Source organism: Crinia signifera, chromosome 5 (assembly GCF_055691185.1).
Source record: "Crinia signifera chromosome 5, ASM5569118v1, whole genome shotgun sequence".
Classification (NCBI taxonomy): domain Eukaryota; kingdom Metazoa; phylum Chordata; class Amphibia; order Anura; family Myobatrachidae; genus Crinia; species Crinia signifera.
Genome location: NC_139221.1, coordinates 48,398,011 through 48,686,368, shown reverse-complemented (window position 1 = coordinate 48,686,368; position 288,358 = coordinate 48,398,011). Strand labels below are relative to the sequence as shown.

Here is a 288,358-nt window from a genome sequence, read left to right as displayed (position 1 = left end):
ATTCTGATCCCCGCCCCCTGGCGACACACTATGGCTGGTTACTTCTGTTATACTGTACAATCACCTTGGCTTGATAATTGAATACCCTAGGGAGTGTCAATTAGTTGCAGCTAATTAAATATTCCACTTTAAATTCTAGTTTGGATTTTACCATATTCACTTGTTACATTAATGACTTCTTAGCATTATTCTCCTCTATTTCCTTTTCTCAGTGTTATTCTCTCCCTTAACTTCTTACAAATCACCCATTCCCAGCCTCTATGTATCCTTCTGCATCTGTGTGCCTGCTATGGGGCTATTTCTCCTAAATCTGGTGTTCTACATCTAAGACCAGCACACAGCTTGTGCGGCTGACCTACATTTAATTCCCGTCCTCTTACACCTTGTGCCTCATTATTTCCCTGCGTCTTACTGTTGGCTCATATGGGAAAGGGACAAACTTTGCTGCCGTTTGTGTTTTTGTCATTTTTTTTTCTGTTATTCTGTAGATCTGTAGCCTGTTGGAAAACGTGTATTATAAAATAATATCCATTTTATAAAATAAATCCATCCTTTTTATAGACAATAAAACTATGTGACCTGTATAAAACAGTAGCGCTACGGCCTCAAGCCTTTATGGCTAATGGACTCCGCTGCGATATCCAATGTTCTTTTAATTTAAGGTATGAGGTGCGTCTTACAGTGTAATTCTGTGGACCATATACCAAGATGATTACTAATAAAAATGATATACCAATTGTTTTGTTTTATTACCATGACGATTTATAGCTGTGTGTATGCCATTAAGGGGAGGCAATGTCTCAGAGATTTAATCGGAGGACAGGTGGAGACGTTGCCACTAGCTCCTAGTTAGGATTTCATAGATAGGGTGCTATGGGCAAAGATTCACTCTGTTTAGAAGGTTTGATACATATTTGCCTAAATATCAAATAATTACATCATTGATGGCAAATTCCGTCATGACGCTCATTGCCCTGCTCACTTCACAGACGAGATACAGATCACTGCACGGGAAACATGCAAGAGTGCCACAATTTTGTCAATCACGTAGAAAATTTGGTAGAGGGGGAATCTATTCCTCCATGCATTGAATGAGTGACCCAATGTGAGTCTTTATGAGACTTTATTTTCACGGTGGCACCCCCCCCCCCCCCCCCCTCTTCAATCCATAGTATGTACCATGTGCTGTGTTGTAGGTCTAACAAATGGCGGCCTTGTGCATGTGAAATTGCCGAATGCAATTCTTTAGCATTGCATCGATTAAACATCGATAGACAATGTTTTGTGTCGATGTTTAATCAATGTTTCGCCATTGCACCATAAAAATGCTTTAAATAGCTAAGCCATTTGAGTGCCGTCTCCTTTCTTGGGGACCCCTAAAAAGGCTACAAGTTACCTGCACATCTACCTTATTATTGAGGAAGGCACCCCGGCGTGTTGCACAGACAAAAATAGGAGTGCCGACCAAACTGCTGCTATCTATCTATCTATCTATCTATCTATCTATCTATCTATCTATCTATCTATCTATCTATCTATATAAAACAAAATAAATAAATAAATGGCTAACTATTCCTCACCTCTAAGGGCAGTATTCAATGCTCCCATTTCGCTTTTTTTTCAGTGAGGTTCATTTTTTTTTTTTGGGGGGGGGGGGGAGAAGGGCAGAAGGTCAAAAATAAACAGAGAGCTTTGCCCTGTTCACCTCTTGCCATTTTGCTCTCGGCATCTTTTTTAGGTGAACTGAATTTACGTACTTATAAAATAAATGTTTTTTATTGTTTTTTTTGGTGTTTACAAGTCTGTTTTTTTGGTACTTTTCCACCCCATGATGCATTTTTTTTTCTCACTGATTATTCTACCCATGATTCACATCTTCTTCCTCACTCCTTTGTTTGGACTTTGAAGGGAATACACAGCTTTTCACACATCAGCTGCTTTGGAATAGTTTTTTAGGCTAATTTGCATTTTTCTGCATATCTCTACTATATTTGAACACTGCCTACAAATGGAGCCATTTACTCCTCGTACGCCGCATTGGTCAATGGTCACCGTTAGGGGCGGCAAACAGCTGACATGTTGAATAGGGTGAGCGGGAGGCATGGCGAGGGGTAGAAAAAATGGGGAATGCACAGCGAACAAAAAATGGAGAACATTGTACGAAGGTGGAGATTGGAGGTAGGAGCAGATAGGTCAGGTGGTGGGGTGGACAGTTTTTGGGCTAAATACTGTCACAGCTCAAAGTGAGAGTACATTGCAGAAGCCGTTATTTTGACCTGATGTTAACTAGCGAAGATTGAATACAATAAGTTGCTTGTACCCAATTGTAATGCCTTTGTAATGTATGACAGGGTTTGAGTGTGGAATGGATTGTTAATATGGAGACAAATCACTATGATAAGATCAGCAGAACTATTATCTGATTTGCTTGCAGCTGATATAAACGTAGGCTGGTTACTTACAGGCTTTTACCGAGATATATAATGGAGTTATAGTATTTAGTTAAAAGGGAAAAACACCTATAAATACATTACATAATCTTCTCCTATCTTTCACCAGCATAACGCAGTCTGTAATAGTCATCTGTTTTATGTGGTTGAAGTATTTCATTACAGCATACATAATAGCGTCCTGATATCTGAAGAGTATTTGTAGCTTCCATCCTCTAGGCTTGACTCACATTTAGAAGTAAATCCAGAAAGCAGTAAAAAAGGAGCAAATTACACCTAAGCAAAACCTAAAGCCATATTCGTCTACTCCAGTGGTCGCCAACACGTCGCTCGCGAGCTACCGGTTGCTCGCGGCAGCGATCCGGGTGGCCCGACCACTCTGCCGCCGCTCCATTATCCGCCGCAGCAGCTTCCCTTTTCCCTGAGGGGAGGAGAGCACATTGCGCGTCTCTACTTCCCCTCACTGTGCCGTCCGCCAATCAGAGCTCGCAGGCCGGCAGCCAATCAGGAGCCGGCCTGCGAGCTTTGATTGTCGGACAGCCCAGGCACAAGGAAGTGAGGGGAAGGAGAGACGCTCGGTGTGCGTCTCTTCTCCCCCTGAGAAGATAAGCAGCAGCAGCGGCCCAGACCCCGGTGAGACACAAAACTTCCCTCCTCTCCTCCCCCTTGAGAAGGGAAGTAGCAGCAGCGGCGGCGACCACAGACCCAGGACATTGGTGAGGCACACAACTTCCCTGCCCACTTGCTCGCCCAGTGCTGATCACTGCTCCTAATCTTGACAAATTCTGGCTGCATAAACTCCCCCCACTGAGCCAGGAAGAGGGAAATTGACCATCACGTCTACTGATTCACAGATAGAGGCCAGTGTATTTTTATTGGGTATGGGTAAAAACCGGACCAGGACAAGACCGCCGGACCGGACCTCAAAATCTGCAGTCTGGAGCTTGTAGTGTCCGGTCCGGGGGATGTCCTGTTCGCGGGTGTCCTGTCTGGGGGGGCTGCCTGTGACACCCATCACCAGGGGGAGGAGGAGGGGGAGAAAAAAGTCTCCCTGTAAGGTCCAGGCATGTTACAAAAACTGGACGGTCCGGACCACACAGGGAGGCTGCAATCTCCACTTCCCCATGTCCCTGATGATAGCTATCACAGGGACCCCCTGGACAAGACACCCCCCGGACCAGACACTACAAGCCCCGGACTGCAGATTTTGATGTCCGGTCCGGCAGTCCGGGGTTAAGTCCAGGTCCGGTTTTTACATAGCCCCATTTTTATTTACTTAATTGCTGTGTGAGCTATTTGTGTGTGTTTTTTCCCTTGTGTCTGTGTTTTTGCCCATGGGATACTAATGGTATGGCATGGCAGTTTTAAACTCTTGTTTGGTGTGTAGGTAACAATTATTGGTACTCTTTACCTAGCACGGCGCCCACGATCTTGATCGTGGGCATCGTGAGGTAAAAAATCGCGTCGGTCGCGTCGTATGCGGGCTAAAGATGCCCGGACGCGACACGACCGACGCGATGTCCACGATTTCCCATTGAAAACCATGTTAAACATGGACATCGCGTCGGTCGCGTCGCGGCCGGCCATAAATGTGCACACGATGGCCGCGACGCGATGCCCACGATTTGCCATAGGAATCAATGTTAAAAGGCCCGATGGACACGATTTTCATATTAAATGGCTGAATGGCCCGATTTTAGCATAGGAAACAATGTTAAATGGGCCTTGGAGCCCAAATACTTACCCTGAACTCTGAAATGGCCCCCCCAATTGTTTACGCCACCCCACGATCAACGTCAACCCGAAGCGTGGCGAGCGCAGCGAGCCCGCGAGGGGCGGCGGTACGCGTCCTCCGACCTTTTCATACCCCCACTATCCACGTCGGCGTGGATTTGAGAATAGAATAGTGTGGCGAGCGCAGCGAGCCACCGAGCCCGAAGCGTGGCGAGCGCAGCGAGCCCCGCGAGGGGACGCGGATACCTTCACAGGTAAACGCGTCCCTTCGCGGGCTTCACAGGTGTCCGCGTCGCCATGGACACCTGTGAAGCCCGCGAGGGGACGCGTATAGCTGTGAAGGTATCCGCGTCCCCTCGCGGGGCTCGCTGCGCTCGCCACGCTTCGGGCTCGGTGGCTCGCTGCGCTCGCCACACTATTCTATTCTCAACTCCACGCCGACGTGGATAGTGGGGGTATGGAAAGGTCGGAGGCCACGCTTCGGGTTCACGTTGATCGTGGGGTGGCGGTAACAATTGGGAGGGCCATTTCCCAGTCAAGGTTGCCTATTTGGCCTCTGTGGCCCATTTAACATTGTTTCCTATGGCCACATCGGGTCCATTGAGGCATTTAACAGTAAAATTGCGTCGGTCGGGCCATTTAACATTGATTGCTATGGGAAATCGGGTGCATCGCGTCGCGGGCATCGCGGGTACATTTATGGCCGGCCGCGACGCGACCGACGCGATTTCCATGTTTAACATGGGTTTCAATGGGAAATCGCGGGCATCGCGTCGGTCGCGTCGCGGCCAGACATAAATGCACCCGCGATGCCCGCGATGGGCGCCGTGATAGGTAAAGAGTACCCAATTATTCACAATACGAAAATTGTTTTGATGATAATGTCAAAGGTGCACTGATAAGTTTACATTCAGTTCTGGCCTGGTTTTACTATTTATTAGGAAAAGGTATAATTGCTGTCATTCTGCAATTTTCTTCGGCACGTGCAGTTGTCCCTTCTCCTCTGCCTCCAGTGTTGGGAGGTATGTATGCGGCATATTGGACTTGCAGTGTGTGGCATATTGTGTCTGGGGCATTGCGGTATGTGGCATAACGTGTCAGGGGCATTACAGTGTGTGGCATAATGTGTAAAGGGTATTATTTGGTTATTACACAGATTTTTTTATTTTAGTAGCTCTTCGGGTGTTTTATTTTTCCGCGAGTAGCTCACGCCCCAAAAAAGGTTGGAGACCACTGGTCTACTCTGTCGGATCCTGGGAGACACCTGCTTGTTGGGGTACTGGTTTTGGTTGTTCTGGTCAGTATCCCTCCCGCATTCTGCCCACTTCCTAGCTGGTGCTATTTAAAAAAAAATCAAAAGAGTGCAGGGGATTGCCTAATTTGTGATTTTAGCGGCTGTTTTTGCAAATGCAGGTTCAGCATCTCCAAGAACTGTATCTGAAAAAGTGAATCCTAGCTGTTTTTCTGGTGAAAATGGCCAGGATATAATAGCAAAGTCTCCTTATTTTTGAAAATCGGAAATAAGGGGAAGGATTGAAAAAAAAACCTAAAGATAATACACTCCAATTTAGTATTATATATAGCTTTCATTTTGCTGAAAGTTACCCTAAAATACAACACTTCTTCAAGTCAGTCATAAACTACATTAGATTTCTGCCTATTAAATATAATTTAATATTATAATTTTTTTTTTAAATTAATATTACTTTTATTATTATACAGGTTGAGTATCCCTTACCCAAAATGCTGGGGACCAGAAGAATTTTTGATATTTCAGAATATTTTTATGTTTCAAAGATTTGTCTTAAGGTATCTTGCCTTATGTTGTACAAACACATGAAATACACACATATATTTTATTTGTGCATAAAACAAGGTTTCAAAACATGAAACAAAGTTTGTGTACTATCACATGCACTGAAATTGAATGCTAATTGCTAAGCAATCATTTCCTTGCACATATTTAGTTCCATTTACATATCATCTCCTCAGTAGTGCCAGTTACATACTGTATCATGTCCTTAGTAGTGATGTTACAGATGTCCCCAGTAGTGCCAGTTACATATCATTTCCTTAGTAGTGCCAGTTATATATCATGTCCTCAATAGTGCCAGTTACATATCATGTCCTTAGAAGTGCCAATTATATATCATGTCCTCAGTAGTGCTGTTACAGATGTCCCCAGTAGTGCCAGTTACATATCATGTCCTTAGTAGTGCCAGTTATATATCATGTCCTCAGTAGTGCTGTTACAGATGTCCCCAGTAGTGCCAGTTACATATCATGTCCTTAGTAGTGCCAGTTATATATCATGTCCTCAGTAGTGCTGTTACAGATGTCCCCAGTTGTGCTTTTAGCGAGAAAAAATGTTTTTGATCACTTTCTGGAATGTATGGTTTTCTGAATAATTTGGTTAACGGATATTTGGATAAGGGATACTAAACCTGTATACACGAAATGTTATGACTTGTTACTATTCAGTTATTACAAATGTAATGCATTTTCAGCAGGGAAAACAAAGACTGCAACTGTTTCAGGGGCTAATTTATACAAGTACTAAAAGACCATTTTTTGATTAGAGATGTGCCGTTCATTTTTCCTGAAACATGAAAAATCCGGGACTTAGGGGTTCAGAGTCCCAGATCAGAATCAATTTGGGGCATCCTTGCCTGCTTTTCCAGATCCTGTGGGGGAGACACATGGCTTTTTAGGTAGTTCCAAGACCCCCAGAAAAGTGGTCAGAAGTGTTCAGAATGAGCAAGATAAATACCTTAGATCCACAGTCCATTGAGAAGGGAAAGGGCCTATGTAATTTTAAATTTGTAATTATGTCATTTAGCATCATCCCCTATGCAAACCATGTCATTTTACCACAATGGGGTGGAGCTTAATGACCCCACTGGTCCAGCTCCACCCCATCACTGCTCACCTGCTTCTCTTCCCTGGGACTTCTCATGGGAATTCAAATGTTGCCAAGTCTGCTTTGGGGGTCTGAGTGAAACAGTCCTGGCTTGGGTCTGTTGTCAGTTCGAAATTCGGATTTAAAAACCAAACGTGGGTTTTGGTTTGCATGAAAATAGGCCCGAATGATATGAATTTTGCTGTTTTTATTGATTTTTATAATTCTTTTTAAATCAATTATTGTTGATTTTGAAGAAATCCAAACCGAACCAAAAATCAAATCCAAACCAAAACACTTGAGTTTGTTTTTTGACTAAACCAAACACAATGATGAATAAAAAAACAAAATTAAACACGGGGGTCACATACAGTACATCTCTATTTGGTATATTTTTTGGTTAAATGTGCTCTGGTAAAACTTGTTTGTAAAGCCCATGTGAATGAGCCCTAAGAGTAAGGTACTGGGAGAAACAAACAAGACACACACACACACACACAGATGAACAGGATATTAATATTGAATACAAAAGGTTGCTCAGTTCTATTTTGCGTCTACAAAATAGTCATAAATGTTTTATCCATCCAGATATGTGTTCCCAGCAAATCCGCTATCCCACACCCAGCAGCAGCACAGTTGCATATGAAATAACTGCCAGCTGTCCCACTCTTCGCGGGAACATCCCATTTTTTGGGGACGTTCCCGTGCCCTACCCGGGGCCGGCAGTGTCCCACGGCGGTGGGTGGGGGCAGTTGGGAGTCACCAGCTGAGCAGTGATAGAATAGCCTCTGTGAGGCGGTTGGCATAGCCGGGAGCTTACAGAGCCCCTGGCCATGACCCCACAGCTGCAAAACAGAGCTTGGCCTCACAGATGTGAAGCACCCACATTTTGGACGCATGCCACGGAGGTCCAGCCGCAGACATTACAGTTGGGAGGTATGTAAAAGGTATTTCATTACAAAGCACTAGCAATTTTCTACCATATGTGGCTATTCAGGCCTGGTAAAATCATGTCATATTCTGGCACATAATTTAATTTCATTATTTATTTATTATCAGTTATTTATATAGCGCACACATATTCTGCAGCGCTATACAGAGAATATTTGAACATTCACATCAGTCCCTGCCCCAGTGGAGCTTAAAATCTATATTCCCTACCACATGTACAAGAACACACAGACATTCTAGGGTTAATTTTGTTGAAAGCCAACTGACCGACCAGTATATTTTTGGATTGTGGGAGGAAACCGGAGTACCCGGAGTAAACCCACGCAAGCACACAGTTAAGGCCATGGTGGGAATCAAACCCATGACCTCAGTGCTGAGGCAGTAATGCTAACCATTACACCATCCGTGCTGCCCAATTTCATAGAGCAATTTTCACACAACATGCTCATATACCAGCCCAAAAAGCAAAGCATTCCTGGAAATATCTCTCAACGGTTGGTAGGGGCGTAACTCCCAGAGGCAATGAAGTCGCCTGCCGCTGGGCTCCAAGCCCTAAAGGGGCACCTGTATATACAGCAGCACTGTTGCTCTTCTAATGTAGCTCTGCGGTATACCTACTGTACTGCTTCTGCCTCGTACCGCTCAGCCTGCACTGCAGCAAGCAACGGTGAACCCGTAGTTACTGCTGGAGATGGGACCCACCGATGTATGCTGATTCATGCTGCAGATCGCTAATCTTGTGAGTCAGACCCTGACCTAAAGGCCATTGTCCCATGTCCCCAAATATTATGTTATGTACACTATAGATTCATGGAACACATTTGCAAGGTTGAATTAATAGTGTGGTATTGGCAAGAGTGTTATTTCTCATTAGGATGATTAACAGTTATTATATACTGTGCATATATTTGGCAAGACTTAACTGATAATATTTGGCCATCAGTGGATCTTGCAATCTATATTCTCTACCACAAATACTGTATACACATATACACATGGGTTATTATTATTTTTATTGTCACAATCCATTTAACCTACCAGTGCTTACTTTTCATTTGCACGTTTCACGAGGGATTTGGGGCACACCTGAGTTTGCTGAGATCTGCCCAGCATTTCAATGGGCATGCCTACCATTTTTGTGGCCACACCCATGACCCCAGAAAATGTTCGCTGCCTGTCTCCCAGGTTGCAAGCACTTGACGAATAGAAACTTCACCAAAGACACTCGCAGCCGGGGCCTGTACATGGGCATGCTCAGAGCAAAAAAATTGGGGACAGGAAAAAAATTCGGACCTGTATGAACAAGTCTGAATTGGACCCAATATGCATCACTTTATACAAAGTTTATACAAAAATTGTTGTTAAGTATTAATTATTGTTGTTAATTATTGTACAAAAATGGAATTTGCACTCATGGTAAGATGAAAGACAGTTGTAATGATATATTTCTGACTCAAATATCAATGGAATGCTCTAGAGGTCTTCTACTACTACAGTATATACTGTAGGTATATATCATATATTCTGTAGGTACGGCATTTCAGCAGTTTCTTTAAAGTATTTTTACTTCCTCATCTTTGCAGCCACAGCTTATGCTACGGAACTTACGTAGGAGTCTTTGCGTACCACCACCCTGGATCCACACCACCACCCAGTTTCCAAACCACCACCCTGAGTACACGCCACCATCTATTACCTTTAGTAAAGTTGTGGCAAGCGAAGCAGAGTGGAGCGAGCCACCAAGCCCAAGCGTGGCGGACGAAGTGAGCCCGCAAGGGGACGATGATGCTATTCTGAAAGCGGCTAACGTAACCGGCGTAAGCGGTGGCCCCAAAGATGAGGCAGTACCTTTTTTTAGTTCTTTCAAATTTTACACAGCAACTATCAACACAACACATTATAGAACTATAACAATAATACACAGCTCGAGGGAAAACACTCAGAAAAGATATTATATAAAATACTAAAAAAATATTCAATTTGTGTGAATATATTTTATCTAAGTCTTAGGTCAACACAACGAGATATTACATAATTTGTTTCTTGCGCAGACATCAGTTTGACATTGTAAAGGTCATAAACTCTATTAATGGAATATGTTCATTGCAACCTGTATCATTCTGCCAATTAACAATATTTATCTACCAAATCAATATCAAGGCTTTAATATAGCACATCATGTGGTCGATCAATAGTGACCGGATTCCATTGACCGTATCTGGGCATCCCCTATAATAGTATATCAGATTCAATGCAGTTGAAGTGTTTCTGACCACGGAGAGCTACACGTCAGTAATAGAGGACCCAGAAGACATCCATTTCATTGCTATTATTTTACAGGAGGAAAGTGAGACTCGGTGGTAAAAGCTTTTAGGTATTTATTAAGCTCTTCATTTTCAAGAACACCAAGAATGCACAGTTTGAGATCCACAGGGAACGATATTGTGAAGTGCCTTTCTAGCAGACATTGCTTAGTACACAGAAGATGGGCAAAAGCTTCCATCTCCCTTCTCTATAGCCTACAGGATTCATTATTCTGCATACCAAGCTTAAAAATAATAATCCTTACAAAAAAATAGGGTTCTATTAAAGATACTGTAAGGTTTTTGACCTAATAATTCTGATAATAGACCTGAGCTATTTGTAAAAGTAAACTGCTAATTGTTGAGTATCCCTTATCCAAAATGCTCGGGACCAGAAGAATTTTGTATAACGGATTCTTCCGTATTTCAGAATATTTTTATATTTCAATTACGTATCTTGAGGCAATGGTAGCCAACTCCAGTCCTCGAGAGCTACCAACAGTTCACGTTTCTAGATCACCTAGCTGCTGCACAGGTGCACTCATTACTGACTGACACATTATAAATGATCCACAGGTGGAGCTAATTACTTCACTTATGATTCTGTGAGGAGACCTGGAAAACGTTAACTGTTGGTAGGGCAGGCAGCCGAGAGGGGGGGGGGGGTACTAATTACCCAGGCCCAGGCTTGCTGGAGGGTCCAAGCAGGGGCCCTAGTCTGACCCCTCCCTTCCCCCTCCATCCCTCCCAGGCAGAAGCAGCAGCACACACCTTCAGCATGTGCTGTGCTGATAGGCTCAGCATGAGCGTCTCACTGACAGCATGATAGCTCATGCTGAGCCTGCTGTCAGCACAGCACATGCTGTAGGTGTGTGCTGCTGCTGAGTTTAGAGTTTTTAGAGTTTTCTTTCACCCCCTGTAAACATTTTGGGGGCGTGGCCTAAGCGAGGGAGGTGGCCACACTTCCCACACTTAGGCCATGCCTCCAATATTTTACCAGGGCCCAGCATTCCTCTCAGCTGCCCTGACTGTTGGTAGCTCTCGAGGACTGGAGTGGGCTATCCCTGTATTAAGGTATCTTGCATTTATGCTGTATAAATACATGAAATACACACTAATATATTTTATTTGTGCATAAAACAAGGTTTCAAAACATGAAACAAAGTTTGTGTACTATCTCAGGTACTGAATTTAAATGCCAAGCAATCATTTTCTTGTACATATTTAGTGCCAGTTACATATCATGTCCTCGGTAGTACCAGTTACATATCATGTCCTCAGTAGTGCCAGTTACAGACTTCCCAGTAGAGCTTTTAGCAAAAAAAAAAATTTCACTTTCTGGAATGTATGGTTTTGGAATATTTTAGATAACGGATATTTGGATAAGGGATACTCAATCAAGTACAGGGGAATTCTCGCGAGAGGTCGGTAGTTCTCGCGACATTCCTCTTAAACAACGCAGCCTGAGACTGTCCGTCCTATTCAGCGGCAGCTGCCGGAGCGTGGGACGGCTACAGCAGGACAATTTGTAAGAGAAATTTTTACATATGGCCCCTGAAGGATTTTTTCCCCCCATACAAATGGCCCTTGGCACAAAAATGGTTCCCCACCCCTGTTCTAGGGTGTGGTGATCCAAGACAATTTAGGAACCACTGCACTGTTTAATCATTAGTGACTAGTTAAAAGCCTGTCAAAATTACGGCTTCTACAATGTACTTTGAGCTGTGACAGTTTTAGCCCACAATCTCTACACCTTACCCCCAATACATACTTGCCTACCTTTGTGGTTGCCTCTCTGGGAGAAGCACAGAGAGGACAACCAAATCAGCACGTCAGGAAGGAGGTGGGGGTGGGGACAAGGCTGACTCTCAAAGCCTCGCCCCCGATCCACACAAACTCCGCGATTTGCAGGTCTGCAGAGAGGGGGTGGTGCTAAAATGACGCTTAATTATGCAAAATGCTGCGATGTGGTGTTCCATGTCCATCTCTTGAGATGGAAAGGTTATGATAATGCCAGGATTAAGTCTTGCTGTCTGTTGTATTATATTAGAATATTGGTGAGGTATATCTGGCGAAGTGTGTGAAAGTGTAAAGATCTTAAAGTTGTGTATCTGTATTTTTGCTCTGAAAGCTTTAAACTATTTAGCCCAAAAACCCATTTCTAAATTTAATTCTTAACTAGTACTACAGCATACCTCCCAACTTTTCTATCTTGATAAGAGGGAAACTCGCGTCCGAAAAGGGCACGGTGTATGCAAATGAGGGCCGCGTCCCTGTTTTCATCCACTGCGCCTCTGAAGACGCACAGCATCTATTCTGTCAGATTGGGGGGCCTCCCAACTCCCCCCCCCCCCCCATACTGCGCGCCGCGGGACACTGCCAGCCCCGAGCGGGGAGTGGGACTGTCTCCCCCAAAAAAGGGATGGTCCCGCGTAAAACGGGACAGTTGGGAGGTATGCTACAGTAATTACACATACACCTCTTTAAGTTCATACCAAACTGTCATTTTAGTTTCGCCCACTCCCGCGGACCCGCAAATTCCAGCATTTCTCCGGGGGGGTGTGGGGCTTTCTCTGGCATTCGGGAGACTTGCCCACCTTCCCGGGGGCCGGGAGGGGGACTCGATTTTTGGGAGACCACCGGGCCAATCCGGGAGGGTAGGCAAGTATGCCCCAATCCCTATCAGCTCCTACCTCCTTTCTCTGTCTTCGAAAGTTCCCTCTCTCCATAGCCAGCAAGTTTGAAACAATTCAGTGTCTCTGCAAAAATAGCTAGTATACGCAGCCGAGTGAACAGGCATGAATTGGGCCCAATATACGGGTTATCACTCTACACCTATTAGTGTGTCATGCATTCAGAAGAAAGCAAAAAAGATTGGAAGAGAGATTCATTTTTGCCTGAGAGCCATTTTAGTTCGGCCAGAAAGCCAAGCTGTTAATAATAAATGATAAAGACAGTCAGCGTGGTGTTGGAGTCTGTGCAACTTCAAACATTAAACCCAATAGTGTTGGATTCTGCATGACAGCTAGAATAGCCCGCCGCACATTAGCAATGCCAGAAATCCTGAAAAGAATCCTTTATGTGATGGGACATGGTCTTAATCAACTATTCACTGACAACATTTCCAGGAGGCAATTATTCCAATGGATGTCTTTTTCCACATTTAAAGAATACAACTTTCCCTGTAAAACTCGTACAACAAATATTTGACGATTGTTTTATTAAAAATAAATGAAATTGCAATTTAGTGTTCCAGGGGGGTTATTCAGTAAGGATCTCAAAAGCAAAATCTTTCTCTAATGGGCAAAACCATGTGCACTGCAGGTGGGGCAGATGTAACATGGGCAGAGAGATAAGACCCATACACATTAGAAGATTATCTTTCTAATCTGGCTGGTTGGAATGAAAATCTGTGAATTTCTGGGATCAAATTACAATCAACCGTTTGCTCCCAAACGCTGGAAAATGGACAAAAGCAGTCATCTGCATAAATAGATTTAAACAATTTGTCTGTAGGACCAATTGTTGTCTGTTTTCAATGTTTAAGATCAAATGGTCAATTGTCATTTGCTCCCAAAAATATAATCTTCTAGTGTGTATGTAGATTTGTTTCTGCGCAGGATACATACTGGCTGTTTTACTTTTACACTTCAATTTCAATTTAAACACACCCCACCCAACTCTAACTCTGCACATGTTACATTTGCCCCACCTGCAGTGCAGTATGGTTTTGCCTATAAAAGAAAGATTTAGCTTTTACTGAATTACCCCCAAATGACATTAGGGGTCATTCCGGTGTGCCATACTGCGCAAAGTACTGATTATCTGCATGTCTGCAAATGGGTCATGTGAAGCTGGACGGCAACAGACCAGTTTGTGGAAACAGAGATGTGTTGTTGTTGTTTAGAGGGTGGGAAGAGTCGAAGAATCTACATTGCAGGAGATCCCTGTAAAACCAATGACGTGTTTCAGAGCAAATCACATAATCTGGTCCACCTTGGTCCATTCACTTGTACTCAGAAGTGGGCAACTGAGGGGGGAAGGTTGTAGGGAGTCGGAGGGGATGCATGAGACTTGCTCACCTTAACCGGGGAGCCGTGACCACCTTCCAGTTTTTGGGAGCCTCTCCACCATTCTGGGAGAGAATGCAAGTGTGAATCATATATCTTCCAACTATCCCATTAGGACAGTCCCACTATTCGGACACTGTCCTGCTGTTCTAACGGTGGGCCACAGTGTCATGCATGCTGGGCGAAGGTTGGGGGAGCCTTTGATCACCCACTGATCTGTTCTACAAAGCAGCAATTGAACTCTGAATATACACTATGCTGGGCACAACCACAAGGTCAAGCACCTTTATTCGGACATGAGCAAGATATGCAATTAGCTCACACAATATGTTTGCACATACATTTGTGTGTTTTTATATCTTTTGTTTGAATCAATTTCTCAAATAAAATAGATAAGTTAAAAACAAGTCAGCGGGCTTCTGGAGGAGGAGAAAACCCAGCCTGTGGCCATCAGGAAATTGATGTGTGCGAATTGTGTTATAGGCTATATCAGCACTTGTGACCTGCATAAAACACCCACAACAACCTAAGTGAGTGTGTTCTGATTCCATTACTGCGTCAGGAAGCTCTTTGCTCACCTTTATCTGTCAGCAGAGACAGCTCAATAGCATTTGTATCGCCTGGAGTGCATCATATTATTTACACTGAGTAAGAGATGAGAATATACCATCAGGCCATTTGAAATGAATAACAACCTTTTATATATTAGTGGAATAACAAATCTGTCTTCATGGATGATTTAAATCCTTATATAATGTACTGAGCACAAACTTGCAAAAACAGTGGAACTAAGAAGCAGTTCCCGTTAACGGAACGGCTGAAAAGCCACGCCCATGCTGCCAGTCATTGGCTAATGACACTAGATGACGTCAAGATTACTGGTCACTTCATGAGGCCATGGTTTCCCCAAATATTCCAGTTTTTAGAATTACAGTTATATGATACAACACTAGCTTAAAACTGTAACCAAATCTTCTGGTTAATTCCTAACCCTACAAAAACTACAAGAATGTCCACAGGCCCCTCCCCCGCCTTGTTTTTTTTTACAAATATTTATATATATTCGCTGGACACACCCTGAGATCAAGATCATCATTACTACCAAGATCAGAGGGTGCACACTCAGGCCACTGGATGCAACCCCGAAGGCAAACTCAAACACACCTTTAGACGCTACCATTATCGACTCGGATGTGTCCAGTGGACTGAATTCATTTGATAGTGACTCTGAATCTGCAACACAGAATTCCAATCAACATCCCCCATCAGGGTAACAACTCGTTCCTGCAAATAAGGGGGAAGTGCAGGAGACATAATGGCTAGAGGAATGGGCAAGGGGAAAAGATGTACAGGTAGTTGACAATATAGTCAACCTGTCCAATTGGACATTTAGTGCTGCTGAACGTCGGGTACTCAATAAAGGGCTAACATATGTGCCCACTAATCCTTTTAACAGTTTTGAATGGAAAAAGGAACTATGGAACTTCCATTGGAGTATAAAATAAAAGGAATTATTTTCTTTGTCTGAAAGTGCGGATGAAATTAACCCGGACCGCCCTATAAGAAAGCGTTCACAGCTTGATCCTCAGTCACACAATCCCTCTATTAACAGCTTTACCAGGCTACTGCACCATCAAGTTAAGTCTAATGAAAAACTGCCCTGCAGTAAAAGACACAATTTATCAAAAGAAGAATTCACCACCCTCAAAGAACCGAGGATACTGTAGATGAAATTATAATAATGTATCTTGTGTACAATGGCGGCTTTCAGGATATGGAGATGTACAAGGCTGAAATGTACAGGCGACTCAACCATTTAATGTACAGGTATACAAACGATTAACCAGTGACCCTACTAAGGAATTAAAAATTGAGCAGTATCTGCTTCTCCGGGATGGTGTAAAATAGTAGATCGGTACGGATGGTACTAAAATTAAATTGATTATGGGTAACTTATTGCTTGACAATTTACACCCTTCTAGAGATTCATGTCATTTGTGGCACCACCTGGTCGCAATCTCACCCTTATACAGCAGTGTATCTAAGTACTTGGACTGCTTTTTTTGCAGCCCCTGATATCTAATTTTTTTTTTTTTTACAGGATACCAATATGTTATTACCAAAACAATATGGAGTGTATGGTGTAGAAGCCTATACATGGTGCTTTTGTTATTCAAAATGTGGGATATCTGCTGCAGTCCATTTTTTATAGTCTCATGCAGGAAAGTGAATATGACCACTAATATTTATGTGTACCCTCCAAGTATTGGGGGTTATTCTGACCAGATGACAGGCCAGGCGATAAGCGATATACTTTGCATGCTTACAGCTTGTAGTACGCATGTGCATGGCCTTCCTACGATGAAATACATTTTTATCCACAAGTTGATTGACAGAAAGTCGGCTTTGGGCAGTGGTAACCAGACGTTTTGAGGGAGTGTCAGGCATGCCCATGCGTCAGACATGAGTAATTCCTGGGCTACACATAGACTGCACACAGTCAAAAACATCATTTGCTGGTGAGCAGCTTGTGTATAGATTTGCTGCTAATCGGTATCATTTTCGCAAGCCATTTTCAAGCCGTGCTTCCACAGGATGGGATTTCACTCTGGCTGGGTGGCGGTTACCTGATTGCAGGGCCCTGCAAATTAGCATCTCAGTGATCAGGCCTGAATAACCCCCAACGGGTCTCTTAAGGCAGTGGTTCCCAAACTGCCTTTAGTCACGGTTCCCTAACAGTATCAGCCTTTTGTTCATGGTGCTCCTAGACTAAAAGTTTCTTCTTGATATACTCAGTGCCGGTGGGGGCGCTCCGGTGCTCACCCGCCCCCCGGCCACTGTACAGGAGGGGGTGTGTGCTGGTGATTCCGGCGTTCCGGGCGGGGGTGGCAGGGGGTGTAGGATGATGCGGCAGGCCGACGCATCATTTCCCGAGGGGGGGTGTCGGCCGCCGCCGGTGCCACTCACCTCTCTGCTCCCTGCTGCAAAACTGGCACCCTCCAGTGACCGGCGCCCTAGGCAAATGCCTAGAGCTGCCTAGTGGTGGCGCCGGCCCTGGAGATACTCTGCGAAAATGATTAGGTAAAGTAAATTATGCCACCCTCTGGTTTAATTAAGTTGCCATATACATGGTTGCTTTTCTGTTTGCCTGCATAGTTATTATTGACACCCAGCAGCACTTGTTTTGCCTACTACATTAACCATAACTAATTTGATTTGACTTTCAGCCCACAGCACCCCAACAAGTGCCCTCTGGCACTAAATTTGGGTACCACTGCCTTAGGAATTCAGCCGGTTTCTCAACACTCCCCCTGCTGTTGAAGCCTATCACAGAGTCTTATCTTTACTATACACACATGTGCTTTTCATGTCACATATGTCGTACATGAATCTTTCCCATAGTTTTACTTTCCATATATCACAAACTTCCCCATAAAACAATCAGTTTGACAGAGAGATTTTATCAAATGGAAAGGGGGGGGGGGGGGGGATATTACTTTAAAAGCCCTTTGTAAGATTTAAAGTCTGATACTTTATTATTGCGGTATCATTTCCAAAGCTATAATCAGTGTATTCCAGATCTATTGCTCCCCATGGTTCCATCCAGCTTTGTGAGTGACTGGACCCCTTACTGTAGCCGGCGATCAGTGACTACGCATTGTCTGATGTCAGAACTTCTGTTCTGTCCTACCTTACATATTACAAAGCAGACAAAATTCTCCCGCTGAGAAAATCCTTTTAAATCGCTTTAAGCAAAGGATATATTAAATATCATAGAACTAAGAAAATATATCATGTAACGCTGGCTTTTATCTGTGATAAAACTTCTGCTGAGGTTTGTCATCTCATGGTAAAAATTAGCAATTTAAGCATTGTCAGTAATCCAGCTTCAATCACTGCAAATTTGCTTTAAAATTGAATGGAACCTACTGTACCATCCCTGTGAAGCTTGTTTCCATAGTATCAGGCTAGGATACATTACAGCAATACAACCTGTGATATCCAGCACCTGCTGAAGGTAGAAATGGAATAAAAAAAATTTAAAATGTAAAACTTGCCCAGCTAAAATATAAATTCCTTAGGACCCAATTCAGTCCTACTCAATCGGCTGCGTGTATTCGGAGGCCAGCGAGCAGGTTAATGGCACCCCGCTGACCGGACGCAGCTCTGCACTCCTCCTGCCCCTGTGCACCACTGCGAATGCATTAATACTAATAAAATACTTTAGGGTGGACATTGAAGGGGGAGGGTAAGTGCTGCGAGGAGGATTGCAAAGGGGTCAGAGGGAGTGTTATGAGATGGACATTTAAGTCATGTGCTGGGGAGGAGTGCTGTTGGGTGAACACTACAGGTGTTCAGGGCAGCCGAGAGGGGGGGGGAGCAGGTACTAATTACCCAGGCCCGGGCTTGCTGTAGGGGCCCGGTATGGGTCCTGGTCCGGCCCACCCCTTCACCCTCCGTCCCTCCCGGCATCAGCAGCAGCACACATACAGCATGTGCTGTGTCTCACTGACACAGTTGGGAGTCCCTGCTGCCACCCACTGGTCAGCGGTGAATAGACGGTGCGCAGCCTCACGGGAGTGACGCGATTTGGCGGCCAGGCCCCCAAATTTCGGGTGCCACATGCAAAAGTCCCTCTTCATCATCATACAAAGTTGGGAGGTAACTAATTACATTACCTATTTGCTGTTAAAATTTGACATGTAGAGGCGACCCGTGAGTCAGTTCGCGGGCGCCATCTTGAAACAGCTACCCGGAGCTGCGGCGGTGAGCGGTGGAGAGCGGGCGGTGCAGGGACGGACACACAGGCTGGCGGTGAGCTAAAACCACCACCAGAGCTCCCGCGGCCGGCTGCCCGAGTCCCCCCCCCCCCCCCCGCCGCCCAGAATAGAGGACGCTGCACTAGTCACTCTGCAAAGCGCAGGCGTCCCTCTCCTGCCCTGCCAGACTGCCATAAGGGTGGGAATCCCCCCCCCCTGCTGCCCTGAACGCCAATTCAGCCTGGGTCCCATATGAACAACAGACCTGCTGTGGGTACTAGACTGGAGAGGTCAGAGGCACCCATTGCCATTCTGGGTGGCCTCAACTAACTGCCCTGCCTGGCCTGACTTGTTGGCTTTTTGCCCCAGCAATACTCAATACTCAAGCTAAAGAGTTAAAGAGAGCAGCCACTGCAAACAAGGCACACAACCTGAGACACATAGAAAATACAGGTCCCTGATCCTCTCTACCCACAAGAGGTCCCCAATAGTGCCGCTACAAGAGACAGCGTTGCTTCAATTTGGACCCCGCTAGAAGAGACCTGATTAGATACTACAGGGGAGGGCTCTGGTTTTACCCCTCGATCTCAGCATCCAGCCACAGAACTCCCTACCTTAGAGACAAGCACCCACAGAAATATAACCCGACAATCACATAAACATGTGAACGGAAAAGCTTTGCGATGAAGCCATGTGCCCTTTGATGTCACCCTGAGACCACCCAGGGGGGGAGTGGCGGCTGAATCCTAGCATGCCAAGCCTACACAAATGACACGTGAAATAAGATGTGCGAACTATAACTAACCATAGACCATTAATCTGAATACTAAAATTTCACTCCACCGCTGGTGACTTCCTCAGAAATCCTCATGCTGGGTCGGGAGTTTTGAGACTACAGGATCCTCCCTATTTTATGAGTGAGCATACATGAGTTCCAAGAAACGCAGGGGAAAAGGAGGTAGTTCCCGCTCTTCTCGTACACTGCCTAATACCGACCTCCGAAAATACCTGAGCTCCCAGAAAGATCGTGAAATGGCGTCCCGATCAAATCCCGCTTCCCCGGCTCATTCCTCAGTATCAGAGACCTCACTAGAAGCAGGAGAACCATCCCTGCTCTCGACACAACCTGATAAGCACGACCTTCAAAAAATTTTCAAGCTTCTCCAAACACTTCCTACTAAAGCGGAAGTCCCCACGAAAGAAGATTTCACCTCTCTAGAAGATAAGCTGCGAGAGGTAGTCCGTGCTGAAGTCTCCAATCTCAAACAAGAGATGACCCAAATAGGCTCTCGAGTGGAATCATTGGAGTCAGCAAGAGAAAAGACTGATGCCTTTAACAAATCTTTAGTGGACACCATCAAAACACAGGCTGAAGGAATCCAATCCCTCCGCGAACACCTCGATGATATCGATAATAGAGGACGTAGGAATAATTTGAGAGTCAGAGGTATCCCAGAAGACATTTCTCCACAAGGTCTCAAAGATGTCCTTACCAAAATCTTTAATGAAGTACTGGAGAACAACCCTAACGACTCAATTGTCTTCGATAGAGCCCATAGAGCTCTACGCCCTAGAGGCCTACAATCTGAACGCCCGAGGGATGTGATTTGTAGACTGCACTACTTCACTCAAAAAGAGGAGATTCTAAGGAAAATACGCAACTTAGATGGCCTCGAGTTCGACGGTCACCCTATCCAGGTGTTTCAAGACCTCTCCTGGCTCACGTTGCAGACCCGACGACAAGGACCCGACGACAAGTCAAACCCCTGACGGACACCTTGAGGAAAATGAATATCAAGTATAGATGGGGCTACCCCTTCAGTGTCACAGCATCGAATGAAGGGAAAACTGCAACCCTTCGGAAACCCGAAGATGTGGACTCCTTTTGTGCTACCCTGGGACTCCCACCAATCAAGACCCCTGAATGGCGTTCACTTCGCTCCCAGATCTCACCCCCTTCGGTCCCTACGATGAACCCTCCATTTCAGATTGTCGAGAGATCACCGAAATCTCATCATCAGTCGCAGACACCAAAATCTCCACGTTCCTCTTCTTCTACACAACCGATAACCTGACCTACACTAACCATATCAGTCTACATTCAATAAGTGGGAGATTCCAAGGAAAGCAGAGAACTCCAATGGCTATCCTCATGATTGAAACACACGGTCATAGATAAGTAACCTTTATAGGGAAAAACATACTTATTGCTTAGGTCTAGTTAACCTTTATGTTGTCTCAATTCATTTTGCTAGTTAAACCTTTCTTGTAGAAAAAAGTTTCCCCTACCTCTTTGGGAGAACTCAGTTGCCAGAAGTTAAAATGAGACCGTTTATAACTTAAAGGTGGAACCTCCTACAATTTAGGAGATCATGCTGTTCCCCCTTTTCTTTTTTCATGTTTCTTTACAAATTAGAATGGACACCTTTGCTGTTCAAAAACGTTATCCTCTTAGTTCGCATATCTTGCATAAACCATATAAGCTATAGAATGTAATTATTACCTGCATTACCCTTTATAACTGTTGATTGTTTTGTCAAAATCTGCATCTGTTTGTTGGGTGTGCTGGGGATGGGCCCCATACCCCCCCCTGTTTCCCCCATATACACTGCACTCCATGGTCCCAATCACGGGGACGAGAGTGATTTCGCTCTCGCCTAGTGAAATGGGAGCAGTGTTACTGTCTTGGTTCTGGATACTTCTATCCTTTCTATTGTTTGACAGATATATGTTTTCATCTTTCTCTTTCTACCCCTCCCTTTTTCAATGTCCCCTTCCCTCCTTCTTACCCACTTCCTCCGCTGCGTCTCCCAGACCAACCATGCAGTGACTACGTTACCTTGACTAATATGACTAACTTTAAAGCTCTATCCATAAATACTAAAGGCCTAAATATTCCTGAGAAAAGATCCAGGGTGCTAAGGGAACTGAAAATAGAAAAAGCAGACATAGCGTTTTTACAAGAGACGCATTTTAAAGAGGGGGCTTCCCCTTCTCTTAGAAATAGGGATTTCCCCGTAGGTTTCTTTTCAAACAACCCGCTGGGGAAAACTCTGGGAGTAGCTATCTTGTTCTCTCGCCACATAGATGTTATTGACATAGTATCTCACCAATTAATTCCAGGAAGAGCCTTGCTAGTAAAATGCAAAATTTCCAACAGCGACTTCACCTTACTTAATATTTATGCGCCCAATAAAAACCAACCGTCTTTCTTAGAGAAGGTATTGTCCTTATCCCAACCCCATTTGCAGGGAGTGCTTTTATGTGGGGGGGACTTCAATTGGATACTCGATCCTAGACAAGACTCCTCCCATCCTTCCCCGCGCTACTCAGACAAGCTCCATCGTAGAATCCGCAGACTCCTTCACACGTATCAACTAGTGGATCCTTGGCGTATTCAACACCCCTCGTTAAAAGACTATTCCTTTTACTCCCATCCCCATAAAATATACACCAGGATCGACTACATTCTAATATCACACAGATTTCTACACCTAATAAATAAAACATCCATAGGACAGATTTCATGGTCAGATCATGAACCAGTCTCCCTAACCTTCAATCCCCCTACCCCAAACGGTAAAACTTATACTTGGAAATTGAACACCTCACTTTTACAAAACCCCCAATGTCAACAACAAATAAGAGCAGCGCTACAAGAATATAAGGAAATTAACGACATCGCTGACACTCCTAAGACTATGATCTGGGAAGCGCACAAATGCGTAATCAGGGGTAGACTTATACAAATAGGAGCACAACTAAAAAAGCAGAGACAAGCAAGAAGAGAGACCCTGATTCAGAGAATACATTCCTTAGAACTCACACATAAATCCTCCCTCTCTCCTGATACTCTAAATGAACTACTAGAAGCTCGAAAAGAATTAAATTCCTTTATGTCAGAGAAACTTAAAATAGAGGCCCGTAAGTGCCGTAACCGTTTTTTCCTCTTTGGAAATAAACCTGGTAAACTATTAGCAAATGCACTGCGAGCGCAACGCTCAGCGACATTCATACCGAGTATCAAATCCCAAAAGGGCCACATGTGTAACACTACTAATGATATTGCCTCGGCCTTCAAGTCTTTCTACTCACAACTATATAATCTCAATAAGACACAAAAACTGGATTCACAAATGATCAAGAAACAAACCATTGAAAACTATCTTCGGGAGGTTGGGTTCCCGAAGCTATCAACTGAAGAAGTTGCGGCTCTTGAGCTACCCTTTTCCCCTGAAGAACTAGAAACTGCAATTAAAACTACCCCAAATGGTAAAAGCCCTGGACCCGATGGTTTCCCCATAGAGTACTATAAAACTTTTAGTGACATCCTATCCCCAATGATGCTGACCACCTTTAACCAGATCTCTGATGATTCCCCATTTCCGAGCCAGTCTCTGCTCGCCCATATTTCCATTATCCCCAAGGAGGGGAAGGACCCAGCACAATGTGCCAGTTATAGACCGATCTCCCTGTTGAATGTCGACTTGAAACTATATGCAAAGCTGATAGCAAATCGCTTCAAGAAACTCCTCCCACATCTGATCCATTCTGATCAGGTGGGTTTTGTCCTGGGGCGAGAGGCGAGGGACAACACGGCAAAAGTCTTGGACTTAATTCATATTGCTACAGGCAGCACAACACCAGCTATTTTGCTTTCAACAGACGCGGAGAAGGCATTCGACAGGGTAGATTGGGACTTTCTCCTGGGGGTCCTGAATCACATCGGCTTGGGTCCTGTGGGCTATCAGAGAATTAAAGCTCTTTACTCAACCCCCGCTGCACAGGTTAGAGTTAATGGAGATCTTTCAGAGGTGTTCCAGATTTCGAACGGCACTCGCCAGGGGTGTCCCCTGTCCCCCATGATATTTGTTCTTTGTATGGAGGCGCTGGCGAGGGCTATTCGAAAAAACACCAATATACAGGGTCTTTGTGTAGGAGGTAAAGAATATAAATTGGCCTTATTCGCAGATGATTTATTAGCAATAATTTCGAACCCCCTAACCTCGATTCCTAACCTCTAGGCGAATTCCGCCGTTATGGAGAGCTCTCTAACTTCAAAGTGAATCTATCTAAATCGGTTGCATTAAACCTAACACTAGACCAGATGAATCTACAAGTCCTAAAATCTATATCTCCATTTGCCTGGCACCCAACACATCTTAAATATTTAGGTGTACATTTAACCAGAAAGGTCTCTGATATATACTCTAACAATTTCCCTCCGCTACTAAATAAAATACAGGCTGACCTCTCCTCCTGGGGAGCAAAAACCATTTCTTGGTTTGGTCGCATCAGTGTAATTAAGATGAATATATTGCCAAGGATTTTATATTTTCTTCAGACACTCCCAGTTGATATTCCCAGCTCCTGGTTCTTATCGCTACAACGTAAACTACGGGATTATATATGGGCGGGCCGCAAGCCGAGATTTAAGCATGAGATTTTATTTAAAAGGAAACACACAGGAGGTCTCCAACTGCCACATTTTCTCTCATACTACAAGGCAATACTACTGACTAGAGTGATGGAATGGACCTCCCACTCAGGTAAAAAGCAATGGGTAGATTTAGAACTAGCCACTATCCCGTCGGCTCACCCTGGCCTCCCCTGGTGCGAAAGACCCCCAAACACCTCACATCCTCTGGCAACCCCCATGTTCCGCTGCTGGAAGCGTCTCCGCACACTGCCCATGATCTCCCCTAACCCATCTCCCCTTATGCCTCTGTTTGATAATCCAGATTTCCCTCCAGGAATGGTTGATAACTCATTCTCCTTATGGCGCTCAAGAGGTATATCTCGAATAAATCACCTGATAAATACATCAGGCATTTTGACGTTCCCAGATATCCAGAGGGATTGGGATCTCCCAAACAGAGAAATATGGAGATACCTACAGATCAAACACTTTCTATCAAAGTTAGGATCATCATCCAAAAAATTGAGACCTAACACGCCATATGAAAATCTATGTATGGCCGACCCATACCCCAGACACGCTCTCTCAACTATTTACAAATTAATCATTGAAGAGGCCTTTCCAGCCAAGCCAAAATTCATGGTAGACTGGGAAAGGGATCTTCAGGAACTGGCGGGAGAGCATGACTGGACAGAAATACTCAGGAACACCTTTTCCTCTTCCCTAAATGTTCTAACATTGGAGACTCATTATAAGGTTCTCACTAGGTGGTACCGTTGTCCAGATCTTCTGGCGCGAATCTATCCGGGAGTCTCAAATGTCTGCTGGAGGTGTGGCAGTCACCCAGGTACAATGCTTCATATATGGTGGGACTGCCCGTCTATACAGACATACTGGAAGAAAGTAGTCGAAACTGCAGAAATAATTCTACCGGAGGAGCTGCAGTTTAGCCCAAGCTTTTGGCTACTTAACCTCATACATAGACCCCAATCTACATATAAGAAAAGCCTTTTACGACACTTACTGAGTGCTTCAAAAGCTATAATTCCAGTGCATTGGAAGACTAACACCACTCCACCAATGTCGGAATGGTGTAGCCGACTTGACCAATATATGGCATCGGACGACCTTATCTCCTCTATAGACTCTAAAGAACAGACCTTTAATGTCACCTGGCTACCTTGGTTAACCTATAAAGAATCGGAACACTACAAGTCACTAAAATGATTTCGTTTATTTTCACTCTTTATGGAACATTCCTAGAATACATAAATATGATTGTAGGAGCCACAGCACAGTCCTTCCCTCTCCCTCTCTTTCCCCCCTTGTTCCGTCTTTGTCGTCTTCTCTTTCTTTCCTAAATTAGATCTAAAGGAATCAGTATTGGTACCATTTTCAATTGTTATTTAGTCCTACTATAACTACTTGTGATATTTCAGACGCTTGTTCTATATCAGACTCTAATGCTTCTTGAAATATGTGTCCTTTTTTCTTCACACATATTGTATGTGACTTACTATGTTCCTTTGATAAAATTAATAAAATATATAGATTGCTTGTATGGTTTTGCAAACACAATAAAACTTGGGAAAAATGACCAGGAATGGGAATGGGGAGCTGGAGCACCCAGAGAAACACCATCAAATGTGAAAAATAAATTGCTATGGAACCCATGACCATTGCAGTGGTGGATACGTGGTGCCAATGCCAGGCCATTGCCTGTAGTATCCTAAGGATGATCCAGTCCCTAGTTCCAGCAGCCAGATGATGCAGATATACATACGGTATACTTAGGATGCTCAGCCAGCTCAGCTTCTCAGTAGGATGGCCATTGACCATTGATGATTATAAATCATCAATGGTTTATGGTCGATGGCAACCATTGTTGGCAAAGACAACGATGGCCATCCCTATTTCTCAGTGGTCCCAGCAGCCGTGTTCCTTTCTTGTGTCATCATGACATCGCCTGTTTAGGGGTGGGGCAAATTATTGCATTGCTATAACTCTGGGTCCTAGTGCTATACATCAGTAATGACAGTCACTGAGCCCCAATGTTAATTATCAGTTCAATTATTTGTTTATCAAGTTAAAAATGGCATACGGTCATTAGGTCGACCCTATAAAGGTCGACATGCAGTGGGTCGACCACTTAAGGTCGACATTGAAGTGAACACATGAAATAGGTCAACAAGGCTGACAGGTCGACACAAGCATTAGGTCAACAATGGTAAGGTTTTCAGATTTGTTTTGTCCCGAATGTCAACCAAATGCACGTCAACCTAATATGGGTCAACCCAATCACCCATACCCATTAAAAATAAACTTTTCAGCATCAGTTCATTCCTCAGAATGGAGGAGACAAGATGAAGGAAGCGACTAGATTGGACTGATTCCTTATTGTGGAGACAAGACAGAGAAGATAACATATGGATGAAGGCTAGAGGAGAGGCAGCTGGAGTCATGTTCCTCAGGCAGGAAGGATCATTCTCAGCCATGTGTTCCTCTCACAGCCATGTGTTCCCCTCACAGCCATGTGTTCCCCTCGCAGCCATGTGTTCCCCTCGCAGCCATGTGTTCCCCTCGCAGCCATGTGTTCCCCTAGCAGCCATGTGTTCCTCTCGCAGCCATGTGTTCCTCTGGCAGCCATGTGTTCCTCTCGCAGCCATGTGTTCCTCTCGCAGCCATGTGTTCCTCTCGCAGCCATGTGTTCCCCTCGCAGCCATGTGTTCCCCTCGCAGCCATGTGTTCCCCTCGCAGCCATGTGTTCCCCTCGCAGGCATGTGTTCCCCTCGCAGCCATGTGTTCCCCTCGCAGCCATGTGTTCCCCTCGCAGCCATGTGTTCCCCTCGCAGCCATGTGTTCCCCTCGCAGCCATGTGTTCCCCTCGCAGCCATGTGTTCCCCTCGCAGCCATGTGTTCCCCTCGCAGCCATGTGTTCCTCTCGCAGCCATGTGTTCCTCTCGCAGCCATGTGTTCCCCTCGCAGCCATGTGTTCCTCTCGCAGCCATGTGTTCCCCGCGCAGCCATGTGTTCCTCTCGCAGCCATGTGTTCCTCTCGCAGCCATGTGTTCCCCTCGCAGCCATGTGTTCCCCTCGCAGCCATGTGTTCCCCTCGCAGCCATGTGTTCCTCTCACAGCCATGTGTTCCTCTCGCAGCCATGTGTTCCCCTCGCAGCCATGTGTTCCTCTCGCAGCCATGTGTTCCCCTCGCAGCCATGTGTTCCCCTCGCAGCCATGTGTTCCTCTCGCAGCCATGTGTTCCTCTCGCAGCCATGTGTTCCCCTCGCAGCCATGTGTTCCTCTCGCAGACATGTGTTCCTCTCGCAGCCATGTGTTCCATGTGTTCCCCTCGCAGCCATGTGTTCCCCTCGCAGCCATGTGTTCCCCTCGCAGCCATGTGTTCCCCTCGCAGCCATGTGTTCCCCTCGCAGCCATGTGTTCCTCTCTCAGCCATGTGTTCCCCTCGCAGCCATGTGTTCCTCTCGCAGCCATGTGTTCCCCTCGCAGCCATGTGTTCCTCTCGCAGACATGTGTTCCTCTCGCAGCCATGTGTTCCTCTCGCAGCCATGTGTTCCCCTCGCAGCCATGTGTTCCTCTCGCAGACATGTGTTCCTCTCGCAGCCATGTGTTCCATGTGTTCCCCTCGCAGCCATGTGTTCCCCTCGCAGCCATGTGTTCCCCTCGCAGCCATGTGTTCCCCTCGCAGCCATGTGTTCCTCTCGCAGCCATGTGTTCCTCTCACAATGAAAGAAACCACCTCTCCAGCACCACTTTGGTTAAGCTTATTTTAGAACTACAATGTCTATGTCTACAGTCATAAGGTGGAACACTATAGGTCGATAGGGTGAAAAGGTCAACAGGTTGAAAAGGTTGACAGGACAAAAAGATCGACAGACAAAAGGTAGACCGGGTCAAAAGGTTGACAGTCAAAATGTCAATAGGGTCAAACGGTCGACATTCAAAAGATTCACATGAAAACGGTCGACATGAGGTATTCATGTTTTTTTTTGTGTCTTCATCAACAGGGGTCGGTCTGGACACCGTTTAAGTGTACCGCGCCCCCTCGCATGAAAGACCGCTTGTCGGCACATGTTGGCTGAATTTTTTTTTAAACCTCATGTCGACCTTTTTCTTGTTGACCTTTTGACCCTGCTGACCTTTTGACCAATAGTGGTTGACTTGTGACTGTCGACCAAGAGCCAATCTGTGAAGAGTCCGGATACCGACCACTTTTTGATAATGGTTACACTATTAGCAATGCATACAGTGTGATGTAAAAACATATCCCTTAAGGTGGCCATTCACACGCAGATTTATCTGCAGATCTGTCTGGTTGGAACAAACACATGGTTATGGATGAGAGCAAATTACAGTTGACCATTTGCTTGGAAATGCTGGAAAACTGACAAACTGTCACTCATCCATAACCATGTTTTTGTTGCAACCAGCCAGATCTGAAGATAAATCTTACTAGTGTATGGGCACCTTTAGCTGCATAAAGCACCCATTTTATATACACAAAAGTATTTTCCACTTTCCCAAAACTATCTGTACCTAAAATCGCACTGCTGTGTACTTGTACCCCAGCCTGACATGTGCCAGCTAACCCTTGCATCCGCTTTTGTATCAGTAAGCGTTTTACTGTTAAGAAAATAACTATTCGACATGCTCCACAATATATTGTACCACTTGCCTAATGTGTTAATAATTTAATTCATTGCACTGGAAAATTGGTTTAAATGTACAGATCATTCATTCCTCTTACACTCCATTATTCTGAATTAGTATCCTGTCCTTCTCTATACCTGTCTTAAACAACTGATGAGTCTCTTTCATTCAGTAAGCTGTGTATGTGTGATCATTTGTCAGAAAATCTGCAAGGGTGCACTTGTCTGTATATGAGTGCATTCACACTTCGGAGGGCACCGAACACATCTGCTTTCTATGCAGCATGGAAAATCCAGCTCCTCTACAGTAGTGGAATATCCAGTCCCGGGTTTAGAGCAGCAGCAGGATGGACCCAGTCCAGGTTTTCCTAAGATCTATTGTGAATCACTATACTGAGGGTTTGAACTGGATATGAATGGATCTCACATAGGCCCTTATTCTGATTGATGCGTACTTTTCCGCATACTTTCGGATCGCGTCTTTACGGCGTCTGCGCATGCGTGGAGAACGCTACGCGCATGTGCCACGCCTTGACTCCGTACCTGTTCGGGCAAATCCCGTACAAAACTGGTCACCGCAATCATTCGGGAAATATGGGCGTATTATGGGCGTCATGCGGAATGACACATGGGCGTAGTTTCAAAGTGGGCAAAACGGGGCGGAAACATGGGCGGACACGGGGGAGTACACTTATGTTGGAGGGCGTACATTCGGATAGCACTCCGAATGCACGCGAACAAAAAGGGAAGAAATGTGCGGTGTCCAAAAGGCCACTATTGCTTTGCGGACACCACTCGTTCCTGCGGGAGGCGAACGGACCGCCTAATGACTACAAGCATTAACACCTGAACCCAATAAAATCGACTCCTTTACTCATTACTCACTAATAGGACGCTTGTCAGTGCTTTAATTGAAACCATTGCTGCTTCAAGGAAACCTTACTAATCACCCACATATGCTGTACTTCTGACACACTTTAAACCTGCTAACAATGGACATGACTGAATATTAATACTAGCAATACACATGTGTATGCGACATGTACTAATTAAACCACACAATTGTTGTAAAGTAAAGAAATTTATTTATATACATTTCACAGTCAATGCCACTGTGATGCAATGACAAAAAAATAAAAATACCCAAAAAAACAAACCATGGCAGGAATGTACCAAAATAAATTATAATACAAAACAAATATAATTGCACACAGATGGACTCCAGCACCTCCTATGTGCCACTGCACATGCAGCCAGTGGGAAATGAGGAGGCTGCTGGCCCTTCTACAGCAGGGCAACCTGCACCTGACCATTCGACAGCAGGGCAACCTGCACCTGGCCCTTCTGCAGCAGGGCAACCTGCAGCTGGCTCATATGCACCATCAGCAGAATCATTTGGAACACAACCGGGGACTTAGCAACATCACTTCAAGTACAGCTGACAGTAATGGCAGGCAAAAGAGGGCAACAGGGGAACCAAAAAGGACATTTGAAGCAAGGGCTCATCTGGTTACCCTCAGCACGTGATTGGACATAAGAAGCTGACACACACAGTACAATGGAAGATTTGGGATGAGATAACGGTGGAGATTAATGCAGCCACAAGTTCATTTTCGACCACGTTTGGCCTTGGTAGGCTCCTTGGCCTGTGCAGCAGCTCTTCGGGCACGGCCAGATGCTGGGGCAGGTGGAGCAGATGCTGGTGAGGGGTTGGCTGGTCTACCCCTCCTGCCAGCAGGGAGTGTTGCTGGTGGTAATGCACCAGAAACGGATGACATTAGGACCCTGTTGCTGGTAACTAGCTCCACCATAAGCTCATTATGGTGGAGGAGGAGATCATTTTGGCGGGTGGCTTGCTCGGCCAGCACCTGAGCACTTGCAGCCATGGCCTGATGCGCCTCAGCCATGGCCTGCAGGCTCCCAGCGATGGCCTGCTGGGTGCTGACCAAGCTCGCCATGATCTCCTCGGTCCTATGCATCCGTTCTGATGCCAACTCTCCCTGCTGGTTTATGTCCCCAAGCATCTGGGCCAACCTGGCCAAATCGGCTTGGGCCGATGGCTGCTGCTGCACAGGCCTACCACTGGGGCCAGGTGGCACGGACTCCTCCACCTCCTGACCAGAGTCGTCACCAAGCAGTGGGGTGTCTGTGGAAAATGATAAACACAATTAGGACACATTCTAAGATAATTACTTGCACAAGTTTATGGCATGACAAATATTTACCTTCAATAAAAGACGCAAACACTTCAGCTGGGGCCTCGCTATCCATCGTGCTCACCCCCCTGACCTCCTCAAGTGATACACAGCTCTCGGCCATCAACTCCAGGGGGGTGAACTCTAGCCCTGATGGCATGGGCCCGGCCCCAGATGTCTGGCTGTGTTCCCACCGCTTGGTCATCTTCCTCTTCAGGTTGGTTTTGAAGTCCTGCCACCTGCAATGTAAGTTGACATATTGATACATGTCACTCCAGATGTTTGCTGTTGCTGCCATTGCTCTGTGCTACATATTACGACATGTGCTTAATGTCCAAAAGATAACATTACATGCAACTATGATATCAACCGTTACAATACACATTCACAATCACCCTACTCTAACTCTCAACCAAATAACATGTCAATAATGTCTGTGTATGGTAACAACCTCACCGGCCATTTGCAAAATCCATCTAAGCATGAATTCAATCATTACTTGTCTATTACTGGGCACATGTATCACAAAACAACTTGCCTCTTCTTGACATGGTCGGCCTCACGAACTTGTGGCGCAACTTCATTAATCTCTGCCGTTATCTCTTCCCAAATCTTCCATCTGCGTGTGTGTGTCAGCCTCTCTGATGGACACTCAATCAAATCACGTGCTCGGGGAACCAGGATGGCAAGCTCCTGTGCTTCATATGCCTTATTTCTTGTAGTTGGTTCCTCTGTTGCCCTCTTTCTCCCCTTGCCACGTCCATGGCCACGCCCCCTGGCACGTGTCGCTGCACTTGAAGTGCTGGCCATGGTACTATCTTGTGAAGTCCCCGGTTGTGTTCCAAAAGATTCTTCTGATGGTGCATATGAGACAGCTGCAGGTTGCCCTGCTGCAGAAGGGCCAGGTGCAGGTTGCCCTGCTGTAGAATGGTCAGGTGCAGGTTGCCCTGCTGTAGAAGGGCCAGCAGCCTCCTCATTTCCCACTGGCCGCATGTGCAGTGGCACATAGGTGGTGCTGGAGTCCACCTGGTCAAATAGTTGCTGCAGCTCCTGGTCCACCTCTGGTTGTGATCCAGACATGTTAGCAACAACATTGTCACATTCTAATACACCTTTATATACTGTTTGTGTATCCTGTTTGGCGGACATCAGCGGCAGCTGCGTTCCGTGCACGAGCGTACGTCGCTGTTTTTTCGCGCCGCATACGGTGGCGGAAATTCCATTGTGTAAAACCTGGCGAAACTTCTACATGAAATACTGGTCACCAATTCTAACATTGCATAGAATCTTCTGATACACCTGTGACTATCGCACAATACACATGCTATTTGCTAGCATGACATGCCATTTGGTTCATGACTACTGTGGTATTGTGGCGTTTGATTGCAAGCTAAAAGTAGCCCAATCCCTTAGAAATTCCAGGCCACAAGTCATGCAATACTCATCACTACTGTTATAGACCACACATGTGACAGGCCTATAAATAGTGATTTGCTGCTAGAATCATTTGTCTCCAGATCTGGACTTGTCAGGGTCTAAGGTAAGCTCTTCCATGGTCCTTGTAGATATGATATCCATTAACAATGTAAGTGTATGAATGTATGCACCATTGCCTCACTGACTACAGATTGTTGGGCCAGCAAAGTCTTTGTAGCATTATTGCAACATGTCACATGTTCACTATTTCACTCACAGGTCTTAAACCTGTGTGTGTTCATCTATTGCAGGACAACATGTCCCAGCAATAGCTGGAATGTCTCATAGTACATGATGTCGGCAACAAATGCAGACACCTTTGATACTCAAGTAGTGTTTAGTAGTTCGATGTTGTAAGCATCTGTGTGTTTAGGACGGTGTGTATTGAGTTCATATTATTGTTACATCATTATAGAGTCAAATGGATCTTCGGGATTTTACAGGGCGGCCATCTATTGTACGTATTGAAGCCTACAAATCTATTTGTAGTGGGATATGGCCATTATGTGCATAGGTGCATCAGTATTTATGTTCATTTCTTTATAGGTTGCTGAAGCAATGCTGCGGGACATGGAAAGGAGGCTAAGGTCACTTGCGGCTCTCCCCACTCGTCGGCCAAGGAGGCCAGGATGTGCTAGAATCTATCGCACACGGGTGACTCTGTTTGCTATGCCCGATGATAAGGTACTTACTAGGTACCGGTTACCGCCACATGTCATTCTGGATCTGCTCTCGTTAATTGAGAGTGATCTGGAACCTCTACACGGGATCACGACAGCAATTCCGCCTCACACACAGCTGCTGGCGGTGTTGCATTTCTGCGCCTCAGGATCATTCCAACAAGTAGTGGCAGTACTTGCTGGAATATCTCAGCCGGCCTTCTGCCGAATCCTGAGGCGTGTGACGTCGGCCATGTTCAGGCGCAAGGGGCACTTCATGGCCATGACATTTGCCACCGAGACCCTGCGCAGAAGCCAGCAGGCCTTCCATCAAATTGCTGGCTTCCCTAATGTGATAGGGGCTGTGGATGGCACCCATGTACCATTTGTGCCTCCATCTCGAAGTGAGAAGATATATAGGAACCGCAAATTGTTCCACTCACTGAACGTGATGGTGGTATGTGGCCCATCCATGGAGATTCTCGCCTTCAACTCGAAGTTTCCCGGAAGTGCCCATGACTCTCATGTCATCCGACAAACCGGGATATGGCAAAGACTACAAGAGCTGGAAGGCCGTGATGCGTGGGTTCTGGGTGACTCCGGTTACCCATGTACGCCCTGGCTACTTACGCCGTACAGCTACCCAGCACCGGGCCCACAGGAGGCATTCAATCGGGCGCATGTTGCCACCAGGCAAGTGGTGGAGCGCTCAATTGGCCTTTTAAAGGGTCGATTTAGAGTGCTCCACCGCACTGGTGGTGACTTACAGTATGCGCCTCAAATGGTGTCGAGGATCGTGGGCCTGTGTATATTTTTCCACAACATTGCTGTGCGGCGTGAGATACCCTTTGATGAGTGGGAGGTACCATCTGAGCCGCAAGATCCGCCCATGCGCCCATCCCGCGCCCCTGAATGCCGGAGGGGATACCAGCTGCGGGACTCTGTGGCGCAAAGATACTTCAGGTACATTTTATCTAGTGGACCAGAACACACCAATTGTTGTAAAAATCACCCCTTCAAATAAGTACAGTGTGGTAGTTGTCAGTGTTACAAAACGACAATTAGCCAGCCTGCCCTCCTAATGGCAAAGAAATAGGAGATATTTATCATATGTGCTTAGTTTTGGGGGAAGTACAATATAGGTGCTCATTATTATACCTTGTACAAGGGATCTTATGTGTTTGTTATATCTTCATTATTGTAGTTGATACTATCCCTGATGACTGGTGAGTACATTGATTTATTCTCTAATGTGTTGGGGATTTTTTCCTGTGTTGATGTATGATTTGTTTGCAGATATATATATATATATGATATTTCAATTTATTAACATGTTTAAACATTTCAAGGAGCAGGCAGCCAGGCAGGCAGGCAGGCAGCCAGGCAGGCAGGCAGCCAGGCAGGCAGCCAGGCAGGCAGCGCTGGTGTATAATGCTGGTCTCAGGATACCTGCAAGTATGTGTATGTGTCTTTTAAACATAAATGTACGCATACACATAGATGCATAGAGTAAGTAATGCTAAGTACAGCTAGGCGTTGCTAAGCTATAGCACGCGTTGCTTGGCGGAGCGAGGCCTTATTGGATTTGCTAAGTGCATACACACTGTGTTTTATATATATCAGATTTGCTCATTCCCATACATCAGCACTACTGTTTTTAAGGCATGCGAAATTGTCACCATTTGTGTTGGCGCAGAGACGCTGTTCATGTAAAGATGAACAATAAAGTTATTAACACAAATAACTGTGATAAACCAATGACACCACCTGATTGGTTGATTGATGCCATTGTTAACATGGCGGAGACACGCAGGGCAGAGCCATTTTCGCCTGCGGAGCTCAGGGCTCTGGTCTCCGTCATGGAGACAAGGCTGGGCCGTGCGGGGCCCTTTATCACAAATGGCCAGAAGCGGCGGGCCTATGCTGCGGCAGGGCGCCGGATTTACGCCCGCACCCGGGTGCGGAGGAGCCTCGGTAAAGATGAACAATAAAGTTATTAACACAAATAACTGTGATAAACCAATGACACCACCTGATTGGTTGATTGATGCCATTGTTAACATGGCGGAGACACGCAGGGCAGAGCCATTTTCGCCTGCGGAGCTCAGGGCTCTGGTCTCCGTCATGGAGACAAGGCTGGGCCGTGCGGGGCCCTTTATCACAAATGGCCAGAAGCGGCGGGCCTATGCTGCGGCAGGGCGCCGGATTTACGCCCGCACCCGGGTGCGGAGGAGCCTCGGCCAGCTCGAGAGGCGGTGGTCGGACCTCCGCAGGCGCCAGCCCCAGCTTCTCCAGCAAATTAGGGGCGAGATAGCTGATTGTGAGTATTTTAGCTATGAAATTTCGCACTTACATCATACCATCTATAAACAATAAAATGTGTCTCATGATAAGTGGGTGTCCATGGGTTTAAAAGTCCATAGACTGTTATGTGTGCTTCTTCCTGGTTAACATGCAGTCATGTGGCTTTTATATGTAATGACATAGCATTCATGATTCAGATGCATACAATGTGCCAGATCTAATATGTGTTCAACATTGATAAATGCCAGGGTTGTAATGATTGAACAAATTACTAACAATCACATAATAACTTAAATGTCACATTTTGGAGTCCATTAACAGTAAGGAGCTACTTTCAAGCATCGTTTGCCAACATTATCACCCTTCCATGTATGTCTTGTTATGGATTATTACATGTGCCCCAATGACCCGACATTGACCATGATTTTGTTTTCTACCACACAGCACGAGCCCGAGCACGACAGGCACGGGAGCAGGCCGAGGCTGCCCTGGCGGAGGAGCAGGCGCAAGAGCGTGATGAGGAGGTGGCGGCGAGGGTGGAGGAGGAGCAAGTGGAGGAGGAGGAGGAAATGGTGGAGGAGCAAGTGGAGGAGGTGGAGGAGATGGTGGAGGAGATGGTGGAGGAGGTGGAGGAGATGGTGGAGGAGGTGGTTGAGGAGGAGGAGGTGCCTGAGGAGGTGGTGGTGGAGGAGGTGGAAGAGGAGTTGGTGGCAGAGGAGGAGGTGGAGGAGGTGTTGGTGGCGGAGGAGGAGGTGGAGGAGGTGGTGGTGGTGGTGGAGGAGGTGGTTGTGGCGGAGGAGGTGGAGGAGGTGATGGTGGCGGAGGAGCTGGCGGAGGAGGGGGCTGAGGAGGCCACGGTTGCCCCAGAGGTGTCAGAATCCGAGGGGGAGGAGGCGTGTGAGGCCCCGGAGTCCCAGCAGATCGGTATGTTTACATAATGCTTCATTCATGAAGTAGTTGGACTGGTATTTGTTATGTAGCACTGGTGATTAAAAATTTTGGTACAATACTATTAATACAGACCCCAAAGTGGGTAGCTACAGATACTGGTACGGGTTAGATGGGGTGTCCAAGGCATCCCTTTCATCCAGGACACCTCTGAATTACACAGGTTTGTGGGATGGCTTGGAGCTCCATTTTGACTGCCACATAACCGTTGTAGTTAAACAGGATCCTGGAGTAAAGGGATGAGTGGATCATTTGTGGATTAAATTCACCTGCTGCAAGCCTCGATTCTGACCCATCATATAGTGGAATCTATATTGTTGTTGAATGTTATTTATAAACTATAGGATGTATGCTATAAATGGAGTATGGGCCGGCCTACCTTGGAATGGAGTCACAAGTTGCCAGTGTCCCTGGAGCCTCCTCTACCTAAACACCCCCTGTAGTTCAGATTGTTTTTTTGCCCTCACAGAATTGTAGGTTGGTTTAGACTGAATTATGATTTTGAGGATGTGTACTGTGCATTCCTGACATTTGCATAACTCCCATGCCACGAACCATCACTGAACTTAGACTGAGGAGATTGTGACAAGTTCTTATTGACGGAGGCCATGACATGCTTGTAATTGGTTAGTCATGGGTGGGTTGTAAATGAGAAGAAACACTATGACTGTTATGTCTTCTGCAGAGTAAAGGGTAGAGGGAAAAAAACACAGTATATAGTAAATAAGTTTGCATGTATGTATATATGTGTGTGTCATATCTATTTATCTATGTGTGTCTCTATCTCTCTACATATATATATATATATATATACACATGTCACCTAGCATTTCTGCAATTTATGTAGCAGTATGTGAAATGTATGCATGAATATCATGACTAATTTTTGCCCCTTTGACATGCCCACAGATGACACAACACCGGCAGATGAGGGGGTTCGTGGGGCCCTCCTGCGTGCAGAACACCATTTAAGATTACTACTGGCGGATCTGCAGGACCTGCGCGATTTACTTATTTAATGTTTTTTTTTTTTTTTTTTTTAGATTTAATTGTTAATTGTTCTTCGTAATAAATAATTTATGCAAGTTCAAAGTTGTTGGTTTTCTTTGCACATTAAACAGTATATGTGTAGATTGTTTACAATATTTAACACAGGGTCTAATACAAACCATTGCACTTCAATTGCTGTAAGGGTTAATGTGTGCAATGCATGTGTTAGGCATGCTTGTAAGGATATATTGGCATCTAATTGATTCCAATTCCAAATAAGCATTTTTTTATGAGGATAGGTAATTGAATAAGTGGGTCATGTGATGTATTGCAGAATTGACATAATAGTGGGTTGTTTGGCGTAAATACACCGCTTACGTGCGGTAGCACCGCTTGGCTCCCGTTCGGATGCGGTATTCCCGAGCATACTCTGTAATACTCTGTTATACCGTGCAGAATTTGACTGTTTCCCCCGCACACGCATGGTTTGTATGTCGTCCGTAAACACGCCCTGTTCTTAAAGAGTGAGTCCGTCCGAATGCGGAGGACCCGTGGGCGTTTCTACGGACGATGGCCGCACGCGGCAGAACACCGTGGCGTGCGGACCGCTCCGTAAGAATGCGGGAATATCCGCACCGATCAGAATAAGGGCCCTAGGCTGATCTCCTGTTCCAAACTCCACACTCCCAGTTATTCTTCCTTCCAGATTCTCCCGAGAACATGCAAACATAAAATAAAAGTACATATGGTGAAGTATGTCCAAACAATCTGGGTCAACAAGGATGGGATATTTCTAAAGTTCTTTCTTATAACCCGTGTATGGATATCTTCTTAATGGGATCACCACGTGTGCTGATTTCAGAATGGTGCTTACAATGTAGCTTACATTAAGGAGTTGTTACCCCCACATATAAAGGTTTCTTTGCTTTTGTATAGTACTGTCAAAGAATTGGTAATTCAGATAAGGGATGCTCACTTGTATGCTTACATATATGGACGTCTTTCCACTCGCATCAAGGTTTCTTTTGAAAAAACGGCTTCTCAATTTTGTTGAGTTAAAATCCAAAAAACATTTATTCACATTTAATAAGAGAAAACATACCATATGGTAACTGGTGCCAGATGTCCCAAACAAGACCAACCAACCGAGGATAAGATGGAATATCCGGGAATTTTACCTCAGGTAGGTGGTTGCTAAGGCTCCCACGATCTCAAATGGACAAAAAAACAGACACTGCACAAACGCGTTTCGACCTTAGAAGGCCTTTATCAAGGTGGTGTCATTCCTTAACCTGCTGGGGTTTAAATACCCACTCTCAGAAGGAGCATATCCAGTGGGCGTGTTCTCAATTATCCCTAGTTATCCATTCCATGACACAAAATGGTACTGCAAATGACATGATTATAAATAAAGTGCATACATATATTTTATATCTACATTTATATATAAACAACATTGCAAAACATGATTTTCTTAATAAAGACCTCCGAGACCGGAAGTCCTAATATGGGCATAGTTCCCGGAACTATGTCCGCTCGTGTAACCTTTAAAAATATCCCTCTAGGTATCGCTGACCTTTATCAGATGTTCCCCCTAGGGTAAAAGTACGGGAGTACTATAAGGCGGTCCATGATGTAATTACAACCAGGGGGTGTATCGCCATTTGATGCGGCGATGTTTGAACGCACCGCCATTAAGTGGTGCACCTATAGCGCTGGCCTGTGGAATGCATGGCCAAGACCATACTTACCTACCCTCCCGGAATGGCCGGGAGGGTCCCGCAAATCGGTTCTTCCTCCCGGAGGCCCAGGAAGAAGGGCAAGTCACGTAACATACATTTAGCGATGCTTGCATACTGTCCCAGATCCTGTGGGAGACAGACATTTTCTGGGCAGTGTACCGCACCCATGGAAGAGTGAGCACCACTCCCACATTCTGCCCACTTCTTAGAGAATAAGGCAGAATGGAGAGCTAAACAGAGTTTGCCAGGCATGCCCTATTCCCCACTGCTCTACAGGGGGGACTCCCAACTGCCCCAAGTAGGGTGCAGGACAGTCTCCCCCAAAAAACAGAACTGTCCTACAAAAATCAGGACTTTTGGGAGGTATGACATGCATGTAGCGTTAAGACTAGGATATACATGTAGCATAAAAAAAAGTATGGCCATTGTTGCCATTGCCATCGATGGTTGCCATCGATGGCAATAATGCAACTTGCTACCGATAGTGCTAAACTATGCAATGGATGACCATGGATAGTTTTACCTATTGTTATGGACTGTTGGCCTGTGAGCCAAACAAAATACGGGCGGGGCTTCACTGGTGTCGGGGGCGGGGCTATGTCCGGTGCCCTGGCACTTTGAAAGAAAAACAAAGCAAAACATTGTTTTGCTGTGCCATCGATGGAAAGAAACCATATGGTTCTCCCCCATCGATGGCAAAAGTATTCAAAATCGGCCATAAACCATCGATGATTTAGAATCATTGATGGTTGATGGCCATCCCTAGCCTAAAGAAAAGAATACTCTTGTAGCATAAAGCCAATAAGATACATTTAGCATAAAACAAGCCAGGATATACTTGCAGCATAAAGACCCCAGCATACATTTATTATAAAACAAGGATATACTTTTAGTACAAAGACACGGATACTCACAGAGTCCTAATTTCTATTCCTGCTGCAAAGGAAAGTCATTCAAATTTGCATATCGTAGCATTCAGTACGAGGCCCAATGGTGGGAGTTTATACCGTGTGACCTTTAGGTAAAGCAGATTTATGGATAGGCTGGTAACATATAAATGTCCCCACGCTGCAGTGTACATTACCGAGATTGATAAAAATTGGAGATGCAAGCATCTGCCCTTGAACTAATAATCTAAAATGGCAAATGCAGACAAATGTAATACGCAAGAAGTGTGAAGTGAAGACAAATGAAGCACCTGTATGACACATGCTCCGGGATATTAGCAAAGAGGTGAAACATGAAATAGGCCAAATGATGAAGAATCTGCAGGTGCTGTAGGAAGTGAATAAAGCATACTTGCCTACTTTTGAAAACTAGTTTCAGGGAGATTATAGTTGGTAGTAGAATTTTGCACAGCGCCCCACTGAGGGGGGGCGTGTCATACTCCACCCAAAGGGCATGTCTAGTTTCATATATGGAGAGATTGAGATCTGAGAGGAATCTTTTAAAATGACTTAGATCCAAATGTAGATGAGCCCCAAAGCAGTTAGTAAGAGCTACCGCATACCTCCTAACTTTTAGGTTTCTTGAGGAGGGACAAAGTCACGCGCCGAAGTCGCACTGCCGAAATTAGGGGCGTGGCTTGTCGGTAAAGGGGGCGTGCCCTATAATTGCTTCGTCCCATGAGGCCCCCATTTTGCCGCTGTGGGGGCATGACCCAGAGGCTCTGTGAGTGTCTAGCCATGCCCCCAGCCCCTCTAGCATCTATTTAGCGCTGGTCAGAAACTGACAGGGTGGACTCCCGTGGTAATTGGGACAATTGGGAGGTATGCTACTATATTTGCTAAAGGGCTGGGAAATGGTGCTGATGATTCAATGTAAATGTATCTATCTCTCATTCCTTTTTCCCCCACAAATGTAACAGTGTAATGTGGGCTAGGTGAAATGAGGGAGATTGCTAGACTAATGAGGGAGAGAGGGAGATTGCTGCTGTTGAGTCTCCTGTAGAATGCAGGAAAGTAGGCAACTATGGAATAAAGTTTTAGAACGATGCAACTACTGTAGCTCAGAATCATGGGAAACATAGTCCATTGCCTGGGAACCGTGCAGAATAGAGTTCAGCAGCTGCCACAGCCATAACAATCCCAAATGCGGAGCAATAAAGGCAGCAAATAAGATATAGGAATAATAAAGATAAACCGAAAAAACCCCTGAAGGTAAAGAGCGAGATGTTGTAGGAGCAAACGTATTCACTGCCATATAATAAAGAACATACTGTACTTGAAGTACACTGCAATTTTCTGCAGAACGTACCCATGCAATATATTAACTCTGCTGCATAAAATATATCACACCTGGGCCGTGCCAGTAAAACAGAACATCTTTATTTAAATGATTTGTCTGCATCGTTAACAAGCTCATTTGGATTTTATTTGGCCATACCAGCAGCCAGATGCTCATCTCCACATGAATGGATAAGCATTTCTGCTCAGTTCCATTACCCTACTCTGTGACAGTGCATTCTTTTATGGGAACGCTGAGAATAATCACACTGTCTGCATCCAAACAGCCTGGCTGTACACTACACCATGTAAATATGCATGCTTATTTCACCTTTATATACAGATGTAAAGAAGATCAAACACACTAGAATTTCACAACCTCTCAGTATGTGGCCTGACAAAGGGGGTCATTCAGACCTGCTCGCTATGATGTGTGTAAATATGTTGCCTAGCGAGCAGGTAAATGGAACCGCGCCGCATGCGCGCCCACCCTGCCGATTGAATGTCCGCGCTATGATGCGCGTGGATGTGTACGCTTACAGAGGAGAAATCATCCGATGCTTATACTAGCCTATACTTACTTTCCTCATGGGCGGTTCCTGGTGAATTCAGGGCGGACGCTGATGTCATGTGACATCATATGGCCGTCCCAAGCAGACAGAGGCACGCCTGCATTCGCAGGTGTTCCCCACCCTTTCCATGGGTGTGCCCCCCCCCCCCCCTGCCTGTTACTACTTTTGCGAATGCCCTGGCGAGGTGTTCGCTCTGGGGCATGAGCGCCTATGTGTGTGCGCACACCCGCACTATCCCAAAAGGGAACAAATTCAGACTTGTAAAAACAGGTCTCAATTAGCCCTAAAATCATAATGGGATGTCACTGTGTCACGTTCAAGACTTTCCACATGCCCGGGGCATGTTTTCCGCTTTTGCCCCTTATCCCCTCCCATTGAAATAAGCACTTACTCACTCTCACCGCTGCCTGTTCTTCTGGGCACAGCAACACTGATCAGGACATATCTTCCAACTCTATGACATGTAGGACAATGCTGTCATGATTGGGACGGTATATAGAATCGTTCCACTGTCGACCTAAATACCATTATAAAACCATCATGTTTCTTTTTGGTCATTTTGAGGCATACTGTACTCAAAATGGGTTTGATATGGAATATGGAATCCCGGCATTCAAAATCCCGACGCCGGAATCCCAACCGCCGAAATCCCGACAGGGGGGGGGGGGGGGGATGGGCGTGGATCGCGCCCCCCTTGCATATTCGCATGTGCAGGGCTTCTGTGCGGGTGTCTTTGGCGACTTGCATAGTTTTTGTGGCGCTTACACAGTGGGGGGGGGGGGGGGGGCGGCATGGAGGCAAGCAGTGGATGTTCGCATGCGATTGCCCACAAAAACACTTGGTGCGCCCAGGTAAATGGGCGTCCCCATGCGAACGCAGACATCCACCTGCCTTCCAGGGGTGGGCCACCCGCCACCCGCCCAGTTCTCGGACTCGGATGCCGCAAGTCTAAGTCAGCCCAGACTGACTTGGATTTGCAATCATGGGAAGAATCATTCTTATGATTTTGCCTCCGCAGGCTACCCTGCGAATGGAAAACATTGATTCGCAAAGTGGCAGGGATGTTCGAAGCGTGGCAGGAGGCAGGCATTTGCACTCCTGGCGGGTGGCGTTAGAATGCTCGCTATGCAGTGAACTTTCGCTTCTTAGGGCAGTATTCAATGTGAAAGTTCTCCATGCATGGAGAGCGTTTTATTTCGCTCTCCATGCACTCTCCATGTTCCGGAGCCTCCTGCTCCCACTATTTAATGTTTTGAAGACTCGCCGCCACTCGCGGCGAGTCTTAACCCCTGCAGCGGACGAGCGTCCGCGGCAGGGAGCTTTCAGGGAGCCGGGGGACGGAAGCAGCCAGAGAGATTAAAGTCTCCCTAGCTGCTCCAGAGGACTGTGGAGGGGAGGGGGGCTCTCCGGAACCCAGGCAGCACAGGCTGCCCCCCCCTATAGCCAGCGGGGGACCCAGTATTCACTGCACCCGATCGTGCATATTAACGATCGGGTGCAGTGAATATATGAATATCTAATGAGCGGCTCGAGCGCTCCGGCGCCCCCTGCTGGCTGCACTGTGTAAAAAAATTTTTTTTTTTAATTAAATATATATTCATGTGCTATAAGCACATGAATAAAAATAACATGCCCCTTCACAGAAAAAAAAAAACTGATTTTTTGACACCAAAATTAAAACAAAAACCTTTTAGTTTAAAAGTTCACATTCCAGCTCTCCATCAAAAGATGGAGAATTCCTACACGGAGAGACACAGAGAAAATCACTTAGAAAGACGGAGAATATTTCACATTGAATAGGGTTGCTCGCTTTTGGAGAGCAAAATGCTCCGTCCAAGGCGAACAAAGCACAAATTCTCCACAAAACACGGAGAACTTTTCTCATTGAATATTGCCCATAGCCAGCCAATCAGAATTGGTTCCATTGTACGTAATGTCATTACAATGTGTGGCCCCGCGGGTCGAGAGGTCGGCCCTCAGATCAGATGTGCTGCACGTCTGATCCATCGGCTTTCATTGCCGTCATAAGCAGATTGTATGCGCTTTTTAAACACATACGATTGCTTGTTCGACCGCTCCACAACCTGCATACCATCAGGTCGTATGCAGGTCGTCCCATTGTATGGCCAGCCTAAGCCATGCCATGTAGTATAACTTATCAATATGTTCTTTACATTTATTTACAAACACAGCGAGAAGGCCAACTCCCTCTGTACCAGAGACGCAGGGCTGTGACCTCACCGCACAAGAATACGTATTAAATACTGTATGTAAAATTGCAGATGAAACACAACGGAACATGGTATGTAATCAAGCCGCGGCTGCTGCATCATAGCACTTTATATACAAATTTACACCCATTCACACATAGACGAGCAAGTGTTACAATATCACAGTAATCAGTGCAGTCTTGTTACGTAGTTTTGTTGTGCATGATTTAATTTGCACAACTAAGATGCACATTCCAAAGAAAAAGATGCTTGACATGAGAAGAACACGAGACTTGGCGCGCCGCTACTTGCATGACTGAGGTGAATGTGTACGATGTAGGTAAGGCCATTGACCATCGATGATTTAAAATCAATGATGGTTTATGGTCGATATAGAATAGTTTTGCCATCAATGGGGAAGATTCAGATGGTTTCCCTCCGTCAATGTCAAGAATTAAAGAATAGGGTTTTTTCCCCAAAGGACACCCGTGAAGACCCACCAGATGTTTTGATTGGCCCACAGGCCAATAATTCAGAGAAAATGGATGACCATTGATAGGTAAAACATTGTTGGTTATAAATAGCACAGTATGTAACTATCGATAGCCAGATGCTATCAATGGCAACGATGGCCATCCCAAGTATGATGACAAATCTGTCGTTTTTAGACTGATCTAGAAACAAATGTATAAAGCACAATTGGCCCGTGACGGGTTGCAGCATCTGCTTTGGCATATAGCACTTGCTGGGAAACATAACTGTGCATGCCAACGGTATGTGAATGTACGCACTTCCATGCATTGGGCACAGTATTGCCTGGTCTGATGATTTAGTATTGCTGCTGTCATAGATCATACAAGGAAGCAGATGGTGACAGTGCGATAAGTAGGGGAGAGAGGAGCCCACTGTGCTGTAATATGTCCTGATCATCATTGGACTTCCCTTTGGCTAAAGGTACAAATACTCATTTTGCCTGACTGCAACATCTCTGTGATGATCACACTAAACGACACTACACAAATGGATGTTTGCAATATGAGTAAAGTTGGTGAAATAACTAAGTAATAATATCAATTCCTTTTACTATATAATTGAATGCTAACTATGGGCCAGATTCAGGGGCACATTTACTAAGATGGGAGTCGGTTGCTATGGGCAACGTCCCATCTTTAATCGAACTCTCATCTTAGTAAATTTACCCCTTCAGAGTTGTAAGCTAATGCAATTGCGAATTCCTAGGTTATGGAGCTATCACCCAGAACTGAAATGAGATGCCCACAGGACCCATTGCAAACACAGGTTTGCAACTTTACCCTATACGGGGCGACTGTCGCCGGGAGCGCGCTCCCACGACCTGCCCTGGGGTGGTCGCTGGTCGGAGGAGTATGCTCCTGCGATCAGCTGTTTCCCCCGGCAGAGAGTCTCATTTTTATCAGCGACCATCTCTGGTCACAGATGAAAAAGGGACACTGAGCGATACATTCCTACCGCGGCGCATCTTCTTCAGCATACCGTAGCTCTGGGTCCGGCCCTATGTTCCCCTATGATCCCCAACTGACAAAAGTGGGCTACGGTTTGCCTCTATTTTCTACAGAGAATCAACAAATAACAGAAAGTGATGGACATTAACCCTTTGAGTGAGAGACGTGCAAAATATCCTCTAACAATATCAGCGTCGCTCACATTTGTTATATAAATTCAAAATAAGAAATGTTGTGTAAAAAAAAAGATTATATTTCCTATATATAAGATGACCAACATTTTACAATGAAAATGAGGACACAAATAAATTGAAGAAAAAAAATATTGTAAATAAAAGAAACAAGGAGCAAACCTAAATAGAATAGCAGGGTGGGCAGTATTAAGGGCAATAAAGGAGGACACTTTTCGTGGGAGGACAGAACTTACAGAAGAAGGACTGTCCTCCCTAAAGGAGGACGGTTGGTCGCCTTAAGGTAAACATTGCAGGTCATTTCACGAATAAAAATTTTGCTTGGAAATTTTCACATCTATTTTGACAAATTCACTTGGCACTCACAGGGTTAAACTATTCCACAGCATATTACAATATTCCTCATTCGGTGTGGCACGGTTTGAGGCTACAGTATGTCCACATGGAGACATTTCCTGTGGATTGTGCGAGTTTAGCAGCGGATCAGAGTGTGAAAATGATGCTTCTATCACTTTGCCCCATCCTTCACGCTCCAATGCTTCAACATCGCCCAAAATAGAACATCTATAGACAAGAAATTTACTTAACCAATCAGAATCTACTTCTTACTTATATAGCCCCTTCTAGAAGATAATAGATAGTCTCTGATTGGTTGCCCATAGCAACATCCTATGTGAAATAAAACTCCCATCTTAGTAAATATCCCCTGCTGTCCATTAAAAGACAGTTTTTTTTTTTTAACGTTACAGTACTTAAAAGTCGAACCAAACTCAAAAATTGCAAATACTTTAAGACCTCATCTTGTAAAATATGTGAATAAAGGATGACTTCCATCAGTTCTGCGACATTAGCTTGGCTGGCATTGATATTCCATGATGATATCTTCCATTGGCATCACTATAATGAAACATGCAGTGTGCAAAATAAATTCTATGCCAAAAGTGCTCAGCTCTGATTAGAGAGAGCGAGGGCTGCCTAGGCATGAGGGAATATAAGAGTCGGTGCAGTTTGAGATGGTATGACAAAGATAGAAATCAGAGTGTCACTTACCCATAGAAGTGCAGTGTAGATGGGGTAGCCAATCAGGTGTAGTAGGGGTGGTAGCTTAGGTGGAGGTATATAAGAGGTAGTCAGGTGATCCATCTTCCTCTTGAGTCTGGATTACCACCCTCCCTCCCTTGTGCTAACCTACCACAGGGCCTTTCGGCCGTCACCCAAATTTGGCTCTCATCAATTTTAATATAAATTGGCGGGAGGGCGCTCTCGATCAGCAGTCCAGTTTGAAGTACAGGTGGTCACTGTGAGGTATTGCCACCCTCTGCCAGGAAGGCTGGTGAGTTCTGCCCCCGAGGGGGGACGCAGGACACTTTTAGAACTGTCCTCATTAGGCCCTAGGAGGGGCGGCAAGACAGTCACAGCGCAGGCTGGCTTTGAATTCAATGGGGGCGGTTCCTCGCCCTAGTTACAAGTTGGGGCGTTGTAGTCGCCGCCATTGCTAACGTTTATGACTGGCTGGTCGTCAAGCGCTCTCTAGGCCATCCCTTTCAATAGGGTCATACCACAATAAATACCCTTTACCTTTTTAAACTTATGCAGTGGTTGTCCGTGTCGTTATTTCAGGTCACGTGTCCGTGTGAGTTATTTCAGGTCATGTGTCCGTGTGATTTACTGCTAGGGGTAATCAAGGTTTAAGTTGAAAGAAAAGGTTCATCTAAATAATGCATTAGACGCCTTATGTATTTCTAATAGGTTTTATATATATAAATAGTTACTATAGATCATATATGCCGACTTTTTTAAACTCCTCTCTCCGGGAGAAGCCCGGAGAGGAGTGAAAGCAGGGCTGGACGAGGCTTCGTTTTGGGGGCGGGACGAGGCTGACGTCACCAAGCCCCGCCCCCACGTCCGGCAGGCGCATTAATTAACGGGTCTGTGGATGGGGGGGAGGGGTTAAAATGACGCGAAATGATGCAATTCGTGTCATTTTAGCCCCGCCCCCTCCCTACAGACCCGCAAAATTTTTATCGCAGGGAAGGGGGGAGCAGGGGCTGTTGCTACAATGCAGGAGACTTGCCCACCTTCCCAGGGGGCCGGGAGGGGGACCCAATTTGCTGGACCCTTCCGGCCATTCTGGGAGGGTAGGCAAGTATGATATAGATAGACCAAGTACAGAAACATTACTAAAGCATTGGCGTGCCTTGGTCACCATGGTTTCATCTCCCCTTCCAAAGGATTTTTAGAGGGGGGTTTCCAAATATAATCCAAAATCTCCCACTCTGCATTGGAGTAAATACGGGAGTCTGGGGGAGAGGTAACAGCCCCTACAGTATGGGATACAGTATTAATATGTAACAGTGCAGCTGGTCTATAGTATAGGCTGTTTCAAACATTTCAATAAGATAATAGTCAGGAAATGTTTAAACATATCATAAAGTCTAGAGAATGGCACTCCTGCGCTGTGTGTTGACTTGAGATTTTTTCCGCGGTGCACAGACAAAGTTGGAAAGGTTCCAACTACAATATACGCCAGCAACGTAGGCACTCGTCGGACTTATCGCAGACAATAAATAATGGACATGGCGGTCACCAAGTAAGTTGCTTGAAATACTTGGTGGCTGCCGTGTCCATAATTTATTGTCTACGATAAGTCCGACGAGTTAGTACGTTGCTGGCATATAAACATATCATAATATATAAATACACAAACATAATAGAACCAGTACTGCACTTTTTAAGTTTACAATCTCAAACTTCATGGTAAGGCTCCTGTCTCTTCCTCCTGACAGCTGCTCTCTGGTCCAATGCGATGTTTGAGGGCAGTAAATGTGATATAAGAAGCTGGTACACTAGGCATGTGCAGCAGCTCTACTATGTCCCTTACACTGTATGGTGTGGTGGCAGCTCTATTGATCATATTATATACCAGCTATTGTTGTCATAATTTAAGGCACTTGCCAAGAGAATGGGGGGTTTCCGAGCAACCAGAACCCCCCCCCACTGCGTTTGCCTATGCCTTCACATACCCTTCAACATCTAAAGAGCAAAAACCAGTATAAATTCAGAAAGTGGCGTGGTCATGGGTAAAGGGGGCATGGTCATGTTCCCTTTCCTATACTTACAAAGGTACAGGCCATAAAAAAACTGTACTGTACCTACCAAAGAGGTACAGTTGGAGGGTATGCCTTCACCAGAATACGTGTGTCATTGCTGTTATTGTGTCTATGTTTATGTGCGTAGGTGCAGTAGTTGTCATGTATTGTATAACCTAGTACAGTGATTTTCAACCTTTTTCAGGTCGCGGCACACCAGACAAGACTTCAAAATTGCCAAGGCACACCAACATTTTTTAATCAGATATTCCAGATATTTTGCATACCATAATGCCAGTTACATGTTATATCACACACATTAATGGCCATTACAAGTTATGCCACACATCGTGATGCCAATTACAAGCTATGCCATATACCGCAATGGCCATTACACATTATGCCAGGACTCAACAAATTTCTTGCAAACGAGGGATAATATGGACAGTGCGCGCCGAAGGCGCGCGCCAAATTTTTAACATAATGCCAACACACCGCACACCCGTATACCACATGCCATAATGGCCATTACATGTTATGCCACACACCGTAATGCCCATTGCACATTTTAGTGAACTTTGTAATTCCGATTACACATAAGCCCACACATGATGCCCATGACATACTATGTAACACTCCGCAATGCCCATGACATACTATATAACACTCCGCAATGCCCATGACATACTATATAACACACCGCAATGCCCATGACATACTATATAACACACCATACACATTTGACACATAAGTGCCACTTACCTACATGCTCAATGCCAGGGGCTTCATGCTCGATGCCAAGGTGGACTGAATTTGCTCGTTGCCAAGGGGGACAGAACTGTGCAGTGGCCCACTCCTGGCTCCCGTCCGCTATTTGCAATTCAATGCACCGCCAGTAGTGTGCAGCAGGGAGGGAGGGTGGGAGCAGTAGGGTGAGAGGGTATCTGCAGTGGGGTGGGAGGGTGGCTGGGAGGGTATCTGCAGTGGAGTGGGAGGGTGGCTGGGAGGGTATCTGCAGTGGGGTGGGAGGGTGGCTGGGAGGGTGGCTGGGAGGGTATCTGCAGTGGGGTGGGAGGGTGGCTGGGAGGGTATCTGCAGTGGGGTGGGAGGGTGGCTGGGAGGGTATCTGCAGTGGGGTGGGAGGGTGGCTGGGAGGGTATCTGCAGTGGGGTGGGAGGGTGGCTGGGAGGGTATCTGCAGTGGGGTGGAAGGGTGGCTGGGAGGGTATCTGCAGTGGAGTGGGAGGGTGGCTGGGTGAGTGCAGGAGGGTGGGAGAGTGGGTGGGAGTACACCATACTAAGTTAGCCAGCCGATGGTTAGCCGGCCCGCTCACCTCACTCCCCCCCACCTCCTCCTCCCAGTGTGCGTCTGTGTGCAAACCCCCCTCCTGCCTGTGCTTACATGCCGACGACCCCTCCCTCCTGTCAGTGTGCGTCCAGTGTGCCGCTCACGGCTCCTCCGCTATGTACGGGAGAGAGACGTGCTGTGCTGATATGTAATATTCATATCTCCCGCTGCTGGACCACTAGCCAATGGGCGCTCGCGGTCCAGCAGCCACCAGTTGATTGGCTGCTGGACCGCAAGCGCCCATTGGCTAGTGGTCCAGCGGGATATATGATTATTGCATAGCAGCACAGCAAGTCTCTCGAGTCCCGGACAGTGCACAGCGGGGGAGCCGTAAGCGGGCGGGCAGTGCGCACATGGACGCACACTGACAGGGGGGGCGGATGATGCCGAGCCGCCTGCCCGTCCCCCCTGTCAAAGTGAAACTCCGCTGGTGTGTCGCCGTGACCTGAGGCATGGCGGCACACCTGTCAGCTGGCCGCGGCACACTAGTGTGCCGCGGCACACCGGTTGAAAATCACTGACCTAGTATGTACTCCGGGATGTCGTCAAGCAGGGTTGTACATACTGCTATTGTCAATTTTTTTAGGAGTTCTGTGCATGTACATATAGTTGGCTTCCTGCGGGGTCACCTCTGTCAGTGACATGCTGGAGCCAGGTTGCCCATGGCGACTGCATTGTGGTAAATACAGGGGGCGGTGCCAAAAGATAGATGAATTGAATGAAATCTCCATGACACTGAAAGGGATTAAACTGCTGCAGTGATGTGGGCAGTAGTAGGAGGTAATCTGGATCAGTGCTGACACAGGATAACAGCAGCAAGTGGTTTGGAAGCAGGAGGGTGTTAGAGGACTGTGGTGTCTATTCATAAAGCAGTGAAAAGAGTGGAGAAGTGAGACAGTGGAGAAGTCGCCCGTGGTAACAATCAGCCTTGAAGTAACATTTATAAAGTGAAATCTATAATATTATACATAGCAACTTAACTGGATCACTCGTCCACTCTTTTCAGTGCTTCATGAACATCAAGGTTGTATGTCAAAGTGACTGATAAAAAGACGCTGATGATGTACAGAAGAAGCGCGAGTCATGCTTGTGGCTCCTGGCGATTCTATCGGCAACTGCCAGGACTCACCATCAGATGGAAGGGGGCATGCGCGCATGAGACGCTCGTGTGCCCAGTTCCATCTGAGCCCACCGCCACCTTTTGTCACCTCCACGCCGCCCCCCCGTCGCTGCCCACAGCCCCACACCCCCCCCTTACCCTGCCCGTCTCATTAAAGCAGAGATGGGCAGGGATTCCGCTCCCTGACGCCGAGTGATAGGGACGCGTGTGCGTCGCTCGCATGTCCCCATCAGATGGAGCGCAGGGAATCTGGCGAGAGCTGGCGCTTAATGAGAGGCGCTCCATCTGCATTCAAATTTTTTACATTTACATACCTCCTAATATTGGTGGCAGTGAAGGAGGGGAACAGCACGCCCGAAACTAGGGGGCATAATTACCTGTCAGGGGGTGTGGGCACCCCCCCCCCCCATTTCGCCACTTGTGGGGGCATAGCCAGCGTTGTGAGAGCTGCTGGCCATGCCCGATCCCCTTTCTTTCTGCAGTGAATTGACACTGTGTGCAAGCTCACAGCATCTATTCCTCACAGCAGGAGGGACTCCAACTGCCCCCCCCTCCCCCCCCCACCACCACCACCACGAGACACAGCAAGCCCCGGGCGGGACGCAGTACCAACCCGAAAATCGTGTACAATTTTGCTATTGTTTTTTCTTATTATACAATAACAGGGGGCATATTTTACCTACTGTGGGTGATTTATTAAACCTGCATGAAGGTACTAGGAAGGCCAGAAGCTAGGAACACATTTGCCTGGCAGCGCAATATAAGCTAAATAATACCACAGCACCCTCCTACGGCCTCATAATAAATATACTGTATATCTGTGTGTGAGTGCATGTGTGTGCTGTGAATTCTGCTTGTACTTTTTGCTGTGGATTTTCACCTTTATGTGTGTGACCCTGTGACCCCTGCTGATAATGTACTGCATGCCCTTACTAACATCTGCCATGCTATTGTCATTTATTTCACTTTGTTATCCATTTATTTGCAATTCTAGGGATTGTAGTTTATTGAAGAAAAATCTAATAATGTCACTGGAAACTGGTTTACAACTCCAATATCATAATATTCCCAAAACAGAGTGCACTGCCACCCACCACCCACCAAAGAGTGACCACCCACCCACAAAATAGATTATAGCTTAATCCATTTAGAGCAGAAGAAGAAAAGAATTCACTTCACAGCATAACGCGAGGAACGGCTGCCTCAGGCACTGACAATTTCATTCCAAAGCAGGGGTTGGCTGGGGCTGGTGCCTGATCTGCATCTGAGCAGAGTCTACAGCAAGGTGCACACTTCACAGAGATAATCCAAGGATGGTTTGTTTTTAGTCTGAGAGCTGAAACAATCCAAAGCACATCTGATTACCAGTGTATACACCACTCAATAATGGTACCTATTGAAATGATAAAAGTCTCTAAAGAAAGTAAATGCCCTATGGGGCAGTTTCAGAGATGGGCGCAGTAGCACAGCCCCTGCTATGGGGTGTGGTATGACACACCGACAGTCGGGATTCCGACAGTCATTTCTCCGACGTCGGAATCCTGACTGTACAGCGGGGGGAGCGCAATGAAGCCCCTTGCGGGCGCGCTGCGCTCACCACGCTGCGGGCACGGTGGCGAGCTGCGCTCGCCACCTATTTTTTTCTCCCTCTATGGGGGTCATGGACCCCCACGAGGGAGCAGTCGGGATTCTGATTTCGGAGTAATGACTGTCGGAATCCCAACTGTCAGGGAGCCATCTGGCACCCCTGCTATGTAGTATGCAGCGCCTCTGCTAAAATGTATAAACTCAAGGCACATTGTATATAAAAAGACGCCTGCTACATGCTTTTGTGCTCTACTGCTGTATCTGAAGATTTTCCATTGGATCCCACCCATTTCCCCCCATGCCCATCCTTGGATCTTCAGAAATGCCTGTTTCCTTTTGTGCTATTACATGGATTTATGTACTGTGCAGATACACACAGATACTCTGATGCAGAGGTGGCTGCTGCTGCAACTATTTTTGTGTCAGTTGCTAGAATCCTGGTGGCGATAATATGCAAATGCTAGCTGCAGCCTTCCTCTTATGAAGTAGCGTGCATCTGAATGTGCAAGCTCTGAGACAACCACTTTCACGTTGACACTGGCGTTTTGTGGGTACCATTTACTGAAGCTGCCAGTTGAGGACCTGTGAGGCGTCTCTTTCTCATACTAGACACTAAATGTACTTGTCTTCTTGCCCAGTTGTGCTCCGAGGCCTCCCACTTCTCTTTCTACTCTGGTTAGAGCCTGTTTGTGATGTTCTCTGAAGAGAGTAGTACACACTGTTGTAGGAAATGTTCAGGTTCTTGGCAATTTCTTTCATGGAATAGCCTTCATTTCGAGCAAGAATAGACTGCTGAGTTCACATGATAGTTCTCTTTTTCTGACGATTTTGAGAAGATAATCAAACCCACAAATGTGAGTATCTCCAGATACTCAAATAGCTCAAAGAAGGGCCAGTTTTATAGCTTCTCTAGTAAGGAAGCCCATTTTCAGCCGTGCTAACATAATTGCACAAGTGTTTTCCAGGGTTTTTTAATCATCCATTAGTTTTCTAACGCGATTAACAAACACAATGTACCATTAGAACACTGGAGTGATGGTTGCTGGAAATGGGCCTCAATACCTATGTAGATATTCATTAAAAAAAACAGACATTTGAAGCTAGTATAGTAATTTACCACATTAACAATATATAGAGTGTATTTCAGATTCATTTAATGTTATCTTCATTGAAAAAACTGTGCTTTTCTATAAAAAATAAGAACATTTTTAAGGTAACGGTAGTGTATATATTAATAAACACCAAACAGCGCCACAATTCTCAGAAGCTGAATTCCAACCCCGCACTCTGCATGGCTATGTACAGCCCCTCTCTGTACACAGCGCTACTTAATGTAAGACAAGTTTTGCTGGAGATGGAAAGTACATAGAATAAATCTTTCTCAATGATAGTAAAAAGAAAGGATGCAATTTAGCAATAAGTACTTTTCAGCTCCAACTCAAATGACCTTAAATAAAAGAATATAAATCTAGTTTGCCTCTAAAATATCATGACCTTGCTTTATAGTTCATCGCAGTAAGTCTGAGTTACGGTGCAAAGTATTAATCATTAAGTTCCACAATGGAACGTAAAAACTTTTTATGGGATTTATAAGTGCTGAGTTCTAAGAGATTACAAGGTAAAGTTGACAATAAGGACAGGGATATCTCTCTGTTACAGCCGCTGTACCCTTCTTTATTAAGATTACAACACAGTCCAATATATCGGTAACATTGATTTTCACTGGGTCATAAATGCAGGACCACCTTGCCATTTCTAGGGTTAAAAAGTATTTATTTGTAGAATCTGACCATTGATACACAGCACAAGATGTCGCCAGCAGTGATTGGGAATTGAATCAGCTTTCTGTTGACCGAGACGCAGAATGCACGTCCCATTTGCGCCGAGACGGAAAGCTATGGCGCGCCGGCCGGATGAAAGAGTGTGGCTCCATCTGTATATATAAAAGGCCAACTTCTCCTCACCTCTATGAGGTGAAGTACCTCCAGTGACCACTAGAGGCCACTCCATGGACCAAATTACTCATTTGTGTGCTAAAAGATAACAGAAAGTGAAAGCTATTTTTGCAGGGACACTGATCTGTTGCAAACTTTCTGGATATGGAGAGAGGGAGCTGTGAAGACAGAGATTGGAGGTAGGAGCAGATAGGGACTGGGGGTGGGGTGGAGAGTTGTTGGCTAAAAACTGTCACAGCTCAAAGTGAAAGTAAAAACGGTCACAGATCAAAGTGAAAGTACATTGCAGAAGTGGTCATTTGGACAGGCTGTAAACTTGTGTGTGTGTATGTATATATATATATATATATATATATATATATATATATATATATATATACACACACAAACACATATAGACATATGAGTATACATATATATATATATATATATATATATATATATATATATACATATATATAAAATATTATGTGTTTATGCTCCCATGTTTATAGTCCTATGTTCCATTCAACATATGGTTGGGTGACAGGTGATACAACTCTGTAATTAATAGTGTTAAACTTTTTCTACCGTATGCCACAAAGCCATAATTGTTTGACATATAAATCAATCCCCTAAATACATTTGGCACTAAATTAAACAAAACACCTCTCTCATTCTCCCATTTGAGTTCCAATAACAATAACACAATAGTGCAGCAGTTTCAGGACGATTCTCCAGCAGACTACAAACAATGTAACTGTGAACAGAAGCAGAACACAATGACATCTTTCTTTTGTCAGGTTTATGCAAACTAGTTGGGTTGACATAGAGAAAATGATACAACACTATCAGAGAAGTGACAGCTCCCTCCCAGGCAGCTGCATCCTTCAACCACAGACAAACAAAAGGAAAAGGAACATTTGTATGTGTTAAACCACAAAGGAAGACACATCTTTAAACACAGCCCTAATAGACAGGGGGAAACCTGCACAGACCTGGCAGGGACACTGCATCACAGATAAGACCAGGTACAGATAGGTGAAGCAGGGTTGTGTTTAATACATATCGATTTTTAACTATATTTAAAAGGTATTAAATATTCACAGGGCACTTCCAGAAGAGAGCAGTGAAGCAGGCATTGCAGGGATTACAGAAGACACTGGCAACTGCTTAGTCACATGGGCGTTTATGGAAGTGTCAAACCACCCATTGGTACCTACCTACCACCACTTCTGTGATCAGACTCAGACACTGCACCTATGCAGGATGCCAGTAATTACAAATAAACCACGACCATTGCAGATCACATTATTATATATAAGTTCATTTTGAATACAAAACATCAATATACTGTAGATCCTAAATGCAGCAGTCGAGCATCTATATCAAAGATTAGAGACATTTGCCAGACAAAGCGACAGACACTGGATAAGAGATATAGGAATGCAAGTTCTCCGGTCACCAGGGCGATGTAAAAGTGCAGCAATAATACTCACCATCTGCAGAGTGCAGATGAATATCAGTGTACAGCGTCCTGTGCAGCACGCCATGGTGTAGAGTCCTGCAGAGAGAGGCACCCAGACTCCGGAGTGATGCTGGACAGCTCCTAGGCGTAGCTGCACTTTCTTAGGGCTGCTGTGAGATTCAGCACCTGCAAGAGCAGCTCGGCAATTCTATAGATCCCAGCCTGATATCTCCAAGGCTGCATTCAACAGCATCACAGGAACAAAGCTGCAATGTCTCTGCCAAATCCCATACAGTCTGCAGTGATCCCAAATTACCACCAAAAATCCAAAAGACAGAGCAAGAAGCAGCGCAGATATCCAGGATTCAGACCTCTCCTTCCTTTCTTCTCTTCTACATTTGACTTTTCATTGCTTTAGGCCGGATGAAGGCTCTCTGCTGCCATCTACTGTAGGCACAAGGCATGACCGCTGTAGGTTTATTGAATCTGTTAAAGTTCATACTGTTTCAGTATGTTTCCAAATCTCATTAGTTTCCTTATCATTCATTCGTTCACACCAGGGCATAAATGGTCCTGGAGAGGTGATGGAACTCATTTCCCTGTACAACCTGATTCACCCCCCTCCCTCCATTAGGCAGAGGCAGGATCAGTGTTAGGGTTTTTGCCCCCCACCCCCTGCAAGCTATAATGCTTTTCTGTTAGATTTACTGTGCAGGGCCAAGGTGGAGGTGGAGCTAGTTCCACATCGCCATTACAGGCAGTGGAACTCAGTTTGACACTGTTCCCATACCTCCCAGCATTGAACGGGAGCTAAGAGGGACGCTTCTCACGGGCATGGCCTTGCAGAAAGGGGGCTTGGTCTATTGCAGCGAGGCCACACCCTGTTTTTTCCACTGTGGGGACATGGCTAGTGGCTCTGGGAGCTGCTGGCAATGTCCCCAGCCCGTCAGTCTGCAGGAACAGACGCTGTGCGCATGCAATATTCCCAACTGCCCCCCTTCTGAGGGACACTGCCGGCCCCGGGTGGAATGCGGAAATGTGTTCCTATCCACAACCACCCCCACAGACACACACACTTACTGTAACTTCTGATTGACACCCTACATTTACTACATTTCCCACTGACTTTATGACAAATGCACTATAGAAGGTAATTTGCATAATCGGTATAGTTCAGATTGTAGGGGCCAAATGTAATTGGGCGTGAGTATCAGAAAGTAAGAGATTTTGGAAAAAGTTCCCCATATTTTTTTTTTAAAGCGGCAATTACATGGCAAAATCAACCTGGTTTTGCAGTGTAAATGATTGCTGCTTTGAAAATATGGGAAAATGTCCACAAAATGTCTCACTTTCTGATTCTCACACTTTACCCTAGGTGTGAGTGAGCTGTGTTGTATTTTGCCAGCTTTGCTTATGTTATAAATGCTGGAATAATAAATGAATTGCAATGTGATGAACATTTCTTTCTGACATGCTATTCTAAGTGCAGTTTTTTATGTAAAAAATGCAAATAGACAGGAATTGATCATTTGATTCTGAAGGGAAAGGGAAGCCGGGCAGCAGGTTGCATCTCGGTGCTTGGTAAGCAGCGATTTTCCCTGCTTACAGAGCCAACTAGAACCAGGACCTTAATGTGTCATGCTGCTCATGGCTTTAGCTGCATCAATGTTTCCACAGAAGTCTTCTCTTTCCACCAAAGTTAATGGTAGAATAATCTGTGCATAAGCGTGTGGTAGCAATAAAGCGAATATGTTCTCCTTCTTATCAGCAGCATGTTAAATTTCAGTAGTTTTGACTTTTGTGTGCTGAGGTTGCTAGGCAACCGTATTTCCCTTGCCTCCCTGGCTGGCAGGAAGTCTGCTGCAGCTGATTCATTAGCATTGCTAAGCTCCTTACTATTCATGAATCAGGGCTGATGAGCAGCACGTGATTTCCACCCAGGAGCTAATTGGCCAGTACTAATCAGCAGTGAAAGTAAGGCGATACTGATCAGTTCGGCCTATGAGTGGGAGGAACAGCGCATAGTCTTACCACCTTATGGCCACAATTGCATGTGAGGGATGGCGGGAGCACAATGCTGATGTATCAACATCATGCTCCTTGGCTAGAAGAGGTACTGAGACGCCTAGCCGCGCTGTTACCCACACCCCCTGTAACTGTACACTTCTCCCCAAAGGCGTAACTACCATAGGTGCAAGGGGTGCAGCTGCTATGGGGCCCAGAGCTGAAGGGGGCCCATCTCTACTGTCTAAGTAATATGTTTTACATACATATATCACCATCAGTTGCTAAACAGGGGGCCCTTACAAACTTTTGCTATGGGGCCTACAAATATCTAGTTACGCCCCTGCTTCTCCCCTTCTTGGTGCCTAAACCTGACCTCCTCTTCTCCCTGCAGCCTAACCCTGACTTTCCTTCCCCACAGCCTTAGTCCCCCCACTAGTGCCTAAACACAACATCCCTCCCCCAGCCACCCGCTAACTATCCCGGCTATCAGGATCCCGGGCGAATTGCTCTGCACTGTGAGGGCCCTGAGAAAATTGGGCCGTTGCTGTTGACAGTGGCCACCTTTCTTAACGGCCAAGCCTGTCTGTTTTTAATCGGCACTCCCAGAAAATAATGGGGTACTGTCAACAAACGCCAGTTGGCTGTCAATCAGCCAGCGTATGGCCTGCATTTACAAGTCGTTGCTGGGTGTGGCCGCACGGAGGGCTCATTGCATACACACCGCGGACCATGCGCATGCGTTGTCCTCCGATAATCGGCACGGATGCAAAATTGAAACAATGCGTTCAGATCTGAATTATATTGAATGCAATCACCCTGACGGCCGGAATGTTATCATCAAACGCTGAATGCCAAGATTCAGCTGTAAGGTGTCATTCAATTTTTGAAGAGATACTTTTTGTATGGAGCCACAACTTTATTACTAGTATTATTTTTATACTACGGGTGCCTAATAGGGGGGTTTGTCAAGCTGCTCCTACTAAGGGGTGTCACGTCCCTATGAAATGTATACAGAAAACGAAAAAGGGTGGAGCGCTAAAAATCAGTCTAATGGTTGATTGAATTAATAGTAATATTTTTTAAATGCTGTGCCTTTAAGCACTGGGTATATGATTATAAAAACACATATATTATTCAAAGGTCACAATCGTGTACATTACAGTATAAAATGTAAATAAAAATTACAAGTAAAAAGAAGAAAGAATGGGTCTGATACTTATTGGTCTGGGGTCCCACTTTGGATTATTTTTGGTATGGAAATGTTTTTGGTTTCCTAGGGTAAGTCCATCAAATTGCTAGATGGTTAATGGGTCCATTTACCTTGCTGGATTTTGATCACGCTGGAGGAAGAGATGTTGTCCCCTGTTGGAGTGTGGGGAATCCTCACAATTTTGCGGATTGTAATCCTGAATTTGCAGGTGGTGGTGTCCCAAAGTAGTTGTTGCAGTTGGAGACCCAATTGGAAACAAGTTGCGATTTTGCTTTTCCAAAACCAGGGGATCCAAGTTAGACCAAAGTGACCCAGTACTCCCTTGTCAGCAGGTGCTCCCTGACCTGTTTCGCCGTCCAAACTGACAGGCTTTTTAAAGGTGTAGCACCATGTGTAAAGTCCCGGTTTTTATACCCAAAGGCAGGAAGTCCATTCAAACAATTAGTGTGTCAATTAACCAATTAAACGTAATAAAAAAGTTTTTAAGTACATGACAGAAGGGTAGTGGGTGCTGGGTTAATAGCATTTGTGTAAAAAATAGATTTAAAAAATAAAGTATTGGGTTCTGCTGTGGAACAAGAAGTACCACCAAGACTCCCCTGCACTTGGAGAACCACAAGTCCCAGCATTGTGGGACATTAATGGGCTCGCTGGGACTTGTTACCAAACAGCCAAAGGCGTACCTCGATAGTCATGGGCCCCATAGCAAAAGTTTGTAAGGGCCCCCTATTTAGCAACTGATAAATGTATGTAAAACATATTACTTAGACAGCAAATATGGGACCCCTTCAGCTTTGGGACCCATAGCAGCTGCACCCCTTGCACCTATGGTAGTTGCGCCCTTGCAAACAGCAGAACTAATACTGCAATAAAAAAAACCTGCATGTCCAGTAGAACTTTATTAACATACAATACATGCACACACCATACATACAACATATATACGTATACTCACCTATCTTGACACATAGCTTCTGTCCATTTGTCCAGTAGAATCCAGTTTGGACCTGTGGGAAAACTTGTATACTTACCTCCTCTAGTGTAGATCGGTCCTCTTCAGCCAGGACATGAGAGTCTATGGGGTTTAGTTTCTAAGGGCCTTATTCTAGTTCACTCTTTCTGACACAATCCTTCTTAGATGGACAAAACCATGTGCACTGCAGGTGGGGCAGATGTAAAATGTGCAGAGAGAATTAGATCTGGGTGAGTTATTTTGTTACTGTGCAGGGTAAATACTGGCTCCTTTATTTTTACACTGCAATATAGATCTCACTTTGAAGTAAAACCCCACCCAAATCTAATTCTCTCTGCCCAAGTTACATCTGCCCCCCTGCAGTGCACATGGTTTTGTCCATTTAAGAAGGATTTTGTCAGAAAGAGTGAACTAGAATAAGGCCCTAAGTTTCTAAGATGGGAGTTTTATTTCAGATGGGATGTTGCTATGGGCAACCAATCAGATTCTATATATTATCTTCTAGAAGGTGCTAAATAAATAAGATGTAGATTCTGATTGGTTGCTATGGGCAACATCCCATCTTAAATATAACTGCCACCTTAATAAACAAACGACTATGTTGTCAAACCAGGCCCACTTTATGACAATGCAAGTTTATAGAAGTGATGTTTCCCATAACAACCAATCAGATTCTACTTCTCATACACCCCCTAGAACCTAATAAAACAGGCCACCATTTCCCACCTCTTTTACTATATATTTAAAATGATAACTATATATAATTCATAGAGAAAGACTTCATACCAATCATGTGACTCCACGGTAGCAATGTACTAGTGGGCTCTGACCCTGAGTGACCTATACATTTTTTACTACCATATAAACGCTGTAACCTGCAAGTACTCCCACTGTATACTCTACACTATTTAAAGCAGAAAACACCAATCAGAAACCAGAATGGGCCCCCAGTTGAGTCGGTAAATTGTGCCAGTGTCTATGATGCAACAACTAAAATAGAACTGCGAGTAGTGACATGGAACAGCAGAGTCTTAACTGTCAACCAAGCAATACAGATATGTTTATATCAATTCAGCATCATTTGAATGTATGCAGACTTGGTCAAATGGGTTTGAAATGGAACATGGAACATACCTCCCAACTTGTAGTCAATCAGGACTCCTGTGCACATCACTCCCAAAAAGGGGGGCGTGGCTTTACAGGGATGACTATGATCACGAACCTCACCTCCCACTGTTTTTACTATGGGGGCATGCCCAGCGCTCTGTGAGCTGATGGCCATGCCCCCAGCCAGTGGCGTAACTAGATACATGTGGGCCCCATAGCAAAAGTTTGTAAGGGCCCCTGTTTATCACCTAATGCTGAAAAATGTATATAGCACATGATACTTTGACAGGCAAAGTGGTCCCCTTTCAGCTCTGGGCCACATAGCAGCTGCACCCCCTGCACCTATGGTAGTTAAGCCCTTGCCCCCAGCCCATCTGTTTCACACAGCATCTATCCACTGCTGCTCTGCTCAGCAGGGCAGCAAGTGACAGGGGGACTCCCACCTACTCGCCACCTCTGCGGGACACTGCTGCCCATGAGTGAGACAATCGGACAAAAAAACTGAAATTTCTTGCGAAAAGTTGGGAGGAATGCATGGAGCACATTTGCTGGTGTTTAGACATCTTCAGAGGTGGAGATACAGTTGTTCTTATACACAGGCTCTCAAACTCAGTCCTCAAGTTCACATTTTGCAAATCTCTGTGGCTTTTTAAAATGTGACTGCTGATACAGGTGATACATGGTGCATCTGCTGCGAGACCTGGAAAACATGACCTGTGTGGGATCCCGAAGACAGAGTTTGAGAACTACTGCTTTAATCATACCTCCTAACATTTTAATTTCATAAATCACATGGGTGTGGCCTCACAAGGATGCCACGGCCTCATTTTCTGTCACTACAGGTGCATGGCCAGTCTTTTGTAAGCTGCTGGCCATGCCCTCAGACCCTCTGAATAGACGCTGTGCACATATGCACTAGAGCGCTGGGCAGCAGGGCTGTCTGAACAGCAGTGTGGGCCCCTGGGCAAAGCAATGCACTGGGGCCCTTACCCATTCTCCCCTCCTAGGGGTGGGGGGTGCTATCAGCAGCAGCTTTGATGTCCCACGGGTGGCAGGGGGTGCTCTATCTTTCATTCAACATGTAGGACCTGGAGCAGTAACTTCTGCTAATTACTCCTTTACTGCACAGGTGGTGGGAGGGTGAACACTAACGTGTGGAAGGGGGCACTGAGCTGAATGAAGGGTCCCTTGTAAAATACTTCCAGGGAGGGAGGGGGTGTTTTATACAAAGAGGAGGGTTGGATAATGGAGTGGGCTTAATATTCGTCACTTTCCAGTTGAAGGGCAGCTTGTTTGACTGCAGATATCGCCATTATCTGGAAATAGATTTCTTAGCCTTCAATAATATAAAAACCTAACTTTCAGGAGGTGCTGGGAACTTGGGGATCAAAGATCAGGAGCCAGAGCAATCCATTGCCAAAAATATAAAACTGTACACCATACGTTTGGAGCTGGAGTAGGGACTGGCTGCTGGAAGGCTGATATCTCTGGTTTTGGGCATGATAGAGACAAGCCGCTAGTGTTGACAGAAAGGGGAGAGTCCTAACTTTTGGAATTTACTCTCAGAAAAACGCTAAGTCAGAGAGAACCTGAGAAATATGACTGGGAATTGCAATTAACAGGTCGGATGTGGACTGCTGCTTTGAGGTTGGATATCTCCAGTTACCCAGGGCCGATTTTAAAAATTCTGGTATCCCTGGAAAAAGGGGATCCTCAGCTATCAGCATAGGACCCTTATACACCTGGGGCCCCTGGGCAAGTGCCCATTAGGCCCATACGAAAAGACGGCCCTGCTGGGCAGGGGGGACTCCCAACTGCCAACCACCCTACCGCGGGACACTGCCGGCCCTGGGCGGGATGTGGGACCATTCCCCAAAAAAGGGATGATCCCCAAAAAAGCAGGACAGTTGTGAGGCATGTTTTAATGTACTAAACTTGCAGAAGAATCTGTGTATTATCTTCAATCATGGGGTCCACACTGTATATGTAATGCAGCCACCCATAGCATTGCTAACAGGCTGGGCGTAGAAAGTCCTGTTATTTGAGAGCCAATGTTCTGTAGTTGATGAATGAGGGAGCAGAGTAGCAGTAATCTGGTAGAGGATGAAAACTGTGTGACTGGTCCTCTGATATGTTTATTGAGCTATGTAGATTTCACCATCAATATCTTGGTTCCCAGTCACCTCGTTTTCTAAGAATGACGTGTAAAGCAAACTATAGAGAGCTGCCATCATTTATGCCATTCCATAAATCACTTGATGAATGACTTGATCAGTATTGATTGCCAGTGACCACTTGCTGATTATAGTCATCAGCCAGCCACATTTGTAGTTCTGTAAATGTTAGCCAATCCCAATCTTCTTTTGTTTGGCCAAATATTTTTGGGCTCACGCACACAAAGAGGTATATTCAATGGTTTCTGCAAGCTGTCACAGCTCACACAGTCAGTATTCAACTGACCCCCCCCCCGTGTGCAGCCGCTAAAATAGCGAGGCTCGTGGCTAAATGCAGCAGGCTCCCTACATTAGCCGTGAGCCTCGCTGCTTGGGGGAATCCTCGCCGTCATCTGACACTGAGGATTCCCCCGGAACATTGAATACGGTGAGCGGCCAGTACGGGTATTAAACGGCGGGGGTCGCTTGTTTTCTGCGATCCCCGACGTTTAACCCCCCTCGACAGCCGCATTGAATACGGCCCAAAGAGAGCTTTCATTAACTGGTCAACTGTATTCTCTTTGAATGAATCTAGATTGAATTTGATGGTGATAGGTATCCTACTGTATAAATACGCACTCTGCAAAGTGATGTCCACTTTGTATGGCTAGAATCATATTAACTTCTAAAAGGTAAGCACATACATAGGTGTATGTTATACAAGAAGTGGAATTAATTCTGCCACTGTGGATGGAGGATAACCTGCAGCAGTCAATGACTTATGTAGCTCTTCAACTACTTCCGTTGACCTCAAAATGATTAAGAGGTCATACACTTTAAAAAGATATTTTTTATTACCAGCTCAGAAGAAAGCCAATGGAAAGTGCTTAGCTACAGCTAGATTTATAGAGGCATATAAAAGGCAACCGAATGGACTGAAAATAGTTTATAACCCTATTGGCATATTTTACTGATGTATGAGCATTTCTAGAATTCAGTTAAACTCCTAAACTCACCAGCGCTGTATCACAAATTACACAGCGTCAAATATTCAGTATGTATTCTCTTACTGATGCTACCTCAACCCTTGTCATCACCATAAAAATTAAATGATACAGAATTTATTTTTTTACATCGCAACTTGAAGCTATTCCGGAAAGGTTCCAAGTTTACATTTTCAGCATGAAATCCAGAAATTGATTAGCAAATCTAATTTGGGTTTCTCTGCATAAATATTTCTCTATTGCTATATTTCTGACATGTAGAGGTTGAAATGAAGAACAAATTCTATGATTTATTCAGTGATTTATACTGCCCTTGGCAGCTCAACCGTTGGCCCGTGAGAATAGGTGTGTTCCTCTGCCGCTAAATTATTGTCAACATCCCTGAGAAAATATCTAACATCCACAGGGTGACGTTCCACAATAAAAGCTGTATTCCAATTTTATTGGTAATGAGTAAGCTGGATGGTGGGTGAGGGGTTGGGGTATCACATAATGTTATTCACAACATGGTGAAAGAGACAGACAAGCAGCTTCTGCTGATTAAAATGATATGCAACATGACTATTTTCTGTGTGTGACTGCGGCAGTTTCTGCATAAGAACTGGAATGTTACAATGTTTTCCGTGTAAACTGTAACGTTGCATTTTGCATGCATATACAGCCACATTTTAAATAGGCCAAATTTGTTACTGCTGGGAAGGGTGCTATGATCACAGAGCCTAATGACTCTGTGGGGCATATCATACACCTGTGCAGGTATATGTAACCAATATCTCTGAATTCTATTATCATGTAGTGTTCAAGATTGGTTACTAATACCATTCAGTGTGCTGGGGGAACCAATGTTATGCTTCACTTACTCAGTATTAACCCCTCCCTTGCATGCACCTGAATGGTATTACTGAACTAATTTGAGCATCTACCACTATCTGTATGTATGTTGTTAGAGGCAGGGAGGAGCTTGTATTAGGAGGAGATGCAGGTCCTGATATGCCACATGGAGTATTCTGGGGTTGCTCCAAGGTAGGTAGCTCTTAGTTCAGATATACCAAGTAAGGAGCCATTATCATGTGGCTCCTTGCTGGTAAATCGTAGACCCAATTTAGGGTAACGGTGGTGTGGGGTGCGGTGCCCTGGACTGGTTGGGCTGGGTGGCTTCAGTGCTGCACGCCCTTACATTCTATTAACTTTTTCCCCTCACTAACACTATCTCTCTCCTTTTAATTACATTTTATTTTTTACTTTATCTCTCTCTATATATATAGCTTCGGCTTCCTATCACTAATTTTTATTAACACTATAGTATCTCACTGGCGTGCCGCACTGGGCTTCCTAGCTTATGTTTCTATTGGCTGCCTTGCGGCCAATCAGGAGCCGACTTTCTCGGCTCTTGATTGGCCGCAAGCCGACCAATAGTATCATTCGGTGGAGAGGCGCGGAAGATGAAACATCTCTGCGTCTCTCCTCAGTCCGTCTCGGGTACCGGCCGGAATAGCCGGCGTTTGTTATTTTCTGAAGACCAGGACTACATCGGACAGAAGAGGACAGATCTTCGCCGGAGGACCTCGGTAAGTTGGATTTCCTTCCACAGGTACCCCTATGGATTTCTTCGGATCCTGGACCCCGGACTCTTCAGCCCCGGAGCCCCGGACCCAAGGCCCCGGACTCTGCAGCCCCGGAACCAGGAACCAAGGCACCAGACCCTGGACCATGGAGCCCCAGACCCCAAACAATGGCGCACTGGACCCCAAACCATGGAGCCCCGGACCTAGGAGCACCGGACCCCGGAACCTACCGACGGGCTCAAGATAGGTTAGTATCAGTATGTGTGGGCTTTGGATGTATTCAAGTTTTATTTTTCATGTGTCTGTGTGTGTGTTTATTTTACTATTTTTCATACTGTGGAACTACAAGTGCCAGCGGGCCCTTTAATGCCCCGCATGCTGGGACTTGTGGTTCTCCAATTCCCAGCTTGCGGGGGAGGCTTACTGGGACTCATAGTTCCACAGTATTAAACAATATTTTATTCTTTTTTTTTACACTGAATCAGTCCGGTGACCACCGCACAGGGTCACCGGGGACAGCACCAGGCCTGGAGGGGGGGACCCCTTTATTGGGGGGGGTCCCCACTCCTCCAGGGCCCCTGGCCAGGCTGACTGGTCAGTAGGGTTAATGTTTTGGCTGCGGTAACTTATATAATACTGTAAGTGTCCCCCGGCTGTGGCATTACCCTGCTGGTTGGTTTGGCCTTGGACTGGTTCTTAAACTATGGGGGACCCCTAGTCATTTTGTTCCCCGTATTTTGGAAACCAGCCCTGGACCTGGAGCCTGGTTTTAAAAGAATTGGGGAACCCCTATTTGCCGGGTTTCCTAATTTTTTAATACCAGCCTCGGCTCTTTCAGCCTGATGCTGGTTACGGCTGTGGGGGGGACCCCACACCGTTTTTTTTATTTATTTAACCATTGTTTTACACATTGCAGCCTGCACGAATCTGACTGATCCATGGAGACTGCCTGTACGAATTCGTATTAGCGGCCGTATATACGGCCCCTATTACAAATCATTACGCCATCGGAGGGTTACAAAGCAGTCATATTTGACTGCTTTGTAAATTCCCCTCCGGAACACGACTTTGCATATGACTTTGCATACGGCTGAAACTGCCGTATGCAGTCGTATTCATTCGTATTAAGAATACGAAATTTCGTATTCGTATTCTTAGTAAAATTCCCCCCTAGTGTCAGCACCTACTTATGTCGGCAACTGGTGTGGGTATATGGTTACACAGTGTTACTAATGTTGGCAACTGGTGTGGGCACTTGTATAGGCAGCACTACTACTGTCGGCAACTGGTGTGGGCATATGTATAGGAAGCGCTACTACTGTCACCAACTGGTGTGGGTGTTATGTATAGGCAGCACTACTACTGTCGGCAACTGGTGTGGGCACTTGTATAGGAAGCGCTACTACTGTCACCAACTGGTGTGGGTGTTATGTATAGGCAGCACAACTAATGTCGGCAACTGGTGTGTAGGCACTTGGATAGGCAGATCTACTAATGTCAGCAACTGGTGTGGGCATATGGTTATGCAGTGCTACTAATGTCGGCAACTGGTGTGAGCACGTCAATAGGCAGTGCTACTAATGTCGGAAACTGATGTGAGCATATGTATAGGCACTGATACTAATGTCCGCAACTGGTGTAGGCATATGGTTACACAGTGCTTCTAATGTCGGCAACTGATGTGAGCGTATGTATAGGCAGTGCTACTAATGTCGGCAACTGGTGTGAGCGCAAGTATAGGCTGCTCTTCTAATGTTGGCAACTGGTGTGGGCATATGGTTACACAGTGCTACTAATGTTGGCAACTGGTGTGAGCAGGGTGTAGAGGCAGCTCTACTAATGTCGGCAACTGGTGTGGGCATATGGTTTAGCAGTGCTGCTACTGTCTGCAACTGGTGTGGGCACCACGGATTGGCCCGCCGGGAAACCGGCCCAAAACTCATCAAAAGCGGGCTGGTCGCGCTCCTCCTGGGCTGGCTGGGCACTTTGCCCAAATCCAAAATGGCCACGGGAGGGCTGCTGCGCATGCGCGACACCACACAGCACTTCCCATGGGCCATCAAGTGAGGTGGCAGCGGGCTCCCAGGTCCCGTTCCCCCTCCTCCCGGCTGCAGAAGCTCTGCCCCCCTCCCCCCATTCAAAAATTTGCTATGGGGCCCACACAGTTCTAGTTGCGCCCCTGGGTTAGTTAATTGTTTAATGACATAAACTGGTATGGTGCACGGGTGAGTATTGTGTGCAGGTGCATGTATTTTAGCTATTGTGCGTGTTGATTGGTCTTGCAAACGCTGGTCCACTAAGCTGTTGCCTTGGGACTCGGGAGTCACTTTTTTCTTGCGAATGATTTGGAGCTTGAGCACTGCAAGTGTGTGCACAGTGCTGCGAAGCCACCACCCAGCACTTGTGGGCAACACCCTTGCGTATGCCCCAGTTACCGCCCATTTTTGCCCACTTTCCATCCCGCACCCACAGAAACAACCACATCACGCCTACATTGGTAGTGCTAGTTCTTAGGGGTATTTCTGTTTGCCAGGGTGCGAGCATGTATGGGTGATGAAACCTGCACATGTGCACTGCATTTGATACGCATGCGTAATGAACTACATAGACTGGTGTTGGTCATGGCTGCTTTGTAAATGGATGGAGACATGGATCCTGAATAGAGTTGCCTAACCTTATTGAACTGTTATCTCTTATATATTTAGCCAGATCTGTCACTCTGTGACTGTGTGTATAACGCTGGGCGGAGTCATGGGCGGAGTCCTAGGCTAATAGCCTATCAGCGACTGTTGGACTCCGCCTACACACAGTCACAGAGTGACAGAGAACTAGCCTGCAGTGCCAGACACCCTCTGCCTCCTATCCCTCCCCCTTCCTGGCCCATATGCTGGCAGAGAATGCCTGTAAATAGCCCACAGCGCCTCACTCACCCCATCCCCACTGCCTCCAGCGCGTCTCTCACACACACTGGCCACTGGAGGGCGGAACACAGTTGCAGGACACAAGAATGAAATCAGCGGAGGAGCGCGAGCACTGCACCCGCCGGGCACAAAGAAAGCAGCCGCCCTTTATTCATCCCTGCTAGCCCCGGCCACTATCTTCAACGATACAGCAAGTTAGTGGGACCCCCTGCAACCCCCCCCCCCAACCTGGTTACCAACAGCTGGTGGCTAGCGCCCGCCCCCTTCCCCCCGGAGGCCGCACCTCTCTGCCCCCCTACCCAGCGGTATAGAGCCAGCTAGCGGATGCCACCTGCACGTCTCCCCCCCTTCCACCCAGAGCTGGCCGCACCTCAACCCATCTCTGCCTCGCGCCAGCCAGCAGGTGGCGTCCGCACCTCTTCCGCTGGAGCTGCTTAGCGCCAGCCGCCATACCTCTCCCCCACCCCCAACTGGTTAGCAGCAGCCGACACTTGGCGGTTGCACATCTCCCCCTGCCTTCTCCCCCAGAGCTGGTGCCCGGCAGCCGGGGGGGAGCATATGACCCCCCCTTGCCCAGATTCACAGGTGCCAGGGGTAGCACCAGAACACCCCCCCCCCCTCATGAAGCATGTTAGCGGCCACCGGGGGTAGCAGACGCACCCCTATGGTGGGGTTCAAAAGCATTCATAGGTTCATCTTATTGATTACACTGTGCACTTGAGGCACTTCCAAGTGCCCCAGCTAAAGGCTGTAGCTAGGCAGGGTAATGTTAGTACAAGGGGTACATAACACTCTGCCTCCAGTTCACACCATGTCAAGTGAAATTATTTTATATTATTATTGCCAACCCTGCTACCAGTTGCTCAAGATGCCAGCACTCACCCTAGCCTAAGTCTAGCCTGCCCCACACAGCAGCACGGTCACCACTGCCAGCCACAGCACCACCATGCCGTCCGGCCCTGTGTGACGAAGCTGCATCCCTCTGTCACCCGCCCTGCCACCATGATGACAGCAGTGCCTGTGTCTCAGTATGACGTGGGGTCCTACACCACAGCAGCAGACGGCCACTGTCAGTGGGGGGGGGGATGCCCATAGTATATTGGGGTATTATTACTGCGCACTAACAGAGTGGGCCACTTCTGGAATGTATACATTGTGGCCATACACCATGGCCACCACCCCATACCCAGCACCTACCCTGCCCCCAGCTCACTGTTCAAACTGATAACTAAATTGCAGTGTAAAAATAAAGTAGCCAGTATTTACCCTGCACAGAAACAATGTAACTCACCCAAATCTAACTCTCTCTGTACGTGTTACATCTGCCCCACCTGCAGGGGCGGGCTGGGCCGGGGGGGCAGGGGGCCATGTGCCCCCCGGGCCGCTCTAACAAGTAATGGTGCGGTCCGCCTCATATATTACCTCCTCCTCCAGTCCTGTATTCCTGTATGAGGCGCCGCGGCTAAAGGAACATGGCCGCCGGCGTCCTGCATGAGGACATCGTCTCCTATGTGCAGGGCAGGGCCCGGCGCCGACACCACCCACCCGTGCGTCTAGGGGTGGAAGGGGAGGAGGATGGAGGAGGACAGTCAATAATCTACTCGGAGGACGGAGCGAGAGCTGCGAGACGCGGCGCGGGAATGCAGGACAGAGTCAGAGAGGCGGGAGCCGCAGCATTGCAGGAGGGCAACCTGTGGTGTCCAAGATATAATTATACAGGGGGAGCAGCCTGTGGTGTCCTGATAATTATACCAGGACACCACAGGAGGAGCAGCCTGTGCTGTCCTGGTATAATTATACAGGGGAGCAGCCTGTGGTGTCCTGGTATAATTATAATTATATCAGGACACCACAGGCTGCTCCCCCTGTATTTATACCAGGACACCACAGGCTGCTCCCCCTGTATAATTATACCAGGACACCACAGGCTGCTCCCCCTGTATAATTATTACCAGGACACCACAGGCTGCTCCCCCTGTATAATTATTACCAGGACACATACAGCCTGTGGTGTCCTGGTATAATTATACAGTGGGAGCAGCCTGTGGTGTCCTGGTATAATTATACAGGGGGATCAGCCTGTGGTGTCCTAGTATAATTATACAGGGGAGCAGCCTGTGGTGTCCTGGTATTATGCAGGGGGAGCAGCCTGTGGCGTCCTAGTATAATTATCCAAGGGGAGCAGCCTGCGGTGTCCTGGTATAATTATCCAAGGGGAGCAGCCTGCGGTGTCCTGGTATTATTATACAGGGGGAGCAGCCTGCGGTGTCCTAGTATTATTATGCAGGGGGAGCAGCCTGTAGTGTCCTGGTATAATTATCCAAGGGGAGCAGCCTGCGGTGTCCTGGTATAATTATCCAAGGGGAGCAGCCTGCGGTGTCCTGGTATTATTATGCAGGGGGAGCAGCCTGCGGTGTCCTGGTATTATTATGCAGGGGGAGCAGCCTGCGGTGTCCTGGTATTATTATGCAGGGGGAGCAGCCTGCGGTGTCCTGGTATTATTATACAGGGGAAGCAGCCTGCGGTGTCCTGGTATTATTATGCAGGGGGAGCAGCCTGCGGTGTCCTGGTATTATTATGCAGGGGGAGCAGCCTGTCAAAGTTATACTAATAAAGTGTCTTTGGTATAATTAACATATTTTTTAAACGAAAAACCTCAATTTAACGATGCGCTGTTCTTATGGGCCAGTGCTCTGAACTTGCCCCCCAGGCTAAAAGTTGCCAGCCAGCCCCTGCCCACCTGTAATGCAACTGGGTTTTACCCACTTTGAGAACAAATTTGGGTACTTACAGATGGAGCTGGCCTTATTATTGCTGGCGGAGCGCCAGGACCGTGTCCCTGGCGATCCGCCAGCAATCTGGCGCTCTGGCTGAATGAGACGCTCGTGCGTCTCCCACGCACGAGCGTCTCAATAGCCGGGCGGCGAGGCGGCGCGGCGGGTGCAGTCCTGCCCGTCTCCAGCTTCAGGGAGACGGGCAGGGCTGCGGGGGGCTGCGGGGGGGCGGTGTGGACCGGCGGGGACCCGGGGAAGCCGGCGGGGACCCGGGCAAAAGCACCGTCGGAACGGGACGCGCGTGCACCTCGTGCACGCGCGTCCCCTTCCGACATACAGATGGCGCGGGGCGGGGGATGGCGGGTGGCGAGTCCTCCGCCATCCCCAGCAAAGACAAGCCCGGCGCTATCTGTATATGTTAGTTGGGCGCCCACTTTACATACGTACGCTTGCGGAAGGAAATCGCATTACATGTTCCATTTTAGTGGCGCGCGATTAGATGCGATGCTTACTGTCTCAGATGTGTTGTATGGATGCTGTGAGTGTGTTTCTAAATCCACACCACCCGTGGCGAGCTGCAGCAGAACGCGTCCTCCCGACCTTTTCATAACCCCACTATCCACATCGGCGTGGAGTTGATTTTATATAGTGTGGCGAACGTAGCGAGCCACTGAGCCTGAAGCGTGGCGAGTGCAGCTAGCCCCGCGAGGGGATGCAGATGACTTTACATGTTTTCCGCTTCCTCTCACCAGGCTTTGGGCTCAGTGGCTCGCCACACTATATAAAATCAACTCCACGCCGATGTGGATAGTGGGGGTATGAACAGGTTGGGAGGGCGCGTTCTGCCGACGATCGCCACGCTTCGGGGTGTCGTGGATAGTGGGGCATTGCTGCGCTAGCAACGCTATGGGGTGCTGTGGATACTGGGGGGTTACTATGGGGTAGTGTGGATAATAGACATCGCATCGCATTACAAGTTTTAGGGTCATAAAATGTGTGAGGTACAATGCGATGCGAGTGGGAAAAATAAGACCGGGAAAAATAGAAGTGAAGACATTAATTAGTAATATTGCATTGCATCGCACGCATAGTGCGACACTAAAAGGGGACATGCGATGCAATTTTCTTAAGCAGAATAGCCCACTAAGCAAATAGCTTAGTGGGCGCCCAACTAACATATATGTACCCAAATTTTGCCAGCGATCAGGTCTGAATTAGGCCCATTAGAGGTAATTTAGACCTGATCCCACAGCCATGAATTCACATGGTAGCCGGTTACTGATACACTGCTTGTAGTATGCAAGCACAAGGCTGTCCTGCGATAAAATCCTGCTACTTTTTATTTATTGTTGGCTGTACGCAAGGGGTGACATTTAATAGGATGGGAGATTCAGAAAGTGAGTCATTTGGTAAGAAATCTTCAGTTTTTTTTAAAGCGGCAATCATTTACACTGCAAAATCACACTGGTTTTGCAGTGTAAATGATTGCCGCTTTTAAAAAAACTGGAGATTTCTTACCAAATCTCTCAATTCTGAATCTCTCATCCTATTAAATCTCACCCAAGGTGTCTTGGGGTGGAAATTGGCGTTTTCTGTTTATTGTTACAAGATGAATAGATTTCCCTGTCTCACTGCAGCCCTGCTAAGAGATTTGATCATCCAATATTACTTCCCTGCAACTCATTAACAGGGGGCACCCTTCCCAGCTCTGTGCGACCTTGTAGGTAATAATGATCTATGCACTGTTTTGCATGTTTTAAAGTCTCTTTAACCCAGGGTTTTATTTGAAATCTGAGTGAACTGAGCAAAGTGCAGTTATAACTCCATGACCAGGTCAACATACCGTAGTGCCAAAACCTTCATCTAGGGGAAAATTTACAAAGGTGGGAGTTCTATTTCAGATGGGATGTTGCTATGGGTAACCAATCAGAAAACAGAGCACAGGTAACAATTAGCAGCACAATTCTTAGTACACAATACAGCTGAGCTGAGGAGATGTCTGCATGTTACCAGGGGCAAGTTGTCAGTGGTAGAAATGAAGGAACACAAGTGAGAATATGCAAATTGAAATGCAAGAAGAGGACTGTGAGAACAGGAGGGAAGAGGGCCCTACAGTCTAGAGCAGGGGTGGGCAATGATTTCAGCTGGGGGGCAGCTTAACACTTCCAGTAAATGTTAAAGGGCCACGCTCAAGAAAAGTGGGTGTGGCCATGCAAAAGAGGGCGCGGTCACTTAATGGGGGGTGTCCTTGAGTGTAGTGTACCACACCATATACCCCTTATACACATTATGCAACACAATAGTAGACCCCTTTATACTTGCCCCTTACACATTAACTGTGGACTTATACAAATAAATAAAAGACTGGATACCAGTCCACATTATAACACTCACATAAATCAGTCTATTCTTGAACAGTTTATGAGAGATGTAAGAAGCAGCAGCTGCATAAGCAATAACTGCATATACATTTCTCTTACGTCTCCATCAATAATCAATACTATATATGGGCAACAGTAATGATACCACATGTTGATAACACCCCACATATATGAGAGATTAAGCGGCAGTCATACAAAATACCGCTTAATACTAAAGGCGGAACCCAAGGGTTAATTGTGCTGACAATATGCAGTGGTACAATAAAATCATTTGTGGACTTAGACAAATACATCAATAAGTCTATAATTAACCCACAGTAAAAATCAGCCAACTCCCAGAAATATAAACATTGGGAACATAAATATACCAATAGCCGCAATCAACTGCTAAGAATAGACAATTTTCCAATATATTCTGTATAAAATTATCCAATGAAGGATAATCACATTGTATCAATATACATTATAGAATATATTCTTGGAAAGTAAAGGTGTGAGGGGGCTTATATTGGAGTAATCCATAAACCCCGCAATTTAATACCGCATGAGAGTACAAGTGTGTACCTGCTACCGTATAATCACCCAACAAATTTGCTCAGGAACAATCGCTCTGTAAGAGCACTCATCACTGTTACCTCGAATAATTCATTCCCATCAATGCAATAGAAGCATACAGCTATTGTTGCAAGCAGTCTGCATACAATACTGCAACATTGTATTAAGAACAGATAAATACTGCAGACATACAAGTGTCTTATACAATAGCTGGCAAGGGAGAAAAAATATATACTCAAAACTCCGTAGGAAATTACCTATTAATTAATTAACTATTGAGGAGCAGTGATAATAAAAAGCAAACAGATGGCTTTGTTTTAAAATGTAAAACCTTAACACTATTGCACTTTTTCACAATTGTTTTTAAAACTATTTTGCAGCTTATTTTATTGCATATCCATTAAAAGTTAAATTTTAAAATTTTCTTGGGACACTTTATTGATATTGTTCAAAAAATACCAATTATTAAATCCAGTCAGTTTTGAGTGCCCCTTGTAGGAATTTATTTTTCTTTCTTTTTGGGTTACCCTTACACATTATGCCAGGGTTCAACAAATTTCTTTAAAATCTAGGAGCCAGGATGAAAATGTAGGAGCCAGACAAACTAAAAATAGGGACAGTGCGTGTTGAAGGCATTAAGCCTTAAAAAGTGATAAAGGGGAGGGTGATAGATAAAGTACCAGCCAATTAGCTCCCAACTGCCATGTCACATGCTGTGTTTGAGAAATGGCAGTTAGGGGTTGATTGGATGATCCTTTTTCACTTCTTAAGCGTTAATTAATTTTGTCCCTTGGACCACTTTCGATATCAAATAAATGAAGCAGAATAACTATAAAGACACAAAGAAACCAGATTAAAAAAATATTGTTAGAGTGCCATCTAGTGTTTGCAAACTGGAATGTTGCTACTATACAAAATGTGTTACAAGCAGAATGTTACGTTCTCTAGTTAAATGACTATATAATGTATGATATACCATCCACGTCTAATCACATTACACCCCCCCCCTGTGTAGTGCAATATAGTGCATAAGGCTAGTGCAGACAACTTGTTTGCACAGTGACGTGTGACGTCCTGTGGTTGATGACGCAATTTGCAGTGACCTAAAGCTCTGGGGGCCAGATTTATTAAGTCTTGAGAAGACTGATAAAGGGAGATTCAGCATGAGAGATTTAAAATCTCTCACAGAAAGGTGACTTCAGGGGAATTAAAAAAGTATTCAAATTTAAATAATTGGTTGGAATAAAGCCTGGGGAAGTGTCATACTCATTTGACTATAATAGAATAAATAATGTAAAACATTACAAGCATGACCAACCCCAGCTCTGGGCCAGTTCTGGTTTCTCAAATACTGGGAAAGAAGCCCGGGGCTATCCCCTGCACCCCTGGGTGGTGTGTGCAGGGTTGAAAGCTGGTTTAAATAGTAATATTGTCAAAAATCTTATTGACTTTTTTGACTGGGTGACTAAAGTAATAGATCAAGGTGGGGCTGTAGATGTAGCTTATCTAGACTTTAGTAAAGCTTTTGACACTGTCCCACATCGCAGACTGTTAAATAAACTTGAAAGCTTGGGATTGGATTCTAAGATAGTTGAATGGATAAGAGCGTGGTTGCAGGACAGAAAACAGAGAGTTGTAGTAAACGGAGTACAGTCAAAGGAGGGAAAGGTTACAAGTGGAGTACCCCAGGGATCTGTACTTGGACCGGTGCTTTTTAATATCTTTATTGGTGATATTGCAAATGGAATTGAGGGTAAAATGTGCCTTTTTGCAGATGACACAAAGGTATGCAACAGGGTAGACACACCAGGAGGGGTAAAACAAATGATTGAGGATCTAGGTAGATTAGAGAAATGGTCAAGAGAATGGCAACTACAGTTTAATGCCAAAAAATGCAAAATCATGCACTTGGGTCTCAGAAATCCAAAGACTCAATATAGTATAAATGGCACTATAATGGAAACTACTGAGGAAGAGAGAGATCTAGGTGTCACTATTTCAGGGGATTTAAAAGCAGGTAGGCAATGTAACAAAGCAATGAAGTCAGATGCTTGGTTGCATAGGGAGAGGTATCAGCAGTAGAAAGAAAGAAGTAATAATGCCACTGTATAGGTCATTGGTACGACCTCACCTAGAGTATTGTGTTCAGTTCTGGAGGCCATATCTCCAGAAGGATATAAATACATTAGAGGCTGTACAAAGAAGAGCAACTAAAATGGTGCATGGCCTACATCACAAAACGTACCAGGAAAGACTAAAAGATCTGGTACTTGTTTCCTAGCACGGCCACAACGATCATGATCGTGGGCATCGTGAGGAAAAATTGGGGCCATCGCATGCACTAAAAAATCGGGTGCGATGGTACCGACGCGATGCCTGCGATTTCCCCATAGGGAACAATGTTAAATGCCTCAATTTACCCGCGATGCCCGCAATTTCCCATAGGAATCAATGTTAAATGGCTCAATTTACCCAAATCATCATAGGGAATAATGGTAAATGGGCCAGAAAACCCAAAAAACACCCCTGAACAGTGAAATGTCCACCCAAAATTAGTTTACGCCACCCCACGATCAACGCGAACCCGAAGCGTGGCGAGCGCAGCGAGCCCGCGAGGGGCGGCGGTACGCGTCCTCCGACCTTTTCATACCCCCACTATCCACGTCGGCGTGGAGTTGAGAATAGAATAGTGTGGCGAGCGCACTATTCTATTCTCAACTCCACGCTGACGTGGATAGTGGGGGTATGAAAAGGTCGAAGGACGCTTACCGCCGCCCCACGCGGGCTCGCTGCGCTCGCCACGCTTTGGGTTCGCGTTGATCGTGGGGTGGCGTAAACTACTTTTGGGGGGACATTTCACTGTTCAGGGGTGTTTTTTGGGTTTTCTGGCCCATTTACCATTGTTCCCTATGATGATTTGGGTAAATTGAGCCATTTAACATTGATTCCTATGGGAAATCGGGGGCATCGCGGGTAAATTGAGGCATTTAACATTGTTTCCTATGGGAAATCGGGGGCATCGCGTCTGGACCATTTAAGCCTTTTTTAGCTGCATACGACGCGACCGACGCGATTTTGACTTTTTTCAATGCATTTCAATGGGAAAATCGGGGGCATCGCGTCGGTCGCGTCGCAGACCACTAAAAATGACACCCGATGCCCGCGATTGTGGCCGTGCTAGGAAACAAGTACCAAAGATCTTAATATGTATACTTTAGAGCAGAGAAGGGAAAAGGGGGATATGATAGAAACTTTCAAATATATCAAGGGCTTTAACAAGATACAGGTGGGAGACATTCTTCACAGGAAGAGGAGCAACAGAACACGAGGACATGCACTGACACTAGAGGGAGGAAGATTCAGGGGAAATGTGAGGAAGAATTACTTCACAGAAAGAGTAGTAGATAAGTGGAATAGCCTACCATCAGAGGTGGTAGACGCAAATACAGTAGTACAATTTAAACATGCTTGGGATAGGCATATGGATATCCTTACAAAAAAATAAGGATCAAATATGGTTTGAGGTAACATGTTTAATAAAAGGGGCAGACTAGATGGGCCAAGTGGTTCTTATCTGCCGTCAAATTCTATGTTTCTATGACTACAGGTCCCAGCAAGCCTGCCCCACATGCTAGTACTTGGGAGAACCACAGGTACCAGCATATGGGGCATTAAAGGCCCTCCAGGGCTTCAGCTGTGTCTTCACATAGGGTCGGTGGTCTTTTAAGCTCTTTTGCATTTCCGCCACCTCCCAGGGTTTCAGCCTTCTCATCTGTGTTCTTTACCTGGGGAGGCGGCCTTTTCAGTTCTTTTGCATGGCCGCTGCCTCCCAGGGCTTGTTTTTCAGGAGCTCATCTCTGCTCCTCCTCTGCCGTCAGACCGCCTGTCCTCTGTCTTGAGCTGAATAATATAGTCAGCTCTAGGGGGCGGGGCAATTACGTGGCAAGCCGTGATTGGCTGGCCCTGGCCATTTTTAATTTGTATTTTTTCCTCTGCTGCCGCCGATGGATGAAAGGAGGTCCACTGCCACTGGGGACCTTGACCGCTGAGAGGGGTCAGGGATTCCACAGGTGGGGGAAAGGGCGATTGGGGGTGCCGCGGGTGGGGGAGGTTGGAGGTACCGCAGGTGGGGGAGAGGGGGTCAGATATGCCGCCGCTTGCCACACATGCGGGAGATGTGCAGGACATTCTGAGCGACTGCACTTAATTATCTGGCTGGGCCGCGCATTTAAGCTTCTGTGTGGGCTACACACACACACACAGTGATTTACATGTGTTTTCAGGCATTTTCTGAGTGATTTAGTAAAATCGTTCAGAAAATCCCTAAATGTCGTCAAAGTATGTGGGGCCCATAAGGCTCAATACATCTGGTCCTGTATCATTAAATACTCATTGCAAAAAATGTGTAGTAGGAGCAGACCGCAAGAGAAGAAGTAAAACATAGAAATTCTGAACATAAAAATGACAACATGGGTAAGGTGATTAGGGAGAGATCAGGAAATTACATACTGTTTAGGCAGATTTTGTAAATTGTGGTTTTGTATGGTCTACCTGTATATTCCCCATTCAGTGTTACCAAGACTATGGGGGAAATTTAATAGGATGAGAGATTCAAAAAGTGAGAGATTTGGTAAGAAATCTCCAGTTTTTGTAAAATGGCAATTATTTATACTGCAAAAGTGATTGCCGCTTTAAAAAACCTGGAGATTTCTTACCAAATCTCTCACTTTTTGAATCTCTCATCCTATTAAATTTCACCCTATGTGTCCTAGATAAAAGGTAATGGGGGGAATTTACTAAGATGTGTATTCTACTTCACATGTGATGTTGCTATGGGTAACCAATCAGATCCTGTCTACTATTTTCTAGAGGGTGCTAACTAAATAAGAAGTAGATTCTGATTGGTTACCCATAGCAACATCACATGTGAAGTAGAATACACATCTTAGTAAATTTCCCCCAATGCTCCTTACTTCTATCAAGGAAATTCAAGTATGTTGTGCACTGGCAGTGCTAGATGGCACCTGACAGAGCAATTTAAGTGAGGCTCCATTTGAGCACGTACAGCCGCTGGTGTGGATATTACTGTTATGTTGTTCCATCATTTTGACAGGCTGGTAACTGTTTTTAATGAAATGTTACATCCAACATGTTTTGAGCCGCAGTTCGTCCTCATTACTAGCCCCTACTGCCAAATGAGAGGCCTTACACTCCAGCAGGGCCGATGGAGAGGCCCCCGTGGCCAATGGAGGGCCCCGCAGCCTCACAACCAATGGAGAGCTCCATGCCCCACTGCCGATGGCCCCATGGCCCCAGAACCAATGGAGAGAACCATGCCCACATGGCTGATGGACAGGCCCATACCGATAGATCTGTTTTTATAACTGCTTCCCATTATATTTTCACCTGACACAAAATTCAACTTTCAAGTTCTGTTAATAGTTAAAAGTTATATTTTTATAAGTTTTTGTATAGGATTCCATAAAACCAACTGAAACCATTGTACCCATACTGATGGAGAGGACCCAACCCACATGGCTGCTAGAGAGGCCCATGTCCCCACAAACATTTCCAAGGCCAATGCCCTCATGGCTGCTGGGGAGGCCCATGCACCTATAGCCAATGGAGAGGCTCATGTCCCCATGGATGATGAAGAGGACCACACACCCATGACTGATGAAGAGACCCACACCCACTATGGCCAATGGAGGGGCCAAAGACCCCAAGGCCGATGGTGAGGTCCAAACCCCCACAGCCAATGGAGAGAGACACACCCATGTAATCGATGAAGAGGCCCAGAGGGTTTTTCTTACCTGTCAAAAACTTTCAAGCTGTGTCAATATTTTATGCTTTATTTTTTTCTGTATAGGATTCGTAAAAACAAACTAAGGCCCTTATTCTGATTGAGTTGGATGGCTCAGAGTGCGGAGGCATATCTGCGCATGTGCGAACGCCTCACACGTACGAACACGGCGTGAGGTCCGTGCAGAAAATTATCGTACGGAAACATCCGAGCAGGGGGTGGAGAAGGGCGTGAAGGGCTGTTTGGGATCATCACCATATGTGCACGCCCCGCGTTTCATGGGTGTTCCCATGAAAACACTGGGCGTACATATGGTAATGCGGCCATGACGCACGTGTGGGGGGCGGACAACTGACATAGCCGGATGTCAGCTGCCCGCCCATATCCCTGCATTCGGATGGCGTTAGCGATCCATACAATAGGCGGGGCTAAGAACACTCGGTTCCTGTCTGAAATACGCATCCGTCCAATTCAACTAGTATAAAGGCCTAAGAGAGGTCATTGCACCCAGACTGATGTCCACATGGCTGCTGAAGAGACTCATGTCCCCACCACTGTTGAAGAGGCCTATTCCCCCATGGCTGCTGGAGAGGCCAATGCCCCTATGGCCAATAGAGAGGCCCATGCCATCATGGCTGATGCATCCAAGAAAGATGGGTAGGACCATGCCCAATGGCTGATGGAGAGACCCATGCCCCCACAGCTGATGAAGAGGTCCATGCTCCTACAGCTGATGGACAGGCCTATGCCCCCACAGCTGATGAAGAGGCCCATTGATGATGGAAAGGCCCACGCCCCTACGGCCGATGGAGAATTCCATGCCCCCATGACTGATGGAGAGATCCATGACTTCATAACTGATGTAAAGGCTCATGCATCCATGGCAGATTGAGTGGCTCATGGCTGATAGAGAGGTTCATGCCCCCATGCCAAAGGAAAGGCCTGCACCCAATCTTGAGGCCCAAGCCCCCATGGATGATGAAGAAGCCCATGTCTGGTTTATGATGGAGTGAACCACGTTCCCTGCGGTTGATGAAGAGACCAAGTGTTTTATTCACAAAAATTAACTGTCAGTTTGTGTCAGTATTTTATACTATATTTTTTTGTATAGGATTCCTGAAAACCAGCTGAAAGAGAGACTATTGCACCCAGACTAATGGAGTGGTCGAAGCAGCTGGAGTGGCCAATGCCCAATTCCATTGGAGAGGCCTATGTCCTAACTGCTGCTGCAGAGACAAACATGGACATCACAGAAATCCTCCAAACCAACAACCATCACAGAGGTCCAGCAGATCCACAACCATTACAGAGGCCCAGCAGATCCACAACTATCACAGAGGCCCAGCAGATGCACAACCATCACAGAGGCCCAGCAGATGCACAACCATCACAGAGGTCCTGCAGATGCACAAACATCACAGAGGCCCAGCAGATGCACAAACATCACAGAGACCCAGAGCATGGTTAACAATTAAATAGTCAAATTGGTGTGTGCTTGATCAGTTGTGTCTGGTTTCTTGTCCTAGACTCAATCTGTAAATAAAGCTATGGTATACAAGTGACAGAATGTTTTTACTTACGTCCTCCCAACGTGCTGTGTGTGATATCTTTTGCTGACTGTCACGGACCTGATATAGTACCTACCCACATGTAATGAGGATACTCACTAAGCTAAGTGATTATTATTGCTACTTCATGTGACTGTAAATGCCTAGAAACTCATACTGCACATGTAACTATACAGAAAGGCAGTCTTTTAGATTGACAGTATCGGAAATGTTTTGGAAATGTGCTGGACATTCCTGGGTGGTCAGTGGGTGGTGGCTAAGCAGAGGCTGGAAATGGTCTGTCTTATTCGTGGTTCACTTTCGAGGTCATACATAGATAGAAAATCATGTGCATAATGTAGAGAGGAAAAAAAAAATGAAATAAGGGGGAACAACTAACAAACACTGCGCATGAGATAATAATCAACATATCCAGAAATACCAATAATGCAGTGTGGGGAGCACAGTAGAACCGTTATAATGACCACCCATAAATTACGGTAAATTGGGAATGATTCATCTAGGGCCAGACTATGATAAATGCAACAGAATAGGCTAACGGAATGCAATAAGTTATCCATCCATGGTCTGGGTCCACTTCATATTAGCATGTCTTGGCTCTCTCGTTAGTCGTGGGGTGAGTAGAACACTGGTCTTTTCCTTAGGGGGGGCGGGTTTGTGTATCCCGCTGGGTGGGAACGTTATATACACAGGGGACGAGTGACAGATCTGGCTAAATATATAAGAGATTGTGGGAGGAAACCCACGCAAGCACAGGAAGAATATACAAACTCCATGCAGTTGGGGCCATGGTGGGAAACCCAGTGCTGTGAGGCAGTCATTTATTTAATTATTTATTTACAGTTTCTTATATAGTGCAGCAGATTCCATTGCACTTTACAATAGTAAACAGTGATAAAACAAACTGGGTAACAACAGACAGACTTATGGTGTGTACACACGGTCAGATGTGCCTTAAGATCCTATCCACCATCCGATCAGATCGGATGGTGGATAGGATCTTAAGGCACATCCGATTTGCATCCAATCTTGACTAAATAGTGCAGATCTGCACTATATAGACAAGGCAGCCAAGACTTTCAGGCTTCCGATACGTGAACGCGCATCGGGATCGGATCGAGATCGCAAGGGTTAAAACCCTTGCGATTTGCATCCGATTCCGATGTTGACTATATCGTCAACATCGGAAAGGAAATCGGACCGTGTGTACACACTATTAGACGTAGGAGGGCCCTGCTGCAAGCTTACAATCTTTAGGGACATAGGAGGGAAACACAAGGACAGGCACCAGTAATAGCACCATGCTAACCATTACACCATCCATGCTGCCCGTCCATCTGTAAGCTCATCCTACCATTCCCACCTCTGTAGCTCTGATAGCCAGTGCAGATCAGTAGCCAAAGGGCACTCAACTCTTCAGGCCGTATGATCGGCTGAACAGAACATCCAGCAAGGAGAAGTGTCCTTCCGAGGCAATACCATGGGGTAATACTATCACTACACACCAGGGCCCTAGTGTGTGGCCCTAAGCAAGATACTGCTTCAGGGCCAACCTGCCTCTCAATGTATTTTTGTTTTAACAATAGAGCATTCCACCGTACTGTAGTGCCTGTCACTTTGCTGAGGAACATCTGACTGGAATGGAGTTGTATATGTTTGGTTGACAGTTGTGTCAAGAATAATGACATGGTAGTAATGCTATGTGAGACATTTCTATTGTGTCAGCATTATAACTGTGCGCACAATAGTAAAGCAGTTACAGTTATAATGCAGTCACACTAAACATGCTGTAAATATTAGTTCCATGTCAGAATATGCGGGTGACATTAAACGTCCAACATTTTGACATCCTTTTATTCTAATCCACTCTTATCTGCATTTGATGTAAAGGGAGCTTTGTCATGGGGCCAGGCCAGCTGTAATCAATAGGGTGATATGTTATAGGGGGTTGGTCTTTTGGAGTGCAGTGACCAAATGGGCTGAATTCGATAAATTGATTGCCAGCAGGGTCGACAGGTCGACACAATCATTAGGTCGACAGTTAAAAAGTCAACATCAGTTTTTCACCTTTTTTTTTTTGAGCCGACATGTGCCGAGAGGCGGTATTGCATGCCCTACCATCCACTACAGTGTGGTGGGAGAACAAAATAGTGTGAGCAAGCGCAGCGGTACACCTAGACGTGTCCATGTCCACATATGGGGCAAAACAACCATGCAAAACTCATGTCGACCTTTTGACTGTTGACTTTTCCATTGTCGACCTAAGCCCTGTCTGCCTTTAGCGGTCGACCCACTGCATGTCTACCTAAATTGGGTCGATCCAATGACCCATACCCGTTGAGCTGGTAACAGGTACTTCTGGTGCACAGCCATGAGCAGAGTCAGATTTGTAGGAGATGGGAGCTCAGATTGCAGGTTCAAGGGGTGGGCCCGATCAGCGGTTGGTGGGGGTTCCCGGACACGGAGGTGCTTGGCGGGTTGGTAAACGGGGTCAACCCGGCCCAGGTACGGCCCTCCATATCAAAGCCGTTCAACTCCGTCCTTCAGTCGCAGACATGAGTGTCTGTCGGCGGCAACGGATAGGTGCTGCAGCTGGCGCTAAGAGGTCGCACGGGTATCTTATCTCTCCGACTTGACCAGGCGCCGCATCTTCCCTCATGTTTGCTTCTGGGTGTTTGATGAAGCAGTGGTGGAGGGTGCAGTCTATCGTGCTGGTACGGGGATGTCACTCCCTCGGTCTCACAATTGAGGGGGCGGTTGCTGGTAGGCTGGGGGTATGGGTTAGATGATGTGGAGTGCACCAAAGTGCTTCTGCCCTCAAGGGTCTTCCTCTGGGAGTCTGTTCATTGGTTTTAGCTGCTTTGTTCGGGCAAACCTGAACTCTCTGGACGCGACAAGCGTGATAAAAAAGAGCAGAGCTGATTATCTCCTCCTTCATCTCCCGTCACTTTAGATTGGAGGTCAGATGCAATAAGCAATTGAACTCCCCCCAATATTTTCACAATGCTTTACACACTGTACATATCCATGGCCACCACTTTCTTGTCATGCGATTCATTGTGAATAGAGTGGTGACCTCTTTTTAATCAGTACACATTTCTGAGTCCTTCATGTTGGGTGCATAGTAGCACTGCATCAGATGGTGAAGCCTTCAGGGTAGTACTTCAGTCAGGCATTTGTGGAAATTGTTGCTCACTAAAAATGGTGTTTTACACCCGATGAACTGATTGGTTTCTTGTGGTAATTTTACAGTAAGGTTATACAATTCTAATTGTAGATTGCACTCACTGAAAGGGCCGCAATAAAATGTAAAACTTTACTAAGACATACAAGTACATATCATTTAATAGTGGAAAAGTCCTTGCAGAATAATTAAACTGTCCCTATGAAGATAAAAGTGTGAGCAATGCTACAAACTCATAATGCGGTTTACACACTTGTACAATCTGCATGAGATCCAGATGAGATTTTGACTATATAGTCAAAATCTCATCTGGATCTCATGCAGATTGTATGTGTTTTATCCCAAGCGATCCAGATGCGTTCAAGATGCGCGCTCCCGTATCACAGCCAGAAAGTCTTGGCTGCCCTGTCTATATAGTGCAGATCTGTACTATATAGTCTAAATTGTATGCAGATAGTCTAAATTGTAATCGCATCTGGATCTCATGCAGATTGTACAAGTGTGTACACAGCAGGGGTAGCCAACCCTAGTTCTCGAGAGCTACCAACAGTGCATGTTTTGCAGGTCTCCTCACAGAATCACAAGTGAGCTAATTAGCTCCATCTGTGTATCTTTTAAAATGTGTCAGTGATTAATTAATGCAGCTGTGCAGCAGCTAGGTTGTCTGGAAAATGTGAACTGTTGGTAGCTCTCGAGGGCTAGGGTTGGCTACCACTGGTCTAAATTGTCCCTCTGCATGCATGCCGTGCAATACGAGTCCCGATACGATCGCATCTCACGGCATATCCTGCCATGTGTACACAACTTTAATTGATGTCTGCTGAACATGCAGGTCGATATGTCTTTATATCCAAATGACACGCATGTTTACTGCAGTAGGAGATGATGCTATTCTGAAAGCGGCGAATTTAACTGGCGTAATCGGTGGCCACAAAGATAAGGAAAACGAGGAATACGAACAGATGATGGTGGGTGCGTTATGCCTACATTACATTCCACGGAGGCGCTTTTATCAGCCATTAGTCTAGCGGGAGACAGAGCCAGTATTCCTACGATGTCAGGGAAGAAGCCCAAAAAAGCCGACAGCAACGTGACGGAGCTGCTTCACTATCATCCCGCCTTCAATTTAATCCGCGGCTCGGGAAATCTCGCGATAGACGGCGCGCCGCGTCCATGTTGCCACGTCCAATGCTGTGGGAGCGCGGCCGGGACGTAGCACACACAGGCAGCAGCCAGGTCAGTCCGCGCCCACTATTGTGCCGGATTCGGGTCACGGCTTAGTGATTGCGCGGCAGCCAGGGGGTGTGGCGAGGCGTTTAACCCCGCCCTTATCTGATAGCTATTGGCTCCTGTTTGCTGTCTTTAGCAAAAGTGGGCGCTGCCGGTGGGGGGAGCAGAGAAGGGGCGGGGAGTGGTCACGTCACTTCAGCGCGTGTCTCGGTGCATCCATCCAGCAGTGACCCGGGGTTAGCAGTAAGCTGAGGCCACACAGTCCGCTGTCACCGGCTCACCGCTACGTACATCTCACCGCACCTCGTCTAACCCGTGCCCTCACCCACCCACAGCGCGTATACCCACCAGCGGGCAAGCATGCCTCCCAAGAAATCCAGCAAGTCTGCGAAGAGAGGTCAGTATGTGGCTGCTCAGCTGTGAGCCGTCCTCCGCCGCTCTGGTGTGCCCCAGCTGCAAGGGAACTGCAAGTCCCAGCATGTCTTGCAGAGCCACGCCTGGGGAGCTGTTATTGTGCCACACATTGGCAGCCCGGTGTATGAATTGGGCAGGGAGCATGCAGCTCATTGCAAAGCTGCAGCTGGGCTGCCAGTGGCCTGGTCTGGCCATGGGCACTTCTAGCCTGGCACAGCATAGCTGCTCTGTATGTGTGACACGGGCAAGTGGGTTACCATACATCTCATTTTGTTCATTCAACATTCCACAGTTTGCCACCCCCTGGTGATAAAGCATCCAGTGGCACGGTGTTACATAGGTGTGGGAGGAGGCTGGCATTGGGTAGTAGTGCTGTGCCAGGTGTAGCTGGGGCACTCCTCCCCATGTGGCTCCCTAGCTGCTCACGTGTCATGGGATAGGGGGGGAGCGGAGTTAGAGGGAGGGGGTGCAGATGTGTAAGGCTGCACCTCCCTGCTATTTATTGAGCACAGCTACTGGCACAAAGCTGGCATCCAGATGTTAGTGGCATATGGACTGGGTTAGTGTGCATGTCAGGGACTGTAGACATGATGCATGCAGAGGTATGCTGGGGTCATCTCCCTGGCACTCCTCCTAGTTACACATTAGCGCTCACTGCCAGTGCCGCTCCCAGTGTATAGTCACAGATTGGTGTAAAGGATCCAATGCACCTCTCACACACTTCTTATCAGTTTTAAGATTGGTTTATGACTTTTGTTTTGTCTTGTTTTCCAAATAATGTAGTCTGTTAAATCAATATTTATGTTTCTGAAACTAAACACCCAAATAAAGGTGTCTATACATGGTACAATTATAGTATGCAATTTGGATTAGATTGCATTGCAAAATATATGTGATGCGTGCAATCTAGTCCAAATTGCATACAATAATTGCACTATGTATCTGAATACACCATAAACCCTGATCTTACTGGAAGTGCAAATCCAAAGCAATCCTAGCTGTCACATTAAATAGCTGTTTTATCGCCTATCTGAGATCTGTGATTAGAAATGCAGAATGCGAGGTGTGCCTGAAACTTCTGTGAACTGTGATGGTTATTTTATTTCAAATTGCTTAGTGTATGGTAGTCACATCATACTGAGCTGTAAGCTTTGATTATATGTCCGTTGTGTGGCATGCATGGAAATGAGCCACCTGTACACCTCACCATTATAGTAATAGAGTAAAAACTCAACACAATGAGCTACATTTAATACCTAGGAAAATCTACCATCTAGATCAGGCTTGAAATCATTAATTGGTTGCAGTTACTGAGTACTTTGCATTTGAAATGGAAGCCAAAATCACTAAGGTGGCAGTAATGTAGAGTTGTGTGGTTCAGTGCATCACAAAACAACACAATGAATAAGAGCTGAGTCAGCTGAATCTTGGCTGGAAAAGAACAAGGGACATTTTTGTCTTTTGAAAAACAGTGCAGTGCTTTATTAACCCTTCCAGGCAACAGATGATTGGATAAAACTAACCCAATTAATTCTACATCTTCTTTCAGGTTCTTTATGGAATTCTGAGTTTAAGAATAATATATTTTATTATTGGTAAATATTAGAGCGGTATTATTGCCATTCATTTGCTGTTCTTTAAATTAAGGAAAGCATATTGTATTTGCACTAGTAATTCATGTTGCAAGCTTTGAAGAGCTCCACTCTCCTTTTGGATAAGCACTGGTAAGAAAGCAGGAAAAGTTTGTTGGTTGCAAGGTTTTCCTCTTATCACATTCTAGAGATGTCATTTAAAAGCCCATACACACTATAAGATTCTTTCCAATCTGGCTGGTTGGAGTGAAATCTGGAAGTTTTTAGGAGCAAATGGTAATTGACCATTTGCTCCTAAACATGGAAAACAGACACAAATTGGTCAATTTAAGGCCCATACACTTTAGAAGATATGAAAGACGAAAGATATTGGTGACCAATTTCCCTTGAGCTGAAAGTTATTGTGCGTCCACACTGAACAATGGGTGCAAATGGCATGATCAATATTGGCAGATTGACCTGCATGTCCAAAAGGTGTCAATATCTTTAACAATGCGGATGGGGGTGGCAATATCTTCTAAACATACACCTTAGAAGATATTGCCATCAATATCTTTCAGTAGCCCCTTTCTGAACGAGATTGATGCCAATATCTTCTAGTGTGTATGCGCCTTTATGCCGATGACTGCTTTTGTTCATTTTCCAACGTTTGGGAGCAAACGGTCGATTGTGATTTGTTCCCAGAAATTTCCAGATCAGAAAGATAATCTTCTATAGTGTTCATTCTAGCACCCACTATCTTTGAAAACCCATGCAGTTCCTGTTCCTTGCCTGGGGTGTCACTGTCTGCTGTGGTGTTTCTAGCACAGGTCTAGTTTGCATATCAGTGCTGATATACAGACCACACTGTACTAGAAGCACTACAGCAGACAGCGACACCACAGGCAGGCAAGAGGAACTGCATGGGTTTTGAAAGATAACGGGTGCTAGAATGAACACTGTTCTAGTGTATGGGCCTTTAGTAACGTCCCAGAGATTGGGTACTGCAGACTATTCTGTAACTAGAGCCTGTTACAACTTATCTTGGCTGCTAAATGTCACAGAGAAATCCCTCATCCTGTCTGCAGTGAATCAATATCTAAAACGCTATTTTCCTTTTATTCTGTGCGACATTAGCAAACAACTTTTTGACCTTTATATCTATTATGCTTATTTTAGCATTTGCAACAAGTTTGTGCAATAAACTGTGTACATATTTGATGTGTGCAATATAATGGGCCCCACACAAGTACCGACTTCTGTAGGGAGAGCACTCTGAACGATGCTGCACAGCGCTGAGTGATCTATCAGGGGCAGTGTTCTCTGCTGAGAACACTGGCTCCGACTGATTAATAACCAGTGTACAGGTTATTAATTGGTGGCAGATTCAGCCCTGTGGAGCCGCGCATTTAGATCGATGTGTGCATAGGCGAATCTAGAATTATGGTAATGAGTGGTCCCAGATCTAGACATAACAGCAGGGGGACCTTTGTGCTGCGTACCTGCGCGGAAAAAGGGGGCGTGGCCTCATGGGAAGGAGGCGTGGCATCACAAAAAGGGGTGTGGTATTACACTTTAGACCATACACAGTATTACCCATTACACATTTTAGCAAACTCCGTAATACCCATTACACATAAAGCCACACGCCGTAATGCCAATTACACATAAGGCCACACACCATAATGCCCATTACACATTGTGCCACACATCATGATGCCCATTACATACTATACAACAAACCGTAATGCCCATTACATATTTGCCACATAAGTGCTGCTTACCTACATGCTCATTGCTAGGGGGTTCTTGCTTGATGGCACCATAGTACCCATTACACATGATGCCGCACACCATAGTACCCATTACACATGATGCCGCACACCATAGTACCCATTACACATGATGCTGCACACATAATGTCCCTTACACATGATGCTGCACACATAATGCCGCTTACACATGATGCTGTACACGTTAATGCCCCTTACACATTAAGCCACACATAATGCGTAATGCCCCCACATACCGCCACTTGTAGCGTCCCTTAAGCGATGCCCCCAAAAGTGCCACTTACTGTAAATTTTTATATGAGCCTTAACTGCTGCTGCAGGGAGAGATGGAGAGCGGTGCAGCGGCTTCTATGGGGAGCAGAGCACGCTCCCACTCCCCTCCTGGTGTCCTGTTGTTGTGCGTGACGTCGGGGGAGCATGCCGGGCACCGACACCACATGATTAAAGGGGGGGCAGGCTGAGGTGAAAGCAGGGAGAAGAATTGGAGCGGAAGCTGCAGGGGTGACAGTCATTGACAGCTGGGCAGAGAGCAGGGGGCTGCCCGGCTGTATTCAGAGCACTGCAGGTCACGGCTGTTTGAAATAATACCCCTTTCACAACAGGAAATGCAGGGATTTACCTGGCAATATGGTCCCAGGATCATGCAGGACATTCCCAGGCTGACATCTTATACACCAGCCTAGTCCCTGCATTTTCTGGTGTGAGGGGGAGAGACAACGACTCCCCTCTCCCTACCCCCATTTAACCAACCAGCTATATCTTCGGAACCAACTGACCCATTTACGAGACCAGTATCATATTGAAGAACTTTTGAGTTGGCTTCGAATGATTTTGGTCCCGTGAAACTGGACTGTTTGGTTCCAGAGAAATCTGCCCTCAAAGAACATAAACAGTCATGAAATTACATTTAAGAAATGAAAAAAACAAAAACAAACGTTTAACCTCAATATCCCTGGAACCAATTAACCCGTATGGATCCAGCCTGGTATCAGATTGAAGGTGCAGCGATTTGGGTTCGACTGAGATCAACCTCCAGCTTCAGTGATGCCGAAGGGGGAACTGGCAGCCGTTGAACTGGGTGGGGGTCGGAATTAGTGGGTCCCATGTTATCCTATAGTGAAAACTTCCAGCTTTGCCTGGCAGTATCTCCGGTTCCCAGGAGGCTAGGGACACGGGGCTGGGCTCGTTGGAAAGCCGCATCCCTCAGCTATAAATAATGGGTGGTCCTGTGCACCCCCGGACCACCCCCTAGATTCGCCTATGGATGTGTGGTCTACACACACAGTGATATACAGGCATTTTCTGAGCAATTCAGTGAAATTATTTAAATCACTCAGAAAATGTCTGAATATCGCTCCGTGGGGACATAATGGTAAATATAATTTTTTTTTTCTGTGTGTATATATTTTAATATACATGAGATTTTTGCATTATCTTCAGGTACTAGGCAATGCAATTTCATTGAAATTCCTCTAAGTGCATGTTTATTATGTAATTGCAGAAAGCTCTGAGTTCTATTAGTTTTTTTTTTGTGTGTGTAAACTACTCTACATAGTTTATTGATTTTCTTTTTATGACATTTTAAGTAGCTTTTAGATCCTACAAATGAATATCTTAAATGGTTTGTATGAGCAAAGTATACTTTCAGCACTGTACAGACTACAGCAGGGCTTGATAATTATATTTTTTTAAATGTAGGAGCCAGACACGTTTGCATGCTTATTGCCAAGGGAGATTACCCCTCCCCATTGTTACCATGCGTGGTAACATCAACAGCCAGTCAGAGCAGTGGACGACCCGTTTGGCTGTATCTGAGCAGGTCCGCGGCTATTTCAAAACTCGAGACTGCTTGCACGCCAATTGGAGCTCCCAGTCTGACAGACAATCAGGAGCCTATTTTTCTTCATTTAGACCAGTAAATATTGCTATTTGTATTTAAATAGTACTTTATCTTATTGCATCAGTCTGTAAGCTGCTGGTATACAAAGTGCTACTGCACAGTCTTTATGCTAATACTGTGGTAGATTGCCATCCTACTGAGATGCCCACCGTCTGTGGCGCTAATCTACAAAAATGCACCATCGGAGACTGCACAAGCCCTATGGAAGCACAGAATCCCACTCTGAACGTGGCCGCCAGTGTCGGTTCAATAGCATCTTTTAGACACAATAGCAGGCCATAACAGGATTGCATCTTGTAAACTCTGTCACCCAGTGTAATGTTGCCCATACACGGAGCGATGTTTGGAAGCGATGCGCACAGCACCTAAAGTTTGCGCTGCCCATACTTTTTGAACTAGATTGCATCACATCTAGTTCAAAACGCACGGTGCTTTAACACATCGCATGCATTTTTTAACTAGATTCGGTGCGATAAAGTTGAAAACGCACGGTGCGCATTGCACCATGTATGCTTTAAAAGTGATAAAATGGAGAGTGATAAACAGCCAGCCAATCGGCTCCTACATGACATTCTTCAAACAGTCTGTGACATGGGAGGTAGGAGCTGATTGGCTGGCGGTTTATCAATCCGCTCCTACCTGCCATGTCACAGACTGTGTTTGAAAAATGTCTGGCTGATTGGCTGCTTGTTTATCACTCTCCATTTTATCACTTTTGAAGCTTATTCCTCTTTCAGACCGCACTTTTTAACCGGTATTTTGCCGTTTTTTTAACCGTTTCAAAACGTTAATGTGTGCGGTCTGAAAGGTGCAGAGTGATTTTACCGGTTTTTGGAAACTGTGAAAAAGCAGGGTCCTACCCGTTTCAGACCCGTTTTTTTTGGTGTCTCAAAGGGTATTTGTCTCACCTCCTCGTCTTCTTCTTCCTCATACTGCTCCCCTTTGCACCGCTGTCCTCTCTCCGGTTCCCCTCTGCACCGCTGTCCTCTCTCCTGCTCTCCCCCTTGGCGCATCCCTCCAGTCACAGTCGGTGCTGCTCCCCACAGAATTCGCCTTCATGCCCCCTCCGACAGAGTCTGTGAGCCCGAGGAGGAGAGTGATTATGAGGAGGCGGTGTCGCAGCCGCTGCCCCAGCTCCCGGACACTTTGTAGTCCATGTCACTGGGCACCGCCGCCTGCGTACACTAATGGGCCGGGGTCAGGTCGCTGGGGGTGCGGGCACAGGGGAGACGCTGTTCCAACGCATCATGCCAGGCAGGGAGATGCGCCAAACCCTCTATCAGTGCACACATCCGGAGCCCTGCACCGCCGCCGCCACTCCACCTTTCCCGGGCGTGCTCCAGCTAGCAGCAGCCTCCTGAGTATGGCACCTGGGAGCGGTGCGAGCAACAAGTCTCTGCGGGCAGGAGGCGAGCACCTAGCGGGAGGTAAGGAGTGAAGCGGTCCACTGGGATGGATGGGGAACAGCCACATGAGCGCAGCAGTGCTGCAGTGCCAACTGAGCACACCGTGCTCCAGAGAGACGCTGCCAGTAACCCTTGCCAGTGCTGAGGCTGGTGTAAAGTGTTGGAGGGATAGGGGAACACTGCACACTGCAAACTGTCACAGAGAACACCGACAGGGAACACTGTTGGGGAACCCCATATACATACACTCCTGCATGGGTTACCTGAAACGGGATTATGTACAAAAAACGCCATTTAATTGGTAATATACCGTTTAATAGATGCGGTGTGAAAGGGGTTGTTAGCTGGCAGACCCGTTTTTAAAAACGTTTTAAAATACAGGGTCAAAGCCAGTTTTGCGGTCTGAAAGCAGCATTAGAGAATCTGGCCCTAAGGCTGTTGAAAATATATATATATATATATATGAGGCGGCTTCCTTTTCTCTAGTGATCTGAGGCTTTTAAAGCAGATAATATAGATGTGGTTATGTTGTTTGGCAGCCTGTTATCTTTACCACAGGAATTGTTATCTGTGTTTTAATAGCATAATCATAGTGTAGACCAGTACCAGGCAAAAAATACAAGGATCCAGTTCATGATTTAATGTTTGCAGCTATGCTTTGTGAGTTTTTTTTTCAGACCCGGGTTGCTGGGTGGGGTGATTGGGTGACCCGGGTTCCGTTCACTTCTATGGAGGAGGCAGCAGTGTTACCTCAGTGCTGCCTCCTCCCCCACCTGACGCTCCGTGCTGGATGATGTCAGCAACCCGTTAATACTCAGATCCAAGTCGAAATCTCAGAAGCAACCCAGCATTTGCAATGTGAAAAGGCTTTAACAGGCTTTCTTCCTATTACATTTAAGAGATGTAAATTAAGGCTTGTGTACACTATAAGGATATTATGGCGGTCGCTCTCGCTCTCTCTCTCTTGCTGCTTTATGTGCGATAAAAAAAAATACAGTTGTATATCACCCCAGTCTCTCATCATTTCAAATGGAAGATCAGGAGCAATAAAACAATTGAATCAAGCCTATAAAATAAATGATGATATTGCAGTACTATAGGTAACTGCATTAAGGAATATTAACATGAATGAAACAATCCCATTTCCAACCTATAGTTTCATTCAATATCTCACCTCATGCGGGGCCAGATGTACTAAGCGTGAAAAGTGATAAAATGGAGAGTGATAAACCACCAGCCAATCAGTTTCTACCCGCCATGTCATAGGCTGTTTTTGAAAAATCTCGCCCGCGGTGAGTGTAATTTGCAATGCCTGTCATGACAGTAATCCGAAAGACCAAAATATGTACTTGTATAGCTGCAGGGTGTTCCAACTAAACTGATAATAGTCATGAAGCTTCCAATCGATCTCTCTGAATAATATATATTCTGTGTTCTTTGAGAGAATATAGAGATAAGAGTCTGCATTTATTGCACTAAGACATAATAAAATAAAACTTTGGTACTTGTGTATTTTGGCGGCGCCCATCGCATCGCATACCATAACACATACGATGGTATGCGATGCGACGCGATATCGTACGATAGTGCACGATAGCATACAATTTTGAAATTGTATGCCATTGTACATGGCATACGATGCCATACGATGCGATGCGATTAAACATTGTATAAGCACCCTAATGGGTGCTTATACAATGTTAAGCACCCAAATGGGTGCTTACAATGTTAAATGCACCCCCACGCCACCCCCCGCTATAAACGTGAACCCGAAGCGTGGCGAGCGCAGCGAGCCCGCGAGGGGTGGCGGTACGCGTCCTACGACCTTTTCATACCCCCACTATCCACGTCGGCGTGGAGTTGAGAATAGAATAGTGTGGCGAGCGCAGCGAGCCACCGAGCCCGAAGCGTGGCGAGCGGACGCGGATACCTTCACAGGTAAACGCGTCCCCTCGCGGGCTTCACAGGTGTCCGCGTCGCCACGGACACCTGTGAAGCCCGCGAGGGGACGCGTATAACTGTGAAGGTATCCGCGTCCCCTCGCGGGGCTCGCTGCGCTCGCCACGCTTCGGGCTCGCTGCGCTCGCCACACTATTCTATTCTCAACTCCACGCCGACGTGGATAGTGGGGGTATGAAAAGGTCGTAGGACGCGTACCGCCGCCCCTCGCGGGCTCGCCACGCTTCGGGTTCACGTTTATAGCGGGGGGTGGCGTGGGGGTGCATTTAACATTGTAAGCACCCATTTGGGTGCTCAAAAGCACCCTTTAGGGTGCTTATACGATTTTTGGTCGTATAGGGGGTCAAAATCGCGTCGCATCGCATGCCATCGGGTGCATGGCATGCGATGCGATGCGATCTGTTCGTCGTACGACGGACATCGGGGGCGCCGCCAAAATACACAAGTACCAAAACTTTCATTAGGTCATCACAGATAAATAACTACATTACAGATGTGTATTGAGAAGTGACCTGTGTGCAGTCTCTGTTCGGGTCCCCTCCATTCTAGCTTTAAATCTGATTTTGAGGTACCTTGTTGGGTGCCCAGTATAACAAGTTACTGATGCCATTCCCACGTGTAAGAGGCTGGGCAGCTTTAATCAAAGCTGGAGATGTGCAAGTGTTGGCTGTATGGTCTGTTTCAGTGTTTCTCAAACTGTGGGTACTGTCCATCTCGTGACTCCATGTTACTGAGAGTGGGCTAATGACTTCTCTCATCTCTCAGCCAGTGATCCAATGAGTCTGAAAAATCACTTGGACTGACTGTTACTTCAGACTCCTCGCATCAGTGGCTTACTGCTCTGTGCTTCCGCAATGCTGCCGTGCATGTGCGGTCTGCTGTGGTTACTTGTTGGGGTCCTATATTTTGTGTTGTCTGATGGGGTCCAAGAGTAAAATAATTTGAGCACCCCAGGCCTATTTTATATGAAAGTAAAATGTTATTCTTTAATGGTAAGCTTTTGTTTATGATTTAATTTCACTGCACTGTGAGTTTCTTAATGTTTGGCAGCCATTGCATCAGGCACTGACCTAAATCCTGCTCCTTTAGTCCATAATACTGTGCAAAAGAAACATATGACATTAATCTCAACAATACCCTGTTCTTCTGGGATTATTAGAGTTTTGATCTGTTCTCACCCCTAACTTACTGAAAACTTTTTTTTTTTTTTCTTGGCATGTGTTTGGATCAAAGGGCAAAATAGAATTGCAACTTTTTTACTTTCTTCTGTAAGGGGTCGTTCAGGTTTGAAAGCCGACCCAACCAACTTCTTTGAACACTTCTGCTAGCATGTCTGAGAGGGTGCAAGTATCATGTCTTAATGGGTGCCGGACAGTTTCCTGACAGTCATTACCCCGACACTCGGGGTCCAGACAGCCACCGGTTAGTCTCCCTCATGGGGGTCCATGACCCCCATAGAGGGAGAATAGAACAGGTAGCGAGCCACCGTTCCTGCAGCGAGCCCACAAGGGGCTTTGTTGCGCTTGCCATGCTGTCTGAGTCCGGCCAGTCGGGATCCCGACGTCGGGCTAATGACTGTCTGGGCCATATACCACACCCGTCTTAATAAGTGATGTCTATTTTAATAGCGTCAAGATGGAACCTCCTTTTTTATTTATTTATTTTTTTGCACCCCTCCTTCCCAATTTTGCCACGCTGCAATAAACATGTGAAAGAGCCAATGCAGAATAAAATTTAAGAGGCTTCTACTTTTAAAGGACTTATCGAAATTCATGCCAAACTCGCCATGCCGCTACAGAATGGTTCGTGCTCTTTTTTTTTTTTTTATCATTATGCACTGCGGAGGTCTCTGTGGAACTAGGCTGTGCAAATATGTGGATAGTGCAGTGCCCAGAAGTAAACGCTTTTGCCAAGACACAGCTGCTAAAGGTTCCTCTACCAAGTATTATACAGGTCAGATGAGTTATTTGTGGTTAGCAGCGTTCCTTGAATGAAGTTGTGCAGGCAGTGCTTTTGGAATTACCTACCTAAAAGTGTCCTAATACCATAACTTAATATTCCATGCCCAGAGGTTTAGAAAGTTGTGTATTTATTTATTTTGCCTTTTAACGTTGCTAGTTTACTTCCACTTTAAGGTTCCCACTGTTGTCATATATTTGAATTTCTTGGAGTTGACAGCTGCATGAGTCATTGTAGGTAAAGGGCGTGCCACCATACCAGAATAATTCAAATGTTCAATGCAGTTCTTGTTTTCATGCTGATTTGGAAAGCTATCCTCCTAATTCTGTAAATGTCCTAAAGTAAAATATTTTTTATATGGCCAGTAGCACATTACCAAAGTCCCATACCTCCCAACATGACCCTCTCCAGGAGGGACACCATGCTCGGTTTCTGGACTTCCCTTTCAATGAATGATAGCCATCACCTGTGTTGAAAAACACCTTTCTTCTCAATTACCCTGTTCGGCACAGGCAATCATACATTCAGAGGGAAGTCCAGAAATAGAGAATTGTGTCCCTCCTGGAGAGGGTCATGTTGGGAGGTATGTAGTAATACTGGTTTTCCAGATTGCAATTCAAATCACTGCTATGTACTTACAAAATGAAACAATTTTCTTTTAACTCTATACACTTGAGTAAAGGGGTATACACATGTTGAGATTTGTGCTAAGCAATTTTGCTTAAGCAAAAAAAGGCAGGGTAGTGGGTCAGAATGAGAGATTGCGGTCACTATTTCTCATTCGGTACACACAGAGATTTACAGTCATTTGCTAAGCAATCTGACTAGATTTTGACTGCATGCACTGACTTAAGCAGCCCATACACGGTCCGTTTAACGGATCCGTTTGGGACTTAAATAGTACACATCGCATCCCTAGTGCATGCACTGCGATCCGATGTGTACCTAGTACAAAAAGTATGTGCAGCACATACTTTTTGTACCGTACTATGTGATGCGCGGGAGCGCGCATCGCATAGTACAGAACGGAGCCGTACACGACGGACCGTGTATGGGCTCCATTGGTTAGCAAGAGATATTTAATCTCTTGGAGCATACACACAGATCTGTGCTTAATTTATAAGCAATCTAGTCAGATTGCTTAGACAATAGCACAAATTTGCTCCGTGTGTATGCCCTAAGTTTGGTTCCAAATTATGTTCATAATTTGTATATGTAATAAGTTTTTTGTTTATTTCTGTTGGGTTGTTTCTCATATTCAGATGTTATCTCCGGGCAGAAGATGTTTTCATGATGGAGAGAACCAGCTGGTAATTGTGTGAGCTTGGTGTGCACTGTTTGAATAGATCGTCCTGTGCTAATGGTGTTATATAACTTTAGAATTTGCATGGAGCCGTGTGGTGCACATTGTTTGAAGCATTCTTTCAATTTGTAACCAGTGAACGACGTTTGTTGGGTAACCATGCATGAAGCGAGGTAGATGGATTGAATAACTTCTGGGTGTTGCCGTGCATTACTGCATATCTAATAATATATGGACCATTTGCAATATAAAGTATTGTTTTATTTAATCCCCTTTCGAGTTTTCCTTCAGTTTAGAGTACAAATAAACCTGCTGCTTTTAAAATAAGAGATTTATCTTCTCAATTCACCTTAAATAAAAACCATAGATTCAGGGTGAGACCCTGCCTGTACATGTTACTTTTCTGCTTCTCCTCTGTGTCCACCTCTTCTTGTAGGCCTCCAATACAGTCGAATCTACTGGACTGATCCATCCTCTCCAATCCCTGTCTGACATCGCCCTCTGGATGTCAGAGATTCTGTCCACTCCCACTTCATTCTACAGTTACTACTGCTGCTTGTCTCGTATTCCATTCCTACCATATTGCCTTTGCCCTTCCCCTCTGCATTCTGCTTTAGGGGCTCCCTATCTATCACAAAATGCAGTTCCAACTCCTCATTCTCAGGAGCGACAGGGCCCGGTGGGGTAGCCGGCATACGCAACCTCATACGCACTTGCCGATGCCAGTTGCAAGGTTGGCATGGGGGGGGGGGGGGGGGGGCTTGTTTCAGTGGAGTTCACCATGCATGTACAGATGACTGAGGACATTGCTGTTGAACATGCATTGTTAGCGATATAGTGCGCACACACTAGACTAGTGGTTCTCAACCTCAGTCCTTAGGACCCCCCAGCGGTGCACATTTTCCAGGTCTCCACACCGAATCATAGATGCAATAATTAGCTCCACCTGTGATCTTTGAAAATGTCTGTGAGTAATGAGTGCACCTGCTGGGTGACATGGAAAACGTAGTTGGGGGTCCTGAGGACGGAGATTGAGAACCACTGCCCTAGACGATATACACTGTAAGTTTGTTACTATAGGATGTTATCGTGCATATCGTTTCAAAATAATTTAGAGTGTATGCATCTTTTAATCCACTCCTCCCCTCCCTACACCTGTAACTTCATCTCTCTGCACATTCTCACCCTCTCCTGTCCTCCTCTGACCATTGCCTCTCCTCTACCATGGTTCCTTCATCTCATGCTCTCCTCTAAGATATAGGGGGGTATTCAATCTCCGATAATAGATTGAATTCTGCAGGTCGAATATTCAACCTATCAAACAGATGGAAATTAAAAAAATCTGCATGGGGAGAAAACTGCTGCTAAGTAGCTGAAATCGCAGCCGCTTTTGCCAATCCGCAGCCAAATTGATTAGGTTTGTGCTGAGTTTTCCACCTGTTGGAAATATTGGTACACATTTCATACAACCTATAACCTGAACTCTCTCCCTCAGTCAGACTCTACCAGTTTACCCATATTATTACCTTATAGAAGACATTTTGCCTGTGATCACATGTCCCACTTTGCTGCGGTGCCCTTGCTGCGATGTATACCCATCATAGTGAGGCTGTCACCGGGCACATGTGTCAACCAACCTAATAACTCTATACTTCCGCCTCCAGTGATCCGCTCCTCTGTTTCCTTCCCATTAGTAACTGGCTGGGCCCAGTCATGTGTTGCGAGCTATATTACCGATTACTGAATCAGTGCTCACCCCCCCCCCCCCCCCCCCATATGTCTCCTGTAGCTTCAGCAAGTTGACTTACCCTTGACCCTATTATCTGTCATATACAGTTAATGCTGTGATGTTAATATGGGTGTTTAGGTTTAAGTTCGCAGTTTCTGTGCCCGGAGCTAATAAGTTACTGCCCATGGTAAGGTGGAGATCAGCTAGGGTGGTGAACTATACATAGATTTCTGCTTGCACCCTCCCTAAGGTTGAATAGAAATCCTGTGTTAACCAGTGCTTCAGAGGTTACTCACAATCTTACTGTGGGTGGTAATTGCATAGATGCGGGCTCTTACGCTGGAAGCTGTGGCTTACCACAGGAAATAATTGAATGCCTCTGGATTAGGCAATGTCCAATGACCACCGAACATGTAGTTCTCAACCGCGTGTCTGGTGTGTTGTATAGAAGGTACGATAACTGTTTTATGATGATTTCATTTCCCTTTTTGGGTACAATATTCTGCTAATGTGGACTAGAAATATCAAATGCCCTTCTACGGGCCTGGTTCCGAGGTGTATGCAATACAGTCATTTACACTGTTGAGCAATTACTGGCTGACTATGCATGTGTTGCATTGTGCACCTTGCGAAGTTGCTCGCTGTGAGGTTTTATTTGCAAAGTGATTGACAGTTGGTTACCGTTTGAGGGATGTATTGGCGAGAGACCGTAAAACACCGTCGGGGTGCATTATTTTTTGGGGCATCTCAGCCTACATCTTTGTTTTTTATGCTCACACAAAAAACATGTAGCCAGCATCTCTGTTCCTCACATGACCGATTTATTGAAGGATCCGCGACAACCACTGTGCGATTTATTCAGATGCTAATATTAGCAATGCCACCGTGCCTGAGCAAGGAATGCGCACCCTTTGTCTTGCTGACCTGGTCGCTCGTCAGACAGCCAGCACATTGCACACTGTGAGACGACAGGCCAGCTAGCCTGAAACCCCTAAAAATAATGGGTCTCTGGGACCCCTCACTTGGGGTCCTACCTGACCTTTTCTGGGTCCCAATGAAATAAAGCCTCCTCTACCCTTCCTCCCAGCATGGCACATACAGAACCTCCTCCCCTCTCTGTGGCCGAGGGCAGGCCCAAGCCAATTTTATTGTTTTGGTAAGCAAACATAGGTTTGTCACTGTGGCTGTTGTGTATTGGGGGGGTGGGGTGGGGTGGAGAGAATCAATCGGCCCAATCGCATAAAGCAAGGTATATATGGCTAAAGCCACTGTAACACACTGCACCAGGACTATGCACACCATGATGCCCAATATCTATTATACCACACACTGTAATGCCCGGAGCAGCGCGGGGGGTGGGCTCACAGCATCCTTCTCCTCTGTGCGTGCTTCAGTCCCCTGTAGCGGCACTCGGCTGATATGTGACGCAGCCAGAACGCTTTCACCTCTGCAGCCGCATCACAACAGAGGGGGAAACCCATATCCCTCCGCCCCAAATATAATTAAGACGCTGATCTGGACAGAGCACGTCCCAGGAGACACAGCTGTAAACAGAAACTGGTGCTCAAAAGCGGGTAAAATACTCGCTATAATGAGTATTTGCGAACCCTGATTAGCTGGCTACTAAATTGCACAGCCTTGCATTCAACAGTCAGAGCAAGCAACTGAGTAATTTAGTGTTTTCTGAAGTGGAGTGTGTGTGTGTGTGTGTGTGTGTGTGTGTGTGTGTGTGTGTGTGTGTTTTTCCAGGCCATGTGCCATTTCCTGCATTTTTATTCTTATAGTGTTTTGGCTGCCAGACATTTAAAATAGAGACATTTTTAAACCACAATCTAACATATGATCTGCCTGATCTTCATTCACAGTCTGGGGGGTTTTACACACCTTAGTGCCACAGGCTAGGTGGAGTAAAAGGAATGCTGTTCTGTTTTGGCAGGTTTGTGATGGAATGAAGAATATTAGCTGACAACACCTGTGTGTAACCATCCGCTAATGTGTGTGTTGCAGAATCATGATAGCTGCAAAAAAAAAAAAGGGGGGGGGGGGGGATTACATATGAATGACCTGCATTTGGGATGCCAACACTCAGAATACATGGGTCAGGTAAGTATACTTACCTTGCCCCGCTGCCTAATCTTAATACTCACTGCTATTGCCTAACCCGATCTGCTGTACCCTGCTAAACCTAACCCCATGCCCCATAGTATAACCCTAACCTTACCCCCAGCCTCTGCTGCTTAACCCTAAGCCGCGCCATCCCTGTGCTTAAATCTAACCTTACCCTCTTTCCCCAGCCTGACCCTAATTCACTCCAGCAGTCAGGATTCCTGTGCTGGCATTCTAATATAGAGTTTCTGGTGTGATCTATTTTATTTTATTTTTTTAAACCAGGTGTGTGTGTGTGTGTGTGTGTGTGTGGGTTTTTTTTTTTTTTACAGCTTATTCCTATTCTGAATATATGTACAGTAGATAGACTGAACCTATTAATACATACATTGTACACTCATATGAAATTGGCAATAGAAACAAGTTACTAATAGGCATTAGTCCTACTTAGTATAATGAAATACATCTGAAGAATAATCCAAAATGGAAAATGCAAAAGTACTCTTTAGAGAAATGCAGGTGCACGCACATTAAGCCCATTAAGCTGGGCACATAATTGGCATTAAGCATTTTGAATAAAAGCCAGTAAATTTCTTGTATTTAAAAAATAAAAATAAAAAATTGTTTTAAACCAGGCAACCCCAAAGTGATTACGGCAAGATGGTTACAAATTGAAAAGAGGAAGATGTTACAATTATTGTAGTGATAGGATTTCTTGCTGTAAATACATTGCAGTGGCAAAAAATGTAACCAGCGATTGGTTACTAGAGTTAAAGCTGCAATAAATGTAAAGTAATTGCCACCGTTTAATCCAGTGATTCTCGCTGGGATCGCTCTGGCTCCCCCATTCCTCTGTTACATTTGGCGCCTTGGTCTGGTTTCAGAGTTGTAAAGGGAAAGTAAATCTTGATGCAGTATTAATAATAAAATGTAATGTGATTGCCAGAGATAAAGTGCACAGTATATTTTAGTAGATCTATTATGTGAAGGTGTCGATTTAATCATAGTTTTAAAATATACATTTTATTTTATTCTACCGACTCAGCAGAGTGGAATTCTAAAATAAATGGGGCTCTTCATTTTTGTAGGTGTTGTCCAGTCTGACCAAACCTACAAACTGCTCCTGGCCACCTACCTCTGTTACTACAGCGGTCACCTGAAGATGGTTGTTGCATGGTGTTAGTCTGCCCATTGTAGCTTCAGTATTGTTCGGAAAATCTATAAATGAGTTCTCCCTTGCTTTAAGGGGAGCAGCCATATATTACACTGGTGCCTGTAACTAGTGAACAAATATATTTCAATGCTGAGATTATATTGCAGTGTGTCCGGTCCATCAGAATACAGACTTCAGAGTGAACATGTTTAGATGAAGGAGACAAAAAATAAAAATTCCTCACCCACATGAGTCTGAGTATATTCCAATATGTCTGATATCTCTCATTATGTTCATTCCATGCCTTTTCCCTGGGAATGTGGAAAATCTCCCACATCCTGCTTCCTCCCCTTCACAAGCACCACCCATACAGCCGCTCACCCTCCGTCTACTTCCGCTCAAATGGAAAATGGGGGCAGGGAGGTGATTCAGATCATGTACTCTTAGCCCTGCCCCTAGCTTTACAAGGCCGGGAGTGTGGGCATTGTAAAGCAGGAGGTAAGGCTATGGTGACTCTTCCCCCTTCTCCACGCCCCCAGACCAGCTACTCCGCACCCACTCCTAAAGGACATGGCTGCTCATATATACCATGATATGCTTCCCTTTAGTAGGACCATTGACAATAGTTGCCATTGAAATGCATTGTTCCCGATATGGTGGGAACTGTAATCCTGAACCAGAGGTCTAATTCTTGTTCTGCTAAAACGCACTTCTTCCAGGTAATATTTTGTAGCACATTTGCCCACACTTACTGCCAGTACCACAAATAGGCATTTGTAATTGTCTGGGAGGCATCTTCTCCCCCTTCATACATGGGGAGAAGCAGTATTGGTGCAGAACATGGCGCTTGTACCTCTTTCCCCCCACATTGACACTATCCCTGTGAGTCTCTGTAGTTACTGTTTTGTAGTTTGCACTACACACAGATTGAGTCTGCTGCCCATTCTAAAGGGCTCTATACAACTTATCCCTGGCCTGACCAAAACCTTCCAATTTCTTCAATTTAAAAACCCAGAATTGTTGCCCTCAATAAATTTTGTTCAGGATCAAGGAATTGAGAATGGGTTTAATGTTCCCAATTTCCTAACCAGGAGAATATTGTCAATCTTTCATATGGGGGCCATAACCTTTTCATTATACAGTTTTTTTTTTTTTTTTTTTTTTTTTTTTTTTCTCTAGTACATTCACTGTGCGAATGTTGCCTCTGATTGCTAGTTTACATAACACTTTTGTCACTGTGTAGGCTCCAGACAGCCAGCTGTCTACAGTGTGTGACTGCAGGGAATTGTACATTCCACATGGCACGAGTAGCATGTTTTCAGGAGTTAGTCATGTTTGTTTCTTACATTGTATTTCCCTGCTAGTTATTGTGCTAGATTTTATGTTGCCATGGTAAATAATTGTTGTAATTCTATATTTAACAGTTATTTTAATGCTGATACTACTACAAGCCTCAAAAATAAAATGGAATAGTAACATTTATAAGCTAAACATTGATTGTGTAACTAGGGGGGGGGCAGTGTTGAATGTATACTCTCTCATTGAATCATAGTTTAATTTTATTCCATTTTATGAACAGTATAATGCGGCAAATTCAATTGTGATTTAAAATTGGAAACTGTAATTAAACAGATAGTTAGACAGTCCAAAACTATACAAGGTCCCTGCTGGCAAGCTTACAGTCTATAAGGAAATAGACTCAGAGACCCCCATACACTAGTGAGATTTGGTCCGATTTGACCTGATTCCGATGGATCGGGCTGATATATCGGATCAAATCTCATGTTTTTACATCCCGTCCGACCCGATGCACGGTCCCGCGCACATTGGATCCGAGTCGGGACTTCAGATGGGCTGGGGGCATTGGCAGCCGTCAGGGGGGCGTTGGCAGGCAGCAGGGGGATAAGATCAGTCAATCTGCGGCCTCCCATTCATTTGGATGGGGATTTTTTTTTTTTCTGGTTTTCCGAGAACACCACTTATCGCCCCCCGCCCGGCTCCCCAGGAGTTGAATGTGATAAATCGCATGCAAAACTTGGCACATAGAAACATAGAATTTGACGGCAGATAAGAACCATTTGGCCCATCTAGTCTGCCCCTTTTTTTACCCTTCAGGTAAACTCAACCCTTTTTAATCCTTATTTCTTTGTAAGGATATTCATATGCCTATCCCAAGCATGTTTAAATTGTGTCTGTGCATCAAGTGCCAAATTGTGTCAGAGCCCTCCCGGGGAGCTGCCGTGGAAATAAAGTCTGACTTTAGACAAATCTGCCTAATGTATGAGGACCGTAGGAGTTATCTATTGCATAATGATCCACCAGATTGCAAAGTTAGTAACTTGGTGGGCTGTAGACCATTGCAGATAGAACATTTACATTCACTAATCACAGAAACAAACTTCTGTACTTTGATGCCTGAGAAAAGGAAGCTTGTTTTGCAGCAGGCAACAGTCTCCTACATGACACAACATCAAATAGCAAACTGTGATCGCGGCAAATTAAATACCACTTTTCAATGGATCTCTGAGCTTAATGTGGAAGTGGCTAAAATGAATAATGTTCTGGTAAGATCACTTGGAAATGGGGCTGAATCACCATGTGTGTATGCCCCAGTCCATGCAATATTCCTTTGCAGCTAATTCTATGGGACACTTAAACATCGTCATGATAGGAAGAACTTGCCATGGAGACACAAGACTGACATTTCTCTGCTCATCCTCATGAGGGCAGCGTTGTACCTATCCCACGTCCTGTAGAAGTACAACAAAGAGGAAGACAACCAGTTTAAAAAAAAAAATTTGAATTATTCCAAAAAACCACGGTTTTTGGAATAATTCGGATACAGGATGCCCGGATACGGGATACCCGACCTGTACTGCCTTATGAGAGGCCAGTGATACTGCTGCGTAGAGAATCCTAGAACACCACATTAAAGTCAAATACCAGTCCTTTCATTGTATATGAACAGAGTAAGTGTTTATTTTGTACACCAAAATTCTACTAATCTGAACAATGAAATGCATCTATACATTGTTACTAATGTTTTTGGTTGGTAAAGCAGTGGTGATAGTAATACTGCTTCCACACTGCAAAACCTGCTTTAACCTGGTTAGAGCAAGTTTTAACCCTTTCACACTGCATGTTTTAAACAGTATACTGTAACTGTAAACTGTAATCCTAAATCCAGCAGTATACCGCCCATTCCCTGGTACCTTGCCTGCACTGTTTTTAATTAGGTAGCCCTGGCACCATCACCTACTATAATAACATTAAAAAGCTATACTCCATTACATTGCATGCAGAAGCAATGTATTAGGTTTACAGCTCAGTGTTCTAGTGACTGCTGTACAGATGAAACTCCCACATCTCTAATGGATTTACAGCTCAGTCCAGGATCTCAGCGGATACATAATGCAGACCTCTCCTGTGGTTACACAATCCAGATCTCAGTAATTCACTCACCGCTCCTGCTGTCCTGTGCTGTCAGAGTAGAATGTTTTGGCTGTGCTGGGAAGTCACTGCAATCACTAGGGTTCCTCTAGCTACTTATTGTTATATGGGCAGGACTATTCTCCAGTCACACTGCTGGAACTTTCTGGCACTCTAATTGGTACTTAATGCTGCCCAATCACCATCAGAAGATGGCTAGCGGGCATGACTAGTCACCCCTCCACCTAAAGAAGTGACAGGTTAGAGACCTTTTGACCCATGGTCTCAATTCTCTTGTAATCTGTATACCATAAACCTTGTAATCTGACACCTTGTTTCCAGCATTGTGCCGATTAATTTTTGGTATACCACCATGTGCCACATGACCTGCTTCACTGATGGGGCTCACAGTGATATCATCCAATAGGAGCTGCTGGCCGAGAGTGCAGTTCCTGTGTTTGGAGTGGGTATTTAACACCTGGTGTGGATGGCTATTTAAATCTAACATGATCCTTTTTATAATCCTGATGACAGTAGTATAAAATGCCCTAAAATATTGTTGCTATGACTGCTGCCAAGTTCTTTTATTCACAGAAACCAAGCGTGCCGCACCTTTTTTAAGAACTTTTTAGATAGATATATTAATCTTAGGAACCATGATGATGATCATTATTAGTCTATTAACCAACTTGCATGTCTGGTTTATTAATAGTTTAAAGATCATTTAAAGATCACAAGATCTTATATTTAAGATCTGCTGGAAATTTGCGGAGACGGTGTTGTGGCTTAATGTGTATGGGTGTACTTGCTTTTCACTTTCTCCACTTGATTGAGTTGTTCAGATTGGCAACAAGAAATGCCAACCGAGCATTCCTATCTGGGCAAGTCTTGCAGCTGCCCTGCAAATGGATTGATTTAAGTGCATGATGTCCAGAGCCAGCTGTACGGTAGCCCGCTCTAATTCACTGTCCAGGTAGTTATGGATTATGATGCAGAGTCGATTTAAACATTTCTTTCTCCGTGGGATTGAAAAACATTGGCAGACTTTCTGTGATGCTGTAGGAAAAATGGCTGCTCCGCGTTAATGAAAGAGTTAAGCTTTGCAGCGTACTTATTACATAGCGCAGGATTTCCATATGAGTGCCTGAAAGAGTTTGGCTACAGCAGGCAGGACTATTAATAGAGTTCCAGCAGCTTTGCTGGGCAGGTCTAGTTTCGGAATCTAGCTGACTTAACCGAGCAGAATCATTCCAGCCCTGCTGGATGGGAGATGCTGGTTCCCTTCTTTAGGCATTAACTTGTAGGAGCGGAATAAACCCTTGTGCAATTGTTTTGCTGGTATTCATGGACAAACAGTGCCTGAAACATGAATGACGATACAGGTACGGTAACATTAATCCAGATAAATTACTTTTTTTTTTTTTTTTGTAACCTTAACACAAATTGGAAATGTGCACATTTGTTGATGTGTATATCGTTTTAATTCAGCGGTTCCCAAAGTATGACTCCAGTACCACCTAACAGTTCATGCTTTCACACCTGTTGGTTTTTAAAATACGACAGATGGCGATACACAGTGCAACTGCCGGGTGACCTGGAAAACATGAACTGTTAGGGGTCCTTGAGGGCTGAGTTTGGGACACACTAGTATAATCTAATGCAAGTGTACGTGTCTATGTTAGGAGTGTGTAAATAGTATATACATGTCACATCAATGCCTTGCCCAGTATCCCTTTTGAATGATCCCATAAATTACATTTTTAGTTTATAGATTTGTCTTTGAAATACTGTTTGGATTTTATGTATTGAATCACGTGACATGTATGCACATTGTAAGGTTTTTTTATTACATTGGTAGATATTGGTCTTTAATGTGCCTGCTTACTCCTCCATGTTCAGTATACTTGTAATATGTAGGGTTAATATATGTTTTTAAGGGACATGTAAATACGCTTGACCCAAGTCCTAATTTTATTGTTACTGTATGTATTTATGATTGTACGTTTTATATATATATATATATATATATATATATATATATATATATATATATATATATATATATATATATATGTATGTACGTTTTTTATATATATATATATATATATATATGTGTGTATATATATATGTATGTATATATATATATATATATATATGTATGTATGTGTGTTGTATGTTTTTGTCTTTTTGGAAGCAAACAGCCATCTTACAGTGAAATGTTTATTTTTTTTTTTATTTTTCAAAAAGCGTATTAAAAGCATTTCCTTTTTGATATGTTTGTACTAGTGTTTTAAAACATAAGCTACCAATTGGTGTATATTCCATTAACTTATAACCTGACAACTAGTTTCCAACATCCCAGAGGATATACAATAAGAAAAAAAAATTGTAGTGTGTGTATCAAAGCTTTGTGGGTATCTTGCTTATCTGCTAATGCTATGTAGGAAGTATCACTTTTAAAGCTCAAATGTCTCCTCCTGGAACATGAACATGCCCAATTTTAGCAATGGACACCCTAAAACACGTAGCTAACCTAAATGCATTAAATTCACCATCCTCTGTGCATACTAATACCCCTTTTCCGTCTGCAGCCGGGTCGCACCCGGGATTTTGTACCTGGCTACAGCCTCGGTGCGACCCGGCTTGCAAACCCTTTCACACTAGAGATAAGCGCATCTCCCAGCACCGGCTTTTGCACTGTAAGGAACGGGACCCGGGTCGCATCGACCCCGTTTACACTACACAGTGACCCAGGTTGAACACATGTTCAACCCTGGTCGCTACCTGGGTTAAAATGCCGGGTCTCACGACCTGGGTTATTTCTACAGGGAGCGTTTCCACCTGCCTAAAATCCCAGGTTTTGCGCACTCCCGTGCAAAAACCCCGTGATATTCAGGCTAGTGGAAAATGAGTAAGTTATGCAGCTGCCTGTATGAATTGCTGCATTTGGTTAGAAGAACACATGTTGTGTAACGAACCTACAGTACATCTGCCAGCTGGTTCTGCATTTTGCAGCTTTATAACGTACTCTTACTGGTCTCTGCATAACCTTTCCTTAGTATGATGAGCAGGGTCACTTGCATGTTCTTGTGCTTCTGGCATACTCCTTCGCTTACTGGGACAGAGCGAACATTAAAATTAGAATAGTCTGCTGGTATTGGATTTGCTGGCAGATTGCTTATATCAAAATAGCATCCCTGAAATTGGAATGTTATATGTATCCAGTCAGCAGAATACCCTGTTCCAAAACCTCTTGTGAAAAAAAATGAAGCGGTCTGTTTATATGGAAGGTCACTGTGGTTATTTGTGAAACAACTGATGTAATTGTCACTAAGGCATATTTAAATATAATCGGGACAATTGATGGAGGGTTCCTCATCTGTAAAACTGCTTGCAGCCTACAATACTGTAAATCTCACTGCAAGCTGCAAAGCTACCTAAAAGTCTGTAAAACCTATTTTTTACTGTGTTTCAAGGTTTCTTTATCCAAAATAAAACAAGATGCCTTAACGTATGTTTCGCAAAAAGAACGTATGTTAATTGCAATGAATAAAAAGAAAAAAGACCTCCGGTACAAGAGAGGAGGATACACATATGGCATATGGATGTTCTTGTTACAACATGGCTTCCAAGTTACCGTGACTGAACAAATAGCTATGATTTGCTACTTATTCCTATACTAATCACTAACCATTGTGTCATCACATGATTGGTCAAACTATTTTGTTTCAACGTTTACAAGCTTTTGAACACAAGTATTTGATACGCATTTATATTTTTGTATGTCATACTATTTATCTGGTCTCTATTTATCTGAAGCACTGTGCAAATGCGTGTGAATGGGTCCTTCACGAAGGGCCTGTTTCCGGGTCACCTAAAACAGTTGCTTCCAGCTTTCCGGTATCCACCTGCCTGTATGTAGAGTTCATCTGTACAACCCCCAGAGCCCTCTGCTTGTAAGAGCAGCTGCCATTGCTGTTATCTGTGCCTGCACCATTCTTCTGTAGTTAGATTGTCCCCTGGATAGCCTGAAAATTCATCAAACACCCACAGGACACTTTTATGGTCCACCTGTTGCCCCCACAAATTCCCCTTCAGCTGGAATTGATATGCAGCAGATATCCTCACCCTGAATTGCTCATGCAGACCGACATGCTCACACTGTTGGCTAAAAATCTGGTGCGTCTACATTCAGACTTGTGGACAGCCATGAATCAGGCACTCTGTTATAGATATTACCCTGTTTTTTTCAACATACTGCTAACTTCTCAACCAGAATGGAAATGTTTGATGTCAAAGTCCAGTAACTTTAAAATGGTTTTTCAATTACTAACAAACTCCTTTTATCTGTGGCAAACACCCATCCGATGAGGTAGCTGCGTTTGTTTATAGGACACCCAGTGTGCTGTTCTGCTGAATCCGCTATAGGCAGGATGATTATCAGTGCTGTCTATAATGTTTCATCTTCTGGAAGTAGGTTGTATCATGTTCACAAGACATTCTTTATCATCCTGATTTCTGAGTCCTTTGAAGTATAAGATATGATCTGAAACTTGGTTTGGATCCAAAACCTGTATTTTGAAATCGGTGAATCTCTAGTTTTTAAATAAGTAACCAAGTTGTAGTTTTCCTAAAATGATTATGCAGTTTGCAAACCCTGTTGGACATATATCTGCTTGCTCCTTCCCGTATGGTAGACTATTTGACCAGGGCCCTTATTCTAGTTCCCTCTTAGAGGCAAATTCCTTCTCAGATGGACAAAACCATGTGCCCTGCAGGTGGGGCAGAAGTAACATGTGCAGGGAGCTTTTAGATGTGGGTGAGTTATTTTTTTTCTGTTTATTTTTACACTGCAATATACTGTAGTTCTCACTTTGAAGTAAAACCACCCAAATCGAATTCTCTCTGCACAAGTTACATCTGCCCCATACATACTATAGATACTTATTCATACATACACTGATTCCATTCATATCTACATTTCACCCGCCTGGCACCCTAGGCCACTTTCCCCCAGTGAATGTAGGCAGCCACTACTGGGGACAACTTATTAGGGCATCTTACCGCTGGCCGTGCTGCTTTCGCTGCTGCCCCTTAGTGCTGCTGCCCCTTAGTGCTGCTGGTCCTTCTGCTGCTGGCTCATGGAGCCTCTTGTGTGGGCTTCATGAGTGTTCTCTTGCTGCTGCTGTGTGCCACCACCTAAGTGCAGTTGAAGGCGTGGGATGGGGACTGCTTTCTGTTGCTCTCGCACTGCTGCTGATACAGGGAGTGGGATCGTGGTGCAGGGGGTGGCGAGAAACCTCTGCAGTGACCTGAATTGGGAGGCTGAGCTTTGCACTTCCTCCCTACGTTGCTGCGGCTGTTGAGGCAGTGGGAGTATTGGGATCTCCTGCATCGGGGAGGGGGATTTTGGGCACCTGTGCTGTGGGGTCCTGCTTGAGGTGCAGTGTGACTGGGAGCAGCGGGCCCTAGAGCTTGGGCCCCACAGCAGCTGCACCCCCCCCACCCATGGTAGTTACGCCACTGGCACCACCAATATAGCTAACGATATAGGCGGTCCCAGTAAAAATGAGCGTCCCGTGGGTAAACACTGAATATCAACAATATTGTTCAGTGCTGTCACCAGGGCACCACCACTCACTGACCGATTTGACTGCATGTTCAGCCAATCAGTTATAATTACAATCCTTATCATGCATGGAAATTGTAGAACGTGTATCCAGCTTAAGGACCTCCTGCTTCAGGATATGTTCTGGAATTGTTCCTTTTTGCTCACACTAATACCCCTTTCACATCGCACCTATTTACCGGGTTCAACCTGGTAATTGGTGCAATGTGAAAGGTCTGACCGGGTCCCTCCTGGCTCTAAGTGCTGCATCCCCCCCCACACCCAGTGATGCTCCTCCAATCATTTTGCGATTAGAAAGGGGTATGAGGTGCTAGGTGTGAAGTCTGGTCCCTGTACACATCAGTAGCAATCGGTTCACAAACGGCAGACACAAGGATGATGTGTCCTGAACGCAGCACGTGTAAACTGGGCATTAGAGCATAGTGAATAATCCCTGTTTAGTCCCTTTTTGTAAAGTGGGAATACAGACTCGGAACAGAACTAAATAACTTAAAGCAAGTCTCTACACTTCGGTCCATAAGGGCAAATAGATAACCACACACTTTTATATGATCTCTCCATAATGTTTTTCTTAACAGCAGCACCCATTTACCATTGTCCTGCGTGCATGTATATACAATATATGTCTATCCTGAAAGAGTTCCTAATAATGAGATTGTACTTGTAACTAATCTCTTTGGGTGCCGTCCGATTGCGGAGTTTCTAGCATTACTAGTGTATGGCTTTTCTAGTATTTTATACAAGTTTAATTTACGTTACTTGTGCATGCAGTGTTCTTAGCCCGTGGCAAAGGATACATTGATGTCTGCTACAATTGTCTGTGATGAAAGGAAAGCATTGTCTTCATTATGAATTGTGCTGTGCAAACAGGTCTCTTGTATGTTTTAGCACTGTGGGAACCGTCATACTGCCACATATGGATATAGCTCTACCGAGCTGCTGGTGATCTTCCTGTAATATTAAATTACATACTAATGTAAAGTCATTCAACCCTAAAACTGTCTTTGATGCGTATATACCATTTAAGGGGGTTTCTTAAGGAGGTTGCCAGACTTCTGGTGTTAGGAAGAATACACCATGGAAGATGCTGTAATAATGCAATGTGCCTGCTTGTGAGTTTCACACACTGCAGTCACTATTCTAAAGTTCCTCCAGTGAAAAGTTCTGTAGAAATTTTACTATATGCCTTTTGGGTAGCTTCTCTTACTTGTGAACACCCTATTGGCACCCAGTATTATTCAACCAGCTGTCACTGACTTGTGACTGAGATGTGCGCAAGTTGCTCAAGTCCGCTACAATGTATGCGCAGATTGACAAACACTGGGGCAGATGGATTAAGTCTGGTAAGCTAAGGTGATAACTCAGCAGCCAATTGGCTCTTAGCTGTCATTTTTCAAACACAGCTGATTTGGTGCTTCATCACCTTCCACTTTATCACCGCTTTATCGCTTCACCGTGCTTAATACATCTGCCCCATGTGAGATGCACCGAATTCTGATCCACATGTACCTCAGAATCCAGTCTTAAGGTGCCCATACACGTTACAATTATTGTATACAATATCCCATCTCATCCCATATCGGTTGAGATCAGATGAGATCTAGTACAAAAAGTATGTGCTGCACGTACTTTTTGTACTAGATCTCATCTCATCTTATCACAAAACTGAGATGCGATATTGTATACAATAATTGTAATGTGTATGGGCACTTTAAGTGCCTAAAATCAATATTCTGATCATTCTCATGTATTTATGTTTAAACATTTATTATTATTATTATTATTTATTTTTTTGAAGTACTGGTTCATCCTCTGAGGCATCTTCTGCCACCAAACTTCATATTGAACATTTGGTATATAGCGCAGTTCTGTGGTCCATTTGTATTGGGTGCAAGGTTAATGTTAAAGGATTTGAGAAAAATAAAAATATTCAATTGAAGATATAATTATTATATAAATTCAATTCTAATAGTTCTAATTCTTTTTTTTTTTTTCATTGTTTTCGAACAGACTTAAAACATGGCGGTAAGAATGGGAAAAAGGAGGGCCTCACCGGCAGCTCGTTCTTCACCTGGTTCATGGTGATTGCTCTCCTGGGAGTATGGACATCGGTGGCTGTGGTGTGGTTTGACCTTGTAGACTATGAAGACGTACTTGGTAAGGCTTGTGATTAATGTGTATGTCTTTCACACTGTGATTTATTAGAAATGCGATAAAATCTGTTTTATAAGTGTGCCATCAGATTTATGTATGTTAACCTATTTATATTTTTTGGTTTTATAGGGTTTTTTCATTGCAGCATCTCTACTGTTATTTTACTTAATTGGGTTCCTTACACTAACTGTATTCTGACTTGCCTCAGGTGTATGAGAGATGCAGCAGCTCAGCCAATAATATTTTGAGTTAAATACATGTAAGGAAAAACGTTGAAAGGCGTAGGAACTTATTATGTCTTTTTTAATATTGTGAAATTATCATTTTTGAAACCTGCACTTGACATGACCACGAGGCCCCTGTTGGTTTGCATGTATAGTCATTATTAGAGGGCAAAACCTGGAGGTGAACTAAGGAAAAACTTGTACACATTTCTGCAGAATTTATATATGAATTTTTAAAATGATTGTGAATTTTTTTGTAAATTTTTTTTTTTTTTTTTTTTTTTTTTTTTTTTACTGTACCGTTTCGCTCCATGCAAGTAGGATTTTCTAAATAATCGTTTATTTTTATCACACATGCAGCCAAGGCAAAGGATTTCCGATATAACTTGTCAGAGGTTCTTCAAGGTAGGATCCCAAAGTAAAAAAAAAAAATTAAAATATCCTCATCTATTTTATTTTTGAAACCCTTTTATTTTTTACTTCTACGCACTGGCCTACCTAAATAACATTTTCATTTTTCATACTTTACCTAACAAAACTGGGGCAAAAGTATTCTATGCTTTTTTTTTTAATATACATATTATAACCATTTTACAAACTCTGTATTCCAAATATACCTTTTCTTTGTCGAACCTTATTAAAAACCTTTAAAGCCGCATTTCCACTGCAGCAGTTGCTGCTGGTTGTGGGTAGTGCCAGGTAAGTTGCAGTACTGCTACTATAGCAGATATGTATAGTAAGGCGGTTACAATAGAACAAACCTCAGACAGCCATGGAATCACATTTTCATCAGGGAGTTTTCTGAAGTTTGGCAAACGGTTACTTCCTCTTAGAACTCACACTTTTTGCAGCTCACTTTTTAGGTAGTACCTGGTAAATAAAATAAATCTCCTAATGACATTACGAATACCCCTTTCACACCTGCAGCTATATCCCGGGCTTTTGCATGTGACCGTGCATCAACCCATGATTTCTGCATGTATGACTGGAAACCACTACAACAGTGTTCTCAATCAGGATCATGAAGCAGAGAAATGGGAATTGGCCAGCTTGCTAGACCCAGCAAATTCCCGAGCCATATTACTGCAAGCAGCATAAGTGGTGGTTTTCTGGACAGATCTCGCCCACGATTTTACATTATATCTTGTATACCAAGTTTTCATTGGTATTGGAAATAATGTACTATAATAAACCACTGTAATATATACTGCAGTTTTATACTGGATGCCGACATGTAAGCTTCTGAGGGTTACTAAAATTGGTCTTTGTTAGCTGCTGCGCATACAGTACTGCAAGGCGACTAGACCCTTTATTAAAGAGCAAACCCTGCATCAGTGATGTGTTATGTGCTATATAGGTATGGGAAACACTTTTGACCAAAAAATGCAATTCTTGCAAAATTGTGACTTTTTTTTTTTTATGTATAATAAAAATAATATAATAATAGTGACTTATTTATTTTTATTTTAAATTGTAGCAAATCTGTGATCTTTAATTCTTCTTTCTACTCCTTCTGAGATGGAGTTCTCTCATTTCACTACCAGGTGTAAACCTTTTTATAGATTGTAAAACACTCCTGTTAAGTGGATTAAGTGAACCTCCTCCTACTAACAATTACATTCATTACCTGTATTCTAATGAATAGAAATGAAGTACACCTCTTGTTAATGGCCATATAATCTGTTCTGTACACCTGTGAGTGTGCTTACTACTTTGCTGAGCACTCAACTATAGACTTATTAAAGGCACAATGGGTCATACATTACAGTCCTATAAAATCAAAGAATGTTCATGGGATTATCAGGCATTCTACGTAGTTAGAAGCTATTATTGAGGCCGTACATGATAATAAGGTGGTTTTAGTTTTCCTTTCACATCTCTTGTCCTTTTTATAGTTTTTGTTGAGTTATTTCAAATATATTTTACTTCACCAGCCGTTCTTGGATCTTAACAATTATTCTAAAACTAGCTCTAGTTGGGTATATATTTATTTATTAACAGTTTCTTATATAGCGCACACAGATTCCGCAGCGCTTTACAGAGCATAGTTATAATCAAAAACACATAACAAATTACATTACAAGACAGTTTAGGACAAGTACATGGTTAATATGGATAGTTGCATCAGGGGACAGGACACTGAAGCAATTATCAGGGTGGCAGTGGTTTATATATTCTAAGAAAGGCACATGAGGAGAGAGGGCCCTGCCCGTGAGAGCTTACATTCTAAGCTAATGGATCATTAGGTGTCCATGCATTGGGTTAAGACCATTAGGCCGACATGGGTCTAGGCCAGGGCTGGGCAATAGTGGCCCTCCAGCTGTTGATGAATGACACAGCCCAGGATGCTTTGCATCAGTTTTGCTATGTGGCTATGCTGAAACTGATGCAAGGCATGCTGGGATGTGTAGTTCTTCAACAGCTGGAGGGCCGCTATTGCCCAGCCCTGGTCAAGGCCGACAGTCCAAAGGTCAACATGGGGTTTCTCTACTTTTTTTGACCCGAATGTCGACATGGACATTGAAATGTAGCACCGCTAGGCACACTATTTTATTCTCCCACCACTCCCTAGTGGATGGCAGGGCATGAAATACCGCCTGTCAGCACGTCGACCCAATGCATGTTGATCCAATGCTTGTCGGTCTAATGACCGTATCCCCTCTAGTTGGTTTGTAACTTAAAATTAGTCCAAATAAATAAACATTTCTGGCAAATAAAAACCTCCATTCCATTTCTTCTGACCTTTAGGAAACTTCACTCCCTTTGTTGTTCTTGCTTTTATTCCCAGTCATAGGACTGTCCTATTCAATTGTGGAAAAGTCAGCACTTATCTTTGAATAACACAAATGTAGATTTGACCTAAAAACTTTGTAAAATGCAGATTCTTCGGCTGACGAAAAATCCGGCACTTATTGAATACCGCCCCCTAGTGTTACATTGAGGTCAGTGGCTGGTGGGCACTGTGTAGTACCGGAGCAAGATATTGATATAGATATATAAATAGATATTGATATATATTAAGCAATTGAAGTGTTAAAAGTTCATAAAAAGTAATTAGAAATGTAGAAAATTGTAACGCATCCTGCTTAATTTGGGTTTACTCATTAATTGTACGCGCAATTGTATCGTGAGATGTTACAATTCTCTATATTTCTAATCACACTTTTTATGTGCTTTAAACACTTCATTTGCTTAATAGCCCACAAATACACACTGCCACTCCTAGATTGAATGAGGACAGTCACTTATTCATTGGTTTTGATACTTGTGTTCTTCTTAGTACCTGTACCCTATATCTTGTTTCTTTCCTTTCCTCCTTTCCACATTGCAGCTGCATCACCTCTTTGTATTTCCAATGGATCGCTGCACATTTGGTGCATTTTCATTATTATATCATTGTTGTAATATTGTAATCTTTTGTATAGTCAAAATGCTGGATTATGACCAATAAGGCTCCTGCCTCACCTAAGCCCATATCCCTGCAATATAACAACTTAAATAACGTTCCAAAAGTCAAAGCGCTCAATTACTGTATGTAAAGCTCTGCCACAATTTCTCCCACCATCTCCCTCTAAAAGGCAGTGTATGAGATTACAGTCCCAATGGCGCCCACAGGTTGTGCACTACTGACCTTTTCAAGCAGACTTATGTAAGGACTCGTCGTAATGGTGTGTACACACGTTAGATGTGCCTTAAGATCCTATCCACGATCTGATCAGATAGGATCGTGGATAGGATCTTAAGGCACATCCAATTTGCATCCTATCTTGACTATATAGTGCAGATCTGCACTATATAGACAAGGCAGTCAAGACTTTCTGGCTTCCGATACGTGAACGCACATTGGGATCGCAAGGGTTAAAAACCTTGCTATCTGCGTCCGATGTTGATCCGATGCCGGTCTGATGTTGACTATATCGTCAACATCGGAAAGGAAATCGGACCGTGTGTACACAGCATAAGTCCTCCGTTAGCTGATCTGGTGCTACAGTTGCTGGCAACCAAGGTCCAGGCAGTAGCACAAACCAGACTTTTGTGGTCACTCGCACATAGTAGGTTTAGTCATTTTCGACTAATCAAATATTTAGTTTATCTATAAAATTGAACTAATGAGCACATTGGGAACAGGTACACGGTCACATTACTGTGGTCTAAACGGCAATCAAGGTGCATTGTACAACTGTTAGAGAGAAGAATCCTTTCTGCAAACCTCTCGTCAGTCCCACCTGTGTAATTACATCAGATGCTTTAAGCAAATTAATTGGGACTTTTTTTTTTCCCTGTAATTTATCTGTTCTAATTTCCTCAACTAGGGAAACTTGGAGTTTACGATGCTGACGGGGATGGAGACTTTGATGTGGAGGATGCCAAGATTTTGCTAGGCAAGTACACGTGTCTTCCTAGGTTTTTCATTAGTGCAGATTTGATTTGCAAAGACGTAATCCAGCGACTTGTGTAATGTATTGTTGGACCGCATTATGTTTGCTCATGTCACAGCACTAAGCCACCTTGGCTTGCTATAACCAACTTAAACTGAAATGCCTCCCTTTGGTGGAAATATTATTTAGCTACTTACAGTATGGTGTCTTTTTGTTATTTATGCAGAATTAATTTGCTTCAAAATGCATGCTTATTTCTATAACTTTTACTGAGCATGCATCTCTCCCCATAGTAAGTGTATAGTGTAAGTTTTTTATTATAAGTTACATGCAGGCTGGGGTACAACAAAATAAAAATCATTCTATCCTCGTGTTCCCTATTGTGTGTCATGTATGTATAGTACTTTGTGCATGAGTTTTCTCCTCCTTTTCGTCCAAGTTGTTTATCAGCATTTATGCACGTTTGATCATGCCATTGTTCTTTCCATTTGCAATTTAATGAAGACTTTGTATTTTAATAGAAGTGATCGGTTTAAATGTGAATGGGCATTGTTACCAGTACATCCTGTTAAAGGTCCAATACTGCGCTGCACACAGCGAAACCCCTCCCCCTTTGCAGCCTAATAGTGCTACTTACCGTTATTGGTGTTTTCCCCATCATGTTCTTGACCCAGTTATCGCGAGTATCGGGATTCCGGTTGCATCCAATTTCTGGATATATAGGTTAATGCAGAGAGGGAAAACGTCTTGAGTTCAGGTTTCAGAGCGATTCCAAATAGATGGATATTAATAAAGGAATTTCTTAAGAAAACCTGAGGCCAGTTAGACAATATTCACACAAGTTTCATTTGTAACTTCTGGACTTCTGTAGATCCTGAACCTTTGTCAGCATTTACTAGTGTCTGCTGAGAGAACAGGTTTGTTATTCTATTTCATACCCTATAGAATTACTGGGACTCCATCTCTTCCTTCGGATCCCATGACATGTCTGCCACACACTCCTCATCCTCCTCAGAGTTTATATTCGGGATAGGAGGAGTGGATAAAGGGTGTCTGGGAAAGACACCTTGGTAAATTGCTCCATAAAGGCATTAAACTTGTGTACACCATGAGCAGTCTCCTGCATTACTTGTAAAAATGCAGGGTCCCCCTGAGAGGGGTAATGGAGCCAACCGAATGTAGAGATAATGATAATGACAATGGCCTGGGAGATCTCACCAAATTATCTCTCTGTCTGCTTAAAGCTTGTACTAAAGCAGACAGACTTTCCCAGAGCAGCTGCCCACACAGGCTCTGGTTGCTCAGCCCTCTGGGCTTGCACTCCACTGGGCACCGACTTGCATACTGGGCATATATCCCCATGGTCCATCTGTTCAGGTGTTAATTTAAGCCTGCAAAATTTGCAGTTAATTAACATGGCCGACACTCCCTCCCCCAACACAGCAGCATTACACCTTTCTGTCATGATTAAATCACAGTGCACTAAGTCAGACGTTTGTACCAAGCCAATACAGGTTGAGTATCCCGTATCCAAAATGCTCGGGACCAGGAGAATTTTGGATAGCGGATTATTCCGTATTTCGGAATATTTTAATATTTAAATGATGTATTTTTAAGTATCTTGCATTTATGCTGTATAAACACATAAAATACACACATATATATTTTATTACCACATGAAATGCACACAAATATATTTTATTTGTTCAAAAAACAAGGTTTCAAAATATGAAACAAAATTTGTGTACTATCTCAGATATTGAATTTGAAGGCCAAGCAATCATTTTCTTGTACATATATAGTGCCAGTTACATATCATGTCCTCAGTAGGGCTGTTACAAATGTCCCCAGTGAGTTTTTAGCAAATTCACAGTTTTTTTTTCACTTTCTGGAATGTACGGTTTTCGGAATAATTCGGATAACGGATATTCGGATACGGGATACTCAACCTGTATATATCCGTGTACTTATCTGTCTGCTGTATGACCCTCTGTGGTCACCGGGAGTGGCGTCGCCTGAGAAGAAACTTTCAGTCACTGTCAGTAGTAAAGAATCTCCTTCCAGCTCCGCACACTGTGGGATGAAAGGGCGCCAGAGCAGAGTGAAGGAAGAGACCAAATCCCTGCTACAGCGGGGTCTGAGGCTATTTGGTGCCATTTTTTTCCCCCCTGTGAGCCGCTCCTATAGAATGCTTCTCCTGTTTTCTGTGTCTCCCCTTAAATGGCGATCACTTGGAATCGCCCAGCTACACTGAGCTCCTGTTACTGGCTGCGATCTCCGCAGAGTTCATCTTATAAACCCTTCTAAAATGGCAGCCGCCATCATGGGGTGCCCGTCACCCATGATTTCCCCCCCTTCTGCAGGGAGTCAGCTCCGGGGTCCCCCAGGGTCCAGGAAACCTTTTATGGAGGTTTGAGCGCTGTGCTGAGAGACCAGACAGCGTCTCTCAGCACACAGGGAGCTGACAGGACGAGCTTCTGTCAGCCCCTGCTGCACTGTCATTGTGAGGAAACTTCCCCTGGAAGCCTTACACTGTGCCTGCACTAAGTAGTATTATTAATAAAAAAACAAACACTCTAGCTACTCTATCACATGACTGCTGCTGCAGCAGCCCTTCAGCATAGCACCCACTCCGGTGGGCACCTAACACCAACTGGGGAATGCTGGGATGCAGTAGGGAGGAGCCTGCCTCGCAAAGCTTTAGCATAGGTGCCTGGCTCCTTTGGACCCTCCTACATCCCATGGTTGAGCTGTGTCCACCAGGATGGAATCAGGGAAAGGGATTCGAACGATAAGTTCTTACAAAAATCCCCTTTTTCACTTTACATTATAAACCAAGATATTTTTGCTTTTCCTGTGAGCAATTTTTTTTTTGTAACGTTAACTAAAAATTAATATTTTATTAAAAATGTTATTACTAAAAAGAAATAAATGCAGGTATATTAAAACTGTATTGAAACGAAGCATTAAGAGCCTTTTACAGTACATTAACACATTCTAATGCACAATGTCGACAGGGCAGTGGTCAACAAATTTATTTTAATTTTTTTTGCTTTTCAACATTTTATCACCCACATGGGCTATGATCGCAGAGGCGTGGCGAGGCGAGCGAAGCAATAATCTAATTTGTGGTCCACTTGCCAGGGTGTCGACATTGAGACACAAGAAAGTGAAACCTAAGTGTTGGCCTTTTTCCTTGTGTCTACTTTAATTCCCATCTCGACTCTGTGCGTGTCGACCTTTTCGGACAGACTTGGACACTGTCGACCTTATTATGGCTGAACCCGTGATCCACACTTCGTGTTAATATACTTTTTGTTTTCATTTGATGTTCCCATTAATACTTAAATATTTTCATCTGTAAATGTATGTTGCTGAAGGAAGTTGGAATATTTTCATGCCTTCATTAGCAGCTTTTGGGGCGGATGTATTAAGCCTGGAGAAGAGAGAAAGTGGAGATAACATGGAAGAGAACGCACCAGCCAATCAGCTGTGTTTGAAAAATGACAGTTGGGATCTGATTGGCTGGTGCGTTATCTCCTTCCACTTTATCTCCAGTTTATCTCTTCACCAGGCTGAATACATCTGCCCCATAGTCTGGTAAAGTCTATTTTTATTGTTGGACACCTGTCCAGAAGAAGTGCTCTCTGATGTAGGTGTACTGGCATGTATACATCACAATACCAATGCTTATTTATTGCACTATTCATGTACTTTCTACCATATTGTCATAGTTTTAATATATCAGTATTATTTACCTTAAGAAAAAGAAGACCTAGACCGAAATGTGGGGATTTTAGATAAAATTGGTCCAAAATGTAAGCATTTGTGGGTCCAAGATGAATGGTTCTCCAGACTGGTATTGTTCAGGATGTTTGCAGACACACACAAATTTGACCAATCAATGACCACATTAGATGTGTGCATAAGCATCTGCCAAAAATTGCGTGTCCTATGGAAGCGAAATGCTGCGATTTGTGGCTTAAATTGGCAATTTTAAGAATATTTTGATGGTTAGGAACAATTATTCGATCTGTCAGACCATGGATTTCCCCAGAAAATGCCAATGCACATACCACCAGCTGGAATATGAAGTTTTTTTAGTGTTCAAAACTATATTTGTAAGACTTTAACATGCCCTGATATACAGTACACCAGTTATTCCCCATTCCACCCTCGAGTACCCTTAACAAGTCTTGTTTTACTGTATTATTTCTTTCTGCGGAGACAAGTAATATCATTAAATTCACAGCAAAATAGGTAAAACCATCTTTTATATGATTAAAGGAATCCAGAAAACAAGACCTATTGAGGTTACTTGAGAACCACTGATGTACAAGATGCTTAATTACATATATAGTCTTCTTCTTTTTTCTTTTTTAATGTATCTCCATTTATTTAAGGTGTAATTCTCCTTATCCTAGAGATAAACTCATTGTTTTAAGGGAGGAACTGAGCCGGTAGCTGGGCTTGCGGTTCTGATTATTGGTCGTGGTGCAGAAATCGGGCTCATTAATAGAACCTATTGAGTTACACTTGTATTTTTTTTATAGATTGACCTATTTTGTATGCAGTCAAAAGACCCGCCACACTTGGTCGAGAGGGTCAAAAGGTCAACATGAGGTTTTTTTTTCATGATTATTTTAAAGAAATAAAAGACCTGTTTTTATTTTACCATCCACGTGGACATTGAGTGAGACTGTAACCGTGTGCCCGAAGAACAGCGAGCACAGCGGTATACTTATACAGTGTCCGTGCTGACCTAGATTGACATTTTCCAAATAAACATGAAAAACATGTTGACCTTTTGACCATGTTGACCTTATGGCTGTCTATCTTTTGACCCTCTTGACCAATAGTGGCCTGCCATTTGACTGTAGACCTACACATTGTAGCTCTAATATACCGTAACTTTAACTTGATCACTTGGTCATTATTCTGTTGTACAGATGTCTTACTATTATATCAAGCTACAGTAGCTGTCTAAGTGTCTGTTCTAGTCAGAGCGTAAGATTGCCAAACATTCTGATGCTATATGACCCATCTGACCAAATGCCACACAGGGCCTGATTTAGCATTGGACATAATGCCAACTCCACAAAATGACCCTTGTTGTGCACATGCAGCTCCCTTAGTAAGGGATATGTGGGTATGTCCCATGTACAGTATATGCATGTGGTGTACATAAGAGATGGCCATACATAAAAGGCAGTGCCTCCTAGTTAGATTACATACTGTATATGCACATATTCCTTTTATCTTCACATTTTTTTTTTTTAATTGCCAGGGTGATAGTGTAAAGTTACAAATGTTCCTCTACTCCCTTGTGGTTAAAGTGTTTTTTGATTAAAATGAATAATCCCCTAAAAGTTTTTTCTTTTTCTCGTTTCTTGAAAGGAGTTGTTAAAATCCACAAGGCAGGGTCATTTCTGATCAGTGATGCAATTGAGTTACCTTCATTTTCCTGGAGGGGCCAATACATGAACAGCCGGTCAGAGTAGTTTTCCGATGACCTAGTCAGTCCAATGGATTGCATGTATTGACCCCTTTCCATTCATTCATATCCACAAAGTACACGTTTTTATTTTGGGTTTTAATTGTTTTTTTAATGGGCGTTTTTTTAAGACTTTATTATTAATTAAAATATTTTAACAGTCTATGGGGGTATTCAATCTAGGATCACGGCTGTCGATCCCTGCCGACAGCTGTGATCCTGGCCCGTTTGCGGTCAACCCGACAGCTGAGTGACAGGTGGGATTCAATGTCCCGCCTGCCGGTCGGAGCAAAGGGGGGTGTGGCTGCAAAAACTGCTGTGGATTGGTGATCTGTGGCCAGGCTCGCCACAATCCACGGCCGTTACTGGCAGAACGGGCCCGACGGCTTCTAAAGTCGGGCCCTTTCTGCCGTGATCCTGCATCAATGCTGTCGCTAAAGAAATAGCGGCGGCACATTGAGTACCACCCTATGGCTTTTATGTATGTGTCGGTGTAATAGTCTGCAATGGTCAGCATGTCCCTGCCTGTGTGGTCAACTACATCCTAGGTACTGCACTTGTGCTACATAAATACTTTAATAGCTTTCATGTTTCTAGGAAAGTGGATGAGGGGGGTGTTTATTGCCCACATTCATGTAGTAATTTTTTCTTTATTGTTTTTGATCTTTTCATAATTTAGTAGAAATTGCCGTTACAGAGGGAGTAGTTGAGGAGGGAAAATGTCCATTATTCGGCCAACAGGTCGACACCATATGTTCTACAGGAATGTTTAACAGGTCTACATGGCAATGGTCGATAGAAAAGATTATTATTTTTTGGGGGGGGGGGTTCTGGACTTTTCCATACTTCACAATCCATGTGGACTCTGATCGAGAACTTCAGCCAGAAGGATGACGAGTTAAGCCGTAACCTCATTTTTTGAATTCTTGTGAAGAGATCTAAAAATGAGAACCAACAAAAATCATGAAAAACTCATGTCACTGTTTCCATGTTGACCTTTTGTCTGTTGACCTTGTGCTTGCTGTCCTTTTTGACATAGACATTGTTGACCCTTTTATACTATAACCAATATAGCAAAACCCATGCAGAAAATGTCTCTGTGAATATGACCTCTGTCTACGTACATTAAGAAGCCTGACGGCTCCTGTAAGTTCCTAGTCAAACAATTCCTCTGCCCAGTATTTGTACTAAGGAGGATGTGTTCTCAGCCCCTGCTGTTTACTTTATATATTGCCAGGCCCTGATCTGTCATCTCTCCAACATTTCTCTTACAACTGTTACAGCTCTGCAAATAAACGCTGTTTACGTTTGGGTGTTTTAATAAGTCAAAGAAAATGCGGTATATTAAATGTCATTTGAGATAATTAAATTCGGAACCAGCAACATTTCCTAAATTGAATATAGTACACTTCGTTATTTCATTGCAGGCATTGATACCTGTCCATGTAAATCATTACTGCCAGTAGGTCAATGCCTTGGCTAAGCCATAAAGTCATATTTATGCAATTTTACAATCCAAATACAGTCTTGGGTTTTATGTATTTGCACAACTCTTGTTCTATGTCCTCATACTTGTTTTCCATGACGTTATCCAAGTTAGCGAGCAGCTTAGCTTTATGAGTCTTCTGATTTGACTATAATGTGGGACAAATGGACAGATAGCATAAATGGCCCTCCATTAAATCTAACAAGCAATAAACCAGCAGAATAGTCTTGTTAAAGTGCATAAGCTTAGATTATGATTTTGAATGTCTTTGTTTACTTGATTATCCCCCTTCGGCACGTGCCGGCTGCATAGAGGCTAGTTGTATGGAGGGCACTTCGATGCCCGCATTAGCAGAATGTATATCAGCATTTGTGTTCATTATTTGAGTGAGGACACTGCTATATCTAATTTAAGCAAAGCCATGATGTGTAAGACAGCATTGAATTCGGCCAGGAAAAAGACCTACAGTAGCGAGAGAGTGAGACCCTACAACACATTACTGTCAGATGTTATGTTATATTTTCAACCAACTAGCAGATTTCTAGTAGATACCAAAAACTTGCGCACGCTGTAATGTCCATTACACATTTATACCAAACATCGTAAAGCTCCTTACACAAATATGCCACACACTGAAATGCCTACTACATATAATAACGCACTATTATCAGCAGCTATGTGGCCTCTTTAGACATAGGCAGGAGCTGAGACACTCTCAGCAGTCCACACCCCTCACAGGATCTGGTTGCCAGGGGGGGGGATTTAAGAATTTCAGATATTCTGCTAGGGGTTTCCTCATATTGGCAGTGGAGAAGGGTCTGTTATTTTGCTACTCTTAGGAAAATAATTTTAAACGAACTTCTGGGTCTCAAAATAAATTTAGTTAAAGCCATTTGGACCCAATGATGTTTACTAACGAAAAGTAGCAGGATATTTTTAGATTTTTTTTTTTTTTTTTTAAATAAATTTATCTTGTTTTCTTGAAATTAGCAAGCAACCATACGGTTACCTTAATAATGCATAGTTAGGCATGCATGAATGGCCAGTCCGTTTCTTAACCACCTCATAGGCTTTTTATTAGAATGTGGCTTCTTCCTATACCAAGGTGCCTTCCTGGTTGTATGTTCAATAGCTGCATGATTTATCTCTCCTTTTCATCCCATTTCTTCATTCAACCATTATTTTAGTTTCCACATCTTCATTGTCCTCATGGAAAAATTATCGGATGAAGCCTCTTGCCTAACCCAACTCTCCATGTCCACTGTGTCTGCCTAACTGCTCCTCTCTCTCCTCTTTTTCTTCCCTCTTATTCTTGTGTAGGCCTCACCAAAGATGGCAGTAGTATGAATATTGATTCTCTAGAGGAAGTCCTTAATATTTTAGCTGAGGAAAGCTCGGATTGGTTTTATGGCTTTCTCTCATTTCTTTATGATGTAATGACTCCTTTTGAAATGGTAGAAGAAGAAGATCCCGATACCACAGATGATGATGGTACGTCACAGAATGAAGGGGTTCAGGGAAAAAAGACCTGTGTCATTCTGGATTTGCAGAACCAATAACTTCTCTGTTCAGAGACCAAACACTAATTTCTTTCTGTGGTTTTGTTTTTTCTTATAAGTAAAGCCACAAGATACGGGATCTCCCATTTCGTAGTGGACAGCCTGGAACATCGGAGCCATGAACTACCCAAATAGCTGAAAGGGTTATTTGGCAGAAATTGCACACAGTAGAATGAGTGCTAGTATGGCTTGGTCTAAATTCCCAGTGAAGACATTTGCATTCCAGGTCTTGTGTATTATTTTGCATCCAATTTTATTTTGTGTTCCCTAAGCTTGGCACAATTACCCTTCCATGGTTTAGGAGACCAATTACCATGGCATTATATCATTTGGCACTAATAGATGCCAACTGCTTCCAGCCATCCTGCAACATTCCATGGTTTCCATAGTCCTAACGACTCTAAAAAAAAACTTGCCCAACCAATGCTTTTCCATATTCATCACTTTTACCATCATTAGAATGGAATAGGACCGTTATGCCTGAAAGTTGCAGTGCATAACTGCAGTGCTTGCTGGTCTTTGTTCCCAATAGTCACTCTGATTGGAACAAAGATGTAAGCTTGCCCTATCCTTGGCTGTAGCAAATAATGGCATGGCAGTCAGTCGCTTGATTAGCTGCTAAATTGGATATGTCTTAACACTGCTTTGAAAATGCGGGTTGGGATTTCTCTAAACTGTATTAAAACTGTTCTTCTTTCATCTGTTCTGTGCTCTACGTTCAACTAACATTTTATTCATGAGTTTGTTTGTAAATAAAACACAAAAACAGACCCTTTTTTTTGTTTTTTTTGATGCGAATAAAATATTTCCAAATATGCTGTGAGTAGAAAATGTGTTGGTTTCTACCGTACCTTCTTGTTCTTTGAAAAATTTATGTCTTAAAATCTATCGTGTAGGTTTTATAGATTGAGTATTAGAATTTTTTTAAGCAGTAATCATGTAAGAGGGTCCAGTCCTAAATCATTATAATAGGCTAGGCTATAAAGTTAATTATTCTATAAATTGTTATGGGCTCCAATGGCAACTACATGTTGAGTAATCAGAGGCTTTGGAATGATCCACTGTGCTCTGTTTTGCACTGTGACATCCCCCACCCAATCTCCATTGTGTCCTCCAATGACATGTTGACAGTCCAGCTCTGTGTAGAAACCTACTTGCAACTGGTAGCCAGGCATAGTCTCTTGTGTCTGTTTTATATATTATTATAATTTGCCACTCCTCCTTCCCCCTCTGCCACTACATTACATATTGAAAGCTGTGTAAGTGGAGTTATCTCCTTTCAAAATCTATCTGGAGGGAAAAAGTTATGGCTGCCAGGCACAGAAATCTACAGTAGGATAGCTAAGAAAAATGACTGCTAAAAAAATCTTTTTGTATGAGATTGCTGCTTTGCACAAAATTTATGAGCGCTGTAAGAATGAAAACCACCACATTTTATTTCCTATGCATTCTGACACGTTATCCCCCTTACATTTTGCACAGTTGGGAAACAACAACTCTATTTTAAAATTTTGTGTGTTTTTTTTTGGTACTCTTTACCTAGAACGGCGCCCATCGCGGTGATCGCGACATCGCGGGCAGCACATAAACGGCCGCGACGCGATGCCCGCGATCACCGCGATTTTCCCATAGGGAACAATGTTAAAAAGCCTAATTGACCGCGATTTTGCATTCAATGCCTCAATGCCCGCGATTTTCCCATAGGAATCAATGTTAAATGGGCTACAGAGCCCAAATAGCCCCAATTAACCCTTAAATGTCCCCCCAATTTTTGTACGCCACCCCACGATCCACGCCAACCCGAAGCGTGGCGAGCGCAGCGAGCCCGCGAGGGGCGGCGGTACGCGTCCTCCGACCTTTTCATGCCCTACTATCCACGTCGGCGTGGAGTTGAGAATAGAATAGTGTGGCGAGCGCAGCGAGCCACCGAGCCCGAAGCGTGGCGAGCGCAGCGAGCCCCGCGAGGGGACGCGGATACCTTCACAGTTATACGCGTCCCCTCGCGGACTTCACAGGTGTCCGTGGCGACGCGGACACCTGTGAAGCCCGCGAAGGGACGCGTTTACCTGTGAAGGTATCCGCGTCCCCTCGCTGCGCTCGCCACGCTTCGGGCTCGGTGGCTCGCTGCGCTCGCCACACTATTCTATTCTCAACTCCACGCCGACGTGGATAGTAGGGCATGAAAAGGTCGGAGGACGCGTACCGCCGCCCCTCGCGGGCTCGCTGCGCTCGCCACGCTTCGGGTTGGCGTGGATCGTGGGGTGGCGTACAAAAATTGGGGGGACATTTAAGGGTTAATTGGGGCTATTTGGGCTCTGTAGCCCATTTAACATTGATTCCTATGGGAAAATCGCGGGCATTGAGGCATTTTACAGTAAAATCGCGGTCAATCAGGCTTTTTAACATTGTTCCCTATGGGAAAATCGCGGTAATCGCGGGTACCCGATTTTGATGTACCCGCGATTTACCCGCGATGCCCGCGATTACCGCGATTTTTTACCCCCGACGCCCGCGATTCTGATCGCGGGCGCCGTTCTAGGTAAAGAGTACCTTTTTTTTTTTCTACCAAAATGGAAAAATATATCCAAAAAAATACAAGGCTAAGCTATTTATTTGTAAGTTGAACACCGAATTAAGCAGAGTAAAGAAAGAGAAAGTACTCTCTTTGTTTGGGGGCACGCTTTAGTTAATTAAAACTTAACGTTTAATTGTATTTTCATAAAAAAAGATGACTTAAATATAGCACAGGACATACATGACACACAAAACATATATACATAAAAATTATATATAAAAATATATATATATATATTCCTTATTCAGAAAAATCCCCGCCTGATATAAATAGTGTCTTACTGCCTTCTCAGGGTGTGACTTAGAATATCGGTCACGTTCCCTGATCAATTATTTTCTATAGGGCAGAATTATTGTGTTGGACGGTAGAAGTAAGAAAATTACTAGAGGACACCTCTATATGATGGGTGAGTTGGCGAATATATTCTGTAGTTTGTCACTGTCCTATTTCAATCTATGACATTTGCAAACAAATACAGAGTACCCCTGTTATGCTTAGAATTTACAGTTACTGTTTTCTCTGATTTATGCTACACTACCCAAAGGTCTTAGGGTTGTGTTGCGTGATTTCTTGTATTAAAGCAAGCTGGTTTTAGTATTATACCAAAGAGTCCCTAAAAGATAGTGATAATGAAGGTTAAAGTAAGATGGAAACTTGAAATATAGAAATAGTTTTTTTTAAAAGAAAGATGTGTAAGTATATCCCTGCAGTGTGTTTGTTAACACGGCAACTGCTGCTGATTGTCGTTAATGGATTGATTATATCAATCCCCACAATTGAGCGGGTTGGATCCGTGTGACAGTAGCAGATATGGATATTAAACAGTGGGTTACTCCTATTTACGTTAGAGAAGGAACCTCCCTGGTTGGCTGCCACCCTTGCAGGGAGATGTCGCTTCAATCATAAAAGGGTATCCCCGGAAAAGTGATAATGAGACACAGATTAGATTGGAAACACCTATAGATTCCTCATCATGCTGCTGTCTCCCATGTGCCGTTTTTGCATTGATGGGCGATGAGCGATGTGTCTCGTCTCAGGTGAACCAGAAAGATAGAGTTAATTTAGACAGGACAGTGCCATAAAATTTTTTTTAAATGAAACAATATGGTATAATAATTTTTCGAATGAGAAAACAGGGACATAATATGCTTTGCAACTAATTTTCTAATGAAAAAGGAGACACCATATCACTGTTGAACCATTAATGCAATCTGTAATCCATTGATTTGTAATTTACAATAGAATATGTATCTGGATCATAACAAGTGAAAAAAAAAAAAATATATATATATATATATATATATATTTCGGTCCCCACTAGGGGGGTCTTACCACCTCCTGGTAGGATGAGTAGGTGCTATCAGGTATTCTTAGTGTGGTAACAAATGCTGAGAATTAGCGCTCCCTCAGGGGTCTCTGGATTCAGATGAGATTGGTATCTCTCATCTGATTAGTAGGTAAAGAGTGGACAAACGGCCGTTTCGCGGTACTCCCGCTTCCTCAGTGTCCTGGACACTGAGGAAGCGGGAGTACCGCGAAACGGCCGTTTGTCCACTCTTTACCTACTAATCAGATGAGAGATACCAATCTCATCTGAATCCAGAGACCCCTGAGGGAGCGCTAATTCTCAGCATTTGTTACCACACTAAGAATACCTGATAGCACCTACTCATCCTACCAGGAGGTGGTAAGACCCCCCTAGTGGGGACCGAAATATATATATATATATATATATATATATATATATATATATATATATATATATATATATATATATATATATATATATATATATATATATATATATATATATATATATTTATATATATATTTTTTTTTCACTTGTTATGATCCAGATACATATTCTATTGTAAATTACAAATCAATGGATTACAGATTGCATTAATGGTTCAACAGTGATATGGTGTCTCCTTCTTTTTCATTAGAAAATTAGTTGCAAAGCATATTATGTCCCTGTTTTCTCATTAGAAAAATTATTATACCATATTGTTTCATTTAAAAAAAATTTTATGGCACTGTCCTGTCTAAATTAACTCTATCTTTCTGGTTCACCTGAGACGAGACACATCGCTCATCGCCCATCAATGCAAAAACGGCACATGGGAGACAGCAGCATGATGAGGAATCTATAGGTGTTTCCAATCTAATCTGTGTCTCATTATCACTTTTCCGGGGATACCCTTTTATGATTGAAGCGACATCTCCCTGCAAGGGTGGCAGCCAACCAGGGAGGTTCCTTCTCTAACGTAAATAGGAGTAACCCACTGTTTAATATCCATATCTGCTACTGTCACACGGATCCAACCCGCTCAATTGTGGGGATTGATATAATCAATCCATTAACGACAATCAGCAGCAGTTGCCGTGTTAACAAACACACTGCAGGGATATACTTACACATCTTTCTTTAAAAAAAAACTATTTCTATATTTCAAGTTTCCATCTTACTTTAACCTTCATTATCACTGTATCTTTTAGGGACTCTTTGGTATAATACTAAAACCAGCTTGCTTTAATACAAGAAATCACGCAACACAACCCTAAGACCTTTGGGTAGTGTAGCATAAATCAGAGAAAACAGTAACTGTAAATTCTAAGCATAACAGGGGTACTCTGTATTTGTTTGCAAATGTCATAGATTGAAATAGGACAGTGACAAACTACAGAATATATTCGCCAACTCACCCATCATATAGAGGTGTCCTCTAGTAATTTTCTTACTTCTACCGTCCAACACAATAATTCTGCCCTATAGAAAATAATTGATCAGGGAACGTGACCGATATTCTAAGTCACACCCTGAGAAGGCAGTAAGACACTATTTATATCAGGCGGGGATTTTTCTGAATAAGGAATATATATATATATTTTTATATATAATTTTTATGTATATATGTTTTGTGTGTCATGTATGTCCTGTGCTATATTTAAGTCATCTTTTTTTATGAAAATACAATTAAACGTTAAGTTTTAATTAACTAAAGCGTGCCCCCAAACAAAGAGAGTACTTTCTCTTTCTTTACTCTGACTATATCTTACTCTCGGGGGAGCACCTCCACACGTTCTATCTCTGTGCCGAGGCACAATACTTTTTATTACTGTGGATATTCTATCAACGACACATATTTGAAAAATTATGTTCGGTGGGTTTTAGTGCATAGGTAAATTTGTCCCAGTCCCCTTACCCTAATTTTTCTCACCGAATTAAGCAACCTACTTTATTACTGTATTACAGTGCTTACATATGTATTTATTTATATTTAAATAAAATCTGTTTGCTTAGAAATACCTAAGCAATTATCAATCACCTCTTTCAAATTATTTAACATGTCTACATTCACCAAGAATCCTCGCCTCTCCTTGTTTCTGGATCACCGAAAAAAAGCCATCCTCAGAAAATGTCAGATGATGGCAACGATTCCCAATAACGGCGAGGTTCTCGGCTAGTGCAGCAAGCCCGCTGCATATAGCCGCAAACCTCACCATTTTTACCGCTGCACTTGCCGTTTCCACCTCTTTGTAGAAATGCCAAGGTGAAATGACGAGTGAGGAGGGGTGGGTTGAATACTGAGGGCGGGCTATGACGACGAGCAATCGGCACTGCGCATTAGCCATCATAGCTTGCCTAAAACTGCATTGCATATACCCATTGTCTACTGATGGCATTGCACTCGAGTGTCTCTTACTTTTCTAGATGAAAACCTGTGTCTTGTACATTAACTCCCATCCTAATGCCTAAATTGTCTGTCCAGCATGTGCAACTTTTATTTTTTATTTTTTTGGGAGCACCTGGAAAAAAACCCTGGAGTTCTGTGACATCCTTCAATATTTTCGAACTTGTAAGCAAATAAATTCCTACCTTTTTGTAGAACTGGGAAGTATTTGCAAATAATTCACACAGGTGATGTCTTGCTTCAGGAATTCTACCTGATCATAAATGTTAATGCAAATATTATTTTGCTAATTATTTACGTATTTTAAATATTTACTTTTTTTTTCCACCCACTTCCACCTCCACACTGTTCTGTGTTTTTAATGACTTTGGATCCTTGTCATTTGCATTGGTCATTTTTACATGTGTAATATCTTCAATCTGTCCCCTTCAATGTATTGCTGACCTATATCGTGGAGTCGAATAAATGAACACTAAATTTTTCATGCAGCAAATGCCAGACTGCTCGAAAAAAAAGAGGTACTTTAATATAATTCCCTGAATAATAAATTGTACCTCAAACGCATGTATTATTTTTCACGCATGACTTTCATATTTTCTTCCTCATGTATGTGATATTTGTTATTTTTTCATTTTTTTTTATTTATTTTTTTTCTTATTGTAGTATTTATTTTATCTTTGAGTAATGACCATATTGGTGCAAATCTGCTCTATGCAATCTGGATTACTGATACAGCCTGTAGCTCTAAGGTGTTCTCTCTTCCAAAGAGGTGATGTGCAAACATTTTGGCACATCCATTTAAACACATTAGCCAATGTTTGCTAAAGGGGCATATACATGGGGCAATTTTAAGCCTCACTTCTAAGCGATCTGTTTGGAAATGAACCACGATAGTTTCATTTGTTAGTCCCAATATCGATGGACCATGCGTCGCCCTCTCCCGCAGAGATAGGCAGTGCATGTGCTGTCTATCCTGCTCAGATCGCATAGGCAAAACACTGCTCCAATCAGCTTGCTCAGCACATATAACAGGCGCATCACATATGTACAGTGATCTGTTCTTGGGTAGCTTGCTCAGTACGGGGCTCATCAGGCTTGAATACATGTTTCAGAAAGCATTACTTTTGCCGTATTCTGTATTGACATGGATTGTGATAATGCCAACATTTTGTCATTTGTCACTTATACAATGAGCAATCCTGGTTTGGGCTGGTTTTCAGGATCATGTGTCACCTTCGCTATAAAGTGAGGTGTTGGTCCATACAGAAGAGGATTCAGGTATAACCTGTTACTGTACATTACCCAGTTTACAGACCTCTTTACACGTGCTGGAGATTTGGATGGTGTGCAATAAATTGCTTGATTGGATACGATTATTTTATCTGCCCAAGTTCTGGATGGTCAAACTAAGTTGATTCTACTTCAGCACCGGCGGCTGTTAATCTCCGCCCTCTGGTTTCACAATGAGGTTGTGTTGTGAGGATTTCTGTGGGAGCAGGTTGGATAATTACTGACACGACAAATGGATCAAATCACCTGTGCATAATTAAAGTCCTCCAAAAAACATGACTTGATGGTGGTAAGGGCTGGAGTTGAGAGCCACTGTTCTGTACATTTTTATTTTATTTTTTTCCTTATATCTGTTTTGCCTCACATCTAGGTCTAATATAGTTGTATTGAAAATTTTAAAAAGTGTATGATGCTTCCTTCCGCACAATGGACTTACGGCGGGATGCTGCTTCGGCGATGGACTTCCGGGTCTGAGACCCGGAGTCCCTCTGCGCCTGGCATGCTGGGAGGGATCCGTGATGATCCATGACACAGCGCTGCGGTAAGAAGCCAATAGGCTTCTACAGGTAATCACCAGATTTTGCTGGCGATTCCCTCCTCAGCACTGACCCTGCAGCAGAGGGGGGTTAGAGAATATGGAAATGCGTTAAAAACCTCGTTTACCACATTTTTGCGTTTGTGCATCCTGCCCTTAATCGCTTTGACGAAAACATCTATAGATACGTTTTATATCCCTGTACTGTTTTGTGTCCTACACACTGGGTGATTTCAGGGCATTTTCTAAGTCTGAGTTTGGGGACCAGTGGCCTAAAGGCAGCATAAGCAGGCAGTTTCTCTTAAGTGAAAGCTCTGAAACCAGAAGGCCAGCATGCATTACAGGCACATCTTGTTTAGTAAATGTTCTATTAAATATGTTGAACTTAAAAGCCTAGAAGCTCAATTTAGAGTGTCGCCTAGAAGCTCAATTTAGAGTGTCCAGGTGTTGGGTTTTTGGTTTGTTTGTTTGTTTCTTTGTATTGGCTCTTCCAATTTAAATGAAATCCTGCATTTATTCTATAACCATTAGGGTTTACGCCATCAGCGGAGACTGTTGCCAAGTCCTCAGGTACTTTTTTCCTTCTGCTCTGGTTATGAATTGTCCAGACTTGTTGTGTGACCTTAAATAACATGCTCAACAGGTTTCAGTGTGTTCCTAATCCCTGCATGTTTTGCTGCAGTAGGCATAAAGTCCCAGTCAAACATTGGGCCGGCTGGCATACTATAAAGTAGATGTTGATCATGTTCAGTAGGGCTAATATTTGTTAACATTTTTGACATTTTATAAATGCCCAAGTAGAACACAAAAAGGTTTTATATCTTCAGAAAGTTCCCTAAAATGTTTCCTTCCTATTTTTGAAAGTCACAAGTAGAATAGATGTTGGGGTATTCAATTGGTTGATTCCCATCGTGATATCTAATAGTTCCCACTGCCAGCCGTCCTCAGTGATTTTTTTTTTTTATTTATTTTTTTCTCTTGTTTCTTCCCCAATAACCATCCCTCTCTGGCCCAATTTTTTCATGCGCACGTGTTTCTGCAAAAAAACAGTGTATGTTTATCATTAAATAAATGGGGTATTAATTGAATAGGTCAAAATGAAACATCAGGCAAAAACCGCAATAATACCCCATATTATTATTATTATTATTATTATTATTATTTATTATTATATATTTTTTTTTGTTATGGCATGATGGCCTTTAAAAAACCCTGGCATGCTGCATTTTATTTATTTGTCATCTATAGGAGTACATGCTTACGTAATCATCATTTTTGGCAGTTTTTATTAGAAGCACCGTTCACCTGAGCAACTTTTTAAATATGGCAGCAATGGAATGGAACATATGCATAATGTATAAATGTTGAGATATATATACCTTTTCACTATATGTGAAAGCTGCATGCTATGATACCTCCCTGTTAGTGGAGGAAGAAGATGAATGGATATATTTGTATATAGAGCGCACTAGATGATAGCCACCACCTTCACGTAAATTTGCACAGTGGGCTGGTTATTTAAAATTTTATTAAAACCATTGAGTCAGGCGTATGCAGATCAGACATGAATTCCATTGATCAGTTCTTTCCGGATGGAATAAAGCCCATTTATATTTAATATTTCTCTACTCTGTAAATACAGTTGTAAAAGGAGACCTAGCCAAGACCAAAATAAAGGCAGAAGGTATTTTGCATGCGGTTTGAGAGTTATTCCTTGCATGTTCGGTTTGATCATTTTTTTTAATATATAAATGTAATGTAATGTGTGTTTCAATTAAAAACTTCATGCTGGGCATATGGCTTTAAAACGGTACCAGCTGAAATATGAAAGCTCCACAATCAATTTACTGGTTACAAAATACCGGTATTTTGAAACTTGTTAAAAGCAGGATCCTACACGTTTCTGAGCCGTTTTCCTGCAGTCTGAACAGCTCAGAAACGGTATTTGCTACAAATGATAACCACACATTATCCCCGCCCACAAGCAGGAAAAAACTTTAAAAATGACAATGTATGGCTTTCTATGGGTGAAACAGGTTGAATCTGAAGGTACAAAAATGGTATTGAAACTGCAATATACCTTTACAACATGCAGTATGAAAGGGGTTTACCTGGCTTTTGACCCATTTCAAAAAACGTTTACAAAAACGAGTTGAAAGCAGGTTTTTGCAATGTGAAACCAGCTTTAGATAAAAGGCCCGTCATACTCATGGACTGTAAACCAGCAGATGATCTGGGCATACACTGTGATATCCCAGTGTGTATATGGCCACAAAACCTGGGTTCCTTCACAGCGAAGGAGACAAGTTACCAACCGTTCCTCTGCTGGGATGGAACTAGGGAACTGTCGGTTAGTTGGCCACTGCAGCGCATATGCTGCCCGGTGCTGCCAACTGATCATTATTTTCTGGATCAGTAGTGCACATACACAGTACAATTAATTAGGTCATCCATTAATATTATCGCCCAGGTAATTGTAGAATGTGCCCGGCATTGATGAAAACTTGAGTTTAACGGAGGTAACAGTGACTTTTTAGTGTCTCTTTAGTATAGGGAATTTCTATAGACAGCACCACATCTCTCTTAAGGCCCATACACACTAGGCGACTTTGAGCTGAAAGACTCAAAACAGCAAGTTTGAGCGGCTTACCGCTCAAAGCCACCCAGTGGGTATGCCCCAGCGATGAGTGCTGCTGCGCACTCCTGCATCATCACCGGGAAAGCCGTTCATCTGCTGGTATTACCAGACAGTGGTCCGGAGCAGTGGGAACACCTAGCAGTTTATGGGTATCCACATGAAAACGTTGGGTGTTCCCCGTACTTTGCGCGGGAAGCTGGCCTCACGTGACTTCAGCGCCCTCCCCCTTTTTGGCAATCTATGGTGGAAATAAAAGTCAATTTAGTCGGACTTTAATTTCTGAAGGGGAGAGAAAGCCTTTGATGGTCGGTGACCATCGCATGACTTCTCCTCTCCCCTTCGTCTGCATGCGAGGACATGTGTTCTCATACATCGGCTGCTTGCCATGTACCTTATTACTGAAACCTGAAGTTCATTGCATTTTGCAGTTTTTCTAAACCTCACACTGATTCCACAAGTGGTGCTGCTTTTACGTTTTTGATGGACAACAGAGCTTATGTAATGACTCTGAGGGTAGTGCCAATAATTTCCAAGGCAAAACAGTTACTTAAATGATTGCTGCTTTAAAAATACCGACAGACTTGCTGAAATTCATGCACAGCCTACTGCTTGCAGCCATTACATAAGCCCCGGAGGCTGGTAGTTAAATGGGATGTTAATACTGTACCTGCTAATCTTTTTTCTGCTATTGATGGGCCTGGCTAACTTGTGCCTCTCCAACTAAAGTAATAGTCCCCAGCATGCATTGCCACTGTTTTGTCAATAGGCAATGCTAAAAATGTGGCAAGGCATGCTGGGATGTGTATTGTCACAACTGGAGAGACACAGGCTGGCCAGGTCTGTACTGATGCATCCTCAGTGTATCACTGGTAAATGTGCAGAGGTTTAGGGAGTTCTGTTTTCTGCACGGCTTTATTGGTTTGGGTGTTTTCTGCATGGTGTGCAAGTATTCTTTGCTCTGCTCCATTAAAGGTGCAGTAACGCAAATGAAATAAGTCAGTTTGACACCAACATATCTATGTAGATAAAAATAGATCAAGTTTGGAGGGAAATCTGTTATTTTATATACGTGGCCTTCTATATACATGCGCCCCCCCCCCCCCAATCCCCAGGGCCACAGCAGGTAGATTTACTCCCTTACGCTAATGCAGTTCATCCACACAGCTCCCATGCGTATTGTTGCACCTCCGGCTCTTACATCCACAGCTATTATTGTAGTATTAGCACAAGCAGCGTACCCATGCTGTATGCAGTGGTCCCTCAGAAATGGTTGTCCCTTTGTGACCATTTCATGTAAAAAAAAACATTCTATATTCATATAGTGCATTTGAGGGGCCATTTATATTAACTAGTATGCTAGAATTAAACTGGGTGATTTGTAAATGCCTATTTTCAGGTGATGAGTTTTTTTTTTTTTTTTTTTACTTAAGTTTTGCCTGCTTATTTTGCTCCAAATGGGGGTTCCGCATGTGTTGCAGTTAGTTTGCATCTATTGCTGAGTGACTGACCTATTTTCTTTTTACAATGTGTAACGCAAGTTAAAGAGGGTATAAAAGAGCAACTTAAAAAGGTGAAGGAAAAATATCTAAGCAGAAAAGAACCAAAAGAACAGCAAAAGGAAAAAGATGCAAAAGAGTCCAAGGACAAGGAAGGAAAGCACACGGAGATGGACAAAGCCAAAAAGAGCGAACCCAGGAAAAATCGGGATGAGCAGCCCAAAGAAGGTTCAAAACGAACAACCAGTGGAAGAACGTCAAATCGAGATCGGGCGAAAAAAGCTGAGGACAAGGCAGATAGATAATGGTGCTCATCCAGTGTGATGTAGGATAATGCTGCAATCCCTGTGCCGAGTCCAGTGATATCCCACTAGAAGGGACCGGTCACTGTTCTGTAGAGGCGGCTTAAATAGCAGTTGCGCGTTTGCTCTGAAGCATAAGTAGGATTTGCAATAGCGGCAATGGCAAACTGCTGAATGTAGACATGCATAGTGTGCTGTAAAATGCAATGAGCATTGTAAATGACTTTGTTACTTTAAAGACTTCCAAAGGAAAGTTCTACCATCTTTACCATCTGTAATGGAATGAATGGTGGGAGCTGGCAGAGTATCGCACCATATTCTAAATATGCTCTGGATTATTCTTATTTAGACTTGACACCCCGGTTGTACTTTGTCATGTAATATTTTTCTTACAAAAGCTATTAAATAGATGGGGGTGAAATAAATGTGGTTGTTTTTAAACCCTATACATTTTTGTTTTTATGTGTGTTTGTTTTTATTTTTTTAATTGTAGTATTCTTTACTGTGCACATGAATAATGGGCCGGACTCTGAGCCAGATGCACTAAGCTTCAAAAGTGATCAAATGGAGAGTGATAAACAGCCAGCCAATCAGCTACTGCCTCACATTTTTGAAACACCGCCTGTGGCATGGCACTCCACTCATTACACTACCCCCCCCCCCCCCGCCACCCGAAAGTCCTGGTATGTAAAGCCCCATACACACTAGGCGCCAATGTGAACAAGGGCTTTTCCTAGTGTGTACACTACATATCGGTAACACTGCACACCCTGTCGCCCTGCATGTTCAGATGAGGGTGGTCCTCGTTAATGATGGTCATGCTTCAGCCACAGCATGACCATCGCTCCCCCCACCCCCCCGGCATCGGCAAGTGTGTATGCACTTGCCGATGCTGGCCCTCCTGCCAGGTCCCCGCCGGTGTAGACAGTGATCAGCTAGTATGTTGGGTGGGCTTAATAGATTTCATGTGAGTAATGCTGGGGGGTTTTGGGTCTAACCGTTTTGGAGGATGGAACTTTTGGGCCTTATTCAGAGATGTAAGCTAATGTCTTGCAGCTGCGATCCTGTAGATCCTAAAAATATGCAAATTATATGCCTGGATTTCTAGTGAAAGGCACATCGGCGGCTTGGCAAATCCAAGCAATTGGGTACAAATACAGGTGGTTGCAGCTCCTTTGATGATCCATTTATGGAGAAACGCTATGGTCCTGTAGAGTGGCTGTGGGTATGGAGATGCTGGTGCCATGTTTTGTGTATGCAGGATCACAGGTGAAGGCTAAGACACGCACCACAAACGACTCTGACATGCCTAGGATTTTTTCCAACGATCCCTATTACCACCCCAAGACTATCGCTGGCTGTCAATCTCTTTGCCAATGAATCCTAACTGTGAGTGACATCGCTAATGCATCCAATGCCAGTGAATCCTATCACTAATCAAAATGAAGAAAGATAATTCTATAATGTAACTTTCTAACCAGCCACCTGACTGCAATCATTTTGGTAAGTGTATGTAACAAGCTCTTGTTGTACTCATATAATACATGGTAGAAGTCTTTCATCACCATACTCCTGCTAATGGAATACATCAGTAACTGATACAGTTTAACATCACTCGAACAATAGGCTTTTAATTTAATGACCTTTTACGTGAGTTTAACGGCTTTATTTTATGATGTAAGATAACATTAAAGATTTTTCCATTTAGAAAAAAAATCCTAACTTTCATCAGTGTCTAAACACAATATTTAAAGGAACTGTCAGAAAGTGCAATATACTTTCCATACAAATATAAACCATATATAGGGGGGGCATTCAATCTCCCACTGCTAGTCCCAATGGGGTAAATAGCAACCGGGCCCTATTCAATGCAGTCTTCCCCAACAGCATTTAACAGGGACCTCGTCAGAACATGCCCGACCTTACAAGCAGTCGGGCACGTTCTGCCGAGATCTTACAGCCACGCCCCCTTTTCTGCACTCGGCAGGTGGGACATTGAATCCCGCCTGCCGAACAGATGTCGAGCTGGCCAAAAACAGGACAGAGCCACGGCTGTCGGGCTAGCCCGACAGTCGTGACGCCAGATTGACTACCCTACAAGTCACACAACACATTGGGCCTATTTCAGCGTAGATTGCTAATCAGAGAATTTGCAAATCGATTTTCAAACGACTAGTGAAAATTCCATACACCTAGATGTCGCAAAGTAGTCCCAGTTTAACAGGAAGCCAGCATTTAGGGGCAGAAACATGACCCTTTTTTCAGTGTGTTCGTGAAAACGCAGGCGTGGGTAGGGTCTTTGGCATCGGACCACTTCCAGCCTGATTCTTGAACAGAATAGTGGAAGTTGTATACTGGCTCAGCTAGAAATTTTTTTTTTTTGGATTTGAAATGTTGGAGGTTGGAGCCAGGCTATTGGGGAGATGTGTCAAAAGCTTTCACCTAGCAAAGTCTCTATAAGATGACTGAAGTGGATTGGTTGCTATAGGCAACTTTATTCATCCCCCACTCAAAAAGGTTTGATGTATCTCCCTATTTACATAATTAAAATAAATAATTAGTTGAGGCAAAACTGCTTTTGAAGAAACACAAGTCGTTCCAGACCCATAAACCATGAATGATAGAGTAGGTAAGTTAGGGAGACATTCGTGTACCATGGAAATAAGACAATACCGTATATTTTTATCATTTGTGGTTTCCCCTGACATGAGCAAACATGATGCGTATTTCTGTTCTCTCTATGGATTGGTTCCCTTTAAGTTTTTTGTGCTTTAATAAACTTTGTAACTGGGACATGCAGGGCTGAAAGAGAGGACTGTGTTGGAAAAGAACGAAGACTCTGATGAGACTGATATCCCGGAATACATTAAGTCAGGTAAGACTGGGTTTGGATCCTGATCTGTACTGTGCCATAGGCTCTTCCTTACCTTTCATCTATTTGACAGCATTCTCCAGTTTATAAAAAACAAAAGTAGTACTGTCCTGCCACTGTCTAAATGCCAATCAACTAAGTTTAAGTTTTCTACAAATGCTTTCCAAGGCTGAACTCTATAAGTGCTGCATTACTAATGAATCCAATATACAAAGAGTAGTATCAATTTCAGACCGCACTCTAGACCCAGGTTAATGCCGTGTCCTTGTGGCCTAAAAGGGCGACCTCGGGTTGAGCAACACAGGAGTTCAACCCTGGTAAAGACCAGGGTTTAACATGGCTCTGACCCGTGTCAAGTGCAGTGTGAATGGGTAGCCTGGGTCGAGCGACCCAGGTCCCGTTCACAGTATGGAGGAGGCGGTGCTGTCAGCTCAAAGCGCTACCTCCTCCCCGGCCCCTGAATGACGTGCCACCGCTCAGCTCCGCCCAGTGTTACGTCGCCGGGTCGGAAGCGGAGCTTTCGGACTGTAGATGCTGTGTCGCTCCAGGGAGGGGACCAGAGTCCTAATCCCGGGTGCGACCCCGCATTGGCAGTCTGAAAGTGGAATAAGAGAATGTTGTATTGTTATGCCCCCCATCCGGGGCAATGGGTCACAAAGAAAAAATAGAAAATGATAGGTGGTTCTAACTAGATTCTCGTTGGTCAAATGAAAATAATAAATTTAACTTTTAATATTTATAAGGGTCACATTGAGGAATCGATCACTGCTGGAAGCTACAGTATTTCTAAGAATGTGGCTGTAAAGCTGAATGATTGGCGGTGTTTGTGTAGGAATATTATCCTATGCAAATATACATGGAATTGTAAGCGGCACATTGATTTTAAATTGGTTTGTAATTCCAAATCATGAACAGTTCTATATGTTATCTTAATCTACAAAATCCTTGTTTATATCTGCACCACACTCATTGGACATTGATCGGAAACTGAATTGACCCCTTCTATTCGCTGGACCGGTTTACGTAATAATTTGAGAGAGCATTGAATATGGCTTAAAGTGCCTTTTCCGTTTTTAGGTGGCTGTGGCACTGATCAATATATAGTGCCTTGGCCCAATAGGGTACAGAAGCAGAAAGGACAAAAGTGAATTGGTTTATGTAAAGATAAAAATAATTAGCCTTTTTTCAGCATAGCTTTAGAAGACCTTCAAATGTATAAAAAAAAATCTATGATCAAGTACAACACAACCCCATGTATTTCAGGAAAACAATACAAAGAATGTTCAAATGATCTCTATATACCACAAAGCATTTACTAGGGACTCCTAAACAAACGGAGTATAGAGCAGCAATACACCAAATATTATCGACTTACAGTCCTCTGTGTAGTCCTTCTTGCATTCAACTTGATTTGGTCATTTTGCCTCTCCATTGGCTGAACGAAGGGAGAATGGCCGTCCTTATATTAGAGCCACAGTGTCTCCTTCTCTGTGCCAATCATGTTCACACTAGGAACAAAGATGGACATGCTTATTGCTTGCATGGTCTTATCTTTGCTTGTAATTAGCCGACTTAAACACACATTAGCTTATTTACTTTTGTTTTGTTATTACGTGGATCCTTTTGAAGCTTTGGGTAAGAAAAAACAATTCAATTAATACATATTTAAAAAACATTGAATTAGGAATTCTATAAAAAACACATTATTTCCCATAACTTATCTAACCATTCCCTCCAGCTGACTGGGGGGGGGGTATTCAATCCTGGGTCACGACTGTCGATCTGGCCCGACAGCCGTGACCCTGGCCTGTTTTCGTTTTGCTCGACAGGCGCGATTCAATGTCCCACTTCGTGATCGGCGAAAAGGGGACGTGTCTGCGTAAACGGCCGTGGATTTTCAATATTCGACCACGACCATGACAATTCACGGCCGAAATCGACAAAACGGGCCCGACTGCTTTTAAAGGCGGGCCCATTCTGTCGATCTGCCTCTTCAATGCTGTCGGGAAAGACCGCATCGAATAGGCGTTCACCACTATTTCTCCCCGTCGTAAATAATGGCCCAGATTGAATACCCCCTTAAATGTTATACAGACACTAGGTCTAAAACAACTAGGCTGACAAGCATTAGGTCGACATGACTGAATGTCAACCGGGTCAATATGTTTTTTTTATTTTTTTTATTTGAGCTGGAATGTGCCGACAGGTGCCCTACCATCCACTAGGGCGTGGTGGGAGAATAAAATAGTGTGCCGAGCGTAACAAGTCACCGTGCCCAAAGCATCGCCAGCGGTGCACTTCTTAGTGTCCGTGCCGACATTCGGGACAAAAAAGTGAAAAAACACCCATGTCAACCTAATGACCCTGTCAACCCAACCCCATGTCGACCTAATGCTTGTCTACCTATTTGGTGTCTATCCAATGATCCATACCCAACTAAATGGCGTTGGTATATTGGTCAGGGTGACTATTGCAAAAATGGTTAGGGATAGGACCAGATCATGCCTAGTGTCATTTCTGCCTATTGGTTTGGCATACGACTGTGATTCACCACCTGCATTCTACAACATGTACTTCAACTTCAAATAGACATTCCATCCAACTTTATTTATCCAAACTGTAAAGAACAATAGATTGCTATCTGCATACCAAATGGTACATAAAAAAGTCTTCTGATATTAAAGGGAACATTCACATTTTTTAAGCATTGGTCTATACCAACTTCTGTTTTTAGCCTTGATGGATTAAAAAATTCTACTAATTGTAAATGATGCATCTAAAGTAAAAAAAAAAAATTTAAATACAAGGTTGTTTTCGTTCTAGACAGTAAATTTTCCATCCTCTGTAACCTAGTATATTGTAGTTCTCTCTGTAAATTCTCACACCAGAAAGTTGGCTAATATACCTACCTATATAGGAGAATATAATTAATATCAATCCAAAAAAATAAATCTGATGGACTTCCTGTCCCTGTACTGCATATGCACTTAATGAAACATCCAGTAATATCGGTGTTCCTTACAGAATATGGACACCTGATTACGCAGAGAATTTGTCAGCAGATTATATTATCTGCTTCTCAAGATTTCTTTAATATCATATTCATTGCTTTTATATCTGGTTGACAAATACTGGAACCTCATTGCTCCAGCTGGCACGGAGCACAGTACTGATTTAATAGCTCATCCATTGCTACAATTACTACTTGCTGCGCTGAGTGAAATAGATGACGAGTCTGAATAATCTTACTGGATATGGGGCAAATATTCATGACCTACATAGTACATCTATATAACCTGCATGGCAGTATGTGTTAAATGGATTCTAGTCTTTACAGTGGGTTTTGGCGGACACCAGATGGTTCATTTAGTGGGTCTCCGTTACAATGAGTAGGTAGGTAACACCTCCACCAAACAATTAGTGTATGTATGATTGACACTCACCCAAATATGGGTCCCTATATTCCCATATAGGTATCATTTTCTGTAGGGGTCCTTAATGATTTTCCCAGACACAGGTTCCCCAAAACTCCAACAGGTAATTTATTGGCCACGAGTATAAAAATCCAATAAAATGACATAAAAAATAAACATAAAAACTGGTAGACCTGTCTGCTGAAATCTCACCTGGAATGAGTCCAGAGGGGGAAACGTCCCAGATGGCACACGGGTACAGCAGAAAGCTACCAGCAAGGTCCTCCACCTATCACTCAAAGAGCTTTCTTTACAATATCCCCTAGTGTGTACACTCCACATCGTTAATGATGCATGTTTCCACGCGTCGTTAATGACCTCCCTTATCTGGACATGTTCAGGCGAGTTAACAGCTGTTATGCTGCAGCACTTGCCGGCATCAGCAAGTGCTTATACACTTGCCCTTTTCCCCTGGTATCGGCAAGTGTGTTTGTAGTTGCCGATGCTGGCACCCCGCCTCCGCCAATATCGGTTTTGACGGGGACGTGTTTAGTGTGTTTGGGGCTTATTAGAATTTGTTTCTATGTGACAGACTAGTATATGAAATCTATGCCAGTGCCTCTTATATAGGTTGATATACTGATCCTCAAACCTATTGTGTATTACTACTTTCTGATACACATTGGTTTGAATTCAATTAAAGGAGAATAAACATCAGAAGCGAAAAACATGTTTCTCCTGTGTTTTTAGTTTCCAGGCAATTTAATTTGGCCAGACACAATACATTCATTTTCTACCAAAAACTCATTGGAGTCCGTTAATTTGTGAGAAACAGCCCCGTTTGCAGGGATTTGTGTCACCTGCCCTTCCTCCACATAATACAGCAGCCCCTAATTCTTCATTACTTTGTTAATATTCATAGAGTCCCTAGCTTTCTCATGATCTTTAATGAACAACAGTAAAGTAAATCAAAGGAATTGTATAAGAAAGTCTAACAGCTTGATTCACATTATAATTTGGTCCTGGATGAAGATGATTTAAAGATCTGTAACCTCAAACCACTTGCTTTATTGAATTGTGCCTAGGGCAGTGACAGTTGCTAGTCACCGCTTTATACTGTACCGCTGTGAGGCAATGGTCTGAGGTGGGGGCGTGATACCGTGTTACCTGCTCTCACTTGTGATTCAGGGGCAGATTTTTTTTTTTTTTTTACAGAATAGTTTTTATTAGGTTTTCAAAAGAAAAGGGAAGGGGGGTACAGAAATAGGAGGGGGGGGGGGGGCACAGGGTACATATAACAATATATAAATACAGATATGAATAGTATAACGGTCCAAGCATATCTTCAATAATAGGAGGGACTTGCAAAATTGTTCAAAATTGTACAATAGAATAGGCAGTAAACAATAAACAGTAGAGTGACCAGGCCAAAAACCTGTGGAAAACATGGGGAATCACAACTGCACCTATGGGGTGTGTCAGGAGCCTCCAGTGAGGAACTCCTGCCAATCAGACCATTTCTTAAGCAATGAGGAGTGGGATTGGGAATACTGGCAGAATATGGTTTCCATAGTGTAATTATAGGTAATCTTGGATTTAATAAGGTCCACAGGGGGAGGCATAGGTTGTTTCCAAAACTGTGCAATGGAGGTTTTAGTGGCGATAAAAATGTGAGTAATTAGGTATCTATTAGTAGTGGGAATCGAATCTGGAAAATTATGGAGTAGCGCGACCTGAGGGGTCAAGGGGACGTGGAGGCCAGTCACCTTCAGTATGAGATCCTCAACCCAGCTCCACAGGGTCCGAAGCAGTGGGCATGACCAAAAAACGTGAACCACATCACCTATTGATCCACAGCCTCTCCAGCAGAACCTAGACTGTGCTGGCCAGAATTTGTGTAGTCTGGCAGGGGTTAAGTATGTGCGGTAGAACAGTTTCATATACATTTCGACATGGGAAATACATTTAGACATTTTAAAGACAGATAAAAACAGGTGGGACCACTCTTCAACTTCCAAGGAAAAATTAAGATCACGTTCCCAGTTTAACTGCACCGGAGTTTTATCCGGTTGGGTGGAGGTTACCAACATAGAGTACCAATAGGAGATACCCCCCTTCCGGTAAGGAGAGGTGAGACGCGAAAGGATGTGAGGGGGCACTGTATGAGAGGGGTCGAACAGAAGAGAATATGATTGCAACCAATGCCTAATTTGTAGGTATTTGTAAAAATCAGCAGCCGGGAGGGAGTAGGAGGTTTGCAGTTGTGAGAAAGACTTAAGGACACCATCTGAGAATAATTCCTTAATCTGTTTGACGCCCTTGTTACTCCATGAGGACAGATTTAGGTCAGGGATTAGGGAGGAGAGCCCCATCAATGTCAATTCGGGTGAGGGTAATTTTAGTAATAAATATTTTGAGAATTTATCCCATGCTTTAAGGGTGTCTACGGAAGCTCTAGAGGCTTGGGTGGGGATCGATCGGACATTGGGCGAGCACCATATTAGGTCCATCAGAGAGTAAGGGTTTAACATGCTCGATTCCAAGACCACCCAAGGTTTAGGGTCGGGGTGTACTGACCAGTCGCTGATTTGGTTTATCAGGCATGCTAACTGGTACAGCTCTAGGTTGGGGTAGGATAGACCACCCACCTCCTTGGACATCATAAGGAATTTTTTAGCGATTTTAGGTTTTGCGTTGTTCCATACATAATTGTTGAGAACTGCCTGGAATTTATTAAGCCAAAAAGGAGGCAGGAGTCTGGGGATAGACCTAAATAGGTACAGGATCTTGGGAAGGATTGTCATTTTAACTGTAGCCAGTCTACCCATCACGGAGAACTCATGTGACAGCCAGTCTTTAGTGATGCCCGTTATTTGTTTCAGGAGGGGGCCATAGTTAACCTCTATGAGAGACTCCTCAGTAGCGGATAAGCATATACCTAAATAGCGTAGGGAGAGAGTTTGCCAACTATATTTATATGTAGACTGCAGAAGAGGTAATGTATTAGGCGATATATTCAGTGGCAAGACTTCAGTTTTAGTGGTATTTAATTTGTATAATGAGGCCTTTGAATAGCTATGGAGGATATCATGTAACTCCGGGAGTGACGTCTCTGGATTGGTGAGGAAGAGCAGGACGTCGTCTGCAAACAGACAGATTCTATGGTGAGAACCATTAATGATTGGGCCAGTAAGGAGGGAGGAGGTGCGTATATGTTCAGCAAGGGGCTCTGTTGCTAAGACGAACACTAAAGGGGAAAGGGGACAACCTTGCCTGGTACCGTTGCTGATTTGGAATGGGGAGGATAGGAAACCATTGCTGGAAACCCGAGCACATGGAGATGAGTAAAGCGATAGAATAGCATGTAGGAAACGGCCTGAAAAACCATACTTAAGTAGGACTGCCTTCATATAGCCCCAGTGAATCCTATCAAAGGCTTTTTCGGCGTCTAGGGAAAGTGTTACCAGGGGGGAACCAGAGCGTATATAGTGTTCTAAAATAGCGAGGGCTCTCCGGGTATTATCTGGTCCCTGACGACCTGGGACAAAGCCAACTTGATCTGGGTGAATTAAGCTGGGGAGCAGGGGGTTCAATCTATTTACAATTAGCTTAGCATATAGTTTTATATCAGTATTCAGCAGAGCTATAGGTCTGTAATTTTGGGGGAGTGATGGGTCTTTACTTGGTTTCAGTATGGTGATAATACGGGCCTCGAGCATTTCTGGTGGGAATGCACCCAGTGTGGTACCAGACTCAAACACCCGTAAAAGTACCGGGGCAAGGGTTGAACGGAAAGTGGTGTAGGAATTATTTGAGAATCCGTCCGGCCCGGGGGCTTTGTCTTTTTTCAGTGACTTAATGGCAAGACAGGTTTCTTCCTCAGTCCAGGGGGCATTTAAAGAGTCGAGGGCTTGGGCTGAGAGGGTAGGGAGAGATATACCAGAGAGGAAGGCTGATATAGACTCTGGGGAGGGTTGGGGGATAGTGTCATCTTCAACTAAGTTATAGAGCCGAGCATAGTAATCTGCAAAGGCGTTTGAAATATCTAACGGATTGGTGAGTTTAGCACCAGCATTGTTATATAGGGTTTTAGTTGAAGCTCGAATTTCTTTGCCTTTCAATTTCCTAGCCAGAAGTCGGGAAGCTCTATTTCCTTCTGCATAGAATCTTTGATTCATCCTGGCAATATTTGCATTAACCTTGCGCAGTGTGTAGACCTCCAGTTCAGCTCGGAGTTTCAATATATCCTGTAAAAGGGAGGAGTTATCGGGATCTAACTTGTGTCTACCCTCTAGTATAAGAATTTGATTCTCCAGGGATTTCTGGGTTGCCCTTTCCTGACGCTTAAGTCTGGAGGCAATTTGAATAATAGTCCCACGGGTTATTGCCTTAAGGGCACACCAAAAGTTTATGGGGGAGGTATCCTCAGGATTATTATGTTTGAGGAAATCATCTAAGGAGGCCTGAATCGTTTGAGTAGCTTCGGCTGAAGATAGTAAGAAATTATTAAATCTCCAGGGTCTAGCAGCTGGGGTTTTATGTGTAAGGTCCCAAGTCGCAACAAGGGGGGCATGATCTGACCAGGTTATAGGAAGGATGTTAGCTTTACGGATTTGTTGTAGGGACCATTTGTCTAGGAACATATAGTCTATTCTGGAGTATGAGTGGTGGACCCGGGAGTGGAAAGTGTAATCTCTCACCGTGGGGTGTAAGGCGCGCCAGGCGTCAAACATACCAAATTCCAATAATAGGAGCCCAAAGGCTTTGGAGGTGTTTAGAGAACGTGACGCAGGGACTTGGCCGGTTGGGTCGGATCTATCCATTTTGGGATCTAGTACTAAATTGCAGTCACCGAGGATGATTACCTGGCCGACAGCTGTTTTTCGTACCGCGTTGAGAAATTTTCTAAGAAAGCGGAGTTGACCAGTGTTGGGGGCATATACAGAAGCTATGGTGACCGACTTGCCGTTTAATACTCCTGTTAGTATAAGGTATCTACCGAGAGGGTCAACAGTTTGAGAGGAAGAGGTGAAGTCGCAGTGACGGTTAATAAGAATAGCGACACCTCCTTTCTTGGAGGGGCCATTGGCAAAGAAACCTGTTGGGTAATGGTGGTCAGACAGAGATGGGGGGGATGAAGAGGCAAAGTGGGTCTCTTGGATTGCTACGATGTCTATTCTATGGGAATGAAAGTAACGAAGGGCAGTCCTACGTTTTTGGGGGGAGTTCAACCCCTTAACATTAATAGACATAAACTGCGGCATGGTTATGTAATAAGGGGGAAATGGCGTAGATATAACCAAGTAAAATTAACAAATAAGTGAGCACAAAATAGGTACCCTGTGGGGGGATGGGGAAACCTGGAGGGACTGGGGAGGGGGGGGAGAAAAAGGTAAATAAACAAAAATGACTCTACCATGAGAGTCATGTAGGCCACAAAACTGTGTGGCGAAAAATCTGGGGGTAGTGGCATTGTTCCCCACCACCGGGAACATTGGAGAAAGAGGCAAGTAAAGCCAAGTCATTTTTTGCAGGGATACACTTAACAAGAAAAGGGGAAGAAAACCCCCCCCCCAAAAAACAACATATATAAATATATGTATGCACAAACACACATATACAACCGTGTACATACATACCCACTTGGTAACAACTGCAGTGAACTCTACCTCCCGGGGAAGACGGGGTGGTCAGAGGCCGCTCAGTAATGCAGAATAATGAAGACGTTATCGCCTGAGCATAACTGAAAATATAAAGGCATAACAATGGCAAAATAAATGCAATGTTCAAGTACTTTGAAACCGCGACGTTTAAGGCAGCGCTACATAGTCCCGCCTCACCCCCGGGTGGGAGCGACAACACCGCGCAGCAGAGTGGGTATACTTTAGTAAATCCAGTGGGGAATGTAAATCCCAGATGTGACAGTGGTATTTCCAAGTTTCACTTTTTATTAACTAAGGTCCAGTCCTGTCTGAGTGATGTAGCTGGTTTCGGAGGGCCAGAGGAATACGGGATTTGCCATTGGTCTAGCAGTTTCAGGCCTTCATCTAGGGAGTGTAGCACCGTTGATGAGCCGTCTTTGGTGATTATCAGCTTGAAAGGGAAGCCCCACTTGTATGGGATGGAGGCCTGCCGTAGTGCTGTGGTTAGAGCCGAGAAAGATCTACGTTTTTGCAGGGTGGATGGGGAGAGATCTCCATATAATTGCAAAGGGTCTAGTATCGAGGAACATAGTTCAGGGTCACGTGAGGCTCTGAGAAGACCTTCCTTGGTCTGAAAGTAGTGGAGTCTTAGTACGGTGTCTCTCGGGGAGTCTTCCGGGGCATTGCGGGGTTTGGGCAAACGGTGTATGCGATCTATCAGGAGTTGAGAGGATGGGAGGCCTGGGAGCAACTTTTGGAACAGTCCCTTGGCAAAGTTCTCAAGCTCAGAGGGGCGAATAGTTTCCGGGATCCCACGTATCTTTAAGTTATTACGTCTGTCCCTGTCTTCAATATCTGCCAGTTTATCTTGAAGCATAGATAGTTCGGATCGCGTCGCATCATGGGCTGATATTAGATTGTTATGGGAAGCCACTATCTCTCCCATCTTCGTCTCAAGGTGGTCTGTACGGTCGCCCAGATCATGCACTTCATGTTTCAGCTCACGGATAGAAGACGTTATGTCAGCCGTGATGTCCTTCTTAAAGTCGCCGAGTAGTTGCAGCATCTTGCGGACAGTGATGGGCTCGTCTAAGGAAGTGTCCTCAGAAGGTATAGAAGGAGATGGGGCAGTGACTGGGGTGTTAGGTCGCGACTGGGAGGGTTGTCCTGGGTGGCCAGTCATGCCTGGAGATTTAGAGGCAGTCTTAAACAGGCTTACTGGTGGTACCGCCATAGGGGGTTTAGACCGTTTAGGAGGCATCAGGGTAGAGAAAGGCACCGTCCGAGGCAGAGACAGGCAGGGACACGGGGCGGTTGGGGCGTGTTGGTGTGTATTAGCTGTGGTGGTGGGGAAACACAGTGCCGGTGGTCAAAGCGACATCATGGAGGCTACACAACCCTCATTTCAAGGGGGGCAAGCTCGATGAGGGCACGGAGTGGAGGGGAGCATACATAAACTCCAGTGCAGTCACAGAGATTCACTACATAAGAGTGTCACCTTACCCAGGCAGTAGTGAGCTTCCCAAGATGGCTCCTGGCTGGGAGAGGAAGGGATTCACCTTGTTGGTGCTGTGCACAGGCCCACCAGTTGTCAGAAGGAAGCTGTGTGGTGAGGGGAGTGCTGCACCGGCTCCTGTGGGGCAGCAGAAAGAATTCCCCTCGGTTTGGGGTGTGTCTGCTGGTCACCGCGCCGCCTGCGGCTCAGGGCTGGGGTCCGGGATCAAATTGAGGCCGCGGCTTCGGCCTAGAAGCAGGCCGCAACCTGCCGGGTGCCACAGAGAGGCCCGCTGCTCTGTGGCGGCTATCTGCGGCTCAGCGGGGGCTCAGGGAGGCAGAAGGGTGCCCGGGATTTTGTCTGGAGCCGGCCGGGGAGTGGAAGGAGGCCGCGATCGCGTCCGCGATGGCCGCAAATCGAGGCCGCGGCTCCGGCGCTGATGTAGGCCCCGGCGGGCGGACGTAGCAGCGGGGCGGCCGCGATGCAGCGGGGGTCCCGGGCGGCACTCAGCGGTCTCTCCGTGCGGCAGAGGGAGGCTAGGGTAGGTGGAAAGCCCCTATATTATATTGTATTCGGCCGGAGCACAGGTTGGTGCGTCCAGCTAGGTCTCCGGCTAGGCCACGCCCCAGGGGCAGATTTATTAAGCTCGGTGAAGTGATAAACTGTCTGGTTTTTATCACTGGCCAATCAGCTCATAATTGTGAAGTTACAGGCTTGGTTTGAAAAATTACAGGAGCGAACCGATTGGCCGGTGATAAAAACCAGACACTTTATCACTTCACCGAGCTTAATAAATCTACCCCTCCGTATCTTTCCACACACCTAGAAATGTCACTCTCTGTTCCCCGGTGACATCACACATGCTGTGTTTATTATGCATGGACTTTGCAGCCTCATTGAGATGAGTCTGCATTGTGTGCTCTGCATGTAGACATTGTGATTATATACTAGGTCCTCAAACAAGATCGTTATACGTTCACCCCTTAATATTAGAAGAATCCAGAAAGATATATATCATAAAGTTACACGAGCATTAATCCGTACATAAAAAGTCCAGCTATTAAAAACACCTTGTGTAGCACACAGGGTTAACCGCACCAAAGTCCAAGTGAAATACTGGCCGCAACTTTAGTACTGTTTTTTGGGGAAATGAACAGGATTTGGACCTCTCTTTGGGGGTTATTCTAGTTCACTCTTTCTGACCAAATCCTTCTTAGATGGACAACCATGTGCACTGCAGGTGGGGCAGATTTAACATGTGCAGAGAGAATTCGATTTGGGTGGGGTTTTCCTGCAAAGTAATATCTATATTGCAGTGTAAAAATAAATCAGCCAGTATTTACCCTGCACAGAAACAAAGGGCCTTATTCGAGTTCACTCTTTCAGACAAAATCCTTCTTAGATGGACAAAACCATGTGCACTGCAGGGGGGCAGATGTAACTTGTGCAGATCTAATTAGATTTGGGTGGGGTTTTACTTTAAAGTGAGATCTATATTGCAGTGTTAAAATAAAGCAGCCAGTATTTACCCTGCAAAGAATCACCAAAATATCACCAAATCTATTTCTATCTGCACATGTTACATCTGCCCCCCTGCAGTGCACATGGTTTTGTCCATCTAAGAAGGATTTTGTCAGAGTGAACTCGAATAAGGCCCAAAATAACTCACCCAAATCTAATTCTCTCTGCACCTGTTACATCTGCCCCCCTGCAGTGCACATGGTTTTGTCCATCTAAAAAGGATTTTGTCAGAAAGAGTGAACTAGAATAACCCCCTTTGTTCCTACAATATTAAAATCATTAACCTTCATTTCAAGGCAGTTTTGACCACCTCACAATATTCACCAATACTGGCTAAATGCTACAATGAGCTGCCTGGTTTCCTGAAGCGAAAGGGCAGCTGCATAAACACAAAGGGCAGTATTCAATGACGGAGTTCTCCGTGCATGGAGAGCGTTTTATTTTGCTCTCCATGCACTCTCCGTGTTCCGGAGGGCTCGCTGCCACTCCTGCTCCCACTATTCAACGTTTTTAAGACTCGCCGCCACTCGCGGCGAGTCTTAACCCCTGCAGCGGACGAGCGTCCGCGGCAGGGAGCTGACAGGGAGCCGTGGGACGTGGCATCCAGGGAGATTAAAGTCTCCCTGGATGCCACAGAACATATGTGAGGGTAGGGGGCCCCCCTGGGACCCAGGCAGCACAGGCTGCCCCCCCCTATAGCCAGCGGGGGACCCAGTATTCACTGCACCCGAACGTGCATACGGGTGCAGTGAATATATGAATATCTAATGAGCGGCTCGAGCGCTCCGGCCCCCTGCTGGCTGCACTGTGTAAAAAAAAAAGAAAAAAAAAATTAAAAAAAATATTTTTTTTTAAATTAAATATATATTCATGTGCTATAAGCACATGAATAAAAATCACATGCCCCTTCACAGAAAAAAATTCCTGATTTTTTGACACCAAAATTAAATACAAAACCCTTTTAGATTAAAAGTTCACATTCCAGCTCTCCATCAAAAGATGGAGAATTTCTACACGGAGAGAGACGGCGAAAATCACTTAGAAAGACGGAGAACATTTCACATTGAATAGGGTTGCTCGCTTTTGGAGAGCAAAATGCCCCGTCCAAGGCGAAAAAAGCACAAATTCTCCACAAAACACGGAGAACTTTTCTCATTGAATACTGCCAATAGGGTTATCCCTTTATGACCAATTGCATGTTTCTGGTGTATCCCAGTGATGACACTGGTAAGCCAGATGAATGAGGTATTCTGTACTTACACTATTTTGGCTTGGTGCATGTGTGCTACGCAGTTGTTCAGTAGTCTTTATTTTAATGACTAGTTTGTGATTATAACGAAAAATTACAAAAACAGTTTATTTTTTTAAATCTTTTGTCCCTTTTGCAATGATCATTATTATCATACATATGTTACAGCAATTGGACCAATTTAAAGATAACATGGGTGCCTATTTGGCAGAGCAAGGTGAACGTCTTCATCAAGATGTGATAGAAGTAAACATCGTGATTGGGGGCCATACAATGAAATAATGATGGGAGATTATATTTGCGGACTAGTACAAGAAAGTCCATATAATCACAGAAGAAATACACAAAAACATTAATTTCTAATCTTTTTAAAAATATATATATTCTGTCACAGTAGTTTGTTTTTGTAAATAAAAATAATGAAATTTCATAACAAAAGTTTGTTCTTTTTTTACATACAATAAAGGTATCAAAATAGGGAAATTTCATTCTGTTAGCTGCAAAAGCAAACGTTTTCGTGTAAAACTAATTTTTCTTTAACCCTTTGAGTTCCAACATCTCTGTGAGAGATGTACAAAATATCAGCTAAAAATGCCAGCGTCGCTCACATTTGTTAAATACATTCAAATAAAAAATATTGTATAAGAGCAAAACCACAACAACAAAAAAACAAATTTCTGTATAAAGGTAAACCTTACAGGTCCTTATGATGAATACAAATGTTTGCTTGGCAAGTTTCACTTCTATTTTCACAAATTCACTTGGCATTCCAAAGGGTTAATAAGTAATGTGGAAGAAATTAAAATCCGATATACAGAACCCAGGCTCAAAATTAGTGTTGACCGCTGTAATAAATAAACTCTGAATCAGGCCCATAGACTGTCCTAACAACTACACACACTGCAGTGAATACAAATGCAAACACTGACCGTAATGATGCCTGCAGACCTTGAAATCCGGTTCCTAGGCACAATTTGTATTCATTACACAAATGAATAAGACCCTGAGTCTACTCCAATCCTTATAGCACCTCCATGGTGGAATAATGGTATTGTAATTTATTTTTTTATTTTAATAACAAACTACTTCAGCTACAGATCACACCCACTCTCCAGGGTAAAATGGTTCGTTCCTACACTGGGAAATATATGCTTTATATCGTTCTGTGATCCGAGTATGTTGGGAAGAACCGAGTCTCAAGTCTGAGACACAAGGATCTCCTAAGACGGGGGTGTCTGGCAGTTTCAGTAATGGTGTGTAGACATTTATAGCCACTGTAGAGTAGGTTATGTCTCCAAGATATTTGCCTAAAAGAGTTCTCTTAACCTCTTGAGGTTTTTCCAGGAAAACCCACCACTCCAGCTGCAGCTACTACCTTCTGCAGGTTGTGGCACTGCAGAAGGAGGGGGGGTGCACTCAGGTGTGTGGCAGCGCAGCTGAGCCGAGGATTTTTTTTTGGACATACCACAGAAGCACGTAGGGTGCCTATACATTAGGGCTACTTCTCCGAAGTCTCTCGTGAGCCACCTGGGAACCTCTAGGGCAGGAGTGCTGTGTAGGGGTCAATCGCACAAGCTAGGTAGTAGTAATCGATCACATATAGATATAAGGCCCCCTAGTGCATTACATCAATGGATATCTCTTCCCATCAATATCAGGGGTGTGCTACCACAGACAAAATATTGAAAATATTTAATAGTGTGAAAATAAAAAGTTTGTCTGGATGTGGTGCACCTCAAAGAATCAGACACCTCCTAAAATGTAACTTTTAATGTAAAGAATATTTTAAAACTGCGAAACAATACAACACATAACATGCCACACAGACAAGTGACTACGGTACTTGTTTCCTAACACGGCGCCCATCGCATCGCAGACCATAAGGCCGGCATGTCCAAACTATGGCCCTCCAGCTGTTGTGAAACTACATATCCCAGCATGCTTTGCAACCATTTTAGCATTCCCTAATAGCAAAACTGTGGCGTGGCATGATGGGACTTGTAGTTTCACAACAGCTGGAGGGCCATAGTTTGGACATGCTTGCCATAAGGCATACCATGGTATGCGATGCGATATTACACGATGGCAGCCAATTTTAAATTGTATACCATCACATTGTATGCCATTGTATGGCATATACAATGGTATGCGATTTAAAATTGTATAAGCACCCTAATGGGTGTTTGCAATGTTAAATGTGCCTCCTATATGTTAAAAGCACCCTTAACAGCATCCCCACTATCAACGCCAACCCGGCGAGGTGAGCGCAGCGGTAAGCGTCCTCCGACCTTTTCATACCCCCACTATCCACGTCGGCGTGGAGTTGATTTTATATAGTGTGGCAAGCCCGAAGCGTGGCGAGCGCACACGGAATACATGTAAAGTAATACGCGTCCCCTCACGGGGCTTGCCACGCTTCGGGCTCACTGCGCTCGCCACACAATATAACATCAACTCCACGCCGACGTGAATAGTGGGGGTATGAAAAGGACGGAGGACGCGTACCGCCGCCGCTCGCCACGCTTCAGGTTGGCGTTCATAGTGGGGGTGGCATGGGGGTGCATTTAACATTGTAAGCCCCCATTAGGGTGCTTATACAATTAAAAATCGTATAGGGGCTTATACAATTTTAAATCGCATCGGGTGTATGGCATGCAATGCGATTTATGTCGTACGACTTAATATCGTGGGCGCCGTGCTAGGAAACCAGTACCGTGAATACAATTTGTGTTTAAAAAAGCATGTGTGGGGATTTCTCTAGGGCAGCAGGACTGCATACGATACACTGTATGCCCTACTTTGCATTCTATGTATCGTATGCTATCCCCAGCCAAGACCGTTTATCTATAGTGCAGCAAGTGCAATCTACAGGCTTCTGTGTGATGCGCACAGGACCATGCATCGCAACAAACCTGATGTCAAACACATGCGATTTGGACACTTAATTCAGTCACATAAATAAGAGACCAAATAGCAAGTAAATTTTTAGGTACTTGGTGTAGTTTCACAGCACCCCTGCCTCCGGATCGCATTGATTTGCATGCGATTTAGCAATCCCCACGTCAGCCTGAAGTGTGGCAAGTGGATGCGGTACGCGTCTTCCTGACCTGTTCATACCCCCACTATCCACATGGAGTTGACTTTTTTTATAAAGTGTGGCGAGCTAACGTGGAAAACGAGACTTTACGTGCTTCAGGCTCGTTTTTATGCGTCCCCTCGCGGCACTCGTGCCTTAACCCCTTCACGACATATGACGTATATATACGTCATATGGCCGTTGCGGGGGAATCAAGCCAGCTCACAGAGTGAGCTGGCTTGACAGAGAGCAGGTAATGGCTGTATATTACAGCCAGGTCCCTGCTCTCACGGCCACGAGCGGCGAGTTCGCCGATCGTGGCCGTTTAACCCTTTAAGCACCGCGGGCAAAGCGCCCGCAGTGCTTAAATAGCTGATCGGAGGGGGGGCGCCCCCCTCCGGCGCCGATCGGGGCCCCCCGCAGCGAGATCGGAGGGTGCCGATCGGTTGCCATGGTAGCCAGGGGTCTAATGTAGACCCCTGTGCTGGCCGTATATGCATACCTATTACATCCTGCCTCAGGCAGGATGTAATAGGAAGTGCATAAAATCACTACGTTCAGCCATAGAGCTCTATGGCTGAACCTAGTACAGGCGATCGCGCCCCCTAGTGGTCAAGTACACTAGGGGGCCTTGTAGTAAAAGTAAAAAAAAAAAAAAAAATAAAGTTTAAAAATAAAAAAAAATAAAAAAATATTAAAAGTTCAAATCACCCCCCTTTCCCCATTTCCCAAATAAAAATAAAAAAAAAATAAAAAAAATAAACATATTTGGTATCGCCGCGTTCCTAAAAGTCCGATCTATTAAAATATAACATTAGTTATCCCGCACGGTTAAAGGCGTAAACGGAAAATAATCCCCAACGCCAAAACTACGTTTTTTGGTCGCATCGCGTACCCAAAAAAAAATAACTAAAAGAGATCAGAAAGTCGCCCATATCCCATAATGGTATTAATTAAAAAGTACACTTCAGCCCGCAAAAAATGAGCCCTCACCCAGGTCCGTAGGTGGAAAAATAAAAAAGTTATAAGCCGCAGAACATGGCGACGCAACGCAAATTAGAAAAACCGTAAAAGTTGCGATTTTTTTTTTTTAGTGGTAAAACATAACGAAAACTATATAAGTTTGGTATCGCCAGAATCGTAACGACCCATAGAATAAAGATAACCCATCATTTTAAACGAACTATGAACTCCAAAAAAACCGTAACCAGCGCAAAATTGTGCAATGGCGGTTTTTTTTTTTTTTACCCCACATTGAATTATTTCCTGATTCCCCAGAATATTATACGGTATAGTAAATGGTACCATTACAAAGTACAACTTGTCCCGCAAAAAAAAAGCCCTCATGTGTCTATATAGCCGGAAAATTAAAAAAGTTACGCTTATTTGAACGCAAGGAGGAAAAAAAAAAAAAAATTACCTTAAAAGGCAATGTCGTGAAGGGGTTAAAATAAACTCCACGCCGACGTGGATAGTGGGGGTTTTCAACAAGTCGGGAAGACGCGTACCGCGTGGATAGTGGGGATGTGCTAAGCTGCATCACATACAAATGCGATTTTCATACGATGCGATCCGGGGGCAGTGTCGCCGTGAAACTACACAAGTACCCATTTTTATTGTACAGTTAATTTACCAGTTTTCAGCAATAACCCATGAAATTCAGGATACGTTTTCACCTGAAAAGGAGCTTATAGGGTAGGGATTTTTTTTTGCGTGCCTAAGGCATGTAATGCATAATCTCAGATAAATGATGGCTTGTCAGATCTAATTGCATAACCCTGGGGGATCCACTACCTGTAGTAACTTATTGTGGCTAATAGACTATCCCCCCCCCCCCCAGTAGGCTAGTCTGTGGAGAGACCTCTAGTGGTAACAGTGATGAACTACAAATAGTTACTCTCTAAGATGGCCCTATTCTGATTGTGTACACTATACATGAGCAGATGCAGTAACCTTGCATGTCAATCCTATGTAAATGGCACATGTTTTACACTTTTTTTTTTTTTTTATTACAGGTTTGAGTGATGAAGATCTTCAAGACCTTGTGGATGATATTCATTATGATGGTAAGAGTTTGCTAATTTAAATTAACTTTTTTAATATTCATATTTAATATTTCAACTTGTTATAACTAATATCTGAGTAAAACAGCATGGGTCATTCTACTACAGTTAAGAGGTAATGGATTGTTAATATTTATAGGGTGATGGAAGTCGTATAGAGCACTGATAGAGACATGGTAGACTGATTTATTTACCAAGGGGCACATCTGATCATGTTTATGCCAGAATTTGAAAAGGGCGATGATTTTACGAACAAAACTGCTAGTAAAAATTATTGCCCTTTTTTATATTTTTATGATAAATATGATCCGATGCCTGGCAAATAAAATTATAGGGTAATATTTATACATAATTCCAACTGTATTCATATTGGCAAAATGACATGAGCTGAAAGGGCAGTGATGAAAAATTGAAGGTGGAAGCGGAAGGCCCTTTGAGAACTTCCATTTTATAAGCTGGGAGTGGATTTGTATATTTGAAATTTTGGTTTAAAGCTGATTGGATATATCCAGTTCCTGGGTTTCTGCCCGTTTACTCCCAGGTAGAGATGGGCAAAGTGACTCCCTAAAGAGAGCATTGATCGATGGATCGCTCAGTGAAAAGAGTAATTCTTTTGGCGGGCTCTCTAGCTCACTTTGAATAAAAAGAATGGCTATGTACGGTTTAGGTGTACTAAGTGTAGTATCTGTTCATTTTACTTACATTTCAACTGATTCTAGTAATGTAAAGCAAATTTTATAGATTTAATCTCACAGGTGGTTATTTTCTATTCATCCTGAATTTTTTTTTTTTTAAAGCAATGCAATACCCACCAGAGTTAGTACATCTCATCTGCCACAGGTGGCAGTGCTGAGCTCAGACATGGTGTGTAGTGGACTCTGCAGAGCTGGATGAACTACATTGCCCTGATGACTCATGAGTCCTTGCAAGTAGTTCAGTTCACTGATTCGTACAGAGCACTGACTCATACAGCCCTTAAGTCAGTACAGTTCCTGCTACCATGTGTGGCACTGCTGTGCTCAGACAAATGCATTGTATGAAACTGAACATGTTACCAATAGTCTTCCAAGAAGAACGACCATTCACCTTTAGGGAGAGGAGGTAGGTCTGCAGATAAAGGACCATACATATCTACATAATTGGAAGGTTTTTTTTCCCCATTAAATAATTGTTTTGCTTCCAAACTTATGAAAGGGGAATCTTCATATATTTTGAAAATAAAAATGACTTCATGTCTTCAGCAAGAGTGGCTCTAGGTCATAATTTGCAGATAGTTGTGAACTGCCGGACAGGCTTCTAGGCAAATGTTCTGGCATTATTTGGGTGGCCCCAAATATCATAAGCCCGTGAATTCATTGAAACAGATTTATGCCTTATGGGGCCTACACACTACTAGATCACACAGAACACTCCGCAAGATCGCTCAGCACACAGCGATGTGTCAGTGTTGTGTGCTGACGAACTGTAAGGCGACGGGCGATATAAATAGATTTTTCCCGCATGCTGGATATTAATCCCCAGGCAATAGCGGCGCTGTGCTTCCTTATCGCTATGACCTCCGCACGGACATTTTCAAAGCGATCTAGTGAGATTGCTTAGAAAATGCCCTGAAATCGCTACGTGCGTAGGCCCCGGACAGCCAGTTTGTGCGATAGGCTCTAGCTTAGGGAATTCGTTCTCGCCATTTAGAGGCATCTACATATTTGTGCTAATGTTCTAACTTTGAAGAATAATTTTCACATTCTAACTTCAGTTTATAAACTCTCCTTGCTTCTGTCTATCCATATATTTCTCTGTCTTTCCTTAAATAAATAATAAATAAAAAAATGCTGCTGAAAGAAAGCTACGCATCCCTTATATTAATAAATGGATAACCTACTACATTACTTCTTGGCTAGTCCAATCATGTTTCACTTTTCTTTAGATTTAAATGACATTGAAGATGCGCTGGATGACCATGAAACACATGAAGACGGTAACTTTTTTTTTTTTTTTTTAGTATTTAGCAACGTGCAATCAGGAAGAATGAATTCCAATTTTAACTCTTTGAGTGCCATCACATCTGTGAGAGATGTGCAAAATATCCGCAAAAAATGCCAGCGTCGCTCACATTTTTTTTTTTTTTTTTTATTGAATAAATTTTATTAATGAGATGCCATGGATACATAAAGAAATAGTTAGACAAATAGACATGGTAAAGAATATGGTCCAAATATGTACAAATTAATGCAAAAATTAGGAACGTGCGCAGAGGTTCCCAAAACCTGGACCAAATACAATACAATCAAGAAAATATAGAGGCATCTCTTTTGTTTTTGTATTTAAAGGTGATAATATACTTAAAGGCAATATAGATATAATGCATATAAACAAGGATAAATAATATATGTACATATATATATATATATATATATATATATATATATATATATATATATATATATATATATATATATATATATATATACATGCATGCATACATACATATACCTTACACATACATACATATCAACATTTTTATTAGTCACAGAAGCCTTAAAGATAAAGTGTTTAAGAGAACTAAGGGGGTTATTCTAGTCCATTCTTTCTGACAAAATCCTTCTTAGATGGACAAAACCATGTGCACTGCGGGTGGGGCAGATGTAACTTGTGCAGAGAGAGTTAGATTTGGGTGGGGTTTTTCTTCAAAATGAGATCTATATTGAAGTGTAAAATCATGCAGTCAGTATTTTCCCTGCACAGAAACAAAATAACTCACCCAAATCTAATTCTCTCTGCACATGTTACATCTGCCCCCCTGCAGTGCACATGGTTTTGTCCATCTAAGAAGGATTTTGTCAGAAAGAATGAACTAGAATAAACCCCTAATAGAGAAGAGAAAAAGAAAAAAGGGGGAGGGGGTTAAAAAAGAAAGGAGGAAGGGGAAGGTGAAGAAAAAGGGAGGGGAAGGAGGAACCCCGAAAGGAGGGGGGTCCTACCCGACTGGTCAAGTTCAAACTTTTAGTTTTAGTCTTTTTTTTTAGTCGCTCACATTTATTATATCAATTCAAATAAAAAAATGTTGTGTCAAAAAAATGATATTTCCTATAGAAGGTCAACATTACAGGTCATTACGGCAGTTTTTACACCTATTTTGACAAATTCACTTGGTGCTCAAAGGGTTAAACAACATTGAGTTATAGTTAAACTGTACCATGTGTAGTTGCTCATATTCAAAATCCGATGGCTTCGGTCGCCACAACTTTACAGGCCTTCCACATGCCTGACTGACGGAAACCCAGCAACTTTCTGAAAAGCACATGAATCGTTTTTTTTTTTTTAACCATTTAGTTTAATAATTTTACAGTAAAATGTGTGTGTGTAAAATTATTATTAATAAGTGGAAGGAGAAGTAGCGCTGCAGAAATCACCAGCTGAGACTTTAGAGGACAAAGACATCAGTGAAACCGATAAAAGCATTACATTACATTTAATCTGCATCCATGTCTACAGTATGGACTCTAGATTTTACAAATGTACAATATATGAAAACTTTTTTTGTTCATCATGGGATGTCTCTATGAACGTGTCATAGTATTTGCAGTTTTAACATTAGACACATTGGTTAGACCACTTGGGCCTGTAATACCGCTTTCACACAGCGGCAGCCGAATAACCTGGCAATTACCCATTTTTTTTGAAGCGCCAGGTTTTTCGTCCGCTCGCTGTCAGACCCCCTTCACACAGGAGAGTAAATCTCCAGGTCTACAATTTAGACCTGGAGACTTGCACTATTACACGGGTTTTTCGCCTGTGTGAAAGGGTCAACCCAGATCTTAAACTCTGGGTCTCCGACCCTGCAAATGACCAGTGTTGGAGACCCAGAGTTTAAGATCTGGATTGACCCTTTCACACAGAAAAATGACCTGCGTACAGATCGAGAGCCTGTCAGCCAGCCCGAACTATCGCCAGATCTCCTGAGGCTGGTGCTCGCGTGTCCCCCGTCGGTGGGGCGCAGATTCCCTACCTGTCTCAACTTTGGTGGGGGGGGGGGGGTGCAGGGTGCTGAGGGCAGCAGCGGGTTCTGTCAGAATGGAAAGCGAGAGCAGTCCCTTCTGTTGGCGGCCAGCAAATGGAAATAAATAGCCAGGAGCATCTCCAATGTGAACTGCACCATCTATATTTCATGACCTTTCCGGGTAGAACTGCTTCACTGGGAATTTCATTTTCTGTGTGAAAGAGGTTTTCAATCCCTGCCGATATATCCAACAGGCGGAAATATCGGCAATTTGTATTCAATCCCTGCCATTTTTGACTAATTGCAGCCATTTTTGCAGATCCACAGGCTTTCCGACTGTCTCAATATTTTCCGACAGACCTAAAAGTAGTCGGAGGACTTTCATTGCCTTGTTTTTTACTTTATTTGACAGGCCAATAGGTAATTTGACTTCTTTCTATTCATAACTATTTCTTACTTTAGGAATAGTTTGGCCATATATATTGATTTGTAGCTTAATATAGAATATGCAAATTAAGCATGTTGCGCTCCAGCTGCCGTGGAACTACTAACTCCAGCAATCCTTGCCCAAATTTTAGCATACCCTAATAGCATAACTCTGGCAGGGTAAGTAGTTCCACAGCAGGTGAAAGCTGCATGTTGAATAACCCTGCTGTAGGGTCTTATACAGTATGTTTCCTTTCCTCACAAACCTCCGCCTATCCCATGCATTCCAACAGCTCTTCCCACAGTCAAACAACCCATTCAGCAGTTTGCAATAGTGTCACTGCTCTTGCACAATGTCAGTGCAGAAATGACGCATGTACAAAGGGACTGAAATATTAACCCCTTCCCGACATTTGACGTACATTTACGTCATGGTCGGGAAGGACTTCCCGACACATGGCGTAAATGTACGTCATGAGTTCTAACTGTCACCGCGTCTATAGACGCGGTGACAGTTTGGAGATGTCTGCTGTCCCTGACAGCAGACATCCCCCCTCGCTGCCCAGGGGGGGCAGGGATGCCCCCCCCGGTCGGCGATCGCTGTGATTGGCTGTTCAAATGTGAACAGTCAATCACAGCGTTTCCTGTGTTACCGGCGGCTAAGCCGCTCGGTAACACAGTGATCGGTGGTGATCGGTGCTGTTAAGTACAGCACCGATCGCCAGCACCCCCTCCCACCCACCCGGCAGCTCACCCGGCAGCTCACCTGGCTGTCCCTCCTTCCGGCAGCCGCAGCGCACGCAGCGCTTCCCCCCTCCCACCCCCCCGCCAGCTGCAGCACAAATAAAATAAATAAAATACATAAAATGAGATGTAAATGTTCTGAAATATATATATATATATATATATATATATATATATGTGTGTATATATATATATATATAGACAGATAGATAGAAAGATAGAAAGATATTCCCGACATATGACGTATATATACGTCATGGTCGGGAGGTACTTCCCGACCGAAGACGTATATATACGTCATGGTTTTAAACTGTCACCGCGTCTATAGACGCGGTGACAGTTTGGAGATGTCTGCTGTCCCTGACAGCAGACATCCCCCCTCGCGGCGATCGCTGCGATTGGCTGTTCAAATGTGAACAGCCAATTGCAGCGTTTTCTGTGTTACCGACGGCTAAGCCGCTCGGTAACACAGTGATCGGTGGTGATCGGTGCTGTTAAGTACAGCACCGATCACCACCGATCGCCAGCCCCCCCCCCCTCCCACCCGGCAGCCCCCCCTCCCTCCCACCCACCCGGCTGCCGCAGCGTCAGCACCCCTCCCACCCCCCCACCAGCCGCAGCGCCAGCCCCCCTCCCAAAGCTGGTGAGCAAAATGGGGTCACATGTGGGGGGGGTTCCACTGTATTGGTGCTTCGGGGGTCTTGCTAATGCGACATAGCACCCACCATTCATTCCACCACCAAATATCACTCCTTACCTTCTGAGTCCTGCCATGCACCCAAATGGTATTTTTTGGTCACATGTGAGGCATTGCCCTACTCGGGAGAAATTGGGGCACAGATTTTGGGGTGCTTAGTCTCCTTCATTCCTTGTGAAAATGAAAAATTTTGAGCCAGAACTGCATTTTTGTGTAAAAAATTACATTTTTTTACACAAAAATGCAGATCTGGCTCAAAATTTTTCATTTTTACAAGGAATGAAGGAGACAAAGCACCCCAAAATCTGTGCCCCAATTTCTCCCGAGTATGGCAATGCCTCACATGTGACCAAAAAATACCAGTTTGGTGCATGGCAGGACTCAGAAGGGAAGGAGTGATATTTGGATTTTGCAGCACAGATTCTGGTTGAATGACCCCTGAAGCACCCATACAGTGGAACCCCCCCACAAGTGACCCCATTTTGCAAACTACACCCTTTAGGGAATTCATCAAGGGGTATAGTGTACATTTCAAACCCCCAGGGGTTTCACCAATTTTGATACAACTGAGCTGTGAAAATGAAAAATTACATTTTTTCATTTTCACAGCCCAGTTGTATCAAAATTGGTGAAACCCCTGGGGGTTTGAAATGTACACTATACCCCTAGATGAATTCCCTGAAGGGTGTAGTTTGCAAAATGGGGTCACTTGTGGGGAAGGTTCCTAACTTTTAGCATCTTATGGTGCCTAGAATCCTACATGGTGCCTAAAAAATAATCTCATAAAAAGGAGGCTCCAAAATCAAGTAGGTGCTCCTTCTATTATGAAGCCTGTGGTTTGGTCAACGTGCACACTAGGGCCACATATAGGATATTTATGAAAACAAAAGAATTGGGGGAATCAATTTTTAGTCACATTTCTCTAGTAAAATCTACTGTGTTCCTTAGAAAAATGTATTAAAATTGCAAATCTGCAAAAAAAATGAAATTTTGAAATTTCACCTACACTTTGTTTTAATTCCTGTGAAACACCTAAAGGGTTAACAAACTTCCAAAATGCTGTTTTGAATACTGTGAGGGGTGCAGTTTTTGAAATGGCATCATTTATGGGGGTGTCTCACATACAAGTCCCTCAAAGTCACATCAGAACTGAACTGGTCCCTAAAAAAATCAGAGTTTGAAATTTTCTTGAAAATTTGAGAATTTGCTATTCATATTTTAAGCCTCCTAGTGTCCAAAAAAATGAAAATGAGGTTGAAATAATGATGGCAACATAAAGTATACATATGGTCTATGTTAGTTATTAACTATTTTGAGTGATAAGATTATTTGTCTCACAAGCAGAAAATTTAACATTTTGCAAATTGCTAAATTTTCCATTTTTTTACGACATTTTGGTATTTTTCACAAAAAAACACAGACTGTATCGACGAAAATTTACCACTAACTTGAAGTACAATGTGTCACGAGAAAACAGTCTCAAAATCACTGGGATAAGTAAAAGCAAAAAAAAGTTATCCCCACTTAAGTGATACCTGTCAGATTTGAAAAAAGGGCTCTGTCAGGAAGGCAAAAACTGGCTGTGTCAGGAAGGGGTTAAGATCCGTTTTATATTTTCCTCAGATTTGGTGAATGACTTTGATTTAGAAGATGCTCTGGAGAATGATTTAGAGGATGCTGTGGAGAGAGAATATGGTAAGATTTTGCTAATGTATATGATAAGGAATTTATGGAAAGTGAAGAGCAGTAATGACACTAATGTACAAGGACCAAAAGCATTCTCTAGCCTGGATATCTGCTTAAGAGGTCTATGTATTAATAATAGAGGCACTGTCTTGATAATTAATCTATACTGTGATACGGGTTGAGTATCCCTTATCCAAAATGCTCAGTAACAGAAGAATTTTGGATAACTGATTTATTCCGTATTTCAGAATATTTTAAAACCTGATTGTGTACTATCTCAGGCACTGAATTTAAATGCCAAGCACTCATTTTCTGGAACATATCCAGTGCCAGTTAAGTGTTATTTCCCCAGTAGTGCCAGTTAAAGATGTCCCCAGTAGTGCTTTTAGCAAAAGAAATTCTGGGATGTATGGTTTTCAGAATAATATGGATAACGGATACTTAACCTGTATTTTAATTTTGGATTAAATTATTTTTGCTTTGTACTATGCTGAACTGTTATCACTGGGGGAATAAGACACTGTGTGGGAGAGGGAGCAGGAGATTTGTATCCTGCTAATATGTCTCTATATAAGCATAAAGTTTACTGTAAATAATGTACACTTAGGGGGATAACAATGAAAACCTTCGTCTTTCAGAGTTTAGTACATAAGGCTCAGACCGGTATGCCCATCTCCTATATATTTGGCTACATCTGTCACTCAAAGTGGGTGTCTGTGTCTATAACGCTCTGTTCCTGGACTTTCCTCTTAATGTGTGATTGCCTTCATCTGTGCTGAACACCTTTCTGAGAAATTAACCTGTTTAAAACAGGTGATGGCAATCATACATTAAGGGGAAGTCTAGAAACAGAGCATTGTGTCCCTCTTGGAGAGGGTCATGTTGGGAGGTATGTGACAGAGAACCAGCCCAGTGAGCCCACAGACAGTGCCAGACACCCACTGCCTTCCCATGTTGCCCAGCACTGCTACTCCACAGCAACCAGGTGAGCGCCCCCCTCCCGCGATTTGCGGCAAAACCTCCCCCCCGCGCGCCCCCCCTCCCGCGATTCGCGGCAAAAACACCCGCTCCCCCACGAACCCCCCCTTACCGCGATTCGCAGCAAAAACACCCCTGCGACCCCCCTCCCGCGATTCGCTGCAAAAAGAACCCCCCCCCCCACGACCCCTCCCGCAATTCGCGGCATAACCACCACCCCGCGACCCCCCCCCCCTCCCGCGAATCGCGGCAAACCCTCCCCCGTGACCCCCCCGATTCGCGGAAAAAACACCCCCCCCCCCGCGACCTCCCTCCCGCGATTCGTGGCAAAAAGAACCCCCCCACGACCCCCCCTTGCACGATTGGCGGCACCCCCCCTGCGACCTCGCGATTCGCGGCACCCCCCCCCCCCCCCCCGCGATTCGCAGCAGCCCCAGGATTAAATGTCACATGCAAAACACTGACATGGCTATGGTCGACAATGAAAAAGGTTGACATGAGTTTTTGAAGATTTATTTTTAATTTTTTTAATTTTTTCATATTCATTGTCATGTGTCGACATGGACACCAATGAAGTGGCACACTTATGTCAACATTTACATGTGTTGACCTTTCTGTGTTGATTTTTTCATGTGGCGATTCGCGTCACACCCCCCCGCAACCCCCCCTCCCGCGATTCGCGGCACCCCCCGTGACCCCCCACCTCCCGCAATTCGCGGCAACCCCCCACCGGAACCCCTGTGAACCCCGCCCTCCCGCGATTCGCGGCACCCCCCCGTGATTCGCGGCAGCTCCAGAATTAAATTGCACATGGAAAACACTGACATGGCTATGGTCGACAATGAAAAAGGTTGACATGAGTTTTTGAAGTTTTTTTATCATTTTTTGAATATTTTCATATTCATTCTCATGTGTCGACATGGACACCAATGAAGTGCCACACTTATGTCAACATTTACATGTGTTGACCTTTCTGTGTTGATTTTTTTCTTGTGGCGATTCGCGTCACACCCCCCGCAATCCCCCCTCCGGCGATTCCCGGCACCCCCCCCGCGACCCCCCCCCCCTCCCGCAATTCGCGGGAACCCCCATGAACCCCGCTCTCCCGCGATTCGCGGCACCCACCCCCCGCAACCCCCTCCCGCAAATCGCGGCACCCCCCGCGATTCGCGGCAGCCCCAGGATTAAATGGCACATGCAAAACACTGGCACGGCTATGGTCGACAATGAAAAAGGTTGACATGAGTTTTTGCAGATTTATTTCATTTTTTGAATGTTTTCATATTCATTGTCATGTGTGAACATGGACACCAATGAAGTGGCACACTTATGTCAACATTTACATGTGTTGACCTTTCTGTGTTGATTTTTTCTTGTGGCGATTCGCGTCACACACCCCCGCAACCCCCCCCCCCCCCCCCGCGATTTGCGGCACCCCCCGTGACCCCCCACCTCCCGCAATTCGCGGCAACCCCCCACCGGAACCCCTGTGAACCCCACCCTCCCGCGATTCGCGGCACCCAACCCTGCGACCCCCCCCTCCCGCAATTCGCGGCACCCCCCGTGATTCGCGGCAGCTCCAGAATTAAATTGCACATGGAAAACACTGACATGGCTATGGTCGACAATGAAAAAGGTTGACATGAGTTTTTGAAGTTTTTTTTTTCATTTTTTGAATGTTTTCATATTCATTGTCATGTGTCGACATGGACACCAATGAAGTGCCACACTTATGTCAACATTTACATGTGTTGACCTTTCTGTGTTGATTTTTTTCTTGTGGCGATTCGCGTCACACCCCCCCCCCCCACAACCCCCACTCCCGCGATTCACGGCACACACACACCCCCCCGCGATTCTCGGCACCCCGCCCCCGTAACCCCCCTCCCGCGATTTGCGACAACCCACCCCGTGACCCCCCTCCCGCGATTCTCTGCAATCCCTCCCCTCCCGCGATTCGCAGCATCCACCCCCCACAACCCCCCCCCCTCCTGCAATTCGCGGCACCCTCCGCGACCCCCCCCTCCCGCGATTCACGGACACCTAAGTTGCAATACAGGGCATCTTTCATACAATTCTAACCATATTTCTCATATACAAACGTTCACAAATTAAGGGGGTGCAGCCCCTTACGACGGTGTGAAGAGCGCCCGTAGGGCGCGATGAATCACCTAGTAATCTATATGTTTGTCTAGTGTCCATTCTGTTGGCTACGAGCGAAACTACAGTTTTCTCTTTCATACATACACAAACAGAGGCAATCACAAGGTAGCAGACTAGCTTTCGAAGCATATGCTTCAAGTCGGCTTACTAGTTGATTAATAATGGTGACTGGGATATGCAGCACTAATTAGCCTTCTGCAGGACATTTTCTTTTCTCCTAGATTATGCTATTCGTACATAGCAACATTTCATAAATGTTATGCAGAAACTGCAAATTATACATCATTTTAGGAGAAAAAAAATCAATAAGGAAGCCCTTTATTGTTGAAATTGCCTGACTGATTTGTTCTAAATGTGCATTATGATGATTATTATGGAATATTAGTGGTTGCCCAAATGTGAATGCCTTAAAATTAAGAACCCACAGACAAATGTACTTAATAATAAACTCCATATGATTTCTGTGGAAATGCTGGAAGTTCTAGAGTAGTGTTACACATTATATATGTGAATCAAACTAACTTAGTGTTTTGTTTTGTTTTATTAACTCTTAAGGGGGGTATTCAACCCCCGCCACTATTTCCAGCTGGGGAAATAGCAGCGGCCGCCTATTCAACGACAGCTGCTTCAGGAACAACAGCATTGAAGAGGCAGCTCGACTGAATGGACCCGACTTTTAAATGTCAGTTCATTTTTGCCGAAAACAGCCGTGGATTGTCAAGATCACGAATGGATCTCGACAATCCACAGCAGTTTTCGCTGACACGCCCCCTTTTATCAATCGGCAGGGGGAACAATGAATCCTGCCTGCCAATAAATTGGTGAGCCAACCAAAAACGGGCCAGGGTCCCGACTGTTGAATACCCCCCTTATTTTCTGTAAGAATCCGGTTTATTGCCATTGCGTTGTTTTTAGGTTTGCCTGATTCCATTATCTATCTCAAGATGACATCCTTTTTCTATTATTCAACAATTGCCAATTTTTTTATGTATTGCCAATAGGTATGAAAAATATAAAACTGGAAATCTGCTGAGATAGCATGTGTAGTAAGCGACATGATTAATTAGGACTGTTTCTAACCCCCTCAGATGTAGTGCACGACTTTGATCTAGAAGATGCCGTGGAGCCAGACGTTCATGAGTCACTCAGATCTGAATATGGTAAGATATTGCTAATAAACCATTCTGAAACCTGGTAAATTTTGAAACTAGGTTAAAAAAACAATAATAAAAGCAATAATTTTACCAATGTGCCAATAATTGGGTGATTGTTCTTCTCTTGTATAGTGTGTATGAACAATTGTTTCTGCATTTCACCAATAAACTGGAGAAATCTTGCATAAAAAGCACACCATCAGTCAGTCAGAAAAATGGTGTCCTGTCATCAAGTGTGTGCTTATTCTAGATAATCTATCCAGATTTCTCATGTTTTCTAATGACTGTCCTCCTCTTTGTGGGAGGGTATATGCCAGTTCAGTGTGGGCTAGCAGAAAATCTGTAACGTAAAAAAATCTTTTATTGCGTATCTCGGATACTAGGGACTCCAGACAGTGTATACAGGTCGAGTATCCCGTATCCGAATATCCGTTATCCGAATTATTCCGAAATACGGACATTCCAGAAAGTGAAAAAAAAATTTTTTTTTGCTAAAAACTCACTGGGGACATCTGTAACAGCATCACTGGGGACATGATATGTAACTGGCACTATATATGTGCTAGACAATGATTGCTTGGCATTCAAATTCAGTGCTGAGATAGTACACACATTTTGTTTCACGTTTTGAAACCTTGTTTTTTGAACAATTATATTTGTGTGTATTTTATGTGGTAATAAAATATATTTGTGTGTATATTATGTGTTTATACAGCATACATGCAAGATACTTCAAAATACATCATTGAAATATTAAAATATTCCGAAATACGGAATAATCCGTTATCCAAAATTCTCCTGGTCCCGAGCATTTTGGATACGGGATACTCAACCTGTACCTAGTTTAAGACACTGTAAAAATATGGTAAACCTTAGAATCCAATCTGTTTCTGTAAGGCTGTAGTCAGGACACTAAACTGAAATTTGGGAAAGTAGTGCTAGTCATAGAGGTGTATTCAATGCGGCCGGCGAGGGGGTTAAATGGCGGGGATCGCAGAAAACAAACGATCCTCAATGTTTAATGCCCCTTTCAAAGCGGCAAGGAATTTCCCCCAAATAGCGAGGCTCGCGGCTAATGCAGGGAGTCCCCTGCATTTTGCCTTAAGCCATGCTGTTTTAGCGGCCACATACGCCATTTCCCCCTCGCTCCAAAAACCTAGCAAGGGGGGAAATGGTGTGTGCAGGGGGGTCCGTTAAATACTGACCCTGCTCGCTGTCGCAGCTCGCACAAATCATTGAATACACCCCATAATGGGGACTCAACCTGTGGAGGATGCAGTCTTTCTCAATATACTGTAGTACATGAATGAGTGAATACAGCTCCAGTTAATCATTGCACATTCACGCCAAGTAACAGAGAAGGAAGCTGTATACATTTGAAACACTGAAACATCCATGTGCTCATTATTAGAGGAAATGTGTTTTAGATCAATATTTATCCACATTAAATTTATTTTTAGGCGCTAGACATATTATTCATAACTAAAGGAGGAGTATTACGTCTATGCTCAAATAGGGATCCATTTAAATCCCTTCGCCTTAAATTAACTGCCTAAGTCAGGGGTTCCCAATCTTTTTGGAATCACGGCACCCTAGAGTATAATAATTTTTTCACGGCACCCCTAAGCCAAAAATGTTTTAATTAGATTGGGTTTATACGCGATTCTTAGGGTCAGTTATGTGGTAAAGGGCAGGATTTGCTTCTGTTTGTACACATTTTATGATTATAAGCAAAACCAGTGCTGGTGGCTGGCAAATAATAAACCATTAATAATTTTACTTGGTCCTGGACCACCAACCCAGGGCACCCCTGCATGTGTCCCGAGGCACCCCAGGGAGCCACGGCGCACAGTTTGGGAACCACTGGCCTAAGTACTTTGTGTGTTGGAACAGACGAATGTGAGCTGAAATAAAAGAATATAGATACCACCAACAGCTTAGAGCTGTATATACTGAGAGGGAAATAAAATACATCATATGTACTATCACCCTTTTAAAAATGCACACTGCCACCATTATACATCTGGACTCATTAGATTTTAAATATAATGTGCTTTATATGTTATTTGATCAATTAATAAAAAGATGGTGGGGGGGGGGACAAAACGTGATTTATAATGTCCTAACCCAGTGGTTCCCAAACTGTGTGCCGTGGCTCCCAGGGGTGCCGCGGAGCACTTACAGGGGTGCCCAGGACAAATTCAAATGATATATGGTCAAATTAATAAGGAAAATCAGTACTTGTGACTGCCAATTATAACATGTGGATAAACAGAAGTGAATCATGTTCCTCATTACTCACATAACTGGACTTAAAGAGGACATATAAGCGCAACTTATTCAATTTAATATTTTTTTCTGAAGTTTTTGGTATCTAATTTTTTGCCTAGGGGTGCCATGAAAAAAAATCTGATACTCTAGGGTGCCGTGATCCAAAAAAGTTTGGGAACCACTGTCCTAACCACTTACTGAGCAGGTTATATAATCGTATTATGAGCAGTCAATGGGAGGGGTGATTGTGAATTTGACTTTTCAATTGAATACCCAGACGATTCTAGATTTTTGACTATATAGTAAAATCAAATAGAAAGTCAGAAACGCCACATTCAGCCGATTCGATCTCAATGCGCGCACCCATTTATCCCATATCGAATTGAAAATTAGACACTGCAGCCAATTCTATCTTGACTACCTCGCCTGTAGAATATATTTGGCCTAGGGTCAAATTGCAAGATAGTCTGAAGCTGTGACCATACTGTTCGATTTGCACTAGCGATTTTGACTATATGGTCAAAATCGCATAGTACAAATAGCACTATTCTATACAGCACCCGATTCCATTCTTATGTGTGGCCCGCAGCATCGTAATTGAATGTAGAAATAGACTGTGCATCACAGTCAGTTTCTACTAGATAGAAAGAAGGGCCATTCTGGTCTCAATGTATCATGGCCCCTATATATTTATAAACACCCCCTCACCGATTGGGAGGAACCCAATGCAAGGTGGTCCAGTTGAATCCTGGCCAGGTTTTTTTGGGTGTTGACATTCTGGACGGACCTCCTGTTGGTGTACACTGGCCAGAACTATGGGGCAGATGTATTAAGCCTTAACAAGAGATAAATGCAAGGTTGATAAAGAGAGATAAACATCCAGCCAATCAGCTCCTTCCTGACTTTTTTAAACACAACCTGTAAAATGGCAGTTAGCAGGTGATTGGCTGGACGTTTATCTCTGAACAGAATGAAAGCAGGGGTAAGGGCTTTTGAGGACACAGAGGCACACTAGGCAACCTCCTTATGGGTTTGTTGAAACAGCTTCTAATTATTTTAAGAATGTTTATAGATATGTCCAACTCAATGATTATTTAAACTCTGGTATTGCTGGGTACTTCAGCTAGAAGTCTATATTTCTGCACCTTACTCTTATTTAATGGACAAACAGGGGTGCGATTGTTTGTAAAGTGTTCACGTTGACTGGCCTTTTCTGTCTGTAGAATGTAGAGTTGCATTTGTTACCTGTTTTAGTTCATTGTAGTAGTAGTTTAGGTTATAATCCTATATGTTACTAGCATTGACTGTTTTTCAACTCACACCGTATTGCTAGATGGAGAGGTGAGGATATTTGAATGACCCTTCCCCAACATGTAAGGCCAATGACATTACTTGATGTGCCAACTAAACTCTCTCTCTCTCTTTTTTTAAGTTGAAGAGACAAATGATGATGAGCCAGAAGAACCAGTTGTTGAAGAGCCTGAAGTTGAACAAGCCTTTATAGAAGGTGATGAAGCAGAGAGAGAGCAAGAACCCGAAGATGATAAAGTGCATGATTTAGCGCCAGAAGATGAGCCAGAAATTGAATATGAGGCAGAAATTTTGGAGACCACCAACATGGAAGCAGTGGATGAGCAAGCAGATGTGGATGAAGTAGAGAATGAGGAAGATTCAGTACCTCTCGGAGAAGCAGAAGACGTTCAAACACTTGCAGCAGTTGAGGAACCTGAAGAAGTTGGAGAAGCTGAAGAACAAGTGGTAGACGAAGAAACTGAGCCACAGAATGACCATGAAACTGTGAATCAAGAAGATTTTGAACATTCTGTGCTAATGGGAGAGCCAGCTGAAGAGGAACCGGTGTCTGATGGTCAAGGTATTTTTATATAAATGTTAAATAACATTCTTAGTGGTTGAAGTTTAAATCATCCATAACAAGTTTATAGACTATTTTAAAGTAAGTGTTAACAAATACATGAAGAAGCGGGATAATCTCTTAAAAGTCAGATGAAGCGCTTAGACTTGGCATATTCAATTCACAACGTCAATGATGATCCTTTATGTTCAATGTCCTGTAGATTCCATAGACCTAAAAAAAAAGATAGACAAAAGACTTTATTAGAATAGCTGGTGACTATTCGGCAGATAGAGCGGCAGCCTTTGTTTGGAGCATGGGTATCTCTTATTTCTTTTCAGAAGAGTTGACCAGATTTCTATTCAATATTATTTTTAATTTGAGGTCCTCAAATATAATCGGATTGCATTTTTGGAGGGCCACTTATCTTTACATATTGCTTTTTAACGTATTGCATTAACATGACAGAAACTTTAAAATTTCTCAAGGGTTTTAACAAGGTGTAGGAGGGAAACCCACCCCCTGCCTGTCTCCCTGAAGTGGAGACTGGCAGGGTTTGTGTCCCCTGCTGCCTGGAAACTGGGACATGCGTTCGTGTGGGGTGCTCGCGCGTCAGTGAGATGAAGTGCCATCTCTCCAGTGGGGGCAATTTGCCGAGCCCCGGCGCTGGCTGAGAGGCGCTCCATCTGTATAAGAACACAAGAACATGCTCTGAAAATGGAAGGGTAGTGGGTAAGTGGAATAGTTTCCCATCAGAGGTGGTAGAGGCTAAGACAGTAGAGCCATTTAAACATGCACGGGGATAGACATAAGGTTATCCATACAAAGAAATAAGGATCATATAGGGTTTGAGGTAACCATATGGTTAAAAAAATGTGCAGACTAGATGGGCCAAGTGTTTCTCACCTGCTGTCAAATTCTGTGTAATAATGCACGTCATTTGCATGAATGGTAATCGTTCATTTCATGAGAAGCGAGTAATCTGGTTTTAGTTAACAATAAATTAGATAATCATTATGAAGTGACACAGTTAAAGACCTTGGAAAGAAGACAGCCTCTCTCTTCTTGACCACGAACTAGATATAATGGGGAAATTCAATCTGAGATTTATAACGTGTATACATTTTACAGTGATGCCAGTTACCAACTATCGATTCATACCTGTGCACTGCTAATTATTAGTGTAAGGTAAATTCGTTATTTTTCATTGTTGCTTTGCCACCATTCCAGAAGCAGATGGGGAATATGTGCCTGAGGAAACAGAGGAGTCCTTACCAGAAACTCCAGGTCACCTTTTCTTAAACTGTTTTTTTCTTTATTTTGTACGTGAAGGACAAACACTCAATCAGCTTTTGTTTTTATGCACAAATAGGGATATTTAAGTGACCCTCTTTGCACATACAGGAGGTAACATAGGTCAAAGCTCTATCACCTGCAAGGATTTGCAACTTGTTATTTTTGGATATTGCAAATATAAATTGCAAATTAAATATGTTGTCATATGTACAATGGAATGTAGTCCAGATCCCAACAGCTGAATCCCAACTGTCAAAATTGCAATAGATCTCGATTGGTTAGTGTAAGGCTTGGTACACACTAGAGCAGGGGTGGCCAAACCTATCCTCAAGATCTACCAACAGTTCATGTTATCAGGCAACCCGTGGATCTATAGTAGGAATTAATGCAGCATCTTTGAAAATGTGACAGTTAGTAATGACTACAGCTGTGCACCAGCTAGAAGATTTGGAAAACGTGGACCATTTGTAGAGCTCAGGGACTGGTTTGGCCACCCCTGAACTAGAGATATGTACTGGACCAGTAGCACGCAATGGGTCCCTGCATTGGCAGGTGCATGCACTTGCTGATGTACAAGGAGGCGACCAGAAGACCGACTACATCACTAACAACTGTGGGGACATGCAGATCTGGCGTACACACTAGAGGATTTGGCTGATATAACATTTTGATCTGTGTCAGAGCTATATATCTGGCAATATATAATCTTGGGTTTACTTTGGTTTAGGGTTAGGTGCTAGGGGGAGAGTTAGCCTTCCGGGTGGTGCATGGTGTGATTAGGGTTATGCTTGGTGGGACGTTGGGTTAGGACTGGGTTTCAGGGATCTGTTGGGATCCTGTTCGATGGCATTCCATTGGGATCCTGTTCGATGGCATTCCATTGGGATTTGTTGGGATCCTGTTCGATGGCATTACATATTGAACCCTGTACAAGATGTCATTCCATGTACATTAACTTTTTTTTCTGTTTTAGAAGCTGTAGAAGAAGAGACTATACTAGGTAAGTAATGTTTAGCCTATATTAAGAGGTGTAAAAGCAATTTCAGGTGGATTACATGTACATTTAAGGGTAGAAAGTGTGTAGTTCAGCGCACCATAGAGAGTGTTGTACTGTTGTAACTTCTGAGACATTCTGCATGGAAGAAAGTCGTCTGAATACAACAGAGATGGAATAGGGGAGGAGGACATGACACTATGCTGTAATTGTACTTGGCTTAATGCAGCGTATAGTACTAACCACTTAGTCATGTGTTGGCCCTCCTTTCATTAACAATATCCACACAATTTACCAAGCATATCAGTTTGATAAAAACACTTGTACGTTCTGTGCTCATTTTGAAATTGGAAACAATCCCCCAAACCTTAGTCCAATACATGTAGAGTGATTTCTTCTTTCTGTGTGTAGAACTCTTCTTAAATGCTAATACAGGTTGAGTATCCCGTATCCAAAATGCTCGGGACCAGGAGAATTTTGGATAACGGATTATTCCGTATTTCGGAATATTTTAATATTTCAATTATGTATTTTGAAGTATCTTGCATGTATGCTGTATAAACACATAAAATACACACAAATATATTTTATTTGTTCAAAAAACAAGGTTTCAAAACATGAAACAAAATTTGTGTACTATCTCAGATTTTGAATGCCAAGCAATCATTTTCTTGCACATATATAGGGCGGGATGTTATAACATCCGCGGCCCCCCTTCGCCGGACATCGCATTTTTAATAACGGCATATGCTGTAACATATGCCGTTATTAACACAAGGGACAGCTCTTGCGATAAGAGCTGTCACTTGCGATGCGGTGCCGGCACTGGACTTCCGGGTCTGTGACCCGGGAGTCCATCTGCGCATGCGCAGACCCCGGCGCCGGCCGCAGGGCACGCTGGGAGGGATCCGTGACGGATCCCTCAAACAGCGCTGCGGTAAGAAGCCCATAGGCTTCTGCAGGGATTCGCCAGCTTTTGCTGGCGATTCCCTCCGCAGCGCTGACACTGCGGAGGCACAATATAGCATATAGAGATGCGGTAGAAACCCCGAAAATGGGGTTTTTACCGCATCTCTGCTATATAGCATCCCGCCCATAGTGCCAGTTACATATCATGTCACCAGAAGTGCTGTTACAAATGTCCCCAGTGAGTTTTTAGCAAAAAATAATAATTTTTTTCACTTTCTGGAATGTATGGTTTTCGGAATAATTTGGATAACTGATACTCGGATACGGGATACTCAACCTGTATATGTATGTAATTTTATTAATCCTGTATCTTGGCTGCCTTGCTGGTACATATATCTGCTCTGGTACTTGCAGGCTTAGTATAAAATCTCATCACTGGACAGGTGTGTGCCAAGACATTTCTGATGTATTTATGCTGAGATGGCAGACTGTGGGCCAAGTGTCAGTGTCGGGGTGGAATATTCCTCTTTGGGTTGTATAATTTCAGCTATCTGTAATGAGATCAGAGCCTTGCACGCAGCTTGATGTCATTTCAGTCATTCCAATTATATTTCTCAGTATTGATAAAATGTTTCCAACCTTATTTTTTTTGTTTTGTTCCCCTTTTAGAAGAAACTGAGGCATTCATTGATGATGATGATGACTATGATGAAAACAACATCAATGGTAAAGACCTAATACTTCAGTATAGTACCAGCGTTCAACAAAGCTGCCGTTTTTTTCGTCATTGCCGGTTTCTTATCATGCCCCATTATTACATTATTGGCAGTTTAAACACATTGCCAATAAAAGCCAATAGGACTTCACATTTAGCACTTTAGGAAGCCGTGGCTGGAGAGGCCAGTATAGAAGGACTGTATAGGTTTGTTCTTATGGCTTGATGCATATTCACTGTTGATAAATTGACTGTAGAAGCAATGTCTGTAAATGTCATTTATATAGGAGTGCTGTGTATAGAGGGTACATATACACTGTACAAGGAGTAGTGCTGTATAGGAAGGGTCTCTGTACTGCACGTAGCATATGCACTATACAAGTAGTGCTGGATTTAGAGCGGGCCTGTACTGCACATACATTATGCAAGGAGTAGTTCTCTATATAGAGGGAGCCTGTATTGCACCTAGAACATACACTATATAGGGAGTAGTTCTCTATATAGAGGGGGCCTGTACTGCACATACATTATGCAAGGAGTAGTTCTCTATATAGAGGGAGCCTGTACTGCACATAGAACATACTCTATACAAGGAGTAGTTCTGTATATAGAGGGAACCTGTACTGCCCATACATTATACATGGAGTAGTTCTGTATATAGAGGGAACCTGTACTGCACATAGAACATACATTATACATGGACTAGTTCTGTATATAGAGGGAACCTGTACTGCACATAGAACATAACACTATACATGGACTAGTTCTGTATATAGAGGGAACCTGTACTGCCCATACATTATACATGGAGTAGTTCTGTATATAGAGGGAACCTGTACTGCACATAGAACATACACTATACAAGGAGTTTTGCTCGATGTGGGCCTGTTCTGTACGTAGCTTATACATTGTACAAAGCATATGCAATATACAGTAGGACCAATTCTTAGAACGCTCACTCTAGTAATGATCTATAGGTGACCCCCATTCTGTAATGTGCCTATACATTCTGTAAGCAGTATCTGGATACGTCTGTATTAGAGCAATGCTCTATGGGTGGTACCAGTATTGCTTTGTGCATATAAAATAAACAAGCAGCGTCTGTAAAAGTCCCTATAGGAATATTACTATAGCCTGTGCCCATACTGGACAAAGTATATACATTATATGTAATGTCTGGAAGTGTCCGCATTGTAGTGATTTCTAGAGGTTGCCCATACTGCACTGTGCTTATGCACTATATATGGACATTTTTTGCTTTGAATAGTGATGTAGTTCTGCTATTTAAAATGTTTGTTACTTGTTTCCTAGCAAGGCGCCCACGATTTCAACTGTATGCCATCGGGTCTGAAAAATCATGCGATGCGACCGACTCGATTTTTACATTGTACTCAATGTTAAATGGTCCCTGAGACCCGATTTTAAATGCCCCCCCCCCGCCCCCCCATTGTTACGCCACCCCACGATCAATGCCAACCCGAAGCGTTGCGAGCCTGTGAGGGGCGGCGGTACGCGTCCTCCGACCTTTTCATACCCCCACTATCCAGGTCGGCGTGGAGTTGATTCTATATAGTGTCGCGAGCGCAGCGCGCCACCGAGCCCGAAGCGTGGTGAGCGGACGCGCATTACTTCACATGTATTACACGTCCCCTCATGGGGCTCGCCACGCTTCGGGCTTGGTGGCTCGCTGCGCTCGCCACACTATATAAAATCAACTCCATGCCGACGTGGATAATGGGGGTATGAAAAAGTCGGAGGACGCGTACCGCTGCGCTCACCACGCTTCGGGTTGGCGTTGATTGTCGGATGGCGTTAACAATGGGGGGCATTTGACCTCATAATTAACCATCAGGGTGGGTATAACATAAAAAATCGGGTCTGGGGTACAATTTAACATTAGGTCCAATGGCAAAATCGGGTCGGTTGCGTCGCATGCCTTTATAATGGAATGCGATGCAAACGATTTTTTAATTGTACGGAAAATGTCTTTGAAGGGCTAAAATCGGGTCTGGTCGGGTCCCATCGCATACCTTAAGTTAATGGTATGCGATGGACCCGACAGGCGCCGTGCTAGGAAACAAGTACCAAATGTTTTTGGAAATACCATTTTTCTCTCAACTATACAGTCTAAGTGTCTTCAGTATTTTCATGCAAGCCTTTGAATCCATGTATCATTTATTTCATGCATGGACACTAAAACAAATCCAAATAATTACACACACTGTATATATTCAATGTTCTCTGGTCCTACAGTATATTTAAACAGACACACCGCATGTACTGAACACAGATGGCACCGCTTACAGTCCATATAGTCTCCAGTAATATCACTAGTTGTTTGTGCAGTCGTGGAACTGATATGTGGTGTTTTCCATTACAGAAGTACCTGTAGTTAATGAGCCCAGTGAACCCAAAGGTATGTGCTGCTGTCTGATGTGTACAATGAGTCTTCTAAAACCAATTTGGAGGTGATGCTCCTGCATAGTAACCGTGATTACTACATGGGTGCTCCTGCATAGTAACCGTGATTACTACATGGGTGCTCCTGCATAGTAACCGTGATTACTACATGGGTGCTCCTGCATAGTAACCGTGATTACTACATGGATGCTCCTGGATAGTAACTGTGATTACTACATGGGTGCTCCTGCATAGTAACCGTGATTACTACATGGGTGCATCTGCATAGTAACCGTGATTACTACATGGATGCTCCTGGATAGTAACTGTGATTACTACATGGGTGCTCCTGGATAGTAACCGTGATTACTACATGGGTGCTCCTGCATAGTAACCGTAATTACTACATGGGTGCTCCTGCATAGTAACCGTGACTACTACATGGGTGCTCCTGCATAGTAACCGTGATTACTACATGGGTGCTCCTGCATAGTAACCGTGATTACTACATGGGTGCTCCTGCATAGTAACCGTGATTACTACATGGGTGCTCCTGCATAGTAACCGTGATTACTACATGGGTGCTCCTGCATAGTAACCGTGACTACTACATGGGTGCTCCTGGATAGTAACCGCGATTACTACATGGGTGCATCTACATAGTAACCGCGATTACTACATGGGTGCTCCTGCATAGTAACCGCGATTACTACATGGGTGCTCCTGCATAGTAACCGCGATTACTACATGGGTGCTGCTGCATAGTAACCGCGATTACTACATGGGTGCTCCTGCATAGTAACCGCGATTACTACATGGGTGCTCCTGCATAGTAACCGCGATTACTACATGGGTGCTCCTGCATAGTAACCGTGATTACGACATGGGTGCATCTGCATAGTAACCGTGACTACTACATGGGTGCTCCTGCATAGTAACCGTGATTACTACATGGGTGCTCCAGCATAGTAACCGCGATTACTACATGGGTTCTCCTGCATAGTAACCGCAATTACTACATGGGTTCTCCTGCATAGTAACCGCGATCACTACATGGGTGCTCCTGCATAGTAACCGCGATCACTACATGGGTGCTCCTGCATAGTAACCGCGATTACTACATGGGTGCTCCTGCATAGTAACCGCGATTACTACATGGGTGCTCCTGCATAGTAACCGCGATTACTACATGGGTGCTCCTGCATAGTATCCGCGATTTACTACATGGGTGCTCCTGCATAGTAACCGCGATTACTACATGGGTGCTCCTGCATAGTAACCGCGATTACTACATGGGTGCTCCTGCATAGTAACCGCGATTACTACATGGGTGCTCCTGCATAGTAACCGCGATTACTACATGGGGGCTCCTGCATAGTAACCGCGATTACTACATGGGGGCTCCTGCATAGTAACCGCGATTACTACATGGGTGCTCCTGCATAGTAACCGCGATTACTACATGGGTGCTCCTGCATAGTAACCGCGATTACTACATGGGTGCTCCTGCATAGTAACCGCGATTACTACATGGGTGCTCCTGCATAGTAACCGCGATTACTACATGGGTGCTGCTGCATAGTAACTGTGATTACTACATGGGTGCTCCTGCATAGTAACCGCGATTACTACATGGGTGCTCCTGCATAGTAACCGCGATTACTACATGGGTGCTGCTGCATAGTAACTGTGATTACTACATGGGTGCTCCTGCATAGTAACCGTGACTACTACATGGGTGCTCCTGCATAATAACCGCGATTACTACATGGGTGCTCCTGCATAGTAACCGCGATTACTACATGGGTGCTCCTGCATAGTAACCGCGATTACTACATGGGTGCTCCTGCATAGTAACCGCGATTACTACATGGGGGCTCCTGCATAGTAACCGCGATTACTACATGGGGGCTCCTGCATAGTAACCGCGATTACTACATGGGGGCTCCTGCATAGTAACCGCGATTACTACATGGGGGCTCCTGCATAGTAACCGCGATTACTACATGGGTGCTCCTGCATAGTAACCGCGATTACTACATGGGTGCTCCTGCATAGTAACCGCGATTACTACATGGGTGCTGCTGCATAGTAACTGTGATTACTACATGGGTGCATCTGCATAGTAACCGTGACATGGGTGCTCCTGCATAGTAACCGCGATTACTACATGGGTGCTCCAGCATAGTAACCGCGATTACTACATGGGTGCTCCTGCATAGTAACCGCGATTACTACATGGGTGCTCCAGCATAGTAACCGCGATTACTACATGGGTTCTCCTGCATAGTAACCGCGATCACTACATGGGTGCTCATGCATAGTAACCGCGATTACTACATGGGTGCTCCTGCATTGTAACCGCGATTACTACATGCGTGCTCCTGCATAGTAACCGCGATTACTACATGGGTGCTCCTGCATAGTAACCGCGATTACTACATGGGTGCATCTGCATAGTAACCGCGATTACTACATGGGTGCTCCTGCATAGTAACCGCGATTACTACATGGGTGCTCCTGCATAGTATCCGCGATTACTACATGGGTGCTCCTGCATGGTAACCGCGATTACTACATGGGTGCTCCTGCATAGTAACCGCGATTACTACATGGGTGCTCCTGCATAGTAACCGCGATTACTACATGGGTGCTCCTGCATAGTAACCGCGAATACTACATGGGTGCTCCTGCATAGTAACCGCGATTACTACATGGGGGCTCCTGCATAGTAACCGCGATTACTACATGGGGGCTCCTGCATAGTAACCGCGATTACTACATGGGTGCTCCTAAATAGTAACCGCGATTACTACATGGGTGCTCCTGCATAGTAACCGTGATTACTACATGGGTCCTCCTGCATAGTAACCGTGATTACTACATGGGTGCTCCTGCATAGTAACCGTGATTACTACATGGGTGCTCCTGCATAGTAACCGTGATTGATCACTACATGGGTGCTCCTGCATAGTAACAGTGATTACTACATGGGTGCTCCTGCATAGTAACCGTGATTACTACATGGGTGCTCCTGCTTTGTAATCCTGACTTATTGTTCATTCTAACTCCCACTATCTTTGAAAACCCATGCAGTTCCTGTTCCCTGCTTGGGGTGCCGCTGTCTGCTGTGGTGTTTCTAGCACAGGTCTCGTTTGCATATCAGTGCTGATATACAGAACACATTGTGCTAGAAGCACTACAGCAGACAGCGACACCCCAGGCAGGGAAGAGGAACTGCATGGGTTTTCAAAGATAGCGGATGCTAGAATGAACACCAGTCTGCCATGACAGACACACTGCAGAGAAGAGGAGTCTGACCACTGCCAGAGGCAATAGCATAGAGGGTAAATGCATGGTATTTGCTTGCCACTTTCCTACACTCGCAAAAATTTATTTTTTGTAAAGTGTGAGGGCAGATGTAGAGTTGGAAGGGGCCTGTCCTAGCTCAGCTATACATTGCAGTGTAATATAAAGCTGCCCCGTTTTGTGCTACATGCAGAATTAGGACAGTATTTTCCCTGCATGCCCCCAAACTATTGCACCTGTACAGCTGGCATTATAACACCTCATCCTAACTGTAACTAATGCCCTAAATGTATACATAGACTAATCACAAGACTGGAGAAACCTAAGTGTTATTAGATACCTTTAGCTTTAATGTACTTGGTTTCTTTTGACAAGTCCTTTTAAATGTGGGTTCATTCTGGGACTTCATTTTGTAAGTTTTTTTTTTTTTTTTTTTCATTTTTGCAGTAGAATCCTTGCATCCGCCTGAGGAAGAGCACATAAATGATGGTTGGTAGATTCCTGCATTACTTGATAACTATCCTTGTATATTGCATGTGTGTTTAGTGTCCGTGAGTCTCCGAAACACTGCCATCTGTTGGCAGTGAGTGAAACTACATCTCTTTGTCGCGCAAACACAGAAGGTAGCAGACTAGCTTTTGAAGCATCGAGCGTGCTTACTAATTGATTTTATACGCACAGTCTGTGTGCAACTGAGTCTGAATCAGTATATGTAGTTCTATGAGGCACTACATTATTTATCACACTAAGTTCTGTTAGGCTTCATGTCCTGATTAAGAAAATCAGACCCATACAGGTGTCGCAAATCCGATTAATCAATGCTGTCTCGTGAAGTAGTTTTGTCGCATTGCAGTTAGGATGCGAATTCTGACAATAAAATATGCAAAAAGGTCGGTGTGCTCACTTGTGCCAAACCTCTCGCGCTACAAGGCGTATAGATGCTAGGTGTCTGAGAACACATCTGTATTGGTGACTTTCACAAATTTCTACAGTTATCACAAGTATCCAGAAAAAAATAATAATACTTGATACAGGGCTTTTCGATTATGCAGTCTGCCAGTGTATTGATATACTGTAGTTTGTGTGTGTGTGTGTGTGTGTGTGTGTGTATATTTGATGTGAAGTGATTGCAAGATGGGTCACTAATGCTGTTTTTGATACTGGGGAGTTAAGTAACTTCTGGCAATATTGTCCATCGTGGGTGTTTTGGCCTAAAGTGGGAAAATACATTATAGATTCCAGTCCAGTTCTGAAGGATCTCCCAACGAATATAAATACATTACAGATAGTACAAAGAAGGGCATCTAACATGGTGCATGGGCCTACATCACATAACTAACCCGGAAAGACAAAAAAATCCCAATAGGTATGTTTGGAGCAGAGAAGGGGGGACATGATGAAAACTTTTAAATATATCAGTTTTAACGAGGTCCAGGAGGGAAATATTCTTCAAATGAAGGGAAGAATTAGAACATGAGGACATGCCCTGACACTGGAGGCAGGTTCAGAGGAAATCTTAGGAAAAATTATGGTAGTGGACACGTGACATCGCCTCCCGTCATGATTTAGTGGGGAAAAAATTGGACAGAATAGCTAAAAATCCTATGACAATGGAATATGTTGGTGCAATGTAAACACTATTAATGTTTAATAAATTACTAATTCTGTTATTAACAATATGACAAAAAACAGTCTTGTGTAAATAGAAGCTGTTTTGGGATCAGAGTCTCCTCAAGGCACCAAAATAAACTATACAGAGTACTAATAACAATATGGAGCCCTCAGCATGTAATATTCTTTTTAATTATAGTACTTTAATTTAAAAATGTTCAGTATATTTTTTAGTAATGTCTATAACTAATGTGAAAAAAAGGCCTAATAATGGAAGCGGGTGCCGGATGACAGCCCGACAGTTGAGATTCCTATGGTCAATACTCGGACATTGGAATCCGTACTGTTTTAAATACCCGACGGGGGCTATTCTACCTCGTGGTGGGGCCACAACCCCCATCGAGGGAGAAGAGAACCTGTGGCAAGCGGAGCGAGCTTGCAAGGGGCTTCATTGCACTTGCCCCCCTGTTGGAGTACCGGCGGTCAGGATTCCGATGTCAGAATCCTGGCTGTCAGCCCACCATACTACACCCGTGGAAGCAGGGTTATACATAGTATACATTGTTCTTGGATAACTGAAGTCATACCTTCATCGGTTGTTTTTCTGCCAGCAGATGAGCAACCAGAAGCGGAACAGTATGAAGCAACTGGTAAGTAGGAGGTCTAGATTTCCTTTTGCTTTCTGTGATATTAATGCTAGCAACACACTACTCAATCATACAAATGAGCAGCCACCGGGGACATGTGAGGAGATGAGTTCTCATTAGATGGAAAGCCCCCATATATACTGCACAGTAGACAGGGGTGAGGTCAATTCCCAGCCTGAAGTTGGCTGCATCGGATGTATTTGTAAACCTAAGCGGATATTCCAGACCATCATTAAGCAATATTATTATCAAACCAATCGGTTGGTTTGCTCAATTATCATGTGGTGAATGGCTAGCTTCAAAAGCTTAGAGCAGGGATGGGGAACCTTCGGCCCTCCAGCTGTTGTGAAACTACACATCCCAGCGTGCCTTTTTACAGTTTTGCTATGTGGCCATGCTTCAACTGTTGCAGGGAATGCTGGGATGTGTAATTCAACAACAACTGGAGGGCCGAAGGTTCCCCATCCCTGGCTTAGAGAATGATGTACAATTTCATGGATTTGGTTTGATGACTGTACAGTATTTTCAGGCAAAGCGTTTACATGAGCAGTGAATATAAACAACTGATTGGCTAAAACCTTACATCGGTGACTTATATTTTGCGCATACTAGAACGCATTGACTAAAATTATGGCTTTGTTTGAAGCGATTTTTATTTCCTGGTCTATTGTGTTTCCTGGTTTTGCCTCTTATTGGCTACGTTATCTCAATTAAATAAAAAATATTTGAAATCCACCCAATACATGTGGGGATGGTGTCATGCTTTGCTGTGGTGTAAAGCAGAAAAATAAACAGACCTAACCTTAAAAGCTCCTAATCCTAAACCAAGCTGTAGAAGTAATATAACAAATAAACATACTTTGCAGCATTCTTTCTACTCCTGCCCTAAACTTTTGCACAGTATTGTAAGATTGCTTTCCAAAAGGATACGGTCATTGGGTCTACAACAACTTGGTCGACAAGCATTGGTGCAACACCACTAGGTCGACAGGCAGTAAGGTAGACCTGGGTGTAGGTCGACATGTTTTTTTTTTACTGTTTTTTTAGCCAACAGGCGGTATTTCATGCCCTACCATCCACTAGGGCTTGGTGGGAGAATAAAATAGTGGAATATGCCCAAAGCATAGCGAGGGGATGCAGTGCACTTCAAACTGTGTCCATGTCGACATTCGGGTAAAAAAACCCCTGTGAAAAACCTCACGTCGACCTTTACAATGTTGACCTAATGCTTGTGTCGACCTAATGTCCTGTCGACCTAGACCCATGTCGACCTATACCAATGTCGACCGAGTGGTGTCGACCCAATGCTTGTCGACCTAGTTGCTGTAGACCGAACGATCCCAACCCTTATCTGTGACGTGAAACGGTCTTCCACGATTTCACCATTGTAGCAGAGTTTGGCTGTTCCTCATCCAGTTAAGTTTCCTTCACAGCTGTTTCTGTTTCAGCGAATGACTGTTTCAACCTACATATGACAATGATGTGTCTTTTAGTTCCTAAATGTATTTGATCCACTAGACAAAAGAATATTACAATATTAAATCTCTGAACATATTGGTTGCAAGCTTTCTGTGCGCACATACATAGCTACCTTCAGGGCCGGTGCAAGGCACCGGAGCGCCCCAGGCGAGTCGGGGTGGGGGCGCCCCGGTGCCGGGGGGGGGTACCTGTCCTGCGGCGCTGTGTATTTAAGTCTGGCGGCGGAGGCAGCGGGGGTCCCTGCAGTCCATTAGAAATCACGAGCGCTATCCGCTGGGCTATGCGGAAGCGCTTCTAGTGTGAAAACACTGGCAGCACGCTGATTGGCTGAGATCAGCGTGCGCCGTGCTGCCAGAGTTTTCACACTAGAAGCGCTTCCGCATAGCCCGGCGGATAGCGCTCGTGATTTTTAATGGACTGCAGGGACCCCCGCTGCCTCCGCCGCCAGATTTAAATACACAGCGCCGTAGGACAGGTAACCGGGCGGCACAAAATGCCGCCCTCCAGTGGCCGGCGCCCTAGGCAAATGCCTAGATTTGCCTAGTGGTGGCGCCGGCCCTGGCTACCTTTATTTGGATTGTAGTCGGGATCCCAGCTGGCCATCATCCCAACAGTGACCATACAGAGGTGTCCTAGCTCATCCTACCCACAAATCGCAGCAAATGTTGACCGTTTGCCACAATTACTATGCCTGCAGATGTGCGAGTGCACTTGCACACGCACCCGTGGTCCATGGAATCTCATTGGTGCTTATGGTCCTGTGACAGGGTCTCACATCGCCATGGCAAGTTGCAGCCACATGGTGACTTGTTCTCAGGATAGTTTAGATTAGTGGGACACATCTGTACCTGCTGCAGAATTCCGGCAGTGTATTAGGGGTAACAATTAGAGGGGAAGTTGGGGTTATGGTTTTGGAAGGGTGGATTAAGGTTAGCGTACTAACCAACTCTTGTCAGAATTTCTGCGCTGGGATTCCACTGCTAATATTGTGATCACTGGGATATCTCACCCAACCCATTCTTTTAGTATTCCACTGAGCAAATTAATATGGTTGTTAAAAATATTTAATATGTTCCTTTTTTCTAATTTACAGAAAATCCAGTTGAAGATGACAGGCCACCCGAGCAAGCAGTACCTGTAGGTATGTATCCCCATGTACAAAAGATCACCCAAAGTATTGGGCTGCAGCTCTGAGCTTTCTTGATTTATTTTGTGTAACTCTTGTATATTGTGTGTGACAGAGACTGTACATGGAGCAGATAAGAACTTTTACTGAAAAAAAAACAAAAAACTGCGGCTTCTAGTCATGTACAAGGTTCTCAGTCGCACACATACACTGTAACAACATAACGGTTTAGGCAGGTGTCAATTTAGAATGCTGTAAAGTAGGAATGCTTTAAAAAATAGAAGTGGTTAATAGTTTCTGTTATCAGTTAACAAATACAAAGTCAATGATCAGAAGAGAATCTAAATCAAATCAATATTTGGTGTGACCACCCTTTGCCCTGAAAACTGGTCTTAGATGCACTATTGTGCTATAATCAAAATCCGCTTTATTGGGCAGGTATACTGTACTTGCGTATACTAGGAATTTGGTTTGAATTGCTGTGCAACAGCCAGTTAGGTAACAGTTAAACAGGTGACAGTACAGATATACATAACACGTACAGGTATAGGCTAGATGTACCCTGGGGGTTATAGACGCAGGGAACATATATTCACTGAGCTGCGCAGCGCCTAGGCAGCTGTCAGCGGCGCCACTGGACGTCGCAGCAGCCAAGTAGGTAACAATATAAGCAGAGACAGTACAGTTATCACACAGGGAACACCTACCTGCCGAGCTGCACAGCGCCTAGGCAGCCATCAGCCACCCGGATATATGGGCCCATTTCTCCTTTCTTCTAACAGCACAGCTTTGGTTTGCTTTTCAGGTTATAATGAATTTAAACTTGTAGCTAAATGTTGTATCTTGCAGCACTCCAGCTGGTATATTTACTAAAGGTTGACTTAGCTTTTTTCAGTCGAAGGTCTCTTTAAATTTTGGCCTATTTTGTGTGTCCGGTATTTTATAAGTCCAAATAAACTGAAATCGAACTCTGCTCTTCAATAGAATCACTTCCAAACTTTCAATGCTTTCTATTCCTATCCCATATTTACGAATAGTTGATTTGAAAATCGAACAAAAGTGGACACTTTTTCAATAGAACCATCAGTAGCCATTCTATTTGATTTTTTTATTAAGCATGTGGTGCACCTTGTCTGCCTTTAAAATAATCATAAATATGCAAATTGGCCCTTGAATGATGTTTTTTGGGGGGGTAATACCAGTGCATGTGACTTGTTTTGCCCAACAGACTTTTGTATAATTTTGTCCATTTTGATTCCCTTTTAAGTACATTTTTTTTTAAAAACTCTTCTGAGTGTGAAAAACACATTTAGAACTTCATATAGAAACCAATGTACCATCGATAGCCGAATAGAACAAAAAAACAACACTGTAGTCTATTTTGTGGGGATCTTTGTTCTATTCTGGTCAATTTTAAAGGGACCCAAAATCGACTTTTAGTAAACCTACCAATAGCAGTCCCTCCAGCTACAACAGACCGAAACACCCTGCTTATTCCGATTTCCTGTAATGTCCAAGGCATGTCCGCTGACTATGACTTACATGGCGGTGCCTGAAAGTTTGTGAACCTTAATTTTTTTTATGTTTCTGCTGAAATTTGGCCTAAAACTACGTAAGCATTTCACACAAGTCCTAAAAGTAGATAAAGAAAATCAAATTAAACAAGGGAGACAAAAATATTAGACGTGTTTCCGTTCAAAGTAAAAAAAAAAAATGACCACTTGGTTTATTGGCTACTGACCTAGATGTTCCCATAGGACAGTACCATGATGCTCCTCTGTCCAGATGTACATTTATGTCACAATCTGATCCTTCTTTTCTTTCCTTTCAGAACAAAACTCTGCACCATCTGAGGACCACACTGAAAAACATGCAGGTAAATGAATATTTTAGAGCCCAAAGCGCATTGTTTGATTTTTAAATTTGGGTCTCCTTCATTCCGTGTTATCGCTGGCTTTTGTGCCAGAGACCCAGGGACCCCCCCATATACAGCAGGCCCGATTGATGTGTCTGGGTTCTGTGGAGTTTAATAACTTGGGAGTTCTCTTTCAGATTGGTTATTGCTATGGGCAACCAATCAGATTCTACTTATTTATTTAGCACCTTCTAGCACAGGGATGGGGGAACCTTTGGCCCTCCAGCTGTTGCTAAACGACATATCCCAGCATGCACTGCTACAATTTTGCTATTTGGCCATGCTAAATCCGTAGCAAAGCATTCTGAGATGTGTAGTTCAACAGCTGGAGGGCCGAAAGTTCTTCATCCCTGTTCTAGCAGATAATAGAGGGAATCTGGGAACAGGGCAGTGTCCACACTTATATACCCAAGTCCTAAGTGATCACTGCATAGAAGAGCATGTGCAGTGGTTGGGTTCCTACCATCAAAACCACTGATGCCAATTAATTTAGTTGTTTTGGAAGGATGGCATCCAGCTGGTATAGCATTCTGGTAGCGCACCATCCCACAGTGCAACACACTGCAACCTGTGAGGACTAGGAATATACAGTGTGGCCCTTGCTTTATCTTAAAGTTATACATGCAACTCTTTTTCTTATGCTGGCCACACATCAGACCAACTTTCCTCCAACCATCCAACTAGTTGCTTGGATGGAATAAAAATATGGTACTGGATGGGAGCACAGGACAATCAGAAATGTGCTCACAAACCCTGCAAAATGGACAAAAACATTCAGTCAAATTGTTTAAATCAAACAGGTTCAGCCACAGTACTGTGTCTGAGCGACTGTTTTTGTCCTTTTCCAGATTTTGGGAGCAAATTTCTGAAGTAAATATTAAATTTGCTCCCATCCAGTGCCATATTTTTATTCCAACCAAGCAACTAGTTGGAGAAAAGTAAGTTCAGCATCCAACTTTCCTATTTGCCAAACTCCCCTGTGTTTCATGTGAGGTTTGCTGAGCTGGAGTTTCTATAATTTACTGGCCACTTTCAGGCTGATGGCTTATCAGACTTATCCCAGATTACGGAGCGAAAAGTTCACTCTGTATGCCCAAAGAATGCTCAATGCTTGTCCACCATTGCAGCCTTGTTAGAGGTGTGATCCTTACGCCTGTTAGAGAAGGGAGGGGTTGGTCTAATACAGTAATAGTTGTATTTGCAAACAGAAGGCGACAGACACTCATAGACCGTGTATAAGTCGTGTTATTTGCATGTGCTTGAGGGCTGTTGCAAATACACAATGAGGCTGCCGGCACAAGAGAGACACTTCTGATTGGTTGACTGTGTATGTACCCTGTGATGCTGATTTATTAGAGCGTTTTGCGTTGCATTGAAGCTTACTGAATGCTTATTTCAGAAGGAGAACAAAGTTGTTTAAAAACCATGGGCATGTGCTGTAAAGCGTAGGATCGCCCAGGTGCTACACGTGCCACTGCCAACATGTACTTAACTTGCGGTAGTAGCGACCTGGCTTAAGCTACCAATGGCCTTTTTAGCTAATCTATTTTTAGCCTGCCACTTGGGGGCAGTTGCTGCCAATTCATCTTCAGGCGGGCATTACATAATCTGTACTGTTTGTTAGTATGCATAAAGTTTCCTGTGCAAGATTCTCCGTCAAGCCCACTCGTATGTCATCATGTAAGCATCCAGTAGATGGCGCCTGGTTTATAACTTGTATACTGTATATTGCACTGTGTTGGTGTATTCCTTCGTTAGGAAGTTTACCTTTTAAACCAGTAATGTTACTGATGTGCCAATGGGTTTTAGGTTGGGCAATGTTAATCAATATCCTTGCTCTCTTAATAGGCATTATGATACTCAGAGTTATCTGTATGGAAAGGTTCTCCAATTATACTAATGTTACATTTTCTAACGGTTAGGAATTGGGCTCCTGTTTCTGTTAAGTGTCCCTTACCAAAATGACCAGAATAGTCGCATCAAATTTGTATGTACAGAGAAGTTGGTACTTGTGTACTTTCACGGCTCCCATCGCATGCCAAATGTAGTGGCATGCGATGAGATGCGATTTTTGCAGTTTTTATGCATTTTTGAAAAATCGCATGCGATTTTTAACAGAAATGCATCCAAATGCATTGAAATTAGTATCAAACCTGTTCAATGGCCCCCAAATTTTTTTGAGGCTGTACCACCCCCACTATCAACGCGAACCCGAAGCGTGGCGAGCGCAGCGAACCCGCGAGGGGCGGCGGTACGCATCCTACGACCTTTTCATTTGGATGCATTTCTGTTAAAAATCGCATGCAATCTTTTTACTATACGATGGACATCGTGGGAGCCGTGATTGTACACAAGTACCGAGAAGTTTTATTGTTTGATCCTGTGGATAAATAAAAGGATCCAGCGCTGATAACACCCACCAGCTTTTCAGCATAAATCTAATGAAGCATTCTGTAGTCAGGAGACTGAAACTAATCTGCTCTTGTTTGCGGCTGGTCGATGAGTCCAGTGTTGCTGCATGGGCCTAGTTACATGAATGACGGTGGTGTTGCTTTGTGCTGTGAAGCATATGAGGCTGGCATGTGTCCCCAAGGCCAGCAAGTGACTGTGACTATGCTTCTGTGCTGGAGGAACTTTACTTGGTATCGCGTCCTGTCGTCCGTTTTCTTATTGGGAACAGATTAGTACTGAATTCCTTGCTTGAATTACATTACAGCTAAGGACAGCTGACCATTTAAGTTGGATCTTCGAGAAAGCAACATATTATCTATGGGGGAATACAATTTATTGCGGGCATTTAAGTAATTTATTGCCCAATGTTGGTATCCAACAATTCTTTTTTTTCTTTTTGTGTGGTCATTTACCCTATGAAACACGGGGTTCTCGGATAAATTCCCAAACCTCTGTGTTTTTACTATCATAAAAAAGCATAATTTATCAGAAATATTGTATCTCCTGCCTCCATGCAGTTGAAACTGAATCCCAGATAATGCCAGCTATCCTCGGTAATTGAATTACACCCTGGTGATCAATTAGCCGCTGTAACTAAGATGTACATGAAAAGTGAGAGCTTTCGGGAGAGTTTTCCCATTTATTTTTAAAGCAGCAATCCATTGCATGGCAAAATCTACCTGGTTTTGCAGTATAACGATTGCCGCTTTAAAAATGTGAAAACTTTCCCCAAATCGCTCACTTTCTGATTCACACCCTGTCTCATTTGGCCAATAGTCAGATACTGGGATTAATCAATAGTTTTTGTTGCCCAATCTCACATCTAGAGTGACAAAGTGATATTTAATGGTTTGTGCTGGCGGGTGCAATTAACTGAACTCATTACTTACTATGCATGTCACAGTAAGCGTGTATTCTGGTAATTTCAGCATTGGTATGTATCCCTTCTATCCTTGTGGAATTTTATAGTAGTATGCGAAACAGCCTGCTTTATAGGAGAAACAATAAAAGTATTAGGACATAAAGTGAATCTCTCTTATATGAATACATGTGTATATGTTCATTCTAGAACCCGCCATCTTTGAAAACCCATACAGTTCCTCTTCCCTGCCTGGGGTGTCGCTGTTTGCTGTGGTGTTTCTAGCACAGGTCTGGTTTGCATATCAGTGCTGATATACAGACCACACTGCGCCAGAAGCACTACAGCAGACAGCGACACCCCAGGCAGGAAAGAGGAACTGCATGGGTTTTCAAAGATGGCGGGTACTAGAATAACCACTAATAAATATATATGTGTGTGTACTATTAGAGCCTTTACTTAGCATAAACCAACATTTTGATCACCTTTAGAATGCTGCTTTGCAATTTATTTCATGTGACTTGTTAATGGACTACAGATTCAGTGTAGTCATGAGGCCTATGAAAATTATTAGTTTTATTTAATCTGCTTTAAATTATTATTATTTTTTTTAAAGTATCATTAAGAGTAAAAAGAGAACAATTAGCAATTATAATAAATTCCTTGTGATTAGCCACCACGTTTGGCAACAGTAGGGAGTACCTACCGAAGAGAGCGTGCCATTTGAAAGGTGGGGAGACCCGCTGGATCAGCCGATATCACCTTACGTGCCGTGCTCTTCGGCCAAGTATTCCCTGATGCTGCTAAACCCTCCTTGTTGAGTGCAGTAAATAATGACTGAATGACACGATTTGATTTGTATTAGTGAAGTACATTTTTTTTTTCTCCTTTTTCATATGCATTTGGTTGGTCCTTAATTTAGATCTCCCCTTATTTTTACAGATACTTAAGAAGTTCATAAAGACTGCCCCTTCATCAAGAGGACCAGCCATAACCAAATACTTCTCAAGGGAGCAGAGGGTTTAATAGAACCCACGAAGTAAATTGCAAAGCAGTTCCTGAGTCTCTGGGAGAGAACACTATCATAAGACTTTATTCCTAGTCTTTTTTTATTTTACTTTTTTAGGGTACACTTTTTATGTTTTTTTTTAGGTTGGATAGCTTTTTATTTTATCTTTTAGCAAACGTAGGATTTCCTGTCATTCCAATCTAGCCATCTGTGTGGGTTTTCTGTGATATGTTTTGCCTGTATTTGTTGTTTTTTTAGGTTTGCATTTGTCCTTTATTATTTTACCGAATGGTTGTTAATAATCTATTTATGATGTAGCAGCAGTGGGTCTGGTGTTTTTCGGATGTTAATATATAACTTATGTTGTGGGTACGTACCTAAAACCTTGTGTATGGCCTGTATACGTGCTTCTACAGGCTTGTGTAGATAGAGTGAACACAATTTAGAACTATAGCAAGAAAAAAAAAATCTATATATGTTGCCTACAGGGGAAATGTTTTTGTGCAATTTTTTTTTTTTTTTTTTTTTCATTTTTAGCAGCACATTATACAAAGGAAACAATCCAGTGTTTGTTCAATGACCTCAAGGCTAAAACACTACAACACAGGCCATAAATGTGTGACCTACAAGGCACATACATATACTGTATGTTTTTGAATACTTTTTCATTTTGTAACATAACCCAGGTGCACAATACTCATAAAAAAAAAATCTATTGATATTTGATTCAAACATGCCAATGTACTATGCACAGACAATCGCTGCTTCTGATATTTGTATTTTAGGCTATAGCAACTGAACTCTAAGCCGAGTTCCAATAGGTAGTCTCTTTCTACTGATCTCCTTTGTCGGGCTGCACAGTACTCAGGGCTGTAGGACAGACGTGTATGCAAGGTGTGCTGACATTGAGATATTAATCACCGCACAGGTGGGAGTGGGTGTTGTATGCATTGTTAATGTGAAAACTGTTCTGCAATCAGGCTGTGGATTGTTGGGCTTGGACCTGCTATTCGTTGTGTACTCTACATTTTCACAGCACAAGCTATAGAGTTGTGTACCTCTGGTGTTCCATGACTTGTAAGTGTGGCTCATTAACGACTCCCCAGGAGCGGGTGTAGATGTTCTGGATTACATTGTGGTATTTATAGAAACTAAGACTTGAAGAAAATAAACCTTGTATTGCAGGGAGCAAGATAATTTAGCGTATAGTCCTTTAATTTTGTATTTAAAAGATGTCATTTCCACTTAACATTTATCCACCCTTGTAAAGTACCAGCAAGCTACAGTATACGCTGAAGATATTTCTACTATAGCGGTAATGCAGGCATTTTATAGTATAATTGTATATTTGGAAGAGCAGCTTACCAGTACACTAGAACCTAGTGACATCAGTGAGACAAATGGGGGTTATTCTGGCTGCATTCGCAGGGGGACCAATGTCTTTGTTCTGCGCATGCAAATTTCTGTGCATAGGCATAACAGACTGTTTGCTGGGCGTACAAACAGAGTACAGGGGGCGGAGAGGTGCGTGAGGCGACATGGGGCTGGACAGTCTCATGCTAAAGAGGCCATGACGCGGGAGCGCGGGGCGGGCTGCTGACATCACCGGATGTCAGCTGCCCGCCCATTTCCATCCCATCGTGCACGCATATGTAAGTGACTTGATTTCACATCTTTCGATGGTCTGCGACCATCAAAAGATGTGGGAGGTTCCCCCTGCCCTACGAATGGATGTTACTGTGTAACATCCATTTGCACACCCCTGCGAGCGAGTTGCCCCAGCCACCAAGGCGTGGTTTGGTGGACTCGCAAGGCTGTGAATTGGCAGCCTTACAAATCAGCCAGATTAACCCCCAAAATGTGCCACAGTAAGGTCACTGGCTTCTGTTGCATTGATAGGCTGCCTTCTCCTAAGCATTGGGTCTACTGACCAATTAGCTGCTCCCATTGTGTGCCTAGTGAACGGTCCATCTTGGCAATAGTTACGTTCTCGTTCTATGCTTCTATGAATTAAATAGAGACATTTAGGGGGTGATGTACCACTAGCCATGTACCTGACAACAAATGGCACCATTATGTACTTAATTATATGTTTATAATGGTTATACATTTTTTTAGTGCTCTGCTTAAAAGTTTGTACCATAATCTTTTATCATTAATTTATCACCAAAATCAGAGATATATTAACATTACAAAGAACATTGTCACTGTTTGTTGCCCATAATGGACCAAAGCGGTCTACGTAACTGAGCCAGTAACTAGTCTTTTTAACCGTTGTCTTTGGAAGAACAATATTTGTAGAGGGAAAGACGGGTCACCTCCCATGTGTACATTTTTGCATTGTTTTTTTTTTTTTTAACAAAGGCAGAGGATAAGCAATAATCTTCCAAAGATGTGATTTTTTTTTTTTATATTACTTTAAAATAAAAGAACAACACATTCTATTTTGTGATTAATAATAATGTGTTTTTAATAGAGCCATATTTTTGGGGAGGGATCTAAGGGATCTACCTGATGAACAATTTGTAAGTTTGTGTATTCTCGCCTAATAAATGAGTTGTATAGCTAATCCTTTTAAATCGAGTTAATAAAAATAAGACAAAGATTTTGTTTTGTATATGACAATCGGAATGGAGATAAGGGTGCATCATGCTGTGAGATGATTTTATTTGGAGATATTATTTCATACTGAATTTGTAAAAGCTTGGTGTTTTATGAAAGTGTGCCAACCTTGATAAGGTTATTAGGATTTACAAGATAATGTACAGTAATCCTCTCTCGTATTTTTGTCTGAAATAAAATACAGAAGAGTCAACCTGCTTTGTGTCTTTATTATCATTTGTATTTGTATCCCTTGTATCCCTTACAAGCAATGCTTATCCTTTTGAAAATGTCTAAAAGACCCCGTACATTAGGCCAACTTGACAGCTCCCCGGGGAAGGGGGGTTACACACTATTTGGCACTCGATGTGCCAAGTTTTGCTTGTGAAAAATCGCATGCCGTGCCCAGGAGCTGCAGGTGGAGGGAACCATGAGTGGGGAGTGGGGGGGGATCAGAGAGCCGGGTATGTGAAGCCGGGTGGAGGGAAGCTGATTGGCTGGGCTCTCAGCCAATCACTGGCTGCCCATTCATTTGTATGGGGTCTTTTTTTTTTCTATGTGCGCCCGCTTCCCCTACGCTTCCCGACTCCCTCAGCCTTCTATGTGCGCCAGTCACCCGGCTTTACATAACCGGCTCTCTGGTCCCCTCGCTGCATTCACTGCCCTTCCCGCCTCCAGGCTGCACATAAGATTTACCAAATGTTATGTGCAGCCCGTCTGACCACCCAACTCCAACCCGAAGCGCACTGGACCGCGCATCGGGTCGTAAGGGATGTCTGCACATGAGATTTGGGCCGATTTCCCTGGAATACCCAGTGTAATGGTTCTGCTCACTGAGATGATGTATCTATGAAGTGTAGTGCTGGGAACTTGAAGCCAGCGTTACGGTGGGTTACATTCTGCTTAAGGCCAGGTTCTTTGGTGGATGCCGAGTCATTTGTTTGTAGTCTGTATCACACACACACACAATGCTGTGTGAAAATGTGGGGTCTGCGACTGACAAAATAGGCAGGGCCTCCCTTCCCTTTCTTGAACACCTTGAATGCCTGGCGAGACCTGTTTCTGCAGCACTGGCCGCACTACTCAACCTCTACATTGCTTCAAGGCAAATGTGAACTTTGTTTCTGACAAATTTTACTTTATACATTTCAACTTTCTGTCTGGGCCTGGGACTGAAGTCCCTGCAGTCCCCCTTGTATGGCTGCCCTGATCACACTGCATTCATCATCATTCTGATCAATGTGCTTATATTGCTACAGTTTAAAGAAACCCATATGATTCATAGTTTTTGTATTGCTTGTGTTAGTTTGTATGTAGAGGTTACAGATACATTTTGGTTCTGCTTTTCACTTTATTACTCTTAGAAACAAGGTCACATAGCCAGAATCTTTAAGCGTCTATGAATCTTCACATGCTGACGAGCACAGTCTGAAGGTCAGAGCAGGTGGCCCTTCCGCAAGTCTGTGTTTGTGTCAGCAGAAACTCCGTGGACTGCCAGGTCTACCATGCACATAACATTTTCTAGACTAATAGGATTCCTTGCTAAAAGCATAAATACTTCTGTAGTTTTAGCAACACAAAATGGTTCCAACAAGAACATTACATGCATGTCTGCCAGGATTCAGTATTAAATCCCGGCGGTCGGGATCCCGGCGTTCAGAATCCCGACGCTGGAATCCCGACCGCCGTAATCCCGACAAGCGGGGGACGTGGATCGCCCTCCCCCCCCCCCCCCCTCGCCATGCAGCGGGCCCGGTGCCTCGCTACGCTCGGCACACTAATTTATTCTCCCTCCGGGGGGTGTCGTAGACACCCATGGGGGGAGAAAGTGTCGGGATTTCAGCGGTCGGGATTCTGAACGCCGGGATTTACACTGCATCCCGTCTGCCAGGTAGTGGTAAATTCCCTGGTGAGCAGGGAGCAATGGCTAGTAGACCTGTATAGGAGAATGAAACATAGTATGGAAGGATGAGGATGGACAGGACTCTATACTAGGTTGCACTTTTTGCGATTTGCATGTCAGTATTTTAGTACAGACACCCCAAATACTAGTTAACTACTGTTGTTGGGAGGCCAAAGTTGCGTAGATTCTACTTAATACTGTTATTCATTGGTCACGCTCCCCTTCTACACTAGGATCACGACCACCGCCTTATTGCCTTCGATGTGCTACTATTTTTGCTGTGGTTTAAACACTGGCTAAAAGTTTTACGCTTGCAATCTATATTACTAGCAAACTTGACCTGGCTGTTAACAATACACAGTGGTGGTTTAACTTCGTAAATGTGAGTAATGCTATATGATATTGGACAGGAAAGTGCTTTTGCACATAGGCATGGCAAATTATATAATAAGGTGGTATACTGTAGATGTGTTTTTTATGAAGGTGGGTGGATTATGAATCTCAAGCACAATTGTATGAGGCCTCTAGTGCAATGCCTACAACAGCCACACGTACTGAGTAGTACAGTGCTGCGACTGCAAGTGAAAGAAACAATCACAAGGCGGCTGCTGGTAGGGATGGCCATCGGTGCAGACGCCATTGATGGTTGCAATCGATGGCGATTCTGCACCCAGCTATGGATTAGTGTTTTACTCGGTCATGTATGTTCTTATTTGTTCAGCTCACTGTTTAAAAAAAAGACACTTGCTTTTACCGTTTACGCCAATAAAAGATTGTACAACAAATAATGCTTCGTCATGACCCGTGTAAAGGATCCGGATCTTCGCACAGATTGATCCCTTGATCACAGCTCTTTTTTAGTGACCCATTCTGCCCACCTCTATTCCCGGCCATGTACAGATGGAGCCGGGCTCCCTCTTGCTGGCGAATCGCCAGAACGTCACCGCTGGCGATCCGCCGGCAGCCCGGCGTCCATCTGACTGAGACGCGCGTGCGTCTCAGTTTCGGGGCGACGGGAACCCTGTCCTCTGCTTCAGGGAGACAAACAGGGTTAGGGGGGGTGCGGGGAGGCGGTGGGGACCCCGGGTGACCGCTGACAAGCCGGTGGGGACCCGGGGGAACCGTGCGTAAGTGGATGCGCGCGCATCCCCTTTCGCAGATACAGATGGCGGGTGGCGTCGCCATCCCCTGCAAGGAATAGACCTGCTCCATCTGTATATCACTAAGCAAGTCCCCACCCAAAACCAACCGTCCCTGTCACCGTCGACCCGGCTGCCGCTTAAAAGCTGACCCGGCCAGGTAAGTGTGTGTGTGTCCGAAACAAGTCCCCACCCAGACCCGACTGTCCTAGTCACCCCGCTCCCGTGTCCCACCGCCGCTAAACACCTACCCCGCCCAGGTATATCACTGAGCAAGTCCCCGCCCAGAACCACCCCGTCCCTGTCACCACCCACCCCACACCCCTCTCCCACCACCACTAAACAACTGTGTCCAGAGAAAGTCCCCACACAAACCCAGCTGTCCCAGTCACACACCACCCGCTCCCACCACCACTAAACACCCACAACTCCTACACCACTAGTATTTCCCCACTCGCCCCTCCTGCACAAACCATATTTCACGCAATAACTGCTTTCCCCGGTTAAGGGGCGGTGCCCCTTAAAACGGTGTGAAGAGCGCCCGTAGGGCGCGATGAATCACTTAGTTACATAATAAATGCACAATAATACCATACATCCCTATATTGGGATTTTGTCTCCTCTTTCCCACCTCACTGTCTGGACTGCACGGGATAACATACTCCTTATGACCAGACGTTTTCGTTCTATAATCTCGAGTGCAGTTACTCGGTGGGGTATAGTAGTATACAAAAAGAAGAAATGTATATAGTGTAATATGTTCCTTTTTTTTTTTTTGCGAATTCTGTTTTATTGAAATTTAAAGAAGTAGAAGGGACATTTTCCAACTGAAGATCATGTCACACAATACAAGGTTTACATCACGTAGGCAAGTAAATCAAATAAACAGCAGTATATCAAATGTGGAAGTAAACAGAGTAAAAGAAAGAGGGGATATGGTCGGTTGATCGACATACTGCAAGGTCGACACAGTCATTAGGTCGACATGGTCTAGGTCAGGCATAGGCAACCTGTGGCTCTCCAGCTGTTGTGAAACTACAAGTCCCAGCATGCATTGCTACAGTTTTGCTTTTAGGGAGTGCTAAACCTGTGGCACAGGATGCTGGGACTTGTAGTTTCACAACAGCTGGAGAGCCACAGGTTGCCTGGTCTAGGTCGACAGTCAAAAGGTTGACATGAGGTTTTTCACTGTTTTCTGAGCCGACATGTGCCGACAGGCGGTATTTCATGCCCTGCCCTCCACCAGGGCATGGCGGGAGAATATAATGGTGGGCCGAGCGCAGCCAGACCCCGTATCCGAAGCATGGCGAGCGGACGCGGTGCACTTAATCCTGTGTCCATGTCGACAGTCGGGTAAAAAAAACTGTGAAAAACCCCATGTTGACCTAATGACCTGTCGACCTAGACCCATGTCGACCTTGCAGTACGTAGACCTAATGACTGTCGACCAAACAATCCATACCCAAGAAAAATGCAGTCAAATCTGTGTAATATGAAACACATATCATAATTACCTTATTATTTTTGCAATAAGAAATGGGAATGGAAGAGTGAAAAAGAAAAGAAATGTAATTAAAAAAAGACCATGGGATGGAAGAAACGGGCTACAATTACCAGAGGTATGAGAACTGCTTCTAATTTATAGAGTCCTATTAGACAGCCCGGGCAGTGTCTCTGGTCCCATCTGCAAATAAATACGGCTCTGTCCAGTCCAGAACATTTTAAACAAATCATGACGACATGACCTCACTACTGTAACCATTTATCTCTACTTGCTATGTATCCTGTAAAGATTGATGTCTAACAATCCCAGCGCTGGGAATCGCCAGATTTCCTTAGCTGGTGACAGCCGGAGGAGAGGCGCTTCATCTGACGGGGGAGCGCGAGCGTCAACACGGCGCTTTCCCTGCCCGTCTCCACTTCAGGGAGACTGGCAGGGATCTGGGAAGCTGCAGAGGGCGGCGGGGGGCTCCGTCGGAACAGGGCGAGTGAGCGCCCTTTCCAACAGATGGCGGCGGATGCCGATTCTATCGCCAGGAGGAGCTCTGACAAATTTCTCTAATATAAGTTTCCCACTCCCCCATCCAAATACTAATAATTCAGCCTCTCCCATTAATTCATATTTGTGATCGAATGAAACCATGGGCTGAAATAAAACCTCAAAAAGCTAGGAAAGACAGCAGGAGACATAAAGCAAATATTTAATATTCTCTGTTCAAAGTTTGTTCATTTTAAATACAATATGCTATTATTTTATACTCCAACAAATCCCAGTGTCACATCTAAGTAATTCATTTCTACAATTCAGTGCCGTGGGCTGCTCACTTAAAAGAGGATGAAAAACTTGGTGTTACAACGGTTCGCAGAGAATTAAAATCGTATAACTTATTAACTGCCATTAGCCACCACCCTCACACTAGGGATCCGCTTGTCTCCTGGAACATGTAACGGTTACTTGTTATTTCTGGGTAAGAGGTGGTTTTTTATTTTATTATTCTTTTGACTATAAAAATGATAACAAAAGCCCCAAAAATTAGTATAACTTTGCCAAAGGGAAAAAATGGAGCCGCTTAGGACAAACCTTCACATAGCAGAGATCACTGACCATATAAGACGAGCTGGGTCACTGATACTGTAACGGGCCTGGGTACTGAAAGAAAATAAAAAATCTGTGCTCCGGCTGCTATCCCACAGTTCCTTATGCATTTAGTAGCTAAATGTGGGTACATCATTAACTGGGCTATTTACAGTATGTAAGATGAGTTTTATTGTTTTACCCATGTGTAATGATGTTTAATATTTGCTTACTTTGATTGCCAAGGTTTTTATTGGCTTCATTGTAGTTACTTTATTAGGTACATCTTTCTCGTCCGGAGCAGGATTCCTTATGTGCTCCCAGAACAGCTTGAATTTTTTTGTGGCACAGATTTGATAAGGTGCTTGACTCATTCCTTAGACCAGGGGTGGGGAACCTTCGGCCCTCCAGCTGTTGTTAAACTACACATCCCAGCATGCCCTGCAACAGTTTTAGTACGGCCAAATAGCAAAACTGTAGCAGGGCATGCTGGGATGTGCAGGACAACAACAGCTGGAGGACCGAAGGTTCCCCATTCCTGCCTTAGACACTCTCTTCAGTAGTGATATTATGGCAATATTGCTGACGCAATGCAGAATAGGTCCATACAGTACATCCATGTTTATGGCAGACTTTGTACATACCACCTGCATACTGTGACAGAAATGGGGAATTATCAGAATAGGTGACTCTATCCTCAGCTGACCAGTGTTGATGATGCTGTGGAGCATTTCGCCTGAGTTTCCTGTTTTCAGATGGGTGGGAGGCAAAGGCGTAACTACCATAGGTGCAGGGGGTGCAGCTGCTATGGGGCCCAGAGCTGAGAGGGGCCCACTTTGCCTGTCAAAGTATCATGTGCTATATACTTTTTTCAGCCTTAGTTGATGAATAGGGGCCCTAACAAACTTTTGCTATGGGGCCCGCATGTATCTAGTTACGCCACTGGTGGGAGGTGTCTCTCCTGCTGCAGTAGCCCAATCACTGTTATAGTGGATAGGTATTTGAGTTACTGTTGCCTTCCTGTCATCTTGGACCGGTCTTGCCATCCTCCTCTGATTGACCAAGCATTTTTCCCCAGGAGTCCTGGTCTGTGGAGTGTTTTTGTTTTAGCCCACAATTCTCCGTAAACACTGTAGACTGAGAGTCCAAAGAGATTATCGGTTTCTGATTTGGCCAAAACATATACTTTACGTTACAAGAGATGTTTCACAGTCAAAGTTAATAATACCCCCTTTACACCGAGGCAAAAACCCAGATCAGTGTTGGTGTAAAAGGGGCCAACCCAGGTCCATTTACACTGGAATCCTACCCAGGTCCTGACCAGGGTGGAACACTGGTAAGCCTAGGTTAACCAGGCTGAACATGTTTTCACTAGAGAAACGGAGGTTGAGAGGTTACAGCACAGCTCTGTGCTGCCCGGACACAGGTGAGGGGGGGGGTCGGTGCGGGGCTGTGGGTCGCAGTAGAAGGCCATAGGCCGTCGCGGTAACCCAGCGGGGATGTTTAGAGCATCCCAAAATGTGGTAAAAACCCAGATGGAGGGGTTTTTACCACATTTTTAGTTTAGAGAATCTCCCCCTTTAAGTTTAGTCCTCAGGGCTCCCCTATCGTAAGTACCCCAGGCCCTCCAGAGCTTTAACCCCTTGGTTGTCCCAGAAATTTTCCCGCCAAACCACTAATATAGAATAGGTGCGCGCCAGTGGTGTCCAGGTGTGCAACACTGGCGCACCACCCCCAAAACCCCCCCGTGACACACCCCTGTCCCCCCCCCCCCATCACCTTTGCTCCAGCGATCGAACGCCGGAGCTCCCCTGACGGTAGAGACTAGATCCCCTTCAGATTTGATTACAGGATGTGATGTTCAGTGAGGGCGGAACTTGTTAGATGCCCTCACAACATTTTTTATTTTTTCTATAATTCACGTAGGTGTAGGTTATTTTGTTTTATTTTAGCTGCATTGTACCCTCGCGTGATCGCTACGCTCGCACGCTTCACTCGCGACAGATTTATATTCCCCCTCCAGGTTTACGCGGACCCAGGGCATGATGGGAAAATTGTCAAAACTGAAGGGGATCTAGACACTACCCACCCCTGACCCAGCCGCCAGCCGTCACTCATTTTACAGGAGCATTGATGTCGGCGGCAGGCTCTGGTATGTTCGGCGGGGCTCGGGAGCGCTCAGGCGCCCAAGTCCTCCCGAGCTGCCGCGAACATCCCCGAGCCTGTCGCCTACATCACTGCTGACTGACTGGTGGCTGGGTCAGCGGGGGCAGGGAAGCTCAGGCGTACAAACTCTGGAGCGGAGGTGGTGGTGGGTTTTGCTGGAGCAGGACAAACCTGCCCTATTAGGTTTGTCCTGCCCCAGCAAAACCCAACCTCAAGGGGTTAATCCAGCTCTATATTAAATATATGCCCATGAATACATTGGCATATATTCAATGCCGTGGGCGAGCGGTGACTGCAAGCAGGACTTATTGCTCGCAGTCACCGCTCACCCTGTCAGTATTCAACTGACCCCCCTCATTCGCAAATTCCCCCTCGCTCCGTTTTTTGAGCGAGGGAGAATTGGCGTATGTGCCTCCAAAAACTGCGAGAGCCGAGGCTAATTACAGCGAGTTTGCTGCACTAGCCTCGGCTCTCGCAGTTTAGGGGAATCATCGCCGTTCTGTGACTGCGAGGATTCCCCCGGAACGTTGCATAGTGCGAGTGGCCGGCACGGGGGTTAAACTGCGAGGATCACTGGTTTTCTGTGATCCTCGCAGTTTAACCCCCTCGCCGGCCGCTCGCACCGGCATTGAATACCTGCCATTGTGTTTATTGCTGTGTACTCTGATCTATCCATGCACTTTTGATACATATGCTACATTTACAATGTACATGTGTTTTGTTTTGTCAGGAGATGAATCATCGTCTCAGGAGAAAAAGGAGAAAGGTAGAAACGCTGCTTCATGAATAATGTATCAGTCTTTCTGTTAATGTTCACACTGTAGAATTGATATCTTGTTCTCTATAATAAAACTGGGTGCAGCAGTGCGCCTCCTCTGTTCTAGGCTGGGGACACTCTCCCGTCGCCTCATCACCTTCTACCGGGCAGCATCTCATTTTCTCCACATCTACCCATAACCTACTCTGTGACCCAGAGTGCTCTGACTCAATATAGGGACATTTGTGCAGATTGAGTTACTGCACTTTACACGGACTAAGCAGCTCCTATGACATTTTGGACTTAGTAAATGAGTCTAACTACTTTTACTAAAGAATCCCCGTTGTGTCACAGACAGGGCATGGATTTATTATGTATTTAATGGCTAATGAAAAATTGTTAGACTATCACAAATGCATATTGATTTGTAAAAGAAGTTCTTAGATTGTGCAGTAGGTGGCGCCAAAAATTAATTTATCACACAACCGGTTTCATACACTACAGTAGTCTCCAAATCCATGGTACTGTGCCTGCAGTCACCTCTAGCTTATTGTATGCCTGCAGCGGGTAACGTGTAGCCATGCTTGGGAACTAATATCAAAGAAGTCATGTAGCATGTGTATGTTTCATTTCTTTAAAATTGCTGATTTGGTAACAATATCAATAGTATTTTTATTTTATTACTATTTAATTACTATCCAGCTGCTTTCTTCAATGTTCTAGAAATGCTACCATTGTCATAGTTCACATGGCTGGTCATACATCCTCCATCTGAATAAAATCATAATTGTCATATATATATATATATATATATATATATATATATATATATATATAAAATATATATATATATATAGTTTATTTTTTTTTAAGTAAAGGGGATTTCCACATACAGTAACACCACTGCACTAGTGTCACAAGTCAGCTTGTGTGGTTGTCATGTTATTTGTGCAAGTATCTCAGCGCTGTCATCCCATATTTTCTGGCTATTCGGGGGAAGTGAATTACTTACACCTTAATGTTACATTGACAATTCCCAGAAGCTCCTGTGTTAACAGGCAGGAATGAGATGGAAATTCCAAATAATGTACTGTACCTCAGTCATGGATGTGTAAGTTACCCTGGCAGCACGAGTAGCGTTTGGTGCCTTTTTCTTTTAAGCATTTTTCCATTCCACCATCTTCTTTGTAAAACAACCAGGGTGCACAAGCAGCTTCTGCTGATTAAAGTATTTGGCTTTCCTATATTCAGTGTGTGACTACCGCTGTAGCTGCATAATAAATGGAACGTTCCACTGTCTTTCTAGAAAATGCCAGCGTCTTCTGAAGCGATCCATCCGCACTAACTGACTCCTCTTCTCCACCTCTCGGTGGCGTCAGATGCCAGGGGCAGGACTGAGTACAGTGTGGCGAGTGCTGATTGGCTCGCTGCGGCCAACTCTTAATGGCCACCAATTCAGGATCCGTAATTGGCTCCCGAATGGTGGGAAATGTGATCTGCCGCGGGCGTTGTTTCTGAGTGGCAGCAGGAATGGCCCAAATTACAAAAAACTCCCCATTTGTCGACATTCCCGCTCGTCGCAACCCTGCTGCCACAATGCAGCACTGGGATCGGACCTTTGATCCCAGCGGTGCCTGGAGCTGGGTCCCCACTAAGGACACAGTTCACAAGGGAGCTGTCCCAGAATCGGGGCACCTCTCTACAGCTAGAGTCAAGCAATGTTAAGGCAAAACTGCTATCCCATGGTCATAATCAGTGGCGGCTCCAAGCAGCACAGTTCAAAATTCAAATAGGGGAGAATCACCAACTGACACCAACTCTTAAGCTGTGTACACACGGGGGCGATAGGGGCTGAAATCGCTGGAAATATGGTCGCTGGTGACCATATTGCCAGCGATTGGAGTGCGCACCAGTGATAAATCGCCGGGTGCGCGCTCCCGTTTTTAGCCCCCTTATGATCGCTGGTAACCAGCTCCTGCGACCAGCTGATTAGCTCTGTAGCTCCCCCGGCAGAGGTTCCCTTTCATCAGCGACCATCTCTGGTCGCTGATGAAAAGGAGAAACTGAGCAATATATCTCCCCAGTGTGTACGGGGCTATAGTGAGTTCGTTTGGAATGGCAGTTGGTGCTGCTCCTCCTATTTGAATTTGCACTGTGCTGCAGCCCCTGCACTGGTTATAATAATTTGACCACTTGGTTTACATTGTAAACTATTAGCTGAATGGAGGTGTATAGAGCTACTTTCATGTAACCAGTCATATACCGTATGGACAAATTAAATCAGAAATCTGGGAGGCTGTGCTCCTGTTCTGTGTACACATTAATTGTATTTTATTTCCAGCAAGGGACTTTTTAGCTGCTTTGTAACCCACCTCCCCCTGCTGCCCCTTTTATTGTTTGTCTTATTACCTGTCCATGAATAAATTGTGACCCACTCTCCGTTACTTCCCCTGCAATGCACCGTGCGTAAGAAGGGGCTTATCATCGCAGCCTTCATTTACTAAATACTTCATTTCACATTGGTAATGGGGTATTTACATAATTCTAGGTAAAGTGTGGAATTACTAGTAATCAAGAAATTAGCATGCGCATGTTTAATCCCCTGTTGAAGGAAAAAAAATCAATATTTAATTACTTTAAATGATTAGCTTTTGCTCACATATTCTAATTGGCCCAAATATTAAGTGACATGAAAAAAGAGCTTTGCTTTATTCTTCAGCAATTCTCTTCAATTGTCTTAATTAGACTAAATAGTAATTAAGAAATTCCACATTACAAAAGAAACCGGTAATCAGTGATTTCCTTTCTTTTGTGCTGCCTGGGAGCTTTCCTGTTTGCTGTGCTATAATCTATATATGGTTCTGTGCTCTGATATAGGCTGCTAGGTATTTAGCACCTGATACCGTTTTATTGTTGTGCAGTTACGTATGTTCTAGTAAAGCGCAGGAAAAGTTCTCTTTGTCTAGATTTTGTTTTTCATGTGTATTGTGTTGGATACACAAAGGGACATTCACCACTTTGAGTGGTTCTCAGCATGGGTGGATCTATACTGAGTGCAGGGTGCGAAGTGCGCACTGGCACCTGGGGGCCAAAACTGGCACCTTACCTCTCCCTCTGCACCACAGATATCACTGGGAATTAGGCGTAATGCCAGGTTTCTGTACACCTTTGGCCAGGCCGGATTAGCCAAGGGGAGACAGGGGCGGTTGTCCCGGGGCCCCCACACATAAGAGGCCCCCACAGAATGCTTTATAAATCGGAGCAGTCTCTTAAAAAGCAGTCTGTGGGGGCCCCAGGGACAGACAGAACACTACTCACAATGTATAGAATGTGTAAATGAACCTTCCCCCAAGACCCCCCCCCCCCCCCGATGTTCCCAACAGATGTTTGCAAAAATTAAAAAAACAAAAAACATTTTTTAAAAATGTCAACAAACATTTTTACTGGTGGGGGCCCCCATATATTTGTTGCCTGATGCCCCCACCAGCCTTAATCCGGCCCTGCCTTTGGCATAGATATCATTAGAAACCAATGGTGCCAATGGAGTCCTGCTCATGCATACTACAGAAGTCACATGGAAGTGCTGGGGTCTTCTGAGGACATGTGCACATGGGTAGTTTACGGGAGCATGCAGATGCCCTACCAACAATCATGTCAGCAGCTCATATGTTGGAACCACATTGCTGGCACCAATATGTCAATGACATTAAATATCTACTTACAGTGTGATAAAATACCTCCCAATTGTCCTAATTTTAGTGGGACAGTCCCATTCTACTAGCTCTGTCTCACCCATGGGTGTGCAGTGTCCTGCAGGGGACTAGTTGGGAACCCTCCTATCACTTGGTGCTTAGCAGAGCAGCGGTGTATAGATGCTGTGCGCATATGCTCAGTATATATTCACAGGAGAGAGAGAGGTACCGGGGACATAGCCAGCAGCTACAGAGTGTCAGACATGCCGAAATGGTAACTCTTGATTGGGGACATTCCTGTAAGATCATAACTCCTAATTTTAGCTTGTCTCTCTTCACTCCCGCACATAGAGGGTTATTCTGACCTGAGTGTACGGCTGCGAATTATGCAGTAAAATCAGGCGTTTTTGTTTAATCGCTGGCAGTATGCAAGCTGATTGACAGGAAGCCGGCGCTAGTGGGTGTCACCCGTTTTCTGGGAGTGGCAGAAATAACAGAGATGTGCCCAATTGTTTTCAACTCCTAGCAGGACTCCTCTAAAATCCAAAATGTCGATATCTGTAAAACCATACATAAATATACACAATAGTGCATTGCTCTATTAAATGCAAAAACCTATTGTCCTAAGAAATCTGAAAAGTGATCTCCCTTGTCTAGAAATGCATTGATAAAAAGCATTCCATGTCACCTTTTCATATAAAGACTATGGGGCGTATTCAATGAGCCTGATTCGCCATGTTTTTATGGCGAATTTGTGCTGTTTGGCGAATTTCTGACTAAAACACTGAATCACCCTATTCAATGACCACATGGCGAATACATTTCAAGGTTTTTTTCGCCATGATTCACCGAGTAGCAATCGCTATGTTTTTATGGAGAAGTGGAAGGTGAACTTTTAGAATAAAGTGTTTTGTTTTTTACATTTGGTGTCAAAAAATCAGGAATTTTATTCTGAGGAGGGGCATGCTATTTTTATTCATGTGCTGTAAGCACATGAATATATATTTAATTTTAATTTTTTTACACAGCAGCCAGCAGGGGGCGCCGGAGCCGAGCCGCTCATTACATATTCATATATTCACTGCACCCGATCGTTACGATCGTGTGTAGTGAATATACGCTCCCCTGCTGGCACCCCCGGGGGGCAGCCTGTGCTGCCTGGCACCCGGGGAGCCCACCTAACCCCCACAAACGTTCTGGGCTAGGCAGAGAGACTACCATCTCTCTGCCTGGCACCGTCCTCAGGCTCCCTGCGGCAATCGCCGCAGGAGCTCATATTCGCCAGTCAGGGGCAGCGAGCCCCTGACACGTTGAATACTGGAGCCCGCCGGCTCTGGAACGTGGCGAATGTGCAGCGAATCCTAAAAAGGATTCGCTGCACCTCGCAGGTATTCTCATTGAATACCGCCCTATATGTCTGACCCTTACGTCAGATTACTCGTTTGAGCTACTTTCAGCTCAATAGCCACCCAGTGTGAACAGGGCAGCGATGAGCGCTGATGCGCACTCCCACATCATCGCTAGCCTGGCCGCTCATCTGCTGGTATTACCAATGACGAAGCCAATTGCTTTCCATAGCGCCCTTCTTTTTTCTTTGTGGGTGCTATGGAAAGTAGTCTATCCATGGGAAAATCGCTAAGACGGGCAAAAAACTCTCAGTGTGTGTGTACCTTTACAGCTATCTATATATATGTATGGTCCTCCTCAGGATTCCAGAGCTGGCATCACAATTAATGTCAGAATTCTGGCATCGGTCTCCAAGCGTTAGTCAGGATGCCAGGGTTAGTATACTGAACACCGGCATCCTGACCGCATCCCAAACAGAATACTCTATGGTGTATACAGAACACACAATACTTCCAAAATATACGTATCCAGTTAAATCTATCAAATCTTTATCTTTACGTACAGAATGTGTGCTTCCCATCAATTACATGCAGAGATGTGATAATTTGTCATTCATGAAAAAAAACTTACTGTTGGTTGTATCTTCTCTTCTAGACAAAAAAAAGAAACCCAAGCTGTTAAACAAGTTTGATAAGACAATAAAAAGTGAACTTGATGCGGCTGAAAAACTACGGAAAAAGGTAACTTTGTTTAAGTTGATTAGATACATTCCCGATGATTAGTAGTGCTAGCTAGCCAGGGCTGATGATTGGTAGTGCTAGCTAGCCAGGGCTGATGATTGGTAGTGCTGGCTAGCCAGGGCTGATGATTGGTAGTGCTAGCTAGCCAGGGCTGATGATTGGTAGTGCTAGCTACCCAGGGCTGATGATTGGTAGTGCTAGCTAGCCAGGGCTGATGATTGGTAGTGCTAGCTAGCCAGGGCTGATGATTGGTAGTGCTAGCTAGCCAGGGCTGATGATTGGTAGTGCTGGCTAGCCAGGGCTGATGATTAGTAGTGCTAGCTAGCCAGGGCTGATGATTGGTAGTGCTGGCTAGCCAGGGCTGATGATTGGTAGTGCTAGCTAGCCAGGGCTGATGATTAGTAGTGCTAGCTAGCCAGGGCTGATGATTGGTACTGTTAGCTAGCCAGGGCTGATGATTGGTAGTGCTGGCAAGCCAGGGCTGATGATTGGTAGTGCAGGCTAGCCAGGGCTAATGATTGGTAGTGCTGGCTAGCCAGGGCTGATGATTGGTAGTGCTGGCTATCCAGGGCTGATGATTGGCAGTGCTGGCTAACTAGGGCTGATGATTGGTAGTGCTGGCTAGCCACGGATGATGATTGGTAGTGCTGGCTAGCCAGGGCTGATGATTGGTAGTGCTAGCTAGCCAGGGCTGACGATTTCCAGGGCTGATGATTGGTAGTGCTAGCTAGCCAGGACTGATGATTGGTAGTGCTGGCTAGCCAGGGCTGATGACTGGTAGTGCTGGCTAGCCAGGGCTGATGATTAATAGTGCTAGCTAGCCAGAGCTGATGATTGGTAGTGCTGGCCAGCCAGGGCTGATGATTGGTAGTGCAGGCTAGCCAGGGCTAATGATTGCTAGTGCTGGCTAGCCAGGGCTGACAATTGGTAGTGCTGGCTATCCAGGGCTGATGATTGGTAGTGCTGGCTAGCTAGGGCTGATGATTGGTAGTGCTAGCTAGCCAGGGCTGACGATTGGTAGTGCTGGCTAGCCAGGGTGATGACTGGTAGTGCTGGCTAACCAGGACTGATGATTGGTAGTGCTGGCTAGCCAGGGTTAATGATTGGTAATGCTGGCTAGCCAGAACTGATAATTGGAAACGGTTTGCAGAACATATAACACAGCTCTTTGCAGGGAATATTTTATCATGCCTTAGTCTAGACTATTCACACTACTTTTCATTTTGTGAAATTTGCCTTAGTATACTGTATGTTCCTTTGGAATGTAGTAGGAAACCAATACAAACACAGGAGAATAGTATATAGGCTCCTGGTAGGAACCAACCCCAAGACCCTGTGCCGTCAGGAACATCTAACCATTATGCCACACTCACTGCATAAGTTGATTCAGTATACGAGCGGTGGGGATTCAGCGTTCACAATACTGAGGCCAGAATGCGACTACCACATGGAATCCCAACATCAATGAGGATGCCAGCGCTGGGATACCAACTGCTGGGATGCAAAACGTAGGTATGTTGGGCAGGTTAGGGTTAGTCTGGGCAAGGGGGTTGGGTACAGTAGGTTTAGGCACTAAGGGAGGTTAGGGGTTAGCCTGTGGGGATTAGTGGAGGTTAGGGTTAGCCTGTCTCTTAGGTTTAGGCCCTTTGAAGAGAGGGTTATATTGTACTGTATACAAATAGGGCATTGTGACTAGAATTTGCTGCTCCATCTGATCATGTCACATACAGATGTGTCTGCTGTGATGCTTATGCATTGGGGTAAGATAGTCATGGCAAGTGTATCAGAGTGACAGGCATTTTGTCTGACCCTGCAGATATCCGAGGCATACTGTGGGATCTCTCACGCTGTATTGGCTGTGATATTGGTGCTCCGCCCCCATGTCCATCAGTCGGCCACGGCAAGGCATTCACTGCCCAATGAGGCAACACCCAACATGTATCAAAGTATCGTATATATCCTATGCTGAGCGATCTGGCATGTCCAATCGATATTACCGGATCGATCACCTGCATACGTGCTGCAATTATCTGTCCGATATGCTCATATGGGGCGGCTCGAGCAGGTAATTGCTTCCTGTATGCTCTGGTATGTACCCAGCACTGTGTTGAATGACTGCCACAAATAACTCAGTCTGCTCCATCCACTCTAGGTGACAGTCGCACGTTTCAGTGTTCTTCTGCAGCTGCTTGAAGTGTTGGTTGCACTGGCACAGTTTTAATATACAGAGGTGCAGGATTTAGTGCTGGGTACCACTGTAATACATGCATTGAGGTAAACACAGGCAATATCTCCTCCTGCCTCTACTGTGGCTGTGGATTAAGTGATCACTTTACATCACACACTGTCTAATCCCATTTTCCGTATCTCCGAGTCATAACCAGCAGATATAAATGGAAATAAAACCGCATTACTTTTCCCTTCGTGCCGTCCTTTGCTCCAGGCTGATTCTGACTGCTGTGTATCTGCTGGATGTGTCATTTTTCCAGCAACAGCTGTGCTGCTTAATAACAGAACAGTGCGCACGTTATCTTGTCATAGTTCTTGCATTTCCCATTTCTGCAATGTTCACTCCAATATACAAGTGATAAATCAGTTTCCCCCCTACTGCATGTCTACAGCCCAGGTAGCTGTGCTCTGCCTGTATAGATCAAAGAATGATTCACCTAAGGTAAGCATTGCATCAGGAATTGTGGGCAGATTCATCCATATAATCACCTTTAGCCTTCTCCAGCATAACATTTCTCTGCAGTTTGATTAGCGGGACCTGATTGGCTGGAAGGAGGCTGTGTGGGGTCAAACACAGCATTGTGGTTGGATCCTGCAGTTTCAAGGGAAAACATAGTGCAGCCAGATACATTCTAATGTACGTGTTCGCCCTGCTGCGGTTGGACCAGGGGGCTGTGGCTTCGCCTCATATGTGGGGGCGGCCGCATAGGAGGCATTGTGCAGGCTCCTTCCAGCCAAGTGGGTCCCAGTGAACGGGAAACGCTTGGCTACTGTGTGTGGCCCCAGCCTAAAATGGTACAAACCATGCACATTACCTAGTATTCTTTATTAGTAGTTATTTGTATAGTGCACCAATATTCCACAGCACTTTACGTCTTTTATATAATGTCCTGCCTCAGGGTTCATTGTTTTTTTTTGTGGAAGCCAAGTAATCTACAAGCATGCATGTTGGTTGTGTAAGGAATGCATGCCACTTGGAGGGAACCAAGCAAACTCAGGTGCACATACAAACTGCACACAGATAGGGCCCTGTAATCAAACCCATGACCTCAATACTGTGAGATGGCAATGATAATCACTGTGTTGTATATGTACATTGGTACATACAGGGATGGATTTAGGGGTGAAGGCACCCCTAAGGCACAACAATAATGTTTTTTTTTTTAATTATATGCTCTCATTTGATGATAGACAATTTAATAGAATAATAACTAACTGGCAGTATATAGTAAGCCCACTCTAAGCAAATGTTTCAAAAGCTAGTATTCTACCTTGTGATTGCCTCTGTGTTTGTGCATGCGTGAGAGGGAAAGAGATGTAGTTTCACTCGCTGCCAACAGACCTATATATAGATGATATAATAGCTAGGTATGGAAGCTCCTGAATCTTGGGTCACTCATCAAACACCCAGAACGATGGACTCTTCCAGAGGTCTTTGCGAGTTAGATGGGGGTTTGGGCCGCAACTGAATAGCCACTCCCATGCTTCACAATTGCAATATTGTATAGCAGTGATTGGGTTTACCTTGTTGCAAGTACCACGCCGCCATGTTGCTCACTTGATACACACTCACACCGCCGAAAGGGGGAGGGCTAAGCACAAAGAGTCACCAAAATCAGGTTTATATGTGTTATACTGCCACATACTAATAAATATGGTGCAGTGTTTAACACAAACACTTTCCAAAGCATCATTTCTATATTTATAGTATGCTTAAATCATATTTATATTTTTTTCCTCATGTGTGGGTTTATGCAGTGACAACCTGGATGCTGGCTATTCAAGGTCACTCCGCTAACCCAGTTCTAGTCACATGGAAAATTCAAAGGGAATTTGACGTCAAGCTCCGCATTTAGCAGATCCAGTCGAGCGTGTGTATAATGCATGGAGGTTTATCACAAATGTCCACCTGTGAGGCTGTCATTTCAGTCATCTTTATTCCGAACATGGTTCCCTCGCCTCTCTCCTCTCATTTATGTCACAGTGTTAGTTTATTATTGTACTTTGCTAGCGGAACAACTTGATTTGTTTCTCTGTGGTATGTTATAAATTGAACGTTGGCAGTAATAATTACCTTGTTTGTGACTCACAGGGTAAAGTGGACGAGGCATTGAAGGTATTTGAAGGTCTGGTGACTAAATATCCTCAGAGCCCAAGAGCCAGATACGGCAAAGCTCAGGTAGGTTGTTTTACTAACAAAGAGGTTTTTGAGAATTTTTATTTGGATAACTATTTTTTTCCAGGCATGTAAGTATCAGCCATATGCTCCAGTTAGCGGTGCGCGGTATTGTTTGGGTAAGTATTGTGGAAGATTATTGATCCAGAATATTGGGTCTGATTCAGAGATGTGTCCGCTATATATATTCGAATGCTGCAGACTGATGAATTCTGTGGGGTTTGATAAATCATTTATACTACAGCTTTAGTTTCCCGCCAAAAAAAACTAACAAAAAAAACAAAACACTTTTAAGATTTCTCTTTGTTTGGACCTTTTCTGACTGTGGGGCTAATTCGGCATGGATCGCTAATTTGAGAATTTACTAATTGAGTATTAATTGAATGACTGCGCATGCATTCCGATGGCATCGCACATGTGCTAGGGGAATTAGCCACAGAAAATGTGTTTGGATCGTAATCTCACAGTTTGACTGACAGGAAGCCGGCATTTAGGGGTGGAACCCTGCCGTTTTTCTGGGTGTGTTGGATAAAACGCAGGCGTGGCTAGGGTTTTTTGAGGTGTGTCTGTGGCATCAGCGATGACCACTTTCACCCTGTCTCAGTCGCAGATTAGTGGAAGCCTCAGGCCTACTCACAATTGCACAGACGGTAAAATCCTGTTGATGACTTGGGTATTGGGTTTGGAAAAAATTGCGATTAGCGATCCATTCGCAATTCTTTTGCAGTTTTGCACAGGGCGGTTACTCTCTGTGTCTGGGCTGCGGCTTACGCTTCGCAGTCCACTACAAACCTCACATTAGAGGTCCATGCTGAATTTGCCCCATTGTTTGGAATAAAAATACTTTTGAAGATATTAGAGGTATTGTCACTGTGTAACGTGACAATGATTGAACTACTCTGATTTATACGATTCTGAAACTGAAACATTACTCCAAGCACAGATTGGTTTCACACTTTGCTATTTTAACAGGAAATCTAGTACTGTCCAATCCTCAATCATCTAAAGGTGTGCACACACGGTGCGATTTGGTCGCAAAGCGATTTTGGCTTTATATAGCTCAGCGACCATATTGTAGTGTCATCAGCAACAGCGACCCGTACAGGGCTGGTGCGGGAGAACTCTACTAATGATTTATTGCCCTGTACACACTAAAAACATAGGCAATATGGTTGCTCAGTGACCATTTATACAGTGATACTGGCTAATGTCGCCCCTTGCCAGGCCAGCGCATGTGTGAACCAGCATTGCCAGGTCACATGTTCACTGGGAGTTTCTAGTTTCACTTTAAAAAAATAAATAAAACATAATGGGTAAAATATAATAGGATGAGAGAATCAGAAAGTGAGAGGTTTGGTAAGAAATCTCCAGGTTATTTTTTAAAGCGGCAATCATTTACACTGCAAAGTCAAACTGGTTTTGTTAACAACATCGGCAGTGCTGTGAAACAAACAATCTGCGGGTGAAACGCTGAACGATATAGTTTAATGACGTCACCCGGAGCCCCACCGAACATGAGGTCACTGATGATGTTGTCAGATTTAACTGCATGTTCAGACATTTGGGGTTATCATTACCGATCCATGGGAGCTTGCATAGTTAACGATATAGTGGATACACACTGAATGATATGCATGATGATATCGTTAACGATATTGCTATCTTTCTTATTCTTCATGGAAATGTGTAGCGTGTACCCAGCTTTAGTTACAATTGGTTGCAACAAAACTGCTTCACTCGACTGCACTGTTACATATGTGATCTGTGACACTTGTGTATCTGTGTGCGCCTGAGTCAGAATCTGAAGCACAAGCCTCTGATACAGAGTTAATTCTGCTTTTAATTCAATATACATCTAGCGCAAAATAAAACCCTCTCCACTGTGTGTCATTTGCCAGACAACATACTGTAGTAGTGTTCATTCTAGCACCCGCCATATTTGAAAACCCATGCAGTTCCTCTTCCCTGCCTGGGCTGTCGCTGTCTTCTTTAGTGCTTCTAGCACAGTGTGGTTTGTATATCAGCACTGATATGCAAACCAGACCTGTGCTAGAAACACCACAGCAGACAGCGACACCCCAGGCAGTGAGGAGGAACTACATGGGTTTTCAAAGACAGCGGGTGCTAGAATGAACACTACTGTAGGATCTATTCTAGAAGTGTTCTCCGATGATTCCGGTCACTGCACAATGGAGACCTTTCACCCGAATGTCTGCCTGACTGATCTTTATACACCAGAGATAACTATTAAGGTACCCCCAACTCTAGAAAATGAAATGGTCCTAGAACGTATTATCTTCCCATTCATTACTGAAATGACTAATGTGGACATTTATGTGAATATCAGTGGAGCTGCATTGCAGATTTCAGATGGATGTGGAATTATCTTTGTCCCCAATATGAACTTCTAAATGGCCAAAAGCAATCTTTATCCAGCTTTTTGTTTGCCCTTTCTCCTCTGTTGCAGTTCAGCATAACAATTGAATTGAGGGCTCTAGACACAGATCTCTTTGATGGGGAGGAGGGTTACGCTTCTGCAATAAATACACCACCGTCACCTGCTCCCCGGCACATAACAGCATGCAAGCTGTTAATAAGAGCTCAGGGATCATCTCTATTGATTTAGCAGAGCCATTTAATAGGAGTGAAGAGAAAGACATGGGTGGTAAAGAACTTATGTGCAAAGGAAATTAGAAGGATAAAGCGGCAGATGGAGATTTAGCATACGGAGGAAATACTTTCCTGCAAACAAGGGAAAAAGAAAACATTTGTGAAAAAAAAAATATTAGTAAGAGAAAAAGGGCTTATATTGTACATGTACGGACTGCACTAACCTGTGACACTTCAGGGGCGAAATACAGTAATATTAGATTTTTGGAAATGTGCGACTGACCGAAATCGCACGTTTTCGAAAAAAATCGCACATGTAGTAATGTTTTGACCTGTCATGACCAAAAATCGCAAAATAAATAGACCAGGTCCAGCCTGGTGAGTTTGACAGAATCATGAACAGATCAGTGAGATCTGTGCATGGTTCTGTCAAAAAAAGTGTGTTCAAGTTCAAATTAAAAAAAAAAACAGATTGGGTTCCCCCGAGCATAACCAGCCCCGGGCTCTTTGAGCCGGGCCTGGTTCCCCTAATACAGGGGGGAAGGGATAGTGGAGATCCCCCCATATTTAAGAAACCAAAATACGAGGGACAAAAAGACTGGGGTTCCCCTGTATTTCAGGGCAAAAGAACCAATAAAGGAGTTCTGAAACGTTGATATTAGTTTACGCTCCTGTGTTTTATTTACATGACTCCAGCGTTACCACCCATTATTATTATTATTATAATTTTATTTATAAGGCGCCACAAGTGTTTCGCAGCGCCGTACAAAGGAACAATACAGGGAGACAAAGCTTGGCATAACATTGAATACATAACAAAAATACAGTACAAATAAATAGCGCCACAGATCAATACACATTACAGCTTAAATGTAAGTAGTGAGGACTCAATCAACATACAACTAGAGGCTTGAGGCCAATGATAGAGATGAGTATGCGGACGAAGATGGTCACTGAGTGTTGCAGTATAGGAGAGCTGTGAGTGAAATGTGAAGAGAAGTGGGCTTTGACAACAGGAGGGAAGAGGGCCCTACTCGGAGGAGCTTACAATCTAGTAGGAAGGGGAGACAGACAGATTACAAGAGGTGCAAGCGAGTGGGTGGTGGTTAGATAGCAGGATGTAAACAGGCAAGGGGTCGGAGAACCAGCTAGTTTATGCAGTGGAAGGGTACGCTTTGATGAATAGGTGAGTTTTCACTGCCCGTTTGAAGCTTTGCAAGGTCGGGGAGAGTCTAATGGAGCGAGGGAGTGCGTTCCACTGATGGGGTGCAGCACGGGCAAAGTCCTGTACTCTAGCATGGGAAGCAGTGATCAGGGTGGAGGAGAGACGACAGTCGTCAGCCGACTGTAGAGGGCGGGAGGGTGTATGAATGGAGATGAGGTTAAAGATATATGATGCAATGGAATTAGAGATGGCCCTGTATGTGAGTGTGAGGTGTTTGAAGAGGATTCTGTAGGGGAATGAGAGCCAGTGCAGAATTTGTTGAAGGGGAGTGGCAGAATTAGAATATATGCATGTACGAACCAGCCTAGGTTTATTAGGGAGGGCACCAGGAGCGAAAATTCGATTGCTGTTTGTGCGAATTTGCAATCCTATCGATTATTGAACAACTGTGCATGTGTAAGGATCCAGGCCAAACAGCATATAAACAAAAGCGTGCCCAGATTTTTTAAAGAAGGGTGTGTAATGTCAGCGCTGGCCTGTCTCTGACTCAGAGTTGTGGAAGGGTCAGGGTTACGTACACTTGCGCAGACTGGAAAAATCATTAGACAGTGTGCGAGTTACATATGGATTTGTAGATGGAATGTGATACATTAGCAAGTCACTCGCAGATTTGCAAAGGGCCTTTTTTTTACAGTGTCTGGGCGGTGGCTATCTACTCTAAGTCCTCCACAATTGTGCAGATCAGGTCTAAATTAGGCCCAATATTTGGTGTGACCACCATTTGTCTTCAAAACATCAATTCTTCTAGGTACACAAAGTCAGAGATTTTGTAGGATTATAGCCAGGTGTATGATTAACCAATCATGCTAAACAGGTGATAATGATCCTCATTTTCATTTGTAGGTTGAAACACAGTCATTAACTGAAACAGAAACAGCTGTGTAGGATGCTTAAAATTGGGTTAGGAACAGCCAAACTCTGCTATAAAGGTCAGGTTGTGGTGGACAGTTTCATGAGGACAGCAACAAGACACGGGGTACTTATACTGCATCAGCAAAGCTTTCAAAGCAGGCTGGTGTTTCAAGATGTGCTGTTCAAGCTCTTTTAAAGAAGTATAAAGTAATGGGCAACTTTGTGGACTGTAGATGTAGTGGTCAGCCAAGGAAAAGTTCTGCATTAGATGAAAGACACATCATGCTTACTTGCTTTGGAAATATCAAGGGATTCAGTTCTGAATCCCGGCGTTCAGAATCCCGACGCCGGAATCCCGACAGCCGAAATGCCGACAAGGGGGGGACGTGGATCGCCCCCCCTTGCAGGCTCGCTGCGCTCGCCACACAGCGGGCACTAATTTATTCTCCCTCCAGGGGTGTCGTGGACACCCACGGAGGGAGAATGTGTCGGGATTTCGGCGGTCGGGATTCTGAACGCCGGGATCCCGACCGCCGGGATTTTAACTGCATCCCATATCAAGATGTCCAGCAGTGCCATCAGCTCAGAACTGGCAGAAACCAGTGGGGCTCATGTACACCCATGTACTGTTCGAAGAAGTCTGCCTAGAAGTTATCTTTGTGGAAGAATTGCCGTACGTTCAATGTGGAACCAAGGCCAAGCAACTCAACTATGCATGAAAACAAAGGAACTGTGGTGCAGAAAAAGGAAAGGTGCTCTGGACCGATGAGTCAAAAATATTGAAATATTTGGCTGTAACAGAAGGCAGTTTGTTTGCTGAAGGGTTGGAGAGCAGTACAGTAATGGGTACTTGTGTAGTTTCACGGTGCCCGATATATCGGATGCGATATCGGCCGATATATCGGATGCGATATCGGTCGATATATCGATGCTATCCGAAGCTATGTTTGACCTGTTCATAACCCTACTATGCATGGAGTTGATTGTATATAGTGCTTCGGGCACGGTGGCTCGCTGCGCTTGCCACACTATATAAAATCAACTCCATGTGTAGTGGATAGTGGGGTTATGAACAGGTCAAAAATCGCTTCGGATCGCATCCGATATATCGGCCGATATCACATCCGATATACCGGGCGCCGTGAAACTACACAAGTACCCAGTAATGAGTGTCTGCAAGCCAGGTGGTGGTTACTTGCATGTTTGGGGCTGCCTTTCAACAAATGGAGTTGGGAATTTGGTGAAGATTAATGGTGTACTCAATGCAGGTTTTGTTTCTGTCATGCAGTACCATCAAGGAGGCATCTAATTGGCTCCAAATTTATTCTGCAGCAGGACAATGACCCCAAACATACCATACAGCCAATGTCATTAAGAAATATCTTCAAAGTAAAGACGTACAAGGAGTCCTGGAAGTGATGATATGGCTACCACAGAGCCCTGATCTTATTGAATCTGTCTGGAAATACATTTAGAGGCAGAAGGATCTGAACAAAAGATGTTGGAAAAAAACTCCCTGCCAAGTTCCTACAATAACTTTGTCCAAGTGTACCTAGAATAACTGATGCTTTGCAGCATGTATTCCATGCCCGCCTACAACTTTTGCACAGTACTGTACATATGTGTGTCTGTCTTCTGACAAGTAATGTCCTGGAGATCTAAGGAGTGAGTTACACTGGGGTCCACTCATTGTGGAGACTCGCTGCATGGCCATCATGCCATTGGGCTACAAGAAGACCCATATTTACCAACCTTGCAGCTTCTCGGAGAGGGCAGCCTGCTCGGGCATAGGCGTGAAGGCGGGTTGTGTGGTATCATGGTAGCAGTTATAATTTAAAGAGTTGACAGTGTCTAAATCTACATGGAAATGGTTGACACATGAAAAGGTCACTATTTTTGGGGTTTCAATTTGTAGATTTCAAAATGAGTGTACCGTTTCGCTTGCCATGTTTTGGGCTTATCCATTCCTAATTGGAGTACACGTGGATGGTAAACTATGAAAAAGTCCCTCAAAAAAGAAAATAATAAAAAAAACATGAATGTCGACAAATGCCATGTCGACCTTTTGTCTATGTCGATCTTGTACATGTCAACCTATTGACTCTCAACCAATAAACAATGTAACCACTTCATCATGGCTCCGCCCTCCTCTATACAGTGCTGAGATAACAGGCATTGTATAGCAGGAGGCATGGCTATGAATCATGTCATGTTGCACGGAGGGATTACATGCTTGTAGCCAAGAGGGATTACATGCTCATTGCCATAGGGCAGTGTTTCACAAACATTCTTGACCATGGTACACTAGAATATCAGTATTTTTTCAAGGCGCACAGTCAAAAAGTTTGTTATGGATAAGTAAAAAAAATAAAGTAAATTGTGCTAAACGGTCACCCTCAGGTTCAGTTATGTGGTGGGGAACATAGCTGTGGTTCTAATTGTCCATACATTTTATGATTGGCTGCCTCCAGCACTGGTTTGCCTATAACTTTGAGCATAAATAATTTGTTTTAGTAGTGGACCCCAACCCGAAACACACTTGCAAACAGCTCGAGGCACCCCAGGGTGCATAGGCACCCAGTTTGTGAACCATTGCCATAGGGGGTTCCATGCTCGTTGCCCGGGGATTACATGTTTGTTGCCATAGGGGGTTCCATGCTCGTTGCCAGGGGTTCCATGCTCATTCCCCAGGGGGATTACATGCTTGTTGCCAAGAGGATTACATGCTCATTGCCCAGGGGGAGTTAAGTGCTCCTTGCCCAAGGTGAAATAAATTCTCATTGCCCAGGGGGAGGTAATGCTTGTTGCGGGGCAATCGGCGCCGCAGAGTCTCTGACAGCATCATTAGAGACTCTGCGTCCCTCCAAAGATGGCCACCGCCACAAAGGAGTACTTTTAGCATGTCTTCCCTGTGGCGGTGGCCATTTTTGGAGGGGCGCGGGGGTCTCTGTAATGCACCCCCCCCCCCCCCCCCCCCGTTAACAGTGTCAAAAAAATATTGTGGTATTGTGGTTAGCAGGATGTACCCGGATGGTGTATATTGGACCCTTTTGTTCGGTCTCCAGCGTACCCAGAGATGTACAGTAGCTCAAAAAAGCGTGCCACAAAGTTCAATTCAAGAGAGAAAACTCAAATTAAAATAATGGAGTTTATTAAAGTACATATAAACTAAATAAATAATAGATTACATGATGTACTGATAAAGTGCTGGTGCTGAAGTAGAGGACTCTCTATATATTGTATATTAGCATTAAAAATGTTTCACCTAGGTTAGAACATACTATTAGATGGCGTATGTGGTGCATTTTTCTATTTATGCTTTTTACATACCTGCATTCCTACTTGATGTTATTTGCAGGCTGAGGATGATTTGGCTGAGAAACTACGGAGTAATGAAATTCTCTTGAGAGCTATAAGCTCTTATGAAGAAGTATCTGGATTACCCAATGTCCCGAAAGATCTAGCAAAACTGGCACTCAAGAGACGAGCCAACCGCCAGCAATTTCTAGGTGAGATGATTCTATAATGTCCTGATGCTCTTTGTTAAGCAAATAAAAAATTATACTTGTAGTAGTGATGTAAAATAAAATTGCATTTGCTTGACATAGTCCTGAAGTGCTGAAGAGGCTTTACAGAAATGTCATACTGTATAAAGTCAGTTCTTGTGGTGGAACAGGATGTTTTTGCTGAGGTGTGTCGTCCCCCCGTTATATTCGGTGAGCTTCGCATTGCTCCACTGTTTTGCAGGTTGAATTACGGATGGTTGGGTAAGGTCTGGGAACACTTGAGGCCAAATTGCTTCAGCGGAACATTAACATTTACACTGTAGGACGAGGCGAGTATTTCACAGAACATTTTTTCACTCCCCTCTTGCACTGAAATGGATTTTTTACATGTTCAGCTGAAGACTTGATGCATTCTGACACATGAACCATTGTACCATTTGTGGGTTCAAACGATTGTCTTGCATGATCATAATCTGATGTGACTGGGCAGAACAAAGAACAATGACCCTCATTTGCATGGGATGCATTCTTGCACTTGGAAGTCTAGACATGCATGTTTTGTATTGTTACTCGTTTTTTTGGCTTGTCACCTGATTTATCAGTGCAGTTTGCCCAGCCACGTACATCTCCAAATGACCAGACACCACCATAGCATGGATCCCTGATTTATCCATTAGAAGATACAATATAGTAATATTCTAGATTTTGGACAGCTTTGGGCTCATGTTGGGTTGTTTAGGACAGGGATGGGGAACCTTTGGCCCTACAGCTGTTGTTGAACTACACATCCCAGCATGCCCTACTACAGTTATGCTATTTGTCCATGCTAAAACTGTTGCAGGGAATGCTGGGATGCGTAGTTTAACAACAGCTAGAGAGCTAGAGGGCTTAAGGTTCCCCATTCCTGCTTTAGGGCAAAGTACATTTTTATTGTGCATGCCTACAAAAGAAAACCGGACGGGGATTGCATACATCCCTTCTGCCCGGGAAGGTCCAGGGTGGCTTGCGGGGTATCGGCTGGAGACATCGCAGCAGTGTATGGCTACCTTAAGTCTCTACCCATACTTGCCTACTTTTGAAAACTAGTTTCATGGAGATTATAGTTGGTAATAGAGTTTTGCGAAGCAGCCCATTGAGCGGACGTGTCATGCTCCACCCAAAGGGTGTGTCTAGTTCCATATATGGAGAGATTGTGAAAAGAGATTGTGACCGTGGCACCTAAAAGCGTGGATGTGTAATTTAAAATTACTTCTATACAAATGTAGATGAGCCCAAAGCAGTTAGTAAGAGCTATTATACTTGGTAAAGTGCTTGGAAATGGTGCTGATGATTCAAGGTAAATGTATCTATCTCTCATTTTCTTTCTCCTCAAAAATTTAACAGTGTAATGTGGGCTAGGTGACATTAGGGAGATTGCTAGACTCATGAGGGAGATAGGGAGATTGCTGCTATATTAGGGAGTCTCCTGCAGAATGCAGGAGGGGAGGTAACTATGATGTAGCAGTGTAATGTGGGCTTGGTGAAATGAGGGAGATTGCTAGACTAATGAGGGAGATTGCTGTTATTTCAGGGAGTCTCCTGCAGAATGCAGGAGGGGGGAGGTAACTATGTATTTACCAGAGAAATAAAAACTCAATTTTCTTTGTTCCTAACTACAGTATATTCACAAATAATTTCAATCACATTGTGTATGATGGCTTTTATCTGTACATACACTTAAAATCACATCAGGCTGCTCAGAGCTCACTGGTGCAGCATTCAGAATTAAAACTCATTTGTTAGGATGCTGAGAAGCTCTGACCTCTGTAATTACCAAGTGACATAGACTAGAATAAAGGTGTTTATACAGTGCTGTATTAAGCTGACATGACGAGCGGCACGACTTGATTACTCAGCGGACTGAGCGTTCCTTCCCTGGATACATTAATAACACAAAACTGTAATGAAAATGACAAACTCACCGGAACAAAACATTTCCATTATCACCTGTAGGCGCTCTCATTTATGCAGCTAGCGAACCTTTCACCAGTGAGAGGCAGAACAATGAAATCATTTCTGTGCCCCAGTGAAACAGAATCGGATGGTCCATGTGTTTTTATCCTTTAACCATCTGCTTTACAGCATTCCATCGCCTGTAAATATATGATTACAGATGGAGCAGCTCTCATTAGAGATAGAATCGCCGCTGTGAGCCACCCGCCAGAAGGGGGCACGCACGCGAAACTCGTGCGCCCTGTTTTGACGGAGCCCCTGACTTGTTCCCTGCTGCTCCCGTCTCCCCTGTAGCCCCCCGCAGCCCCCACTCGCCCTGCCCATCTCCCTGAAGTGGAGACGACCAGTGAATCCTCTCTCCGCCGCCGTGCTGACGGGAACGCAAGCGTGTGAGAAGCTTGCGTGTCACAGTCAGATGGAGCACCATATACGAGGTTTATGGCATAACCGTGGGCAACATTATCAGCCTACAAATGTCAAGACAACCTTATTGGGTAGGTCCCCCATATCATAAGGGTTCACCTCTGGGGCGCAGGGCACCCCCAAACCGCTGCATTCAAACCACACTTTGCTACTTCACTGCTATCCTCCGTTAGTGTGGTGCCCTGTGGTGGTATGGATGAGCGTGCCTACATCTGTAGGTGCTGATTACTTAGTGCTTTATTCTGGTTGACACGCAGTGCTGTGAAGTTCGCGCTGCTTGCATTGCCGCCCACCTCCCTTCGCAGGGCGAATTCGCCCGCACGGCTGTGAATGGATGTTTTGCATAAAAAAAAATCCATTCACAGCCTATGGGGCGACACCCACATCATTCAATGGTCGCCCACCATCGAATGATGTGGAGAGTAAACGCAAAACTAAAACACTCTCAGGTGTCTTAGTTTTGCATGTCAGCTGCCCGCCCCCGGCACCCGCATCATCGGAGCATTAGCATGAGAACGCTCAGCATTTTCATGGGAACGCCCATGAAATGCTAGGCGTTCCCATGGTTGAAACTCCCGGCCCGCCGGTCCACGCCTCCCATCCGCACTGTTGTGTGCAAGCGCCTGGCAAACACTCTGTTCGCCATGGCCGCTCGCACACAGTGCATGCACATATGCAGAAATGCGCATACTAAAAACAAAAATATTGCACTCCCGTGCGAATTCACATGGGAGCTCATGGACCAGAATAAGATCCCTTATCTCTTTCGATGCATTGATAAATACCCACTTTAGGTTTTTTTTGTAATACACATCCTACATTCCATGTGGGAATGGAACCCATGACCTCAGCGCTGTGAGGCAGTAATGCTAACCATTACACCATCCATACTGCCCATTTCTGTATGAGTATATTTTGTCTAGCATTGTAAGTGTCCGTGTTGTTTATTTATAGTGGAGATACACATTTTGTGGACAGAAATGATATTTATGTGAATGTGTCTCACATTTCAGGAATTCCACTAAGACCTAGGGCGGGATGCACTAAAGTGAAAATGCGGTAAAAACCCTGTTTTGGGTGTTTTGAATGCACTAAAACCCGGACACCAGGGTACCGCTTTGGGAGGGTATCTCCAGTAAAAGCTGGCGATACTCTATAGAAACCTATGGACTTCCCTTCGCAGTGCTGTGTGAGGGATCCATCACAGATCCCTCCCAGCGTGCCCCGTGTCTGGTGCCCTCACTACTGCGCATGTGCAGGGGTACTCGCGGTTCTCAGCCGCATCGCAATGGACAGGTCTTATCGCTAAAGCTGTCCTTTACGTTAATAATCGCATATGTTAGTGCATATGCGATTTTTATGGATGTGGTAGCAGGCGGATGTTAGTGTATTCCTCTCCATGCTGAGTAATGATACATAAATACAAACAAGAGAAAGAAAAGGGTTGGTCTTATTGTGGCGCACAAAATGACAATTATTGTTCTGCTTCATTTGGATAAATTAATGACAAAACCAGCAAAATGTTTAGAAACATGGACACAAAACACTACTGGAAAGCTATGGGGTCGATCCGAAGGGTGCCAGTTCCCGTTCGGGTGCCGTTTTAATGCTGAAAACAGCACCCGAATTAACCCTAACTTGAACCCTTCGCAGGGCCGAATTGACTGAAATTTGCTCGCACCCCTATGGCGGTGCGAGAACTTTTCAGCGAATTCGTCCCGCCGTAAAGTGCGCCCAGTGTCGTGACAATTCGCAAACACCGGGCGCATCCGCACCCTTCGGGTGTAATAGGATCAACCCCTATGTCTGCTGTCAGCAACACTGCTTTCATTCACTTTACTGTATTTATACAGATCAACTCCATTTACTTTGTTATAATAAAATGTAAGAACTGGCTATTTACGGGTAAGCTTTATATTTTCTTTTGATTCATCCTTATGTCAAGGCCGCATGCAGGGGTCTCTGCTCACTCTCCAGAAACTAGTCCAACTTTACCCTGAGGACATCTCGCTGAAGAACGATCTTGGTGTGGGCTACCTTCTGATCGGAGATAATAAGAAAGCCAAGCAAGTATACGAGGAGGTAAGGCAATGTTTTTTTTTTTAATACACAATACAACACTACATAAGGCCCATACACATTTTGAAAACAGTTCAGTTCTGTCGTTTGAGCTGCTCTCAGTTTAAAAACCACTAAGTGTGTATGGCCGGGCGGTGAGCGCTGATGCGCACTCCTGCATCATCACTGGAGGCTACCGTTCGCCTGCTGGATTTACCATAAGACCGAACGGCTTTCCATAGTGTCCTGCTGTGGATAGCGGTTCACACCACCACCCCCCTCCTGTGAAAATCACTGGCCATACACCTTTAAGCCTCACCGGCATTCTTTAGGAGCCCAGCTGTATGTCAATGTACATGTACTACAAGAATAGACTACAAGAACAATTGTTGCCAGTAGAATTTGACAGCAGAAAGAACCATTTGGCTCATCTAGTCTGCCCCCTTTTTATCCATATAGTTACCTCAAACCCTATTCTTATGTCTATCCCATGCATGTTTAAATTGTTCTAATGTCATAGTCTCTGATGGGAGGCTATTTCACTTGTCTACCACCTTTCCTGAAAAAAGTAATTTTTCCTCAAGTTTCCCATGAACCTCCCCCAGTGTCAGTGCATGTCCTCATGTTCTAATACTTCTCTTTATTTGAAGAATGTTTGCCTCCTGGACCCCTTATATCCCTTGTTATATTTGAATGTTTCTGTTATGTCCATCCTTTCTCTTCTCTGCTCCAAACTATACATATTGAGATTGTTTTAGTCTTTCTGGGTTAGATTTGTAATGTAGGCCATGCACCATTTTAGTTGCCCTTCTTTGTACAATCTGTAATGTATCCTTCTGGAGATATGGCCTCCAGAGCGGGACACAGTACTCTACGTGAGGTCGTACCAATGACCTATACAGCGGCATTGGGGCAGATGTATCAAAATCCATTCAATGTTTTCTAATTACCAAGGTCCCGCTTCTCCTGCATAACGTGGAGAAGCGGGCATCCTTTTCACCCTAATATATTATCACCCCAGCCGCCGATAAGTAGAGCCTTTATGTCCTACATCCACTGCTCTCCTTATTGCCCCCTCTCTGTGCTGTGCATGCACATTAACCCCCCCCCCCCCCTTCCGGCTCTCTGGGCGAGATGTCGCAATTATCATGAGATTACAGGCGTATCCTGGAGCCAGCAGCAGGGCTAGCATTGTCTCTACAATGGGAATAGGATAACACTAGCCCTGGGCTGGCAAAGTGTCTAGGGCTGCTTTACGTGCGCTGTATGCCTAGCAGGCTGCTTATACAAGGCCCATGACGCTGATTACTGGGGGGTTAAGGGGACAGCCACGGCAAGCGTTAATCAGTGGGAGTCCTTAGCGCACATTAGGTGCACTGGTAATACATTTTAAAAACCGTTATCCCCCCGTTAACTAGCACTAAACGCTAGTACATATATCTGCCCCATTATTACAGTACTTCTTTCTTTCTGCTGATGATTCCTTTCCCTATGCAACCAAGCATCTGACGCCTTCCTCATTGCTTTGTTACATTGCTTACCTGCCTTTAGGTCACCTGAAATAGTGACACCTAGATCCCCCTCCACCCCAGTAGCTTCCAATATAGTCCCATTAACACTATATTTAGCCTTCCGATTTTTTAAACCCAAGTTTATGATTTTACATTTTTTTTAGAAGAAAACTGTAACTGCCCTGCTCTTGCCCATTCATGCAAGTTGCATACGTTTGTGTAATCTGCAAAAAGGCATACTTTTCCTTCAATACCATTACCAATGTCACCAATAAAGATATAAAGAGCACTGGTCCACGTACAGATCCCTAGGGAAGGTTGTCGTACCCCCCCCCCTCCATGCTGGAACATACAATGACCCCATTACTTGAGTGGTGCGGGCGGAGCAGGGAGGGAGGGAGGGTTGGAGTCAGGGGCAAATTGAGATGGCAAACCCTTAAAATATCTGGGAGCGGTCCGAATAGAAGCCGCGTTTGTTGAGGGGTGGGGTTTGAAGCCGCCACTGGTGATTAGTGTTGCAACCTCACCGCTCTGAGTCCATGGAACAATTATAACCATTGCCTTATAGATTTTGATTTTGTATGTTATCCCCTTTTCCCTGGGTTTTTCCCAGTTCCATCTCACACTCAAAAGACATACAGTACAAATAGTTTAACTGGCTTGTGGCAAGAAATGAACCTACTGGTCCAGTATATTTACCATGTGGCGCAGCTGATTGGCTGCCTGGGTGCTGCACAGCTCGGTAATTATATGTTCCCCATGTCTGTGTCCCTCATTAGAGTACATCTAGTATATATATCAGTACTGTTACTGGCTGTGCAATCATCATGTGGCGCCGCTGAATGGCTGCCTGGGTACTGCACAGCTCGGTAAATATGTTCCCAATGTTCGTGTTCCTTATTAGAATGCGTCTTGTGCATATCTGTACGTGTGATGTATATCTGTACTGCCATTGTTGCCTGTTCCTTGTACTGATAACCCTTTCTATTGCAGTATGTGCATTGTTATTTTTAATGTGTGTAAAGCGCCTTGAGACCTATTGGAGAAAGTGCGCTATATAAATAAAACTTACTTAGGTACTCTTTACCTAGCACGGCGGCCACGATTTTGATCGTGGGCATCGCAGGTAAAAAAATTGTGGGCATCGCGGCCATTGAATGCACTAAAAATCGGGTGCGACGCGATGCCCGCGATTTCCTATAGGGAACAATGTTAAATTTCTCAATTGACCCGATTTTACTGTTCAATGCCTCAATTGACACGATTTTTCCATAGGAAACAATGTTAATTGGCCCACAGAGGCCAAATAGCCACCCTGAAGTGTGAAATGGCCCCACAATTGGTAACGCCACCCCACGATCAACGTCAACCCGAAGCGTGGCGAGCGCAGCGAGCCCGCGAGGGGCGGCGGTACGCGTCCTACGACCTTTTCATACCCCCACTATCCACGTCGGCGTGGAGTTGAGAATAGAATAGTGTGGCGAGCGTAGCGAGCCACCGAGCCCGAAGCGTGGCGAGCGCAGCGAGCCCCGCGAGGGGACGCGGATACCTTCACAGGTAAACGCGTCCCTTCGCGGGCTTCACAGGTATTCGCATCTCCTCCCGGGGCTCTCTGCGCTCGCCGACGTGGATAGTGGGGGTATGAAAAGGTCGTAGGACGCGTACCGCCGCCCCTCGCGGGCTCGCCACACTTCGGGTTCACGTTGATCGTGGGGTGACGTTAACAATTGTGGGGGCCATTTCACACTTCAGGGTGGGCATTTGGCCTCTGTGGGCCATTTAACATTGTTTCCTATGGAAAAATCGTGTCAATTGAGGCATTGAACAGTAAAATCGGGTCAATTGAGAAATTTAACATTGTTCCCTATGGGAAATCGCGGCCATCGCGTCGGTCGCGTCGCACCCGATTTTTTAGTGCATTTAATGCCCGCGATGACCACGATGGGCGCCGTGCTAGGTAAAGAGTACCCTTACTTACTTACTGTCGACGGACGGGATGTTGTAACATCCGCAGCCCTGTTTCGCCCCCCTTCGCCGGCCACCGCATTATTAATAACGGCATATGCTCTACCATATGCAGTTATTAACGCAAGGGACAGCTCTTGCGATAAGAGCTGTCCGTTGCGATGCGGTGCCGGCACTGGACTTCCGGGTCTGTGACCCGAGAGTCCATCTGCGCACGCGCAGAGTGACGCGCCGGCTGCAGGGCATGCTGGGAGGGATCCGTGACGGATTCCTCAAACAGCGCTGCGGTAAGTAGCCAATAGGCTTCTGCAGGGAATAGCCAGCTTTTGCTGGCGATTCCCTTCGCAGCGCTGCCACTGCGGAGGGGCCATACAGCATACAGAAATGCGGTAAAAACCCGATAACGGGGTTTTTACTGCATTTCTGCTTTAGAGAATCTCCCCCATTGTGAGATGGGTTTAAAATGGAAAGATAATGTAATGCTAAACATTTCTTGTTAACCATTAATTCTTATTGCCTTTGACAAACCACAACCTATTCAATATGTGTCCGTCTATGGTTGGTGAGAACCAATCAATATATAACGAGTGATATAAATCATCTGTCATTTTCTTCATTGACGGTTTATTTTTCCTGTTTCTGACCAATTGCATTCATGCCTGATCAGTGTATTACTTTTGCTTTTTCCAGGTGTTATCACTAGATCCTAATAATGGTTTTGGGAAAGTACATTATGGTTTCATCCTGAAAGCAGAAAACCAGATAGCAGAAAGTATTCCTTACTTAAAGGTAAATGGCAATATTTCTGGTGTCTCTGCATATTCACATAGCATGTTGTACAGTATCATCTACAGTTTCCTATAAAGCGACATTTTGTGGATTAATGGGTGAATTCAATTGTACCTGATACATATTAGAGCAAAAACAAAGAGAAGGCTTTAGCTTAATACAATTCTCCTGAAATAAAATCCCATTTTCTGGTGAAAACACGCAGGATCCGGGATAAGTTCTTAGATGTTTGTGCTGTTGCAATCATTAACTTTCGTTTTGCCTGTCTTTGAGCGTGTGAAAAAATCCCTGATAGTAGCGGCAGAGCCGGCCTTAGGCATAGGCCAACTAGGCAATTGCCTAGGGCATTTGGAATGCCTGGGGGCAGCAGCAGCTTCTGCTGATTAAAATGATATGCAGCATGCCTATATTCTGTGTGTGAGTGAGGCTGTATCTGCATATGAAATAGTGTATTCATGGAAATCACTGTAACATAGCATTCTGTATGCAGGTACAGCCACAGTCGCTCACAGAATATAGGCATGCCACATATTATTTTAATCATTGGAAGCTCCTTGTGTGTGCTGGTCATAATAATGCAAATAAGACAAATTTTCAGCAAAAAAGGCACCCAACGTTAGCAGAACTGGCCAGGAGCTGCATGGCCTATTGAGGCAAGATGTATGAGGAAACATCTGTATCCAAGCAGAGGTCACAGTGTTAGCGGCTGTGCGAGTGCTGTCTGCGGGTGGGTTGGTTATGCAATAGTGTTCGGCATATGTGTAAGGGGCATTATGTGTGTCATGTATAAATGCGTTAATAATGTGCGACATTTGTAACAGGCATTATGTGTGTCGTGTATAAGGGCATTAATAATGTGCAGCATATGTGTAAGGGGCATTATGTGTGTCATTATGTGTATGAAGGGCATTAATAAAGTTTGGCATAATGTGTAAGGGCATTATTTTTATATGGACATTAATAATGTGTGTCATGTGTAAGGGGCATTACTGTGTGGTATTATCAGGGGTGCCGAGAGAAAGGGGTAGGGGGTACAAATTACCCAGGCCAAAGTCTGATGGAAGGGCCCAGTGGGGGCCTCGGGCCTCCTCCCCTAAGGGTATAATGTGAATAATGTGACGAGTAATGTATATAAGGTAAAGTGGTACTACTGTGTGATGTAACGTGAATAAGGGACACCATCGCATGATATAATGTGAATAAAGTTGCACTACTGTGTGGCATAATTTGAATTGGGGGTACTATTGTGTGGCCATGCCCCTTCCCAGCAAGAACACACCCCTGTTTGGGCTGCGCACCGAATGTGTGCACTGTTTCTATTTAAAATATTGTGGGTAGGAGCACTAAAATGATGACTGCTATGATGAGGATTGATGGTGCTGGGAAAGGGGAGCAGGGTCAGAGGTGGAACTAGTGGCGGTGCTAGGGGGCAACAGCCAAAATCTTGCCTAGGGCATCAGTTAGGCTAGGGCCGGCTCTGAGTAGCGGTTTTTGGGGACAATTGAATAATCCCTCAGGGATCAGTGAGCCGTTGTAATTTACCACAGTAAGGGCCAGATGTATCAAGCTTCAAAAAGTGATAAAATGGAGAGTGATAAACAGCCAGCCAATCAGCTCCTACCTGCCATGTTACAGACTGGGTTTTAAAAATGGCAGTTAGGAACTGATTTGCTGGTTATTTATCACTCCTCACTTTGAAGCTTGATACATCTGGCCCTTAAGTACATCCTAAGTTTGTCTCTTCCTTTCTAAAGATGATTAAATAAGGTATAGTTACCGAAATGACATATAAGTTGATTTGGGGTAAATTTACTAAGCCCCGTGTTTGCAATCTTGAAAATGTACTAAAGAATAAACAGGGAATTGTTATGTCAAAACACAGCTGTACGGAGTATACAACCAAATAAACTATCGGCCCCCTTCGGTCAAGGTGGATTTCACATAGACATTAATGGAACATGTAAATCTATCTAGATTCTGCAAACACATCCAGTAATTGAACAAACTCGGCGCAGAATGCACTTTTCAAATAGACGTCCCTCTCAGCAGTGTGTTTAAAAAACCTAAACAGAGATACAGTATGTGCAGATCCGTGTGAGACCCGTGCAGCACTTCTCTGTGTAAATGTGTTGAAATGGTTATAAAGTAGGACTAAAATCTGCATTATCCCCCCCCCTGGAGCTTGCTGTGCTGTGAAAAGGGCACAGCCTGAAGCTGATGGTGGAGCTTGCTGTGTATGGTGAATAGCCTGGAGCTGATGGTGGAGCTTGCTGTGTATGGTGAATAGCCTGGAGCTGATAATGGAGCTTGCTGTGTATGGTGAATAGCCTGGAGCTGATGGTGGAGCTTGCTGTGTATGGTGCACAGGATGGAGCTGATGGTGGAGCTTGCTGTGTATGGTGCACAGGAAGGATGGAGCTGATGGCAGAAGATGGTATAGCCAGCCTGGGGAACCTTTTTGTTTGCGCAATCCAATTCCAGGAGTGATGGTCGGTCTGCAACCTCACCGATAGATGATAGGACAGGATCAGAAAGTTCAGCAGGTGGTCGAATGGCAGCTTGTAACAATTGGCAGTGTGACTATTTCTCTGAAGGATGGTCCAAACGCACCAACGCGTTTTGCTGTGCTGACTCACAGCTCTATCGTTGAGGTTGCAGACCGACCATCACTCCTGGAATTGGATTGTGCAAACAAAAAGTTTCCCCGGGCTGGCTATACCATCTTCTGCCAACGGGCCATCAACCAAGCATCCACAGGTTACTTACAATATATGGACGGACTCCCTCCAAGTTCCATTGGACATTTATTTCCAAGATCAGAGCAGGTTTCATCGATTCATCAGTGGTGACTATATATGCCAGAGGTCCTATCAATTCTACTGTTATTTTAATATTGTATTTTCATGTATTTGTTATATTACATTTTTATGATTAGATTGATGCATACACTGTCAGTAATTATTGTGTGAAAGCGCTGCTTAATCTTGTTGTTTTTGTTTTTCTATAATTCGGGGGAATTGACCACCCCCATAAGCAGCTGCTTGTTAAGGCAACAACTCATATAAAAGCGCTCTAAACGTTAACCCAGGTTAATATTGTGTATGGCACACAGCCTGGTGCTGATTGTGGGGCTCACTGTCTATGGGCACAGCCTGAAGCCTATGGTTAGAGTGTGTATGGCACATATTATAGAGCTGATGGTGAAGCTTGTGGATTACCATAGCCTGGAGCTTATAGTGGAGCTGATGGTGGACTGTGTATGGTGCACAGCCTGAAGCTGATGGTGTACCCTGCCGTGTATGGCTCACTGCCTGGAACTGATAGCAAGACAGCAGGAAATCATGCACTCACAGGAAACATAACTGGAACAGATTCACAGGTACACTGCAGGGAGCCAGGAAGCAGGTCTCCGGAGAGAAGCAATTCTGACAATAAGTTCACCCAACAGGTTTAATTAGGGATGTCCTTGTCCGTGATAGGCTGAGAGCATCCTGTGTGCAGGCAGTGGAGCCCTGGTTCTTAGTTAGTCAGGTGATATCAGCCAAGATGCAGTGCTTATACTCTGATATTGCAGAAGATGACCCTGGGATGGACGCCAACCATCTAGCTGGTTGCAAGTGATGAAGCTCTAGGATGTGTCCAGCAGCCAGGAGGTGCACCAGTGGCCATGTGACCACCTCTTCTTCCTATAACAGCAACAAATCCTTGTTTGTCCAATATTATACAGAACCAATTTGTCAGTCCTCTTGTCCACCCCGAGCTGTAAGATCATAAAAGTTCTGGTTGCAATACAGGTTGGCAGCTTAGATGTGCACCAACACGTATTGAATAATAGTATATAAATATCATTATTTTGTATACATTATTTTGTCTATATACAGAAAATGGTATTGAGGCTGTTTAATAATAGGAAAATGTTATAAAAAGAAAACAAATTGCTTTCATTTGCAATGTCTGCAGAACTACACAATCTTACGGGTTAGAGCAGATGTTGTAATTCGTCAAAACGGCACAGAAAATATACGTGATTCTATTTACTAATAAGCCAGCTCCATATGTCGCACAAACCCCGGCGATTCCTTATATTGTGGATCATTCATTCATTGGTTAAATGTTCTGTAGAGTTTTGCAACATACAAAACGGTTTCATTTTGTATTCTAGGAGGGGCTGCTGTCAGGTGAGCCTGGCACCGACGACGGTCGCTTTTACTTTCACTTGGGGGATGCCTTGCAGAGGGTTGGAGACAAAGAGGTATGATTAATTCAGATGTGAATGCAAGAAGCAGCTATTGGCAATATTAATCTGTCTGTAGTCATTAATCCGGTGCCAGCTGCTTAACATATTCCACAGCAGAGAGTGTAAAAGAACCAATTAAGACACAATATGTGGAGTACGGCTGTAAGCACCTGGTGAAAGCTGGCCACCAAACTGATTCACGCCAGCAGAGGTGACGCTTTAGCTTAAATCCTCAGGCCAGCACTTCAGATGATCAAAGGATGCGCTTGATTCAGGCCTGCTCTCTAGGCTACGCGTACACATGCGCTCACATGCGTCAGCACAGAAGAAAAATCATTCGATGGTTACTCAGCATGGGGAAGATTCTCTAAACTAAAAATGCGGTAAAAACCCTGTTATCAGGGTTTTACCACATTTTGGGATGCTCTAAGCATCCCACGCTGGGTTACCGCGACGGGGGGCATCGCCAGAAAAATCTGGCGATGCCCCATAGAAGCCTATGGGCTTCTAACACGACCCACCGCCGCCCTGCACCGACCCCCGCCGCCCCGCACCGACCCCCCGGACCTGTGACCTCCTCCTCATTCCTCTTCTGGGTGCAGGGAGGAGGAGAGCCCGGCGCAGCAGCGCCGGGTAAGGGAGGGAGGGGGGAGCCACCGGGACCTGCTGACTCTCACTGCAAAGGACAGCTCTTAACGCAAGAGCTGTCCTTTGCCATAATTATCGCATATGTTAGAGCATATGCGATAATTATGTAGGCGGGGGCGGAGCTGGGCTGCGGATGTTAGAACATCCCACCCCATGTGAGGTTGTCCGCCCACCCCAAGCAGGCATGTCTGCGTTCGCTGGGATCCATCTAGCGTTTCCATGGGTGTGTCCACCGTTTTTGTGGGCACACTCATGAAATGCTGGACGGACCCCAGCGAATGCTCCCTGGCTGTCACTCAGGCTGCGAGCGCAATCGCAGCTGGGGCCTGCACATGCGCATTGGCGACAATACGCATGTGAAGCCCAAAAACATCAGGACGGGCGAATTCGGATCTGTACAAACAGGTCAGAATAGTCCCCACACTTTGGGGGTTCTTCTGGGTGATTCGCAAGGCTGCGAATTGTGGTCGACGATCATCGAAAGATTGTGAAGGCGCACGCATATCAAAGTGACTTTCAAGTCACTTACATATGCTTGTACGCTGGAAAGGAAATGGGCGGGCAGCTGACATCCGGTGATGGCAGCTGCCCGCCCCCTGCACCCACGTCATGGCCTCATTAGCATGACAATGCCCATGAAATGCTGGGCATTCCCATATGCTAATGGGGCCACCCCACACCCCTCTCCGCCCCCCGCCCGCTGTCCTGGGTGCGTACACCTGGCGAGCAGTCTGTTCACCGTTTGTGCTCGTACCCTGTGTATGCACATGCGCAGAAATGCAAATGCGAAGAACAAAAACTTTGGTCCCCGTGTGAACGCAGCCCTGCTGCGAACAGACCACAAAAAGGTCCTTTATTTGTGTGTGTTATATAAACAGAGTTGCATAAGGTATTTTGGCTAGGCGTATGTTTTTAGGGTGGCGGATGATAGATCGACAGTCAATACTTTGACATGTACCAAAGGTCGACCAGATCCAAAAGGTTAATATATAAAGGTAGATAGTTCATAAAGTCAACAAGTTAAAAAAAATCAACATAACCATAGCCGAAACATATGGTGGACGTATTTTTTGTGACCTAACTTACTATCCATGTAACCGTCTATTACCTGTAGTAACCTTGTGGTAAGTGTAGCGCGCCACCTTTCCTGAGGCCAGGCCACATGTACATGATTCTACTCATTTGGATCACATAGAGGTTAAACATACAAAATTACACCCCAAAAACTTCTGTATCAATCATGTTTATGTCGACCTTTTGCACCTTCTACCCCTTTTATGAAAACCTTATTTGACTGTCGACGTATGTAAATTCAAATCTGCATACAGAACTTAATTCTACATTTTTAAATGTGTGTTTTTGTGAAGATGTGAAAATACTGTCATTTATAGTTACCTATAGTATTGTATAGAACAGGGACCTGGAAAACATGAACTGTTGGTAGATCTTGAGGACTGCTTTGTCCACCCCTGGTATAGAATTTATCAATGTATAAATGTAAATTTAAGTTCATTGTTTTACATGCTGCACTGATCTATCTAAGTAAGTTTACTTGTAGAATAACTATAATCTAATTTAAAGTGGACTCGTCACCTGGTCACCCAATTTATTTTATTTTGCTTTACTATAAATTGTATTGTAGTCAGCAATATCTTGCTCAAACCCCCTTTTTTATGCTATGCTGTCTAAAGGCCTGTCTTTATTCCAGACTGTCTAGTGTTGCACAGGCTAGGAGAAGATGTGCAATATTCACTATATCAGGGGTTCCCAAACTTAGTGGAATCACGGCACCCCAGAGTAACAGAAAGTTTTTCATTAAGAAAGTCGGAAAAAAATATTAAGTTAATAAAATTGTGTTTATAGTTCATCCTCAGGGTCAATTATGTGGTAATTAACAGGATTCACCTCTGTTTGTCCACAATTTGGCTATTACTTTGGCCATAAACAACTTAATTTTGATCATGGACCACCAATCCAGGGCACCCCTGCAAGTCCCCCAAGACACTCCGGTGTGCCACGGCACACAGTTTGGGAACCACTGCACTAAATGCTAGCCATTATACTATGTTATAAATCCAACAAACAACACCATAGGATCTGGTGACAGGTTGTCTTCAAGCAACTTGGCCTTTGCAGTTCCGTAGGAAAAGTCGAGAAGTTGGAACCACCATGTAGAGAAGAAGGCTGTAGTTAGCCTTAGATGCCAGTTAGAAATAGATACAAGTATGACAATTAGGTTATATAGTACATAGGCTTTCTAGTAACTCTACCAGTTCCACAACACAAGGGCATGAACAGAGATTGATGTGTGGACTAGAGATATCAATACTGGGACATTTTTTCAAAGCCAGGATTGAAAAATACTGAAACCTGGGATTCCTGGGATTGGTCTCCGAATTAAAAAAAAATAACGTCCCTGTCCACACCCAAAGCAGCTGCGCTGCACATATACTTACAAGTGCAGTGGCAGGCAGGCAGCCGGGTGCAGGGGGTGATGCTGGAAGTGGGCGGGCGGCAGTGCAGCGGTCAGTGCAGGGGTCGGGAGCACTGCCTAGATTTAGACTCTCCCTGAAATCCTGGAATTAGAAACTCCAATCCCGGGTTTGAAATCCCGGCAAATTTGAGGGCCAAATCCTGGGATTCTGCTGATCCCGATCCTGAGATTGGCCGACCTTGTGTGGACTCATGTAATTGTAGTTAAGTTCATTTTAAATTAGCAGCATTCATCCACAGGGTTCCTCGTAAAAGTTTTGTGTTTAAGTATTCTATTCCACGATGGAATTGAAGTGAGACCTGCCTCATGATATCATTCTGAATGTCTGCATTTTTCCATGTATTCTACTTGGCATGTTTAAAGCTCCAGTGAACGGAAATGTGTTATTCTATTCCAGGCATACACATGGTATGAGGCCGGTCACAAGAAAGGGTACTTCGCTTCTGTCTGGCAGCGGTCTCTTTACAATGTCAATGGACTGAAAGCTCAACCATGGTGGACTGCAAAGGAAACTGGGTATACAGACTTAGTGAGGGTAAGTCTTAAAGAATATATATATGTATATATTATATAAATATACAGCTCGTAAATCAGCCCATTTCTCTGGGTGTTAATAATCTGTAATTCCTCACACATACTGGGTATGGAGCCATCCTCATCTAGCCATCTCAGGATTGCCATGGCTCACCAAGGCCTATTGTTCTCAACTGCAATACAATACATAGAACAATACAGTAGGGGATTAGCAGAGTAATCCCATTACTCACTTAATCCTATTGGGCTAGATGAGGATGGCTTCATATGTATGTAGCCATCAGTCTGCTGGAGGATGGAAGCACACAGCCTTCTTTTCCTTCTCACCAGCTTTTCCTCCATGGTGGGCAGAGTGATGACATCATTGCTGTGCATTATCACTTGCTTGGCAAGTGCAGGGAACTTTCTACACTCTTCAGAGAGATCAGTGTTATTACAAGGTGTCAGCTGACGTACAGACAGCCAGCAAGTTTTCCATATAGGGGAAGTTTAAAAAAAAAATGTCAGTTTGGTGTTTAAATAAAGGAGTTTACTTTGATTCTGAAAGTTGCATATACTATATATATATATATATATATTTACCCCCTGCATTTGTCTGACCACCCTGCAAAGCAGAATTTCTACTACTACCGTGTTCTCACTGCGAGTGAGAAATACACGGCTTTTCCCAGGCATTAAAATGCCGGGGACTGCAGGGATGGACCCCCGTTCTCACTGCAAGGCAAATTCCCGGGTGAAGAAGTTCTACCCGGTAATTTGCCTTTTAACACAGGTTTTTCTGCAGTGTGAACGGGCCAACCCGTGTCTGCATACCCGGGTCTCAAACACAGGTAAAAAGAAGGGTTTTACCCGTGTATGAGATCCGGGTATGCGACCAGTTCACACTGCAGAAAAACCCGCATTAAAAGGCAAATTCCCGGGTCCACATGATAGACCCAAGAATTTGCCTGCAGTGAGAACGGGGTATTAGATTCTTCCAGGTATTATTCCTAGAGATTAGGTTGTTACTTGTGCTGGCAGATCTGAATTTTCCATGGACCAAATCATCTTAGCAAATATAAAATATTGAATAATTAGTGAACTCACAAAGCTTGAAACAGCCGACATATCTTCCAATGGGAATCTTGGCCTACAGCAGTATGTGACAGCTGGTTCTATGGCAAGTAGTTAATTCTTGCATACATAGGGGTATATTCAGTGCCGCCGGTGAGGGGGTTTTTGCGGCAAGGATGGCCTGTTTTTTGCAAGGTTTGACGAAAACAAGCCATCCTCGGCGTCAAACCCCCTCGCCGGACGCTCGCTGTATTCAATGTTCCGGAGAAATTAGTTACCTCTGTTATGCTAGTTAGTTACCTGTGTTATGTGATTTATATGAATAATATTGTAGACCTCAGACATAGCTGTCCAGGATATCATAGAACACTCTCCCATTCTATATATAACAGCCTCATGCCCAGCACAGTCCTTTGCTGTCTTAGATGTCAGACATAAATGTATAATTGTCCTCTTACTGCAGAACAGGCCAGTGCCTACCAGAACAGTTCTGTAATAGTTACATAATTTACAACATGCCACCATAATGAGCTAAACGACTCTAAAGCTGGGTACACACCTACAGAGGTATCTGTCCACTCTATCTGATTTATCAATCTAAACTTGGAAATATATGGAAGCAAAGGACAATCAAAGAGTTGCTCCCAAATGCTGGAAAACAGACAATGCTCAGTCAAACAAACTGATTACATATTATATAACAAATATTTCCCAAGTAATTGCTATGGAAACTAGTAGACTTTACAAAGCCTACGCTGGTGACCAGTATGTAATGCAGAATCTAGTCTGGACCTGAGACAAAGGCCCATATTCAGATCTGATCGCAGTACAAATTTGTTGTCAAAATGGGCAAAACCATGTGCACTGAATGCAACATGTATAGAGAGAGTTAGATTTGGGTGAGTTATTTTGTTTCTGTGCAGGGTAAATACTGGCTGCATTATTTTTACAATGCAATTTAGATTTCACATGTTACATCTACCACACCTGTAGAGCACATGGTTTTTCCCATTTTGAGAACAAATCTGTACTGCGATCAGATCTGAATAAGGGCCAAAGTGCAGATCCCTTTCTGGAAATCAGAAAATATTAAACCCCATCTGATTCCTGGTCTGCAACTCAGTGCCTCACATGATGCCTGGTATGCAATGCTGATTGGGTAAAGTATACACAGCTTATTGACATGACTAGAGTCCATCTTGGTGACTAGTGCAATACAGAGCCTTTTCTGGTGTATATTATACTATACATAGCCCCTTTTGCTTAGTACAACATTGTGGACCTTCATCCTCCTACTAGTTGCCATTCTACAAATGTCAGTCAGAGTTTCTCTAATCTCCAGTGGACTCTGATAGGATGCTGGAGTTCACAGATACAATTGGAACAGCAAATGACAGCCTTGGTTGTAAATGCAATCAGTTAGTGCTTGGAGCAAATGTAAAACGTGATAGATTACCTGATTTGTCTAGGAGAGTTGACAGATTTGATAAAGAGTCGGAGCACTCTCAGCTTGCCTCATATGCATATGCAGGGACTCTGCCTTCCATGCATATTCTGCGTCCTATGCTCACCGTCTGATGGCTTCCTCCCTACATCACAGCTCACTTACCATATGAGCATGTACCAGGCAGAGGATTAAGAGACACCTACATTAACCCAAAAGTGACTGCAGATAACACATACCTCCCAACATGACCGATGCTGGGAGGGACTTGCCTCTTAATTTATGATTGCCATCACCGGTTTTAAACAGCTTCATTGATAAGAAAGTTGTTTCACCACAGGTGATGGGAATCATAAATTAAGAGGGAAGTCCAGGAGCAGAGCCTTGTGTCCTCCTGGCATTGGTCATGTTGGGAGGTATGGATAACCTGCACCGTCTATCTCTTAAACTTAGTTTATTAGTATATCCTTATGTTTATCCCAGTTATGTTTACATTCCCATACTGTATTATACTTCTTTCACATTGCAGAAATGGGTAATGACACGGTATTCTTAAATGGGACTTTAAAACGGGTCTGAGCCTTGAGACCTTTCACATTGCAGGTGAAAACCGTTTTAAAAATCATTTAATACCATTCAAACATTCAACCCGTTTAACCCCCAAGGGACACGTTTCAAGCCATTGAAACAGAGCTGTTCAAACTGCAAAAAAAACGGCTTTAAAACGTGTAGGACTCTGCTTTTTAAGCGTGTTGAAATACCGGTTAACTTTAACCAGTAAATCAACTCTGGCACTTTCACATTGCAGCCTTAATCGTTTTAAAATGGAAAAAAAATGGCAATATACCGTTTTAAAAGTGCAATGTGAAAGGGGTATTAGCCTGTACCACCTCTGTTGGAAGCTATACTTTGTATCCACTACCCTTTTATTTATCTACAGCTATACTTGTTACCCTCCAGTGTCTTTTTGTTCTAATACTACTCTTCCCATGTAGAATGCTTTCATAATGTACGTGGCTAATATCCTTCATGCATTTGAATTCTATTATATTCACATCTTCCTTCTCTGCTCCAAGCTAACATACAGAGACCCGATAGTCTTTCCTGGTAAGTTCTGCCGCCTGGGATATGTAACATTTAGCTTATTTGCACAATCATTTATCTTTGCCCTTATGGTGGTGTGGCCTCTAGGACTAGATGGAATATTTTACGTTGGTCTCACCAATAGCCTATATATTGGTATAAACATGTCTCCCTTCTGCTGCTAATTCCGCTTTCTATGTTCTGATTGGTACCCTTTTGGCTTTCCTAATAACTTTAGGTACTTGTGTAGTAAACGGCGGCAGTTATGTAGTCAGCGTAGTGTCCCTGTCAGAATCAGCGTAGTGTTCCCGCGCCAGCATAGTCAGCTTGTGTCTGCGACTGTGTGTACGTTCGCGCTTAACCGGCGCTTATGCAGTTAGCATAGTCAGTCAGCGTTACACAGTTAGCGTTGTGTCAGCGTTGTGTCAGCGCTTATTACATTGTGTGGGAACCATTGAAAATTGTTCACCTGCCTGACATGACAGGTGTGAATGTGTTCCTGAAACCCCCACTATCCACGTCAGCCCGAAACGTGACGAGTGGACGCGGCACGCGTCCTCCCGACCTGTTCATACTCACCACACTTTATAACTACACTACGTTAACTACGCTAGGCTGCCGTTGGGCTGCGCTGACAGTGTAGCATAGCCTGCCACCGTGAAACTACACAAGTACCTAATTTTACTTCTAGTTTTCTTGTTACTGTTTTTGTATTTTTATTTGTCCTACTCTGTAGTACTATGCTATAGTTTATGCAGTTTTGCCAGTGTACTGTATTCTGGTCACCCTGGTCATTGTGTATTTGCATACCCTGTTGTTACCAGCACTCTGTGCGGCGCCCTATTAGTAAATGCCTATAAAATGATTCACTACATTATTCATAAGTCCTCGGAAAAACACCACTTTCTTGTCCGGCACTTTCACATTAAGGAGGTTATTCTGGTTGACAAGCAAAGCTGCGATATGCCTGCAGAAACGGCAGACCCCGCCGTTTCCCATTAGCATAAACATCCATTCGCAGCCTTGTGTGTGGGGACAAAATCATTCGATGGTCTCCGACCATTGAATGATTTTGCAGGCCCTCGCAGATGTCTCTGGTGTCTTACATCTGCGGGCGCCCTGTACGGGAAGTGGGTGGGCAGCTGGCATCCGCTGATGTCAGCTGCCCACCCCCCATTCACGTCACCAGTCCATTTACATGGAAACGCCCAGCGTTTTCATGGGAATGCAGCCCCTCGCTGCTGCGCACGCCCCCCGCCCACACTGCTAGGTGCGAACGGGATGGCGCACGAGTAGTTGGCTACGGCTGCAAATCCGCATAAAACGCTGCACGAACGCAGGGGAGTGTGGTGACTAGAATCACCCACTAAACCCGGGTCACCCATTATACACAGGATGATCCAGGTTTAAGCCTTCTTATATCCCAGGTCGAGTTGTTGGTTTGGTTGATCCAGGATATAAGGTTTGGTACTTTCACCTCGACCTGTGTCAACCCGGCAACAACCTGATTGTGGTGCGGTAACTCTTGAATCCCAATTCTCCTCGGAAGTTGATATTTTTGTGCCATTAATACTAAGCTCAGCCTTTGGATTTTTGCAACACAAATGCATTATTTTAAACTTTATGGCATTAAACTGCTAGAGTTTTAACCCTTTGCAGTCCTCCCCGTGTATCTATCTGTTAGATGACTGCAGACTTACAAATGATCATAATTTACATTCAGCACCAATGGTAACATCATCAAACAATATGTAAGAAAGCGTAAGATCCTACAGATAAGTATGGGGCAGAATTTGGGACTGCTCTCATGCATAGTTACGGTATGTGATCCCTGGGTCGACGATATCTGGGTTGACAGTCACTAAGTTAACCACTAATGGTCGACATAGCCTGGTTGACATAAACAAAAAGTAGACACAAGCTTGAGGTCGACATGGACATGGTCGACATGAATAAGATTGACATGAGGTGGTTTTCAAGTCTTAATTCTAGCACCTCACAGCTTTTCAAATCTGTGTAGTTCCTCTTCCCTGCCTGGGGTGTCGCTGTCTGCTGTAGTGTCTATCACACTGTGGCCTGTAGCTCATTATAGACCAGACTGTATCAGAAACACCACAGCAGACAGCGACACCCCAGGCAGGGAGGAGGAACTGCATGGGATTTGAAAGGTGCAGGGTGCTAGAATGAACACTAGTTTTTCATACTTTACTATACAAGTGGGCATAGCGTGAGAATATAATAGTGTCCACCGTGCCTGAATCATGGCAAGCGGACGCGGTACACCTTTACGGTGACCTAAATATTGTTTTGACCTTCTGCCAATGTTAATTAGTGGTTGACCTAGACATTGTCTATCATCTATACCGTAACCCATAGTTACTTCGGCACACTTGTGTTCTATGATTTCCTTCTGAGAAGAGGCGACATAAAACAAGTCTGTATTTAAATTCCACCTCCCATAGAGCAGTAGGCGGCTATGGTCATATGGGTCGGTTCTGTTAGGTACACAAATATTTCATGTGAGGTACTTTAGGTATAACTACTCATTTGTTTCATTTAAGTTTATATTTACTTGTTTTCCATAAGAATTTAGCAATCAAGTAAAATGCATGTTGTCTCCTGGCACAGTTCATTCACAGCAAATGACAGTTTGTGTAATCAGAATTGTATTGTTCTGAGACTCAATGGGAAAGCAGCTGGAGAATAATGTGGCAAGCCGTACTTATGCTAACATCCGCAGTAGGCCTTAAAATACCTCTAAAATACACAATAATCACACAGTAATCACACTAAAATATTACCCAGGAATAACGAGTATTCAACAGATTTATCTGGCATTCAGCTTGTGGGATTGTGTGTTCCATGAATGGTAGTCCAATTGTTAAGCACTGCAAAGTATGCTGACACTATAGTAATATGTATTTATTATTATTAGTAGTAGTAGTAGTAGTAGTAGTAGTAGTAGTAGTAGTAGTAGTAGTAGTAGTAGTAGTAGTAATAAGAGGAATAATAATGTAAATTATAATTGATATTTTTATATATTTTTTTTTCTTCCTGGCATCTTTATGTAATGGTATCTTAAATTAAGATTACAGTGCCCCAGCATTTTCTTCTAAGCCTGCTAATTGTGAATAATTTCCAATTTATCCCCCCCCCCTGGTGTTCTCCAGCCCCTGCCCCTTGTACTCCAGCCCATGCCCCTTGTACCTCTCCAGCCCCTGACCCTTGTACCTCTCCAGCCCCTGCCCCTTGTACCTCTCTAGCCCATCCTCCTTTTACTATTCCAGCCCTACCCCTTGCACCTCTCCAGCCCCTGCCCCTTGTATTTCTCCAGCCCATACTCCTTTTACCTCTCCAGCCACTGCCCCTTGTACCTCTCCAGCCTATCCTCCTTGTAAAACTCCAGACTATGCCCCTTGTACCACTCTAGTGCATGCACCTTGTACCACTCCAGCCCATGCCCCTTGTACCACTCCAGCCCCTGCCCTTTGTACCTCTCCAGCCCGTGCCCCTTGTACCACTCTATCTCATGCCCCTTGTACCACTCTAGCCCATGCCCCCTGTACCTCTCCAGCCCATCCTCCTTGTACCGCTCCAGCCCATCCTCCTTGTACCTCTCCAGCCCATGCTCCTTGTACCTTTCCAGCCCGTGCCCCTTGTACCACTCTATCCCATGTCCTTTGTACCTCTCTAGCCCATGCCCACTGTACCTCTCCAGCCCATCCTCCTTGTACCGCTCCAGCCCATCCTCCTTGTACCTCTCCAGCCCATGCCCCTTGTACCTTTCCAGCCCATGCCCCTTGTACTTCTCCAGCCCATGCCCCTTGTACCTCTCCAGCCCATGCCCCTTGTACCTCTCCAGCCCATCCTCCTTGTAAACCTCTAGCACATGCCCCTTGTACCTCTCCAGTACATGCCCCTTGTACTATACCTCTCCAGCCCAAGCCCCTTGTACCTCTTCAGCCTATGCCCCTTGTACCTCTTCAGCCTATGCCCCTTGTACCTCTCAAGCCCATGCCTCTTCTACCACACCAGCCTTATCCCCTTGTACCTCTCCAGACTCATGCCCCTTTTACCACATCAGCCCCTGCCCCTTGTACCACATCAGCCCATGCCCCTTGTACCACACCAGCCTCATGCCCCTTGTACCTCTCCAGCCCATACCCCTTGTACCTCTCCAGCCTCATGCACCTTGTCGCTTCCCAAAATACCAATGTATTGTGTTGAGCACACTCAGCAGGTAATCCTTCACCCTCTTTCACCCTCTTTGACGTATAGCAGGTGCATAGTCAGAACTTTGGGGGCCCCATTGCAACATTTTGAACGTTCCCCTCCCCAATGTTTCTAGAGAGATAACTGTCCACAGTGGTTGTATATTATTGCACTTAGGTATAATGCACTTTTCATTAGCAGTTTTTTGGTAACTAACTGGTAACAACAAAAGAACAAGATAAACAAAAAACTATTTATTATTATTTATTGCACACTGTGATCATTCATGTTAACATTTTTTTTAAAGCTTGGCCCCTTTTTTTTTATTTTTTAAAGAATGAGCCTGTGTTTCAACCAGGCATCATGTTTTCAGATTGAACATTACAAGCTTGTGTATATATGAATTTGCCTCTACTTCCGATTTTCCTGTATTTTAACCAAATGAGCAACAATGAATAGTGTCAGTGCATGTACTGACCAGCAAAGATCAGAATAACAGCTATACAGTACAATCCGACACAAAATTGTTATACCAGTATAGTGCAGTTGGATACAATTGATAAAGGGCAAAGACCTAGAGATGTATTTTCTTTTATTATAACTTGTAGTTTTGGAAGTAACTTTATGTGCACTATTAAGTGTGACAGTAGTTAAGGGCTATTATAGTGGCAGCTGACATAAAAACTCCCCTTCTACCTTGATTTTCCTGATATCTGGGACCTTACCTACAGTAATCTCTGGATTCCCAATTTTGCCCAGAGACTCAGCAAATGGCTGTTAAATAATATATATCCTTACATCGCTATGGTGACAGAATTTTCATCTTAACAATGTGGAATATCTCGTCAGATTACTTGTGAATTATTAATAACTAGGTGATTCATCGTGCCCTGCGGGCGCTCTTCACACCTGTGTAAGGGGCTGCACCCCCTTAACCTGTGAACACAGGGTGAGGGTAGGGTGCTATGGGGGGGGGGGGGGGGTGAGTATGTGCTTGGGGGTTGGGGAGTGGCGGGGGTGCAGCCGGAGATGGTGGCGGGAGGGCGGGTAGGTTTGCGGGCGGTGATGCTGCCGGGAGGAGGTGGGGACAGAGATGCTGCCGGGAAAGGGGAGGTGTGGGTGGAGATGCTGCCAGGGGGAGTGGTGGTAATTAAAATTGTACCGGGGATGGGTTGGTGTGGGTTGGTTATGCTGGGTTAAAATTAAAGGAGGTTCGGACATGGATACACCCGTGATCGTGGTGGGGGGGGGGGACATGGTGCGGGGGGAGATGCTGTAGGGAGATGGGGCGGTTGTGCGGGCCGAGATGCTGCCAGAAGATATAGGGAGGTGGTGCGGGCCGAGATGATGGCAAGAGGGGGGTGGGGGTGTGGAGGGAGATGCTGCTGGGAGGGGGGTGCAGGCGGAGATGTTCACGGGAGTACAGGTGGAAATGCTGCCGGGAGATGGGTGGGGGGCGCGAGCAGAGATGGTGGGGAGGTTGCGTGTGGAGATGCTGCCGTGATGGATGGGGGGGGGGTGCGGAGATGTGCGTGGGGAGATGCTGGTGAGGGGGTCACGGGTCGAGATGCTGCTGCCACGCGGGGGGGGTTTGGAAATGCTGACTTGCGTTCACAGGTTAAGGGGGCGTAGCCCCTTACGCCGGTGTGAGTCACCTAATTATACTGCTGGGCGGGAGTGCGCATGGAGATGCTGGCGCCTGGGGGGGGGGTTGCGTTTGGTGACGCTGCCGGGTGGGTGCGGGCGGAGATGCTGCCGGGGGGGTGAGGGGTGCGTATGGTGATAAGTGGGGTTGCGGGTTGTTATGATGGGGGGGGGGGGGGATTGAGGTGGAGCGCATGGAAATGCTGCCGAGCGGCACACGGTACAGCACAGTTTAACACTGGGACACAGACTAATTCCAATACTAATCTTGACTTGACTTAAAACACCATACATCAAACCTTCGCTCTTGTTTGATAGTTAAATTATCGCTCAGCTCCTCTACGCCAGGAACTTCTAATTCAATTATTTTTCCCCGCTGGGACTATTCTGTAGATTTCAAATGACTTCTTCCACCCCAATAACACAAACCCCCAGTGATAGGGCTCCCAGATGCCTCAGAGGCCAAATAACACCTGAAAGTAGGTTGTTAAAAAGCAGAACCCATTAACCTCTTACTTACCAGCACAGCTGGAGCTGCAGAGAGTTGCTGGACCAAGAATTACAGCAGCCCCTCAGTATTACTGTATATGCAGGATACATGCAAACTTTGGTATTGAGACATGTATGTTATTGCAGAAGGGTGGATATAACGGTTGAATGGTGCATATCCCTGTGGGGGCAAGGTGTCACACAATTGTTCAATGTGACACAGAGGTCTGCAGTGACCAGGGCAGGCAATGGTGTGCATGCCAACAAATGGTGATTTGGTGATGCTGCCGGCTGGGAGTGGGTGGCTGCGGGTGGAGGGGGTGCGGGTTGTGATGATGCCCGTGGGGGGGGGGCTGGTGTAGATGCTGCCGGGGGTGCGGGTTCACTATGTGTGTGTGTGTATAACGCTGGGCTGGGGCGGAGTTACAGCCCCCCCCCCCCCCCCCTTCCCCAGCATTATACACCCACATGATGATTGACACTAAAGGGGAAACATTAGGTTTGTGAATATTTATTTTGTACATGGTGATATGAGTACAGGAGTTCTAACATAGTGCAGCAATCTAATATAATTTGGTTTCCTAAGGCTTAATCTTTGAAAAAAGAGACCTCAAATGTTATTACAATTTTTTAGCAATTTTTTAACTGTTGATATACTGTAAGAGTGGATGTGCATTTCATATAGGTGAATCCCACTACTGCCATGTCCCTCTACTTCAACCATGTCCCTATACTACTGTCAAGTTCTTCTACTACTGTCAAGTCCCTCTACTACTGCCACATCCATCCACTACTGCCACATCCCTCCACTACTGCCACATCCCTCCACTACTGCCACATCCCTCCTCTACTGCCACATCCCTCCACTACTGCCACATCCCTCCACTACTGCCACATCCCTCTACTCCTGCCACATCCCTCTACTCCTGCCACATCCCTCTACTCCTGCCACATCCCTCCACTACTGCCACAACCTTCTACTACTGCCACATCCTTCTACTACTGCCACATCCATCCACTACTGCCACATCCCTCCACTACTGCCACATCCCTCCTCTACTGCCACATCCCTCCACTACTGCCACATCCCTCCACTACTGCCACATCCATCCACTACTGCCACATCCCTCCACTACTGCCACATCCCTCCTCTACTGCCACATCCCTCCACTACTGTCACATCCCTCCACTACTGCCACATCCCTCCACTACTGCCACATCCCTCTACTACTGCCATATCCCTCCACTACTGCCACATCCCTCCACTACTGCCACATCCCTCTACTCCTGCCACATCCCTCTACTCCTGCCACATCCCTCTACTCCTGCCACATCCTTCTACTACTGCCACATCCTTCTACTACTGCCACATCCTTCTACTACTGCCACATCCCTCTACTATGGCCACATCTCTCTACTCCTGCCACATCCCTCTAATCCTGCCACATCCCTCTACTCCTGCCACATCCCTCCACTACTGCCACATCCCTCCACTACTGCCACATCCTTCTACTACTGCCACATCCCTCTACTATGGCCACAACCTTCTACTACTGCCACATCCCTCCACTACTGCCACATCCCTTTACTACTGCCACATCCCTCTACTCCTGCCACATCCTTCTACTGCCATGTCCCTCCACTACTGCCACATCCCTCCACTACTGCCACGTCCCTCCACTACTGCCACATCCTTCTACTGCCACATCCCTCCACTACTGCAACATCCCTTGCTGAGTCACAACATTGAAAGTAGCCAGTGGGGGTTCCATCCCATTTAAACTATATACAGTAATGTTATAGCGGTACTTGTGTATTATCACAGCGCCCATCGCATCGCATGCCACTAATTAAGGTATGCGATGGGACCCAATTTGAGCTTTTCCCCGGGCGTGAGCATACAATTTTAATATCGCATCGCATGCCATTATAATGGCATGTGATGCAATGCGACGCGATCATGCCCGATTTGGGCTTATTCCCATGTTAAATGCCCCCCCAGACTCGATTTTTAATTGTATACTCACCCTGATGGGTAATGACTATGTTAAATGCCCCCCCATTGTTAACGCCACCCCACTATCAACGCTAACCCGAAGCGTGGCGAGCGGCGGCGGTACGTGTCGTCTGACCTTTTCATACCCCCACTATCCACGTCGGCGTGGAGTTGACTTTATATAGTGTGGCGAGAGCAGCGAGCCACCGAGCCCGAAGTGTGGTGAGCGCAGCGAGCCCCACGAGGGGACGCGGAATATATTGTGAAGTCATCCGCAGCCGCTCGCCACGCTATAAAATCAACTCCACACCGGTGTGGATAGTGGGGGTATGAAAAGGTCGGAGGATGCGTACCGCTGCCCCTCGCGGGCTCGCTCTGCTCGCCACGCTTCAGGTTGGCGTTGATAGTGGGGTGGCGTTAACAATGGGGGGGCAATTAACATAGTCATTACCCATCAGGGTGGGTATACAATTAAAAATCGGGTCTGGGGGGGGGGGGGCATTTAACATAGGAATCAGGCATCTGGGTGCCTGTGCGATTAAAAATCGGGTCCAATCGCGTCGCATGCGATGCGATGCGATTTTTTTGTTGTACAATGCCCTACGATGTAAAAGGTGATAATACACAAGTACTGTTATAGCTATAAGGAGAAATCAGTTTTTTAAAATCAGCTTTCTTTAAGTTCATATAGTTTTAAAAGAAAAGCTTGGCATTTTAAATTCTCTCACAAAAGAGTGTGTGATCCTGTACCCTAGAGCTATTCCACCATGTGTACGGCATTTTGGGGGTTTGACTGCGAGTCATCACGCAGGGGGCCTGCACCCTCCTAGTGTTCAAGGCACTCTTGCTTGCTGAAAAATATCCAAACACCTAACCGAATCACCCTATATCTATGAATAGTGTATTGATGATTATGATGTATTTAGTCTAGAACCAATGTTTTCCATATGATAATAAAATGGAATAGAATTGTGAAAACTATTTTCAGTTGTGGTTTTCCAGGGCATAGATAGAGGGGATTGAACAGATAAAACTGGATTCAGTAGATTCTGTAAGGTGGGAAAGCAGTGCTTCTCAATAGCCACAGTGGTGCAGTAGGTAAGTCCAGGGTATCCTCCCTTTCCCAGATCCGTCTCTGCCCTCACAGAGTCACCTTCAATTTAATATTTAAAGTAATGTTTGAGGACGGTTATTGAAGCTCAGAGCCATCAGACAATAGGTGCTTATTCTTCTTTCCTGTTTCGTGTTTGTTATTCCCTTTTTCTCCAGTAAGAACATTACACCCATAAATAGAGAGGAAATATCGTCCTTATATCAAACACATCAATGACTGTGATATTGCTGACTTAATCTGAGTCTGTAAATCTAGAGTTTTAATGCTAATACAATTTACAGCAAGTCTTTACTATTCTCATTTTGCATTTCCCCTTTTGTAAGTCATGTAGATTTTAGCATTAGGGACCCCCAATATACAGAGAAGCCTTGACGATGGCTTGGGGGGCTCTCACATAAATTTGTGCAAATATTTGTGAACCATTATCTCTGAATTCTATGTAGTGTTCTAGACTGGTTACCAGTGGTAGCTCCTACCTTCTTGGGGAAGGGGGGCTGCCCCTGGCCGCAGCCACCACGGGGGTGCCGCGATGCAGGCACCCCCTGACGCTGTCACCACCGCTGCCGCTCCATCTCCTGGTCCCTGGAGCCTGTCCTATGATGACAGGCACCGGGACTGGTGCATGCGCAGTACAAACATATGCGTACTTGTATACTATCACGGCTCCCACGATGGGCATCGCACAGGGAACAATCGCATGCGATGTCATTTTTCACAGAAATCATAGTTACATAGTAGGTAAGGCTGAAAAAAGACTTGCGTCCATCTAGTTCAACCTGGTATAGATATCCATTGCTGATTTGGTAGGTTCTGGTATTTTACAGACAAATCATATTTCTTATTTGTACCCATGGATGTTTTTCTCCAGTAAATGTTTGTCCAACTTTGCCTTGAATGCATTTAATGAGCCAGCCGTTACCACCTCTCTGGGAAGAGAGTTCCAGAGTTTGACTGTTCTGACTGTAAAGAAATTCTTTCTACTAGCTGAATGAAATCTTTTTTCTTCTAATCTATGCTCATGCCCTCGTGTCCTAGATTCCTTTCTAGTAGAAAAGAGGGTGTGTGACAGTTCCTTATATTGGCCCTTGATATACTTGTACATATTGAGCATGTCCCCCCTTAAACGTCTCTTTTCTAATGTAAATAGTCCCAAATTGCTTAATCTCTTCCCGTAGCTTAAATTCTCCATTCCCCTAATAAGCTTTGTTGCTCGCCTTTGGACTTTTTCTAATTCTATGATTTCCTTTTTATAGTATGGGGCCCAGAACTGCACTCCGTACTCGAGGTGAGGTCTCACCAATGCTTTATACAGTGGCATAATTACCCTTGAGTCCCTAGTTTTCATTCCCCTCTTAATACATGCCAGAATTTTGTTGGCCTTTTTTGTAGCTACATTACAATGGGCACTACATCCTAGATTGCTGTCTATTTGGACTCCTAGATCCTTTTCATGGACATGTGTTCAAATCATGTAAAATGCATCCCAAATGTCATTTTTGACACTGTATCACCCCCACTATCAACGCCAACCCGAAGCGTGGCGAGCGCAGCGGATACCTGTGAAGCCCGCGAGGGGACACGGATAGCTGTGAAGGTATCCGCGTCCCCTCGCGGGGCTCGCCACGCTTCGGGCTCGGTGGCGAGCTGTGCTCGCCACACTTTCTATTCTCAACTCCATGCCTACGTGGATAGTGGGGGTATGAAAAGGTCGTAGGACGCGTACCGCCGCCCCTTGCGGGCTCGCTGCGCTCGCCACGCTTCGGGTTGGCGTTGATAGTGGGGGTGATACAGTGTGAAAAATGACATTTGGGGTGCATTTTACATGATTTGAACACATGTCCATGATTTCTGTGAAAAATGACATCGCATGCGATCTTTTCACAAATGCATTAAAAACCCAGTAAAATTGCATCGCATCGCATGCCATCGCATGCCATTACACATGGCATGCGATGGCATGCGATGGGAGCCGTGATGGTATACAAGTACCAACATATGTACTGCACATGCGGCCAGCTTCTATGGGCTACTTCGGCAACAGCTCATAGAAGGAATCTTGGTCCCGGAGCCTGTACAATATAAATGAAGGGCACCGGGACCAGCGCGTGCACAATACCGATATAGGTACTGCGCATGCGCAATTGCTAATTTTGCACAGCAGCACGCAGCAAGGCGTCCCGGAGGGAAGGAACACCTCCCAGTGGGACTGCCTTGGTGACTGGCAGTTGGGGCTTCCAATAGGAAGTCCCTGCCAGTCACAGTGAAGCCAGTGCAGTCTCACGGACTGCATCTGGCTTCACTACAGTGGCGGATTTTACCTGGGGGGCTGCAGCCCTGCAGCCCATAGGTAAAAACCGCCACTGCTGGTTACTAATACCATTCAGTGAGCTGGGAGAAACCATGGATTTTTACTTACTCAGTATTACCCTTCCTTTCCATGCACTTGAATGGTAGTACTAAACTAATTGAGCGCCTGCCACTATCTATATCTATATCAACCAATCAGATTCTCTTTCTTATTAATTACGCACCTTCTAGAAGATAATATATATATATATATATATATATATATATATATATAATTGGATTGGTTGCTATGGACAACATCCCATCTGCAGCCTAGTATATTTTCCCCTATGTGTGGTGGAATGGCACTTTCTATTTTATTCACCTCCCCATAATTTCTGATGGCAGCCCTGTTTCTCAGGGAAAGCAATGAAACAAATGTCTTCTATAATGCACAAGGCAATATTGGCTAGATATAAATGTGAATTTTTGTAGGAAATGACAAACAGCAGCATTTTCCTCACAAGCTGCTATCACTGTGCCTGGTGAATGGCGTTTTATGTAATGTTGTATAGGAGATTTATATAAATTACATACAGTATTATTCCTAAACGTCTCTTGAATAATGAATATTAGACCAAGTTCAATGTAGATGTAAAACTGCCGTAGATATAACCTCATTAGTTGCTTTGAGACAAAGGCCCTTATTCTGGTTCACTTGCAAAGGCAAATTCCTTCTCATATGGACAAAACTAAGAATAACGTAATGTCTGCAATAGGCATGGAGTGGGTTAAACATCCAAGACTGTTGTGTGACCTAGGGAAGCATGTGACTCGGTGGTCCAATAAGGACTTAGGGAAGGGCAGTGTTAGCTGGGATATCAGGGCAGGAAAGGGAGGAGTATTTCTCTCTTTCCTGAAAGTTTTCCCGCCCTCCCTCCCTCCCTTGTGTTATTATGGTTGGGTGGGTGTTAATCGCGTTGGCTGATAGGCGGGAAAGAACGGCAGGTGAATAGAATTAGTTCTTATTCACATGATGAGGCTACATATATGTTTGCTTTTCGGTGCGCTCGCCTCTCATTGGCTTAGGCCTTCGCTCGATCACCCGCTCCGGGGGCAGCGAACCCATCAGATGGGTGGGTAGTCAATGCAGTAGGTCGAGCGGATACCGCTTGTTAGGGTAGGCTTGATTACGTATGCAGATTGTGTGGGTGGAGCTTAGTTGATTAGCCGTTCTTTCTGGGCCACCATTAGTTAATTAATTATTAATAAATTAATCTAGCTTAAAGTGCTAAAATAAATCAGCTAACAATTTCTGCCAAACCTAAGTCTCCGAGTCTTTATTTCAGGTTTAGTTTGTAAGTTTTGAAATGTGATGTATACACATGCTAGAGGTCACACACATCAGATGCTAGGATGTTTATGTGCCTTGCAGGTGGAGCAGATGTAACATGTGCAGAGAAAGTTAGATTTGTGGGAGTTGCTTTGTTTCTGTGCAGAGTAAATATTGGCTGCTTTATTTTTACACTGCAATATAGATCTCACTTTGAAGTAAAACCCCACCCAAATCTAATTCTCTCTGCACAAGTTACATCTGCCCCACCTGCAGTGCACATGGTTTTGTCCATTTAAGAAGGAATTTGCCTTTGCGAGTTAACTGGAATAAGGGCCAAAGTCCGTCATGTTATCATTCCTTGAAACACTGTCTATCCTTTTTCATCTACAATTATGCTGCTTTCCCACTGCTGAAACGGGTCATTACCCGTTTTTTTTAAACAGGTTTTTAAACGGCAAGAGCCATAAAGACCCTTTCCCGCTGCAGCTTTTAAACGGTAAATTACCGTTTAAAAGCCCTTTTTTGCACATTCACACTGCCGTTTAAAAACCCGTTTAACCCATAAAAAATATGAGGGGGGGGGGATTAAAAAAAAAAACAGCGGGGGGCCCCCTACAGCTGTAACCAGCACCAGGCTGAAAGAGCCGGGGCCGGTAATTAAAAATCAGGGAACCCGACAAATAGGGGTTCCCCGATTTTTAACAACCAGCCCCAGGCTCCAGGTCCGGGGCTGGTTCCAAAAATATGGGGGACAAAATTAGTAGGGGTCTCCCGTATTTTAAGAACCAGCCCCAGGCACAACCAGCCAGCAGGGTAATGCCACAGCCGGGGGGAGACTTTTTATACAAGTCCCCCCGGCCAAAGCATTCATCCCTATCGACCAGTCAGCCTGGCCAGGGGCCCTGGGGGAGTGGGGACCCCCCCAATAAAGGGGTCCCCCCCCCTCCAGGACTTACCTGACCAGGCTGAAGCCTGGTGCTGTCCCCGGTGGCCCTGTGCGGTGGCCACCGGGCTGATCATTGTGTAAAAAAAATAGATGAAAAACCTATTGTTTTAAACTGTGGAACTATGAGTCCCAGCAAGCCTCCCCCGCAAGCTGGGACTTGGAGAACCACAAGTCCCAGCCTGCGGGGCATTAAAAAAAAAACAGTAAAAAAAATAGATAAATAAATACACACTGACACATTATAAAAATAAAAGTTTAATACATACATTACACAAACACACTGATACTTACCTATCTTGATCCCGTAGGTAGGTCCCAGGGTCCGGTGGCTTGGTTCCGGGGCCTTTGTTCTGGGGCTGGTCCGGGTCCGGGGCTCCAGGGCTGAAGAGTCCGGGGTCCTGGATCCGTAGTAATCCAAAGGGGTACCTGGGGAAAGAAATCCTACTCAGCTGGCGTCCACCCCGGCATCTTCACTTCAAGACTCGCTGCTCCCGGCTGCTGGTACCCGCTCCGCTGTATACTAGAGACGCAGAGATCCTTCTTCCTCTGCGTCTCTGCTCAGAATGAATTCTATTGGCCGCCTAGCGGCCAATCAGGAGCCGAGAAAGTCGGCTCCTGATTGGCCAGAAATCATTCTGAGCAGAGACGCAGAGGAAGAAGGATCTCTGCGTCTCTAGTATACAGCGGAGCAGAGCGGGTACCAGCAGCCGGGAGCAGCGCGTCTTGAAGTGAAGATGCCGGGGTGGACGCCACAGGAGCAGGTGAATAGGATTTCTTTCCCCAGGTACCCCTTTGGATTACTACGGATCCAGGACCCCGGACTCTTCAGCCCTGGAGCCCCGGACCAGCCCTGGAACCAAGGCCCCGGAACCAAGGCACCGGACCGGACCCTGGGACCTACCTACGGGATCAAGATAGGTAAGTATCAGTGTGTTTGTGTAATGTATGTATTAAACTTTTATTTTTATAATGTGTCAGTGTGTATTTATTTATCTATTTTTTTTACTGTGGAACTACAAGACCCAGCGGGCCCTTTAATGCCCCGCAGGCTGGGACTTGTGGTTCTCCAAGTCCCAGCTTGCGGGGGAGGCTTGCTGGGACTCATAGTTCCACAGTTTAAAACAATAGGTTTTTCATCTATTTTTTTACACAATGATCAGCCCGGTGGCCACCGCACAGGACCACCGGGGACAGCACCAGGCTTCAGCCTGGTCAGGTAAGTCCTGGAGGGGGGGGGCCTTTATTGGGGGGCTCCCCACTCCCCCAGGACCCCTGGCCAGGCTGACTGGTCGGTAGGGTTAATGCTTTGGCCGCGGGACCTTATATAATAAGTGTCCCCCGGCTGTGGCATTACCCTGCTGGCTGGTTGTGCCTGGGGCTGGTTCTTAAAATACGGGGGACCCCTACTCATTTTGTCCCCCCGTATTTTGGGAACCAGCCCCGGCCTTTGAGCCTGCGGCTGGTTTTAAAAAATCAGCGAAGCCCTATTTGTCGGGTTTCCTGATTTTTTAATGCCAGCCCCAGCTCTTTCAGTCTGGTGCTGGTTATGGCAGTGGGGGGGACCCCACGCCGATTTTTTTTTTTTACTAAATACCGTTTCAGAGGCATTCCCACTGCCTCAAAAACGGTATTTAACCGTGTAGGACTCTGCTTTTAAAACGGGTTGAAATACCGGTTATCTTTAACCGGCATTTCAACTCTGGAACTTACCCACTGCAGCCTTAAACGGTAAATTGCGCTGAAAAATCGTCAATTTACCGTTTTAGACCTGCAGTGGGAAAGGGGCATTAGAGTAAGATCCTAGAATTTGCTGTGTTTACGGTTTCCCGTCCCCTACACACAGTGAAGGCATTAGAAGAATGCAGCCTATCAATATACTAGGAAGCTGTGATAACTCACAGCTTCCTAGTACAGTAATACAGTAATCAAGCTTCAAAAGTGATCAAATGGAGTGTGATAAGCAGGGGGGGGATTGTCAACGCAACCCGACCCAGGAACATTCGTCAAGCGGCCCGGGGGGGGGGGGTTGCGCACACTACTGCCCGGGGGGGTAGGGTGCTGCCTGGGGGGACGGGGTTGTTAATGCTGCCGCCCGGGGGGGGGGCACTGACCAGGTTCCACGCTGCAGCCGCTTCCGTCCGCCGCACCGCTGCCCTGAAGTCCACTCGCGGGTGACGTCATCAGCAGCGGCCTTCTCACATAGAAGGGCACCATAGCCCAAAATAAATATGGCCAACGGCAGCCGCCGCATATGGAATGACGCCAGCACCGGCACCGATAGGACCGGCAGTGGCAGCACGATCGGCGGCCCAGCCAAGTGAAAATCTGGCCCAGCCCAGTGGGAAATAGCCCGGTTTCCCGGCGGGCCAATCCTCCCCTGGTGATAAGCAACCAGCCAATCAGCTCCTATCTGTCATTTTCCAAACTCAGCCTGTGACATGACAGTTGAGAGCTGATTGGCTGGCTGTTTATCACTCTCCATCACTTTTTGAAGCTTGATACATCTGGCCCCTTGGAAGTAAATCTCCCTGTCCCTGGTTTTTAGGCATGTACTAGTTTCCCCTCTGATCTCCTGTAGCATTTTAGTTCCCCGATAACAAACATAAACGTCTATTACCTAACATTTAATATTACCCACCCTTTGTACTGAAGTATTTTGCTACATGTTTTACTCTGTGCACAGGAAAGTATATGGCTATGTCCTGATTTGTAAACGGTAATCACAGAATGATTTAGATTCAATGTCTAGATTAGATGTCTAGATTTAGATTAAAAGTGATATGTCACCATAAATGTTGTCTGAGACAGGACAGCTGGGTGATAGATTGAAGTATGTAACTGCACTTTAATCTGTTGGTCGCAGGGAAACGGCAGGGATAAGTGTCTCACATCAGCACGCAGGAACTTAGTAGTAGTGATGTATGTCAACTATTGTTCCTTTATACACACACTCGCTAGATAGTTATGATTTATGACAATTTTGTATGGGATTTGTAAAGGGGGGTTTCCTAATATAATCCACAAAATCGAAAATTGTTCTTTTTATACACTGGATACTGTATGGAACACATTATTAATATTTAACAGTACAGATGGCCTATAGTATAGGCTGTTTCAAACATTTAAATAAGATAAGTGGTCAGGAAAAGGTTAAACATATCATAATAAATAAATATACAAACAATAGAACCATTACTGCACTTTCGGATCTCACAATCTCCCACTTAATGGTAAGACTCCTGTCTCTTCCTCTTGGCAGCTACTCTTTGGTCCATTGCAATGTTTGAGGGCTCAGATCCACACATACAGTAAATATGGTAGAAGAAGCTGGTACACTGGGCATGTGCAGCAGCTCTGCTCTGTCCCTTACACTGCATGATGTGGTGGCAGCTCTGTTGATCATATTAAGGCACTTGCCAAGAGGAGGGGGGTTTCCCTGTGTTTGCCTATGTGCTACAAACTCTGGTACTTGTGAGTTATCTGGACGCCCGATTTTTTGATTGTATGCCTTAAGTTAAGGCATACAATCAGATGCGATGCGATGCGATATCGCATCGCATCGCATCGCATGCGACCATCGGATGCGATGACCCGATTTTTCCATAGGAATCAATGTTAAAATGATTCCTATGGAAAAAGGGGTCCTTTTCATACCCCTACTATCCAAGTGGGCATGGAGTTGGATATAAACCTGTGGCGAGCGTAGCGAGCCACCGAGCCCGAAGCGTGGCGAGCGAAGCGAGCCCCGCGAGGGGACGGTATTCCGTGTCCCCTCGCGGGGCTCGCTACGCTCGCCACGCTTCGGGCTCGGTGGCTCGCTACGCTCGCCACAGGTTTATATCCAACTCCATGCCCACTTGGATAGTAGGGGTATGAAAAGGACCCCTTTTTCCCATTGAATTCCATGTTAAAATGGACTCAGTCCATTTTAACATTGATTCCTATGGAAAAATCGGGTCATCGCATCGCATCGCATCGCATCCGATGGTCGCATGCGATGCGATGCGATGTGCCCGATCCGACCCGATTTAGAAATCGGGCGTCCGGATAACTCACAAGTACCCAAACTCTTTCTTTGCCATTTGTTACACACAAGGCTGAAGGAAGAAGGGTGTGGAGGTCGGGAAAGTTCTAATTGGTGTTTGCAGTTACCCATTTTCAAATCTACCAGGCTACTGTGTATGGCTCAGCCTGCTCTTGGCAGTGATCCCTCCGAGTCTGGGCTAGAGAATCATTTCCGGGGTCTTACGGGGTAATCATAACTGGAGGGACCACCATCACTGCCACCGCTTGGTCCCTGAACTCAGGAACAGTGGTTAGGCCATCTGATTCTGATTAATTCCCCTAGTGATGAGCAAAACATTATGTATATATTGACAATACATATATGGCCTGATTCTGGTTCACTTGCAAAAGCAAATTCTCTCTCTTATGGACAAAACCATGTGCACTGCAGGTGGGGCAGATGTAACTTGTGCAGAGAGAGTTAGATTTGGGTGTTATTTTGTTTCTGTGCAGAGTAAATACTGGCTGCTTTATTTTTACACTGCAAGATAGATCTCAGTTTGAAGTACAAACCCCACCCAAATCTATCTCTTTCTGCACATGTTACATCAGCCTCCCCTGCAGTGCACATGGTTTGGTCCATTAGAGAGAGAATTTGCTTTTGCAAGTGAAGCAGAATCAGGCCCATAGTATGCATACCTTGCTGTGATAATTTTTTTTAAATTGGATTAAGTAGTCATCTTCAGCTGTGCTGCCCCCTCCAGGACTTCTTCAGTCATGACACTTATATACAACAGCGTCCTAGTCGGCTTATCAGGCTGAAGACCATTTCACATTGTCCACAAAATCTGTTGGCAAAGGGTCCATTTTTTATTTTCAAATAATTTTTTTTCTTTACATTAAAAATAATTATACATTGTTGGGATGCAGCGGCCATCCCGGCAGACAGGATGCCGGTATTCAGTATACCGACGCCGGCATCCCGACTGCCTTCGGAAGACTGGGGCCGGAACACCAAAAGGATCAGGATGCAGGAATGCCGACAGGCAGCATCCCCATCTGTGAGTATGGGGGGTGGATTAGTGTCAAGCCAGGGTTGGGTGGGTTTAGGTGTATGCACTAGTGGGGGGGGGGACTTAGGGTTAAGTTGTGGGGAGGGTAAAGGTCAGGTTAGGGTGGGGGTATGGGGGCTTGGTTCAGGCACTTAGAAGTGGGTGATAGGGTCAGGGTGGGGGGATTTAGGTTTAGGGTGCAAGGGTTAAGCACTAGTGGGGAGGGATCAGGATGCAGGGGGAGAGGGTTAGGCTGCTAATAGGGTGGTTAGGATAAGAGGGGGCGGGGGGGCGGGGGTATGTATACCTGATCCCTGTTGGGATTCTCTCCTTCGGGGTGAAAGCATCTGCATTCTGACCATCGGTCGTCTTTATGTATCATCAATCAATCTAAGATAACAAGGAAATAACTGTAAAGGACTGCATTTTTGCCCAGTGTGTATACACAGCAATGATGGGGAAACTCGCTCAGTGCATACACACTAAGGGGTTTTCGTCTGTCTGAACGATTTCCCCTGGGGAGGATGACTTTCCATAGCAGGACGCATTGAAAGCCGTCCACCCTGTCATTCATCTGCTGGTAATACCGCTGGCCAGAGGCGATAACCATGGAGTGCGAATCACTGCTCATTGCTGCCCTGTACACACTGGGCGGTTTTTGGAGCTGGAAGAAGCTCAAACAGCTGCTTTCAGCTCAAAGTCACCCAGTGTGTATGGGCCTCTAGAGGCATGTTGCAAAGTATAGATTAAATCAAAATACTTAGCGAACTTACACAAGATACTGTAGGTCTTGACTATCCTAAATATATATACAATATATAATATAAAATCAGTTTTGCATTAAAATGAGCCAGACATGATCCGGTCTTGTTCGGAGTTATTTGGCTTTGATATTTGCTGACAGTTGGGTGCAATGCTTATAGAACCATAATATTTAATGCATTACTTGCAGCCAGAGAACAAACGCAATATCTCATTGAAAAACCAGTCACATAGCTATACAGTGACCAGACGTGTATTATAGTGAGATAATGACTGCACCACATCGCTCCTATCCGGAACAGACCTTTCTCCTTATTAGCTTTGTGATCTAGTGATGATATGAGCTGTGTTATGCATTAATAACCTTTGGTTATTTTGTCTGTAAAAGGCTTTGGAAGCCAACTGGAAGATAATTCGTGATGAGGCCCTTGCTGTGATGGATGATGCCAAAGGCCTCTTTGTTCCAGAAGATGAAAATCTCCGAGAAACAGGAGATTGGAGTCAGTATACACTGTGGCAGCAAGGTGAGCAATTAAACAACACAGACAGAACCCCACAGCAGAGCAGGCGGCATTATCGGAATGGACATTGTTTTGTTTATTTAGCCTCAGAACTAATCCAGAGTCATACTGGGAGGAATGATTGCATTGTAAAGCATTTGTTACATACGATATATGCTGGGAAATAATAGATCATGCTAATGTGAAGTTATTATTTTCAACACATTTAGGACCTCATTCTACTTGATTCGCCCCGTTGTGAATTTACAACAAGGACCAATCTTGTGGATCTACGCCTGCGCATATACGAATATGTGCTGGGGGCGTTCCCATATGGATGCCCATCGTTTCCTGGACGTACCCCCTAATTAGCTGGGTACACCCAGGAAACCGCTGGGCATCCCCATGCAAATGGGGGCGGCTTCCTGCCTTCCATGGGTGGGCAGCTGATGACAGCAGATGCCAGCTGCCCGCCCTGTTCACAGAGTTGGCTCGCAAAGCAACGATAAAGCGCTGCTTTGCGTGTAGGGATGCCAATCCCGGGTCATTTTTTCAATCCCGGGATTAGCATCCCTAGTAAGCAGGCATGTCCCCGTCCCCCACACCGGCCAACCCACACATTTACTTACATTGGCGGGCGGCCGGGAGTGGGGCAAACAGCAGTGGGGGTTGCGGGATGCATGGTGCCTCCGGGCTTGTGGCACTGGTACCAGCAGGAGAAGGGGCGGGCAGCGCCGCCGATGGCAGCAGCAGAGTGGGCGGGCACAGGATGGCAGCAGTAGCAGAGTGGGCGGGCGCAATGTGATCTCTTACTGTCACACTGCGCAGGCCACACGCCAGGGTCGGGAACAGCCGGAGCAGGTGCTCAGATGCTGCCCGGCATTAGACTTGATTGGTATCCCAGACTTTTTGGGGCCAAATCCCGGGATTGGCCACCCTAATTACGAGTCAACCAGAATGAGGGCCTTGTTGATTTTATGTCATCTTTTTTTCTTTAAAAGGCAAAAGAATGGCAGTTGTTGAAACTAAGGGACAGTTCAGTAAATAGAACACAATAGTTTTTTACAGTAAGATTCCATACAGAAAGGCTTTAGCTGACATTTATTCTATAAATATACACTCGCACACACATACGCACGTGTGTTAGCCATCCTGCTGATATTGTGTACAGTAGGTTCCCCTTGTGCCGCCAAAACAGCTCTTACCCATGGACTCCTCAAGATTTCTGAAGGTTTCATGTGGTATCTGGCACCACGAAGTGAGAAGTAGATCCTTTAAATCCTTTATGTCTTGGTGTGAGGTCTGCGTGGTTCAGACTTGTATTACCAACACATCCCACAGGCTCTGTGTTAGATGAGATCTAGGGAGTTTGGATGCCAAGTAAACACCTTGAACAGTTACCAATTTTGCTTCGGGCTCGGTGCCTCACTACGCTCAGCACCGTATTATATTCTCCCTCTATGCTGACATAGATGGTTAAGTAAGAACAAGACCTTGTTATGTGTCTACCTTTTTGATGTTGAACTTTTGACCCTGTTGACCTATTGCGTGTTGACCTTTTGGCATTGACCTACGGACTGCCTATCTGGACACAGTAGAGCTATCAACCGGAACCACAAAAATAGCATGAACAATTTTGCCATTTGTCAAACCAATATGATTATCTTATGGTAAAATATACAGTATATGTCCAGACATGAATGGCTGCCGTCACTGGGCATAGATAATACAGTACTGTACTGTATGTTCCTACAGTTTCCTTCATTGTTGATTCTTTTTCTTTTTGATAGGTAAAAAGAATGAGAAGTCGTGTATTGCCGCACCCAGAACCTGTGGTGTGTTAGACAGGTTTCCCGAGTCCACTGGATGCCGCAGAGGACAGGTAAAACACACAGTCCACGACTTTTGTTGTTATTGTTATTATTATTATTATCCTTAATTTATATAGCTCTACAAGGGATCTGAAGTGCCCAGTCTCAGAGTACATACAAAATAGGCAAAACAGAAGCGGTGCCGGGTGATTGCCCGACAGGTGGGATCCCGACGGTCAGTATCCCAACATCGGAATCCCGACTGCCGGTGCATCGACAGGGGGATCCCGACCCACAGGGGCTATTCTCCTTTGTGGGGGTTCATGACCCCCATAGTGGGAGAATAGAACCTGTGGTGAGCGAAGTGTGCCACTGAGCCCGCAAGGGGCTTCTTTGCACTCGTCCCCCTGTCGGAGCCCCGGCAGTCAGGATTCGGTTATCGGGATACTGACCATTGGGATGCCCCCTGTCGGACGCCATACCACACCCAAACAGGAGCACAGTAATGTACAGTCCAAGACAATGAAGTACAGGGTGTATACACTCAGCTGGCCCACTGAAATAAGTATCAGGATGGCAGTAAGCCGAGGGATTGGCTGCCGTCGAAGGTAGAATGGAGCAGAACATAGTTATATGAGAAAGAGAAAACATGTGAGAAACTAGAAGTTTCATCTATAGTAATTTGTTCTAATAAACTCTTATTTTCAGATCAAATATTCCATAATGCACCCAGGGACTCATGTGTGGCCCCACACAGGTCCTACCAACTGTAGGCTGCGAATGCACTTGGGTTTGGTTATACCACGTCACGGCTGCAGGATAAGATGCGCTAATGATACCAGGTATGTGTTTTGTGCAGTATATTGTAATCTTTTTTATGTGAAAGATCAATATAGTTCATTTGTGACAGGAAAAAGTTGTAGGGGTCCCCCATACTTTCTAACCAGCATTAGCCAGAGAGGTAATGCCACAGCTAGGGGACACACTTGACGAGTCCCGTGGCCAAAGCATTCATCCAGGTGGGTATACTTGGGGAAGTGGGGACACCAACTGTTTAATTATTTTATTTATCTGCATCTTCACCCAGTGGCCTTTAAACTCTTTTGCATGGCCAACGCTGCTTCTGTGTTCTTCACATGATGGGCGGCGGGCTTTCAGCTCTTTGCATGCCCATGGCCCATCCGGTACTTCACCGGCATCTTCTATCTTTGTACTGTCTCCCTGTCCTCGGGCTGGCTAACATTAGCCAATAGTGTGCAGGGCGATGGTGTGGGGAGCTGCGATTGGCTCGCCGAGGCCATCCTGGATTTTTTAAATGCCACCAATTTATTTGCAGCAGTGACATTTAAAAAAATCCAAGATGGTCCTGGCGCTGTGCAATCATTCCACCCGCTTGCAAAGGCTGCCGCCCACTGGTTGAAGATGCCATGGAAATCCCAGATGGGCAATGGTCCTGTTAAAGAGCTGTAAGGCTGCCACCCACCAGATGAAGATGCTGTGGAAGTGTGCTAATAACAGGACTGTACAGCGCCATCTATCTGTACATTTTTTACTTTATGTGTCCTTAGCCAAACAAGATTCCATTTTATTCATGCAAATTTTAAAGTCATTCTAAACAGTGGTTCTTACTTTACAGTGTTTTGGCAACTTTATTTATAATCACCCTGTATGCACACACACACACACATACAAACACACACACACACACACACACACACACTTATGTGTGTCTATAGAAACCTGCATTACTTGTTCTATATCTCATTAGTCTTCCCCCACAATGTTTTGGTTTATCTAAAATATTTTAATCTATTGTAATATAATTCTACTTAGCTTCCTCCTGCTATTCCTTTGCGTTGAATGATTGAAGGGAGATGTGCACTATAAGATGGTGTCAGATGATGCAGTTACTGCCTGCGGAGAGATTTATTAATCTGTTATCTAATTCTCATATGTGAAAGTGTATTTCCCCTAGAATACTAAACAGTTGAGGATTTTGTATGGAAATAAACCTGTTAGTATGATCTATTTCCCCAGCGCAATGATGTTCTTCTTCTGTCTTATACCACTCTATTTAACTAAACAAAATATCATTTTTTGGACTCTTTCCCACAGTATATCTGTGGTTTATCCCTAGTTTAAGATGACAGAAGATACACAGACTATAACATCTACCTTCCAATATATTATCCCCAGGCAAATTGTAAGGACCATTTTATAGGGGTATATTCAATGCATGTCGAAACTGCCGCCTTACCGAAAATAGGGCGGTTTTCGATATGAATAGATCGGAAGGGGTACCAATCTATTCAATGCTATCTGTGGTGGTTTGACGGAATAGCCGCTAATCCACCTGCTTTTGACGGAAACTGTGTTTCTGTCAATCAACATCCAACATAAAAAGATGCTGGATTGAGGCAGGGAGGACGTGCCGGGTGAGCAGCAGCAGCTTACACTGCACTGTCCTCCTGTCCGCCACTGCCCACACCCACCCACCACCTCACGTACTTACCCGCCGGCTCCCCTACCCGCTGATTCCGGGCTGAGTGAGAGCAGCTCACTCGGCCCCGTCCTAGCTCCCACTGCCTCCCGCCGCAGCGCTCACCCAGTCCCCGCGCCGGCCGGGTGAGCATCAATCAGTGGCCAAATCTGACGTCGGATTTGGCTGCTGCATGACATAATAAATGCCGGATCCATTCCAGAATTTGTCAGAATGGATCCGACATCAATTGAATATATACTATAGTGTGTGCACCCTTATAGTCTTTTTCGCTCATCGCATCTTCCCATATGATGTTCTTTACATCATTGTGTGGATGAACAATGTGGTAAATATAATGTAGTGTGTGCACACAACCACACACATTGTAAAGGAGAAATGAATAATTGGATACATTGGATACAATCCTCTGACACAAAATAGTTTGCCTGTGTTCAGTGGACGTGCCTTTTACCAATATGGTGGATCATTGGCCGCAGTCACGGCTGCTGGTCAGGAGACTAGCCCATTAGCATATGGGAACATCACCAAATGTCAGCTACCCGCCCACTTCCCCCCGAGTGTACAGAGCAACCTTAAATATGTGTGTGCACCTTCCATATCTTTCAACCATCGAAATATGTGGAAGGGTCCCAGTGGCATGAGAATGGATGTTTATGAGCTATTCCCTGTTCAAGAAAACTGTGAGGGGGCAGGATCACAGGGTGAGATCCAAAAATGTTTTAAAAATAATTCAGTGTACCTTAACTTTTTAAAATATACGATATAGTATGTTTTGTTTCTGTTCACTGTGAGCATGTAAAGAAAACATGCAAAAAAAATGTATGCAGAATATTAAATTGTGTTTGCATAAAAAATATGGATCAAATATTGAGTTCTGAAAAAGAATAAGGGATTTTTTGGGATTTTGGAATATATATTTTTTCCATACTTACCTGGTTCCCTGGTGGTGCACCGATTGTCCCCTGATGTCCACGTGTCCCCTAGCATCCACGGCGGCCCTCAGGATCCTCTTCAGCAGCGTCTCCGGTCCCAGGGGTGCATTGCACGAATGCACGGTTTTCAGAATAATTCCGTTTTTGGAATACACGGGATAATAAACAGGAGACCCAACCTGTATTATGTTTGTGGTAGAAAAAAAAGTGCAGTAACTGAATAGAAAATGCTAATTAGCCATGGAAAGCATCATTACCTGATGTTGTGTTTTGTAGGACATGGGAAGAAGGCAAAGTACTGATATTTGATGACTCCTTTGAACATGAGGTGTGGCAGGATGCGGACTCTTACCGCCTGATATTTATTGTGGACGTTTGGCACCCAGAGCTCACACAGCAACAGCGCAGGACTCTTCCAGCCATATAAACGCATGCACAGCCGCAAGTAAACAAGATCTAGTCACATGAAGCCCAAGTGCATACTAAGGCCAAACACCAAAGACCCTGTTACAGATATACTTTGGGGTTTCCTGCCATTCCTTTTATACTGAATGTTATTTTCATACCATTGTGTAGCTGATTTGTGCTGGTGAATGAACGGATCAATTGAAGGAGTTTACTATTTTTGTAAAGGAAGATGAACCACTATTGTTGTTTTATATCACTGTTTTTTTATTTTTTATTGTTCCTATTTAATTCTGTACTAATTTACTAAACTTATTTTATTGTTTGCTCACATTTGCTAAGATGCTCGGCACTATTAACAAAGCGGCTTGTAATATAGTGGATAAATATTCTGAATGATATATTTTAATAATATTTTTTCTATAAAAATGTTGACGTTAGCTTTCTATCCTCTCAATGGTAAACTATCGTGTAGACATGCGCACATCTTTTGCGCACCTCTAGGCGACAGCATGGGAGTACGCAGTTATCCTGCTTGGAACCGATTGATTACTAGGATTCCAGTAAATGTATGCAGTATCTGTACTGTAGTATGTCACTAATTCCATATTGATAAGAAGCAGTCTTACAGATATTGTTGTAGGCAACAGGTTCACTTTCAATATACACAACTTGGACAAAAGTATTCGGACGCCTGACAAATTAAACCAACAGGGACTGTAATAACATTGTATTCAAATGAATATACTTTAATATGGAGTGAATGCCTGGTTCTCAATCTCTGCTCCAGTCTATCCCAAAGATAATCGATGGGGTTCAGATTAGGGCTCTGAGTGGGCCAATCAAGTTCTTCCATTCCGAACTCATCTAACCATGTCTTTGTTGGAATAGTTAGGGGCCTTCACCAAACTTGCAACAAAATTGTAAGCATAGCATTGTCCAAAATGTCTTGGTATGCTGAAACATTAAAAGGGGCATACACACGTAGAGATCTGTGCTAAGCCAATTTTGCTGGTGTCAAGATCTCCCATGGAGAGCACATACACACGCAGAGTTTTGTTCTAAGCAATTTTGCTTAAGCAAAAAAAGGCAGGGTAGTGGATCAGAATGAGAGATTTCGATCAGTATTCTGTACACACAGAGAGATTTGAAGTAATTTGCTAAGCAATCTGACTAGATTTTGACTGCATGCACTGACTTAGTTAGCATGAGATATTTAATCTCTTGGAGCATACACACGGAGAGATCTGTGCTTACTTTCTAAGCAATCTAGTCAGATTGCTTAGAAAATAGCACAAATTTGCTCCATGTGTATGCCCCTTAAGATTGCACTTTACAGAAGAAAACGGTCCTAGCCCAAAAGGGACCTAGCCCAAACCCTGAAAGACAGCCCCACACCATTATCTCTCCTCCACCAAACATCACAGTTAGCATAATGCAGTCACGTAGGTCGCGTTCTCCCGACATGCTCCAAACCCAGACTCGCCCATCTGACTGCCAAACAGAGAGGCGTGATTCATCGCTCCACAGAACGCATTTACACTGCTCCAAAGTCCAGTCTCAATTCAATGCTTTGCAATGGACTTGGTGATGTGATGCCTGCATCCAGCTGCTTGGAGATAGAAACCCATAAGCCCCTGCTGCACAGTTTTTGTGCTTACATTAATGCCAGTGACATTTTTTAATTCTTCAGCTATGGCAAGTTTTATGCACCATGCGCCTAGGAGTTAGTGACTCCGTTCTGTAGTTTTACGTGGTCTTCTGCTTCCTCTGAATTGCCGTTGTTCCTAAATTCTTATAATATCACTTGCAGTTGACCGTGGAATATCCAGCAGGGATGACATTTTACAAACAATCTCATTGCAGTGGTGGCATCTAGTACAGTACCACACAAAGGCGGCATCCTATCACAGTACCATGCTTGAAGTCACTGAGCTCTTTAAAACAACCCATTTTGTATCACAAATGTTTGCAAATGGAGACTGCATGGCTAGGTGCTTGATTTTATTCACCTGTGGCAACGGGCCTGATTGAAACACCTGAATTCAATAAATAACAGTTGTGGCCAAATAGAAATAACAAGAGGGAAGATGGTATCTCGCACTGAGTGTTCCAAAGGATCCTCATACCCCGGTCCTCTCAGTCGTGCCAAAAATTTGTAGGAAAAAACAGATAAAGATGTGGTCAGTGGGGTTTCTAATGGACCTTAAGAAACTCTTAGATATTTTTATATTATAAAGGTCCATTAGAAACCCCACTGACCATATTTTTATCTGTTTTTTCCTATGAATTTTTGGTGGAGATTAACATCACGACTGAGAGGACCTCTGATAGAATAAAAACTTTGGAACACTCAGCGCGGGATACCATCTTCTCTCTTGTTATTTCCATATTGTCCTTGCCCCAGTCTCTGTAGTCTGGGATTTGGAAGAACGGTGACCTGCGGCAGAGGTGGCGCCAGTTTAATAACAACCCTCTTTTTTCGTACAATGAGGTGTGGCCAAATACTTTTGTCCACGGTGTATAAAAATGTAGTTTTATAGATGTAGCACCTGTCAGCCAGCCTGCACCATCGCTAGATCTCCTGAGCTGGCGCAGGTTGGTGGACAGGAGCTCTACCTGATGAGGACACGCAAGCGCCTCACTCGCTCGCACGTCTCCATCAGCAAGGCAGCTGGGAGCGGCTTTCCTGTGTGTCTCCGCCTCAGGGAGACAGGCAGGGAGTGGGGGCAGGCTGGAGGAACTGCTGAGGCTTCAGGGAAAATGGCGATAGAATCGCAAGGAGCACCTCCATTGAGAGCTGCTTCATCTGTACGCTGAGCAGTGTTACATAGTCTGATTTCTTTCATTGTACTTATAATACATCCCAACAGTTTACTCTGATGCACCATATGCTCTGGCAATCTCTACATTACTTTAGCGTGAGGCAGGATGTGGTATCAACCTAGAGTGGAGATGATTCTGGGGAATGGCCGGTCTCCGGAGATCATAGAGCAGTTGTGCGACTTCTGGAAAGTGCGTCCTTGTCTTGGAAATTTAAACAAATGTTTTAGTTCCCCTTAAAGCTTTTTCCCTTTGCGTCAGTAAAATGTTGTAACACAGCGTCAACGTATTTATGTTTGACGGTGGTTTTAACTGAAATATTGGGAACCTTTGGCTTTCCAGCTGTCACTGACCCTGCTGCTCAGTGAGTCATACCTGCACTTCTCTGCCAGTAATGGAAAATGTGCCAAAGGGTCATCTTAGCTGCCTGCATTATTAGTCTATGACTGTCCTTATAACTGTTCAGGTCAAAACTGTCTGCTGATTCAATTTAGGGCATTTGAAAATAACTATTAGGACTTAATGTATATACTGTGTGCTGAAAATATTGGGGGAATTGGATTTTCTTAAGTGAGTAATACAGCCCCTATTATCTGTAAATGCCTTATGATAATTGGGAAGGTGAGTTGGAGATGCTTGTGTATGTCCAATATTATATTGTACTTCTAGAATTAGGAAGCACAGTGCAGTATGATTCACTCTACAAATGATTGTCTATGGTGCTGTTGTCAAGCCCGTACAACCGTCCATACCCTACCCACAGAAATCACCAACGGCTGTGCCTAGTATTAACGTTTTGTGTAGATATGAGGTAGTGCCTAACCTTATGATTACACTGTATTTGTTGGCATTGTGTCTTATTGCTTTGCCTTGTAGGTAACGTCCCCTTATTGGTCAGTGCATGAATCTGCCCGCAGTAAAATTACCATGTGTCACGCAGCTACTGGTCAAGGATGTTTCTTTATAGGTTTCTGCCACATTTTATGTTATTGCTTTTGCATATACAAGATAGATAGATAGATAGAGCCATCGTCATTAGCCCTTTAATAGGATTAAGTGAGTAATAGGATTCATCTGTTAATCCCCTACTGTATTGTTCTATGTATTGTATTGCAGCTGAGAACAATAGGCCTTGGCTCACCATGGCTACCCAGAGAAGGCTGGCTGAGGAGGGCTCCATCTGTACAGTACTGTCTTACTGTCTATTAACTTTAACTACATATATACATATTTCTGGATATTACTTTTACAGGCAGAATTGTTTATATGTCTCTGATCTTTGCGCTAGATACCATTGTATCCAGAAAACAGCTCTGTAAGGTACGTTGGGGTAACGGTGATAATCCACTTAACCTGACATTATGAAGTCATTTCACTCTTCATGTAGCTTTTTTCTTCAAGATCTGATAATAGCAAACTATACATGGGCAGACTCGGGGCTCTTTTTTATCAATGAGTGATAAAACTCATTGGATATGATAAATGTTGCACCAGCCAATCAGTTCCTACTGCCATTTTTTAAACATATGTAAGTTAGGAGCTGATTGGCTGGAGCATAATTTTCCATGAAGCGGGTTTTAGCCATCACAGTGAGTTTTATCAATCATTGATAAATGAGGCCTCTAGTTGGCTAAAGCCGGTATCCAATTAGTGTGGTAAATTACAGCTGCGAGTGGATTCCCGTGGGGCTGTTCAATTAGCCCTGTAAGCCAGCACTTATCGGGGGTTATGCTTTGCGTATCGTAAGGCAACGCGAAACCTATGCTGGATCCTATCTGTTATCGCACGATCATTGACCACACGGTAATAAAGGGCTCTAATTTAATAGCCCAATAGTACTATCAGACTACAAAAATATCTTTAATGTACGATAAATTAGCATGTGTAATAGGATTCCGGTGTTATTCTGTGCTTTGAGATTTACTTTATGTCTAGTTTGGCCACCCCTGTGTAGCACTAAATCGAAGGTGGGCGAAGACCTGTCGGCACACTGGTCCCATCCACTGTTTTTTTTTTGCCAGACTGAAGACATTTATGAGGATTTCTGTGATTCTGGTGCATGCATGTATCACTTTGGATTAATACTGGTAATTAATGTACTTAGTTAACAATGAGATGTCATAGTATTGCCTATCTCTGCCTACCTGCTGTCTCTGCCTAATATAGTGTAACAATTATTATAATACATTAAAAACAGTGATCCAATTGTAAAATGTAACTTGGTATTTTAATACCTCGAAGTTTTATGCCTGTTTAAGACAGCACGCAATGATGGTGTAATGTAAGTCTATCAAGTGTATGTCAAGTGTATAATTTTATAATGAACAATGAATGTCTATTGAACAAAACAAAGACTAATTTACAGATGTGTCCTCATACACCAAGCCTTATTATGCCATCCGATCAAAGATGCTCAACACAGTCTTTACATTTTCACACTGTGTACAAATGTTGCACATCAAATTGGTCAGTACAGAAGTATTTTTAGCGAATGCAGTTATTTTATTAATGCAACTAAGACCGTTTGAATGAAAAAGACACTCAGCTCACGCCAAGTCACTATTGCTATGAAATATTATAGGGGGCGCCACGTAGTGCATCAAATGATAAACACTTTTCTTTCAGAATTCTGCAGTGGTTACATTTATGTGCAAAACAGGTAATACTGTAGTTGTTACTGTGCATCCTGGGCCTAAGTACACGGGCATTTTGCTCGGTTGGTAACTTTATGCTACAGCTGCAGCCAACCGCTGGAATAGTCGTTTAAGCCATTGCTGTGTGACTGATACCTGTTCTTATACCCGGTGCGGCAATATCTATAGCCACTTTTGACGTATTAGCTAAAATGCTTACAATTTACCTTAACCCTTTGAGTGCCATCATCTCTGTGAGAGCTGTTCAACATATCCGGTAAAAAATGCCAGCATCGCTCACATTTGTTATATAAATTCAAATAAAAATGTGTTAAAAAAGGTAATTGTACAGGTCATTGGGATGGATGCAGTACCATGCGCTACCCCTCTCTGCTACACATCACCGGCTACGGCATAGATATTTATCGCATATGCACTAACATATGCGATAATTATTGCAAAGGACAGCTCTTGCGTTAAGAGCTGCCCTTTGGGATGTGTGAGCGGTCCCTGGTGGCTCGCTCCCCTTTTCCTGCCCGGCAGCTCTCTCTGCTCAGATGGCTTCCGGGCTCCTCCTCCCTGCACCCGGTAGAGGTGCTGGGAGGAGGAGGTCACTGGTCCGGGCAGCACATTAGGAGGCCGCCCGGACAGAGGTGAGGGGAATGCGAAAGGAAGCCCATAAGCTTCTATGGGGTTACGCCAGCTAGAGCTGGTGTAACCCCCCGCAGCGAAGCCCCAGCGGTGGGGCTTTACTGCATATGAAAATGCGTTTTTTTTTTGTTTAGTGCATCTCGCCCATTATGATGAATAAAACTGTTTGCTTGGCAATTTTCACACCTATTTTGACAAATTCACTTGGCACTCAAATGGTTAACAAGAGAGAGGTGTAAGTGAAACCATAGGGTATAAAATGCTGCTCTACAGTGTCAGTTTGTCAGTGTTTTACACAGATGTGCAGAATATGTGACCTTTTTTCTATGTCAGTTGACAAATGAACTGAAAATTTGTGAGAAAACTTTTTAGGCTCATGATAAAAATTTGATTTCACTACTTACATTTCAATTGTGATTTAAACAATACTACTGTATATTATTTATCTGTATTTTGCTTCCTTTGCAGTAGACGTATTGTCCTATTGTATGATGCTATTGAGCATGTGGGGTTTTTATCTTATTAGTGATAGAAGTGTGGGCTGCACACATCATCTTATATTAAATCACAGCTTTACTGAAGCTCAGAAAGCAGCTAGTAGAAAAGACATCAAAATTTCATTATCTCCCTTTCCTGCTCAGTGGCTAGGCCAGAGTCAATGGCTGTGGGAAATGATTTTGTGTATCGTCACATGATAAATGGTTCGGTGTTTAAGGACAAACTCCTCTTGATTCATGGGGATCCTGTTTTTATTTTACAATGACTAAACACTAGGCTAGTGATGGGCGACCTTATAGAGCAATACAGCAAAAATGAATAAATACAGTATATATATATATTTGTTTTGTTTATGCACATGACGAAGATGTAACTAAATACATTGAAACGGTTGGTAAAAGCGGTTAGTTTTCTTGTCTTCTTCTTTGTGCCACCAGGAAGCTACTTTTATATGTGGATTCTATAGTAGGTCATGCTTCCCTGGAGGGAACCTGCTTACCATATATACTCGAGTATAAGCCTACTTTTTCAGAACATTTTTTTATGCTGAAAAAGCCCCCTCGGCTTATACTCGAGTGAGGGTCCCACTTGAGTCAATAAGTTTTCCCAGTTTTTTGTTGTAAAATTAGGTGCCTCGGCTTATATTCGGGTCGACTTATACTCGAGTATATACGGTACCTTTTTTACATATTGGAATATATATCTTACATAGGATTGAGTGACACTTTCATCTCATTGTATGTATGTGTATATACAGTATGTGTATATATAAAAGCTTTCAATGGTGGCTCTACACCTAACTTCATCCACTAACACAGATTTACCAATATAGTCCACTATTAACGTTCAATTATCACACACACGCATATATATATATATATATATATATATATATATATATATATAAACACAAAGTAATACCCGCACTCGCACTTACCGGTAGTCAGCCTAAGGGGTGCCCAAATGGTCACACCGCAGTGTGCCAATTATGGTCCAAGTATCCACTGAAGGAAATGAGCACTCACCTCAAAGTTTTTGTCTAAAAAACTTTTACATTTATTGCAAGCAAAAAAAAATTTCAGAAAAAATGTTTTAAACATACCAAGTGAAGCTGTCAGTTTTACAAACTGACCCTGCAGTTTGTATATATGTATACATGTGTGTTTGAGTGCACTTCCCCCCTTCAGCGTACTCACAAATTAATCTGTAAAAAAAAGTGAGAATTAGCGCTTTCTAGTGCAGTATATTTTTTTGACCATTGATATGTACCGTCACCAAATGGTCACCCTAAAAATCAAGTAATAACATTGCAAGTGGTTCCCAGATCACTTGCCTAACACTTAACAATGCCGATGTTAACAGCACCCGGGAGTTTTTGTTTGTCTCTTGCAGAGATATCCTGGTTCTCAACTCCAATATTATATAGTCACAATATATGAGAGAGTGAAACACACACAACTGTGTAATACTGACAACAATTTAATGCAATAAAAACAAAGTAGTTGCTCAAACAATAAAATGTAAAATATATTGCTTATCTGGGTGTGGTCAGCACCATGAGGATCTGCCAATCCCACTGTCTTCAACCTGTGGCCCTCCAGATGTTGTGAAACTACATGTTCCAACATGCGTTGCCACATTTTTTCCTATAATAGGATGCCAAAAAACCTCAGGGCATGCTGGGACATGTAGTTCCACAACATCTGGAGGGCCACAGGTTGAAGACCTGTGCTCTACGCCATGGGTCTTCAAACTGTGGCCCTCCAGATGTTGTGAAACTACATGTCCCAGCATGCATTGACACATTTTGTTTCCTATAAGAGCATGCCAAAACTGTCAGGGCATGCTGGGACATGTAGTTCCACAACATCTTTCAGGGGACTTAAAAGCAGGTAGGCAATGTAAAAAAGCAATGAAGAAGGCAAGTCAGATGCTTGGTTGGTTGCATAGGGAGAGGTATCAGCAGCAGGAAGAAAGAAGTAATAATGCCACTGTATAGGTCATTGGTACGACCTCATCTAGAGTATTGTGTTCAGTTCTGGAGGCCATATCTCCAGAAGGATATAAATACATTAGAGACTGTACAAAGAAGAGCAACTAAAATGGTGCATGGCCTACATCACAAAACGTACCAGGAAAGACTAAAAGATCTTAATATGTATACTTTAGAGCAGAGAAGGGAAAGGGGGGACATGATAGAAACTTTCAAATATATCAAGGGTTTTAACAAGTTACAGGTGGGAGACATTCTTCACAGGAAGAGGAGCAACAAAACATGAGGACATGCACTGACACTAGAGGGAGGAAGATTCAGGGGAAATGTGAGGAAGAATTACTTCACAGAAAGAGTAGTAGATAAGTGGAATAGCCTACCATCAGAGGTGGTAGAGGCAATTTAAACATGCTTGGGATAGGCATATTGATATCCTTACAAAGAAATAAGGATCAAATATGGTTTGAGGTAACATGTTTAAAAAAAGGGGCAGACTAGATGGGCCAAGTGGTTCTTATCTGCCGTCAAATTCTATGTTTCTATGTTTCTATCTGGAGGGCCACAGTTTGAAGACCCATGCTCTATGCATTTCGTCCCTGTTGCCTGTCTGCTTGGACTACTCCTGTTGCAGACAGGCAACAGGGATGAAACGTGTAGAGGGACAGTGGGATTGGCAGATCCTCATGGTGCTGAACATACACCATATAAGCAATAACAGTATTTGGCTAGATTGGTCCAATTCAGGGCATTTACCAATTTTCCAATAAATGTAAGAATTAATTACATCACCATTTCCAAATCACATAAAAAATTCTGGGGTCGACGTTTCGGCCACGTATGGCCTTCTTCAGGGCAACACAGCTATGGACAACCTTTCAGCTCCAGAGACCAGGGTAGTGGTATAAGCAATATATATCTGTGAGTAGGAGGGGGCTGCCGCTGTCCATGCCAGATCACTGCCGGTCCTAGCCACTGGGTCTCTGCCCATCCCCGCCACCAGGTCTCTGCCAGTCCCTGCTGCTGAATCTGTCCCTGCTGCCAAGGTCTCAGAGCCTGTACTATACAGTTGCAGGTGCCTGGTGCCACGCATGTGCAGTACCAGCGGCAGTACTGCACATGCGCAAAAGCCTGTCTTCTATGGGCTGCGTCGGCTGCAGCCCATAGAAGTTGGCTAGGGCTGCAAAGTGTAAGGCAGGGAGGGGTTTCCTACAGGAAGCCAGCTCTCTGCCTATTGCAGCCTGGACTGGCAGTCATGGAGGAAGGGAACATCTCCCAATGGGAATACCTGTCATGTGGTTGACTGGCAGGTAAGACTTCTAATAGGAAGTCACTGCCAGTCGCAAAGAAGTTACTGGCTTCACTAGCACTGAGGAGGTGGCTGATTTTACCTGGGGAGGCTGCATAAGTAAAAACCGCCAATGGTTGTATCTATCATCCCTTTTCCTCAATCCCCTTTAGTTAGTTGCAATCTGTGGCAGGTGTATAACATGGACTCAGTTGCTTGAAATCAGGCTCATAGGTTACCTACTATAACACTTCAGTCTCATAGGTTACCTACAATAACACTTCAGTCTCATAGGTTACCTACTATAACACTTCAGTCTCATAGGTTACCTACTATAACACTTCAGTCTCATAGGTTACCTACTACAACACTTCAGTCTCACAGGTTTACTACTATAGCACTTCAGTCTCATAGGTTACCTACTATAACACTTCAGTCTCATAGGTTACCTACTACAATGCTTCAGTCTCACAGGTTACCTACTACAACACTTCAGTCTCACAGGTTACCTACTATAACACTTCAGTCTCATAGGTTACCTACTTTAACACTTCAGTCTCATAGGTTACCTACTACAACACTTCAGTCTCACAGGTTACCTACTACAATACTTCCGTCTCACAGGTTACCTACTATAGCACTTCAGTCTCATAGGTTACCTACTATAACACTTCAGTCTCATATGTTACCTACTATAACACTTCAGTCTCATAGGTTACCTACTATAACACTACAGTCTCACAGGTTACCTACTATAACACTTCAGTCTCATAGGTTACCTACTTTAACACTTCAGTCTCATAGGTTACCTACTACAACACTTCAGTCTCACAGGTTACCTACTACAATACTTCCGTCTCACAGGTTACCTACTATAACACTTCAGTCTCATATGTTACCTACTATAACACTACAGTCTCACAGGTTACCTACTATAACACTTCAGTCTCACAGGTTACCTACTATAACAATACAGTCTCACAGGTTACCTACTATAACACATCAGTCTCACAGGTTACCTACTATAGCACTTCAGTCTCACAGGTTTCCTACTATAACACTTCAGTCTCATAGCTTACCTACTATAACACTTCAGTCTCACAGGTTACCTACTATAGCACTTCAGTCTCATAGGTTACCTACTATAACACTTCAGTCTCACAGGTTACCTACTATAACACTTCAGTCTCATAGGTTACCTACTATAACCCTTCAGTCTCACAGGTTACCTACTATAACACTTCAGTCTCACAGGTTACCTACTATAAAACTTCAGTCTCACATGTTACCTACTATAACACTTCAGTCTCACAGGTTACCTACTACAGTATAACACTGTTGTCACTATTGCTGCCTGTAATTTCTCCTTATCAGTCATTGTAATTTCACATACCTCGTTATTGCTACTTGGTAGCCATCTGTATTATAAGCGCTTTGTACTTACTTACATTTATGACTATTGCCTTCTGCGATAATGGTCTACACTGTTTCGTGTCTGTTTGCACCCTATATAGTTTTTTTTTATTATCGTTTCCTCTTTTTTGCTTTCTGTATCCCCCGCACTATGTTTTTTATATGAAAATGATGTACAGTAAATTAAATATTTACAGTGGAGCTGCTGAATAATCTTTATACATACAGTATATACATATATACAGTACACAAACATTATTGAGGACTTGGTTCATACTGACGATATTTGCGAATGTACTGGAAGCATTCCTCCTCTGTTCTCACATTCCTCTGTTCTCTAAGCCCATCTGCAGACTGCTAACAGCCATTAACAGCCTGAAATCTTGGATAAATGAATGTAATAGCTTGTACTCTGTTAATTAGCAGAATGGCATGGGGGGATAACATATATATTGCACCATTGTTGAGAGGATCGTGTGTACTTTGAGTTTAATGAACATCTAAATGCACCATCTGTTAATGAGCTAGCTCCGTATTTGTTATGTTACTATAGTGTCACACCAGCTTCCTTGTTTATATATGGAAACTGATTCTACCATACATTGGCGTTTAATAATGAATGAATTCTGCTCGTACGTTCTACAAACACTGCGCACAACGTAGTGGGATGGGAGGAGGGAAGTGACTTCTAAAGGATGTGTCTGTACATTAAGGATGACATCATAGAATAAGGTTCAGAAACAACTCGAAGTCCTGCACTGTATAGATTATATTATGACTAAAACAATTTTCAGACCTCCTAATAAAATGGTTTATGTTATATTTTAACATGTTTTGTTCTTGGTGCAGAATATGGAATTTTTTATGAGAATTTTGATACTATACTGTACTGTTTTTTAGATATAAATTGTTTTATTGTATCAACAGGGGAAAAATCCGTCTGTTGTTATTATAATAAAGATATTATTGAATAAACCTAAAGGTATTCTTGTCTTTTCTTGATTACTATTGTATATTTATACACTACATTATGACAGTCAGAATCCTGGTTAAAAAAAAACCCCTTATTCTGCCATCAATATGACCATGCAACCAACAAAATGCAAGTGAAAACAAATAGACAAATACACTGGGCATCATCATCCAATGTGATTTCCAAAAGTACATTTTATGAAGTTGCCCTTTGATAAAATACAAAAAAATCTACCAGAAATTCCAACATGGTAAAAGGTGGTTGTGAGCGGTGAGACATCTCCATCAATTGGCTTGTCTGTTTGCAACTGTGGGAGTTGGATGGAGTCAAAATCTCGGCGGTCGAGATACCGACGCCGGAATCCCGACCGCCGCAATGCCAGCAATTTCTCCCTCTATGGGTGTCCACGACACCCATAGAGGGAGAATAAAATAGTGTGACGAGCGTAGCGAGGCACCGGGCCCGCTGCGTGGCGAGCGCAGCTAGCCCGCAAGGGGGGGGGGGGGGTGATCCACGCCCCCCCCCCCCCCCCCCCGCCTTGTTGGTATTTGGGCGGTCGGGATTCCGGCATCTGTATTTCGACCGCCGGGATTCCGTACTGAATCCGTGGGAGTAACTATACATGTAAGTTTGTTAAGTACAAAACAGTGTACTTATTAACTCCATTGCTGCTAATAAAGGCCTCCACCAGAGCAGATCTGCATTCTCCTCTTCGGTCCTAACAGAGAGTGGGAAACATATGGCCATCTGACTATACAGATGCAGCTTTTCAAATCCGGGGTACGTGAAGAACAATTTTCTTAAACAAAAAACCCTGGAGTACTACTGGACACAGGTGGAGCGACCTGCAGGGAAGTGTGTGGCAAGGTGAGTATGTTTGTTTGCGTGTGTAAATGTATGCATGTACAGTGCAGTATGTTATTA

General features: G+C 44.3%; 2 protein-coding genes across 13 annotated transcripts in view; one reads left to right on the top strand and one right to left on the bottom strand.

Annotated features, from left to right (window-relative positions):
• NKAIN3 (sodium/potassium transporting ATPase interacting 3) overlaps positions 1–57,203 on the bottom strand; it is a 434,621-nt gene extending 377,418 nt beyond the window's left edge. Inside the window, exon 1 of one of the 2 annotated variants that reach the window (XM_083187167.1) lies at positions 56,823–57,203. In XM_083187167.1, the coding sequence (XP_083043293.1) occupies positions 56,823–56,876 (54 nt within the window). In that variant the 5' untranslated portion in view covers positions 56,877–57,203. Of the gene's footprint in view, positions 1–55,179; positions 55,315–56,822 lie in introns of those variants that run through there. The other variant, XM_083187166.1, reaches the window with a different exon arrangement.
• Positions 57,204–87,200: 29,997 nt separating this feature from the next.
• On the top strand, positions 87,201–277,317 carry ASPH (aspartate beta-hydroxylase). Of its 11 annotated transcripts, none has more exons than XM_083187154.1 (30): positions 87,204–87,623; positions 115,588–115,734; positions 116,316–116,360; positions 120,269–120,337; positions 144,205–144,279; positions 162,688–162,738; positions 164,660–164,710; positions 170,223–170,294; positions 174,515–174,586; positions 178,284–178,724; positions 179,934–179,990; positions 180,973–180,999; positions 182,572–182,628; positions 184,998–185,033; positions 188,774–188,815; positions 190,552–190,587; positions 193,157–193,204; positions 195,021–195,065; positions 210,538–210,573; positions 216,258–216,343; positions 220,665–220,751; positions 228,794–228,944; positions 233,302–233,438; positions 237,581–237,679; positions 241,842–241,931; positions 245,456–245,593; positions 269,403–269,538; positions 271,305–271,396; positions 272,034–272,167; positions 275,037–277,314. In XM_083187154.1, the coding sequence occupies exons 1-30, from the start codon at positions 87,587–87,589 to the stop codon at positions 275,185–275,187; spliced, it is 2,745 nt and encodes a 914-aa protein (XP_083043280.1). In that variant the 5' UTR covers positions 87,204–87,586; the 3' UTR covers positions 275,188–277,314. The 11 variants fall into 11 exon arrangements, with proteins under 11 accessions (XP_083043285.1, XP_083043286.1, XP_083043283.1 ...); XM_083187155.1 differs by lacking the exon at positions 87,204–87,623 and adding an exon at positions 109,173–109,330 and having other exon boundaries at positions 275,037–277,317; XM_083187159.1 differs by lacking the exon at positions 144,205–144,279 and having other exon boundaries at positions 87,201–87,623; positions 275,037–277,316.
• Positions 277,318–288,358: the final 11,041 nt, after the last annotated feature.

Excerpts from the sequence above, each read along its gene's own strand:
- ASPH (XM_083187154.1), top strand. The coding sequence starts at position 87,587 with ATGCCTCCCAAGAAATCCAGCAAGTCTGCGAAGAGAG. Across the intron at positions 185,034-188,773 it reads TGAGCCCAGTGAACCCAAAG|TAGAATCCTTGCATCCGCCT; the intron begins GTATGTGCTGCT and ends TCATTTTTGCAG. Across the intron at positions 241,932-245,455 it reads AGAGGGTTGGAGACAAAGAG|GCATACACATGGTATGAGGC; the intron begins GTATGATTAATT and ends ATTCTATTCCAG.